This window comes from Lepisosteus platostomus, chromosome 14 (genome assembly GCF_059453375.1).
Source record: "Lepisosteus platostomus isolate fLepPlt1 chromosome 14, fLepPlt1.hap1, whole genome shotgun sequence".
Lineage (NCBI taxonomy): Eukaryota > Metazoa > Chordata > Actinopteri > Semionotiformes > Lepisosteidae > Lepisosteus > Lepisosteus platostomus.
Window position 1 is genome coordinate 21,397,335 of NC_142624.1, and position 207,471 is coordinate 21,604,805.

The following is a 207,471-nucleotide window of genomic DNA, read 5'->3' on the forward strand; positions in this document are numbered from 1 at the left end:
ATCGTAAGTTTTTTAGTTTTAAAGGGCCTTTTTTAAATGGAACAGGAAGAGCCTACTTCACAGCATGTCATTTTTAATTTGGCACGTGAGCCACATACTGTACATGGACAAAAAAACTACATTTCCCAACATTCCAGACATTAAAGAACTTTGTGAATATCCACAGATATCCATACCATACATCAACTTTATACTTACAGACTAGCTTCATCTAGATACAATTATTTACACCACTGCCTTGCAAGCAGTCATTTAAATGTTTCAAGCAGTGCTTGAACAGTACTGTACCTTAACAACATAGCAGCAAATTGCACAATTTTTAACGGTTTGACAGTTTTAGTTGTTTTGATTAGTTTAAAGTCACTCCATTAAATTTATTGTTTTATTTTTGTGAAACCAGGAACATTAAAAAAATAAGGTTGGATCCAGGCTCCATTCATGGCATGTAATCCCCTTTTCAGAAAGAAAATACTGTATACTGTAGCCACCCAAGTTACATTTCAGCTAAGCTATGTATTTTATATGTTTACTGTACACAACATACTGTATAAAATGTTATATTTTCAAGAAATATGACTATTAGACTAGACTAGGAAAAAAAACAATAAATTAAGCTACTGTTTAGTAACATCTGATGAAATGCAGGTACCACCTATTGATCTGTTTTTAGAAGTGAAGAACTGATAGCGGCATAATAGACCAGACTGTAGTATACTGCAATGCATTTTTCACTAACAGGAGTTTTGACATGGATTCTAGATGCCTGCATACAGTGTTTACTGTATATGTATATACTGTGATGCCACGTACGGATGTGCCTCGCATGGTGTGGCTTTTCCAGAGGCTTATATTCTCCTGGCTAAGATGATGACATGCAGATCGCAGGGAGTGTGATGGGACAACAGTAATGACTGAAGCAGGATCAACTGCACATCCTGCTCCAGACAGGATAAATGGGGTGCTGAGTGGGAAAGGAGATAGTAATGACTTGGAGCAGAATCCAGAGGCTGATGTTGCCAGACCGCCTCAGACATTCCCTTGGACAGACTAAGTCTGTCTCCCTGGTTGAAGGCTGTTTGTTTTTCAGCATGAGAGCTGGAAAACCACATCTTCCTGTTGCTAGGGCTTATTTTCCCTGCTAGGCAAGGAAGAACTATATACCTCCATAGGTATGAAAGGCTGGTACTTTTCCCCAGTGCGGGTAACTTATTTTTCCCAGTGTGGGTTATTTGTTTCCTGGCCTTTTCAGCCACAGCTCAGGGCAGTTTATTTTCGCCCCAGCATTATGTGGGAAAAAAAACATTTTGGTCACCACACAAGGCTGTGTATTTTTGCCAGTGTCTTGCTGGAAGAGTCCTAGTTTAGGTTACTATAAATTAATACATAATAAAAACATAGTTTTATACTTTAAATCTTGTGAGTGGGATGTTTCTGTGCTCTTGCCCCATTTAGAACCTGTGCTCCTATGGTGAGCCATCCCACAGGGCATGAAAACACACACTGTAACAAACATTACAAAGAGGAAAACACTGTACACTGTCTCATGCAGGCTGGGTCTCAATTAAAACACCCTTATCTCTCCCAATCCAGACATAAGCATCCCACTTTTCCTCTCTTTTGTTCTCTCTACACATGTTTACTGTATATCTATCAATATATAATTGAGCTCATAGTAGTAGTTTTTATATTATTGTTTTATATATAATTATTATATAGTACAGTACTATAGTATATAGTAGTATTCTATACAATAATGTGATATACTGTATAAGGATCGCAGTTAATTGCAAGGCTTTTTGAATTAAGACAAAACATTACAAAACTCTTTTGTTGCAAAGGTGTCAATTTCTGTAGATTGTTTAAAAATATATACTTCAGAAGTATTTCAATTGATTAGAAATAATCCAGATTTTTAGTTTTATATTAAATTGAAAATTTAAGCGTTTCTCTTACTGTACTTTCTTGAAGAACTGAAATAGTCTTAGTTTGCGTGCAATGTCATTTTTAATTTACTGTAATGCTTTCATCAGCATTAAATTCAAAGCTGTCACCCATGAGAGTTTTGATTTCAAAATCTTGTGTAATGTAGCCTCCACAATAAACCATCAGTACAAGAAGCAGAGGCCACGTCCCCCAAGCACTTTAACCAAGACTTCTCCAGCCTCCATTCTTGTCCACAGATGACAATATTTGTTATTTGTACTTTGATTAGTAATTTTGCACTAGAGATTATACAGTATATTCTTTTGATTTTACTTTAAATTATCTCATCATAATTCTGGTGCTCAGTTCTCTTCTGCTTACCCCTTTAGCCACTTGCTCATGTATTGAATTTTACCTTCAGTGTGGGAAATTAAAGGAAAGCCTTTTTTTCCTTTCTAAATGACTACTGCTTCAAGTTTGCAAGGGAACAATTTATATCGGCAATGAAAAAAGATTGTTAATAAATTTGTATCCTCCAGCAGAAACAAATGACTTCCTTCCCCCCTTAAAACAAACCACAATGAAAATAAATGTGATTACTAGACCATCTCATTCTTGGGTTTTGAAAATACCTAAATCCAATAATGTCATCTGTGCAACACTAACATACTGTTATGTACTTCAGAAAGCTCCTAGGAAATTGTAAAATAACACCATTTACCACCTTTGATTTCTTGACGAGCAGAGTGCTGTAAAGAGTCTTTAGGGTCTTAATTACTTCCGTTTTCTGAGGCTGCAAGCACAGCGCTTTTATCCAGTACTGTGTTTACTAAGATGACAAACCTGACTGGCTGAAACCTCAAAAATACAGTATGTGGTCTCCAAAGCAGTGCGTTAGGTAAAATACATCTGCTCAGCAGATAGAATCTCCACGGCCTGGAGATTATGCAATTTCAATTCTGGCCCCTGCTAATCCTGGGGTTAACCCACCTGAGGAATGGGAGCCCGACCGAACATAAGTGGGATTTGAACAACAGTAATAATATTCCAGTATGACACATGTACTCGGTTCTTTTCATGTAACAACAGCTTTTGTGCAAGATGAGAACGCATCTTGACCTGAGCCCCACTGAACATTTGTTACTTGCACTGTAACAATGTGTGGCATCTAGGGATCAGAGACCAGTATAAACCCCTGGCTCTATAATAGGAATATCTAAGATCTTACAATACCACTTCATATAAACCACACATCGCAGAAGTAAAACTTTTAATTGCTTCAACATTGGCCACACATTATTCTAGCCTGAGACAAATGTCCCTAATCCCTGTTCATGATCAATGTTAATCAACATAATGAATGTACTGTATTTGTTATATCAGATCTGAAATCTGTTGAATAAAACGTCAGTACACTTTATACAAACATGATAATCAATTTCCCCTCATAACTGTTTAAAATTTTGCAGTTTTTAAGTGGCAGGTAACTTTTTCATTCGCGGTATATTTTATTCCCCTTTACTTTGTCTGAAGATAAAAAAAGACGAGCCTTGCTCCTGGCTGCAAAAAAGTATGCATAATTTCCCATGAAATTTGAATTTGAGCATAATAATGACTTAAAGGTTATAATAACACCCACACTTAAGCAATACTTGACATGAAAAAAAGCAGACAGACATACAGAAGTAAACTAATTTCTTATTTATTTTTTCCTTTTAAAGATCTATTTTCCATTTTCTACATGTACGTTTTTTTTTCATGCTGGGTGCAGCTTCAGTGTAGGAGCTCATGCAGGTTGCTGATGTACTGTATGTTACAGAGACCACAGTGGAATGTAGCAGTGCAGGAGCCCAGTACAGGCGTGCTGGGCTGTCGGAGAGTCGCCAAAACACAAAACAAGTCAGAAGGCAAACCAGGATTGAACCACTGGCATAAAAACACACACATTCTCCTCCCAAGAAAGTAAAGACTGTAATGATTTTCATCACATTCAGATTGGTTCCATTGAATTTTCTCCCTATACGGTATGCGTTAAGAAATGAAATCTGGGTTTCTTTTTGACATTGCTCCTCCAACAGTTCTTTTACATTTATTCATTAGATGTGAATGGATTTCCTCAAATAGGAACACGAAGCCGATTTCACTTGTGATTACGTCTCCACAAGGGAGAATGCAGGGATGTCAGCAAATTAGCTGTTGAGCCTCTTAGCCCTTTCTGCTTCATCATTTCTGCAAATGTAAGTGTTTAAAGTCACCTAAGTCACCAGTCAATGTAATATAACATTTGGCAACTACAGAAAAAAAAAACACTGAGGTAATCAATCATTTTTCCACTCATTACAATGTTTTGCTACTACTATATGTTTTTCAAACACATTACAAGAATCATATACTTTATATTACCATAAACCAATCTACATTTCAGAGATATCAAAAATAAACCCAGAAGAAGCTGAAGTTCAAACATTTGCTCTGTTCAGCACCAAGTTGGGATCAATGACATGAGCTCATTGAGTTTATTCCAATGACCTTGATACTGTACATATAGTTTAGAACACAGCAGCAAAAAATTACCCTCAGACACATCACAGCTGCATCTAATCATAAAAATATTAGATATTTTAAATATATGTCAATATTCAATAAATATATCTTATTTGTCTGAACATGGAATTGTGTTTTGGAGAGCTTTTTTTTCTTGATATTCTTTTAAAGTTACCAACATTTGTAAAACATGTAGAATCTCCTCTTTTTGAGAGAACAACATCAGATAAGTTCACAATATATACATCTTTGAATCAACATTCACAGAATTAACTGGAGTAACTTAACAGGAGTTTTATCTGACTTCAAAGCTGGAAGAAAAATTATACACTAAAGGTTCCTTTGTACAAAATCCTAAAAATAAATCATACATTAGTAGATGTAAAGTAGACGAAAAAACAATGAATAAAAGACACTATACCCAGAGCCCACCCACTCTATGACGACACCCTGTTGTCATGCCATTCATAAGAAACATCCAATTTTAAGTTCCAAAGAAAGTTAAGAACACAGGTACCATATCTTTGGTCAAGCTACCACAGCTGACATCCCGAGATGCTGGAGTGATTTTGAAGAGTGCTTCTAAAGTACAACTGCCACTACAGTGAACTCCAGTTCTACATACTGCAGCAAAAGTCAGGGTGAGAAACGGCTCAGTCTAAATTGCACAAATAAATACATACATCAATTATTTATTTTCTCTGTGTGTCTGGCAGCAACAACATATCTTTCCTCACCACAATTTAGGATTTTCTAAGCTTTGCACTAGGTGACAAAACTCCCCTATACCAGAACAGATCGCACTGCTGTATGGAATGTGCTTGTGGTGGTTTTGTAGTTGAACAAGTTTTCACAGTTAAATACCACTTCCGTTTAATTAATTAAAAACAGTGTGAATTAGATTACAAAGAATGAGCAAACAAAATGGATGTTGATTCTCTTTTTGGTGTAGCAGTTTGTGGAAATCATTTCTTAATTGCACATGTCCAGATTGTTAAGCACTATCAAACACCGGGTCTCGTTTGAAAGCAATTTACTGTTTATTTTTAATTTAAAGAAAAATTTAAATAATAGAAATGGTGCCAGGCTTTTTTGGAGGGCAGGGGGGAGCAAACAAGAATTCAACATCAAAATAAACCTACTCCTCGTTTTACGAAAGTTCTTTCGAGATCTTTGTTACTCGAAAGCAAACATTTGTTAAACAAAAATAAATGTCCCTTTTAGTAAAGGCCATAATAAGAGATAAATGACCTGAGTCAAAACATATTTATGATACTAAAAATGTACAAATGCAGCATATTGTACATAAGTATTTATTACATTAAACAGTACTAATTAAAACACAGTATAAAGGAAAAATGGGCCAAACATATTGTGAAAACAAAGTGGTCCTATTCAGCATTGACAGATGATTCGCTCACTGGTAAAAGTTTATGTCTGAGATTTCAGCTTACCAAGGATAGGGGCAAGATATTTTGAAATTAAACTCATACAAATGGCTCAAGCTCTAAGCAGGCTGTCATTGCCAACAAATAATACTGCAGACAACAGCAGGCTGTACAAAAGATGGTGGAAAGGGCTAGGAATATACTGTATGTGTGTCTTGGCATGCTTTGGTTTTAGTGAAAATTCATTACGCATACAGAAAGGTAATCATTTTTCAAATGTGTTAATGTAACAATCTGTTAAACGGACATTCGTAAAACGAGGAAACAGTGTAGTGGAAAAGGAACACAAACGGATAAGATTTTCTGCTGTGAAGAAACAAGAAATTAAGCAGTACAATAAAGGGCTTTGCAACTGAGAGACAGCTCTAGGAAAATAAGCTAGTATAGACATATACAAGCTTATATGCATACTGTATATCCTTAGGTTTGGCTTTTGGAAGAGCTACTAACAGTTCATCTTCTATGACTAGCTATAAAAAGTGCTGACTGACAGGTTAGTGAGAAATGTAACTGGTTTCTTTCTACAGTTTTGTAAATCATCAGGGTTTGGTTGGGTTACCATAAACATGACCTACCTTAAGCTAAAAGTAATGCATTTCAGAATGAAATGATTCACAAACAGATTTTATTTTATGGAAATACACAGTAGATTCTTCATAAGTGGATATTCCCAGAATCATAATATACAATAAAAAGTGTGCAAGTTATCTACATTACCGGATTTGGTTCTACTGAACACTTTGTCAAGAAAGAAAATTTAAACAGCTTCAACACAGGGCTCTGTGCATTCTGAGGAAAAACCTCAAATCTCAGTGAATTTCTTTTATCTGGTCCATATATCTGTTGTGCTCGTCACCCAGGCAAAAAGGTTAATTTTGCTGAACCCAGATCTGAGGATTTAGTTTCCACATAATTTCCTTTTTTAAATATTTCTTTTAAATCTCTTAAAATCTATTGGCCTTTTAATAGCAATACAAAAAAAATGGGAAAAACTGCTAAAACAAAATGCTGAGCTGTGTAATGCAGTACCCTTTGAAAATTAGTATGAAAACAGATACTGTAGGAACATCTTTGTGAAAAGGGCAGCATAAAATATTATTTACATCAGCACGTTCACTCCTGCCCAACATTTCGTATTACTTCTTAATAACAAGCTTATACATGTTTTTACAATAAAAGAGGTGGTAATGGAACAATTCAGGGAAAACAAAAGTTGCATTTTATTTACATCAGAGAACAGCAAAAAATTGCTTGGTTTTAAAAATGCTGGCATTGAAATTCAAAAATGTATAGAGTATGTAGAGCTCCAAACAACATTAAACCCCCAGACCCACTACAAAGTTTACCATGCAGATAGATGGCTTGTATTTGATCGTAAACGTGCAAAATATTTTTAAAAATCCTTCAACCACCCCAGCTGTGATAAAAATAAAGCAAAAAATGATGTCAAAAATATAAAAATGAATACCAGATATTTTCTTTTAATGAGTAAAAATGTTATACTGTTATAACATTTACTGCTAAAAAGGGATCTCGGTCTGCACTTCAAAGGTACCTGTTTATTTCACCTGATTTAATAGTTTAGATACTATGAAAAGTGCAATGGAGACTTAATTTTGTTCCCAATTTTTCAATATGATAGTATTTTACATATTAGTGCAATGCATAGTCATGACACTCCTATCCACACTCCTAAAATGCTGGACAGTAACGTTGTAAAAATGGGCTGTTAATGAAGAACATCACAATCTCTGTATGTTTTTTTGGCAGTGTGAATACCAATTGGCACATTTAGATTTTAACACGACTGCTCAGTGAAAACAGCTTGTTTTCACCAGTTTCCTTCTAGATTTGCTTTAAGACTTACTACTTGTGCTGTATGTCGCAGCTCTTGGGAAAAGACCAAAGTATCATTAATTAAAAATGCTCAGTGGCTAAAAAGCACTTTTTTGTCCTACAAAGACAATACTGGTTGAAAGCAAAACAATAATTTAATTCTCCTGATTGGAAAGCCAAACTTTTATGAACATTACTAGAGGGTCATTAACCCTCTGTGTCCCTTTTTTAAAGGTTATACAACTAGTGTGTCATTTACCTGCACATGTAAACATCTTTCACTCTCCTATTACTGTGCCACGAACAAAATCATTAATTTTGATGTTTTCTTCTTATGTTTCATATTTTTAATCTGTTTGATTACTTCCTGTTTGTGTTTAAGTTCTTACTGTTTAATTACACAAATCTTGTAAAATATTTTCTGGTTGTAGAAATGTCTGACAAATTCTGAATCTTTTAGTATCACCAAAGAAATTGCTATAGAACAAAAACTCTCTCCCAGTTCTCTGAAGGGATGTTTTTGATTTTTTAAATTAAAAATGACAGTTTGGTATCTCCATACAATCTGTGTTGAAGACTGAAACTCATATTAGCTCTGCTTAAGTGTGGAAAAACAGCAGTGCTCAGAATGAGATGTTTTCTTAGATTAGAGGTAAACATAAAAAAGGATAGCAAAACCCATTACCCTAGCTCCACACACAACTGAGAGGTCAAATTAATTCAAGCTCTACTACTATTTGGCATAAACGTGCTCTTTAGGCAAATTCATCTAGACAGCTGGCTCTTTTTTCTTTTTTTTTTCTCTTTTTAACTTCTTAATTATAAAATGTTACTGTTCGTTTTCTAAAATAAAAAAAAATGTTTCCAGTTTAAAAAGGGCAAGACTTTATGTTACGCAGATGCAATTATAACAACCATAAAGTTAAAACAAAACTAAAGAAACACGAGACACCATAAAAAAATTAAAAGGGTAGAGAGGATAGGAAAGCAACAGAGAAAGTCTTATCACAGGCAAACAGAACATAAAGTCTCAGCAGCTGGTATTTTTCCACCATCCATTCCTTCCTCTCTTGCTGGTCCAATCAGGGGCTGAGAGAGAACTGGTCCTGTTCTATGGGTTTTTTCACCCAAGCCCCTAGCCCTGCCTTCTGAAACGCCTTGATGAGAGCTTGCTTTGCAGAGTGGTACTCTACAGCAGCTTGTTTGGCTTCATGGTATGAAGAGGGCTTGGATACTTTAATTCGCAGAGTTGATGAAAGCTGAAATGGCACACAAACGGGAAAAAAAAAGTTTTAAAAATGCATTCAGATTGCTCCAGAAGTCTAAATTTCTGTTTGTAGCACATTCTTATAATGTAAGGATGGTAAAGCAGGACAAACTATGGTTTGTAAACCAATGCATACAAAAGCCCTCCAAAATGAACCTCCAACCGATGAAAGACTGCTAAACTGTTATTTGCAGAGAAAAAGCAAGAGAAAAATCACAGGATAGTGTACAGATGCAGCCATTCAAAATGCGCAAAAGTCTTGTCCCAAGCAAGCACACTGCCGCATATAGTACCATGTGTCAGCGTGCCGAAATTTAACTTTTTACCAGACAAAGAAGATCGACAGGTGGCACTTGTGGTGCGTCAGAAGTGGAACAGTTCCTTAATTTAATCTGTTTTACTACTTCTTTAAAAGTACTTGATATGGAATATAAATACTGATTCAAGCAACTAAAATGAAATTAAAGTCTAATATTGTCTCTGAATGTCATTAACAAAACACATAATTAATTACTGATGTTATAGAGCTTGCAGAGGAAGTGAAACCAAACAAATGTGTTTAGAAATGAAATTATATGAATAAAATAATAAAAAACTGCTGAAGGAAAATTTCCACAAATTACTGAGAAACACACTAGAACGCTGCATATTATAAATGAAAAACATTTTGTTGTAATTATTGAGGTGTTATTGTGGAAAAAGTGTGGTTTCCTTAAAGAAAAACCTTTACAGTAATGAGATGTATCAACTCCAATGCAAAAAATACATTCTTATTTGTTTTAAATACAATGTTTTTAAAGTCACTATGTACAGTATATTTTTAAGTCAAGACCTAAAATAAATTCATTATTGCTCATACACAATTTCTAATAATTATGTATACTGTAATTTAAAAACAAAATCTGTTACTATTATAGTATAGCATGATTAGCATAAACATCTAATTTTTATTTTTAAAAATGTGTGAAAGTTACAAGCCCCTGCGGTACATTAAGGATTCACTGAGTCATCTGGCAATTTTACAGAGTGGTGCAGTCCTACATCAGATTATTTGAACATAATCAGCATAACGTGGCGGTTGCTGAGGTTTGCTACATGACACCTCATGCACTTTAAATGGCTGCATCTGTATAAAAATACCCTAAAGCACTGTGTGTTGTCCCTTCTTTGTTCTTGCCTCTGTGTCCTTAGGTACGTCAGGGAATGAGGGGGTCTAGACAAATGTACAAGCATATTTTCTCAAGGATTCCATTTAAAATTTCACACTGACAAATGTCAAATACAAATTAGTGAAATCAAACTCTTAAAGACAACACCACATCTGATTAATGGAAAAGTGAGCGCAAAGTTTAATTGGGTGAATACATGTTTTGGAGGAGGACTATCCTGAAAAGTTGAAGACATCAGGAAGCTGTACCTTCGAATACAATCGCATCCAGCGGCTGTAGAGGGTGTGCTTGCAAAGGCGTGATGGCCGGCCCATGTCATCCTTCCCAGTGGTTGCGTTAATGACCTCCAGAGACTGGTCTCCCACCGCCCAGTTCACACTGAAGTTAGGAGCCTTCCCTGGCTGCCGTGCTTCTGCATTACTAATACCTTAATACACAGGAAAAAAGAATTGCTTCTAATTCCTGTTACTTTTATTCTGGAACACGACATCTGAATAAATAGTTAATAATAAATTTAACTTATAATTAAGAACCAGCTAAATATCAATTGAATAATTTTAGGTATGATAGCGTATAGCTCACTATCGGAAAGTCTAATTAGATTCTGCTTGTACAAATATTCATGTATATTCACAAATCTACACTAAAGAAACTTTCAACCTATTCCACACAAAAAGTAAGAGCTCAGTAATATTACCCCCCCCCCCCCAAAAAAAAACAAATGCAGTTTATGACCTTTAGGCAAGTATTAACTACAGCAGCTCTGGTACTGAAAGAATTCTGCTGTCAGGGATTTCTCCTGACCCTGTCCGCAAGTCTCCTATTTCATGGTTACTTGTGTGTTTAGATATTCAGCTCAGGTGCTAGGGAATAAGCACTGCTTGGCACGGATGTTAATCGCTCATCCTAACATGCTGCTGCCCAGCACAGCTCCCTTATTTACTTTTTCTGCAATGTCCACACTTTGAGAGGAATAGGAAAAATCACTATTTCATTCTCAGAACAAAATGCTTAGAGAGATAAAACAAGTTCTGATTTTTTTGCATTGTATTTATTAATAAAATGACAACAAAAACTAAAATAAAAATAAAAACGCAACTAAAAACCTTTTTTTTATTGAAAAACATGTATGGACACTGTGCGTAGTTCAGACAGAGTTTTCCATCTTAAAATAAAATATATTTTTAAAGGAATATACATTTTTGAAATGGTCTGCTTTCTAAAAGGTTAATTCCCTATCTACTGCAGAGATCAACCACTGACAGTTTGCCATTAAGGTCTGGCATTGTGGCTTAATGGATTGAACAGTAAGTGAACATGTAAGCCCTTCTTAAAATTCCTTAACCGGAAAAGGTTAATTGCTACTCCATTATCTCACAACCTGCAGTTTTCATTTTCAAAAAGAAGGGACAGTGCTGCAAGCCATCCAGGACAAAGACAAAACACAAGCTGACATGTGAAATTATGTCAATGTATTATATGCTCAGTAGAGGAACATTAAACCACTTTGTAGTCACCAGGCCCCATTACTCCCTGCAGGCCCAGCAAAGGCTTTAGCTAATAGGCTACTTTGAAAGAGCTCCAGCACATTGCACAAGCTATACTGTACAATATGTGTTTATATTTGAAATTGGAAGATAAAAGTTATTCTCTTCTTTTTATTTTGATTAGATTCTAACCTTATGCATTCTTATTTGTCTGTTATCTCATGCTTAACCATAATTATCCTGACAAACTACTTAACCCGTATTCAGTTCTAATGAACCATCACAAGCGTTTCAGCCCACATTTGCTTCCTGTCTGCAGGAAAAAAATCAGTAAAACTAAAGTGACCTGCCCTTCAACATATGCACGTACATTCTAAAACAGCCAGTGAAAGCACAGCATAACTACAGGTAGAACGTTGATACAGCAGTTTAACACAGATTTATTTTTCTAAGTATTTTAAAAAGCATAGGTTATCTTCCAGATGGCTTGCTTTAAGAAAAAAAGAAGTGAGGTAAAAGCCAGCTATTTGAAATCCCGTTTTACTGTTGAAACAGAACTTTCTCAGGTTGGGCAGACTGAGTAGCCAAGTATTTGCAGACGTTTATTGGTTACTCATCTAGAAAGGCCTTGGATCATCCCAAAACCCTTCCTGTGTTTTTAGAAACCCTGTACATAAGCTTTCCCATTTTAATTTCTGGAGAGGAAGGGAAGAGATATGAGTGAAAGAAGAGTTGTGAGACAGGTGGAAGTGTCAGACACACTAAGTGTCAATACTGACCGCTCAGCAGAGGTCTGTTGAGAGTGAACTGCTGGGGTAAGTCCTCAATGTCAGCTATTCTCTGGTACATGGCCCGGGATAGGTGGTCTGCATGGTACAGGCTGCCCAGGATGATGCTTGAGAAGTAAACAGGTTCTGTGAAGTAGCTCATTAGAGATCCCTGGATTCCCACCACATTCCACCTGGAAACAACAACAGAAAATCAAGAAAATGGTGAAAAATGTTGGCTTCCAACCTAGACATTCTGGAAAAACAGCCAGACACCTGGCTAAGTTAGCTAAGTGAAAAGATAGTTGAGTTGAGAAGACTAAAAGGTATAAGGCTACCCACAAATGTATTCATACCTTAAATGAACTAAAACTAAAAGTTGATTTAGCACAAAAATCCATTAACGCTGCCATGGGATCTCTAATGACCAAGCAATCAGTCAGTTTTAAATTTCATCCATAGGATAGCACATCCAACAACACGGTGTTCCCAGTCAAAGTGGGCCACTGATTTGGAAATTGTGCATTACCACCACTTACAGGAGCAAACTGGTCTCCTGTTTATGTGGAGGTTTTCTCATCCCAGAACTGACCAAACCCAGCCTTGCTTAGCTTCTGAAATCAGGAACACAGCATATGATGCCAAGCAAACCTGACTAGTAACAGACATAAACCACCTCTTTTTTACAAAGTGCTTTAGACCATAGAAAAGGGAAATAAAACAATCTCAGAGTTCTCCAGAGTGTTTAAAAATTAAGATGGTATGACACGATACATGGCATCAACAGCATAATTCCTGTCCATGATAAAGAGACAGCTTTGATTTAAGACTGGTTATGTACTGCAGTGCTGCAGTCAAATCCCGACAGAAAAGTACAAAGACTCAAGCTATCCGGTCACGATTATGCAATTGGATTGTGTTAATATGCTTTGCAATCTTTGCTAAAATATTCGAGTTCCCATATTTGTGTGTATAAGAATATCATTTATTTATGTTATGTTGAACATCAATTTGGAAGAAACATTTGCTTTAGAAGATGTGACTGAATTGTTTTAAAAAAAGGTTCAGTGTTCAAAACCTGAAGCCGCGCAGTTCATCTTTTTTTAACTGCGCTTCACATTTTCAGGATTTGAAAAAAAAAATGACCTCGACTTTAATGAAACTTTGAGGGTTCCCTGTCATGAGCTGTGGACCGTTAATCAATTGGAGCGCAAGCCCAAGGAAAGTTGATTCTCTTCAGAACACCAGTACTCTCTATTGTGCTGCAAGGCGTAATATTGCTATTATCTGAGAAAAATGTATTTTGGTATTTTGTCTATGTATTGGTTTACAGAAGAAAATGGGAAAAATATTATGGATCTGAAATTGTAGGATAGGCTAGCACACTACTCCTTGTGCTTGATCTGAAGGATGCTGGATTAGAAGGATAGGATCTTGGGATATAAAACAATTGATGTAGAAACTGTATAATTTACTGCCTTGGCTGTGTTGGGATATACACGCTTTGAAAACAAACAAGTATTTTTACATAAGTGTATTTTTCCAATCTTCCAAAAAATTGGCCTTTCTAGTTTTTAAGTCACAGCAGGGGTGAAATGTCGATGCAGTCCAATCTAAGACATACTGTAATTAAGCAATTCCCATTCTTCAGCACCGGCCTAAACAAACTGAAAAGATTCTGAAGTGATTGTGCTCTGAATGAAAGCTGAGCCTTAGGAACTCAGACAATCGGTTAACTAAATCCCTGTGACAGAAACACCATTTTCATGAAAAGAAACAGTAATGTTCAGCTACAGGAAATGCTCTTTTTAGCTTATTTCCCGCTAGGTAGAATTTAATTAAAAATCTATGAAATATAAAACCTTGAAAAAGCACTCCAGGCTACATAAAACAAAAACACATAATGATGTTAATAATTTAGTAGGAAATGCTCTGAGGAGGAACACAGAATGTGGATGACTCTATGAAGCACGATTTATCAGGAAAACTCAAAGCAAAAACTACCATTTTTTAAGTAAATCTCTTGTCTGGTCCAATGTAATTATTATTATTAATCTAATAGATTTATAAATATTAGAGGTAAGATTATAGAGATAAACAAAATATACAGAGCTAAAATATTAGAGATGAACACTGCACATATTGTACAAAATGCAGATTAGTTTATTTAGACCCAGAACTGCTCATCTGAGTGACAAAAAACACAGGCTTTTTTCCATTTCAGTTTGGATTGCTGTACTGTGTATTCTTTTTGTTGCCATTAATGTTTAACAATCACTGTGAACTCTAGTACCATTGCTTTAAGAGTTGTCAAACTTGAAAGGAAACCATACCAGAATTGGCTTCAGTCAAGTCGAGACCACCTCAAGTACATACAGTATTTGGTGAACAGTCCGATTTGAAACTATTTTGACAACTTTAAAATGTGCCAAAACAAACTGTACTTGGGTGCCAAACCAAATCTGATCTGAATCTCCTTTCCAAACAAACTGGGTTTGAAAGCCCTCTTTCTAATATAACTAGGCATCTGTCAGAAAGGTTGGAAATTAAGTTGACGCTTTGTCAGCAAGAGACTAGTGGCACAGATGGACTGGAACAACATTAGAATTTTTCTTCTTTCAAAAACGCTCTTGAGAGTGAATGATTCTTCCTGTTTATTTTATAATATTTCATTAAGGAGAGAAAAGGAATTACAGATGTGAAGAATATATCTACAGTACGTATACAAATTTAAAAAGGAACATGAACTGAAAGAGAAAACGACAAAGGAGGGAAAAATACAGTAAAGTCCAACATGCCAAATTGCAACTGAAGTCATTGAGAGTGGTATGTAATACTGTAAAACAGCAGGTTTATTATAATTTATTATTTATTATGTGGTTAGAGCCTTATGATGATGATCATGAAAGAATGGTGATATGGAGGAAGGCATTAAGTGTAAGCTTAACTGTGAAAGTCATTTCCAGAGAAGGTCGAGGTCATACAGAAATACTCTGTTGACCCATATACAATAAAAGCTTTACCACATAGCATCCATGGGAAATGAGGAGTGGCGGACAGTCAAATATGCAGGTTAGTCAAGATTTAAAATATCACATAATCAATAATACTAATGTTCCACACAACCACAATTTATGTAAATTGGAATGCACTACTACATGGCACATTCACATTTCCAACTCTTATCATTATTATTACAGTACTGTAATTATCCAATATTACACTATTACCACATTATTATAATTAGAGTATACCGTACAATACTTTAATAATAAAACTGTAAGTAAAGAAAATAACATTGCAAAAATATATATTTTACAGAACTTTCATAATCCTAGTGTTGGCTTGTTTTGTTGCATGATTGGAACGCTTTTCAGCCAAGACTAAAAGAGCAACACTGCAAATAAACAACAGAAATTATTCCAGACAATGCACACGCACAGCACAAGAAAAGCACGTGAGGTAGTGTGGAACAAGACTGGGGCTCATGTCAGATGCTGTAAATATTTTAAGATAAAACGAGGCAAAAATGATACACTGTGTCTCTGCCATGGCAATATTTCCAGTAATTGGCCGTTTTGGGCAGTGACAGAGAATTCAAGTCAAGGCGAACAAACAATTTTCCTGTGTAAGATTATTTGGTTTTGGCTTATAGAGAAAATACTGGTTAGTAGAGCGTTCTAATTAGTAAAGCTTTTACAGTATTGGGTATTTCCTTTTTCTAGTTAAAGAAAGTGCACTGTATCTTTATAGCGCTGTGCAAAAGACAGTAGCGTAAGACATCTGACCAGGAGGGATGAAAGTGCTAATACACCAGACTCTGCTCTTCATACTGTAGCTGAACACTCCACGAATGTTCCCCATTATTATCACAGGCATATTGTTTTATTGGGACATGCCCAAATAACATAAGTGTTTGTGTAAGAGGTCATAACATTTGTTTTAGCGTCACACTGTAACGGGCACTATAAATGATTTGCACATACCCCTATAAAGCATTATACCTGTGATTATAACATTTTGTGCAGCAGTCATGAAGCTGTTACGCAGCCACATTCAAATTAAGAACAGGTGTCCCCTGCTGTATGCGGCTTCAGTCTATGCGAATTCTGTTTTATACGATTGACCCCTTTTATTCCAAGTATCTTCTTTATGCAAAAAAAAAAAACATTTTTATGCTATCTGTGGCGGTAGAGCACATTCCCGCGAAACCCCCTGAAGCCCGCCAAGACGCACTGCACAAACTACAGATGCGCTTCTTCCCGCCAAAGCCCACCCAATGGCATTGCTCAGCTTTTGGTTACACACTTGCCACCGTGGTTAGCATGTCTGTGTCAGGTTTACCATTTACGTCCGTTCTTGCTACAGCTGCCTTGGTTATTATGGAGTCAAAATGGCCATCCACATGTTTTCCAACCTCTGCACCCCAAATGAAAAGAAATAGAACCTCCTTAACATTGGAAACAAAGTTGGAAATATTACGTTGTGCCGATGCTGGTGAAGGATCCTCAACCCTATGGTGGGCTTTCAACCTGGGGTGTAGCCCAGTCTACTGTACGTACTATAACATAAAGAAGAATGCTGATCTGCCTATTTTGGTGAATGTTAATTTATTTTTAGTTAAAACAATGCCCCAAATAACATTTATGTTAAGTTTAGTGTGAATTCTTAATCTATGTTAGCATGTTAGCATATGATTAAAATGCATTTGGATCACTACATTTAACACCGTTTCACACAGCCCCTTTTTCGCAGGTTTAAGGTACCGCTTTGTGCGATTTTCCTTTATGCGAGGGTTACGTTCTGTGAAAAAATGGGGGACTGTTTTACCAAAGGAGTCTATCATATATCTCTTAGCTAACGTAACTTAAAAAGAATCTGTAAAAATCATGTCTAGTTCCTGATCCAATGTATGACTTACTGTACGGAACAGAGTCTGGAAATAACACCCTTATTAACAGGATTAAGTTCAAATACAGATCTAGGAGGTGGCAGGAAAAACAGGACCACTTTACTGCAAACTATGGACCTGTAAATAGTAGAAGACATTTAGTTTTGAAAGCACACATTTTTGATGGTTGGAAAAACTATTAACTAAATACAATTTAGGAATAGATTTAAGACTACTTCTTTGCACAGAGAAGGGCTGAGGTGCAGGCATCTAAGTTGTGTCCAGATTGTGAGAAAATGACCAAATAAAATTACTGTGAGATTGAATAGAATTCACTAATTCTGCAGTGAACAATAAGAGGGCGAACATGAACACAGTTATATTGGCAGGATGATGAAAGAAAAATTTAAGGTAAATCCCTCCACTCTTAAAGGTTAAGTATAATTAGATAGATAGATACTTTATTGATCCCGTGAGGGAAATTGCAGAAAGACACCAAAGAAAAAGAAAACTCACCAAGGTATCACATCTATTAACAGTGTATGAAGCTAGGATTTGTGCAATATTTCATTTTCAATAGATTAACATCATATATGAACAACTCAGCACTTGCATAAAAGGCCTGTGGCTTTGCTAAGATTTCACATAACATGTAGAAGTCACAGCATTTTTTAAATGTGAACACTTAAATGAAGTATTGCATGCCTCTGTTATGCCTGAATGTTAAGGATGTTAACTATTTATCCCAAAGCAGATCAGACAAACTAGAGACAGAAGGAGAAAGGCTCAGAAAAGGCAGAGTTTCAGTGAAGTGGAACAAAACGAAAAAGAATTGACATAATTTAATTTTAAAAGCAGTATCCATCAAAATGTTGCTACTGTTTACATGAATGTGCCTGGCATAGGAATTTTATGTACACATATCAGAATACTATGTGAGGCAAAAAAAAAAACTGTGTGGAAACAAAACGTGACATAGAAATCTGGTCTTGTTTGATAAGCCCAGCATGCTCAAATAGAAAATAAAATTAGAGCAGGCTGAAACATCTAGGAGATAGTGCTCATCACTGCCTCCAAACAGCTTGTATTGGACATCATTCAAGATGGAAACGTGTGACTTTAGAGATGAAGATAATCAGACGTAATATATATTTTTCATACTGATAAAACTAGGCATTTAAAATAAAGTGATAATGTTTAAAGCAAAGCTATTAAAATATTGTTATCACAAGCAAAAAGAAACCAAACAAATCACTGAAAACTGGTGAAAATCTTATTACGTGTGGTGGCGAAATAACAAAAGGACTTTTCTGAAAGCTTTCCTAAGGAACATTTGAAGTATCTGGAATTCAGGGAAGACCAGAGTAAAACTATGAAGACGTGTAAAAGAGGGCGAGATCATTTTTAGTGTCAAAAACACGTGTAGGTATAACAGCCTATCCATTCAATTTATCTGAGTGAGAAGCTTCTGAATTCAGAATCTGTCCCAAATTTAATTAGCAGTTTTCAACATAACAGAAAAAACAGCATCGGAGAAAAACAAAAGAATTAAGCTTTGGCAGCTGATGCAACTACAATCTATGGACAACTTCTTCATATGTGCTCATCCTGGTAGTGTTATTTGTTACTGCATTTATACACAAAGTATTATGAACATTAAAATCAGCCTTCAACTTGGAAGTTTTGTCACGGGAAGACATTTCCATAGGGAAAAACGGGTTAAATGAGCGAGTAAAGAGAGCTGCACACACTGTCAAGAACAGCATTGACCAATTACCACTTACAAGAGCAGTGTCAGCTTGACACATTTTTATCTCTTGTTTAGCATGGATCAACGTACAGAGCCGCATGTCACAAGAGTCCACAGCATAATTGAGCATTTAAGCTTGTCTTTTCTCCCTGGGAGCTTTGACAGAGCTATAGCTACTTTGTTCGCAGCTGCTCAAACTATTTCACATCCTTTGAAAATCTCAAAAGAAAAGACAAAGCCGCACGCACATTCGAATGCTCCATATTTTGCTGGCCGTAGAAAAGAAGAAAAAAAAAAGCAACGTTTGTCTTAATTCCAAATGATCCAGTACTGTGGCACACAGAGAGGGATTTTAAATCTGCCTCTAGTCCCAGCAGCAAAATCCTTGTGAGGCAGTGAGCGAATAGGATAGGATAGGAGAAGGAGACAGGACTGACCTGGCTATCTTGTCACTGCAGGACATGGTTAGCAGCCTCTCGCCCTGAAGCACTCCATCCCAGGTCTGGATGGTGTTGCTGGTCCTCACCGGGATAGTTCCCTCCCCGGACTCAATCTTCGTCCTCAACTGCCCTCGTGCTTTCCTGTTAGGATGCCTGTCACCTTGATCTAGAAACGGCATTAAAATAATAAATCCTGATACCTTCATAGAACACACACTCCACAAAAGAAACAAGCAATTGTAGCTGTCATGTAAAATTGTAAAGAAAGCACAAAAACAAAATGCTTTCAGCTTAGTAACAGAAAAATGTAGGGGTGCTGAATGTCTCTCTTTAGCTATCTATAGCTAAATAAGACAATATTATATAATATATAATCTATATTAAAATAACTGATATTTGCTTAATGATATTGATCATTAGTAGAGATCTGTTCCTACGAGGGGATTGATAAACTATAAATGTTGTTAGAAGAACTAAACAACTGAATTTGGGATCCCCAGTCCTGTCTTACCAATATATTTGGTACTAATTTGTCCTACCAATAAACAAATGTACTGAAAATACCACAGTATTAATACTTAATAAAAATGCATCAAGTAGTCTATACTTATCCTTAAAGAGACAATGCCATATGATGTCCAGTCCTTTTCACTGCAATGATTTCTTTAGGCTAAGTGAATTTCACTATGCAAATCATAAATAGTTCCCATTACAAAAAAAAATAAATATTTGCACTGTTTAGTTGCTAAATTTAATTATTTCTACACCTTGGCAGCATTCGGTCATTTTACTTTCATCTTTGAGGGCTCTCAAGCAAATCTTGTGCAAAGCCATATATTCAGACAATATGAAGCAATATGAACTGCTTAAATTTATGTCATATTAACATTGTTGCTTAAAAAGATTTGATGGATCTCTTGCCTTTTTTGTTTCCTACATAAAAGCGTGTTCTAAAATTCGGTGTAAGAATCGATTAAGTAAGTTATAGAATAGCAGCATATAGCACTTTTGTTTCATCCTTTAAATATCTAGTTTTCCCACACCAGAAAAATGCTCCACAGCCAAAACATCATTTCTTTTTTTTTTCTCCTTTGATCATGGAATAAACCGTTACCTGTTCCTATGTAGTTTTCACATAGTTTTCATCAAGAATGGGGTCAGAAGGCTCATCAACAAGAATGGCAAGCATGCATTATAGGCATAACTTGAGTAATGAGATGTTTTCGATTTACTGTATGTTAGCTTTCTATACACTAATATTTCATGATAGTGATTTAAAAGGGAGAACTAAAATAATGAAAATGAAAAAAGTACGAAAAAAGCTTCTTCTTGTGGCACACAATTAAAGACAAATAACTGCAATATAAGAGTACAAGGCAAGGTAATTCAAACTTGACATGTTTAGTGAGGAATTAGTGGTAGTAGGAAGAAGAACAATTAATAAGGTGATTGTAACATTTTTTAACCATACGTGCTCTGACTTCTAGAAGGGCAGTTTCAATTAACTTTTTTTTTTCCTAGCACATAGCATACAAATATATTATATGATAACTGGACATAAATATAATTGGATATATTTAATTCACTACAAAAACACATCACCTTCCAGGTGAAGAGGTAGATAAAAGATTAGTATTTTTTTTACTTATACAGTAGGAGACTTAAGGATGCATACAGTGCAAGGTGAGATGACAATAAAGTAAGATTATTTTTTAAGTGAGACTAAAAGAAAACTCAGGAACTGGAACTCGTACCCTCCACTCCAGCTTCATGAGGGGAGAAAATCCTTGCATCGCCGCACGGTGAAGTGCTGATATAAAGGTGGAACTGCACATTCTCTTTCAGTTTGTAGCCATTCTTCTCACACCTGACGAATATTGATTTCTGGTGCTCCTCTTTGTTGCTGCTTAGGTACAGAAGAGAAGGGCTGAGAACATGCAGAGTGACATGGAGGGGATGTGGTGCCCAAACCAGATTGGGTCTTTAAACACTGCAGTGCCCCAAGTGAAACAGATCTAATATTATACTGAGCATCAAAAGAAACCCCTTGTAACTACAACAAATTCACAAAGTTATTATTAGGAAAATGGCAATATTAATTCTGTAACATGAGCACTGACAATTTATTGAGCAGCCATGCCACCAGTAAACTACTTACACTCAATTCATACCATGTAATCAAAATGTAAAAAGGGTGTTAACTGTGGAATTCACAGGCTAATTCCCTCTGTATAGTCACCTTTGGAAGCAATAACTGTACATCTAAGCGTGTTTGGCATCAAGTGGCAGTTGCTGTCTTGTGGGAAGCTATCCCATTCATCATGTAGTTTTGGAAGCTCAAGCACAGCATCCTGCAAATGTTTAATGGGGCTCAGATTTGATGAGTAGGGCCCTCCATCAACACCACTGTCACAGTCACAGGCAGCACAAGGGCATGCGTTGTCCTCCCAGAAACAATATATCAGAATGAGCAGGCAAGAACTGTCCCAGGACTGGATCAATGAAATGCCATGAAACCAGCTGCATCAATACAAGTGGGATTCTGTAGTGACATGGCACTCCAGCCCAGACTGTTTCAACACAATGTCATGACTCTTGCTCTATCATCAATCGACTGTATTTAGCTGTATGCCTTCCCAAGTCAGAAATGCCTGCCACAACCCAGATGCCGAGCAACAGTGTGCTCACTAAATCTAGTCTCTAACATCCTAATGGCACAAATGCATTAATCTCTTGATAAGCATGTCATAGCGACCTCTTTTTTTTTGCATGTTACTTTCTTGATTTTCACCAGGTTTGACATTTAACAGGTTAGATTTTTTCATCTCCTGTGCCCAATCCACTTTCTCATTAAGCTTATGCAACAGTCAATGTTTCACAGTCAATAATGAATGATCAAATAATCTATAACAATTAAATCAATATTGAAAAGGCATATACATTATCAATGTAAATTTATCAATAGAGAAATATGTTTCTTTTGATGCTTAGTATACAGTATGTATATAATGATTATGTATACAGCAATTATTAATAACACAGGCATTATTAATAGCATAGATTAAGAGCATAGTCATGGGTGAGCACATCTCATCACAATAATGTCAGAGTTGCCTAAGATTTTACAAACAGCTACACTGCGGTTAAAATATCATGTAACCACATCCAAAACGATGCCCTCCTAGGCAGTCTGTAAAGTCCCCTCAGAGCTCCTGACTGCTCATGTCAAAAGCCAAGGAAAAATAAATCTATTTGACTTTTTTCCATTTCTACATCATTTTCTCAAAACCTGTGAACCGCTCTTTATTTGAATTCCATTTGTGACCAGCTCATAGAATTGAGGAGCCGTACTAATAAATCTTACTGCCTGTCTGGAGTTCGAGCTAATTAATCTGAAGACCTTGCTTTTGGGAAGAGCACATTCAAAGACTGCAAAACTCAAATGTTATTTTCTACAATCAAGAATAAATACAATGTTCTAAAGGGTATAATTTTGACAAAACGTCTAGGTTGATACTTTTTAAAAATAGGTGGCTTTTTAAAAATAAAATCTTATTCACACATTTGATCTAGAAACAAAAAAAAACTACTTGAACTTTAAATGTCCGTTGTTAAACTATTAAAACTGTTTCAACTCACCTCAGAAAGTATTCAAGCTGGGTGTAGAAGTACCTGATGAGGGATCTTCTGGCAACAATTTCAGCATGGCAGTCATTGAGAGCTAAGCCACGGTCACTCATATACTCCCCGTTTATACATTTGGTCCCTGTGGAAACGCAAATCACCTGGGCATCCTTTACATCAGTGCCTAAGCCAGATGAGAAAACCAACATTAGCATTAAGCAATCCTACAAGCGAAGCATTTTCTGGGTCTATTTCCCTCTCTCTCAAAGTATCCTCTGTAACTTATTAAAACCAAAATTTTAACAGTAAAACTCTATACACAAGAAAAAGGCTTTTCGGACTATTATTTTATATAAGGGCATTAATAATCATTTGAGTTTTCTTTATAACCTAGATAACCATTTTTGTAACAGTCATTATGCATAAACAGTCAATAGTTTTGCATAAAGATCTTAGTGCACTTTACATGTACCTGCAAGAACACACACTGAAAATGCAGCAATTTACAGCTCTCGTCTTAGAGAAAATAAAGTGTACCTGTTGTCATGACAACCCCTGCCAAGACTTTCCTGCGCGCATGAGGAGATGTGAAATTGTCGGTCAGCTCACTGAACTTATCCACCACAAGTCGGGAAACGGCATCTGCTAGCACCTAAAAGATCACACAACCACATTTAAGGTTTTGTCTCTGGTGTCTAGGAATAGTTCTTTCATTACTCCTTAATATACTGTACATCTAAGAGCGAGAGCATGCAGAAACAAAACCTTTTGTTTCTGGTACTTAAACTGTTCAATATAATGCTGCATTCAAAGCAGAAGTGCTCCCTCCCAAAATCTACTTGTTCAAACGAACATTAACTTGTTTACTTTCTTAGAAACCTTTGAATAGGACAGATGGAAAATTGACAAGACTACACTAAGAAACTGTGATTACTTCCCATATAACCACCAGGAAACACAGTGATTAGAAGTGCACTCATCACTACATTTAACAAAATGAATACTTGTAACCATCGCACCACTAATACCCCACTACCCAACAACATTTTTCAGCATGGAACTTAACAGTGAAATTCAGCTCTAATGTTAGTACACTGGCTGAAATGTAAATAAATGAATACAGTACAACATCCATTTTGCCCCCATAATGTTCCTATAATATCTCACAAAGAAATGCCCTCAGCACTTTTCTCAAATATATCACAACTGCTTTATTTCTTTTCAAGAATAATATTGCCTTTTCAGTTTCTCTTAACTGTTATGGACCTCAAGACATCAACACCCAGAACGATTAAAAACAGCTTCTGTAGTAAGTGTTATGGCTGACTCACCACAAATATGGCATTATTGTTTCCAAGTGCTTTGAAGTCTTGGATTTCTCAAGCTGGATGCAACTACAAGAGCTCATCTTAATTAGCCTTTGGTGGGTGGGAGAACAACCACAATGAGGTATTTAGCTCTAGCAATAAAAATGCAAACTATTCCATCATCACTATTTCTATTCTGTTTTCTAATTAATTCTGCCTGAACAGAGGGCACCTTTGTGTACAGTTGAAGGTAAATTAAATAAATATTTAAGCAGGGAGAATTAATTACTCAATTAGGCAAGTGCAGGCTGTGTCAAAAACAGCCGCATGGTGAATTAAACAAGCTATGATGTAAAAAACAGGAGCAGGCTAATTCATAAAACTGGAGTGAGATCTTTTGACTGACTGTTATGTTGCTAATCACCCAATCACTTCATACATCTGAAACATCCTTGTCTTTTCACAGTGTAAAATCACTTCTGAAATGACATATCCAGTGTGGGTTTATCCTAAACTGTTTGCTCATGCTGTTTGGTAGCAGATACAAATTAATGATGCCACATGAAAGTATCATAGATCAGCAAATGAAAGTGGAAGATGCTTCAGAACAGTTTATGCATGTACAGTATTCTCAAAAGAGCTGCAGAATATCAAACACAGAGGAAAGAAGGCTTGACTTCATTGCCAACATTTCTGCAGCCATACTGTATCTTGCAGATTTAATACAAATTTTAACTTAACTTAATTAACAGCATAGCATCACCATGAAAGACAGGATCCTGAAATTCAATTAAGCCAAAAAAAGTGAGAAGGTGTTGCAAAGCTTAGACCAGTGTTTTGTTTTCTGCAATAATATCCATAGAGACATTTATTGAGCCGCATTTACTGTATTTGACAAGCACAACAAAGTTCTACCAATCATTTTTTAATTTCAATTAAAAAGCACACATCAAGAATCCCCTAAGAAATGAAAGACTTTAGTAAAGCCAGACTGAATCCCATCATTAGTTACAGAATGTTTTTGAAACATTGCGACTAAAAATATCTTATACTAACAAACGACAGACTAAATCTTAACATACTGTATATAATCATTTCAGAATTTCAGCCAAAATATTTTATCAGGCTGCTTTCCAGTGTTGTATTGAAGTATGTATAGACTCTGGTTTAACAACAAGATATCTTCCAACTTTTTCTTTTCCTGTTCTATGGAATTGCTTATCAGGTAAGCCTCTCTCCATCAGTATTACATTCAAGAAGCCACTTTTGTGCACTGCACCTTTTCCCCATTCTGTGAAAATATCTACGAATAGCGAAGTTTGTAGGCTGAGGCAAATGCAATAAAGAACCGAGGCGTTCTGTCCTTGACACCTTGGCACTAAATTTTCACTTCAATCTTTCTTTCAAAGACAGGCATTTCATAAGAAAACAGACAGAATGCTCCATTTTGTACTTGATTCACCACACAGATACCACTTGCCAAGGTCTGAACACTCAGTAAAACTCTAAAAATACCACAAAGAGTCAATCAAATATAACAAGCATATAAGAGTTCAGAGAAACTACAATTTTTAAAACTTGCAACAGGATATTAAACCAAGAAAATAGTAATTTTACAAGCCCTCATAATATTTCTCATTCTGGCAGACTGCTTCTGGCAGAGCAATTTTAAAGTAATGTATGAAAATGTGTCCTGTCAATACTTTATTCCTTAATCTTTTTAAAATTGATAGCTGTTAAAGATGTTTATTAAAAGAGGATATATTTAGAAATTTATTCTGAAATACTGATGACTTCTCTGGCCATAGTTTGATTTGGAATAACACATTTGTTTCTCAACTAAAAGCATTTTCAAAGGAAGAAGTTCATTCTTTGAGCAGCCTTGTAGATAAACACATACTGTATTTTAACCAGACCTAATATCGAGAGAGTTTCAGAAAAGATACAAAAGGCAGAGACCTTGACACAGACCGGCTGAGTGCAGCCAGCCTGGCAGGATTTACCTCTTCTCTTACCTGGGGCAAGTGAAGCTGCAGGCCTTCTCTGGGGATGGGCTGTCGGGAGGGTGTCTGATCAAGCTGCATGTTGAACAAGCTGGAGAGGGCAGCCTGGGCAGCACGGGCCTTGGCCAGCTTCTTGTTCCGCCCAGAACCTTCAAACGTCTGCCCATCTACTGTCACCGACATGACAAAGTTCTTGGCATGGCTCTCCCCACTCTCCGACACAAAGTCATACTTCAGGCCAGGGCGCAGCTCGTTCAGGATCATAACGGGGTTCTTCCCGCTGGAGGAGGAGGTGTACGTGGTGGGGGCGGGCAGTGGGGACTGACTCAGGCTGTTGGCTCCCCCTGAGGAAGGGAGGGGGTATTCTCCCAAAGAACTGAAAGAGCCATTCCCGTTAGAGCCCAAGTAACAGGACTCCTCCGGCTGCGAAGGTGTCTCGAACCCGTTAAAGAGCATATCGGGAAAGTCAGCCTGGTCAGAGGTGAAATCAGTGTTGACTGTCAGGGTACGACCCATGGCCATGTGAGCTTCCGAAGCATTGGGAAATTGCACAAATGATCTCAGGGCTTTCTCAGCTGCGTTGAGCTTAGCCTTCTTTTTAGTGGGCCCAGAGCCCTCAAACAGCTGCCCGTTAACTTCTACGGTCATGACAAACACGGGCGCGTGGACTGGCCCAGTCTGTGAAAGCAGCTTGTACTGAAGTCCCGGCTTGATTTCATTGAGCTGCATCAGAGCATTTTTGGGCAGAACGGGCCCTGGCGTTTTCTTTCGCTTCTTAGGCCGGAACTTGGAATGCGCATGGCCATTATTGCCTTCCTCCAGAGGGCGCTTCCTGCTGCTACCTCCTCCGTTGGGGAGCTGGGCCGCCTCACCGGCGGCCTCCTTGGAGGAGACGTTGTCCAGGTTGCGGTTTTCCTTTACGTCGGTGCTGCACGAACCTGCGGTGCCCAGAAAGAGTAACTTACAACGCCTTCGTTGCAGGATCTTGTAAATGTAAAATTTATAGATTCCTTTATCTCTCTTTGTAACTGAACAAGTGATGTGTGTTCCTTTTTTGTAAGGAGGGAGGGGTATTTATGGAAACTGGAATGCATGTTTTATTTAGAAAAAGTGGAAACAAATATAAAACAAATAACTATTATGAATCAAATGACATCTTACTTCCTAAAAACAATGAAAATAATATGTATAATAATAATAATAATAATAATAATAATAATAATAATAATAATAATAATAATAATATCTAATGAACATTCCAATGTACAATTTTATATTATAAAGCAATCTAATGACAATATTCCAGTCAATAACAGATTTTTCTACCTTTAGGCAGGGTGGGAATAAATTTGACTTTATAGCTGTGATAAACAGAAACTATGAAAATAAATGACTATATTCTAAATATTGTAACCATTATTTGAGGGATATGAATGAATTCCCTAAATTCCAAAAGAAAAAGGAGATATTTTTTCATGAAGAAATAAGGAGACTCAGTATAAAAACCTAAGAATAACTTGCTCTGTAGTTAGGCCTTTTTACATCATTCCACACATTTCTTAGCTGATCTTAACATACAAGCCTTACGAAGGCTAAAATACATTTGACAACTAAAAACCGCATTGACAACAAAAATATAACAAAATTTTACACTGGAAAGTGTTGTTAAGTTTGTTGTTAATTATTCAAAGATGTTTTCAGACATCTGCTCCAGTTATTTATGCTCTAAGTGAAATGTTGGAGACAGGAAGAGTCCTTCAAAACATTAGGTGTGAAAAAATCATTCGGAAATAGGGGAAAAATCAACATGGTTACAACAAATAGGCTCACAGACAGAAGGGAGGCTTAAGGAACAATCTTAATTTTATGCACGTACTTGTGTGGAAGTCAACAACAGTAAATTTAAGAAAAATGGAAACTGCCCAAGTATTTTATTTCACTTCATGAAGAGGGAAATAATATTAATATTGCTTCTTCCACCTAATTTTGCAGAAAAAATATTTCTTTTTTTATCATTGGCAATTTGAGTTTGTATTACAGAATAAAAATGTTAATTCCACCCGAGAAAAGTTAAACTGCTGAAGGTATGTGAAGTTGCACAGTAATCCATTGAGCAAAATGTGTACATGGCTAGAAGTGTTTTTTTAAAATAAGTGATTTAAATGTTAAAACAAAATAAACCTTTTTAGAGGTTCTGATTAAAGAACACACATCACCATATCCTGTTCACAAAGCCGATGGAACTTTGACTAAATTTTCATTTATAACATCCTCCAGCAAAAGCTCGATAGGTTACTCCTTTCGGCGCTCGGGAAGAGAGAAGACTCGTGTGAAAATGCCAGAGTGGGAATTCATGGAGGGAAGGGCAGCACTTTTGAAACGATACAGGGAGCCAGACATGAGAGAGCAGGCAGGACAGGAGATCCCATCGAAGCAGGAGAGGAGCAAGAGGAGAGAGAAAAGGGGAAAAAAAAGGACACATTCCACGCAAAAAAGTAACAATCTGCCTGTGATACTGGACACTGAGGCTGTAGCCTCGAGGCATCACTTTAAATTTCTCCTTGGTGAGCTAATAAATTCCCATTTAGCCACCACAAAATAAAAAAAGCAAACACAATAAAAAATATTTAATTTGCCTGTAACAATTGAGATTACAACAAAAAACTCCAGGTACTGATAATAAATTTACCAGAAGCAGAAGAAAGGCAGCATGGGGAATATTACAACAATCTTTAAAGCACTTTAGTGCATCATAATGTCCTCAAAAGTGGCTTGCCTCGTTTAAAATTCTAATTACAATGCATTATGGATTATACTGTAGAAGCAACAGTATAAAATTTAAACATTCCAAAATGGAATATTCCAAAGTAACTTTTCAGCAAGAGGCAGCAAGCGTGCTACACACAAAATCTGAGCTCCAACCTTTATCAGTAGCTTAATGAAGAATTCAACTCCTTAAATGCATTACCAGGAAACAGAGGGCAAGAACAGGTGTGAATCAGATTAATAAAAATTAATAATAAATAATAAGTTCACAGAAGAGAGCAAAAAATTAATAATTTGAGTAACTGCCATGAGGAAGGAGGAGTTAAAGGAGTTCTATGTGTTTGTGCGATCTCCTGCTGTTGTTCAAGGCCTGCAGAATGAAGGAGGCTGTGGGAAATTGATGAGATGGTCTTTCAGTTTGTAGTGGAACGTTTGAACATACACATGGGACAAACAAAACCTCAGCCGGAGTGCGTTCAGCAGGAAACGAAGAAGGAAAATGTCAAAGACAACCTCAAATGCAAAGAATAAAGCACTTCATGAAGGCAATTCAGTTGCTTGTGAAGGGGTGGGGGGGTTAGTCTTAGGGAAAGAAACCAGAAAAACGTAAAATCAGGACCAAACTATAAAGGTGGAGCGTGGATCAACACAACTCGAAACTGAAGATACTAAGCGAAAACCGATTCTTGCAAGCACTTAAAAAGGAAATATATGCAATAAAGGAAGTACAGTCAAAGCACACAAATCATATGAGCAGATTAAAAATGCTTGGCACTACCTTCTAGCCTGTTTAATATCATAGCATGTTAACCCAAAAACTGCCCTGTAGGAAACTATAGGACTGTGCTGCAGACCATTTATTGAGAAGGGATAGCAAGAAAGCAAAAATAGCCCTCAACTCCAAAAGTATTTTCCAGTGAATATTTAAATCAATTACAAAACAAAAAACATAAATTACCTTTTATGTTTTCTTTTTTGCAGTCTAATGTTCATGTTTTCCAGACACATGTTATACGTAATTACATTTTACATTACACTTTTTAATATGGCTGCAATAGTACTCCAGTTTTTGCATAAACAAGCCTGCTGGTTATGATTTGCAACAGAAACCCACACATCTCCAACTCATGATACCAGTATAAGTTAGTTACAATGATAAAGAGACTGAAAGCTATTGATGGTTTCAGAATACAATAGCCTGAGAGATATGGAAGTATCAAATGTGAGCCTCCAAAATGTGTTACAGATCAAATACAAATGCAAACAAAGAGCTTGCCCTGGGGAAAAAATAAGAGAAAGAAAGAACAATATTAAAGAAAACAGTCTTTGAGATCGCCTGTAGGAAAAAAAAATTAGTAAATGAAGTATTAACCAAATATCCAATAAAAACCCCATCAACCAATTAGACCTTGTACAACCTTGACATTTAAACAAGTCATTTACCAACCTCCCAAAACAGAAACATAATCCAAAACCTTTGCATGTCTGTTTCTGCTGGCTTAAAGAGAATAGCAAAGGATTATCAATGTCCTAACAAATATAATATGTGTAAACTGTGTAATGGGATAGATTTGATCTTGCTGTGAGCAGCTGATGCCTGTGCTGAAAGCTGAAATTGCAATCTGCTCCAAGTCTGACAGCATTTCAGCATGTCAGCTCAATGTCTGTGAAAAAGTTTATTCTAGTAATTGGGCCACACAATGCCAACCAGTTCCGTTATTACAAACCTATTTCAAATAATGAAAAACTGAAGTATCCTGCTCAGGGATATGTTTTTGTCAAATCAAAGGGTGGAATTAAAGAAATCTCATGTTATTCAAGCCCATAAAATTAGACTAATTTTAATAAATATCTTTCCATCTAACCCAGTATCTAAAATACAGTAGTTCAAGTATGACACCCGAAGAAGGCTCCACAGCCGAAACATCGTGTTTTCTTTCTTCTCTTTTCAGCACGGAATAAACATATTACTTGTTCCTTTGCAGCCTATGCATGCTGACGCACCTGCCCACCTGAACTACAGTACTAGTTTACGTATGTTTGCCACACGTTTTGCTATATTAGCAAAAAGGTTTTTGTTACTTTAGAGAATTTGAACGAGATATTTAACAATCATCATCCTTTGCCTGCCTCAGATTTGCAGCATCATTAAAAGTAATGATTTCCTTTTAAAACAAGGAACCGGGCTCAGAAATCTAAAATTCTTCAGGCAATCAGGATCAAGAAGCCCACAAATTTCTACTGAGGTACACAGGATGTGCCTTGGGGTATTATTGAGATACATTTTTCACATAGTACAGTAAAGTTTGATAAGCCACTTCAAATTCATGTTTTTTTTTCTTACCTGAGGTAGGACATGTTTGATCTAAAAAAACTATCTTATGGATCCAGTTCATACTGTATACCACATTCCCTTAAGAAAGCATACGATTTCAGGCATCCTGTGAACCCAAGTTCACTGATCTCCAAATCGGGGCTGACAAAAATGATTTTTCTGGATATAGTGGGAATGCTATTATAATGATCATATAAATTATAATCTGATCTACCCATCCAGCTGGGGAACTAATCCAAATGCCCAGCATTTTGTGTACAACTGCTTGCCTAAATGCGTCAATATCTAAATAGTACTAAAACAGATTATTCCTACTGCCCTGAAATTTCATACAATCCGGAAGTTTCATACAATCCATTTAATGCTGCTATGGAATATTCGGTTAGCAATCACAAACACATGGAAGCAGTCCAGGGCTGCTATCTGAATGTACACTACTGTGTCCCCATATTTACACGTGCTTCTGAAATGGCAAAGAGTCACAAAACTCTTATCCCCAGCAAACATTGGAAGAATGATTCTATGCAGAAGATTTGAGCAGTTTTTGTAAAAAAAGATCTTCCTAAACACAACCAGTGGCACAAAAGGCTTCTGAATTCACAAGTCTCTTTCTTCTTAAGATAGAATGCTTCTGTGCTTTCAGTTGTGAATTCGAATACTTTCAATTAGGAATTAAAGAAAATAAACCAGACAAGAGAAACGTGCAACCATGTCTGATTGTGCTGGTGGATAAAAAGAAAACCAGGTTGACACTGTGCCAGCTCCAGTCCCAAATTTTCTAAGCGAGATTAAGCCAGAGACTGTGACACAGTGCTTAGTAAGAAGAACTGTGAAGGTAAATCTGATAATGCATGTCACAGTGTCTTAAAAGATTTTCTGAACATTGCATTGTGGTTTGAGCTTTATTTGAGTCTACACGGATGGTTTCTGCAAGCATTGCAGTATTTCTTCTTAAGCCCCTGCAATAAGACAGTGGTAATGAAAGACAGCTTTGCCTTGACTAAATTCTAAGAGATATCTCAAAGTGAGGACACAGTCCAGTCTGGAAAAGGTCATGCGCTAGAATATTTTAAGTACTGGAAGGCATCTGGAAATTTTCAAGTCTCCTTAACTGTACCAACAACCACTATTCTGATGCTTAGTTTCAGAACTTACTGTATATTCTGAATATGTGTGATGTTATTTCCCTACAGTACACATCATGGCTTTATCAGATGCCATTTATTTGTGGTCACAGCTGTAATTTGTTCAATATTATCGATTCATCCTCAGAACACCAACTGAAAAATATTATTACAGTTTAAAAATTCTCAGATGTTTGCAGCATCTGAAGTTCCTTTCTCCACACTATAACCTTTTCATCACTTTGAGGTTAATCATTGTCTCATTTGTCCGTGACAACTTTTCCAAAACTCTTCTGGCTTGTCTTTGTACTGTACTACTGAGCTAACTGTGAAACTCAGTGGACGTAAATGTCACGGCCTGCGCAAGCATGGCCATCTCTGGAACTGGTTCGCTTGTCTTTACTGACAACTCATGAGGCAGGAGCAGGATTCTGACGTATACAGAAACATTTTGTCACAGAATAAAATGCTTTCATATTTACTAGGCAGCACGTGAACAGTGACATAAAACACTTGCCAATGTAACCAATGCGTTCATCAGACAAAACAGAGGAAGATCTTAGGAGTGGCCAATTCAATCACCAGATTTAAATTAAATTAAGGATGTATTTCACATGTTGATGAATAAATTGAAGTTAGAACACCAAAGGAATATGCAAGAACTCAATTAAGCCGCAGCAATGGTTTGGCAAAGCCTCTCAAATTATTACTGCTTCCAAATACTGCAGTTTGACCAATACTTTGGGTCACATGAAATCACTGGGTGAAACAGAAATATGCATTTGTTCTAATATAATCAAATGTATGTATGCATGCAATTACCCCCAATATAAAACATATTATGCTGTACGTAACATTCATATTAACGACATAATCACAAATATAAATTGACTGTAAGGGCACTTTTTAAGGGCCCTGTGTATTGGAAAAAAATCTCAATTTTCACTAAATAAATTCTGAGGAAAAATAATTTCATTTAGTCCTATTCCTACTTGGTTCAAAGCAGATCTACATGTTTTATTAGCAACTGTAATTTTTAATTCTTTCTTTGCTCACAAACCATTAGACTTGCTGAATATAAAAACGTTGGGAATGTGATTATATTCATTTTCTCTAGTTTAAATGAATTTCAGTCTATTACAGCACAAAATACTTCAGGTGTCTATAAAAAGACCTTGTTTTGCATTAAAATCACAACATTTTTGATGCTGAAAAGCTCATGAAGCACATTCCAAAGCGTCTATTGAAACTCATAATACAAAACAAGATATGAAAATCTGTTTGAAAATCTGCACATGACAAAATCTCTTTCTGTACCAAACTGATTAGGAAAAGGGGGTGGTAAGGACACTAAAGTCACATTTTCTATTCTCAAGCCTGCAAGAATTCTCTCAAGAAGTGCCTGCTGGCTGCACATGCACTCTAGTGGTCATCAGAATGAACTCAGGATCAGCAGGACTTGGGCTGAATAGAGAGCACTTTTTATACTTTGGGCAACAGGTCAGCAATCTACAGTGCCTTGCGAAAGTATTCGGCCCCCTTGAACTTTTCAACCTTTTGCCACATTTCAGGCTTCAAACATAAAGATATAAATTTTTTATTTTATGTGAAGAATCACCAACAAGTGGGACACAATTGTGAAGTGGAACGAAATCTATTGGATTTTTGAAACTTTTTTAACTAATAAAAAAATGAAAAGTGGGGCGTGCAAAATTATTCGGCCCCTTTACTTTCAGTGCAGCAAACTCACTCCAGAAGTTCAGCGAGGATCTCTGAATGATCCAATGTTGTCCTAAATGACTGATGGTGATAAATAGAATCCACCTGTGTGTAATCAAGTCTCTGTATAAATGCACCTGCTCTGTGATAGTCTCAAGGTTCTGTTGAAAGCGCAGAGAGCATCATGAAGACCAAGGAACACACCAGGCAGGTCCGTAATACTGTTGTGGAGAAGTTTAAAGCCGGATTTGGATACAAAAAGATTTCCCAAGCTTCAAACATCCCAAGGAGCACTGTGCAAGCGATCATCTTGAAATGGAAGGAGTATCAGACCACTGCAAATCTACCAAGACCTGGCCGTCCCTCTAAACTTTCAGCTCAGACAAGGAGAAGACTGATCAGAGATGCAGCCAAGAGGCCCATGATCACTCTGGATGAACTGCAGAGAACTACAGCTGAGGTGGGAGAGTCTGTCCATAGGACAACAATCAGTCTTACACTGCACAAATCTGGCCTTTATGGAAGAGTGGCAAGAAGAAAGCCATTTCTCAAAGATATCCATAAAAAGTCTCGTCTAAAGTTTGCCACAAGCCACCTGGGAGACACCCCAAACATGTGGAAGAAGGTGCTCTGGTCAGATGAAACCAAAATCGAACTTTTTGGCCACAATGCAAAAACGATATGTTTGGCGTAAAAGCAACACAGCTCATCACCCTCAACACACCATCCCCACTGTCAAACATGGTGGTGGCAGCATCATGGTTTGGGCCTGCTTTTCTTCAGCAGGGACAGGGAAGATGGTTAAAATTGAGGGGAAGATGGATGCAGCCAAATACAGGACCATTCTGGATGAAAACCTGTTGGAGTCTGCAAAAGACCTGAAACTGGGACGGAGATTTATCTTCCAACAAGACAATGATCCCAAACATACAGCAAAATCTACAAAGGAATGGTTCACAAATAAACGTATCCAGGTGTTTGAATGGCCAAGTCAAAGTCCAGACCTGAATCCAATCGAGAATCTGTGGAAAGAGCTGAAAACTGCTGTTCACAAACGCTCTCCATCCAACCTCACTGAGCTCGAGCTGTTTTGCAAGGAAGAATGGGCAAGAATTTCAGTCTCTCGATGTGCAAAACTGATAGAGACATACCCCAAGCGACTTGCAGCTGTAATCGCAGCAAAAGGTGGCTCTACAAAGTATTAACGCAAGGGGGCCGAATAATTTTGCACGCCCCACTTTTCATTTTTTTATTAGTTAAAAAAGTTTCAAAAATCCAATAGATTTCGTTCCACTTCACAATTGTGTCCCACTTGTTGGTGATTCTTCACATAAAATAAAAAATTTATATCTTTATGTTTGAAGCCTGAAATGTGGCAAAAGGTTGAAAAGTTCAAGGGGGCCGAATACTTTCGCAAGGCACTGTAGTACTCACAGTACAGTGTGGGTAGATATGCTGTGCTGAAAGCTCTTCAAATGAAGGGGTATGGCTCTTCCTAAAAATCAATTACAGATCCTAAGATGCAAAGGAGCTCTTTAGTAGCTTTTGTGGCGAAATGTACCGATGTCAAACTCCATTGTAATAAATCTTAGAAGTATTGAGACAGGCTTTAAAAAAACAACAGATGAGCTTTTGTTATGTTTATAATGCCTTTCGGTATATAATGTTTAATGTGAGGTCTTGGATAAACTTACTGGATAAAAAATTGAAACATATTTGCTATAGTAAATTAAAAAGTGGGTTTTTGTAAGTCTGCTCTCTTAAAATCTTTTGCACATTTAAAGCAGTTAAACATACTGTAGGCGAAGAAACTGCCTTCACTGCATAATCACTATAATCTCTAGTAGACAACCACACCCTACAACCTCTCCATAATCCTCACAATGCTTTCCAGAGATAGTCAGGCAGCACCTAGAATGGCATAAGAACATACTGCATAAGAAAATAAGAAAGGTTACCAACAAGATAAAGCCATTTTTATCTTTTCAAAGCTCGACGGGTTGCCCGTACACAATTGATCCGGGGATCTCATGCTGCCATGTTGTTGCAGTCCGAGTGGGAATTTTGCCTCAGACTCTCACAATCTTTTGTGTAAAAAGGGTTTTGACTCCAGTTCCTGGAGCTGTCAATGGAAGATTGAAGTCTATTTGCACTAAGCATTATGAGTTTCTATGAGAGTCCTACCCCTTTCTGCATCTAATAATATTGTACGTCTACCACTATGTATTTATGTTTATTAGCCTGTACATCTGCTTGATTCCAATCAAAGTTTTTCAAAGCAAGAAAATTAAAGACTTGGGGGCTGTAAAGCTTCATGCTAGGAGTTTGAGATTTTTCAATAAAACACTCTAATTCTGTTGGATTCTAGGAAAGAAAAGCTCTTAACTACCGACCCTGTATTACAAAGGTCCACTTCCTGAAAAGGAAATACAGAAAAAATAACTCACTCATATTTTCTTCCTCATCTACATCCATGGCAAAGTATTTCTGCTGACTTCTGGCCTGACGTACAGAGGCTCTTTCTGCAAATAAAAAAAACAACATTTAGGCACACACTTAAAGCATGTAGTAAACATTTTTTAATTAAGTCTGAGAAAAAGTGTACATTCAACAGGTAAGGTGGAAACCATGGTGTATGGAGGATGACAACAGGCCATAATAGCACTACCATTGCAATGTTAATATACTATACCATATGAATTAAGATTTTTAAGAATGCTGCAAAAAATGTTACTGACACTACAACAAGCTCCAAATCACCAACTTTGATGTTTTATATCAATTATGATAAGTATATAAATGTCCATCCATCCATTTTCTAACTGCTTATTCCAGGTAAGGGTCATGGTAGTAACAGGCTATGCAGGGCAGACTAGACTTTCCTTTCCCCGCCAACAGCCTCCAGCTCCTCCAGGGGAATTCGTAGGTGCTCTCAGACGAGCTTTATATCATCACTCGATGGCAACTCATGGGTCTGCTCCGTCTCTTTCCTGTGGGCTGTGCCCCATATACCCCCAGGTCATTCAAGGTCGAAAACTTGGGATCGCCTGACACCTCCTGTCTCACCTGCATGGTGTCCACTATACAACAAAGCAGCTCCTACCACATTTGGGTTGATCTCGAGAAAACTGAAAAGGGTGACCCAGAAAAATCTGCTTCCCACACTGAGGAGGCCTTTGACCACAGAAGAGATGAGTTTGACACAGTACGTTTGACCTAAGGAGTGGTTATTGGGAGATGGAATTTGCGCACAAAGACAGGTCCAAGAAAATAATTATCTTGTTAGGATGCTACGACACATAGCCTGTGCATCTTCCCAACCCTTTTAAAGCACCTCAAGAAGAGGGTGTCCTCCAGAGTGCCCCTGACAGTTCATATAGCTGTCAGGTCATACAACCTGGATGATCTGTTGATACAAGCAAGCCTTGAAGAACCACTGTGAGCAAGTGGATTGACATACTGAAGAGAGTCAGATGCCCCAACGTAACTCAGAGAAGCTGCTGAGATCCAGGAAAGGGACCCAGACCAAGGGTTAACCTGATTTGTCTTAAGCAAGGGTGCGACCCTGATCACACTGAGCAAAGTCAAAGGAGGTGAAAGGGCTAGTGGCTGTGGACCTCCCTGGTGTCCCAGGACAGGTAGCTTGCTTCACTCTGTGGAGAGTGGTAACTGGTGGTGGTGTGGTCACTCTAAAAGAGCAGTGCCATTCACAGCTCAGTAGGGAATGTGTAATTTGCAGTTGCCAAAACTTGACTCTCTGAGGAGACAGACGCCATTTTTACCACCTAGCCATGATTTCTGCTTAACCTTCAAGATGTGACTGGTGGAGAGGTGTGCTCGAGAACAAGAGCTCCATAGCAACCAGGCCTGGCAAGTTGAGTTGTAGGAACTTTTGTCAGTGTTTGGGAAAGACCTGCAACAATACCCTGCACTTACAGAGCAACGGATTGGTATGAGGGTTAAACTGCACCAAAGCCACCGTAGCCAGCCAACTTGCCATCCCCAAAGGGTGGAGCAGGCAGTGCAGTGGTTCTGTGGCTAAGGATCTGCGCCTGTGGCTGGAAGGCTGCCAGTTCAAATCCCGCGGCTGGCAGAAGAATCCTACTCCATTAGGCCCCTGAGCAAAGCCCTTAACCCCAACTTCTCCAGGGGTGCCGTATAAACTAGTGCCTGTGTGTCTCATGGAGAGCAAGCTGGGGTTTTGCAAAAAGACAAGTTCCTAATGCAAGAAATGGCTAATAAAGTGATCTTAAAGTGCACCATGAGATAGACAAAGATTATCTCCTGCTCATAGTCCTGATGGCTTACCACATTGTTGTTCAGGAGCTGTTGGGAAAAACATCAGTTTTGGCACTGAGCTCCTGACTCCCATTGACTGGCACCAGAAATGGCACCAGGGAAAGGCAATCTGAAGTACCCGACTGAGCTTAGAGAACGGTTGGTGGTTACCCAGCGATTCGTGTGTAACTGCAGCAAGGGTGAGGCAGACCACCATTATGATTTGTGGGTTTGAGGGCATGCCTACGACTCAAGCCTGGCCTACATGGGAGCACCATGGGATGGTCATTGTTAAAGTCAATAAAAGCTCCGTTGTGAGTAAATAACGCCATGAGTACTGACCCTTGTAAACTTGAAAGCTGCAATAAAAACCGTTTAAATGAATCTGCTGCACACAAATGCAGAAAAACAATTAAAAGTATATAAATGGAGATATAGCCTCAAAAGGGAGATAAGTACCATACATACCAAATGAAACATTCTGGCAACAATCTGTCCCTTGATCATTTACTGTGACTTAGAAATACCTAATCATTTTTGATGATCATTGTAACTATGCTTTCCACATTACGTGTGTTGTGAAACAGATGGCAGTTCACACAGTAAACGATAATAACACCTTTTATTTCTTTAGCTGGAATCTCCTCAGTGACAACAATAGTGTAACAATACAATGTTCTCCTTCTCTAACTCCCGTGAGTGCTGTTCTGTTTTATTTTTAAATATGTTTAATTTTAAAGATATTTCTCAAATAAAAGTTACATATATATATACACAAACATATAGCTCAGGGACACATAAGTTAAAGAATACCACCTCTGTGCCAAGAAGTTTTAGCTGTTGTTTCTGTAGAGGAACTCAAGTCATGATTTATTCATTTTTAATAATTTGCTGCATTAATTTCCCCTTGTGCAGCAAATTATTTATTACCTTTGGTTGGCTTTTTTAATCTCAGTATTTTGTTTAGCTTCTTTCATCCGAATGTTTTATTTTTAAAGTAAAATTTAAAACAACAGCTATAAATTTTACAGTATATGGGCTGCCAAACATTAAAGTCTTGTACATGACTAAAAATAGTAATATACAGTAACTAAAAAATACAGTCTAATATTTTAATTTTTAACTTTTCTGATTGTGCCCCTAAACACACAAATTTGAAATTTTAGCATCGCAGCCTTTAGAATTCAAAACTCCCTACTACGTAATCACTATTTAAATAATGCAATTACACAATGCATCACAGTTAAATTATTTTTACGAACAAATGAATTAGGATAGTACTAGTTTAAATATATTTGTATCTACAAACAGAAGCATAATGATACTGTGTGTTTTAAAGAAAAGTATCAGCAGTGACACTATTCAATATTTCTAAACAAAAAAAACCTTCAGAGAAGAACTAAGGATCTGACATTGGAAAAACCTAAATAAACACATTGACCCAAATAAATTGTCTGTCTCTAGGGAATATGTCAGCTCTGGTTATCCATTTTTGTTACAAATATTGCCTTTAAATCACGTTAAACACCTTCAAAAAGTATGTTGTGTTCTATGACCTGCTTGCTTGTATAGCAGGTCATTTATTGGCTCTGGTTGTCCTTTTACTGCCTCCACAGCAATAAGCTTGGAAACAGCACGAAGCACAGTTAACATATAGATTTATAATATACTGTTTATAGACTATATGGAAAGACCTTCTATATTGTTTTTAACAGTTTTTAGAAAATGTTTATAGAGATACCTTCAAATCCTCTTTATTGTGGAGGGTGTTTCGCTTATTATATGCTACAGTTACACCGTTATCTACACTCTCATCATTCTTTTCTTTAAAATGATCAAGTATATAATACTTCCATTCTTTATTAAAGTTCTGCTTTCTACTCATATACTTACTATAGTAGCATACAGTACCTGGCACATTTATTGTAGCTTGACAATACTTGCAGGCAAACACCTCTTTGACTTGAGCCCCCCGCAACTATACCTTGGTCATTATACGCACCCTTCATCGGCGGTGTATATTTTTAAAATGCTTTATTTTCTTTCAGAATTAGTATTTCAAAATACAAAGTACATGTTACTCTTCTCCCACTCTAAATGCAGTTTGGGAAATCAGGCAAGAACGTCTACAGTTTATTACCATTATCCATTTACGATCTAAAACAGATTTCAGCCACCATACTGGAAAGCACCTTAATATTACAATACATTCCAAAGCAGCTTTACAAATACAACTATTTTATCTACATATTTGTTACAGATTAATACATTACAATTAAAATACTGTATACATACCTGTGTCTCCCTTACATCGCAACGTGTCTAATACAAAACATTTTTGTTTCTATCCAATGTACTTGATATCCATTTAGGATGCACGCCTCTGCATTAACACAATGTCCAAATACCCAACAGTCCTATTTCTTGGCAGGCATTACTTAGTTCTGGTATGCTCTTTAATTGAGGATAATTACACCAATGCATAATAAAAGGACACAAGCAGTATTATTCTTGGTAACCTATATTTCTTCAGGGGCACATCCTCCCCCTACACACCATTACACGCTGAACTGTACCATGTAACCCAATATATTGTGACACAAATTCACGAAATCAGAGCTTTGGACATAAGGTAAGCAGCACTACCTGCTGCACTGAAGCCCTTTAGCCTCTCCCATGAGATTTATTTGAGCAGATTGAGGCCAGGGAGGAAACCATAACACTGTGATTTGAAACAAAAAACTCAATTTAAGTAACACAAAGGAGTAAAAGTAAACAGACGGACCCCGTGCACTACAATAAAGACTTTTTTTTGTTTCCCAAAGATAAAATAATTTTAAAAAAATGGTATATCATGTGCAGTTCCAGAAATGCACAGTTGACGCTAGCAAAGAAACAATGTTAAACAGTGCAGCACTGTTGTTAATGAAGTGCAGAGGATAATAGGGTTTTAGTTAGGCATGAATATAAGATTGTAAGAAAAATCAGGCTGATCAGGCCAACGAGCTTGTTTGGCTGCTAGTAGCGAATCAATCTGAGGATCTCATCTACGTATTTTCCTAAATTTAGCATCAACAATGTGACTGAGTAGGTCATTCCAAACCTTTTATGTAAAACTGTGCCTACTATTCTCAGTCTGGACACAGTACACTTTCCCATAGTGTACACTTGAGTCCTGTAGTTCATGTTTTACTGTTAATTCTAAAGATGTTCACAGGTACTGTAAATACTATATGTCTGAGGGTTCTGAATACTTAAAGGTACTCAGGTACATGGTCTAAAGTAAAAAAATCAAATCGTAATGTATACTTATATACTAGTTTATCTAGCACGTATTTTCACAACATCCAGGAAACAGTTCATTCTGCAATTTTTGAAAAATACAGCAGATAGCAGACAGCAGATAGCAATCTGCAAATATCAACTTCAACCTCTCACAAAAAGTTCAATCACAATCCATGAAAAAGAGAACAAGCCACAGAGAGCTGCAGTACAGAACAAAAAACTAAAAGTAAAATTTGAGACGGAAGACAGAACTTACCCAAACAGAACGCCATATTAATAAATGTTTTGAACACGTGCAACAGCGTGAGACAACCCCTTTAAGCAAAGCCCTGTCTTGAAAACTTACTAGATTAAAAAAAAAAGGATGTTGTTAAAAATGTGCATTACTGTGATAACAGGCTGGCAGACCGATGTGTCTAGCTACAATACCCTTGCCACTGGGGAAACAATGGTAAGTGCTCATGACCTCCAATAATGTATATCAACACAACAGCAGACACAGTATAACCAAGGCAAGCAGACAAGAAGGCAAAAAAAAGGGTCAAAATCAATGCTATAATTGTATAACAGAAAAACAGCCTTCAGCCAGCATTATTCAGCTTTACACAGGACATTGAGTGTAAAACAGTCACAGCATATTAAGCACTAGTTCAAAAACTTTAACCATTTGGTTACCTCTAATTCTAAAATTAATGCTATTTCTATCATTTTATAAAATACTGTATAGGAAACTGTGTGTTGCTGTATAATCACTACTTTCATTTAAAGGTTTACCAAAGGGTTAAACAGTGTTTGTTCCTATTTCTGTTCATAACACAGAACACGTCACTGCAGTATCTTCAAAAACAATCAAAAACCCTATAAAACAATACTCCTTCCTAGCAGAAACAAACATTGCAGAATTAGGGTACGTGTTTCTGAAAAAAAAGTACAGTCAAGAACCCTTACAGATACTTCAGATTTTTACACTAAGGTTTTGTATGTGGGTGAACAACAACAAAACATCATCAACAACATAAGAAAAGTAAAGATAATGACTCTTATATCCATGTGAAGACACTGTAAGTTCTTTAGAAAAAAAAGGAACAGAAGATGGACAATGCCATTACAATCTTAAAACAATTAAAATAAGGCATAGCTTAAAAGTTTAAAGATAAAGTATTAGTGTCTATCCCTTGGGCATACTGTATCAGTTCTGAGTATAAAATAAAGTAAAAACAGTTTTAAGTTTAAAATACACTTAAAGCTGAAACTTTGGAAGGAAAGTTCAGGTCCTGTTTTTTGCAGCTTTGCCCTACCAAAAAAATAAAAAAGAGGAGCTACTGTACTTTGAAAATACACTCTTACCTAGCCAAATTTACAGATAAGAGAATAACATTGCAACACCAAAAAAATATATTTAAAGAGAGTGGAGACGTTGTCAGACAAGCAGAACGCAGTAAATGCTTATTTAGCAGGTAATCTGCTTCTGCTGATTCAACTCCTACGATTTTGTCTCAGTCATTTTTCACACCTGACGCTTTTTTACCAAACCAAATGGCCTAATTAATCTGAGCTAATGGTGGGTGACAGCAAATATGCTTGCACAATTATGACCATATTAAAGATTAATACTCAGTTATCAAATTTAAAGTGGAGGAACTGGTTTTGGGACTAATTTTGTATTACAGAGCTGCACACAATTTTATTCAGGTGACAAATTACTTAAATGCTTTGTATGTTATGAAAAAAAAAATTGGGAATCTAGTTTCCAGCATAGCACTGCCAGTTTCTTGTCTTTTACTGTACTTTGGGTTCTGCTCTATGGTCTAAAATCTACAATGAGCACTCACTTGATATTCCATTCTCTTTTTAGTGATTTTCTTCACCAGTTCTAACAGGAAATATTACATTTTCAATAACTCCTACTATACATTCACAAAAGTGTGTTCTGCAAAAGCATTCACAGAAAGACTTTCATTTTAGAATATGTAATTCACCCAAGACTAAGTTCTGTTTCTAAATACTAGGCTATCTGTTTAAGTGCATTCTCTCCAGGCTTGAAATGGTTCACAGCAGTTAAAGGTTTCAGGTTGAAGAGGAGATTCACTTTTAACAGGATGAAACTAGCTGGGTAATCCAGGCTGGCTGAGACAATGTCTTCAATGGTGGTACCAGAGTATCGTATAAATAGAAGATCGTGTAGGGGATATTCGGACCTTGCATTAGTAAAACATCTCACTTCTCGGTAAATGCTGACATAAGAAGCCGTGTGTGATTAACAAATAAACAGCTTTAGCAGTTTTGGGAATATGTGCTTCAAGAAGTTATGTTGTACTGAATCAAGAGATCAGTTAAAATGAAACTGTATACCAGCTGGAATGGGGAAAAACAATTGTAATTTTGTCATGTGTAATTTCTTGAATTGTATGTTGAAAATAACATTTTAATAACTCAACAGATGCTTAGACGCACATTGTTATTAACGATAAGCTTTACCTGAATATAAAGTACATACATGTAAACTTGTTGACTAATGCCAATCCAGAAGAAGAAATAAAAAAAATTCACAGCACAGGCTCCCTCTGCTTCTCAGCAGAGGGAATTAGGTAAAACAGACTGATTTCTCCCTTTTTATTTTCATATCTGTTCCAGAGAGATATCGCAAGCTCTGTCTGGTATGGAAGCACCTGGTTTAATAAAACTTTAAGAAAAGCAATCACTCTTCAGGTAAATCTGAATCTGTACAAGTTCATGATGTATTTGGAAAATGATTGTGCAAAGCGTAGCAATTTGAAGTAGTCACAAAATCCTTTTAAAATTTCCCTTTTTCAATTTTAAGAGTGTTTCTAAACTTGAACTTAACTGCACATGGTAGCTAGTGATAAAAAAGATAAATATCGCCTCTACTACTTGGTGTGCTTTGAAGCATGGTGTTGCAGAAGCCCCAATTTTGAAACTATATTTGGACTAAGAAATTGATTAACTTTTTCACTAAACCCGCTGTAGTGAGTGTAAATGAAAAATTATAATTGTCCACTATAGAGATTTTTAAGACGCAGAATATGATTTAAATATGCCCATTGTTTTTAAACTTGACCCCTGAGCACAAATCCATGCAGTACAACTCTGAAGAGCTTGAAAAGTTCTTGATAATCATGTACAATAAAGGTCTATTTTGCATTTCTAATTAATTTAGGAGGATCTGCAGAATGTTCTATTCACTTTGACATTAAATGGTGTTTTCTATCAATTACTCCCAGCAAAAACTCCCAATCAGATACGTTATGATTCCTTATTGTAACAAAATAAAATGCAAAAAAGTCCAAGGGGGTGAGTACGTTACAAGTTTATCAAGTTGAACAATGTGGAGTGTGGAACTGTGAACAAAATAAAATTCTTATTCACACCAAGTATGAGTGATGAGATACAGTAAAAAGAGGTCAGCTATTACAATCAGCTATTGTAGTAAAATAAGATTGTATAATTCAAAGACGTGAGTAGGACAAATTTGTAATAAATAAACACATTTGTACACAACATTTTAACCAAAACTGCTAATCAAACTGGAATATTCAATTACTTTTCTGTAACATTTCTATTAATTTCAAATTGCTGTGCATAAAAGTCTGACAATGAGTCCTGTACTACAAATAGAGGATGAGACCCTATAGACACGTTCCTCTAATTCATTCACCAGTCAAAGCCACCTGTCTTTTCACATAATGCTGTAAACACTATGGTTCTTGTAAGAGAGCCAACTCAAATTAGGGAAGAGTCCATCTCTCACTGAGATCACTGTAAAACTCCATGTTGCCAGAATCATTTTCTCACTGAAGATCACAAGGACCTTGGTCACCTTAATTCCCATCTTACCTAAGCAACAATTTACACCACTTCTGGAGACATACTAGTTACAGTCAGCTAGTGATGTGACCCCAGTTTGAACGGGTGACATCTGGGCCAAAGGGCCATTTTGATTTTATATTAAAGAATGTGCAAAGCTCAAAGAAAGAAAATGTCAAAATGAAAAAAAAAATCTCTAGCATAAAGTGGTGGCATAAACCATTCAGTTTCAAAATGTGTATTTGTTCAAAGTCTGTGAAAGGTTGAAAGCATCACGCTTATAATTGATAAGGGTCCCCATCCCTCCTAAATGGTTTTAGAATTTATCAACACCACCTCAAATTAAACAGGATAGCCTTTGAAAATCTGGAAGGACGTATTTTTCTTTATTTGCAGAGGCATAAACTGTATGCACAGTGGCAGTATTTCCAATATAAAATCTTGGTTGTGAAGAACAGAGTGAAAGATTGACTAAGTACATTTAGGGACCCTGGAACGTCATATATATATAAAATAAACCATAACCTTTTAAAATGTGAAACTTTTGATTTAAAAAAATCAACCTTTCCCTCGATATGGATCTCTAATTGATGTTCACTTCACTAAAGTGCCATAAAACTTACCGTTCTGCAGACAGTGATAGTCAGCTTGAAAGGAAAGGAGATAATAGAAAGCATTTCTCAGTGCTGCAAAGCTGCCATGATAACAGGTTTCAGCTATTAAATTACATCAGAAGAATTTCTCATCACTCCTACCTCGCTTTTCCTCTACCCCTCCCTCTAACACACACATACATCCTCTTTCATATTATGCCAGGGCTCGGACCAAGGTGCTGTTCACTTGTCTGCTGATGGAGTGATAAGCAGTATTTCATGTAGCGTTAATCAGGGAACTGTCGATTTATATGCCATCTAATTACAGAAAATAAATGATGGTTTAATTGGAAACAGGTCACAGCCTTCTTCAACAGAGGTGCTTTTTTTCTCAGTGATTTAAGTTAGAGTTTCATAAAAATTTGCAGTGAGCTGCTTTTCATTTTAATTTTAATTCCTTGTTACACTGTTCTTTTTTTATTAACTAAGAGGACAGACTTGCACGCTTTTGCTGTGCTTAAAAGCATGCTCTTGGAAATGTGTACACTATAATTTTTTAGCACATAAATGTGGTTAGTCATGCATTAAATTCCAAGCACCTAACATTCTTGGGCTTCTGATAATGAGACATTACTAAAAACGCAGTCCTGTCACTGATGTCAAAAGCATACCAAGGGAGAAAGAAACTTCCAGCTTCATTTCACATTTTCTAAGCATCAAACCTAAAATAAAGGCTTTTAACTCTAATTTACCTAAATTGCATATTATAGATGAATGCAATCCCTAATATTAAAGATTTCATCAATTATAAAGTAGTTCTGAAAGATTTTCAAAATATAGCACTAAAAAGTAGACATTTAATTCCTAGTCTGCAATTTTAAAGTAAATGTTAATACAATTAGGGCAACGTTGATACTGTATGTCACAGATCACCCTGGTCATTTTTTGGTCAGTTATGAATATTTTGCCCTATGGAAAAACACAATATTTTGACAAAATGATTTCTAAATGCTCTTTAATAATTCTCTTTTTTGGACTGAACAAAAATGATAATTAACACTGCAAGCCTTTGAGGACACATTTTCAGAGGCATCGCTTTCTTGGGCTTTGATAAAGAGGGTTGTAAAGAACTTCTCACTCACTGTGGTTGCTTCTTCTAACTTGGACACTGTGAGCACTCCACTCAGATCCTGTGAGCTTCCCACTCTCCCCGCTGAAGTAAAAACTTCAGAGAGTTTTCTTTTGCTTTCTTGTAAGTGAATCAGGAGGCCTTTGGTGGCTAAAGTCAACTTAATCAACATCACTATAAAAAAGCTGCTACAGGACACAGTAATTTGTTTATCTACACAAGTGAACTTAAAGTCTGGTAAGGAAACAAACATGACTGTCGAACTGCAGAGCTTTGGTTATACAGTACTGTGAAAGCAGTTATTAAGCAACCCAGTTTCTAGTGAGCCTGCTGACCTTATCGACTATCATTATTCTTTTCTAATAGAGAGCCTGAGGCAGCTGGGTTGTTAGCTCAACATGTGTCAGAGCATAATGGAATGCTTTGTACATTCTGTTATGAGTGATCTGGGTATTATGAAAAGGGCATCAACCTCTGAGAATTTGTGTGGCTTTCATTAGTAAATTCTCCACGCAACCTTAACATTTTCACCACCATAGACAGAAACCCTCAGTACACAGAAGCTGAGGAAGCCAAACAGAAAACACAAATAGCAGGAAGTAGAGAACTTTGAACTCTGAATTGGTATCACCAGCGCTGCTAATGAGTACAGGACATGACAAACCAAAACACACCTCGAAAAGATTCAGAATAATAGGAAATACAGTTTGAAATTCATACACATGAATAGGTGCTGAGGCGAATCAAATTCTTTTGACTGGGAAATTTTGCCTATCAGTTTGCAACGAGCTTTTTAAAATTATTTTGCACGGCTTTGCTGTCAAGCTGACAACGAGCAGCTTATCGTCAGCAACACCTTCCTGATGAAGAAATTGCGAAGTTACGAAGACAAAGCTGCAGGAAACAAAAAAAAAAACCTAAACTTCTGCCTTTGTATATTTTTTTCCAGGAGTGTGGGATTAAAGGGGAAGGACTGTGAATACTGCAACAGCTACAAAGACATCAACAGCCAAGAACCTCTCCCCTTCCTACTTTCGGAGCTGCACAGTACGGGATCATCCACAGTGCAGCCAATCCATGAAAACCGATGCCTGGCAGAGGAAGCAATGGTCAGTCCCTCAAAGTACATCATGGCAAGGACAAGTGACCTGCCGAGACAGCGACAGGGAACGGCTGACAGCATGCCGCCACCTCCCCCACTCCTCCCATCAATTTTCCAAGCAGGTTCTTAAAGATCGCTCTACATCTTTTTATTTTGCTGTCAGCCGAGTGGCCCATTTGAAGTGAAAAATACGACGGCAAGCGCCAGCTCCCCTTGCTAAGCTATGGATTTATGCTTGATTGCCTAAGCCGTTTCTCAACAACAAAAATCAACGGGGGTATATTTTTCCTGCGCTCAGAGATTCAATTTTCCCTTCATACAGTTTTTTTTTTATTGCGGTGCAGCTCTTTTTTTTCTTCTGCCCTCCTTTTCCCTGTCAACAAGCATAATATCCAGTGGACGTACAATTCAAATTCCAATAATAAGGAGGTGTGATGTTTAAAAGACATCTACTGTACATGGTAATATTTCTTTTTAAGACATGGAAACTGACATTCTAATTCAAACAAGCAATGTGAAACTAAACATACCGCCTACGTGATAAAGGAGATTGGTTCATAGCAGATTCTCATTACAATAATACAATGTTTTCTTCCAACATGCTTGAAATTACAAACTGTGGCAGGTTTAACGGGATGACTAAAAAGCTTCTTATTATTAGCAAGCAAATGGCAAATATCACTATAAAACGCATATATACTGTACACTGTATTTACTCTGAAGTGGCAAAAGATTAATGAATATCTAGAATTTTTAAGAAGCTGAATCCCATTTCATGTACATGAGCTCTTCATGTATAATTATTTAGAACAGTATAGATATCATTTTCATACAGACTCCGGTTTGACCGCATATTGTTTGCCTAAGAAGCAAGGTTGCCTTTTCTCCTGTGAACTGCGGCCTTTGTAATCTCAACTCAGCGCAAACTAAAAACCCTGCTCCCTCAAGCCACTTCACTCTGTCCTACCGAACATTAACACTGACAATGTTATCGGAGGACCTATACAAGCGCTCCACTGACTACACTGTGAGGAGTGCAGGAAGAAAGCAGCCGCTTTAGTTCTCACACACCAGATAATAAGAGCTGTAATTAGTGAATGAAATGAAAATGTCAGCCAAATGACTTATCTCTGCTAATGCGGCACATAGAAATGACTGCAGGGATTCAATTGCAATCCTTCCTCAGAGACTGATCTTCTGCAAAGTTGTTCACGCTACATAATGCATTTCATATTTTTCCATAAAGTTTTAATCTTTATCACCTGCTGGAGCAAACATTTTACACCAGTTTTAAAGAGTTTTAAGTGATATCTGCTTAATTTAGGGGATAAACAGAACAGAGCATTGATGTTGATGAGTTACTGATCACCATCTGAAAGTATGCATGACTAGTGTAAGTGTCATCTACATCCAAGGGTGTCTGTGACAACCACTGACACACATGAGCCTAATTCCAGCCAGTGTGGAAACTACGTGCCCGCGTTTCACTTAAAGTGATCCGTCTTTGACTTTCGGATCCCCGTTGGGATCTTTGTTCTTTTACATTGTTGCTTTCTGAGAGGAGACTGCACAGTTCTCTTCGTTGCATATGGTTTTTCATGAGGCTTTACTCACATATCTCAGTAACTCTTCACTCTAACTCTTCTGGAGTATTCAACTTGATTAACTTGATTGTTATGTCATCCAATTCTTAATCTTCACTTCACTACTTGCTATTTACTGTTGCTGTTTACTGTCTGCGACTCTTTCACTTCAATAATAACTTCAAGTCAGGTCTTCAACTTTCACTCTTTACCTAGCACCAGCTCTTTACTAATAAAGACTAACCATGCTGACTTGATCCAGTTGGGTCAGTGATGCCTCTCTCCAATCAATACTTGTGTTCCTGACACTGCAGCCCATCTTTCTGCTGACAGGGTAATGCACAGGGAGTACTTAGTACTCAACCTGTGCCTCAATCTCCCAGCTGTGGGAAGAAGATACACTTCTACATTGCAGGGTGATGCTTCACTCCTCCAGGTGGTAATGCTACCAGTAAGCCATGTTTCAGCTGGCAAACCTTGTTTCTTGGCAGTACACTTCAACTCCACCGAGCTTGGCAAATAAACTACTATGCACCTCACCTGTCCAGCATCTGTGATGTCTCTCAGTACAGCTTAATTCACAAATGTATTTTCTCAATCCCTTGCTCACTGAGTCCTACACACCTGTAAACCAGCTCTATCCATCTGTAATGAGAGCTCTCCCTCCTTCCAGGATGGACACTTGACACAGACTGAAATCTTTTTTTCCTTCTATCCCATATGATTGGCTAAATTCAATGCAGAGCCTATCCCAACAGCTCTTTTCCTTCACTTGGAATTTCATGACTTCTGAGTGCCAATTACAATTGAAGCCATTTTGTCATTTTGTAGGTTTTCCTGTCAACAGTGACTTAATCACATGTAGGAGTAAAAACAATCTTAAAGTTAGAGGTAGTGTAGCCCTGGCTGATTGTTTTATGTTTTATGTGGCTCAGGCAGTATAAGCATGGCACTGATACGGTTGGGATCTTGTGTTCAATCTGTGTCTTGTTCCATTGATGAAGAGAGCTGGGACCTAATTACTTCTCTGAAAAAAGTGACTCTAGTTTTGGAGCTTATATTCATACCTGATACCCTGGTATGAAGGTCACAAAGTCACAGGAATTCAAACTGATTTGCCAACATTATGTCCTTTTCAAATACCATACCAAAGTCAGAATGGGTTGCCTGTCGTGTCCAACTTCATCACATTTCCTTCAACACAACACTAATACATTCAAAAGAAAATCTAAATTACCAACTGGCACTTAGGACCTATTACCCTTCTAACACTTTTACCTAATCAGATGTCTATTTTAGGAATTCTGTAGCCAATTAAATTGCTCACAATCAGTCCCAGAAGCGAGAAAAAATATGCATTTTACATGTTTGATATCACTTTGATTTTACTAAATGTGAAATGAAACAAGGACAGATAGAACACCAAATGCCATTAAATTTGCATATCAGACTCCAATTTTACTACTTGTTAAGTAAACTCTGACTTTTTCTTATTCCTTTCGGTGTCTTATCAATTGTCTTTGAAGGACAGACTGTCCAATTGGTTTGCAAATAAATATTAGGAGAGTCTGAAGTCATTAGGAAAGCCAATTACAGAATAAAAAGGGTTCCTGTGGATACATATTCTTACATGCATAAGATACACAAATGAAGAGACCATTCCTGAATTTTTATTTTACAACCCTTGAATCTATTTTTTTAATACCAACCAATTTAGCTTAAATACATAAAAAATGAAATGTGAAAACATTCAATTTCTTGTGTTATAGGTCATATACAGTACCTAGCCAGGAAATGTCTTAAAAGATTAATCTTAAACATTTAAAATGTGTATTATTTTATACATACATACCTTCTGTCATTGCTTTGCCGTTGACACCTAAGAAAAGAAAAAAAAAGTTTCAAAAGATTTCAGACATCGGTATCTACGACCTAACATTGAGTTACTGTATGTTGAGCATTTCTTTAAATATTTAGAGCTGGTTCATTTAATTTATTTATAAGTGACTGTTTCAGAATACTGGTAGAATGATAGTAAAAAATACCAGCAGTGTTAGCACTTGATTAAGATGCAATATAATAAAAGGTTATAGAGAAATGCTATACAGATTGCTATATTGTTCAATATAAAACCCTGCTTTGTGTATAGTACAAAAATGTATTCCAAACTTTTAAAACAAAGGACATCAATATTTATTGATTTAACACAGCCCAATTAATGGCTTTCATACATGATCCCTGATATATTATTTAATCTCTAAAAGGGATTAACTTAATCCCTTTTCTTTTCTTAGTACCAGTTATCTTTTAACATACTGAAAAAATAAACATGCACTTATTCCTCAATAATCTAAAATACAACAGAAAAATGCACACATATAAGAAATTAAACTAACACATTCAAATTCTAACAAGACAGCAAGGAATATGCAAAAAAATGAGTAGGAAAACACAAATATGATGGTATAAACTGAGTTTTTTTAATTTTGCATTCCTAATAGGACATTTTACAGAAATATTTTAAAGAAGCATTATGAAGAAAGAACCTGTAAAGGAAAGAAAATGTACAGTTAAGTTAAACATTAGGGCAACTACAGTACACAGAACAGTGTGTAAGAAGACTGAAGCTTAGCCATCACATTATTGATCCTATCTTATGGTGTTTTCAGCTGGAGAAATAGAATGACTATCTAAAGCTCAGTGCCTTAGAAATAAAAAATGTCATAGCTTTTCCTGATTTATTATTATTTATTACAAAGTCATTTACTCCTAGTAAGAATCTTTTCGACACAAAGCCTATCCAAAAGGTACAGAGCGGAGAGCAGGTCTACACCCTGAATAGGATTCCAGTCATCAATATGTACGTACATCAGATAAATCAAAAGATAACGTCAGATATATTTTAAGAGCCTTATCATACACTTGGTAGAAGACCTCCCTGAATGTTGAACCTTTCTGAAATTAAAGTATCAAAATGAGGCTGAGCCAGAAGTTAAGGGAAGCATAACGCTTCAGAGCCCCTCACTGTTAATAATTTTGTACAGTGCCTAGGTCCCTGTAATGATTCTTAATGTTTTACATGTGTGGAGATGTGTGGGCAAAGAGCTGTTAATAAGAAATGGGTCCCAGTACAAGAGATTGGCTGTCAGCCTCTCTGATTAAAACTGATGGGTCACAATGCAGTGGAAATGAATGCTGACACCTATGGGTTCCCTTTGCCCTTTTAATTTGAAAACATCTGCCCTTTTTTCCAGTCCTAAAGGAATTCCTGTAACATGTGATTTACATTACTTTGAGGACCAATTGAAGATATATCCATCTTTTACAGGAAAGACTTTGTAAAAGGCCTTTCTATTTACAGAAGTAGTGATGCAGACTAAAATACAGAAAGAGTGAACAAATGTGCCGTTTATTTATTGTAATCATTGCCTATCTCAAATTGCCTATCTGCCCTTTTGGCTTTAAGTCTGGAGTGTAATTCATCACAGCAGTTGACCAGTCCTCTAACAAGAATTACATTTAATGAACGTTTTTTTCAATCTGGCCTACAATATATAAAGAACTGCAACTGCCTTTGCAAAAATCATGAATGACATTCTAATGGCCTGTGGGTCTGGGGCTCTGTTTATTTTAGTACTACAGGAGCTTCAGCCTGTCTATTATAGGATTCTTCTAACATGGTTAGGAAAGAGTGTTGAGAATTTCTGGCACTGCTTTAAGATGGTTCAGATCTTATCCTTATCTCATTTTTATCAGGGGAATCGGAGATTAGGTCTCTCATTGGAACGATTTCCTCAGGTGTCCCCCAGGAGTCTAGACTGGGACCAGTTCAATTTTACACATATATACTTCCCCTCAGCCAAATTCTCAGATGTCATGGTGTGAAATCCAGTCTTTATGCTGAAGAAAACTAGATTATTTTTACATACTAAATTAAGCATTGATGTATCTCAGATAAAAATGACTGTATATCCAATATCAATTACTGACGCAACAAACTTTCTGCAGTTCCGATTGTGACAAAGCTGACAAAACTGAGGTTGTGTTATAGAGGCCACCACTTTTTCTAAGTAACTCAATCTGTTTTATCATGGCTATACACAATTCAAGTGTTGTTTTAAAATGAAAAATCTTTGACCCTAATCTCGCTTTAGAACCTCTTGTTTGCAACATCATGAACAACAATAAAAAACAATAAATAAATCCTGGTCTTAGGCTCATGTATAATTGTTGTCCTCTTTACTGGATTACAGACAGGTCCAGAACTGACTTAAAAATTCCTTTCATAACTATCCCATGTTTATATCATTGCACAGTTACAGTATATTATGAAGTTTGAATTTTTGATACAGGAAACTTGTCTGTCTTCAAGGCCAAGATTTGTATTAGGTTTTTTTCTACTTTTTTATTTTTTTGTTCCAGTTTTTATGTACAGAACTTTAGGACCTCATTATGTATTAACATTATGATGTTAATACAAAAAACTTTCCTGCAACACCAGTTCTCATGTTCAATGTGGTCTTTTATTACTGTTCTTGTCAAATCCAGAATATCATCTCATAGCGACTGCAAACATCACCTCTATGAGGGAGATGCAAATGGATAACAAGGCTATAAAAATAAGAGCTCAGTGACCCTTACTGCTTACCATGACTGAAAAGCAAAAATACAAACAGTGTCTGCTGGGTCAAAAGTAATTAAGGCAAAGTATTTTCCACAGTAATTGAATTTCTAGTAAAGCTGTGATACCAGATTACTGAAAAGATTTTTTTTTTTACTTTAACAATATTATAAAGTCTACCCTCTTAACAGTTTAGACAAACATAATTTGTATATTTGTATTCATTTCCCTCTAGCAAGAGCAATGAAATGTCAGCATGACTGAACAATAAAGTCATTTATTGAGTGTTTCCGTCCACCCATTCATTTTCTAACCACTTTATCCATTACAGGGTCATGGGGAAGCCGGTGTTTGTCTCATCAAGCAAGGGTTGCACTGTTTGGTCAATAAGCCCTGGATAGAACAACAATCTATCACAGTAGTTCAAACAATCAAAGTTTCAAGTGCTGGATTAACGGATCCAGAGATACAAATAAACCTCTTTTGCTGGAAACACCAAAACACTCCAAAGAATAACATTCACATTAGTGTGCTCTACTACAGAGGGCCATGTGTCCGAGCCTGGACACACGGTTGTTTTGCAAGCACCACAAACCTGTTAAATTTAGCAGTGTAATGGTATTCAGTATTATGCCTCCTTCATAATATAGCCGCAATTCTATAATATGCCCATTATCACAACATTCCCGTAAATACCAATCTTAACAGACAACTTATACCAACCAACACAGATTCAGGTTATGGTCTGAAACAAAACCAAAACTCTAGACTATGTCACAAAGAATAGTAGAAGCACATTCATGACATTTTAAGTACAGATAAAGAGTGAATGCTCAAACAGGGTTGACAATAAGTGGAGTACCTCAGGGATCTAAACTAGGACCACTGTTCAAACTAACTGAAATAAGTGATTTACATTTTAGTTTAAGTTAAAAATTTAGTTTTGCAGATGGTATCAAATTAGAAAGATCAACCAAAACTGCCAAATGAAATTAAAAGAAGAGCTAACAGTTACATTCCAGGTCTTAGAGGAATGACCTAAATGGACATACCAAAGAAACTGAACCGTTGTTACTCTTGAAAACATAAGACAACAAGTGAACCTGATACAAAATTCTCAAATTCACTGACAAAGTCAACCCAGAGGACAACTTCAATATCAACAGTGAAACACAAGAGGTCATACACTAAAAAGTATGTCAATGCGCATTTAAACCTGAGAACAGCAGGTACTTATTTACACAAAGGGTTGTAGGAGTATGGAAAAAGCTCCCCAGCCACTTCTTAGACAATATATTGGTTTCCCTCAAGAAACCAATATATTGCTGGATGAGATCCTTGGATTAATTAGCTACAACCTACTTAATAGGCTAGCTGGGACTTTCATTTGGAACCATGTTCTAAGAATACCGCAGCCAATATATTGAGAATTATATTGTAGCGCTCTTGGGTTCACGTGGGTACTGGAACCCTCACCGCTTCCACCTCAGGTCAGCCCCCCCACCGCTGGGGACTTGAACTCGGGCCTCCGGCGTCACTCAACAGGGACCCAGCCAGTTGAGCTAAAGCATTACAATATCAATGATCCAACACCTAAAACATATGGTATATCTCTTCCCTAGAAGCAAAAGGACAAAATAAATAACATTTTAACAAACTGTGTGACATAGGAGGTCACTCTCTCCACCAGTCTCCTCCATTGTGACTGTAAAGCACCTAAAAACCATTCCCATGTGGCATAAATCTTATACATATGACAGCAGAATCCATCAGCAGAATTACAACTAGGACACTGAAATTTAACTATTAGCCAACAGCATGAAAAAAGAAAGTACTAACTGGTACAATGCAGTATCATGCACATCTCATGCATTTGTTTCTGAATTCAGTTTTAATTTTACAAGCACACAACTGCACAATGTATAGTCTTTTAGCAAGAACATAAAAGAGGCAATGAAAAAGAAAATCATTTGCTCTAAGAATTCTGTAACACTGACTTTTTATATTGCACTTTACTGAGTGATATATTGGGAAAGTTAGCTAATTTAAGACATTTAAATACTTTGCTGTAAAAAAACATTCAGTATGTTTTGTATTTACATAATAACACTAGAATTTCTTAAATGTTGCACTGCATCTTGATCAGGGCTGTTTTTACCCAGCCTTTAAAACATATCCACAATGCACAACAGCCTCCACAAATTAAAACAGGCTTCACTTACAGAATACTCTTTGCAGTGGATCTTTGCAATAACAACATAGAACAGTGAATTATTTAATGTACAGGTTAGATTTTAGATACCAATTTATGGTCCTTTAAGTATTCATACATGTAACACATAATGTATACATTGAGGTAACATTCTACTGCTAAAAATCACAAGACTCATAAGCAAGACAATAGCTGACCTCTACCTAATGCAAAAAAGCTACCCTAGACAAAGCATTTACAAATATTTGAGGACTTAATGAATATTTTGTGTTTTACATTACATATTGCTCTAAATTCAGACAAACCCCAGATAAATTTACATTGACAATGATTCATTCATAACCACAACTCTGACCGTTCTTACAGACACAGGATACAATGCCATTCATTGGTCTCCTTTCTCAAACATTCATGAATTTGAGATTTCGTTCTGCATGGTTCCAAAGGGTGGGTTTCCTTTACAGTTTTCCCCATATGTTCCAATGTTTTCTTGCCAGGAATGTGCCAAGAAATTGTATGCATTAGGTGGGTGGCATGGTGGTTAGCATTGCTGCGTTGTAATGCTGGGGCCATGGGTTCAATTCCAGATCTGGGGTTTATCTGTGTGCAGTATGAGTTCTCCCCCCATGTTCACATGAGACTCCTCCAGGTGCCCAGGTTTCCTGGAACCTGTTCATTCTTCTAGCACGGTGGCACAGTGGTCAGCATTGCTGCCTCACAGCACTGGGGCTCTGGGTTCCATTCTGGACCTGGGGTGCTGTCTACTGTATGTGTAGTTTGTATGTTCTCCCCGTGTTTGCTCAGGTTTCCTCCCTGAGGCCAAAGACATACTATACTGGTAGGGTAACTAGCTGATCTGTGACAACATTAAAAGGATGGGGCTTGCTAAAAAAAAAAAGAGATAAAAACTCAGTCCACCACCAAAACACTTCCATGTGCCTTTCCCCGAAAGTAAACTCCCTTGGAAATCACCTACTCCTTGCTGAGTCTAGCAGGAAAAAAATGAATTCAAAATTTTGTGCAAGTGGCAGGAGCCTCCAATGTAGGTCATCAATGCCACTGCAGCACAACTAATAAAAATCATTTACTTCGCTCTTCAAGGATGTTTGGTGACTGCCATCCTTTTTCCCATTTTCAGCAAGACCTGTAAAATCTTTATGACAGCTCTAATTTATGATGCAGTCCCAGTGTGCCTCTCTGTCCACATAAAGGCCATATAAATTCCACTCAGTAACCTCCAGCCAAAGGCAGTATAAGTGGCCACCTTACACAGTTACAGACAGCTTTGGAAGGTAAATGAAGGCATCTTCATTTGTCCAACAGACAGCCGGTAAAAGCACAAGTTTTGTGTTGCTCTGTTTGCTTGTAAGGGCTGTCCTTCAGTGGCAAATACCCTCTTGCCTGCGGAACTAAAAATCTTGAAAAACTATATCCTAATTCTCAATCCCACCGACCCAACCCCAGAGTCTGCTACCACGGTCAACTAAACAGAAAAAAAACAAGCATTTTGACATTCTTCCGCTGTCAAGATGTTTTTCTCCAGGCCATTTTTCCCAATCCAAAGCTGTACTGAAACCTGGCATGAGTGCAAGTACTGTAGTTTAAGGTGGAGGAAATCAAGTAAAATCCACTAAAAAGGTAAGCAAAGCATGGAGGGGTGTGATAGGATGACAAAAACGCAACGCAAAGTAACATCACAGTATTCATCCTATAAAATTACTAGAAAACCGTTTATAGTGTCAATATTCAGAAGGTTATTTGTGTGAAAAATGTTTTTTTTTTTAATGTACTAGTTAACAAAACTCAAAATGAGCCACTCAATCAGCACTTACTTGCCAGCTGGAAGACAGCCATGACGCTCACCGATGCATCCTCTACCAGCCACGGAGGCATTGTTACATTGCAGTGCGAGGCGGCCAGGATCAATACTACCCTGTGCAGGAGATCCTTAGACAATCTGACATTGTCACTTGAGACTCCTGGCCAAAAACAGTCCAAGAGGCACATCCTGGATTTAAACCGGAGCCAAAGACTGGTGGCTTTTACCACATAACCCTTTAAAGAACCCTACTTGCTGACTTACCAGCAAATAAATCTGGATTAACTGAATCTGTGTACCAGTATTAATGGACTTGGATTTCCATTACACAATGTCTAATACTCATCAAAATGTTCTGGTACCAAGTTCTGTAATTCTCCTACTGTGGCTCTTGGATTTTTCTTTGACTTTTGTCCTGTACTAGGCAAGTTACCACTGTTCTAGTTTTAAACTAGATAAATTATTGCCCTAATAGTGGTACAATTAGGTTTTTTTTTGTTATTGTTTTCCCCCTTCTCTGATTTAAGAAGGTCAACAACTATTTTTGTCACTTTTCATTTGTTCTTGGCCTTTCCCCATGCTAAGGGATGACAAGGGCATCTTATCTGTCACCTCATTTTTTAACCCTAGTGAAACAGGAAGCCAGGGAAAACCTTGATACAGTTCCTTAAGACTAAGATGAACGTTAATGCAGATTTAATTTTGTTTTAAAGGGATGCCAATAATTGCATTTGCATTAGAATGTATAGTTTGTTCCATATTTTTTAACAATGCAGCTCATTATCCGTGATGTTTATTTTATACAGTATTAATTGTTCATCTTTATTAAGGGTGCCAAAAATTGTGGAGGCGACTGTATATGAAGTAAAGCAAACAATTCAAGTGGGCATACTTGAATTGTTTGCACTGTCATACACTAACAGGATGAAGTTCTGCCAAGTATCTTAAATTCTTTGGCAGCTTCATTTCAAAAGTGGAACACATAATACCTAGAGACACTTGAGGATTTCAAGCACACATCTGAAAGTCTGTTTTACTATAGAGTGTACCATTGCTTTTGACTCTTAGAATGAGCTTTGTAGCAACTGACACGTGACGTCTTGCGCTGTGTTACTTGGAAGATATCCTGCTGCTATGTGCTGATGGATGTTCAAGGTTATGGTCTTCAGTTCATCCTCTTGTTAACATCTTCAACTTGAGATTTCACGGAAAGAATGCCAGAAGCCTGCATCCCTATGCCATAGTACAGAATCCCTGGCAAAAAACCTAACTGGCAGAAATCCATTTAACATTTTTTCCTGAAAATGGCACCACTTCTGGCCTGTTAGTACTGGGAAACTGCAAGACACAAACTGCTTATGAACTCTTCATCCATATCATCCCAGCTTCCCAATCAGCTAAAGCTATTTATACCATGAACTGAGCTGGCAGGCACACGCCCAGGCCCCTTGTGAAAACAGACTGCCACCCTGTGCTGTAACAACCAGCAGCAGGAAAGGGCAATATAATCGTGGTGCTTAATACAAACAAACAAGCCTGGCCACCACTAATACATGGGATGAAATTTCATCTCAAGTTCTCGGCTCTTACTTCAAAACATTATCCATTCCCCTAAAGAGTCATGAGTCAGCTATGTTGTGGATTTTCTTCTGAAGCTTTGAATTTATCAGTTTCCTGAGAGATTGAAATAGAGAAATGCAGCATGTATCCTCATTTTTTTTTCTTTTTTAGTAATACCATGTAATCAAAGTGCTATTTCTTCACTGGTCAGAAAAGAGCATTTGGTTTTTAAGAGCGGCAATTCATAAAAAATAACCACAGATGTTTTAATATTGTTAACAGTTGTTAACTTTTTTAACTGTGTAATTAATCAGTTGCACTGAAGGAATATCACTTTGATATTTTTGTAAATTACATCAGCCCTTGTTATTATGAGGAAGTAAAAGAAGACTGTTGGACTGCAATTTAATTTCTACAAAGAGCTTACACTCATATACGATTTCCTGATTTGTTCATGATAGAGAACTGTGATGTTTTCTATTAGTACTCAAATATGAGGAAACGTAAAAAATTCTAATGTTCTGTGTAAAATAGCTCATCTCTATGCTCAAATGATCTTTCTTTTCTGAGTAATTTATTCTTTTTCAATACTAAATCAAATTGTATTCAGATATCCTTGATCTTCTGTATCATGCTATTTTTTTCTGCTTTATTCCAGAAAAAGTCAGATATGTTGAAACAAATGCAGTTAAATGGCATATTGATTTAGACCATTTGTATTTCGTATGAATAGAAGTTGCAAAATGAAGCAACAGAAAGACATATGGAGTATAAATAATTATGAACTTGGGGCACCAATTATATGCAAAATACCACAAGGTCCACTGAGACTAAACAGAGATTTGAAAAAATTAAGTAGAAAACAAATAGGGATAAAATAAACCTCTTCAGCATTACCAAAAGATTGTTTACAGCACAGATCTATGGGCTGACCAAGTAAGCAAGAAGATTGCTCGCTTCAATTCTCATTTGCCTCCAATTGGCCTCGCACCACTGACTGTGGCAGTCATAAAAGATGACTATCACATAATTCCAAACTCCAAACCAGTGCAAGCATACTGATATCAGAGGGTAAGGAGAAAATAAAAAGTTCTTGCCAAGAAATAAAAAAAAAATATATGCGTTTTCTTGAATTTCACACCCCAAAGATTCAGGATTACCAACTTTTGTGGTAATATTGACAGACAGCTTTGAGCTACAGGGGCAGAAAAGAGAAGATAACTTTTCCTTGAAAGGTCAAAATGAGATAAGAGTTCTTGCCAGTGAGGAGCATCGCTGTTTGGCTGCAGATCTGTGGATGGTTTGTTTATCGGCAGAATTTCAGGCAGCTCCTGATAGCACTGAGATTGCAGTATCACCCGAAACCATCAGCAAGAATCCTGCAGGTGAAACAGGAATTCACTGCTTGAACAAAATAATCATGGGACGCAGCACAAGCTTGGTCGGGTACAGCAGTTATCTAGATGTGCGATTTTCCCATCTTTCCTGCAGCACTGTATCTTAATGTATCTTTATTTTTTTCATTTAATTTTAGTTTAATTTCTTTAATTAGAAAAGTTGTTTTTAAAAGGTTTAAAAACAAAGTACAACGCAAATTACACTTCATATGGCGGAGGCCTTATACTTTCCAAACAAGTGAATTGAATGAAGTGAATTTAGATATTTAAGGTACTGTATATTGGACATATACATAGTGTTTTTTTTTCCTGAAAGTGCACACTCGATAACTTTGCACTTACTTTGCATTTGATTTAAAGAGGAAATTATTTTGGATGATATTTATAAACCACACTTGACACACACACCTACACCCAGCGAAAAATATACAGTATTTTTCCAGCATAACAGGCTATCATGGATTCAAATGTTTTTAGAGCCAAAATCAGATTCACACATGACCAAAATGGGCTTTTCACTTCCAACAGATTCTATGTCACTAACCAGTAATCCTGCTGTGCAGAATTCTAATCAGATCTAATTAGGCACCTTTGTTTCAAATATGCTGCAACCTTCTTAATTACCAACACAAATTGCAGCGTAATTGTTTACTTAGTTTCAGAAGATTGCAAAACCAAGTAATTATACAGAATGTTTGAACTGTGCTATTTTTATAATGATCATACAGATATTGTTTTTAAAGAGTCCTGCACACAGCAAGTAGACAACCCCCCATTTACGAAATCGTAAAGCCAGAAACCTGGGCAGAGTTCACCTTCGTTTGCAGATCACACTAACTACTCTGTCGGACAGATAAACTCAAAACTGCAGCATCACATCAAAGAGGCACCAGAAAAGGATAAAGTTCTACAATATTTTTTTAAATGCTTAAGTGCAGCGTTTCTTTAATGTAGAATGGTTCTATACCCTTCCATTTCGGAAAAGCCAACTGTGTGTTCTGTCACGTCTTGGGTTGCTGTTACAAATCCCATGGGCGCACAAAGGGAAGAATGATGAAGTGTATGTAGACTACAATCTACAAGAGGACCGAGTAAATGATACAGTACACAGTCAGAACTACCTTCTTCCCCACTGTAAACACACAGGATAAGAAATAACCTAATAACACAGATTTTAATTGTCTGGCTATTTTTTTCCACACTGATTGCTATTTATTATTGCTACTTTTTCCACACTGATTGAAAACAAACTTTTGAAAACTATCAAAACAAACTGAACAAAGCTTTCAGAAACACCCAGTAAAGACATAATCCCACGGGGCAATCATACCTGGCACTAAAGAATTAAACATAAATATATAAATTTGGCTCACAAAGCGCTTCAGAGTGCATAGTATTGAGACATGACGTTTCCTCGAGAAAGGACATCCTTAAAATAATATTCCCAATTGAAAACATTCATTTATATGCAAGTTGCAAAAAAAACTTCTAAAGTAAAAACTTAAACTTTCTACTTTAAGGATTTAATTAGGTTACATTGCTTAAAGGCTTTTCAAACGACAAGAATTGCAATTATTATAAAAACTGAGATTGAGGACCATGAGCGTGCATTTTATCGCTGTGTAGAGGCAGTATTCAAAGTGCTTCGTTGCAGTGTTGGATTGTGGGCAGATTAGCTGGGTTTTGAGGCATTTAAACAAAACTACCATGTATGCAGTGAAAGACAACAATTACTAGAAAAGAAAATCGTATCTATGGTAATGGTTATTCAGGAATTTGGATATTTTAATTATGCGATTTATTCATTTAAAATAAATGCTATGACGAAAAAGGGGCCTTCTTTATATATATATGAAAGTTGAGAGGATTTTTTTAAACATTAAACAAGGTAATATTTAATGTTTTGAATATATGTAATGCTTCCAACCATGATTTTCAGTAAAACTAAATATTCTGCTTGTTGGCATCTTGCTTGCAATTTTCACTTATTCTCTGGCTTGTGAGAGAAGCATACCTGTAAAAATAAAAAAAACCTACTAATTATATTACAAAATGTACTGTATAAGTATTTTCAATGGATAAAGTGTAGTACAAGTCATTCTTATAAATGCTTTAAGAGGAAGTGTGACATTCACATTTTATCTTGCAAAATCCAAGGAGCAAAGTACAGCTGAGACTCCATAACAACAAACTACACTGATTAATTTATCATCTTAATTAATAAATGGAAACCAACCATCAGTCTTTTTATACTTGAGGGAAGATTGAAAACATTCTATGTTAGGTATTGCTTACAAAATGAATGTCAAACAGTTTAATCACTTGAATTTGTTAAAAACCTTGGAAAGAAATCTGCACAAAATTCAGTAACTCATTCAGTTAGAGCCAATTTTATAGCACATGATAAACTAGAACTTTGACATTAGCTTCCAGTATCCTACCTAATCAGTGCTATAGCTACCCCGGCAATGTGGAACTACAGAGTTAGAAAATTTCTACCACAGTACCTTATGCAGGCATTTCAACTCATTGTGATCGCTGTTTCCACACTTGTCCACCCAAATAACTCTGAAAGCAGACATTGCACTGCTATTTTTAGGTGATACTTAAAAACTCTTTTAAAATTCTACTTGTTATGCAGTGAACTGCATCTTTATTATTCTACAAACTGAATATTTAAAGCCCTGCTCTCACTACACACCCATATACACTGAATAATGTAAGATACAGAATGCAAACACACTATAAGCAATTTCCAAATGTGACAGACATGTATAGATTTAACCCTTCAAGTGGAAAACCTAATAGGTCGGATTATGCTTTCTGCTTGAGAGCCTTCATGAATTGAAACCTCTATCTGGTAAATTTTCAATATGAATGTGCCATTTCCAGTATACATATGTCCCTGTAGTTAATTTGAAAGTTAACACAGTTGGATGTTGCCACACATCTCAAAGCTAGGGAGACAGGACAAAACAGTACATTTGTGCAGAAGAGAAACCTGTACCAGTTTTTCATTTCTTCCCAAATAAATGGGGTTTCTTCTGTTTAGTTTTCATATAAAGTTTGGAGTTCTTTCTTTTGTCTCTAAACATTCTGAATTTCCTGCACTCAGTGTAAATTCTAAACAGTGTATCTGCTGCATATTCACAAATATTATTTTAGCTTTTACGGTCAAGGAACTAGCTAAAACCCTGAACAAGCATAAAAAAGGAAACTCGGAATTAAACTTCTCAATAATCAATAGCCTTGCATTGCACTCTGATGGGTAAATAAGTTTACTACATGACAATTTTTACACAATATTGTTCATAATGGGCAAGGTGGGCTATCAAATTTCAGAAGTACAGCTTAGCACTCAGAAAGCCAAGGTGAGAACAAAACTGAATGATTTAAATCCATAAAAAGAAGTGATTTAGCAAAGAAATGTGAATTCTAGGATCTCATGGAGACTTCCAGAAGCTGCTACATTACAATTACAAAAGGTTAAGTATTTATTTAAAGGCAAGATCAGCTTTGAAACATAGTGCCAAATATTAATACTTACAACTACACATATATACTGATAGGGGAACCAAAAATTAATATGGCAACAGAAAGGCAACAGATGTCATGCTCAAATTTCAATTTATGTATCCTTATTAAACAGAACACTTCTTAGCCCCAGTGTAATTCACTATAGATGGTTACCAGGTTTGTAATTGATTTTCCTAAACAAAATATTGACAATAAAGCATGATCCAATCCCTGAATAATGACACAGATATACAACACACATATACTGCATATACACATACTGCACTCTATACAGAGCATCAAAATAAACTACTGTACTGTATTTATAACACACAAAGATTCACAATGATCTCACGAAAATGACAGCTTTACTGTATGTCTCAGATGCACATACATTTTATCGACAATGTAAGTGAATTAAATATGCTGTTTACTATTTGTCATCAATAGGTTTTCTCAAGAGTAGATCTACTGTGAAAGTCACAGGCTAGCAGTGTGTGAGGCAACTGAGCCTGCAGTGGGATTCTGTTTCATTCCACTTGTAGAATCAGGACAAGCACGTGCCTGTTCACTGGTCTCTGAGCCCTAGATGGCACGTCATACCGGATCATTCTATAATTGTTCAAGCATGATGAGAAGGGAACAAACAGCCTGTAACATTTTCAAAACACAAGAAAGCAACTGTTACAAAAGAACGCCCATATGAAGAGTAGTCTAGTTTTGTAGTGACTAGACAACCCTATCCAGACCAGCACACATAGACTTCAAGAGCAATATTTCGTATTTCAGTTTGCATTAATGCACCACAAAAGCTTATCTCCATCAGATTCTGATTGAAGTCCCTCAGTGATCTACACAAAACTTTGATTCATCAATAAAAAGAACTTGGCTTCATAACAGGAGAGGGACAATGTGCTTAGTGCAGCTTCCATCAGTGAAAAACGTGCCATATCAGTGCCTTTCCGTGTAACTTACTTTTGATTTTCACATTCACTTCATCGTCTGTGCCCAGTCAACTCTTTCACTAATGAGGTGATTTAGTGCTTATTCCACAGTCTTAAATCATTTAGTATATTGTGGTCAGTCACGAATGATCAATTAGTAAAAATAATACGAAAACATTTAATAATTACCAACAATCTGTATTCTTTATTCAAAATAACACACTAACATACAGTACATGCACAAACAGGGTGATAAGTCCCTTTGACCTTCACTAAATAATGCACTCTATACTATACTGCATATTAGTGAAACGTCTTATTTTTACAAATTGAACTTACACTTTTTGTAATCTGTAAATGTTGCATAGATATAATTGTAGCACAACTGAACACAGCTTTAGAAAAGAAAATTAAATACTGATTCTGCTAAAACATTAAATATGTATAATCAGTTGGGATTTGTTTGGAATTAGAAAAGAGGAAATAATTTTTCGGCTAAATAAAAATCAAATGTTTATTTGTGTATTTTAAATATATATCTAAAATATATCTAACGGAATAAATTCAAGTAAAGAGCAACAACAAAATAATGTATTCGGGAGAACCTAATTATCTAATGTCTACTACTTTTGAGATTACAGTGTTCTCTCGATACATTTATAAGTGATGCAGTATTTCACTTTGGGGGGAAAAAGTATACTATGTAAATAAAACAAAATATTAAATATAAACAATCCAGAAGTTATCTTTGGCAGAGGAAATATGATACATATTGTATAACACATTTTATGTTTGATTTTTACTGTTAAAATATTTGACATACAGTATGGAACTGTTTTCTCTAGGTTCTGAATTATGTTTTTAGCTCAGAGAGACAGAGCACTTATATGCAGATATTACTATATATGTCCAAATTCTAGAAAATATCTTCACAAAGATGGGAAGTTTGAGAAAAAGTTATGTTGGAAAAAAATATTTTTCATATGCTAAATGGTAGCTTCTTAAAAAACAAAGTGTCAAAATGATTTGTTCTGCTTCTACCCCACGCCAAATTTCATTTTTATGTAGCATGGAATTGTAAATAAAACAGAATGAAAATTAATGTTATGCATTCACAAGAACAAGCATGTATGTGTGGGTATTTCTAGTAATGCAAGGACAGAAGTTAAGAAGATGTCCTCTCAGTGATTGTAGCTCTGATAACGTGAGGACTTACTCACAAAGTAAAAAGGCTTTTATAAAGAAATGTTATGTTCCATTAAACATTCATCTGTTTCAGATCCTTCGTGATGTAATATGTGAGTGTGAGTTTGTAATATTAATGATAAAATGAGAGTCCATGGAAAATCCTCTCAAATGTAAGAATACACACGTGTATGCAAATTTGAAAGGAACACTATACAAGCTGTAGCAGCACGGCTAAGCAAAGAAAAATCTCAGTAAGCTTCATCTACTGTAGATCTTTAAATAAAAGCAGCACTATGAGTTTTGTAATGACATGACAACCGTTGCGTAAAAGGTGACCTCTTCCTCAGGGTTTATAAAACTGGAAAAAGTAGAAAAAAAACAATTAGGCATTTAATTTTATAAAGAAGCTGAAAAAACAGGAAACTGTGGACTTTCAAATAGGTAGAAGGTATGGTAAAAATAATATGTAACAAAAAAAATCCAAGGAAATACAAAAAACCATAACAGAGGTAAAGCACATAACTGATAGCTGTCAAGTTTGGTATAGTACTATCTCAAACACTGCAGAACATTATATTCATATAGAAATGATTAAATGCTAGTCACAATAAACACTTCATGACCTTTAATTCCTATGGCATATATGTTTTAATACTAAATTAAGCATTTAGTATAAATGGTTTAGGAATAAGGAATACTTATACAATGAAGAACCAGAATAGAGCTGAATGTTGATAAACATCAGTGTCTTCTGTGCCATGATCTCCTATACAGTATATGTTAAACATTAGATGTGTATGCAGTACAAGTATATTCCAAAGTACACAAACTGCAGTTTAAAAAGTGCAAAGTAAAACAACAGACCAATAAGTACGTTATGGGAAATAACTAGAAAAATAGTACTTTTGGGCTGTTTTACACAAATCCACAAGACTAGGTACTTTAATACATTCTCATGCATCATTTCAATGCTAGTCCATGTAAACAGAACTCTGAAGAAGTAGAGCTAAAACAAACAAAAACTAATATGGATCAAATGGCTATAAACAATAAGTTATTTCTGCCCCTGATGAAGAAAATAAAAATCTAGTCAGGAGACAGTTTACAGAAGACTTTTTAATATGATTACTGTTTTTGTGGTTTCTTATGTTCTGTACTGGAAATATACATCAAAACACTTAGACCACCACATTATAAAATATAATTACAAAATGATGCTGCTGGGCAAAATAAAAAAATGTTACCTAATGGAATATGACTAGATCTAATTGAAACTAGTGTATTAAGCATGCAATTTTACAAAGTTACAAAGTGGTCTGCATCACACCCAGATTTCCTTACTTTAATTAACCCGCTCTCCAGTTTTTTTGTCCAAAAATAAACTGAAAACATTTTAAGATCTAAAGTAAAACAGAAAGCTGTTGTTTCCTTACAGGATATTTGAATTGACAGCCTCTGTGTGAACTATTCTCAGCAGTGATCATCCAGATATTCAAGTTCATTTGAAATTAATGAGTTTTAACAACAGACCCTAAGAGATCACAAGACCTCCTTTCTCAAGAAGGTCCAGCCAAGACCGTGACAGCCATAGGAGCTGAAAATATTATGCAAAACGCAGCTGAACACCTCAAATGCACAACTGTACTTTACGTGCTACTGTTTATCAGAATTCTATCTACACAATCGCCCTACCTAAGGCATTCAGCAACAGTAAAATTAATTTGCTTCTGATCTTAAGCATACAATTTCCTTGAACCACTCTGGAAAATCAGCAGAAGTTAGTGACAGGTCATCCAGAGCTTAAAATAAAAAAAAAAAACACAGTGTTCTTTAGTGCTACCATGAAATACAAAAACGACAAAGTCTTAAATTAATCTCCAGAATTCTGAGGTACAGAAGTAGACCACTGGAAGAAAAAGATACCTTTACGTTCCGACCGTTTCTTCCGCCGCCTTTTGAACCTCCTCCGGATCAGACAGTAGAAGGCCCCCATGCCTTGAGACCCATCCAGAAACAGAGCCATTTAGACTGGATTCTGCGCCCTTCAGCACCCCTTCTCTCTTCCTCAAGAGGTGTGTATGCTTCCTCTGCCCTGCCTCTGAGCTCCGTGTGAACTCTCCCAGACCTGCCCGCCGCCTCGCTCTATGACGGACTCCCCCAGACCTGCACACTGCCTCCCTCTCTGACTAACTCCCCCAGTCCTGCACACTGCCTCCCTCCTGACTGCTGTGCTCCTTCACCAGCCTCCCCTGTATAGGCAGGCTAGGGAAGACAGCAACACACTCAGAATGATCCCAGTGACAACTTTGGGGAAGGAGGAAAGAAAAAACAGATAGAAAAAAGAAGAGCAGGCACCCATGTAAAAGGACGCCAAGGCTATCTGACACATTAATTCAGTGTATTAGTATTTCATTTCACGCCTGCCATCTGTGACAAGAGACGTCTGTGACAGTTAACCCTGGAGAGCACATCTTCCAGCAGATTGCCAGAAACACAGCACACTGTATAGCCTCTCTACAGTAAGTATATAAACATCATGCTGCGTCACAATCCCCCTCAACCAGTGAGATTCTCTACATTAATGTCAACCTTCACAGAAGTAACAGGAATTTATCAAACTCAAGGCAAGTTTTACAGCATGCTTGTCTTCACTTAAAATCTCTCACATAAACATGTTCTGCCCACCTTCCGGTCTGCCTTTTGTACTAATTTTTGCAATTAAATACAAATATAACAACATATTGTAGTTGCCTAGCTTGTCTGTTTTTCTTCCTTTTTGCGTCATACTGTATAGCATCCACAGGCATTAAAATGCCTGGTGTGTACCAGGCAATTATTCTTACTAATGTACATTCCAATGACAGGTAGCAGGATAAAACCTGGCTACGGCACTTCAGAATATTAAAAATCTATTTCACTTTGTCAGCAACAATCCAGGCAAAGGGAAGCTTGCAGCACTTTTTCGCTAAGATGACAGCCATCTCCTTGAACCTCCAGTCCAAGCCTTTTTAATCCCAAAGTTAATTATCCCCGCGAAATGCTCCAGTAGCAGGAAGACTAAGCTTTGCACTGGAAACCTTGACACCAGAAAGTGCGATTTTTTTTGCATTAACTTACTACTGTGCGAGCACAAATTTCCCTCCCTAGCAGCCTGACAGAGTGAAGAATTGTGCTTTCCTGGGGCTGCAGAAAAAACCGACACAAACCAGCTCAAGTCCCTGTCTCCCAACACACTCCATCTGTGACCGATATAAAATGTAAAATTACATCAGTGCCAGTCCATTGAATCAGCCTGATCTACATTACTCAGTTACATTTGATTGTCGGCTCCAGAAAGAAAAAGTCAGAGCTCCAACTCGTTTAACTACTGTACTAAGAGAATCCTGCCTCTTTTACCACGTTCAACTGTCTCCTCTGGAGCTGCCTGCCTGTATAAACTGGCAAAGCTGGAGCATCTCTTTGTCCTCATGCCTCAGTATTGCCGGTGTAGGTACATTCAAACAATAGGGAAGAAAAAAAACACTGGTGAACGATCTGACTTCAGAGCCAACTTAGTACTCATTTTTTTCTGGAGCTAGCTGCCGGCACTAATAGGAAAAGGAGGAGGCAGAAGCACCGTGTTAGTCACTGTACAAATGCAGCCTGCATCTTTCCAAGTCTTATTTTTCATACCTGAGTGTTCCGTCACACAACATGAAATTAAACCATTTTTTAGACCAAGTGACTAAAGTAGATGAAGCCTAGCAGCAAATAACAGTATGAAACTAAAAGAGCCAAATTAAGGGTGAGGCATTATTTTTCACAAATAAGTTTTAGATGTCTTCTTTTTTTAAAACTTTGATTAACACATTTAAAATAATAGTGCTAAAATACTTTAAAATAAACTATGCTTTTTGTTCCTTGTGAGCTCCAAACCTATTACCTTACCCAGTACATTCAAAAGTAATAGTGCATGGACTAAAAACCACAATATTTCAGATATGGCTTTTCCATTTATTTTTAGATGCGCTATCGAAATTCAAATGCAGACCTAGTGCCCAATTTAAATATAAAAGGATTTTATTTTGCCATAATGCACCTGTGTGTGGATATCCAATATGGTTTAGCAAGCTTCTTTATTCAATACTTCTGACACAGCAAAATATTCATACAGAGCAAAACTGTTAGTTAAGTGCCATCCTGCTGTTTTAAAAAGAACGTATTCTTCTTATTTAACAAAACAGCTGTCTCACACACAACATACAATATACAGTAGATCAGAGGCTGTTCCTCCACACCTCATACACTGAACCAGCTGCCCATTTTACACATAATTTGTTGATGCATGGCTACACATATATGATATAGTTATATCTATATACAGTATATTAATATGGAACATTTCTTGCATTTGCATAGTGCTTTTTACCCACCAGATACCATTTTATTTGTTGACTATGTATCATGCTTTGTGATTCATTTAGTCTCTTATTATATATATACTGTACACTTCTGAGATTTGACAGGATCACACCACAAGGTGCGAATACTAGCACACGTAAACAATCACAAAATTTTCAGCCTTCGGTGAGCTTGGAGTAGTCCGATTACTGCACCTGCATCCTTACTTCCACAGAGAGTGCAGTTATTAATCAAGTTTACTGCAAGTAAAGCACATTTCATGTCTTCAGTTACTGGAATTAGACTTCCCTAGGGTAATCACATGAAATGCAAATGAACTGCTGTCAAAATCATAAGTGTCCTTAAAATGTGCCAGATTTCTGTATTTTGTGTTTTAGAAAACATTTTGCATTCCATGACTGATACTGAAAACACAAATATAGACCTTGAATGACCATGTAAATGTGAATGAAAATGAATAATTAAGCAGGAAATGTAACTACCTGAACATGCTCTCTTTACACCTTAGGTACTAAAAACTGCAGGTAAATTACATGGGTCAATTACGATGCAAACATTTGGCTACACAATAAACAGATGTTGTCTTTTTCAATCCCAGAAGATCTCGATAATTAAGTTGGTAAGAAGTTCTTACTTCTTACGATATACTTTTAATGTTTGAAAAGTGTAAAATATTTCAATTGTTAAACAAACAACCTTATAAGTGGTCGCTGATAAGCATATTCATTCATATGTGCTCTGAAGAGTATATGTTGTATTGCGTATCAACCTTGTTAAGCACGACTAGATGGAGAGGTATTACAAAGTCAATTTACTTTCTCACTCTATAAACTATAAAAAGATGTCCAATAAATTCAAAGTTATTATTCTATGCAGTGCCACACAATGATAAAGATATCCAAAACAGATGATACATTTTTCTTAAATACAGTACTAAGTATGCATTGTAATTACTCATCTACAGCTTCAATTCAGGAATTAAAATCCAAGTAAAATCTTACTACTACAGTCTAACAATGACTTGCATCATATTATGATTCTGTATTAAAATTCTTGGCCACAGTCTATTTTTGACTAATAACCTTCAAATGGGAAGACTTTGCCATTTACTCCTGTCAGCCTGTCAACAGGCCAAAAGGAACAGTTGTCCATGTATTCTTGACAAGAATTTCACTTTGTTTCATTAAACAAGGGCACGTATCAGACATTATCACCACGTTAAGGCAAGCAATGACCTAATTGCATAAAATATGCGCACTGTGAATTTCATATTATGTCTAACAATGCATTTAGCTCCTTTATTAGAGCTAATTTATAACAAACTTGATCTCCTGAGGCCTACACATTCAGGTTGCCCAATTTAAAAGCTTAATTAAGTCAGCCAAAAGCAAGGAAAAATTCCAGTAACAGACAGAAAAGGTTGGGCATATCTGTGAAAAAAAGTTCCTTCAATTTTTATATTTAAAGTTACAAACTACAGTGTATTCTCTTTAGCAATCAAGCATCACACTGACAGAATACCTCAACTCAACCTCAACTAAGAAGACAATGCCAACACCAAAAAACAAACCATAACTTTAAGTCCAAAAGATTGCACCTTTTCACCACTTTTCAGTTAGCTCTTCCAACAGTCCACAAATCTAAGAAATTCAACTTGACAGGCACTGGTTTCATGTCCCTAGTCTACTCAACCCTCACACATTCTAATTTTTTTGCCATCCTCCATTTAAATTTACAAGAAGCAATACAGAAAACATAATTCAGGCATCGTGCAAGGTGCTTAAACCTGACATTTAAACATTTAAAACCTGTAAAGGGGTTAGTAAAATGATTTAAAAATGTGTACAATACAGCACAATTAATTTACTATCAATACCACATATACAATCTTAAAAAAAATAACAGAGTTCCAATGCACAGCTTTTAACACTTGACTTGCAACATCAATGGGTGAAACCCTTCCATAGATTCATTCTGTAAAACTAATTAGAATGTTTTTGGATGCTTAAAGTGAAAGGAACCTTTCAAAGCAGCAGTTCATTATGCACTTCCAAATTCAAAGCCAAATAGGATGTTGTGATTGAGACTTAAAATGTAATCCTCTGGCATAATATTGAAATTGTAACAAACAGCATTTTGATGTACCCTGCAGTGTATTTTTTCTATGACGTGTATCACAGCAAAACAGTTCACTATTGTGTCAAATCAAGCCTGTCCTGTTTGTATGAAGCTTACAAACACATTTTTATCGCATAAGTACAGTTCCATTTCAGATATTGACATGCATTGACAAAACACTCCATCAGCTCTCACTGCTTCACACTTATTACTGAGGTTTTATGTTGCACAGTATACATATTGTATAAGGTAGTAAAGAACAAACTTTTTACAAAAGCTCTTTTAAAAATCTAGGTCCAGACCAATGTTCGGAAACAACAGAAAACCTATTGTGTACTACTTCATCATACTATGACCTTCAATTCACAGAAAAACAAATCTGTGGTTTTAAAATGGAAAAAAGTAGGAGGATATACAGTACATGTTTTCAAAAAACATTTTTATGTTTTAGATAAAACTCCGTCCATCCACTTCCTAATTGCTTTATCCAATACAGGGTCACGGTGGAGCTAGGCAAGCTAGCTAGCTAGGTCTAAGCAAGCAACAGGTGCAAGACAGGATACAACCTGGATTGTAGCCAATCCATTGCAGGGCAGTGGATAAATGTTATGCTAGTTTAAAAAAAATCAGCATTTTTCTCACAAGCAAAGGTGTTGAGTAATAATGTGATAATAACATGGGACATAACATAGATCACCTGGTTTCAGCTGTTACAACTGGAGCAATCCTATACCCAAGTACCAATGCAAAAATGAACATTTGGCACCACCTAGTGGTCATACAAAGTAAAGGCCTAGAATATGACCCGAAGAAGGCTCCACGGACGAAACGTTGTGTTTTCTTTTTTCTCTTTTCATCATGGAATAAACCTATTACTTGTTCCTAAAAATAATAATAATTGCTTACACCTATATAGCACTTTTATGGACACTCCACTCAAAGCGCTGTCAGGTAATGGGACTGCCCTCCACCACCAATGTGCAGCATCCACCTGGATGATGCGACAGCAGCCATAGTGCGCCAGAACACTCACCACACATCAGCTATTAGTGGGAAGGAGAACAGAGTGATGAAGCCAATTTATAGATGGTGATTATTAGGAGGCCATGATTGGTAAGGGCCAATGGGAAATTTAGCCAGGACGCTGGAGTTATACCCCTAGTCTTTTCGAGAAACGCCCTGGAATTTTTAATGACCACAGAGAGTCAGGACCTCGGTTTTATGTCTCATCCGAAGGACGGCGCCTATTACAGTACAGTGTCCGTCACTGTCCGTATACTGTGGCATTAGGACCCACATAGACCGCAGGGTGAGCGCCCCCTGCTGGCCCCACTAACACGTCTTCCAGCAGCAACCTAGTTTTTCTCAGGAGGTCTCCCATCCAGGTACTGACCAGGCTCACACCTGCTGAGCTTCAGTGGGTTGCCAGTTGTGAATTGCAGGGTGATATGGCTATAAGAGAATGGCAAAAGCTGAACAGTGGAATAGTGCTATGATAAAAATAGAATTACAGTGTATATTAAACACAGACAAGAAAGCACAATGCACACTGCTGTTTTGTCTAGAACTGTTAATATTCTCTAACGCACTGATGTCCCATTAGCAAACCACAGAAAGGATTTTATCAATACACAATTTAAGCAAAAGTCACAACACTACAGGATAGTTATTTAATGGTTCCCATGAAGAGCTATAGGTAGCATTACACCTAACAAAAAATGTAGATAAGGTACACATTTCAACAGTGCATTTGCTGGAGTCTCTTAAAGCTTGCTCCACAGTGCCCTCTTGTGAAAATCACTGCTGTTGCTATATGACCTCCAGTGCACCCAGAACTGTGAATATAAGTCAGAATCAGAGCTGTCATTTAAATGTACAACTGGGTCAAGTTAAATCATTAGCCAAACTTGTTCCAAAATCCCATTCAGAAGTATAAATCAACTTGTATCAGTCACAAACCAGACTCCTTTTAACTAAAGAATAAAGTGTGTAAAAAGAAAACTCCAGGCTGTAAAATTCATAGCACCTCATACAGGCTATTGATTTAGTCATACACGCTTAGGAAAGTGTGATTTCACTCGTAGGAAATGAAGCCCTGGGAAGAAGATGGAATTCCCTCTTTCTACTCACAATGAGCTATAAATGTAAATAAAAACAAAATGACTATTTTTCTCTTACAAGAGTTTGAAAACCTGATTCTACTAGATTTACCAGGTCAAAAAGACCTAACAACCAACTTCTTCCTGATAAACACTTTTTTTTTACCAACAATATACATAATTAGTTTTACTAGCAGGATATACTGTAGGACATTAATCTGACAAAAAATACCTTCCCTGTGCTTTGAAGAATCAAGTCAGACTTTTATTCAAACTGAATAAGTGCTATGCTAACTGTATTAATAAGTATGCCTAGAAAAAGTTATATCAAACATCTGTAAAATGGGGCCGAACACAATACGGAGAGAGGAAATGTTCATAACTGTGATTAGAAATATATACCAGCAGGATCAATCTTTGTAGAAAATTTAAGACAGTCTTAAGGGAAAAAACACGCACCTTTTTAACAGCTGTTGTGCCCTAAAGATATTCTGTGGAACCTGAAAATAAAATACATACTGTAGGTTAAGACACAGTTAAGATCAAGATAATTTGTTTCAATAGGATTTAAATATTTGCATAATTTTGAAAACAAGGCAATCTGTAAAGAATACAAGGTTACAAATAAGAATAAGTAATTTGGCCCATCTAGTCCATTGGGTAGTTAGTAAATTATCCAAGGATATCAAGATGTTTTTCTAAAGACACCAGGGTACCGGCTTCAACAACCTGGTGGACAGTTTGTCCCATACTCCAACAACCCTTTGGGTAAAGAATTGCCTCCTATTCCTGATCTTAAATGCACTGCAAAAAAAACATGAATGCAGAAACAAAACATTTTGCATTGTTACCATATATTTACAAGCTGAACTACTTATAATATTTACTCTTAATTCGAAATTTGGCACACAATACAGTAGTTTCATAAAGTTGTATACTCCTTAACAGGAACTGCCTTCATAGTATTTATCCGTTCAACAAGAACAATGAATTTTAACAACAAGGAAAAAGAATTTAACCACCATTTAAGTGGTTTAATACATATTAAGTTGCTCTTTTTATATCACTTTAAACTGCTCAGATGTGTTCAGCAGCAAAATAACTGAGATACTAATTGAAAAGACCGTTGCAAAAGCCCACATTTATTATGTGGTCTTGTACGTGGAACAATCCTACTATAACATTAGCCAAGACCAACTACCATGCCTCTGAGCTACACAGCTAACATACTGCAGAAAAGCATGCAGAAACACGCATGAATAAATCTCTGGTACTATTTTAAAATGACCAGAAGGTAACACTTAATCCAAACCCTGCATGTGACATCATGTAACCTATCAGCAAAGGATAACACTGCTGGCACATGATGCGGTAGTTTTATAAAGACATTTCCGTAAGTCACAGGCAAAAAAATCTGGAAAAGGTAACACCTTTATGTGAAAAAGGAAAAAAATAAATCAATTTTTAAAGATTAGGTTAAAGTTATTTCTAGGTTATTCTTACCTAGAAATTTCCCCAGAACAAATTGCTGTCATTATTCCCCATGTCGATAAGTAACGAATATTAGCAAAGATAAAACTGAAGCAGGAAAATTTCAGATTGGGAGGAAATCCAAGTGCGTTGACAAGAGAAAATTTGCACGTCATCTTAAGTAGAAAAAAATAATTTAGTTGGATTCTAAATAAAATTCAACGGGATTATAAACAGACTTTAGCAACCTTAAGTTCTTTGCACTGCAAACCACGAAAATATAAATGCAAGAAAGGTTTCCCTCATAGAGGGTGGCACAGTGACGCAGCGGTTAGCATTGCTACCTTGCAGAGCTGGTGCCCTGGGTTCAATTTCTGAGGTTCTATCTGTATGGAGTTTGTGCTTGCATCGGTTTTCTCCAGGTGCTGGGCTTGGAGTGAGGGTGTTTGGGTTTGTGCCCTGCAATGGACAGGTGTTCTGTCCAGAGTATATCCTGTCTTGCGTCTGTTGCTTGCTGGGATAGACCCTGACTACCCTACAACCCTGTACTGGTTAAAGTGGATAGAAAATGGATGGTTTCTGTCAAAGATGTATCTGAAGCCTGTACAATTCTCTATTGTAATCACAATTTACTGCATTCTGAATGCACTATGATGTATTTTCTGCTTTTGTTTGAAGTCGTTTTTTTCTGAAGTGGTCCATTTTTCACTCAGATTTTGAAGAGCAGATCAAAATGTATTGATTTTAAAATTGTTCTTATTTTCCCACGGCACAAAATCTCCATATACAACAATAACTCCTAAGACACAACTAAAAGCACAGATCGGTGGGATAAAAAAAGAGTCATAGAAGATTTTTTTAGCTGCTTGTTTAGAATTCTTTATCCCTACTAAAACTATGCATGCTTTCAAAGCCCATAAAAGCATACAGGTTGAGAACTTACAGAAATAGGAAATGCCTCAGGGACAACTACATTTATTAGTGTTCTGCTCCGGAGTTTTCCCAGCTCTCATTTGAGACACAGGGAAAATGTTTCCAACAAAGCACCTATGGCTCTCCAGATGCTATTTTCACAGTCATCAGCTACTGACCTGCTGCTCCAGGATGTTTGCCTTTGTTGGTTTAAAGCACGAAAGTTCATATCAGATTTTGCACAGCATCTTCTTGATTTATTATGGCATATATGGCCCAACCCTAAGGAAAACCAATCATTTATCAAAATGATTAACTGCAAACTTGAAAACAGGCCCAGACGATATTGAAAATTTGACCTACTCATTAACTGCCAATGACAACCTCATTGCCAATGCAGCCTGAACAACCATAAGGCACAATCCTTGAATTGTTGAAGCCTCAAAGATAAACAGATCTTATTCTGACCTTACTGTTCTCTACTCACTTTGCAAATTGCAGCACTGTTTATGATATTAAACTATTTAACTGGAAAATTGACAATGGTATATAATAAATAAAATCGTTTTGCCACACCCAATGAGACAGGGATCTTTGTAAAATGTCTTAGAAGGCATCTGCCTTTGGCAAGATGGTTTTTCTTTGTCAGTGGATTACCACAGTGACAAAGTGGATTATCAGTGGATATTTGAGAGTGACCACCAACCAAGCAAAGCCACGGAATATGAGATTTTATGAAAAAGACTTTTCTGTCATTTCTGAGCCAATTAAGCAAGCAAAAAGAGATGGGAAGCAACAGAATCTTATGAAAATGGAAGGAAACCCAAATTAAAGCTGTACTGCATTGAGCAAAGTGTATGATATATATGGCATTTTATAGTGAAAATATAAACTCTTTATATAATGAAATATAAAAAGAATATTAACAATTTAGTTAAAACAAATATGCCCTGATTGAAGTAACAGTGCTAAATATGAAAAACAGGTTAACCCTTAGCTACTACTACTACTAATTTGTAAAAATGTGATTAAGGGTTTTGCATGCACTAATGAATTAAATTTAAAGCTAAGGTTTAATGGGATATCATGGCCAGAAAAAAAAAACTACACAATAAAAACTCAATAAAACACCAGGCTTAAGCACAAATAACTAAAAACAAATAATGTTATTGCAAAAATAAAATTAAACTCATCAGAGCTCTGCTGGGACAACCTACTGGAAAACATGCACACATCACCAAAGACTGTTCTGGAGTTTCACACAAAGACTACTAGAAGGGGCATTAACCAGCGTCATTCTGAACAACTTCAGTCATGAAATTCCTTGTACAATCAGCAGGTGGAGCTGTTCCTCTTTTCTTTTGAAAGGACTGAAATGTTATTTTTCTAACCATGGATTGAAATATTCTTCACTTCCTACAGTATTTCTAACATTTAGACAGGAACTTCAATCCTAGTCCCAGAGGGCCAGAGTGTTTACAGATTTTCATGGTCTCTTTGAAGTAAAAGCACCTGAATATCAGAAAGACTCTGAATTGGTTTAATCTCTCTGTTGCCCTTCATTCTAAAAAAAATAGTTTGGATCAGTTCTATTTGTATAAGGTTTTATTTTACATCCCAGCAGTGATACTGTATAAAACCAATTATACTTAATTATAATTATACTCAAGAAAACCTTCAGTCTTGCAAAAGTGTAACAACTGTACATGTCTTTATAATAATAGTCTATGTAAAGTAGCACTCCAATATATAACCATTTAGTTGAAAGATAACATTTAAGAGGCACCCTTGAAGAAAGAGCAAAAATAGATTTTATTACTGTATATTTTTCTTCCTCTACACTGCAGATGTTTCAAATTTAAATTGAACTTTTTTTGGCCAACATTTTTGCTAAGGGTTAACCTGCTCAAAATGCACGTATAAGATCTGGAATGTTCTGCATATGCTGTTTACATTTTTTCCTCATCGCATGCTGTCACTTGCCCCTGTACTAAAGTCATAATGATGTTCTGTTGTCTCATTCAAGGGAAAGGCGCACTTTTAAAGTAGGAAAACAAACTACAGAGAAAGTCTCAAATGACTCAGAACAATTCCATAGCATCACTGTGGGAGGGATACAAAGCTGAAGCAGGAGGGAGTGATCAGCATTTGTGCTTTGATCCAAACGGTTGTTACAGCGAAGCGCTAAACCGCGTGCACCCATACACATTAGCACAAAAATGCACATCTTATACACTGCCCTCCTGAGTTATTCAGAAACAACAAAATATTTATAACATTTTTGGTTTATAATAATAAGAATTGCTTACAGTTATACAGCACTTTCTGGACACTCCACTCAAAGCACTTTACACATAATGGGGACTGCCCTCCACCACCATGTGCAGCTCCTACATGGATGGTGCAACGGCAGCCATAGTACAGCAGAACACTCACCACACCTGCTATTAGTGGGGAGGAGAACAGAGTGATGAAGCCAATTCCTAAATGAGTATTATTAGGAAGCCATGATTGGTAAGGACCAGGACACCGGGGTTACACCCCTACTCTTTTTGAGAAACGCCTTAGGATTATTAATGACCACAGAAAGTCAGGATCTCATTTTTACGTACAGTCATCCGACGTACAGTACAGTGACCCCAGCACTATACTGGGGCATTAGGACCCACATAGACCGCAGGATGAGCGCCCCCTGCTGGCCCCATTAACACCTCTTCCAGCAGCAACCTTAGTTTTTCTCATGAGTCTCCCAACCAGGTACTGACCAGGCTCACACCTGCTGAGCTTCAGTGGGTTGCCAGTTGTGAATTGCAGGGTGATATGGCTTAAGCAGGGTGATATGGCTATAAGAAAATGGCAAAAGCTGAACAGTGGAATAGTGCTATGATAAAAATAGAATGATCAGGCTTACACCTGCTGAGCTTCAGTGGGTTTAGATGTGTCCAGCTGGAAAATCTAAAAAATTGTACTGCAATTTTAATAGCACCGCACACAGAAAAATTTTATTTCAAATAAACATCTCAGGTCCCAAAAACACGAGTGTCACACTTCTGTATATCCTCTTCTGACATACACTCGATTACATGGAGAAGACGCCTCCTGTAGTGTGCTATTACTGTACATTAGCTTGTGGCACTTCTGAAGGGGGATCTTGACCATTCCTATAGGAAGATTTGCTGTGGGTCCATTTACGAACTACTTTCCAGAGTTTGAACCACAAATGATTGGATTGAGGTGCGGCAATTGAGATGACCAGGTGAGAACACACATTTTATGTGCGGTTAACCATTTCTTTGTCAATTTGGATGTACTGCATGCTTTTGATCATTGGTGGATCATGGACCTCTTTTAAATCCATGCTGACTGTTTCACAGAATATGATTTCCATATAAATGCAATCAATCCTCGTTTAGTTCTTATAATTGTTTACATAACCTAACATATAATAGAAGTCAGACTTACTGTGTTGTTCATTAATTATTTGGTTCAGTTTTCCCTCCCTTTTTACGGATGGCTGCTACATTAGTAATTTTCCAGTCCCTAGATTGAGCTACTTTGGGAAGAGTTGCATCAAAATGGCTTCTCGATAACATCTCGTTTACTTGAGTACTGTTGGTAAAACAGCATCAGGACCCAGGGATTAATGTGATTTGTTATTCAGACATAGTTCGAATTGTTCCCTCAGAAGAAGCTTTTCCCTTGCAACCTGGCCATGAAAGCCACATTAATGCAGATGACACTGAATGGCAATTTTTGACACTTCATAGCACGAAGATGCCAGATATCCAACTGTTGCCTTTGGATTGAAAAAAAAAAGTCCTCTCTGATTGAACCACTTGCCTCTCAGCCCACAAAATCAACAAACATTTGCTTCCTCTTCTTGGCAGGGTTGTCGCTAAGCCAGCCTTACATTTCTTAATAATGAACACAGCAGAGGAAATGGTAGATACAGCCTTTTGTGGGTAATTTTAAAGTTATCCACAAACTTATGAAGGTTACTGACCTCTAGCTTACACTACTCAGAGAACTCTCTGATCTTAACCATGATGGTGCATGCTACTACTGAATGTCTATTATGCGTTACCTCCTTTTATAGCCCAGGGACACAGGAAGCCTTCCATTGCACTTCAAACAGCAGAATGTTATTACAGATTTTATTTTTGTTGGAATTTATTTAAAGGAATACTTAGTGCGGTAAATAAATGTGACCCTCGTCTTTTCAGGATTTCAATTACTTTTGACAAATATGACTTTGCTCTGTGGAATGATACTGTTACAGCCCGTACCATTTTTAGAATTAAGCAACACATTATCCAACACAATGTTTTTTCTTTCTATTTCATCTAGGATACGAATACGTATGGATGGGACTGTACTGGCTATAATACTGAAAAACCTCACCTTACAAAACGGCCTTTTCCCCTTTCGAAATACGTGAAAGCCGAAACACATCAAAACTTGTATTTGCTTTTCTGATTTGCACCGCAAAGAAAGAGAAGATGTTATTCAGAGGTTGGGTCAAAATCAACATGCCAGTCACACGCTGCAGTGGCATTAACAAAAAACCCGATCTACTCCAAGACTAAATGAACACAAATAATGTGGCAAAAGCAGTAGGAAGTGCCAACAGTAAGCAGGAAAACCTTACAGGTTTTCTCCGTGTTATCACACTCATTTCTGTTAACTGTTTGCTGATCTCCTTTCAGGCCACAGAATTAATTCCTGTAAGAAACAACAACTCTCTGTTCTAACAAGGACTAGTACTACACTACCTTGCTGTCTGAGATACTGTATAACCAAGCAGCTTTAGTGAACAGTGAGATCCTAAACCCTGAGAATACAACAGCTTGTTCATGGCACCTCCTGGCTCACGGCCAGGAGCTGCCTGAGACAAAGGACCGGTGTGGGAAAGCATCTTCTTTGATTTAAAGATGCAGGAAAGGGAAGCTAGGAATGAGTAGAGATAATGAGAAATATACCAGTGGAACTATGCATGGATGTAATCTGCAACCAGGGCACAAGAATGTGTGTATGATAGTCCTAAAATTGCTGGATTGCAGTGCTTTAAAAAGCATGCTTGTGCTTCTCTTTGGTAGTACAATAGTGAATCCTTGTTACTTGTATATATTATACAAAACTATCCATAATAAACGAAAAGGAAAACAACCCTCTTTTAAGTCTCCTGCACAAGTTTTGCTCATAATTAGCTGAGACACTATGACGCTCTACCTCACAATAATGCTTCAAACTGTTAAATATTTTTTTACAAAAAAATGAAGCCATGGCTGAACTCTAGAAAGCAAAGGGCATGATGGGAATTTATATCTGCAGCCGGAGGACAAAATGCATGTAAGGCGAAAGCTAATGGGAGATTAAGTAAAAAGCGCTTGCCAGCGTGCAGTTTATTCTGCTATTACTGCATGAATACTGACATTAAAATGTCATCTCAGAACAGGATATGCCACTGCTTAGCCATATATTAATGCTCCCTGTTTTGAGTTAGTTATAAGCACAATACATCACATGTACTGTATAAAGTAGCAATATTAGGCTGCAGTTACACTACTTATTGTTTGGAACAAATACAGTCGACTCACAACTTATTACTTACAGTACGTGGTTGCAACTTTACGAGGTCAGCTCCACAAATTAAAAAAAAAATGCTTTAATCTCTGAAAAGTTCTTAAAGCGTGTCTACAAGAGCTAGTTGGTAAGCCTACACAGTCATCTTATATAATTCTATTAACTTTTATTTACTGTTTTTATACTTACATCTAATATATCAAATTACCGTAAGAGGACATTAGGGGTTTTTATAGGAGTTATAGGATAAAATATGGCTTTACACGCTACTCTAAAAGTTGACTGCAAATATAATTAAATATCTGACCAGTTAGTAATCAGAACATCCTTTGATGGGTGTTAAAACTTTACAATAAAGACAAACTGACAGGAATAATAGAGGCAACTTCAAACAGAGAGGAAATTTACAAATGACAAGAGGTGGCAAGAGTTTTTCCCTAAAATCTTTGAAATGTCTGTAAACGTGGTCCAAGCAGGAAATGAAGGGCCATTAGCAAGTAACAACAAAACTAGCCTGCCTTTTGAACTCTGGGAAGTTAATTTTGCAAAGGGGTCTCGACATACGCATGCTTTTTTTTTTTAAACTCAAGCAGTCATTTGTCATCAAGTCATCAAGAACTTGGCCTCTGAGTGATCTCAAGGGCTTGCTGTTGAAAAGACTGATAAGAAGCCTGCAACAGTACCAAGTAAATGCTATATCAATTTTACAACTATGCTTGCCATATCAATAGAATGCTCTCAAAAGTATAACACGCAAGTTTGCAAAGCAATCCGGTAAGAACATTTCAATGCAACATCTCAACGCAATGCTTGAATACGTGTCACAGGTCAGGAACAGAATAATTATTATCACTTTTTCCCCCACTTAAAACGACTACAGGTTTACAGTTGTAATTAAGCACCTGGGATGCTAGTTATGCTTAATGCTGTTAAAGAAGCCAGAGAGTACAAAACAGCAGCATGATGGCCGTATGTTTGTATACAGTTTCCAATGACAAACACTATGCGGAACACTTCTAACAGAACACAAAGCTGCACAACTAAGCAGGATGACTGATTCTGTCCCTAATACAGTACTCTCCGTTTTTAAATTCACTTGCAACAGACGCACTCATTTTATTTATCCTTTTTTTTTTTCCAAGCACTAACTGAAAAGTGTCTGGGGGGCTGCCAAGACTGCACTTTCCCAGCTGGGCATCACAGCTACAGCAGGTGTCATCAGTTGAGCTGAAACTTGGGCCAGACAGGTAGCTGGCGCCTGAGCGACACGCTATCCCAGAGGAGCAGTGAAGTCTGAAACCCCTGAATCCCCAGTGAGTTTGGGTCCCCAAATGGCACTGTATATGTACAATAAACAGCAGAAATGATCTGTTAAATTAGTTTCAAATGGCTTAACATCAGCACAGCCAACATTTGGGAAGTGAAAAATTCACAGGATTATCCCTTAAAATCACACAGTATTCTACCCTGCAAGACACTGAACAAAACTACTCAAGTCACTGAATGTAAACACTGGAATCAATGCAACCAAACAACATCTCAACTACCTACCTACCTGGAGAAGATGCTTCCTCAAGGAATATATGCTCCAATATGAGCGTTTTATTCTATTCTTCTGGTATTGAACTTAGAATTGCCAGGGTAGTTCTGTCCTCTAAGAATGTGCTCTCTTTTAGTTGGAAAGAAGGGAAGGAAGCTCAAGCATACCTGTTTGAGTAAAGTGAGGTTTGAGCTGGGTGGACTGTGGGAAAATCTCAGAGAACACACCAACAGAGGTAGAAGGAAAAGAGTTGAAAGGAAGGAAACACAATCGGATGGAATTACATCACCACTTTACCTAAGGCTGAAGAAGTGGGACAGATCACGATCCTGCTAGGTTCCCTCCCACCTTGAATGACCAGTTCAGTGTCTAAACACAGCATATTATTCCAGAGGTGAGCCACTGAATAGCGAGATTTAAGTTTCAATTTGGGTTCTTTAAATGGCTAAGAGCAAAGCTAATTCACCTTTGAAAGGTTATCAACATGAAGTAGGACTGTGCACATTATCAATCTGCCAATCCAAGTAAGCAATACTGCATTGAGACAACAAGATCCTAGAATAAACTACTTTTAGTACAGACCATGTAAGTACATCCAGCAACATTTTCTGAACATTATCTTAATAACCTGTTAAAAACTGGCTTGGACTAATAATTATTTGCAAACTATTATGAGATAACTATTCTAACACTCTATGAGATGATTAATTCATGCAAAAATGTGGTCAGTGTCTGATTTTTCAGTCCAGCACTGCCTTTGTGTTATACTCTGCATAGGTTAAAATTTTCATAACACAAATCGGTCCAACCTAAAGGCACCTATTTCACAAAAATTCCTAACTAAGCAACAACTGAAGGCTTATTTGCTAAATAAGCTAAATGTCTATATTTTTCCCCATAAAACAAAAAACGCTGCTCTAGGCAACAAGAGAAGTTGGGTGATAGTCCACCAGTTTCCAATAGTAGATTCAAATACAGACTATTATTCTGTACAAAACTCTTCCCTTAGCCAAAATCAACAACCTGCTCTAGTCTTATCTGGTTTCTTTGTTTATATTCTGTCATTTGTCAGGCTTCTTGGTCTGATTAGAAAGACTGATAGGGTCAATTATGAACTGATAAGGCTCAGTCTGACCCTTGTGTAAACTGTACCAGCTCATAAAGTCATGAGGCAAAAGGCAGGCCTACTGCAGAACCGATGAGAAGGCATCCTAGACATGTGCTTGCTATGGAAAAGCATGGAATGTGCCTTTTTACAGGGAATGTTTGGTTATCAACATCAGTAAGAAAATAAGCATTCTTTTCCAAATTACAATGATTTGACTTAGGTTTTACTGCACATTCAGCACCTCAGTCACTTTTGCATTACCTGCATGTACTTGCTGTCTTAGAGACATAAAGTCCAGTTGTCACCAGGATCTCTTTTTAGTGTTAGGTCAGCACACTGTACATCTGTTCCTTTGGGGTCCTTTGGACAAACTGACTCATTTGCACAGCAGACTGCAGAGAGGAGACACTCTGCATTTGAAACCTCTGTTCAGCTGCTGCAGGTCATGATGGCTTTGAGGCTGGTTAACTCTAACATTCTCAATAATAACACTGCATTTTTAACTTAATGACCACTTTCAAATTTATAATTTGCTTTATGTCGTGAGCTCTGATCTATTAAAATTGTCTCCAAATTTGTATTATGTATGGAATGTTTATTACAATAACCTAGAAACCCACAGTCTTGCATTTACATCTTCACCTGTATAATGTAGAGCAAGTACATTTCCCATATTAATTCGATTGAAAAACATTCAAACTTTCCTACAATCTCATGATTTATTTATATGCGTACACTTGCATTCATAGAGCTAACTTTATCCTCTTGAGAAACTGCAACATACCACTAGAGCCCAAAGGGTTTTATTAGGCAACGTTTCAATGCATAAATACCAACACTGCTACTGTGGTGGCAGCTTTGCATCACGTTCTTGTTTATAAACTCGTACATTTTTGTCAGGTTGCCATCTGTTCCGTTTCATCTGGTTCTTTATTTCTTTATAAATTTCAGCAAAGTCCTCTGTACACATTCTTTCTCAACTGCTGATAACTCCGCAGTATGGGACAAACACACTTGAAGGCAGAGGACAAATACACTTGGTAGATGAGAAACATGCTTGATTTTGACAAAAGTCCCTATTGTTCATTTTCACATAAAATGTTTCAAAGGTTTCACTACCAATGCTATTGTTTTCCCCAAAACCTAAAAACACTTGGTTCTGGAAAACTCTCTTGTTCAAACAATTGAACAATTTAATATAGATATGTGAGATTTTCAAAAAAAGTGCTAATAAAGATTATTTTTCTGTGGAATGGGTATTCAAAATTTCAACTTTTGGCTTTCGATTTCAAAAATGAATCTGTTCAAAAAACAGATCTGTTAAAAAGGTTTTTTCCCCAATGCTGGATTTGTAAATGGAATATTAGTACAAAGGCACACATATCCTAGAGATCTGGCCATTGTGTTTGCTCTGTTCTCTGAAATAAAATATGCAGTTTTGTACCCAATTATTCGCTATTACATGATGAAGGTGCAGTAGTTACTGTACCTCCATTTGGTTGAAATGGTCTTTTCAATAAAGTAATGTTTTCAGCACGTAACACTGGATTAAATTTTCACAGAACCCTGTTTTCACCATTTCAGATGTTGTCTGGCTGTCAACAAAATGTTTTATTTTGACAGACATCAAGATTTTGAGATAAGTAGTTTGACACTGTGCAGCAAGTGTTACATAAACAATCTCTTTATAAAAGATGAAAACACTTTTTCAAGACCATGGTAAAGAAAAACAAGTTATATTTTTAAAACAGACTTATGTGCCCTTTAACCTTTTATGCACGGTCAGCATTTTCATAATAAAGGGCAAGGTGTCTTATTCTTTCCTAGGGACAATTCCTCTTGTCCATAGCTCTATCAAAACAACTGCTTTATATTCTTCCAATTTTGTAATACTAAACAGACACTGAAGCTGAAACAGGAACCAGTAAAAACAAAAAGCTATTCCTAATGCACATGGAGTTTGTACAACAGAATTCTGGCAGTGCCGTGGCATGAAGCATAACAATTTGAAGCAGACTGTTAGCCAGGCTTGAACATCTTTGACATAATGAGTAACTGGACCCAAATGACAATCAATTACATAAACAGAATGGATCTCTCATGTTTAAACACATCATTACTTAGGGAAAATGTGTCATCATTTTCGTGAAATCTCTTATGAAGGTAAATGGTGCAGAACCTGAACAGATGGGTTGAAGTCAGTTAACAACACGTGGTATCATCTTATGTGATACTATGCAGCACGACTACGACAAGTCTCATAGCGCTAGCTCAAGCACAGATAGAAGGTATATACAATGGAGTTTTTTTTCTCCACCGATGTGCATGTTATTACAAAAACAGAATGCAATAAACAAAGCACATACCGTTTTTCTTATTTCCCTCCTGTTTTCAAACACAATGACAGATATAAATGAGAGGAGGCCATCTGACTCATCCTGTCCATTTCATAGTCAGCAGCTAATTCATCCGAGCATCTCATTCAGCTGCTTCTTGCAAGAGGCCAGGGTATCAGCTTCAACATCATGGGTGGGCAGCCTGTTCCATAATCCCACAAACATGACTAGCTAGCACCACTTACCAGTAGTATCACTGCATAACACAGTTTAAAAAAAGCAAATGCCTATTCTGCACGTTCGTGCAAAACCACTATTGATCGCCAATGTAAAATTATGTTACCTCATAAAGGCCTACAGCGGCAAACATTGAACAAATGCTTGCATAAGCATGAAAACAGCTAAGACAAAGTGCAGCCAGGTAAGATCAAATAAAATGTTTTTGCTAACAATGGGTTTTATTTTTTTTCGCATTGCTTTAATAAGGTGTACTGAACTGCAAAAATGTGATGATGTACATAAGAATATTACGAGAAACCAAACTTCACAAAAGACAGCTGAACAAAATTTCCCTGGTTTGCTTTCTATAGATCAGTGTTTAGTCTATAATACTAAAAACTTCTTGGCAGTTTGATGAGTTTGACCTGTACATTTCTTTCAGATAATTTGGGAATATGAGAATTCACACAAACAGTTCAGTTTTTAATATCGCTTTCCTGATTTTGAAAATCTGTAAATTGCTACATCAGCAACATATAGAGTACAATTTTCTATGACATACATATACAGTAAATATACAGTGCCTACAGAAAGATTATGCCTTTTCCAAGTGGTCTAACAGCCATAAATCAAAGAATAAGTAAAGGTTTATTCCATGCTGAAAAGAGAAGAAAGGAAACACACCTACTTGAACTACTTCAGCCATCAATCAAGACACATTAAACCAGAACTGAACTGTTTACCCTAATGAACACAAAAGAATGACACTTAAGCTCCAACATTCTGAAAAGTAATTAAAAATAAAAAGGAATACAAATTGGTCAGATAATTGTACACACCCCTTAGTAACAGCAATTGTAAATTACCTCTGGTGTAAACAATTGTTACAACTCAAAACTGGGAACCCTGAATCTGTAAATAATATATGAAATACAGCCAGAGTTACCGATAAATATGAGCTAATTAAAATATAGTTTTAAAGCAAGTGCATTTTTTTGGAACACACGATGGAATGAGTTATCTGCCAAGAGAGAGAAAGGGCTGATCAGAGAAACACAGCAAAGGTGTCACAGCTAAAATCTGCTTACAGAGGCCTGGTGGGAAAAACCGAACTGATATGATCAGACAAAAGCCATCTGAACATCTATTAGAAGACTTGATCTAAATCCATCTGTAGTAAAATGATTCTTGCACTCTTATCAAACATTATTTTGTTTTTAGCTACACACAAGCTACTTCAAAGCAACCTGGCTAGTCACGCACTTACTGAACTCAGATCTGTGGAATGTTCAAAAAGATCATTAGCATAGTGAACAGTATCAAAGTGACCCATTTAATACATATATAACACACTCCTCCATACATATGCCGTTACTGCAATGTGCTTATTAGCTGGCCTGCTCAAACAAGGGTTTTGTGAAAATTGCGTAGCTCTGAAAAAAAACTGACACACACAAATAAGACCATTCTGAACGCATTAATCCTACAACAGGACAAGGTGAACTGTTTCTTGACCAACAATGTTATCATTGGGGGGTCTCATTTGTACAGTATGTGTACCGGACTGGAGCACAGGACCAATTTCCCATCTTTGGATTCAGATCCTGCGGGACCCAGCCAAAGTGGTGTGGGCACAGGACATTTTGTCTCTGTTGCGGGTGAGTGTGGGATGGATTTACTGTAGTGCGGGTGGGAGCACATGATACACTGCTATAACATGAAACTCAGAGACAACATGCAGTATCATCAAATTAGGAGTGCACTCTTTGGTGTCCCGTCGATGTCCTTGGCTTGTGGAACCCCTCCGAGCTCCTATGATGTACTGGTGGGCCCCTTTCGGAGAAGCCTACTCAGTCCTGAGGTATTACTTAAAATATCTTCTCTTCATCTCCTGTGGATCAATTCTTCTGAGTCTTCTATAATGCCCTGGAGCCCCTGGAACTCCATTCCTCCTCCATAAACCCTGAAACACCGAACCAGGCTCATCCCCTCAACAAATGTCCAGGTTTCCCCTTTAAGGTATATGTCCCTTGTCTCCTCTGTGACCTACTGGTGTGTCTTACATGGCTTAACCCTTGGCTCCCAGTTTCTAGCACACTACTCAACAACTCTACAGAGACTACGGACCATTTACATTAAATCCAGGAACATGGAGTGAAAACAAAATGCTGAATTCATTCTGGATCTAACATTCCTTTCAGCATGTAATGAACCTTCACCTGCTCCTTTGCAGCCTACTCATGTTGACGTAGCCCCCTACTTGAAAGCCCTTCCATTAATTTGAAATATTATTATATTTTAATGCTAAATTTGTATCAATCAAAATGCAAGAATGGTTATTATTGACATTACATATAATGCATGCAAATCCATAAAAACAAGGGCATGGGCTCTTGGCACACCTCTTTCTGAAAGGTTGCTGACCCCTGCACTTGGCAGTGCAGGTCTGCAAGTCCGGAGGTGCATACAGCAAAGGTAATGATATACCGACTAGTAGAGAAATGGGATACGGTCAGATGAATCATCCTTCCCCGTGTTCTCTACAAACAGACGGGTGCACATGTGGCACCAACCTCAAGAACTCTACAGCGCTGAGTGTTTGGTTCTAACGGCAATGGGTTCTAGTGGTTCCGTAAGGTTGCATAGTACATTTTATAGGCTTGGTTTGAGTGCACTCATCCCCTTCGAAGATTAGGTCAATACTAATTGTTTTTTCTTGGTACTTACTAATCATCTTCACCCAAGTTTGCAGAATTTTGTTTCTTGTCAGAAGAAATGTCTTCCAGGATGAAAGCCCCCATCCACAAAGCATGAGTGGCCACCCTGTGTTTTTTTGGGTATGACACTGACGTTACCCATAAGTCAAGGATCTGAGCAGATCTGCAGAAACCTCCTGCAGAACTCTAGATGCTAGTAAACTCTGTACTATTGTGCATTCATGCCAGACTAGCCACACATGGTGGCCCAACGCCCTATTAAGTGACTTTATATTGGTGTTTCCATATTTTTTTACAATTACTTTATTAACCTTTCTTGTTTAAAGAAACTGATTTTTTATTAAAGAAAGAATTAGTGATTGGAACAAATCAATCTTTATTACTAAAAATAAAATCATTTTTTCCTATACGACTAAAGGAAACTATAATGGAACTTTTGACTTCAAAAGTGTTGCACCTCTTGTGTGAACATTCGCATCTTTCATTTATCATCATGACAGGAAAAAGAAATGCATAAAAAAAATTAAAGAACACGCAGATATCTTCATAGGAAGGTGTTGGACAATCATATGAATTAGTTTGTGGTTTTAGGCCAGAGAGGATAAGGACAGACAGCGAGTGAAGAAAGAGTCACTGCTTCCTGAACAATGCTGTGCGCACTGCAGCAAATTAAAAGGTCGCTCGCTCTAAAAGAATTAGAAAAGCTCTTGTTCATTAGTCTGTATAGCTATAGCTTGGAGGAAACAACACAGTGATTTGTTTCACTATCAATGACAAGATGAACTTCTGCTTCTTCTTAAGGGCTTCTTTGCCTAACATTAATAATCAAGGATAAGGGTTCTCGTTACTTATATTTATATTCATTATTGATAACTCTAACAAATGAGACTTACATCTTCCATTTCCAAAGATCAGATGGCCATTTTTTTAATTAAAACTATTTTTAAAGATCTTCATTTCATTTACAACATCAAATTTGTTATAACAGTAAATGGCTCAATTACATTGTAATCACATCCAAGAATGACCAAAGATCTACTGGTTGTCAAATGAGCTAAACATAATGAATAATTGTATGGACGTTTTCTGCTATTCCACAATTAGCTGTGATATGAATCACTGAATCAAATGTATTATTGGTTCTACCCCACATCCAGTAACAGATAATTCTGTTCTGTTTTTTTTTACATTTAGAAGACATACAAAATACATTATAGGATTTTAAAACTCTGCATATACAACTTCTTACTGCAGAAGAACAGCTCGATTTTTTATACAAAGCTCTCGAAATGAAGGCAAAACATTCACAAAAGGTGTGGGAATCCAATCATAAATGAATAGCAAGCCAAATGCAAAACAGTTTTAGAGGTAAATAATCTTATCCATGCTGTAAATCTCATGCTATTAACCAAACATCTCTTCCCAACTGCATCATGAATCTGGTCTTTTGGAGCACAATGTCTTTGAGAGGAAATACAGTTACTAGCTTGATGCTGGCAGAAATCTTACCACATTCCACTAAATACAGACGACCACAAGCACATCTATACAACTGCATATAACTAACAAAACAATTATGCACATCTAACAGACGATAAAGGCTCAAATAGCATGCCTTGAAGGGAAATTTATCACTAGAGTTTTCACTAACAAACTGGCATGGATCTGTCCCAGAAGACTGCTTAAGAAAGGGGGGGAAACAGAAATTAATACAAAAATGGCCAAGTTGTTAAGCATATTTTTGACATTAACAGACAATGAGATCATGTTCTTTTTGTATTAAACAGTCACCTGAGTCTTAAAAGATTTGAACCATTTTAATAAAGACAGCGCAGAGCACTAGGTTTAAATGTTTCTACTAGCACTCTACAAAACTGTAAAAGCTGTGAAATTTTAAAGAGCTGGGGATTGCTATATTTTTCCACAGAATTTTGGAGTGCTACTGCACCAATCAATTTTCTGGAAATCTGCATGCAAGCAGTAGAGAAAATGGTGTAAAATCATCCCCAAAGGACTATTAACCTCGCAGGATATAGTAAAACAAAACACAAACATGCTTATCCATGCTGACCCTATTATATTGGAAAGAGTATTTAAATGATTGTATTTTATGAGATCTACTGACTTTGTGAGTCATGCTGAATATTGAATGAAGACAGAATTTTGCTTCACTGGTTCTGCTTTCCTTTAATTTTTAAATTTAATTTAATTTAAGCTTGTTAATTTCTCATTTTCTGCAATGCATATGACAGACAGGTGTCACAAAAATGGCCAATTATGTTCAATTAGTCACCTCGACATGAACAGAGTTTAAAAATGGGATTAATCTTTAACTGGGTCCTTTACATAATTCCAAGTGGCATACACTTTTGTTATTGATTTACTTAATAAAGGCACCCAAAAGTGAATAAATGGAGTTGCCCGTAAGCAGGTGATTTCTGATTTTCATTCTCGATCAATTCACAGATTAAACTTTGTTTCTTAGAAGGCAGAAAGAAAACATTTAATCTCTTAGAACAGACCCATTAGAGTGTAGCCTCATTGCAAGAATTCAACAAAGCTGTAAGCAGTTTCACTGTAAACATCACTATTTTGAACAATTTTAATCCCTTGGACAAGAGTACAATAATGCTTTTTTTATCCCAGAGATTACAAGTTTGTGCTTTAAGTCCACTACTGCTTGAGGCCTTAGTAAATATTTCAAGTTATAAGAAAATATAATGTCAACTATGATTTGGTATAAGTCATAACAGATCATTCATTTGCAGGAGGGAGAGGAGCTGCATATGTAATCAACCTCAAGCAAAATAGAGGTTTAGTGTTTGTGCTAATGTTCTAATTATCATGTCAATGGCTAGGTCAATAAGGCCTCGGCTTTAAAAGCACTCCATCATCCCTAATAGACAGTCAATTAATGAATTTTTAGAAACTTCTCTTTAACATCTGCAGGTTCCTTAGTGTGCCTTCCTGTAAAGAATAGGCTATGCACTAAAAATGTACAGAATTATTTTTCACAACAAGAAACTGAATTTGACTTTATTCCTTATCATTAGTTTTCAAATGCAGATGTGTATGGCATTGGTCCCTTATTTTCTCGATCAAATCTTTCACTATAAATGCAGCTCCCACAGATGTCAGGTTAGTTATGTGAAGAAAGCTTCTCGCCCAAAAGGTAATTGGCAACCGACACACATTACAATCAACAGGTCTGAGATGAAGGCCGAATTCTCTTTGAGAACAGCTGGCAATTTTTTCCTAAATTAAAAATGTAACAAATCTCCAAATCACCAGCTCAATTTAATTTCTTAATCATTTTGTGAAGAAGGGTGACAGTGGCACTGTGGTTAGCAATGTTGCCTTGCATTGCTGAGGTCCTGAATTCAGTTTCAGACTCCAGGAGCTCTCTGCCTGGAATTCGTATATTCTACCCATGTTCAAGTGGGTTTTCTCCGGTTACTCTGGTTTCCTCTCACAGGCAGAAAAACATACTGGTAGGTTAACAGGCTCCTGGGAAAATTGGCCCGGGTGTGGGCGTATCTGTCTGTCCTACATTGGGCTCGTGTGGAGTCTGGGATACATCCTGCCCTGCGCCCACTGCTTAATGAGACTCCCCCATGACCCTGAAATGGATGAAGCGGTTTGAAAAAAGGAAGAACAGATTTAGTGGAAACATGGTTGGTACTCTATACTGTCAACACTATTTTCTTATATGAATATGAATCCACTGAATTAATTCACGGTTCCTGAAATCTTAAATTGCTTTATGTACAATATTTACAGACCGTATTGTGGTAACTCTCCATTATGCTAGAGGGCTTTGCCAAGCCAGCAGTCGGTGTATTGAATGTCTGTTTTATGCAGTTCACTGACTTGAACAGGACTAGTGCAGTGGGTTATGTAGTTCACTGACTTGAACAGGACTAGTGCAGTGGGTTATGTAGTTCAACTGACTTGAACAGGACTAGCAAGTTGTAGTTGAGGGCTCTACTCTCCACAGTGGTGATCGTGGTGATCATGAAAGCTCCCATGACAGGACGCTGGACAGTTGCTAAGCAGAGATACAGCGTTTGCATGGACACCTGCTTGACACCAGAGTAAAATCCATCCTTGCCATCTGCCGATCCTCGACAACAGATAGCAACTCCATAGAAATATCTTCTCGGACATTCAAACATTAAGAAAAATGCAGCAACTGATCTCATTCCTAAGATTTTTTCTCTTAGTTACAATAAGTCACTGGGTGTTTGAGCAGTGTGTTCAAACTCTACTGTGGTGACCTTTTCCATTGTACTCAGGGAGAGTTATCATGCATCATTTTCTTCACAAAGGTACACTCTGTATGTGCGTCAGCACTGCCGCATAAGGAAGGGGGAGCTGTTCACTACTGCGAGGAATTACATCCTTGCTTGTCACTGCAAAGACCAGCTCGAGTCACCCAGTCAAAAGTGCAGTAAAGTGGTTTGCTGAAAATTTGCATGACCTGCGGGTGTATGTTATGCAAGACATCCCTGTAAATACATGCACATTTCCTGATAAAATGATTCACAAAGAAGATCATTAAAATAATTGTATCTGATGTTTGATGTTAAGATCATTCAAAGCAGCTGGTTTTTCCAATTGAGCTCCCTGACGTGATAACTCAATTTGGGAGAAAAAAAAACAATGTAAGAAAAACAAACCAGACAAATATGATTTAAGAGTATTGTAGTCATGCAAACTGTAATAGCACCACATTTAAACTCAAACCAGACTGCTTCCTCTTGTGAAAACATTTTGCCAGGTGGAAAAAAAAACATGCCTTGAGTCCTACAATCATCTGTACAGAACAGGTTGGCAATGTCCTTGTCTGGCCTTTATAAATGTTTCAGAATGTTTTTCTTTGATGAAGGGACACAACAATCCATGCTGTGATTGGGTATTCCTCCTAGTTTCTTGAAAATTAAATGACTGTAGTTGCTAATATTCATTCGATCCACATTCCCAAAACCTGTGAGTGAATCATGTGTTTAACTCCACTATTCTCAAACAGGCTTGACACTCCAGTATGCACAAACATCCAATTTATTTTTCAACATTACATTGCTGCTTGTTTATTGTTTAATTCCATCAGCATAAGGCAGAGAGAAATGTCCATGGAAAACATAGAATCCACATAGCAATCGGCTTACAAAAGAAATATAAATAGATCAAGCTCAATTAAATGTTTTCTCATACCTCTGAACCACAGATTTGCTTTAGCATATCCTACATTATGACTGGTCATGGAAATTGAGTTATCTATACCACAATACCCCTCAATTTATCATATGCCCAATCACAAGAAGGTGAATATTTCTATGTTAATTGAATCATGTTCACCTTATCAATGGAAATTTAAAACTCAAAATAAAAACAGTAACAACCAGCCACTACTATACATATAGAAAATAAATCAGTTTAGCTATTTAAGTATGGGCTTGTATATCGACAACTATAGATCCTGAAGATGTTTTTACACCTGTGAAATAATATTTAATTTCCGTCAAAACTATTCAGTCAGCCATTAATACTGTTAAATGTGAAGTATATGAATCAAACATGAAGTGTATGACACAAAAGCTTCACTAATACCTGCTTATCAACACATTGGAGAATATGAAATACAGGTCATAGAGGTATAGTTTGATTTTTCCCATATTATAGTACAGAATAGATTCCAGCATGCAAATACAACATTGACACTGTGTGACGGTATTTCCATATTTACCCTTAGCAAAGGCCTGAAAAGCTTTTCAGCAAGTGGTTTCACAGAAAAGAAGAATGTATACATTTGTCTCCATTCTTGGAACAGGGATTTTAAGAGCAGATGGCGCATTACTTTATATTAATCCCTTTTCAAGCCCTTGGATTTTGTCTCGTATTGCTAACATTATAAAGAAAGAGTGCCTCTTACTATCCACGGGATCATGGTTCCATAAGATTAATAATCTCTTCAGGAAACTGCAAGAGCAATGTCCCTTTTGACTTTGCAACTTACACTCATGAGCATTTTTGTGTTTTGCATAACCAGCAGCTGCTTTGCCAAATTACAACTTCAACTCTAAGTTTACACCAAAGTATGCAGGAGTACTCATTTATAGTTTCATTTATAGTCACCAAGTCCTCAAAGTTCAGTTCTGTCAATTCAGTATTTTATAGAACTCTTCTCATTTGTTTTACATGCTGTAAATTTTGCTTTAAATGCAATGTCAGAAACTAAAAAAAATCAATAAAACAAAGTAACAAAGATCATGCCTGCAATGCAATACAGAAAGCTGTAAATCAAATATTTTGGAATGCTGATCTCCCATTAATGGCCATTGTCGGTGTATTCAAATCTTGTTTTGCACATTTATGATAAATTTCAGCAAACAGACAGAATCTTCTGTCTCTTAAGTTAAGATCTTTAGGAACTGACATGGCCAAGTACAATTTATACAGTCAACTTATACATATAATTTATACAGGCTGTTACAGTCTGATTTAAAAAAAAAACTAACTGTACACATGAAAAATCAAGACTCATTGTTTAGGAAGATGGGGGGGGGATACAATTCTTATTCCACAAAAATATATTTTTTTAAAGTTATTGTTTGATAAACATACAGATACACGATTGCACACTTGTTTACCTGAATCTGATCTAAAAATTTCAGCTTCAGAAGTCATTTCTATTTGAGTCACGAAACTGGTCCTTGTGTGCCAGTCTTAAATATCTTCATGCTTGGTTTCCTAATGTATGCTGATGTGCCGTGATTGCAGAGCAACTGGGAAAGAAACATTCAGTCAGACAAACCATGTGCTCACCTGCTGATAGGAACACCTCCCTACTGCAGACAAAAGCTGGTTAACACTGTTGCTTATTCCACCGCTTCACTGATTCAGGGGTCATTTTCAAAACACCTTGTACTTTCTTTTCTCCTTAACACATTTCCTTCCATCATCTCCAGTATGGAACACTTCCTTGCTATTGCACCGCCTTCATTCTGTGCTTCTGGTATCCCGTGCTCAATGATCTTCACAGTGACAAATCAAGATAACCTTTGCAAATTCTGCACCTACCCTTTTTTTTCTTGAACTTTAGCTACCTGATTCGGAATTCTTACGGGGGATGCTATTTCAGGAAACAGGACTGAAGTTCCTGTCCGCACAAAAACAAGTCAAGTGCACTCCAATGACAGGCCCTTGGGATTCTTGTGAGGACAGCACTTAGAAGTGGACTCTCCCTATTGTACTGCCTAGTAAAGGCTTTTATGCTAAAAGCTTTAATGCCATCAAAATCTCTGAGTAAGGCTCTCCAGGACAGAATATGACGTTTCACAAATCCCTTCTTCCATCCATTCATTCATTTTCCAATCCACTTTATCCAATACAGGTTTGTGGGGAAGTGAAGCAAAGCCTATCCCGGCACGCAACAGACACCAACAGGTCACACCCTGGATGGAACGCAGGGCCCACACAGACACACTCACACCAGGGCCAATTTCACCAGAAGCCAATTAACCAACCCACCACGTCTACGAAATGGTAGGAAACCGGAGAATCGGGAGGAAACCCATGCAAACAAGGGTCTTGTACAAAATTAGTTGGAAACTTAGATGCTAACATTTGTTTCATTTTTATACTAATAACAGAAGATAAACCTTTGTGAAGACATAATTAAGAATGTCAATGCCTTTTCATTGAAATGCCTTGAAAAAATGCACTTCCTTAAAATCAAATAAAATATGGCACACATTCACATAACATGACAACATCACAGAGACAAGTCTATCTTTGTATTAATAAGAAAATTCAAATACATGCTACAGCTTTTCCTAAAACATCAGTCTCTGTCCAGAGCTTGTGTTTTTCAAGCAAGAAACATATGTCACTGTGTACTGGGAACGAGAGCATTTTGACTGGTTTATGATGACAAGATTAATGAACAGTTCTTCACAACTCATCTTCATGTCCTACTCAGATGGTCGTTCCCTGGTTTTATTATCGACAGAGCTAGCTATACCGCCCCTTGACAGCCATTCCAGTTCTCATTCTCCGTTTAGGGATCAGGACAGACGTATCCTAATGCAGGATGAAATGCATCAAATCAAACATCCCCAGCATCTCTGTAATTCAACCATCCTCCAGGGAGTCACTCACAGTGATTGCAATAGAGATAAAAGTGCAGAGAGGGTAAAAAAAGCCACCTAGCATTGCAATCTCAGCTGCCTCAGGCTATACAAGGAGTTATACACTTCAATTCCTACTCTCTTCACAATGAGGGCTGGAAAATTTCTTTGCAGCTGTTGTGCCACTTCAAGAACTGTTGACCACACTGCTCCCTTTATTTTGGGGAGGACCACATTCATGCCAAACGTTTATCCATAATTTAGAATTCAGAACCTGTTAAATTTCAAGACGCATCTTTTCTGTTTTCAAACCACTCACACCAGACATCAGGTAAACACAGACGCCAATATCAGAACATATCAGCAAAGCTGCACTTTAGATCGTAAGAAAATCAAGAAAAATAAATGGATGGAACTCATCCTCAGCTCTGTGTGGATCTCCTTTTATACTGATCGCATGGCATCCTAACTAAAAGTAGTTTTCCCAGATAAAAGTTCCAAAACATAAAAGTGAACCCTCACACAAAAGACACACACGTCATGCTCAGATTGGAGATGAAGGTCGTAAGAAAGGTTTTTTGAAAGACTTTTGAGTTCATGAAATGAGAAGAAGAAAGCATTTCGATTTGTATTTTTCCAAACTAAAAACACAGGTTTGAACCAAAAGAAAAGGAAGGCCTACTACAATCCACCACAATTACCATACCAATGGTTAAATGGTACTCAAGGGAGTGTCTTGCCCTACAGGGACAGCCCAATTAATGTAACATACACTTGTAAAGATTACTATCCTGGAAAAAAAGAAATACATGACTGTGGCTTGGAAATCAGGAATATGATAAATACCACACAAAACAAGATTCTTTTTTAAGCAGCTGTCTGAACCATCTTACAATGATGAATCCTGAAAAGAAGCACATCTGTTCATCCTACACATTTTACTCAGCTCCTCCCATTAGCCTCTGACAACAATTCTAGGGCACATAGTTAACAATGATCAACAAAAGACCGAGCAATGCAGTTTCTGGTCCACATTAATTTAAATGCATAAGGAAGTCAAACTTGGCCAACTGTCTTAAACAGTCTTCAGCTATGTACTTTCATAAACCTTTACTGAATCTCTATGCAACCGCAGTGAACTGTGGCATATTAAGAAACCAGCTGGAATTAACTGTCACTTCTTCCAAGTTATGATTATGCAGAGGCTTTGGTCATACTTTGAACTGTAATTTTAAGTGCAGGCACTGGTGGTTTGACAGAACTTACATACCCTGAAAATATTTTTCTTCAATTCAAATAATTCCAACAGCCTGTCAAATTAGCCAATATAAAATCTATTTTATTCTAAATATTTTAATTTGGGAGTCTTTTGTCACTAGACACCTGCGAGACTGTGCTGAAACAATGGATATTGCCATTTACGTCTCATTCTTGACTGTAATATTGCAGTTCAAAGAGTCTTACATGCTGTATGGCCTGACCTTAAACATTTCTAAAAGGGAAAATGCTGAGAACATTTTGGTAACTGGGCACTTCTAAAGGAACAAAACACAAGAAGATCTTGTGACACTGGTGGAGTCTGAGACTCTTGATGAAGGTCACTGGACAACACTTGCACACCATAGCCTCATTTATACTAGTAAATCGATTGATAAACAAGCAGGGATCAGCTGGCATCTAAACCAGCTGTCACTGTCACCCTCTAGAAACTATATTTTGTGGGCTTCATGCCTATTGCACTTATCCTGAGCAATGCAGGGTAGGTAGCAGTTCCTTCTGTCAGTAAAGAGTATTTTGCTCCAGGCCACTTCAACAGAAAAAGCCCTGATGAAAATGTCATTTAAAATCGTCCACGAAGACAGCTCACCAGGGATTCATCCAGATCTCACAACACAGGTGCATAAGATTAGGGACAACCTCTGTATCATACCTAAATTCGGCATTGAGGTAGCACAGTCCTGCCTACCTAAAGTTCTCCCTTAATTCAATTGGTGAAGCAGTTTTACCTCTTCACTAATTGATCTTTTGTGTGGTGGGGCTCCTGGAGACATAATGGATATAATATGACAACCAGGTGCCTGCTGTACTTCCATAGTGGATTCTTCAAGATGAAGAGCTTTTTATAAATGTAAGGAATTATTAATTAAAGCCCGTGCTCCCCAGTGGCTCTAATTCAACATTTTATATTCCAAGACAGTGAAGTGTTAACAATGAGGCTGAAAAGAAAGAGAAGATTAATGTGTTTTCTATTGGAGCATGATGGTCAGAGGACATAGGTGAATAACCGCAGTCAGGCTAAGACCTGAAACCCAAAAGACGTCCTTCACGTGTGAATGCTAAAGGGATTTACGTTACATTTGTTTTTCAGTTTCAAAGACGGATATATTAATCATTTCAAAATATTACCAGAAAAAATGAGTTTGAGACTCATTTCAATTCTATTAAAAAGATTCCAGGCTAACATTTTAAATCTTTTAATCATGCACAAATTCAGTAGTAAGGTTTAAATACATATGATAGACATCGTCTCAATTAGGTAGGGTATTTAAGATAAATCCATTATCATTCTGCTTTTTAGATAGCAGACATAAACCACATCCATTAAGTGAAGAATCCTTAAAGGTAAGACTTTAGCTTTAGACATTGGCTCATACTTAATCCTAAGAATTAAACACTTTCTTCATTAACACATAACCACACTAACTTCACCATTTAGTTGGACAAAATAAAGAAAGAAAAATCAAAACAGGAAAAAGAATAAAATGATACAATTTTTAAATTGTGAGTCAACAAAGCAAAAAGATTTATTACTCTTACAGGCTGAGGATCGTATGTGATAAAATAAACAAGTACTGCTTTATGTTTGAGAGAGAAACTACTTGATTTTCAGAGGGTTATGGCTAAATCTTTTTGTCAAGCAATCGCTTGGACACTGTCTTAAGGAAACCCTTTTTTATAAACGGGATTTGAAAGATTAGTTACTTCACACCTCCATCACAATTTTTCATGTTGATTTATTTTTGTAAAGAAACTGTTACTGTGGAAGAATTTCATCACTTCCCACAGTGCATAAGAATTTAAGAATGGTAACTAATTAGAGGAGGTCATTTGTAACCATTCTTATGTTCTTACTGTATATGCATCCTCAGTGGATATGTAGCATAGTCCATCGCTGCTTCCCTGCCCGTTTCTTTAATGCTCTTCAAGCTCTACAAAACCTGTTTTCTAATATAACTAAACTACTTTTTTACAAGTATGGGTTTCAATAGTTTCTTTAATATGCTTTTGACAACTTGTAGTGCAAAGCGTGAAATTCAAGATAGTCAATTCACATGAGTACTGGCACTGAAGGTGGTAAGGGACATGCCAGAATTAAGAGAAAGCAAACATACAAAAACTGAAGCACACAATCTTGATTTCAGATGAGTTTAACTCAAAATTCAGTTCAGCTAAGAAAATATACACCTTATCACAGCATCTTTCCAATGCTGCCCAGGACAAAGGTTGAATTAAAAGATGTTTAACTCACTCTGTACTGTACTCTGTTGTACGTTACAGTTTTGCGGCCATTCAAAGACTATTGAGGAAATGATTTGTTTTCCTTGCATCAGACAGTGAGGGACTTCTTCTTAGACTATGAGGCTGTGAAGTATGTATTAAATTTTCACACCAGAGATAAAGGTTAATGAAAAAATTGGCTCTTCTTTCAGCTCTTCAGAATGTTTGTCTAGATTACGGCACAGAACTTGGTCATGTAAGCACAAACAGCAACTTTACCTCTACTGCATAACACTGTTTTCATATCTTTCTTAGAGTGATATGTTATAACCTTGTGCAATTGCAATGAAGGTATGCTGAATTCTATGATTCTCAGGGGAGAAACTGTTAAATGACAGACCTTAAAAAGTATTACTGAACAAGAGTGCGTGAATGAATCAGCAAGGTTAGCGCAATTTCAGCGAAAACCTTAATTTCCTTGCACACGTGTGCTTACTGCAGCATACCCCCACCCTCTCTTCTGAAAAATCTATGAGTCAGCATGTACAAGTCAGCAGAGGACTGGGCCCTGGGACCTGGGGCTGCTGACAGATGCTGGTGTTACTAACAGTCTATGGCTGCCAAGAGCTTTGTTGAATTTCTTTGGGGGAATGTCTTCAGACATGATCCTCCAATGGCACACACAGTACTTTTCATACAAACTCCACACAGGATTAACTGTACCCTATGCAGAGCCTGCCTGAGTCTGTAAAGAATACGTTATATTGTATGGCAAGAGTGCCAAAAGTTGGGATCTGCATTTATTAACTGGCATGACCTGATTAGCACATTACTCAGCATCACAAACCACTTACTAGTTAAGTTAGCAAATGAAAATTAAATGAGGCTCGTGAAGTGCTTCAGTGCTTTTTGTACAAAAAACGGTGTACTTCGCACATTAAGATATTATAAAGTGTGTACACTTTAATCCGGAAAAAACAGAAACGTGCACAAAACAGATCAAAACGAAAATAATTTTTAAACCAATTTGGGGGAAGGACACTTTTTGCTACTATAAATTATGCAAACCTGGTTAGATTTCATTGCACTGCAAGAACTTTAGAAGCTTAAACATTTATACAGGTGCAGCCACCTAGAATGCATGTCAGCAGCAAGCAAACTGGGTTATACTGGACTGCCGTCGCATTAAGCTACAGTATTCACTGCTCAAAGAAGATCAATAGGTGGCACTTCTGTTGCATTAAATTTTACTGAAACAGTAGCTTCATTTAATCTTTTTTTGTCTTAGTCTTATCATCATATTTCCTTAAATGTAGCATTTTATAAACATATAAAATACACAGCCTATTCTACAACTTTTGACTATTTTGACAAAACAAATTCTGAGTTTAACCTGGATTGGACCTCGGTTTTTTAATATGCCTGGTTTCATTAAAATTCTCATAAAACAAAGATTTTCATGAATTGTCTTTGGAACAGTTTGCAACCATGTTAATTATATTTATGAAGCCACTGTGAGGTGTAATGGAAAAGTAGTTCTGCTGGCTTTATAAACTTACAGTAGATCATTCCACGCAATGCATTGTGCTGTAGGTATCTGATGAGTTTTAATAAATTATAAAGTATAATCTTCTCAGTTTATCTGATATGTCCCCAATACAAAAGGTGATGTACAGTAGTGTGAAAAGCTGGGCACTAATTGCAATGCATCTTGTTTGGATTTTGATAGAAACTTAAAGAGGAAATTTTGGAAATTATTACCTGGTGTTTCACACAGACATGCTAATCTATCTTTCAATCATGCCATCCTACAGACCACCTCTCCTAACTCAGGCTTCTCTGACATGAGGAGATAAAGACAAAAGGTAAATATTTACAATACTTCAGAGTTGTGGCATTTATTTATTTTACATTATAGATACATGGACAAAAAAACTACATTTCCCCACATGCCACACACATTTACAAATTCAGTGAAAAAATACCCTCAGATATCCATCCTGTACATCAACTACAGTATAGTATTAGCATCTTTCTTTCAGACTGCCTTAATCTAGATATCACTTCTTACACCAATGTTTTGCAAGCGATCATTAATGCTATATGAAAATATTCGGAGTAGTGTGTACTGTACTTCAACGCCAAATTACAAAATTAACAATTTAAAAACAGTATATTGATCTAAATATAGTGTAGCCCGGTATCAGCTGCGATGTAACTCACAGTACGTGATTAAGATATTCAATTCACCACTCAAAGCCTTCATTTTAATGTGGTCTCTTTTTTATTTTTTACACATTTATTTGTTTTAAAATTCAATGTTTTAAAGCCAATATGTATAATAGATTTTTAATCAAAATCTAGAATTAAAATTTCAGTTTTCTAATTATTATGTATATGTAAATACTGATAATTCTCTATATTGTATGTAATTAAAAAATGATCAATCTGTTAGTGTTATACAATATTGCCACATACAGTATCTCATTTGGAATTGTGGTAGCAAAGTGGTAGCAGCATCCTGCCTCAAAAATGTAATGATTGTATTTAATGAAATTGTCACCAGTAAAGTATATATATATATTGTACCATATCATTTGCACAGGAAAGCACTAATAGGTTAAAATACATTTATTTTTATTATTAAAATAAGATTTGTCTGACAATCACTACAGTACTTTAAGGATTCACGGCACCACCTCGCAGTTTTACAGTGCTGCATCACATTAATTGTAGGATTCAGTGCTAAGCAAGCAAAAGAAAATTCTTGAAGTTAATCACTCACTGCTCTCACTCAAATATTTAAAGGTGCTCCACATTTATGGGTATTGATCGATGCCAAAAACAAATGACTGGTTAGGTAAAATGGATTTTAAGTTGTATGACAGTGCCTGCAAAATGTACTACTGTATGTAGAAAGACATTACTGAAAAGGCAGACATTTGCTTGAAACATTTCAGACAGCCATCATTAACCAGATTCAATTCTCCTTTAAAAACTCCAGTGATAGCAAAAGGAACACAAGCGTTTTTCTTTTTAGCTGATTTGTGTTTGAAATCACATGTTGTTTTACTACTTTTCCAAAGCGCACACAACTTTGATTTGATGAACTGAGGTGTGCTAACAGTTGCTCTTCTATTGGCATTTTCTCTGTTCTTTTTTTTAACAAAAGCAAGTGCCAAAAAAGATTTGACTTTGAGGGTTCCAATATTGTCCGCTTTGGGCATTTAGCCCACATAAAGAACAAAGTCAAATAAAGCTGCATAATTGCATATATTGACAGGCTAATAAAAGCTGAAGATTGCATTGAAAACCGAACCGAGCTTGCCTTTACATTGGTCAGACCCTCCAGGGCATGGATAGAGTACATTGGCAGCTGAGTTCAGGAGAGAGAGAGAGGCAGGTTGGCATTTAGGATTTTATTTCTTTGCGTTAATCATTTTATAATAAGGTCACATTTCAAAGCAAAATTTTCTATTTCTGCCTATATGTAATGCATGACGTTCACTAAAGCCTTTTATTTCTAAAATGAGTACTTTGGAGATTTTAGACACGAATGATGAGCATACAAAAAGTAAACTACGTATTCTTACCCACACGAGAATTCAAGAGTTTACATTTCACTGCTATGTAGCCACAGCAACAGGGTTGCTTTCTTTTAGCTTCCAATAAATTTCAAGAATCGATAAATTTAAAATTTGTTGTACCATTTTCATTCTATTTCTGTAACTGATAAAAATAAGCATTTTTAAAAAAACAATGTAAAACAGCTGGTTATGTTTTAAAGCAGAAAGCACAGCCGAGGAAAAAAGGGCATTTCCAGGAACAGAAGAGATAGGCTGTTGAGGGTTGGTTTCTTAATGAACTGATGTTACCATTTTCACTGGGTTATAGGATTTAAATGGATGGTAAAATGGCTACAGTGTGAATTTACACAGTAACATTACATTAATTAGTACAGTATTACACCTTAAGGTACAGTATAATTCTCTTGTACAGTATATCAGCACAGTTAAGATGTAGTGTTATTGCCTTTCTGAGGTGTTGTTTTGGGTTTATGCTGGTAAGGAAATGTTCCAGGAAGCAAGCTGAATAATGTTGATATTGCATGTTTATAAAAATGATCACAAGGTAGTAGCTTTTCACTGCCACTTAACAGGTCTGTGGAGCTAGAATAAGGTTCTCACTGAGGTTATGAAAACAACAAGAGAGACAATGAAAAGCAATTAAGATGTTTCCTGTGACTGAAAAAAGCAGCACAGAGTGGAGTTTACTGACAGTAAATAGAACAGCACAATAAAAGCAGCAGAAATGTTTATAAACAAATGTTTGTTGAAAACCTTCAATATTTTGAGTGAACTTTAATCAGATTTTGAAAGATAAATGGCACAGTTCTCCAGTCAGTCCTTCCATATTATAGGTTTAATATATATGTTAAAAAGTATATACAGCATATCAGATATTGAATCATATAATTGAGGGGAAATTATTCTCTCTTCAATAATGTTATACAATACTGTTAATAAAAAGTGTCAATGCCATTTATTCATCAAAAAGAAAGACAATATTACATTAGAAATGAGCATGTGTATATGTGTTATGTCTCTCAAGAGTGTTGGGATGGGTAGGCAAATACTGTATATATGTGTGTGAAAATGGAAAAGAAGATTTTTTAGGCTATCATGTTTGTATCCTGCTTGATTTCTTTTATTCACAAAATCTTAAACATCTCATCATACATCTAAGTACAACAGACTCCACAAGATGTTAGTAGACAGAAAGAAAGAGGCAAAACTAACCCAGAAAAGGATCAATTTTCTTTGGTCAGTTTAGATTTAATCCTTTTAAAACGTTGCAAGACAATAAATCTATGACTAAAACTGGTCAGAGTCACTACCTATAGTATGAAAAAGGTCAAAGCAAACACCTTAGCACTGTATACAGAAGAGAGTATATTGGACTCTTTATACACTATGAGAAGCACCTTCTTAGAAGGAGCTGTCGTTTCACAGCACATGAGAAACTGCTAACACCAGGGCCCAGACAAACATGTCCTTTTCAAGTTTAATTTGTGACTTGAGTCATTAATCAACCTCAAAGATGTCATTAGGAACATTTACACAGTGTTTCTCAGCATAGGAACAAGTTATAGGTTTATTCCATGCTGAAAAGATAAGAAAGAAAACACAATGTTTCGGCCGTGGAGCCTTCTTCAGGTGTGGGCTTTCTCGGCATAGGTTTCTAAGCCCTCTTTATAAGAGAGTTGGTCAGACCAAGCAAAACCAAGCACTCCTGAATTTACTCCGTGAGAGAGATTAACTCCAGAGCGGACGATGGAGCAGCACTGCTGCTGTCTGCTCCTGTCACACACAGCAATCTGGCAATGGAACAGCTGAAATGTTATGACACAGTCTACAAACGTGCCAGTCTAGGAAGCGATGTTAATTCTGCCAAGGTTGCAGTAGCATTTCATTTCACTAACGGCAATCATTGAAGAAATGGGTGCTGTGCAAGGGGACCAATAATAATCAAACCTCACTTTTAATCTAAGCTGAGCTGTAGACAGCATTTATGTGGTCATTTACCCCTCTCTTAAATATTGGCATTTCCTGATAACCTCTGAAATCCTACTTTTTTTCCAGAAAAGGCTTGCAGCGGTATTGAACTTTCAAAACTAAATTTAAAAAGGGAAGCAAAGGAGCATCCCTTTACATAACCTATGGAGAATACAAATGTTTTTTTAATGCATATCATGATGAATTTAGGACACATTAAATGCACATGGTTAAAGAGAAAGCCGTAAACTCATAAAGGTGCATATTCTCTCAGTAAATAAGTAGATTTATTCGGACGCTCAATGCAAGATCTTAATTACCCACGTGGAAATAGCAGCATATTACACTGACTAAGGTCTCTGGTATTGACTTCCTGTTCACATCAACACCCCTTCAAGAAAACAACAAAATGTCAGAAGATGCTATGAGCTCTGCAAAATATAATCAGACACTTTCAGGGTTCACACAGGAGGTAATGCACATTTCCAGATGGGAAAACATGATCCCGGTAAGACCTCATCTGCCAGGCCTGATTTTGCAGTTTATGATTAATTTTTTTCTCCACATTAGGGATGGACACCCTCAACAGCAATGAAAGAAACCCTACATAATAAACTACAGACAAATAGGCTGAATTCCCATCCTTGGTTCTCAATGCAATGCGTATTGTAAATCACACACAGCTCTCTAAGGACAAGAATTCTGTTCGACTTCAGAAAAAATATCTCACTGTGATGCCTAACACACTGGTTATACCCAAAGGCAGGGGCGTTGAATTCCGGACCTGAAAGGTGTTTCTATGCTAACACAGGTCTAAGAAACCTAGATCAACCAATTTTTTTAGGTTGCCCACAATTTAAAGAAACTGGAGCCACACTACATGGATATTGGTACTGGGGTCCACTGGGGGACACTGCAAAACAAAATGATCTATGTTAAGGTATTATGTAGGCTACAACAGAAAATGATTATCCCATTTTAAGTAATACAAAAAGGAAAATAAGCAAAGGTTGCAATATGTTACTGTCTTGTAAGCTACATTTAAAAACAATTTATTTTAAAGAAACAGTTTAATCTAAGAGAAGATATTTTAATTTCTACTTGTACTTCATGCTTTGCATCCATTTAACTGTACTGGTATGGCAATAAAGTCTTCTTTTTAAACCAGGATCATCTCTGGCCACACATGCAGTTCAATACAGAGGCCAGTAGGGGGCCACATTCAATGACTTTGTGGATTAATGGAACCAGTCTTAGTAATTTAGAGGCAGCTGAAGTCACAGCAGTCTTCCAGCTCTGGCACTGTACACCCCCAGTCTGAGGGCTACTTCTCTTTTGTAAAGGAGTTAGACTGCACTACAAAGACCTCCTAATAGCAAAAAATAAAGAATGTCCTGAAACTGTCAGCATTTATACTAAGCATGAATAAATTACATTAAATAAAATCGCAAGTAATCAACAAAAATATTACAAGCACGCTGTCTACAGCAAGTCAAGATTATACATAATATCATCTGTCATGGCAGAGTCTTTCGTTTCAAGACTGAAACCTTAGAAATGCTGCATGCTGCTTTATTCATAACAGTGAATGTGATAAGTTTTTATTAGTACGTATTATAAGCTTCTTATAACTGGCCTAACCCAAAGGTCTTAGCTGGTCTTTGCTGTGTAACTCTACCCAATTTGTTCTGACTGTTTTCTGTCCTGCACTGCTGCTGTCATCTTACACTTGCTTATCTAAAATGAAGTTTGAAACATTTGAAAAGTTTTGTCATTTAAAGCTTCTTACCTTGTTTCAGTACTCTGAACCAGCCTCACACACAGAAAGTAGGTGTAGATCTTCTTAAAATGTCTCTGAGGTCCGCTAATGGGACTTACAGCCCCACCCTGTAAATAAGAGATAACATTTCTGTTAATGCTCTATAAGTTAAGTGGAGCTTTGTGTACAAAAAAAAGATGAAATAGGAAGCCGAACTCACAACTTATTCATCGTTTTTATGTTTTAAAACACAAATGGATGGGCAATTAGCATATATATAGAAACTTGCCTGGCTAACATCCCCTGACCACCTATCTTAGTAGCGCATTAAGCAAACCAGCATAATACACTGCCAAGTCAAAAAGTTTAACCATAACTGCTGGAACCTTAATTTATTAAAGGGAAATAAGCTTCCTACTCTCATTAGAGGTCTGGAGACGAAGAAAACAACAGAAAAACATCTCCCTGCCAAAAAGAGAACAGCTAAAAAAAACACACACAGTATGTTATGTGCAATTAAGATGCAATACACATTACTTAGCCAGACTTCAAATATAAAAGATTAACTGACAATTTGAAATGAGCCCTTGTCATTGCTGAAGGCATTATAGTGACATTACAATACATGGCGGTAATACAGACTGACCATTATTAATCTACGAAATATGTCAAGGAACCATGTGGAAAAAAAGTTAAATTAATCCAAAATCAATGCTGTGATACTTTTGCTATGAATTTAAATTGGAAAAAAAAAGTTTGTGTACAGTATGGTGGGTATTTCCAACAAAATAAAATCTCTTTATTAGAAAACTGACCAACTTACAATGATGGAGAAAGATCTAAGGTATAGGGTGTTGCCACCTTGTAACCTGATCTCATCAGATCTTAAAAGCTAAGGAAGGATAGGAGACCTCTAACTTAGGAAAACCAAGTCTCTGCCATAAGTGAACTCTTCCCTCTTCCCCAATATGTGACCAGGGACACAGCCCGGTAGGAGGTGCCGTCCTTTGAAGGAGACTTCATACCGAAGTGTGAACTACTCGGTCAGTGAAGTTTTTGTGCCAATGTCCATAAGAGTAAGGGTGTCAACCCCACTGTCCTGGCTAAATCTGAAAATCTGAACAACTTAGAGTTTCCCATTAATTCACATGGTGAAGTGCTTTCTCACTTCTCCACCTGGTAAACACTGGACATTCAAGTGGGCCCCGTCCTATAGGAAAGTTATTTAAAATGCAAAATAAATGTAATGAATTGACCTGTGATATGAAGGATTATTTTATGATTACCCAAGATGCATAACAATTCATAAAAAATACAGGATATACCATACCGCTATATTTGTATAATATAGTTAATTAATTAATCTCTGGTGTGAAATTCATTATCAACAGTTGCCATTGAATGCATTTTCTGTGATTTTACTAACCACTGATCATGGCTACTTCAAAAGCATGATGTATTAAATTTGTGGTTAGTGTGTGGTACTCTGTAGCACTTGAGGGTTTCATATGTACTGTATGTACCACAGTGGAAGAAAAAGTAATACAGAAAACTTAAAGGGGAAAATCATGTTGTTTGTAGCAAGGAAAAATAAATCACAAGCAGGTGTATTTTACCGAGACATTAAACATTACCAAAACAAACCTGAAGTTATCAAATGTCTTTTCCCAGTAAAGATTTATCTAGAATTTCTGGTAAATTCAATCCACTTTAAACACATTATGGATCATTACAGACAGAGATACATGATAGACAAGACAATTCCATCCATATAGGAGTCTATAAGAGTGCACAGCATAGAGATTCTGATGCTGAAACTCAGCAGATTAATGTCTCTCAATCTCAATGCTACAAGTCTGCATAAAATTTTAGCACACAAAAGGCCATTATCAAGGTGCTTTAAATCCAAGAAATCAAAGTGATATGTAGCAATGCTTGCCTGCAGGCACAAGAGAATTCCATCCAAAAAGAAAAATGTCTATTAATCTTTCTTCTGGCTTTTTCAACTATTACTTACGTTAATCGACTGCAGCCTTGCACTGCAAAGTAAAACATACGCAAGCTGTAGTCAGATTCCAATTCATGAAAGGGAGATCTAAGTTCAGCCATTCACATTCACACCAGTGAAGCAGAACACAAGATTGCTATTTCATTTTTAAGGGTTCTCTTGATAGGAATGTTAATTGAGGTTTAACATTAAAATACCAAGGTCTCATGCTGCTTCCTAAAAACTATTTCATGCCATTAAAACAGCCATAGGTAAAACAAAATGCCTGTCAGAAATGTAGCTGAAACCAAGTTTATGTTCATGTCTGGTTAATTATTGGGTGTATATGCATTTTGAGTTCATTTCATGATTATGTGGTATTGCTTTTTAAATTCTTTGTATTGAGTGTGATTTCTGTTGTGAAATGGATAATATGAATGACCTTTTGCATAGGTCCTTTCCTGAGACAGCACCTGCAGGTATTTTATATGAAAGAAAAAGCATGAAAAACACATATACAATTTAAACACAATACATAAAACCATAATTAAAACCTTTACATTAACCTTATAGTGGCTATAAAAAGTATTCGTCCCTTTTGCCATTTTTTACATTTTATTTTGTTACATCATGGAATCAAAATAGATGTATTTGGGAATTCTTAGCACTGATCAACACAAATTACTCTGGAAGGTCAAATAATAAAAACGGCTCAAAAACTGAAAGAACTGTATACTGTACACACTTCTTCCAACCTTTTCCAACAAAATATTTTAGTGCAATCTCAGTGACTAAAGCACCAATGGTCTCATTGAAACTATACTATGATTTTAAATGAATATTTCTGAACATAGCAATACAGACCTTGTAATTTTGTGACCGAAAACTGAAAAATAATGTGTGGTTCAAGAGAAGTGCAGAAATTTAAATTTGTAAAAGTGAATGGAAAGCCAGCATTTTTGTAAAAGAAGTTGCTGTTGCCAAAGAGCAATAATAATAGCTGTACAAGTGAATGTACTGCTGTTTTATATTGCTAATATGTTGCAAATATTGTTCCATTTTTTTCTATGCTAACTTTTTTCGAATTTCTGGGTATTTCTGTGCTTATATGTTGTACCGTTTTAGAATAACAGCATTTTTTGTGTTTAATCCCCCCATTTCAATGAGCATAAGTATTACACCAAACCGGCTGCCAAGTGTTTCTTATTGGTCAGGTGTTTCCTGTTGCATTGATTGTGCACACATAAAAGCGCCGTGAACATGTAGGGTTGGATTTAGCCTTTGTTCTTCCCTTTGAAGTAAGAAGGTCTAAGCCAACACAAAGACTAGAGAACTGTACTGTTTATGAAAGGAGAGCAAGCAATTCGGATGCTAAAAAAGTACTCCATCAGAACCATAGCTCAGAAACTAGGCACAGCAAAATCAACAATTTGCAACAGGAAGAAAACACAGGTGTACTTAGCAGCCAGGTCGAGGAAAACAAATATAGTTGATGATAGAAAATGTATCAAGAGCTGTGAAGAAAAACTCTAAGACAACTGTCGCTGAAATCACTAACAACCTCCACAGTACATGGGTGACGGTATCACAATCTGCTGTCCACAGAAGACATAAAAATCAAAATGATAAAGGTTAAACCGCAAGATGCAAACCTCTCATGAGTACTAAAAATAGAAAGGCCAGATTACAATTTGCTGAAATATAAAGATGAGCCAGTAGAGATCTGGAATAAAGTGTAACGCACAGATCAACCAAAATGATGGCAGATGAAAGTGTGGAGAAAGGAACAAACGGCAGACGATCAAGAGCATACCGCTTCACCTGGGAAACATGGTGGAGGTAGTGTCATGGGCTGGGCATGAATGGCTGCCTCAGGAACGGGCTCACTCATCTTTATGAGTGATGTATCTAATGATCACAGCACCACAATGACTTCAGAAGTGTACAGAAACACTATGAGTCCAAGAAAATGCCTCCAGATTCATTGGCCAGCACTTGGCCATCATGCAGCAAGACACACTGCCAACATAACCAAGGAGTTAATCAGATGAAAAAGGTGGAAAAGTCTTTGATTTGCCAAGTCAATCTCCTGATTTAAATCCAATCAAGCATGCATTTCACTTGCTGAAAAGGAGACTGAAGTCAGAAACCCCCTAAAACAAACTGTTACAGAAAATTGCTGCAGCAATTGCTGCAGGCTTGGCAAAGCTTCTCAAAAAAACAAACCCAGATTTTGGTGATGTCAGTGAATCGCAGGCTTGATGCAGTTATTGCGTGCAAAGGATCTGCAACCAAAAAACTAAATTTTATACTACTTCATTTTACTTTCAGTTAATTTGTCCTAATACTTATGCTCACCTAAATAAGGTGTTGGAACAAAAAGTGGTATTATTCTAAGATGTTAAAGAATATATGCGCAGAAGTACTGTATCCTTAAATAAAAGGAGATATTCTATGATTTTACTGTATATTCATCTTTTCACCTCAAATGTGTACTGTTTGAGTACAGTGAAAATAGCAATTTTGACTTTATTGTTCCAGTACTTATGGAGGTCAAAGTACACTCAAACCCCAGTATAAGAACATTCGATATGCGATTATTCGATAATCCTAACATGAACATGAAGAATTTATACCTTGTAATTCGTTATAAGAACAAAATTTCGCTAAACCGAATTTTGAAGTTCGAAAGTGACCGATTTTGGCCGAGAATCTCCTGAACTCAGTGCCACCGAACAGCTGCTTGTTTCTGCAAGACGGTGCAAGACACCGTGGTTAAGGACACTGTGAGGCAACAGTGCTTTGTTTACAATCACAGTAAAAGCTCATTTTCAAAGTGTTTTTTGTGTTTCTTTTGTAGCTGCTGCTGGGTCTTAAGAAAGAGAAAAAGATTCTTTGTCATAATAGTCAACAACAGTAGCTTGTTACGAGAGAATGAAAAATGTAAATATGACATCATTAATGATTTTGCAGCTACAGTAGCTTATTTGAGTAGAACTGAGTTGTTCACAAAGCTTGCTTTAATGTTCTGTATGGTAATACACATTTAGGGTGGTTTTTGAGTGAACCTGTCTTTGGTTTGGAATGGGGTGGAATTTTCCCCATAAGAAATAATGGAATTTTCATTTTCGATTTACGATCTTCTGCCATCCAAAAAGATTTTCAAGAACAAATTAGGTTCAGATACTGGGGTATGAGTGTAATGAGCATCTCAGGCTATAGTTTACTAATTGATACATACTGTACATTTATCCATCACTACGGCTTAATTAAATGAAATCCATTCCTCACAAACCATCTGGAAAGGATGATTTCGTATAATGAAAATTATAGTCTCATTAATTTACATTTAGTACGACTACTTCCCAAGGTCTAGAAACACATCCAATAAAATCTTAAGAGAACTAACTTTTTCAAGATAAGAATCTTTTCCGCATTTAATATTTAATCAGCACATTTAACTTAGTATGTGGTTAACAAGATAAATAAAATGTGTAAAATCTGTAAACTGTGGAAAAACTGGCACAAAGCAGATATGTTGGAGGCAATGTAAGTTCGACCATTTGCCTTTTTCTATTCAACTTTTACAGCTGAGGAAAAAGCTTTTCTTATTTTCTTTGATTTACTTTCTTTGGTTTTCTACGACTTGATGCACTTGCAACATATTTTAAAGACAAAATATTAGAAATAAGGGAGATACTAATCCAAACATTTTCTAACCGTTTTATCCAATTCACGATCATGAAGGAGCCAGAGCCTATCCTAGCTGGATACACCCTGTACAGGAAACTAGTCCACCACAGGGCCCTAACAGACAAACACATACACGTGCACCAGGGCCGATTTTCTCAGAAGACAATTAACCAACTAGCATGTGTTTGGACTGTGGGAAGAAACCCGAGCACATAAAAACTCAGGGAGAACATGCAAACGGCACACAGTTAGCACCTCAGGTTCATAATTGAACCCAGGGCCTCAGCGCTGTTAGGCAGCAACACTTAACCACTGCACCACAGTTCCGCCCATAAGGCGGAAAAAAAATATCTCAAGGAAATGCCTTTAAATCATATCTGTCCCACCCTGGAAAATGAGTTTGATTCCCTTTATTCCACAGAACAGCAAGGCTGATATTACTTGATTAATGCCAATTTATGTGCAAACATAAATGTATTATCTGCACAAAATAGTTAACTGATTCCATTCTTACAGAGAATCTGTCTCAACAGTAAAAACCCCTTACGAATCTATGGTTTCACATATTAAGACATAGGTCAAGTGGGTAGCTGCAGTCGACACAGACAAAAAAGTTGTTTCTTTTCCTCTTTTCAGCACAAAATAAACCTTAACTTGTTCCATATTAAGACATATCTGACCTTCATCTAGTCCTCACCAACTCCTAAGTAGTTTGTGTTGGAGTGAATTTGCTAAGGCTTTATGGCCCTTCCCAGACTGATGAGCAGAAATGATTCTTTCTCTAACACCATCACAGGTATCTTTTGACCTAGACATGATGTGTTACCATAAACCTGAATGCTCCAGACCAAACGGACAAAGTTTTTGATTTTATATACTGATGGAAGCACTTCCTGATGATCAACTAATTATGTGCACTTGTTTAGCAGCACCTGTTTGTAATTTCCATCTTAACTGATATGGAAGCAGAAAGGGCGCACTTACTTTTTCACACAAGGCTTCTGAATGGTGGCTGATTTTTTTTGTTAAATACATAACACACATTTTACTTTGTCATCTGGCACATGAGGTTAGATTTATCTCCTGTTGACTTGGTGAGGACTAGGTGAAGGTCAGATATGTCTTAATATGTAAAACCATGGAATCTGAAGAGGGTGTACTTTTTCACATCACTGTAATCCACGACAAAGCAATAGTTCCAACAACCTTCTCAAACCTATTCAGCAAGATAATATGAAATGTAACTATAAACTGTCCTGTAACTGATACAGAAAGTACAATTCTAGAAGCTCAGTCCAAAATAATGTTAGACATCAGCCAACAGCTGCTGCACTGATTCAGTTAGTTCTGCTCTTTTTTAACAGGGGGTTAATTATTGTTAAGTTTAAGGGATGAGAAAACAATTGGGAGTAAATGGTGTAACATTCAAAAAAAGGCCTATGTGGAGGATAGAGTACATTCGGTGTAAACTCAAAAGTAAATAAATCAAGGACGAACGTGGAGTCTCAAGATATGATCTGACTTGTGATGTTATTATTTTTTGATAGTGTCAACCATATTACGGTGAATGAAAAAGCAATCTAACGTAATTCTTTTTGTATCCTCCCACAAAGAACCACGACAGAGAGCACTATCTTCTACGTTAAGCCCTTCAATTACAGTTATTATAATTTCAGAACCTCTACTTGCTAATTACAATTTAAGCAATGTGTCAGCCTTCATATTGTTATAATCTATGAAACCAGCTATTGTGTTCAATAACCATATTACTTGGAATGCACAACAGTCATTTAACAAGGCTTGTATAAACCCTACATGTCTGAAGGCCTAGAGAAGAAAGAAAAAAAGATGTCTGGCACAATCATTCTGATATGTCTTACAGTCTATTAGAACATGTGAGAGCTCTGAAATGGTCATGTTTAGCACCCTCATTATCCCCGTTGTTTTTATTCTCTGCAAATCAGATGTTGCCTCATTGCTCAAACTAACAATTTGGTAACAGTGGATGATGAATGTGATTTATATTCCATTTTATCCTTTAAAGCAGTTGACCTGCTCCTCTCAAAGCTGTGATCAACAGTTAATCCTGTCTAATAAGTAAAGTAAGTACTGATATCTTGTACATTTGAAATAAAATACAGTTTAAAAGTCTTAAAAGCTAAAATTATGTTACAGGGGCACAATGTTCATTATGGTTTAAAATTATAATACTGTATGTCCTTGGTGTTGCAGGAATTCAGTTTTTGATTCACTGTAAAAATACCAATGTTAGGCTCACACATTTCAGCATGTAAAGCAGGATATCAGGGGCCACTCATTTAAAGTTCCTTACACTCTACAGATACTACTGAATAAAGTGTACTTTTTGACCATCTATTCGTCCACATTTACTTCTCAGTCCTGTTACTGGGCTTGCTATACATTTCTACCAGCTGTTTATACAGTTTAGCATTCACAAACACACAACTAAATCCTGGGTTCTTTGCATCATGAAACTAATTTGCTTCTACTTCAAAGAAAAATCTTGGTTGCAAATAAGCTGATGGTTTATCAGTACCTCTGAAAAGTATTCAGCTAGAACTTAAGTTGTATGAGTCAATAAATCCCTTCCTTTTACACAATGATGATTTGAGAAGTAAACAAATCTGAACAATTTGGCGCTTGTTTGATATTCATTTTGCCTTGTAGTTCAATTTAAAAACATACCGATGATGTATTACTGTTCATTTGCTTCACAATCTGATTGCAATGTTCATATGTTTTTACTTTTATTACTATGCATTTTCACAGTATTTTTTACAGTTTACACAGCAAATCAAATACACCTGTATTAATGGTAGGCCTGTATCTCATCATAGCCAATAATATATTGTCCCTGTAAACACACATAAACCCCCCTGACATTCATCAAGACACACTTTCTACATGGACTGTTGCCAAGAAAACCAAATAACACTCATCTTTTTATAAACTCTGGCTTCAGTCGTGTCATTTTTTTATAACTTTACTTGTATAGCAATAATATATACTTCACTTCTCTCAACTTTCAGAAGGCACTACACCCCAAACAGCCAACTGTGTGCTCTGCTGTTAATATCACACAGATTTAAAACACAAAGAGTAAGCTTTTATATCATCCTTTATTCACAACCTTCTGGTTCAATCAAACAAAATCATATGTTTAACCCTAAGATTCCTGTACTTTGGTTTATGGAACAATAAGAAAAAAGTATCAAGTGTCCAATCAAGATAATCGGTTTTCACTATGAAATAAAGAATATTATAAGGCAATCTAAGAATGACATCCTGGTGCAAAAAATGGAAACACAGTCTAACATATTCTACTACCTAACCAACTAATGACTAATCCTACCCAACTAATTCCAAGAATGACTAGGATTCTCCAAGTGACAGCGAAAAAATGGCCAAGTCTAAATAAGGCTATTGTAGGAATAATCGCTTGGGGATTTCATTGCTCTTAGCACACACATTGACACCTCCAGCTTTTCGGGCCTTTTGTAGGCATGGGGTGCCGTTACTGAGGAAGGCACCTCTCCTCCAGGTGGCGCCAAGTCTCCAGTAGGGGGCTGTATTGCCTGTGACGTGTTAAGACCAGTGGCTCTAACGTAGACGGGTGAGAGAAGTTCACCAAAACGTCTTAATTCTCCCCTTTGTGAGGTTCCAGGGGTCATAGCTGCTATTCCGAGAGGTGAAATTACACATTATTATGTAATGGGTAGAACAAAAACTACTGTATTTATGATCCTAAATTTAAAGTAAAAGAAGTGTGAGAGGACCCATAATTTAACCACTACTATGTGTCATTAGACACTGGGAAGAAGTGGAAGACAGAATAAAAAATTACAACAACAATTTTCTTTCTCACTAAAAGTTCATACAGAATCCCCCTGTCTTGGGTTTATTTATTTTTTTTGGCTGCTAGAAGTTTATTGATTTAAAAACTTAAATACTGGATCCTGAAGGACCCGCTCCTGCAATATCTAAAAGGCAACAGTAATAAAGATGACTATAGATTCATGTCACAAAATTATCAATTGCTTAAAATTACTTACTTGGAACTGCTATAATTCCTATTAAGCACTCTATGTTTCTTAAAGTCATTCAAGACTTAAATGGATTCAACTCCACAACCAATGTTAAATTAAAATGGCTGAAACTTGAAAGTTGGGCCACATTGGAATTGCTTGGAATCAAGCAGTCTATAATTAATGTTGATTAATGGGCACTGCTGTTGCCTCCTGCAATGTCCTCAGGACACCCTTCTGTAACGATTTTTAATCAGTGGGTTTTGTCCCAATAAAATATTTTAAGCACAACAAATATGCAGGGACAGGAGAGGTGTTTCTCTTTGGTGCTGCCAAATCCTGCAGGCTCAAATCCCACAATTTCTACAACTGTCTCAGCCCACACAAGCTGCTAACCGTGAGGCATGATGTTAGAGTCAGCACAGCTCCATAACCTTACTGGGCGTTTTGTGATTCTTTTTTTTAAAGAGTGAAATGATTGAACAATTGCAAAAGAAAGAGTAGGTGAATACACATCCTAAGTCAGAACTGAAGGTGAGCAGTGCAACTGTGCTTTAGATTTTGGCAGTTTGAAAGCAGAGTTATAAAGCAAAAATTGACTTTAAAGCGTCTTTCATGATCTGTACATGTGAATTGTTAGTTCAAGAAGTATTCTGAAAAAAAATATTAATATAATCTGATTATACAGTAAACTATTAAAAAAATAATGTAACAAACATTTCAGTCTAATAACATCCTTGAATCATAGGCATTCAATAATACATTTTTCAGTGCATTCCAAATTTGTGGAATTCCAGGCAGTTCCCAGGTATTCTGCCAGCTGCCTTTCATTCTTGAACATTCTTTTTCTTCTATCGAGGAAAGAGTTCAACGTGAGGGATAATCAGGGACTGGAGAAGCTGGAAGCATAGCCTGTTTGTTTCTGTTAACTGCATAATGCAGGTACATGCTTTGGGTTATTGCCCTATTGCACTTTTCTTCTTTAAGAATGCTGCTTCTAACTTTTTGGCCTATGAAGGAAAAACAAATCAAAACAGCCACTGAACAAAACTATCTTGTTTTTCATAAGAATACATTGATAAGGAATATATAAACCTGAGCTACTTTACACTGCAGTGAGGAGATGCCTCACTTCTGTGACCTAAACAATTCAGGATTGAGTGGCTGAACAGCCATAAATCAGATCTTATCTGTTGTTACACAGTATGTGCAGTTTCTGTATTTGTACTCATTTCAATTGAGTTAAATGATATCTCACCTCTCTATCTTTTCTGCAGTACCACAGAACTGCTGCTACTTGCTACCCACTATATGCTTTGAGATCCTTCTGGATTAAAAGCCCTAAATGATATGCAAGGCATCGTGATGGTGATTAGGATTTCAGTTTGCAACTGTGCATGACCTATTTTTAATCCTTCGTTTTTACTAATCTTGATGCTGTAGTTTTCTGTTATCCTATAAACTACTGTAGAGAAGTACATTAGAAATTAAAAGACTAAGAAATACAGTACAGCAAGTCTCATTTCTGTCCATTTGATTTAATCAAAGAGGGGACAGCAATTTTTCCTAGCAGGAATACAGGGACATTGTCTCATACCCTCACCACAAATAAAAAGAGTAAGAAAGAAAATTAACAATGAAACCTTCCATTCTTGTCCCTCTACAAGGACGTCAGTTTGTTTCTTCGAAGGGAAATGGTATACATAGGGAATAGGAGTACTGAATACATAAACTTTTGTTTGATTAGATAATTACTGAATGCCTCAACATAAAAAAATATTGATTTTTACAATTATACAGTTTGTCAATAAAACGGTTACAGTTATGTGGCACTTGTGATCCACAAGTCCTTAAAGCAATCTTTCTCTTTCTGTTCCAAGCACCATACAAAGCTTGTAGCACATATAGAAAAATAGGGGCACACAACACGGACCTGCATTCCACTGAGATCTCAGTCATTTACCTGCTCTTTCAGTGACTTATGAGAAGGAAAACAATTGAAAAATTAATTATTCTTTTGTCATCATATTCTAAAACAGGTCCCATCTCTGATTTATTTCACATAAAAGATGTCACAGTAAATTCTATACAGTAAATAAAAAATATATTTGACTAATTTTTTATTATTGATTACAGTAAAAATATTGCTATTTTAATATCTTGGGTTACCAACAAAAACAGATTAGACAGTTTCTTCAACAGAAAGCACAAAACATCTCTGCAAACTACACATCTACAAAAACAGAGTAAGCTACAAAACAATCTACACTTTAATAAAGGAATAATGTATAGTATTTAATTTGCATATTTTAATTGTATCAATTTATTACAAAGATGCCACATAAGTATTTTAAACCAAATACGGTACACAGCTGTGCACATTATTACGGTTATGGTACTGGCAGTCACTTTCAACTTCAGATTACATGAATCCCTGCAATAAATCAAAGATGAGCCTCATTTCTAGTTAATCAAAGGTAGATACAGTACAAGCAGGTGGAGGTACTGGCAGACTCATTGCCCAAGCAAATCAGGACAGTGTACTTAAACTCTGTTGTTATTCTATGAACAAACTGAGAAGACAAATTCCTAATACAAGAAATTGTATATGGCCAATAAAGTGACCTTATCTCTTATCTTATTTAATCAACTAAACACACATGGAAGAAGATGCTTGAATAACACAATAACAATTTAAACTTGGATACATTCAAACTGCTTGCAAAAATTCCTCATTCAACCTTGTGTTGTACAGAATCGTTATTTTTAAAAGTCAGCTAAGGACATTTATTTTCTTAGCTGAGCAACTGCGGCTTGTGGGATCTGGGGTCATACTGTCCGGGTTGGGGAACCACTTCTGTCGAGTCCAAGATTACATCTTCTATATTTAATGGCATAAGAACAATGCTTTCAAAAGAAATGGGGTCCCAGAAAATGGCTTTCTAAAACACAGGCCACACAAACATAATTCTCAATCAGACAAGCTTGTTTCACCACTCTGAATAGACAAGAAAAGTAGAGGCACCACTGCATGACAGAGTGGTCTTCAATTTTTCTGCCTGCCCTTTACACTCGGACCTTTAAAAATTCTCAGTTTACTTCACTTAAATGCCATTCCACTTCAACAGAACAGTTCGCCCTAATTTCAGACTGATTCCACTGTATTTGTGGTCTTTCTGTCAGAGTCCTTATTCATTACATTCAAACACGATTCATTATTTATTGCTATACAATGTGAACAATGTGAGGACTGGATTTGAAGGATACCTAGGGGATTTGGGACCATAACTTTCAGTATGTCACACTGAATGATCAGTTATGTATCATTCTGTCCCAGAAGATAAAAAAACCCCGCACAACTGTGATTGAATGGCTGGGAAATGACACCACACCTAAATAAAATTTGAGTTTTCCAAAATCCAGCAGTGCAAAAGCCACACACAAAATTACAATTAAGGGCAAAAGGTGAGGAAGCTTGCTTGTGTGAAATTCATCAATTTCAAAAGAAATCTTTTGGGAATCTGCTTTCACAACTTTGTTTTGATAGAGAATGCCTTGAGAAGGAACACAAAAGCCAAAAGCACAATGCAGAATTTCAAAGAAATATACAGTTATACCGTAACTGTCTCAGAAATTATACATCTTACCTTGCATGTGATATTTTATTCTCTTAGATGCATTATAGAGAGATAAGATAAGATCACTTTATTGGCCATATACAATTTCTTGTATTAGGAATTTGTCTTTTCGCATAACCCCGACTGGCTCACCCCGACAGACACACAGATGGGGAGAGAGAAGCTTTGGGTCAGAACACAGGGTCAGCCATTTATATGGCAACCCTGGAGCCTTGTGGTTAAGGGCCTCGCTCAGGGGCCCAGTGGAGTAGGATTCCTCTGCCGGCTGTGGGATGCGACTTCCAGCCACAGGTGCAGATCCTTAGCCGCAGAGCCACCGCAATGCCCCTTGCAATGGAATACTACATATAAATCTAACCAATATTTCACGTTCAAAACGCTGGAGATAGATATTTTTATAATTAATCCAGAAGAGATCCATACCCCTAACACCAACACAACCAAAACATTAAAACACAATGGGATAATTACCAGTCTGATCATGTCTGACTTTTTATGTGGAGAACACATGAAATAGAAAGAAAACAGGAAAACAACTGCAGACAGGTTCTTAGTCAATTATGACTGATAAAATGGAACATCTTAAATTCTAAGGAGTAAATTACTGCTGTAAAAAATTGCCAATTTGAAAAGTTTTGTTTTTTCAGGCTTTAAGTTGCCTAAACAAACTCATTGTAAAAACATTGCTTTGCTGTTCTCTTGCCCAGCAATGAAGAGGATTATTACACTGATTCAGCACTTTGCATTGTTTATGCCTTACATAAATAATCGCCACTGACACCTTTTTTGACAGACTCTCGGCTAAACCCAGAAATCACACAGCAGGAACACAAAGTTCTCTTTCTCCTCAAAGAGTGGTCTCCACAGAGTTGGCAGATTGCAGACAAAACAACAGCCACAGTCATCAATTTCTAAGTTTAAGATTAGCCTACATTTCTTAAAAAGAAAAGTACATTGATCTTTTGACGAAAGAAAGACCTCTTACTTCTATTGTAAAAGACAATAGAAAACTGGGCGTACATCACCAAACTAAAGTTGAACATTATTCCCTGCTTTCTACATTTAACAAATATAAGAATCATGGATTTCATCCACTTTTATTTCAGCACAAATATGCAGGCATCATCTGCTTTCAAATGACAATGGCATTAATACCACAGAAAAGGAGCAACAATAAAAGCAGCCTTTTCTCATTATTTTTTAAACATTTCCATTCAGTGAAAAAATAAATGCAACATTTCTAAAATGAAGCCTGATAACTACTGAAGCAAGTTAACTACTTGTTTGAGAGAGTTGCTCATATCTATGCTGAAATAGCCAAAGACTTAAGTAAGGTGCACTTTTGAAGTAGGACACTAACTGAAATACAGGAATAATCAGAGCTCCCACAAAACCAGTTTGGTTTAATTTCCTTGTTTTGGGGGTGGAGTAACAAGACAAACTATTCAAACTAAGACAAAAGTGTTGGAGAGAACAGACCTTTGGAATGCTGCCATGAATCAGTTTAGTCTGAACTCTACAAATGTCAAGGAGACAAAGAACCAAGATACATACTGTAGGAAACACTACTCTTTGCCAAAACACAGGGGTCTGTTACGCATTTTGTAGTGGAAATTGCCGTCACACGGCCCAGTGATGTCAATTTACAACATCACCATTAAATAACAGGCTATAGTGAATTCCAAGTCATGTGATCCATTTCCAGTTGATGAATTTCAATGATGCCCAGGTACCACAGTAGCTGTGACCCCTCCTGGGTTCATTATTTCATATACGTTGGTACTGTAGCACACTAACTACTGAAGTCTAGAGATGGTATTTCTCTTTCCTTCTGGGCAGAAAAACAAGTAAAGATCACCATTATTAGAAAGGGAAAATAAGTGAATTGGAGACATGGTGATCACAATGATTAGTATATCCTTCTACGTATGTCTAAACACAGAATGTTTCAGGGTCTCAACATTCTCTATTTAATGTTTAAACAAATTTAAACTTAAACACTTTTAAAAATAATGCTTGTGTCTATCAATATAAGACTTCTTTATGAGAAAAACACGATGAAAGAAAATCACACTAAATGAACTGACTCCTAACATTTGGAATTTATACATTTTCTCTTTTTAATTAAGAACAACTTTATTATGCCTTATTTCTACCTCCGGGAGATAAATGTAACGATAAATGTACTCATGCCTAGCTTTCTGTATCTAGAGGTCTAAAAATAGCCTACCATCCATTTTGATATTTCAAGATGCAATTAAAATGAAGCATTACCCATTTACAGCTCCAGATTTCTGCCCCTGCATTCTTCAGTGATCTCTAGGGAGATTTTCATCTATAATCTGCAATATTATTGATTCAGGGACGCTACAGAGATGGCTTTGGAGATCAAGAAAATGAAGAAACCCTACTGTCTTTGTTCCTGAAATTCTGAGAGTCAGAACTTCCCCAACGGGTAGTAATTTGTATGTGCCACTGCTTAAACCACCTACTTTCAGAGCCAGAAGGTAAAATTCACATCATTTGAAATCTGAAGAAATCAATTCAATACACCCTACCACACAATTCAAGTGACACCATTGAGTAGAATAGCTTTTACCATGTTGAGATGCACATTTTACCACACAGTGTTTCATTTACATTGTATTCCTTTTATTCCTAATGGGCCCTGTTCACTTTGTCTAGAGTTTTAACAAGAAACAATTTCTTAAGACTGAACTTGCTTCAAAGATACTGTGAAGCAACCTCTCATGTTTCAACGAAAGTGAAAAAAGCTAAGTATGTAATTGTTCATTTTGGGTGCAAGTGTGGACTCTGTGACAGTCTTCAGAGGTCATCACACATAATCCAAAGAATCGGACATCAGTGGAAACTCTTCTCATGTAAATCATGTTTTTATCAAGTTCCATCCTCGTCATCCAAGCCCGATTACCTTTTTACTTTGCAGAATCTTTATTGTAGCAAATATCTATCTGATAAAACATTTATTTTCTGGATAATCTTTTGCCTTTTAAAGGGTTTCTCAGACCGGTTATTAAGCACAAAATTGTGAACATTTTTTGAAAGGACTGTAAGTCACCTTGTCACAAACTCCCAAGCAGCCCTTCCTGCTCACTAGTCACCATAATAAGTACAGGCTGTGCAACAGATATTTCACCAACTAAATGTTCCAACATGATCTGCATGCAGAGTTAACAAGTAAGTAGTATTTGTCTGCAAAAAAATCTCGAAATCAAAAAAAAAATTCTATTGGATTAAAAGAGATGTATTCACAACCCTGCTTCTTTACAAAGTAATAAGGTCACATCAAGTCACCGGAAGTTTTGTTGCCTTGATCTGAATCGTGGAACACAGCGCAGCGTATACCTGGAAATTATATTTTGTGATGCAAATTTGAGGCTTTACAAGTTACTGTACATTTTACTTTTATTGTGGTTTGAAATGCACTCAATGCTCATTTTTTTTCTAACCTTAAAATATAAAAATACCATTACAGCTCCCCTTTAAGTAAAAGCTAACATTTCTGATTGTTAGAGACATATAAAACCTTCTGACTGTACAACCCCATCTTATCACCTCATTTAAAATACATAAGGAAAAGAAAGTGCAGCACAAAACCACAGAGAGGCCTTATAGCACGTTTTGTTGGTTATTCTATTTATTACATTGATAATAGTACAATCTAAATTGAAATAAAGCAACCTGACAAATAAAAACATGACTGTATTTTAAGAAGTTACACGGTACCTCTCCATAAGCAGATATTGGAAACACTTTACTGTACATTGCCTCTCTAGTTAATTACTTCATAATTTCTTTGTAAATACTGTACATACATACAAATAATTAAAAGGAAATGATACATTGAAGCAACACTTAATTTCATTCGATTTATGTCAAATGTTTTACTAGTATACTACAACACTTTTTTTAAAACTGCCATGACAACGGAGTAGTTGCACAAGTTACATTTTGATTACTAGGAAACCATGCATAAAATCATAATTTTAATAATATATGTGATTACCAACTGTATGCATAATGTATACAGCTACCAAAATGTTTACGTTCCAGCTCTCAACAAGTCAAATCTGCAGCTAACTTGGAAATCCTTGTTTGTAAGATGAATAATGCATTGCTTTAGAAATGTGTTCTCTATGGAGGAGCATTAAATTGGAACATTACATTGGTACATTAACAGTATGCATTTGTAGGCTTGAGGTAGGTTCAATATTTGAAAAGCATTCTATTTTTGCCACACAGACCATGATGACTTAACCACTACATGAAAACCCTTAACAGGAAAAAAATATAATTTTTGCTGCAGCGGTATTCTGACTCAATAAATGGAATTTACAGGGGAATGGCTTCCTGTTTTCTAACCAGAACAGCCGATTTGCGGTCCAACAACATGACCTGACCTCAGCACTGAACAGGAGACAGTGGCCCGTTAGTTTCCTAAAAGAAGTTGGTAAAAAAGGGCCTTGAGACCTGTTCTCTTGAAAACCAGGACACAGGCTTGTGTCCCACAAAGCTTCCATCCTCTCAAGGTGAAGAGTCTCGCATCCTAGCAGCAAGCACACTGTGTGATGCTTGTGGAATAATTTGAGCAGTCACAACAACTACAGCAATTCTTTCTGAAACAACTCTAACGACCTTGTACACAACGGACTGGAGACAAAGAAATATGCAACATTAGGACTCTAAATAAATTGTCATCATCAAAAAAAAACTCTTCTATTAAGGAGTTCTCCTATGGTCAGCATCAACTGAAGGAAACTGTACTGTTGAGATAAAAAAGAAGTCATGCCATTTACCTCCTATAATACCACACAACAAGTGAAACAGTGGCTTTGCGTCTACTTACTGAAAGCTTGTACACATTTGCACTGAGGTCAAAATACGTTACCTAACCTAAGCTTGCCGTCATTATTGCATTTTATCCCATTGAACAAAAATAACTTTTTTTTTAAATGAGGATTTGAGTGAGGATTCCAGGCTGAGACTAGGTTGCTATGGGAACCCTACTTGCTTGTCTGAGGCCTTAAGCACTATATCCAAGATGTATATTTAGGTCTGTAGATTAGATATATATACACACACACACTTGCCATTTTTGAAGTCATACAATTCTATCTAGTCCAGAATGCGCAGTTCTCTTTACATTCACATTATAATATTTGAGTTTGTTTGGTTTCGCAATAATGTCATAAAAATTACTTAAAAACAAAAATTTAAAGCACCTAATGAAGAGCCGATTCAAACTGTGATTCTGTGATGTAATAACAGTATTAAATACAGTATAGTATCCCTGTGTGCTTACTAACTTGCATGATCATGACTAAACTCTTTAAAGTTTGACTATCACAGATTTATAATAAAAGTAAAACAGTCTGTATAAAACAAAATTCAGGTTTTATGACTTATTTGAAGTCCTTCCAATTAGCTTTTTCATAAACAGCATATTCTAGTAGTTTTTTTCAGTAGGTATCTGCTGTTCTCTCTGAGCATACTACTATAAACAAAACTACTTTAAAAACAGAACTTTACCACAAATTCACAGCTAATAAAGAGGGAGTTTTTTTTATGTTACACAAAACAAAAAGAGTATTGCCTTTAAAGGAAAGCTCTTATTCATCACTTGTTAAACAAAACAGGAACTGCAAAGAATAAAGTAACTGCACAACACAAGAGTTACCATAGCATCTACATAAGTGGTTTACATTGCTGCACCACCCTTTTTTAAAGCAAATGCCAATTTACTGAGGAACAGTTATATCATCTCTAAGCAAGCACCAATCCCTGATGTTGGGGTGATAGTCAAGGCTTTTTCATTGCAACAGAAATGCAGCAGTTCTGTGGAAAACACCCAAGGAAGAATTACCATGAAAAAAATAATTTGATGAATATTAAAAATAAACACAACAAATGGTATTCTTGGTATTAGGTAGTTTCATATCTTACTGGTTATTGCCCTCTTGAAAACAAATTATCAATTATCTGGGGATTTCCCCAATAAAACAAAAGTTAAATGCATAACTATATGGAAACCCCCAAGTCACATTTTTTATTCTAAGAGCAGAAATGTGCCTTTCCATTTTCAGCCGTAGGAAACTGCTTTTACCACATCATACAAGACACAGATCCTTTATACTCATTGATACATAATTTGCTCTCTTTTAAGGATGCTTTGTTGGAAATGTATAACAAGTACTGAATTGTTACTGGAAAAATATAAAGCTTCAACAAGCACATTTACATAAGCAAGTATGTGCTCTCTCTTTGCTTTTCCAAGGACTTCCAGTCCCTTTCCATGAAAAAGTCATCATTCAGGAGCTTTTCATATACAGCACGGAACCTTTACTGAAATACTAATGACAGGACCGTAAATCAGAGCCCCATGTTAGTCACAGGTGTCACAGATTAGCTACAGTATCAGTGATGTCTGTTCCATCTATAAGTAATTTGATGAAAAGCAATAAGACACTTTAAATTTCAACTTAAAACGCAGACACAAACCAAAAATAATAGTTTATAGTTCTTCTTCCTGTGGAGCATACAATTGTTGTACACACATTAACCCTTTTGTCAACACTGCTCCACAGAAATGGTAAAAAGGCTCTTAATCCTCAAAGCAACTAAAAAAATCAGGATGTTTAATAGGGATAACCAGCACTCTATCTAAGACTGCATATCTCTCAAAAATTGCTGGATCAGATTATCAAAACACAACACACATGTACTAAAGGAAGAAATCAGGGACCATTTTACATTTTCACCAAGTTTGGAAATTTTGCTTTTCTGTGATGTGGAGCAAAACATACAGACTGAAACAAAATATGCTGCTAAACAAATAGCTCATTCTTGCAAATTATGAGGCCAGTTAAAAGCCATACTGTATCATCCACTTCTCAAAATGGAGACAATCTAGCCAAGTAGAAATCATGCTTGTTAGGTTTTAGTTTATATAAAAAATTAAAACAAAATCAGTGAACCATCTATATGCCAAAGAGATTCAAGGAGACAGTCAACATGGATTTATAAAAATAAGTTCTAACTTGACTTCTTTATAAAAGCAAAAGCAATACACAAAGCACATGATATAGCATAGTGTGATTTATATAAAGGTTTTGATAAAGTTCCTCATAAAATATTAATTATCAAATTATTAACATTAAACTTATATATATAGAGAGAGCCTTTAAAAGTAGCTTCTCAAAGTACTTTAGAGTACAACAATAAAACAGAAGAAAAATACATTAAAATATACAAATGAGATAGAAGATACAAATGAGTAGAAGGGGGGTACAGAATACCAAAGGGGAACACAGAACCAATTACTGTAAGTAAAAGCCCTTCTAAAATAGGTTTTGATTCTTAATTTGAAACACCTCAGGGAAGGTGACTCTGACATTAAAGTCATGGAAGTAGGGATTCAAGCAAACATCTGGATTCAGTACTGGTTAATAAAACAACACGTTACAAATAAGGGGCAAAGGTTTAAATTGGGGTTATTTAATTAGTTAACAACCACAAAGGGCTGCATTAGGACCACTGATGTACTCAATGATCCAAACTACTTATCAAACTAGTCAAATGTGCAGATGATATCAACATAGAACAATTACAAGGGAGAGAAAAGGAAATTCAAACAGATTTAGACAAAAGTCTAGACCTGAGCAAACACCTGACTGGTAACTTAACCTGACTACTGCAGAAAGTTACATGCAAGCAGCAAAACCATCAAAATAAAAATAAACAAACACTAAGCTTGAAGAAATGACCTATGAAAAAGACTACGGTGTTGGTGGAGAAAAATGTTTAAGCAGCAATAAAAAAAGATAAAAAATAAATGGGGAATATATTTAAAAGCATAGAATTTAAATTTAAATTGTAAGACCTTGGTTAGAGTTTGTATTGTGTACAATTATGGTCACCACAGTTAAAAAAAAAAGATAATGCTGCTATTGATTCAATCCAGATAACAGTAAGCAGGTATATTCCTAGGCTTAATGTAATGCTCTGCACTGACTAAAAAAAAAAATATTTTTAGCCACAAAGAAAGAAGACAAGACTCAGAGCAAACCTTCAGGTACTATATTCAAAATTCTCAGAAGTATTCAATTCTCAGTACAACAGTGAAACTCAAATCAGAAATCAGAGGACACTAATGGAAACTATGGGTAAGTACATTTAAAACGGAGACTCTTGCCAAAAAAGACACTGGAACATGCTAAGACATCGGTATCATTGCTTGTTTCAAGAAACGGCTGGATGAAACACTCACAATTAGCTACTGAAAGCCTAAACACACGGAGGTCTTCCTCTCAGGTTTAAAAAGCCAGTTTATTATGGTTCTGGGTATGTAAAGCCTTCCTATACATGAAAGGACCTCTTATACAATTACATTTAATAAAAAATAAAAGGACAAATGCTCAGAATGTACCATGCAAACTATAGGTGTACCAAGGAACAAAAATAAAATGCCGCTGAGAAAAGCAGAAACATGCATATTATAATAAACGTTCTTGTTTTTCACTGATATTTCTAAATGTTTCCCCTCCCCCACATCTGGATAATTAAGAGAATGTTAATTACACAGGCAAAACAGTGAAAAACTCCTACCATAAACTAACACATACTGTATAAGCACCAATCCTCCTTAAAATATTTATTTCACCACCAAAAGAAGACTTCCAGAAGCAAGACTTCTGAAGGAAGCACATGGAGGGCCACTTATCTCAACTAGAACTTAAACAAAATAAAATTTAGTGTCACGTCCCAAAACTACTCGATATGGGAAAATAAAACAGTTTAATACAAACTACAAACATAAAGGAAATCATGGTGATCTACAAGTGGCTGGAGCACCATAATTCCTAAGACTACCGTTATTAAATTTCATTAGTAGTGCCTCTTGAGACTGGTAAACAGCCTCCTGAGTTGTGAATGATTGTACATTCATCACCTTATCCCAACAGGATTTCCTTAGCCTTTCCACTTCTATACTCCATTCTGCAATGCAACAAATCAGCTTTTGTTAGAACAGCTTATTTCATCTGCTTCTCAAACCCTGTCAGCTCCGATTCTTCGCGGTGTAAAGCATGTCGTATTTATCCAGGGCATCCTGGAAGAATTCTGTTCTTACAGACAACCTTTATGTCCATCTGCATCGTGGCACATAACCTGAAATAAATGCAAGATGTCTGAGAGCTAACAAGAAAAAAAAAACTGAAAGGAGAAATAAAGCCTCGCAGGAATGTATTTGTTTCTATTCTAATCTGTAGAAATCTAGGCCAACTTGTCTTGGTATACACTGAACTTCAAAACCATAAATACATAAGTCTATGTTTACAGTACACATTTTTATGCAAGATAAAGCCATCTTACAAAAATAGATAAAAGATTGAGTGAAACAGCCTTCTGTTAACAAGTGTTCAATTGGGAATGTTTTAGGAGACAGTTAATTTCATATAAAACAAAACATGCTTCCAAATCAGATTTCTAGAAATATTGGACAAACTGTAAATACAAAAGCCAGCAAATGTATTTTTTTTTAATGGAGCAAAGAAGAATGACCTCAGATAACTGTCCTAAGACTCACTTTTACTTGCATCTTAGAAACAAAGAGGAAATGGCAGGACCTGTAACTATTGGAACTATTCGATATAGAAAGGTAACATTGATATTACATTAGCTTCACTGTTAGGGATAATTACCCAATCTTTTACAATAAAAAAGCCACTTTTACTCACATTGCCCCTTATGTGCCAAAAACTGGTATCTAAACTCATGTTAACACTGATGCAACTTCACAGTCAAATGTAGCAATCACAATGACTTCTGGGTTTGAGGCTTCAGCAAAAAAGGAGGCAGAACAAAAATCTATTTTTTTCATAGGGCTCAAAATGATACTTTACTGCCTATTAGGAATTATATAAAACCAGAGAGGTTTGTTTAGTAATGATGCATTATTCAACATGAAAACAAATGGTATGTGAATGTGGTAATTAGCTACAGCTAATGACAGAACCGCTATGTACAACTAACTGCCTGTACAGTATACTGTAGAAGACACATCATTCTCTCCTGAAAGACAGTCACATCTGTCTTTGGAATTCTTGAGAAACAGCTCATCATCTTAGTAATCAACCACTAATAACTAACAATATTTTTGCGATGCTATTCAAGGGAAATGGGCGTGATTAAAATTAATTTTCTTTGTAGGAATATATTTTTAAATATAGTGTATAAGGACCTGGAGCAGTCTTCACCCAGATTTTCCCAGACAAGCAAGGCATGAAACAGAAAATGCATACAGTATTTGGGATCTGCTAAGGAAATAGAGGGTAATATTTCAACCTTATGCCTGACAAAGCCAAGAAATTCTAAGAAATAACAGTCCTTCATCTAACTGCAAACCGTTGAATGATTCAGCTATCTGTGAACTTTTACCCTGTCTCACCCTACCCTACTCCCTTCTTCCTGGTGTACTCTGAAATGAAAAAGCACCGATTCTTTAACAATTATGCTACAGTTTAAAAGTCCAGTGCAGGATAGGAGGGGTGTAAAGGCAAATAAAGCTTTTGAAAACAGTTCCGATTTAACTGGGAATTTACTTTCCCCATGAAAAGGAATCAACCTTTACCTATATAAAGTAATATATATGTAATATATAGCATTTCAAAGTATTAAGAAAATAAATAATTTCACTTCAATTTCAGTTTGAGGTTACCTTGTATAAATTATACTGTAGCATCAGTCTCTCAAGGGATTATAATTATCCAAGGACAAAATACACAACTATACCAAAACATTTTGATTTCTTAGAATTAACTAAAAAACGCAATTGATTATTTTTCCAATTTCAAATGTCAATAAAATGTCCGAAAACCTAAACTGACTTAACTCAACCTAAACCGTGAGACTTCATCAGCTAAATGACTCTTGTCCAACCTTAGTTAAGACGCATAATGCAAGGAAAAGTAAGTCTTACAAAATTATTAGGGGGATCTGCGCATTGGGAGAATAAATAAATGACTCAGTTTAAACAGAAATTGAAAATAAAAATTCAGGAAACATTTCTGCACTGCCAACATCTCTGCACTGCAAGCGATTTTAAAAAGTGGCCCTATGTTAGCGTTTCTTATTGTATTGTGGTCCTATAAAAAGATAATGAATATAACTTTTCATTTAAAATAACACATGTGGTACTCCGAAAATTACAGCACCATACCGCTAAGTCCATAGCTGCTCCTAACCCTGTCTTACATAATTGTACATATCTTGCAGTAGCCCAATATGGGCTGAGCACAATCTTTGCCACACTTCTGACCGCATTAGCTTGGGTTTACTATGTAAGGCAGTGCCGAATACAGCAAGACAATACAAGATTCAGCAAAGGTGAGTCAGAGTTGCAGGAAATGCCTTTGATGAGAGGATTATATGCCCACCCCCCCTCTCTTCACCACACTTTTCCATCACAGGACTGGATAAATTATTAAAGAACACCAACAGCTTCATAACACAGGCCTACTGAAACATGACAAGGCTGGCATTTCAAGCACATGGATTCTGCTGATAAAACACAGTAAATACTGGGCACTGGCACTGCACTCGAAAAGGCAGAGTGATAAAAGACAGCGCTTGCATTGCTACCCAATATGACTGGATTTTATATTCGTTTAAGGAAATGCTTTCAGACGAAACATTTAGATAGTCATACACAATAGAGGAACAGAAATTCTGCAGGCATCTCATGCTGGCAAACACTGGGAAACTGCTTCTCTGTTTTGGATTCATGAACAGAATTTTGAAGATTCTATAAAACTTGAAGAGAATACAATTAAGGTAGTACATTAACATCTTAATAAAGCAATTATTATTGAAAAAAAGTCTTAATCACCACTGCAAATAAGTATAATCTCAGAAAAATGACCTTAATCAAAAAAGAATCTGTTGCAACTTCTGCATTGATTTGGGTCTTTTAAACAAAAGGGTCATAGCATTAAGTTGCAGAAATATTACAAAACTTTCAACAGAAGGGCAAAGAAGCTCTTTTTCTTAGTCATTACTGAGTACAGCATCTCCAGACAGCACTGAGTATTGACTAAGTCAAATTTCTGCTGTGAATTCATAATTTAAGGGCAAATAAAAAACATGCTGATCACTGTAATTTAGAATACTGTCATTTATATCAAGAAAAAGGCATTCATTGTGTGGTTTCCTATTAGCCATAAAGAAGTAGATATTGATTTTTAATTAAACTGCTGAAGCGATTTCTCACTTCTCCACGTGACTTTGCTATGCTACTTAGCAAGGCTACTGGCGCATAATGGCTGCCATGCATCACCCGGGATAGTGCAGGGAAGTGGGTTCCCTCATACAGGTTAAGTGCTATACATGCAAGTTTTATTTAAAAGAGAATCTATTTCATGTGCACAAGGAAATGTACAATGTAAAAACAGACAGACAATTTCAGAAGTATCACACTGTCTTCAGCCAGAGCAGAATACCTGGGAACACACTTACTAAATTAACAATTTAATGATTGGAGAACAGAACTTCCCTCTGTTTGAAATGGCCCACATTATAACAAAATACCCAGACAGAGAGTTCTTCAAGATAATCACATATATAGTGTGTGTATACTGTATAGTTCTGTGCATTCAAGCAGGAAATTTTCATTTACCACGAACAAAAAAAAAAAGTTACAGAAATGTTTCACAGAACTGATGATACAAATAGAAATATCAGAAACCCATTAGCGCAGGCTTTAAGGCTTGGATTGAAACAAACCGAATATTCAGTTGGATGAAAACTCAGAGGTCTTTAAAATTCGTCTTCTGTTTGAGTTTCAGTTCAACCTGGGGCAGGCTAGGACATTAACAGCAGGGAAGAGCTATTCATGTCTAAAAGAAGGATCTGTTATTCCAAATGAGTTTGTAAGCGATAACAGTGTAAAGGCCAGGAAATAGCCTTTGAGAAGCTAGGATTGGAAATCAGCCAGCTTGGCAACACCAAAGCACACATTTCTGTTTTCCTCTGCTTATATGATAATTCAAACCATGGATGAGGCTTCGTGGGGGTATTTTCTTTTTTTACAACAAACAAGTATTTCAAAGACAGAAAACTGACCACACTCTAGTTACACTGGGTTTTAACTTGGTGAACTGTTCCAATATGTAATGACCTACTGTGATGGTTTTATTCAGTCTGATGGAGGCCAAGTGGCTGAAATGTCATTCTTTACCAAAATGAAATTAAAGCCTAGACTTGGAAACAAGTACAGTCATTTTAATTTTCTTTGAACATTATCTCGACCCCCTAGACACAAGAATCCACCTCAGCAATTTTAATGAGGGCAACGTCGTTGTGTGATTAAGGATGGAATAAACAGAAATTCAATTCATATTTGACTTTTTCAATGTCTTTGTAGAGACACTCACTTGCTTACCCAGGCATGACCCTGTTTGGCAACTGTTTGTCAACTCACTATTAGGCATTTGATGACCGCGTACAAATACGTTTTAAATTTCACAAGGCTACTACTGTGGATGTCAAATTTCACTTTTGAAGAGCTCTGACCTGTTCTGTTGACCGCTCTTTACATTCTGTGAGCTCATCGTGCCTTAGGCTTCCAAAAGCTGAATACTTAAGAGTTCACGGAGATCAATAGCTTTTTGCTGACTATGAGCCACTCCAACAGAATTAATCTAAAGCACTTCATGCTAACAACTGGAACAGTCCATTAATGCAAGAAATACCCATGTAAAATATTTGAACATAAGAAAAATGGCATGAAAACAATTATTCCAAGCTGGCACAAAACAAACGTCTTTTTGAAGTCTAGAGAATACGTAATCAATATGGAGTTTATGTTGCACAGGCAACTGTTTCCATAAGATCTGCACTGCCCAGGGAGCATACTGGTTGGACAGTAAATAACTGGATAAAGCTTTCATTAACTAAGAACTTTGGTCTCATTCTGTACCGTCACTTATAACAATAGTATTTAAGGATGGTATTATCCCAATCTTTCTTAAAAAAGGAAGTTATTAACAAGGTCTGACTGTAAGGTTGCATATTTATAGTTCAGGTCTTTTCACAAATTGGTAGACCAGTGACTATACTGAATCGCAAAGCCTGCCTTAAAGGAACCTACAGTACACAGACTTCAACAGTACATAATGTATCACCATAGCACATAGTCACACAAAAAAGGAACAAAATAAAGATACTTCCAAGTCAAGCTCCTGATAAATCAAGTCAAGATAGTTCAACACTAAACTCCAATCCCACCAGAATGTTGCTGTTGACTCCCATAACCATCAGCACAGGTATTCTGACCAGTCTGTAATACGTCTTTACTCATCTCTCACGTGAAATCACAGCACACAACACTCACACCCCAGGTACTTCATTTCAGACATCTTGCTCCAACCACAATGAGAAATAACAATCAGAATCACATTAGACCTGAACAAGTAAGAATGCAATGCATGGAGCAGACGTGAATATTACCATGGTTATTAGAATAAACATACTGTAACTTAAGACAGCTTAGCTTAAGTAAGAAGAAACTAAGCCTATCATTTAGCAAGTCTTTAAATCACAATAAGCAGAAATACAAGAAACACAAACACAAAGACTCAAGGAAAAAATATATAAATCAAGCGCATTTACCTATCAAATCTAATTGACATGCCAAATCATGTTTCCTTCTACACACCAATTAAGATACAAGGCTATTTTTGAACTATAAAATATACAAGAGTCACCTGCTTTCAGTGTCATTCTAATCCACATGCTATTGACAAGTTTAGTACTAAATACACCTTTTGAAATCTAAAATGAATATGGCATTTAGCAAGTATTATTACAAAAATGTCCTTACTGTGGTAAATATCTTGAATCGGATGGATTATTTACCATGCTACAACAGGATCTACTAGTCACTAAATTGTTAAAAAAAATGAGAGAACAAAATTGCTTGAGGGAATCTCACTCTTTAAAAGGGGGATATCACTTCTTTGTAGAAGAGGTACATAAATGCAAACTGCAAGACTGTATCACAGTTAAAAAGTACTTCCATATTTTCCTCAAGCAACTGAAGAACAGGTGTGCAAGATTAGCACACTGTGAAGAGAAACTTTAAAATGCACTCATCACAACTGGCAGAACTCTACACAACATAAGGATGTAAACATCTACCTACACATTCTAGGAGTGTTTGGGAGTTAGAAAGAATCAGCATTGATTAATGCATTTCAAAACACAATAAAAGCAAAATGTACACAGCAACTTGTAAAACCTCCAATTTACATCAGAAAACAGCCGAAATTTTCAGGTGTGCGCAGCGCCATGTTCTGCGATTCAGAACAAGGCAACGAGGCCATAAAACTTCTGGTGACATGATGCAACCTTATTGCACTGTAAACAAGCAGGCTTGCAAGTACATTTCCTTAAATCCAACGGAAATATTGCTCTAAATTTCAAGACTGTTTTGCTGACAAATACTACTTGTTTGTGAACTCTGCATGCAGAGAAATGTCGGATCATTTCTGCAGTGAAATGTCTGCTGCATAACCTGTACTTAGTCGTACAGCACATTACATTAGTCATTACAGTGACTAGCGAGCAGGAAGGGCTCCATCGTATTGCAGTTCAAATGTAAGTTTGCAACAACATGGTGACTTATAGTACTTTCACAAAGTTCACCATTTTGTGCTTAATTCGAAATATGTAAAGTTTCTAGAATGTCAATTAATTTTGTTACCAAGATTTAATAACTGGTCTGAGAAACTGGGACTGCCGTTCTCCTTTAACTGCACTGTCCTTTGATGGAAGGTTTAACTATTTTACAAGGTCCTTGTCATACCAAGGTCACATTTGGTCATATTAATTTGCAGAAACAGCTGTTATAGATATATTGCTAAGCTACTGCGTACTTGGACAAAAACTGTGACCGTATGATTAGATCCTCGTTATTAAGACCAACTATTCCAGTTATGTCTAAAAAAGTTCCTACTTTGCAGATGTTCTTTTTGAGATTGTTTCTTTAAAACATTTAAAACATTTTCTCTAGGATGTTCTTGTTCAACTGATGCTGTATGTACACAAACTATGTTTAAAGGCTTAAAAAGTTAAAATGACCAAGACTTTCAAACCTAAATCAGGAAGCCAAGCAAGAGTAATCTCAAAAATGCAACATACAGTACAGCCATTTTCTCAACTGAAACAATCGAGACAGAAGAACAACCTTTCAATGAACATGAAAAAAATGGCTTAGCTACGGGTCGAAAGAACAGCTCGGCTCTGCGGAGACTGTGAAGAGGTCACATTAGGGCGATGAGGAAAAGGGGAGAAAGGAACAAATATATTTCTACTGAATCTATTTGTTTTGCATGAGGACTTCTCTGATGATTAATGCGGCATGGCTGAGAAAGTTCAATTAAAGAATCTGCTTAGCAGAATCACTTGGAGCCAGCCAGGCAACAACATACAGCCCACAGAGAGGCATTATGCTGATTCCACAGATGAGCTGTGCGTGATGCACTGGCACCACATTTTACTGAGAAGAATTGCTTTGAGAGCGAAAAGCACACTGACGGTGAAACCAAGGCAGCTATACAGCAGTATTCATTTTTAGTGGGCAAAGTTTTTCTTTAGGCGGCATTGCACAGACAAGGACTATGGTCCAGTGCCCTCAGGGTTTTATTGTTCTGTGTACAGTTCCATTTGCAAATATAAAATGCAAATCCCTGAACCCTATCACATTGGCTTATCTGAATCGGATTGCTTCAAATCTCTCCAAATACAATCATTTCCTTCCCATATTAATATTTAGCATACTTGAAAGGTCTAAATGAAAATAAAAAGCAAAACATTATGTTTCTAAAGTGCTGAAAGATTTTCTCAATCAAGATCACATTCCGTCTGCTTTAAAAGCACAGAACACGGTATGCAACTCATGTTAAATAATGCAAGACTAAGTAGAAATACACTGAACATTTTCAAAGTGCTCTCAATATAATGTGCAAAACTGTCATGACAGAAACTTCCTGACAGGTTGTTAACGCTGCGCCCAAGTGATGCTCTAACTGAGCAATAACACCTCTTATGCTCTAACTGAGCAATAACACCTCTTATTCAGAAAGCATTAACAGAAAACAATTGCAGGTATCAAATAAAATGCCACTCTGAAAACATTTACAACAGAACGCATCTGTGACAGGCTGTAAAGGAAGGTGTAAATAAAAGTACTTACAGAAGGCTTAGCAGAGAGAGCTCCTACAACCTCCAGACTGCAGCAGAGAGATGCTGCGGACAAACAGAAATCCAGCGAAGAGGATTGTCCTGCAAGAGAAAACATTAAGGGATGGTGAGATGACAGTCGAGCATGCAATTCTATGCTGCCTTAACTACAGTATGTGTGTCTTGAACTCAGGACAGCAGCTCTTATAGCTCGAGCTACAGTAGTCAAGCGTCACACAGACAAAGCTACTGCAGAGAAAGCAGGCAGGAGGAGGGTTATAAGGGGAGCTCTGAAACACAATCCAGCATCAGAGAATGCACTTGGCTTGAGAAAAACATACGGTCGCATAACAGAAGACGATTTTCTAATAAAATGGGATGTTCCAATAAATGTTTTTTTCCCCCCCAATTAGGAAGCCTCAGGAAAGAAAAACTGTCCAACCTTTATAAAGAAAATTAGAATTTATTTCTGTAACTGCACATGAACACATATAGTACTCTACATAACAAACACTCCTGTAAGAAATACTTTCCAGACATCTCTTCACATATTACCGAGAAAGATTGGGAAAAAAAAGAGACAAAACTGAAGGGATTAATGGCAAGTTGAGTGCATCTTAAATGTCTCTTTGAGATGAAGCCCTTAATAAAAGGCACAATCTTAAGTACCTATCTATCCAATTTCACAGGTTTTACACCTCAACTCTAAAACATGCTGTTACTGTATATGAGGATTTTTTGGGACACTTTGTTTTAGACTTTCAAAGGAGGGAATTTTAATTTTCTAAAGCTTTGTGAATATACATCACATCTTGCAAATGTGTGGGAGTTCTGCAATAAAGCATATCTGCTTTTTTTAACTTTTATCACTAAAGAGAAAGCCAACAAAGATCAACTATTCACTCTGTTTTTGTATATCATATCATACTGTAGTGACACTGTTGAACACAGTGTTATATCTGATACATTGCTTTCACAAATCAAGCCAAGCAGCTAGTTTCAAACCACATATCAAAAATAGGTTTATTATCAGCTGAAACGCCTTTTTCATTTCTGTTTATAATAATTTGTATATTTTTACAGCATCTGTGTAAGCCTTAAAACGGATTCAGATTCATCCAATCACAGCCTCTTTATTCAGCCCAGTGATCTAGATGAAGAGGGTGAAAAACAACGCACAGACAACAGAAAGCTTCATGTTATCTCCTGTGTTTTTTTTCACCAGGAGGAATAAGACAGTGAATAGTGGGTCACAGACAACAATATTTAAAGCTTAATGGAGTGAAATTACAATGCGTCCTGTGTTTGGGAAAGAAGACAATCATTGTAATTAATGTGAAAAAAACATTATTATGTTAAGTAATCCCATTGAAAAACTGGATCAAGAATTAACGTCGTGCTTCAGCGTTGTGTTGCCAGATCACTCTCAAATTCATTTCTGAGTTAAATGAGCCAGGCACCTCCTGAAACAAATAAACCATTGTTATTCAGCTCTTGGCAATCACCATATTTGGGGCTTCACATTTGAAACTTGGAAAGAAAAGACATTCAATCGGTTTGTGAAGTAAAATTATTTTGGTCACTTTAACTTTAGTTTAATAAGTGAGATTCCCCACCTTGATCACTTTATTCCTCAGATGAAACGTCAATTAGAAGTTCACAGTTACAGAGGAACATGCGCGACTATATGATAACAGTTATGTTGCACAGGACCACTTCCCTTGCCCAACAGAGCACACAAGGAGACTCAAAGCAAATTTCATGTTTTAGGCAGACCTGAAGACTCGAGAAGGGGGGAAAATAAAGAATGGAACGAAAAATCTTTCCCACCATTTTGTAAATCATTTTCTGCCGAAATACACTGCATGGTAAGGAAGCAATTAATTTTGGATAGCCTAAAGCAAAAGTCCTCCAACTTGTGCTGTTAAGCACTTGTCCTCTCCCCTCCATAAAACAGTCTTATTCAGCACAGGGAGAAGCATGCAGTCTTGGGGGACTTTCTGGGAAGCTCATGTGTTGAAGCAAGAAAGGTCATGGGGAATGAAAATACATCAGAAAGAAGTGGGGTCTGGCAAGTATCTGAGAAAAAAAAAATCTATTGCACTGTAATGAGTTTTTCAAGACTCTCTTTACCCACTGTTAACAGCCTCCCTCTTAAATTGGTCCTGCACTGCAACTATCCATTTCTTTGATCTTAAAAACATGTTTTTTCGTGAGCCCACTGCCCTTCCCATTTACCCACAATACTGAAGGGAGAAGGGCCCTGCTCCCACTGCAATCATAAAGCTGACTTTTGAGTCTCGTCCAACATGGCAGTACATCGTGATGTTATGCAGAAAAGACTTGGTCTTCTCCGTGTACCAAAATATGAAAATAACCACCATGCTAGCTGTAGTAACAGCAAGCCTCTACAAGACTAAAGCAGCATACCAGGAAGCTCATCCACAAATTCCAATAAAAATCATGTTTTTTGCAAGGAGTACAGATCTCAGGCAGACATGGTATGTGAACATTTCAATCATAGCAATGAATAGAGTAGGATGGTTTCTCAAAGCGGGTACTACAGCTGTTTAAGTTAACGGTAAGTGAATATCTCCACAAGACAAATTAGTTGGGATACTGCAGAATGGATATGCCAGACTGCCTTCCCTAACTCCATTTTTTTTCACATCTGCATTAGGCTGTCCCTTTCTACCACAGTATGAAAATGTAATTTTGTAAGAGAGGCACAGTGGTGCAGTGGTTAGCACTGCAGGGTTCAATCCCAGACTTGGGGTGCTCTCTCCCCTTGTTTGTGATGAATTCCTTGGGGTTACTCTAGATTCCTTCCCCAGTCCCAAAGACAGGTAAAAGAAAACTGAAGATTAGAAAATAAAAAACACTACCGACACAAGACTATAAACATTCACAAATTAAGTTCAGCAAACCAAAGAAAACTGTATATTTTACTGGGTTTTGTGTTGTTTGACAAAAGCATTACCATTTATCATTAAGAACTCGACAAAAATGCCACAGAAATTATTTATAATAGACTGTAGTTGTTTTGACATATGCGGATAAAGTGCCTGTCAACATTTTAAAACATACAAATGAGTATTAATTCTTAGACATTAGGAAATAAATTAAAAACCACTTAATCTCAAATAGCAAAGATGTTTAAAAGGAAAATTACTTTTACCACCTGAAAACTGTAGAAATTAACAGCTAAATAATAAAAAACTGCTTCCAGTACAACTTTCAATTTTTGGAGATTTACAATGACCTTCCTCTCAATAACAATACTGAGAACAAGCTTTCAAACCGTAGTTGATCCCTGTTCTCGTATTTCAGACCTACAAGATATTTAGATCTTTATAAACGTCTAAATAAAAGATATCCTGATTAAACATACAACATTAAGATCTATTTGGATTTTAAAATCAACAAAACAATCCACAGTAAAAATCGTTGTGTGAATAAGTATGTGAGAGTATGTAAGATCCAGTAATGGCGATACCTCCAGTACAGTAGGGGCTTCAACTAGATGTTCTGATTGTCTGTATACCAGTCTCTCGCATTGGGTTTCATGTCTTATGCTTAGAGAACTGCTTCAAGTCAGTGACATTTGAAGGATTCCTTGCATGAACAGCTTGCTTCAGGTCGCTTCGTAACATTTAACGAGACTCTGACTTGGCTAATCCAGAATGCAATAGTTTTTCATCAGTTATTGTGTTATAGATCTGCTTGTATGTTTAGGATCATGGTCTCCTGTATGACCCACTTTTGATTCAGCTTTAGGTATCACAAAAGAATGGCCTGACACTCTCCTCCAGAATTTTCTGACACATAGCAGAGTTCATGATTCCATCAGTGATAGCAAGCAAGTGCTTCCTAAAGCAGTAAACAGCCCCAAACCCTCCACCATGCTTCATGGTCTTCTGTTGTAAGGGGGTGTCTTTTTTTTAGCCATGCAAACTGTTTCAGATGTTGGGCACAGATATCAAGTTTTGACACATCTGTCTAAAAAACATTCTTCTAATAGCCTTGTGAATTGTCCAGGAGCTTTTGCAAACTAGAGATTGGTGGCCATGCTCTTTTTAGAGAGTACTGGTTTCTTCCTGGCTGTCCTCCAAAGAAACATATTCCCATTCTGTCTTGATGTTAGAGGCTTATTATAGCCACAGTGAGAGGTTTCGATGTTACTGTGGGGTTCTTTGGAACTCTGGCAAGATCTTCAGACCCAGGTAGAGCCACTACTCCATTTGTAGAGATCTTTGAAAGCAAGTGGAAGGAGCCCAAAATTAGAAAGGGTTTGTTAACCCCTTCAAGATAAAAGATAATCAACTGCACTTTTTCTGGAGTTCTCTACAACCTCTTTTGATCATGGCATGATGTGTTTCTACAAACCTGTATGGTGAGGATCAAACTCAACATCTCGCAATTTGACTGAGCTTGAACTCTTCTGTAAAAACGAGTGGGATAAAATTGAAAAATACAGGTGCACTAAGTTTATAGAGGCCGATCCAAAGAGACTTCCTGCGGGAATCAAAGCAAAAGGTGCTTCCACAAAGTATTAGTTAAGGGACGTGAACACTTATGCAACAAAGGCATTAAAAGTTTTTTTTTCAAAAAATGATCAATTTGTTTTTCACTTAAATATTGTTGACTAAAAAATCTTATTAAAGGTGAAAAAAGGTCTGACATGATGCGTCTTGATTTTAGCCTTTTCAGCAACAAAAGCTGAAATTTCAATAAGGGTGTGTAGACTTTTGATATCCACTGTAGGACAGGGCAAGCCAAACTTACTCCTTATTTACTTGTTACCAAACTGTTTAACCACCTGATTACCCCCTTAATTGTGTTAAGTATTGGGGTTCACTTATTTTCTAAATCTTTATTCTTCATTCCATTTGGTTCTACTTCATATACCACTGCATCTCAAAAAACATTGAATTAGTTAACCTGAACCTTTGTTGTTATGTATGAAAAAACTGTTTCAATTATGCAAGAGAAACATGGCAAGAAATTGCTATTTTGGTCATTCCCATAATTATATTAGAAGTTCACAAACTTTCTTGGCACCGAAGCAGTCATTGCATGGTCTAATTTAGAAAAATATATTCATAGCCTTTTGGGTTTGGAATGTTTTTTATCATTATTAACCATAATTATCTGAAATATTTTTAGTAGTGATTGTGTAGTATTACTATACACATCTCTGCTCTGTTAAAAACAATAGCCGGAATGTCTCTTTCAACAACTGGTAAAAAAAAATGCAGCTTCGTATCAACTAGTACATTACAGGACTAAAATGAAAGATAAGTGGGTTTGGAGGATAAATGAGGCATAATGTTTCAAGTGGCTGAAATATTAAGCAAAACGTAGTTCACCTTATTTCATATACAGAATATTTTGTGATTCTTTTAACTCATAAACAATCAGTAAAAGGGGTGTTTAAAAGGATGATGTGACAAAATAAAGAAAAAAAAGTATAACTTAATCTTTAAAGGATTTGCCTTTCACCAAAATAGGGAGCGACACACTGAACTATGGCCTCAACACAAAATTAAATGTACTGTTCGTGAAACAAACTACAAACGTCACCACATGCGGAATGGAATCGGAGGCTTTTAACTGTTTTATTATTTTCGATTTAAGGAGAAAATAGAGCAGAAATGAACTACATCAATTGCACTGGAGGCTATAGTGCACACATATGCTGCAGCTTGAAATCAAAGAACAGCAATTTACCAGGAGATTATAGCAATGTTAATCCACAACAAACTTCTAACAGTTAATGAAACAAGGATCCAGACAAGCATCTGAGCAAACAGCTTTTCATCCAGCCATTTTTAACTGGTGTCTGCCTTCCAAAAAGGGTTTACAGGCTTAATCTAAGCTTGCACATCATTAGGATAATTCATTTACTACATAGCACTTCTCTTTACATTAAGCAGCTTGAAGGCCTTTACACTGTAAAGAGATTTACAAAGGCTATTGGTAATGCATCCTTGTCTTTTCTGCCCCACTTTATGGCTTCTCTTTTTTTTTAGGTTTAAAGTAACCAGGTTCAGAGCAGGACAAGACAGTCTACTCATTTTAAACGGCATACTGCATGTCTAAGAACCCTTAATCTCAGGAGCTTTCTATTATTTATGAGAAGAATGACTGCATTCTCTTAATTTTTGCATTTTTAAGTGGGTCTCTTGCAAAATGGAATGAACACTGCCCAAGCAGAAAGCAGGAACGTCGGTTTTCCTAATTTCCAGAAGGCCAACAACACATTACATTCGATTTAGCAGACTATTTTTGTGCAAGATGACAGATGTCTGCTCATTATTTTTCCTTTTATGCTACAGTACTAACCCCTCACTCACGCACAGATGACAAATTCAGGATTATTTAGGATAGTATCCCTTGACGCTGGTTTCCAACCTCGCTTTCTCGTCTCACACTGCTTATACAGTCCAACCCTGCACTGCCATGCTAAGAAAAATATTTTAGTCTATTACCAAAGGAAAACTACTAAAATGGTAGAAAGCACAAAGTGCTAGATATTGAGAAGAATTAAAAAACATGTTTAGCTTATCCCCTGAAAACAAAGATCTTTTAGAAAAGCTAAATAATAATATTTTTTGAAAAGTTATTTCACACCAATAACACATTCTCTAAAATTGCACAATAACCAGATGAAACGATTATGGATCCATTTAAAACCTGGCTCTTCATAACCAGCTTGTTCTTCCGTTCCATACAGAATAAATACCAGATTTATATCTGGTTTAAGCAAACAGTTATATCCAACTACAACACCTTTAGATAGGGATCCAATTTTATTTTATCCAATTTGTTTTGTTTACCATAGTCAGATAGGGAAGGAGGGGGCTAATCAAATTAACCAGGGTGTAGCAGAAAACATTCAATAAGTCAAAAAGAGGAATATAACACCCGAGTAACAGGTTATAAAAAAGTAGTCAGAATAAGATGTTAAAATGCATTACATGCCTGAAGTATTTCACTATGCCTCTTATTTCATGTCTTAAGTACAAAATGTGTATGGAAAAATTAAAATAAAAAGAAACAAAAAATCAGGAAGATAGTATCTCATTCCACCAAAACAATAAGGAAAAGATTTCCTCTCTGGCTCTGCTAAAGCACCAGCAGTGAAGCCCCAATGAGTAAACACACATTCCTACAATGCTCTGCTCCGTGTGCAGAGAGACAAATCAGACTAAGGCAACAGCACAGTCAAGACTGCAGGTTTGAGAAAGGCAACAGGAGGCTTTTTTTCCACGCCAGACAACAACCAGGCTAGTAGTGGGATAAAAACCCTGCAGTTAAACAACTTAATTTGTTAAACATCATTGTTGTAACATAAAGCAAACCTAATATTGCAACAACCAGCACTAATCTTGCAAAGATTTAAGCAGCTTCATTTGTAGCAGCCGATTCTGCCTGCAGCTACATTCTGGGAATGAAAGGAAAAAACAGTCACTTTATTAAACTGCATCATACACACAGCTGGATGGTTCAAGAGCAAAGGTAGATAAGCATTCCTCCATCATATGTCATTTGTTGTGTCTTTTTCAAATGAATGTGGGAGGCAGGAATGCAGCCACCCAGGTCATTTCAACCAAAGAAATTTTACACCTCATATTCCACTCCAACACCCATATTTCCATAGCACACTCTCAGACTTGGAATCTCCAACTCTGGTTAAGAGATATACAGTATCTCACAATGCCCCCCCCACTGTATTGCTAATTTTATAGTGGCAGCCAAAACTGCACATTTTCAACATGTCCTTAATAAAAGAAAACAGAATGGATAATGTTGCAGGCCCCTGTTTAAGCTACACGAGCCCTTTTCATTCTAATGTCATGGAGACCATCCTCTCTCAGCAATACAATATCACAGTTTCCTTTAATATTTGCAAAGAATGTAAAATGGAATCAAAAAGGTATTAACATGCATATACACAATGAGATATTATGCAAATAAAAATACTGACAGTTAAAGAGTGTGCAAAATGTTAATGACATTTTCAATATTTTCCCACTTAATCTCCAAAAGGTCAGAACAGGTCAGAAACAGCAAACTGCAAATGTGGCACGCAATTTCTTAATGGTTGAGAACCACAAATTTCCCAAATGCAAGAACACAAACAAACCAGCAGCTAAACTTGCAGTACAGCAGATGTGCAAGTGCCTAATATCAGCTGACTTTACAGACCCCAGTTGTCTTTAGAGACACACCTGTCTTAAGTGTATCAGATGTTTATTAATTTTGACCTCTATACCATTAATTAAAAAGGCTAACAATTTCTCTGCTCATTGAGAAACTAAATCCTACCAAAGAAAGGCCAGCTGGAATCTACCACAATAGCACTGGAACTTGTGTCAAAATAATAGTATAGCATTATTGTATTATAGTATTAATGTCTAAGTTAAGCAGGAACACATCATTGTATCTTATTTTATATTCTTTTTATAAAACTAAAAAAAATCGATTGCCCAGCCTAATAATGCATAGAACAAGGTCTGCTGAAGACTACATACAGGTATACGTAATTTAAAACAGAACATGTAAATGAAAGTTATGTGTAATGAGTGAACAAGAGTGTTTCTTGCACTCAGTTCAAAAGTGGAAAGCATTAAAAGGGTGTGGAAGCTTTCTAGATACTTTTAATTTTGGAATGGCCAACTAGATATGATAACATACTGTACCACCAATTAGGAATGTCCAATTGGTTAACAATCCTGCTTTAACTCTATGATCCTCAAACCACCTTGAAAAGACTGATGACCGCACATGCTTTCCTCTAAAACCTAGAGTCGCAGACATCTGCGTCTTAATCACAATCCAAGCTGCACTGCTCATGTGAACATGCTAACAGGGCTTTAGAATTTAGCCTGCAGTCCAAACAAGTGCCTTCCTAGTGCGAGTACACACAAGCCCCATTAGACTTATTTATTTTCACATTAACCCACGTTCATGTATTTATTCAGCTCTACAATGCTAGTTATGTACAGGATATTTAGTATTTAATGCACAAAGCACAGCACAAGGAAAATGTATCTTTTTCTACCAAACAACATTGAAATCCATGTGAATTCATGACCTTCATTCATGACGAAGCAGATGAATAGTATTACAGCTAGTGATGGAGTCGTTAGAAATGAATTGAAATTCCAAATCTTGGAGGATCTGGTGCCATTTCTCCTATATGCACCTGTGTACGGAACCGTAAAGAACATTCTGCTGTATCAGCCCACCTCAATTGTTATCATTTACTATAGTTTTTTTAAACGTTTTTGAAAAACATCTTGAATTGAGGTGCAGGTTTGGGCACATTACTCTGCTGTCTCAGCATAGCTGCATTTGTTTACTACCAGCTGGTTGTCAAGAAAACTGCGTCACACCCAATAGCAAGAGATTTTGTCCCTGTACAGCATTCATTAATCAGTCTATATAAAACAAGCATTATTGGAGCCAGACATACTTAAGTTCTTACACTTGTTGAATTAACCCCGAGTAAAATGTTCAGCATGTCAGAAGTAATTAAATGAAAAGATAATACTGAGTGCAAAAATAATACAATTAAGGACAAGTATGCAATTACAAGCATAATAGTCTGTACAGGACAACAGAGGGTTAAAATTATTTGATTATGAAATATACAAATACCATAAAATCTGTCAAAGACTGAGGAATATCAAAAACCCTGAGCAGGCTAAAGTGAAAAACAAAACTTCCCCTAAAAAAGTGCCCAGACCAAATGAAACATCTCAAGAACCTCAATTAAAATCGAATATATAAAAACAAACACTGGCATTTTTAATTTAGCTTCATCAAAACCAGATCAGCACTGGTCCTGTTATTACACTTCCCACTCATCAGACTATTTGCTTTTGTTTTTTCCCCCCTAACATTATCACAGACTACAGACAGACTGCTTTCCTTTACACAGGAAAGACCCTGACATGAGACGACATACATTAAACATTTTTGAGCTCAAGCAAAATTAGTGTGCATGTGAAAAATACCACACTTGCACAGCTCGGGGCCTACCAAACCAAACGTAACACATGTCAACATGTCAGGAAAAAGGTGGGATAATAGATGAGACCATTCTTCCAGAGTATCAAATACTGTAGCCTACTGTAGGCCTTTCATTAAAATGACTAAACTTTTCCAGGCAAATGCGCACAATATTCATAAGAACGAAAACTTCAAACCACTTGGATATAAACCAATTCTATGTTAATGAGACAGCGCGCATGAATGTCAATGTTTGATGTAAATGCTAATTGCCATCAATTGGTTTGACATGTCACTAAGGAAAATCCAGTTCAAGGAACCTATAGGTACATTAAGTGTAGGTAGGTACTGGTAATAAAATTGCCAGAGACAGGGCTAGAATCAGTCCATCAGGGAGGTCTGCATCTTCCTTAATATTGCTACAGACCTTGAAATGAATCAAAAGATGCAGGGCTTGATGGTGGGAGGTTTGGACGTGTCTGTGTCACCTTTCTCCCTATCTGAGTGGGTACAGAAGTTGTCACTGTAAATCGAGAAGTAAATACATAATTGGTGATTTCGAGATTTGCGTGGGTATATAAAGAACTGACTATTCTATTTTTTAAAGAGAAATATACATGCAAAAAGTACAAGTATGTTAAATTTTGCTAGACAAAACTATTGGGAGATACCATCTTTGTATCCATCCATGCATGCATTTTCTAACAGCTTTATCCAAAACAATTGTTTGGGAGATGAAGCATATCCCAACAAGCAATTGGGTAAAGCAGGATACACCCTGGATGGGACACCAGTCCATCACAGCCATCTTTCTATATCAAACTCAAAGGACAATAAGCGAAGCTGTGCGTGTGTGAATCACACCAGAAAGAAGAAATTATCAGACCAAGTCAAATGTCTCAATCAAAATTAAGTGGTCAAGCTAGTCAAACATAGAATTTCAAATGGTAAACGACCACTGCATCTCAGAGCCAATGCTTCTTCCACAAGGCCTACTGGGTGATCGAGCAGTTGCTAGACCCAGCAAAGGAAGCTTTTAGCTTTTCGCTTCGAAACACAACCCTGATGTAGGCCTGGGTGAGGAACTGGTACTCTTTGTCTTCCTCCTGTGATACTACCATTTAAACGTTGTCACTTTCCTGTGACTTGTACACAGTCCAACCTTACGGCACTACTTCAATCTAAAATTCTGAAGTATAATTGTTTTTCTCTAACCAGTGTAATCATTTGCTGGTGCCACATTGGATTACTTTTTGTTTAGACAAATTTATTGCAAATTCTTTCGGCCACATTTTGAACCTTTTCTGTGACTTTTTTGTATACTGGAATATTTTTAATGTAGTCTTTTTAATGTGCTTTTTATTTTGCATTGGTAAGAATTTGTAGCACCATGACCATATAGACCAGCTCTTTATCAGATTATTTTTTACATTGATGAACAAAGTGTGCCAAGAAACTCGCTCACATTTAATTATATTTTTGTAACAATTTGTAAGTGTACTACTGTTTAAGAAAACAGGTTGGAAAACTTAAAGATTATGATGTAAGACCATGGCTGACAGAAAAACATGGTTTTGTTTACTGATATAGTAGCATTTATAATCCAAGGGATGTGTTCATGTTACCTGTGTAAAAACTGAAAGCATGGCAAGATGTTTTATATTATATTTTATATTATATAGAGTTCCAACCCTTTTTTATGCGTTTGTTTCTTGAATTTTCAAAAATGTAACCATGGTTCAGAAAATAAAAACACTGCAACATTTGGATACAAGAAGGTTTTCCATTTGTAGGAAAAAAGGAGGTTTTAATAGTCATTCATTACTATGGATAATTGTGTAACATCAGAAATACTCAAGCCAGACAGCTTTAACACTTTCAACTTTGATCACCAAGCCAGACTTAGGGTGTGGAGCATCTAGGTTACATCACCCACCTTTTAGTAAACAGAAAAGTTATTTTTAAGTCATTGCTGCAATGCAGCAAATGCATGCAGAACAGTGCATTTTTCACCAGTAAAACCAACTTATTACTTGCCATTTAAAGCTCTGAAGTGCATTAGTGATCATGCAGGCATGTTCTATTATTTGGAGGGGGGATAAAAAATTAATTTTAAAGTTGCCACAAAACGTAACAGGAGGCCACTCCTCAAAGTTTCTATTGCCTGTTTGTCTGGGACAGGAGCACACCAAGCCCCTTCACAAATGTTAGGTTAGCTGATCATTCTCACCACAGGGGAAGACTGCAAATTGTGAATTGTCCCTCATGTACTGTACAACTGCAACACTAACCAATGTCTATAATAACCCTGGCCGGTTATATGTCAATTTTAAATGATACTTTAAATTAACGCACCTTTGTGCATCGTACAATAAAATAAACAGTTTTCAAAGCAAGAAAACAAATCTTGTATGGCACTCAAGGTGAACACTGACCTCGCCTTTCATGCACAATTCCTGGGACTGTTCTCGCCTTATCCGTAATGGTTCTAGTTATAGAGAGACGTCATTAAAAGGCCAGAAGAGGCCCTTTAATCTGTTCCCAGCTTGCCAACATTTAAAAGTCACCACGTCAGAATATTTACATGCAAGCTGGGCTTGTATTTCTTATCATTTCAAAATGACATCAGGGCTTAAAAAAAGAAAAAATAATCCTATATAAAGGACATTACAGGTCTGCTCCCAGAAATTGAAAATTGAACCATACAAGGATTAAAAGAATTCTTGCTTGTGTTTAATGCCGACAATAATACATAAAAATGAATTCATCTTTAAAATACAGTTTTAAATGGAGATTTGGCACAGCTAAAAAATGCATCATTCTCTACAGTCATTCTTCATAAGCAGCAACAACAAAAATCCCTCTTAATCCCATCTGGCCTGACTAATAAATCATAACATTTGTGATTAAACTGTAAATAAACAGGGTAGGAAAACTGAGAACTGAAGGTCCAAAGCAATTTCTTTCACAGAAAGATAAACATCAGTAGTTAAATCTCATTGTTTATGCGAACGCAGGTAATTAAGCCAAGTTCAAGGGACCCGGAGTTTAGGAATTAGAGGGATAATATCAGAAATAAAAGATTCTGAGCCCAAGATGCATGTGGTCAGTGCAGTTTCTCCACCATCAATTTGGATACCAAGATAAGATGAAAATCCTTTTCTAAATGTACGTTAACATGAGCACAGTTCCAGAGTTATATAACCCTTGCACTGGTCCCTACACTTCGTTCTGATGTGACTCACAACTGATCTTAGTATTAAAGAAACGATGCACCGAGCCTACAAAATATACTTGATACATTTTAATTCCACTGTCATTCCTGTTCCACAGAAAGCCCTTGCCACTTGCAAACAGCACAACTGACTCAGGATAGAAGCTGATGAGTCACCATTACAATGTTTAGTATGATCGCAGATAGCAGCCTACCTGCCTTTCTCCTGTCAAAAACTAGCTGAGATGCTAGTTGTTACATCTCATTGCAACAGAAACAGCAAGACTCAGCAGCCTTACCAAGGCCTCTTAAATACATCAAAACAGCTTGTTCAGATATTTACCTTATTTGAAGACCGCAGGCCCAGACTTAATTACCAGTGTAAGAGAACATCTGTTAATTTTGCAGCATTTGAAAAATTAAAACGATCAGTGTCATGATAGAAAATTATAAACAAACTTGCATTCACCATCAAATCGTGAGGCAGGAAAATCTCTAATTAGACTGCAAACACTAAGGATTTTTTTCAAACCTTTAGACAATTAGTCCCAAAACAAAAGAACACACAAACACAAACAGGCCTAAGGTTTACAAAAAAGAAGTAAATTGGGTAGAGAAGGAGGGATCTCAGATAACCACTGCTGTCTATTATCCAACGCAGTTATATAAGCTGAATAATAATAGGTCAGGGGATTGCAAAGTATTTTTTTAAAACGGGGAAGAGCTTCAGTAATGAAGAATAAAATGAAACCAACATTCACAGCTACATACTTACAGTTCTGCTATTCACAACATAAAAAACAAAATCGCCATACAGTACCTCTTAAAGCAGGTCAAAATTAACATCACAACTCTGCAAAGTCATAACCTGATAGTTTTATGGTGAAAATTCCATCACTGCACTGCACAGTATGTTGAAAGTAAGGAGGCGAAAAGTGTAGTCACTCAGGATCATGGGCATCAAAATATGCAGCTTGATTAAACTGAAAGATCTTTCTTCACCCAAATCCCACTGCCAACCAGACTAAAAAAAAATCATCTTTGATAGTGTAGTTCCTTCTCTGTGTTACCGTTTTGTTTTCATTGTGCTCATTTCTCAGGCTAAATAGCTGATTAGAAAGGAAGAAACTTAAATTTGGTGGACAGGGAAAGAGAAGTAGACTAAACACAGCCTAATAACACTCTTTAGGCAGCAGACGTGACATTCTATTTACATATAATTTGTTTAAGTACAAGAAGTTATAGCAATGGAAAAAAGCCCTAGAGGTTCCAAATTCAACTTTCAAATGTGAAATCACATTTTTGCCATTTGTTTTTGCATTTTAATTCGATTAAAAACTGTGGAAGTACTTGATGTTTCCCACATTTCGCATCTTTCTTGTTCTCCACTATTAGGAGAATATGCTAAATCCTGTGTGGAGTGGGGACAAGTTTCTATAATCTCTGTCTAGATTTCCATTATTAGATTCCGTGAGCGGACAATGTCTGGTAACTGCTGGAAGCCTGAGCCTCCCTCTGGGGCTCTGCCTGAAGCTTTATGAGTATTTAGTGCAGAAGATGTATGGATAATATTAAACAAACTGCACTGTGTATTAAGAGCTTTTGAGCAAGCTTTCAACATCCATACCCCTTGAGAGCAGAACGTGTGTCCCGTTCAATACTGATGCTGAGGAGCAGTAGACAGGTTCAGATACCCTAAACCAAGGCTGACAGAAAGGCACAAATTGTGAGCTACACCTTTGGCAAGAAGCAATCCTGAAAGATAGCCAAACTGAGTAATGCAGAACTCCTATCAGTTAAAGCTTTTCTAAACAACGAACAAATGGATTATTAAAACCCAAGGAAAGCTTGTAAGCCTTTCAATTGTGAGTGGTTTGCTTTCTCGCCTATCTTTCACAGGCACTTTATTATGTTGTAGACACCAGTGACAAGAAGCCCGAAAAAAACTCCAAATTTGGTTACAATTTGCAACTGTTTTAGTCAAAGCCTAGAGCCCTGGGATATGCAAATAAGGGTTGCTCTGTGAGTTCACACCTCGAGTAGAAAAGCTGCCTGTTCCTTTGCCAGATACACACAGTACCATTTCATCTTCATTCCACACTCTACCACAGAGGCCTCAACCTCTACTGTCCCTGAAGGGACCATAGCTCTTGATGCCTTATTGCTCTTAACTTATTGTTAAGTTTCTGTACCTGTCATCAGCAGCACTCTTTTCAGATATTAACTGTCAAAACCTGGGAAAAATATCAAATACACCCAAATGAGCGAGCTTAAGTTCCAGAAGGAATTGAATGAAAACTGCAATCCTCAAACAACATATTCACACTGTTGCTCCTCAAACTTACAAAGAACATTCAAACTTACAAATATAACACAATTAACATCATATCAATAGTATGTATTTGTGAGAGAGTAGCCTGTCACAAGGTGTAGCACGGGACATACACCATTCATACACTCGCCATTGAACGGTTGCTAGATAAGTTCCTGAGGGTGCACACTTGGGGCTTGAGTAGTAACTGCTATTATTTCATTTCACATACACTCACATAAGACATACACTTACTTACTGTATGGGTATGAGTGAGTATTGTGCAGTGAATGGAGAGCGCTCTCGAAGTGAATGATACTCACTTTTTTACTTTGGTATATGTGACTTGTGGGACGGGTCAGCCTATGGTGGCCTCGAAAGGCCAAACCTAACCCCAGTTCTAAAGGTATATTTATGGAGATGGTTAAAACCACATGCATGTGAAGAAGGGGAAATTATATTGTTTATGTTGATGTTTATTAAACCCGCATAAAGGGGAAATGTAAACAGTTTGTTGTTAAGATATATTTGATGGTGTTTTTTTTGTAGGAAATCAAATGGACATATTATGGATATATAAATTGTGAATTATGGTTTTGTAAAGGAGAAATGGTTTGTTCCAAAGCTCCTCAGCCTGTTAAGGGGTCAGTTGGTGAGTCAGGTAGTTGTGACTAAAATCAGAGAGAAGGCAATAAGAGTAATTGCAGGAGAATTTGTCTTTATTTGAAGGACTATTTTTGTTCCTTTGAGGGGGTTTTCTTGTGTGGGGAATGGGGAGCACTGTAAATAACCTGCACTTTCTTCACTTGAGTGCTTTGCAGTGGAGCCATTCTTTTATAAACAGACCTACTTTGGCCTTCACTAGGGCATTTTGTGACAATATTGTAAATTGAGATCATACTTACTGTCAACAAATAGAACAAGTTAGTTTGCAGTCAGTACAACAGGCCACAGAATATCACAAGATCTTCAGTATTCTCATAGGTAAATCTGTAGAAACACTGTAAAATATCTAAGAATGCCAGCATTATAACATGGGAGGAAATGGCTTTAAGGCTTCTGTCAAGAGGGAAGGCTACATTCTCATAAACTCATGCCCCTTTTCTACTTATAACATGGCATGCCTGCTTTCAGGCTGAGAAATCACAGCCATTAAATGAATAGACCTGACAGATGCACCAAGGTATGAAGCAGTACGCAGTGAACTTCACATGTAGGATCTAAGTTGGTACAAAGCATGTCTAATTGTATATCAACCAAGAACAATACATTTTAAAAGTAAAACAAAGGGACAGTTCAAGAATGAGACATACAAAACTTATGCAAACAAGATGTGCAGTGCATTTAAAATGAGTGCCAAAAGGCTGCTTCACTGTGAAAATCACACACATCAGAGAGGGCGATTTATATGGGGCAAAAACAAATTATAATGTTATGGTTTTCCAAGAAAAATGCAGTAGGACACGCAAAACGTCTCACATTTTCCATATTTGTTTCCAAATCATTCCAGATCTGAAATAACCATTTTTTATTGATGAATACACCCCTATGTCGAGATTAAAAAATTGCTGATCAGATAAGTACCACATCTAGAGGTGAATGCTAGAGGCCAGCACAGAAGCCACCTCTGAACCAGACGTCCTACTACAGAATTCTGCCCACACCCGTAACACAGTTGAACATTTCTTACCTGTGAACTAATTAAAACCACCTATCCAACCAATGCAGGGTTGTGGGGGAGCCAGAGCCTATCCCGACAAGCAAAGAGCACAAGGTAGGGTACATCCAGGATGGGAAACCAGTCCATCATTGGGCAGACACAGACAAAACACACAATCACACCAGGGCCAATTCTCCCAGAAGCCAATTAACCTACCAATATGTCTGCAGTGTGGGAAGAAACCAGAGCACTCGGAGGAAACCCATGCAAACATACAAACTCCACGCAGATAGCACCCCACGAACTGAACCCAGGGCCCCAGCTCGGTGAGCCAACAATACTAACCACCGCGCCAACATGCTGCCTCTGATCCGAACCAGCGCACAATTTAATTATTTAATTTAGATCAAAAAGAACTCTTATACTGCTAAAGAAGGTTTTTTCACTAGTTAAAACGGGAATTCATTTCCAACTCTACATCTGGGATACATCAGTTAGTGAAATGGATGGTACGTGATCTACACTTAAGATCTTTCAGTCTATCCAATTATAGAATTGCAATTCTCACTGACAATCTGCAACCTCTCAAGCATCCACTGTGGGTTCCCATTCAAATGTAGCTAATGAAAATCCCCAGATTCACACTAGCTGTGTCTAGACGACAGGTCTCAACCTGCACTTCTTTATAGCGTTTTACTCCAAGGAATTGAGCATTTAGATAAACCATTAGATAAACATTCCAAGTCTAAATTCTAAAATTCTAAAAATTCAGCAGCCAGAATCCTGACCAGATCTAGTGCAAGTGTTCACATTACTCCTATCCTGGAGTCCTTGCACTGGCTTCCGGTCAAATTCCGCGTAGACTTTAAAATCCTCATGCTCACCTACAAGGCTTTACATGGCTTGGCACCTCAATACCTGTCTGAACTTTTATCGCCCTACTCCCCACCTCGCAACCTCCGCTCTTCAAATTCTGCCCTCCTTACTGTCCCCCAAGCCCGTCTACATTGTATGGGCGACAGGGCTTTCTCCTGCTATGCCCCCAAGCTCTGGAACTCCTTGCCCAAGGATATTAGAGAGTCACCTTCTCTAAACTCCTTCAAATCCAGACTCAAAACCCTCCTTTTCAGAAAAGCCTTTACTTAACTGGTTCCATTCTTCACCCCTCTGCTCTTCTTAATACCATCTTCCACGGTCTCCTCTATTGTTATTGTTGTATTGCTGTAATTATAATTGTGTCCTGTCTTGTGAAATTTTTCTTATTTATTGTTGTAGTCTTCTTATTTATTGTTATTGTCATCCTGTAAAGCGCTTTGAGAAGCCACCTTTAAAGGCGCTATATAAAATAAAGTTTATTATTATTATTATTTTTATTATTATTATTATTATTATTATAAAAACAAAACTTATGACATTAAGTAAGGAACAAAAAACAAAATAATGATCATGACAATGCTCATTGGCAGGACATTTTTTATTTCCTAGGTCTGATATTTGCTAATATACAGTAGTACACTGGATGCTGCAAAAGGCAAGACAGTGTCATTGCAGAAAAGCACACAGGTGCCTGATTAAATAAAGTGATACAGTAACCATTAAGGCATCAATGGTTACTGTATCACTTTATCAACACCTCCAGAAACAGAAACAGTATAAAGAAAAACTCATCACATCATTTTGGACCTTCAACCTGAAGGTAACTAAGGATGGAGTTAGAAGTGCTCTAAGGAATTTAATGAACTGTTTGAAGTCATCTGGACCGCACTCACTAAGCGTGTGGGTCCAGTGTTAAAACTTTAAACTTGCTCTGACAAATGTATCACTATGGCTACCCTTTTTAGTGAGGAAAACAACGGTTGAAACTGGAATACATCAACTGTGTGTTTTTTTAGTCCTATCTTATCAAAACACACTTGCATGAAGGAAAGCAGATGAAAACTGCTACAGAAAACTAGTACTTTCAGAAAAGGGCAATCTGCACCTCCCAATTCCATCTGTACCAGGAGAGTTTTTCAGCCGGGAGACATTAACAGAATGCACAGTCCTCTTTCCCCCCCAGTATGTCAACAACGTGGCTCTTTGACTTTAATAAAGAATTTCAAAACAGTTTGTACACTGACAAAACAAAAGTAAAGAAGACAACCTTTTTGTTATTCTGCTCCTTCCAATATTCCAAATTGAATTTTCATCAAGCTCATTCTTATTTATTGGAATCAACATGCAGGGACACTTTACGTTCTACTATTACAGAGCAAACATTTGGTGGAGATTTATTTATTTGAAAAATAAAGAACACCTGCTGAATTTCAAATACTGTATAGGGAAACATTTCCTAGATTTCCAACTCCTATACCTTGTACATTTCATTCTTACAAGACTGTTAATAGGCTTAAAAACTGTCATTGTAATTAGTGATCATGTCTTTGAATATACATTTTTAAAAATGCCGTATACACTTAAGATTGAAATTTTCATTTCCAATCCCTACTTAGAAGCCTAAGATTTCTAATTCAGAAGTGTTATTAATGGTCAGCAGACTCCCACAAAAGAAACACACAAAAGACATGCTGTAAGGGCAGCTGGACTAGAAATCTGTATGTGACAGTGTCAATTAATCCGTTTTTCATCTGTGATGTCTGTGCACAGAAAAGAAATACAAGCAGGGATTATTGTCCTGACGTCAAAAAACAGGCAGCCAAAGATGGAAACGAATGATTTACTTTCCGCTGATCCTCGATATAATATTAACATCTTATTGAGTGCAATGGAAGGGGTGGAACATTAGTTCCTGGGGAAGAGGAAAACAATCACAAACGTTCTGCAATACTCACAACAAACACTTGACTACTGTCACATGACATGGACCGCTGAGTTTTATATTTTTAATAACTAATATCTACGCACACATTTTTTTTTTTTTAAAAAAGATACAGGTTGAACTGTATGACAGATTAAAAATGTTGTATGAAAGTTGAACAGATGGTAGTGGTGCCTCAGACAGAATGCCAGCTTGCAGGGATTCAGCAATTGGCTAAACAAACAGTAGCAAAACAGCCAGCTGCTGCCTACCTCCAAAAACGCTGAGAAAGAGCAGTGCAGAACGTACAGAACTGAACCAATGATAGCACCTCCTGGGTCTAATGAAAACCAGTTACTAAACCACAACCAGGGAAATTAAAAGCAGCTTCTATGTGCAGCATGACTTACACTGTACTCTACACAGAACTGGGAAAACTTGTGTTTCAAGCAAACTCCTGGTCTGCCAGAGTTCTCTCTTAGATAATACATACAGTATCACTTAAACATCTGACTGCCACTTTAATGGTTAAAGGATTTAGCTGCTGGTTAATTATTTTATATAGCGAGGAGTCCAGGTATGCAACTTCAACAATCAACCCACGCACCAAGTCTCAACTAGAATTAAACTTTTGTTACAAATTTCTCTTGGTCATTAATGTACATGAGTGAGTATTTTTTTTTTTTATAAACGAAGAATTGCTCCAAACGTGAAACTGCACAAGAATTGTAATGCTGTCGTAAATACCACAGTAGTTGTTAAGGCTTTCATGTATTTTATGAAAATATTTTAAAGTGGAATAGAAAGGATTCTGCAGTGTTCTGAAGAATAAAAAAGCCCAAATTCCCTAATGCAATATCCCAGCTCCAGTGGAAACAAATATGGAAAATGTGAGAAGTTTTGGGTGTCCTACTGCATTTTTCTTGGAAAACCATAACATTACCATTTGTTTTTGCCCCATCTAAATCGCCCTCTCTGTGATGTGTGTGATGTTCACAGTGAAGCAGCATTTTGGCACCCGTTTTAAACGCACTGCACATCTTGTTTGCAGAAGGTTTGTATGTCTCATTCTTGAACTATCCCTTTGTTTATTTTTAAAATGAAATTGCATTTTCCCCACAAAGACGTTTTTCAGGTTTGATCGTTCTTGATGGGGAAGTTACCTTGGATGTAATTGATCGCTGAGACTGTTGCAGTATAGCCTGTAAACAAAAACATGCAAACTCTGAAGAATCTGTTTCAAAGAACAAACAATCCATTGCACAACAATAAAACAGCATTAAAGAACAGTAAGTTTAATTAACCAGTAAGTAACCTTAACTGTAAGGCTGTCTAGATTCAATGACTGTCAACAGTATTAAAGTGTCAAAATGGCTCATTCGGAGGTCATAGCAGGCCTCATTAGCTGGCTGAGCTGGGATTCACAACCAAGCTCTGTGTTAAGTCCAGCCGTCAAATTAGACCACTGAGTAACCCAATGTGCTCTATTAATCCCTGATCTACAATGCTTACTTTTTTCCCCATGTTCCAGACTAGAGAAATGGATTTGTGAAAAATGCATGATAACTCTTCACATAATCAACCGTCTGTTTACAAAAACATTTTAAAATGCTGAAAGACCTGCATGAAAATAAATCAATACACAAAAGAATTACAATACTTTTTATGTAAATTCACTGCATATTTGAAACATACACACCAGGTACACTATGTTTCCCTAGTGTACCCACAGAGAGCTGTATAAACAAACGGGAAATATACCACTAGCTACTGTATACTGTAACATTTTTCATGAAAAATTGACAGCCAAAATTTGTGAAATCATACAATTTAAGCATGCCTTTTTTCTTTGTTTTCCTGGTGTGTTGAAACAGTAATGGAAACATCAATACATTCGGCATCATGAAGAAGATTCTATACCAAAACCTGGTGAAAACTGACTTTTTCTGCTAGTTCAATTATATAATTGACAGGGAGCACAAGTGTGGAACCCATATAAAATAAAAGAGCAGCACTTCGTCACACCTCTCAAAATCATGCACCTATTTTGGGAACAGAAAACAAATGCACACTGGGCTTATGAAACAAATGCAAGCTGTATGTTTTTTACAGATACAGGATTTATCTCCATTATTTACTGCCTATTTCTACCTTTATTCACTTTAAAATGTATGCTATTAACAGACATTTACACATTTTCATGCATTAGGGCTATTTCCTTGCTTGTGAAGTCACACTTGTTATTGTAACAACACTATTCCCAAACAATCCGATAGCAGAAATGCCTCCGTGCAATTTACTTTTTTGAAGAGCAGTTTTCACAAATGCCACTTACATGCATGCAGAGTTTGTATGTCACCATTTATAACATCTTAATGGCAGTTTGGGACATCTTCAGACCAGCCAAAACAGAACAGCAAATTCCACAATTTACACAAACATTATACAAGCAAAGTTTCTAATTTGAAACTGCTAGTACACATGGCTGGGTCTGTCCACCTTTACTTTTGTTCTTATTCAAAAGTGCTGCTCAGGTGCTATCTTTACATGCACAGCACAGTCACCTCAAGGGAATTTACTTTGTGCTGCAACAGAAACTTCCAAATCAATCCCGTATTTGTAATTTTATTGAATATTGTGTTCTGCAGGGAGGAATAGTGGCTAACACTGCTGCCTTACAGGGCTGGGGCCCTGGCATCACTTCCAGACTTGGTTTGTCGACTGTGGAGTTTGTACTGTACGTTCTCCCTATGTTCATGTGTGTTTCTTCAGAGTGGTTTGGTCCAAAAACACAGTGGTAGGTTAATCAAGCTCTGGAAAAATTGACCATGGTGTGAATCTGAGTGTGTGTGTCTAGTTGTGCCCCGTGATGGATAGGTGTATCCTGCCTTGTGCCCAGTGCTTGTTAGGATAGGCTCCAGCTCCAACACGACCTTGCGTTAGGCTACTACAAAACAGTATTGGATATAGACTGCATTCATGTGTGCATTACCAGCCATTTTTTTCTCAACCAGGAAAAAGCCAGACCACTCAATATACAAACCCAGCGCAGTCCTGCACTGCAGTTCAAATGGATCCATGTGGTCGAGTGCTTTATTAAGCCAATCGCCCAAAGCCCTTGTCTTCTCCCCTGAATTTGGCTTGTCATTACAAATTTGTCACAGCCAGTGACTGCTTATTTACATTATTTAAGACGAGATGCTATGTAATCCTTACGGCCAAAAGACAAATTTTTCCAAAACAGGCCTGACGTCAGTGGCCTAAAGCAACACTACATACAGTGCCCAGGTCGATACACGCACACATTAATGATAAAAGCAAGGGCTGCAATGCCCTTTTCAGTGCCTCCCCATCTACAAATGTGAATACTAATAAGAACAATTCATAAAAAGCTTAGACACATTTGATCCCAAACCTTATTAGATCCACTTAACTTTTTCATACTTATGAAACGTAGGTGTAACTAAAGCCATATCATGCTAATCAAGAATTCTAATGCTATCGTAAATACCACAGTAGTTGTTAAGGCTTTCATGTATTTTAGGAAAATATTTTAAAGTGGAACAGAAAGGATTCTGCAGTGTTCTGAAGAATAAAAAAGCCCAAATTCTAGGTAAACTAATGCAATATCCCAGCTCCAGTGGGCTCACTGTCAATATCAGCGATAGAAACCAGAACATTGCGCAAGGCACGTGGGAACTATACACTATTACATATAATTTTAGGTTTTAAAAAGCATTAAGATTAAAAAAAAATGGAAACAATGTGGATTTAGCAATTCTTTTGTAAATATAATTTTAACATTTATTCAAGTATATGTTAATAAGAAAACATATGTTAATGTGGTTTTAAGTTTTGGGTTATGACAAACATATTGCTTTTGAAAAAAAAACAAGAATTTGTGACATGGTTGGTAGAGTCCCCAAGTACCATCACTGTCATTCAGGTCTTTAACCTACTGAAAAGCATTAAATATGATATTTTCTATAACTGCCATATTTTAATGTCCAAAACTCAACTGAATCTCAGATTTTGAATGTTACTTTAAAAAATGCAATCTATTTGCTTAATATGATGACCTGTATATTCGACACAATATACTGAAGAAACAGCGAGGTAAGTTGGGGGCAGCACAGGGGTACAGTAGCGAGTATTGTTGCCCCACAGTGCTGGGGCCCTGGGTTCAAATCCAGACCTGGTCTGCTATCTGTGTGGAGTTTGTATATTCTCCCCGTGTTCACATGGGTTTTCTCCAGATGCTCCGGTTTCCTCCCACAGTCCAAAGACATACTGTTAGGTTAATTGGCTTATGGGAAAACTGGCCCTAATGCGTGTGTGCCTGTGTCTATGTTCTCTACAATGGACTGGCATCCCACCTTGAGCCTGTTGCTTGCCAGGATGTGCTCGGTCTCCCTCGCGTCTCTGTATTAGATAAAGCCATTAGAAAATAGCTGGATGGATGGAAATAACCAGTCCTTCCCTCAGAGTCACCATCAGGAAGTGCTGCATCCATACAGCAAATGTATGTCAAAGCTGTTTTCATTTTTCATTAGTCGTAATCTAGTACTTTATAGCAAGGAGGAAGTCTGTTTTTTAACAGACTTTTCACTAATTGCTCGAAGCAAGAATGCGTTTTCCCCCAGCATGTTGTCCAACTGTGGAATATCAGTGTAAATATAACAGTATAATTAAAAGCGTTATAATTCCTGTTGGTAAATCTGTAGTGCTGCTATTATGATTTTTGAAGTGTATTATATTTTGCAGTTTAACAAGCTATAACAATCCCATTTAGGGCTGTGAGAATATGGAACAAGCTACCCAGTCCTGTTGTGAAAATAACATGATAGCCTTGAATCAGTTAGGAACTACAAAACAGACTAGGCAGACTGAAGGGCCTCGTCTCATTTGTAGCTTCTCTTAGGTTATCTATTGATGATAAAAAAATATGTTTGACACCAACATGTCACACTTTGTCAAAACTTCAGCACAGCACAAAGGGTTTTCACTTAACCAGTTTTCATCTGGCATTTGACCACAGTTGCTTTTAGAATATGTTCTACAAAACATAGTTGCTTAGATTTAGTCACGAGTAGAACCTCAGGGGAGGTAATGCATTAATAATAACAGCAGCATGACAGCTTTCATACATTGTGTGACATTTTGCAATTTCATACAAAGCATTTGAAGAAACCCATCACTCTATTCATGCAGATTTGTTGAAAAGGACGTATACAGACCATGGATATTAATTGTTTTGGCGTCATTGTAATTGATCATTCACGTCAAACCATGACGTGACTGACTGCAGCAGGAGCACAAAACAGCCCAATGTAAACAGGTGATTAGGGAGATTTAACCTGTTGAATATCATGTCTAGTGAAAATTAAGAAACAAAACCATGGAAAGAGACCGATTTGTCCTACTGATCACGAGAACAATGCCTTTATGCCATACACAAGAAGTTAGACTAAGTAAGTCTTCAGCTGCAAGCCCTCCAAGGTGGTAATAGAAGCCGTCAAACAACCTAATGCTTAAAGCAGTGGTTCTCAAACTGTGGTACGCGTACCGGCAGTGGTACGTGGCGTGCCGCCAGGTGGTACGCCAAATGACCCTGGAATTGTGTTGTGTGCGCTGAAAAAATCGGGACGGGTTTTCATATTTTGTATTTTTATACGTGTCGAATACGCAGCCTACGTACTACGATACAGTGCGCGCTAATACTTCAGTGGACACAAGAGATACTCTGTAATTCTATACCACTCTATAGGAATGCGTGTTACGGATGCAAGTGACCAATTGTATTTAAAAAAGCTACTGTATCTCCAGCAAATAGGGAGAAAGGAGAATGTGCGTGATTTTGGAACAAAGCCAACGTTGTAAACACAGGAATGCATAGAAATGTGTGCTATGAACGCTGGTAATCTTGTGAGCACAGGAAAGCGTGAAAAATAACAGAAAAATATTTAAGAACTGTTCTAAGTTAATTTGAGAAAAATACACCGAGCGTCTCTGTGTTTCTCTCCCATGCGCATGAAATACTTGAAATAAACTGAAATAAAAACGGAAACGTGGAAAAATGCACGCTTGCGGATTGCTAAAGCAGGTAAGCCCCACACTATTATGTGTGGAGAAAAAGCTGCTAAACAGCTCGATTAGCTGCCCCCCCCCGAAAGACACAGTCATTCATAGAATTATTGAAATGAAGATTATATCAAAAGTACGCTGACAGTGCGCGTTAAGATGAGCAGATGTTTTTCAATGCAATTACATGAGTCTGTAGTCGATTTGGCCAATTTGCTCGTTTACGTTAGATACGAGTTTGAGGGTACGTCCCCTGAGGACTTTCTGTTCTGTGAGCCGCTACCAACAGGAACTACAGGAGAGCATATATTTCAGCTTCTGAATGAATTTATCGAAGAGAATGGCATCGACTGGATAAAATGTGTCGGAGTTTGTACAGACGGTGCTAGAGCAATGACAAGCCGACATAACGGTATAGTTGCACGAATTAGAGAGGTTGCTCCAGAAACTAATGGTTTCATTGCAACATCCACCGCTAGACCTTTGCCGTCAAGAAAATGCCTGACGATTTAAAATCTGTTAGACTGTTGTGAATTGTATCAAGGCTCGAAAAATTAATTCACATCTGCTTTGCTCAACTAAACAGGCTCACCCCTCTCACTGAAATGGTGCTTTTTTATTTTTGTGTGTTGTTTTTTTTCTGTAAAACACTTTGAGAAGCCACATTTTAATATATCAAACAAAGTTTATTATTATAATATTCATTATATGTATGTGTGAGTGTGTGTGCACATGCACTCATGTTGGTCATTGATAATTTCTGGGGTTCCTATGAGATGATGACGTGTAGGTGGTACTTGGATGCTTTGGTTGGATTAGGGGTGGTACTTGGTCCAAAAGGTTTGAGAACCACTGGCTTAAAGTATCCAAAAAGACAGCTTGGACAAATGCAATAACACTATTTTTTGCCATGATCCCACATTTGATACACGACCTCTATGTTGATTACACTCATTCTTGACAGCACATCTTATCTTTCTCATAATTGCACAATTAGTGCCCTATAAATGTTTATGCAGCGTGGGTGAGGTAAAAAAATGAAACACCATGAAAATAGTATATGAGAGACACCAAGTACTTTGAAATTAAGGGCTACCACACAGGTGTTACAGATGTATTAATAAAGCAAATAGCACTGTGGCATGCTTAGGGATTAGGGATGCTTAGAGACCTCAGTGATGCTGAAAGAGGGGTGATTATTGGGACATGTTCGGCAAGGGCTTTAGTGACCAACACAACTCAGTTTGCTGAGGTTTGACGAACAATAGTGCCTAAGGGGATCTCAGCATGGAACTGCAGGGAAAGATACCAGCAACAGGGCAACAGTGGTCAGAGGCACATACTGTACTCCTAGACTGTTATATCCCCAAACTGATTTGAAGTTGGAGACAAAGCTGCAGAGAAACTGTAAATCACGCGAGTGCAAATTTCAGCCTAGAGCACAAAAAAACAGTTTAATCAAAAATGAACCACGTACTGTAATAGGTTGCAGAGCGGGATACCAAAACCTGGCTACAGTGCAAAAACCTCTCCTCACACCTGGAAATACACATTCGCAGGTGGTGCAAACAGGACAGGCAGTGGAATACCAAGCAGCTGAGGAATGCAATATGGTCAGATGAATCATCTTTCACTACATTAGGCAAACGGACAAATTGTAAATGTAGCTCCAACACTTGGAACTCTACAGCCCTAAGTGCGTGGTTCCAACAGCTAAGGGTTCTGGTGGGTCCATAACATTGTGAACCGCATTTTCCTGGCAAGGTTTGAGGGCACTCATTCCCTTAGAAAGCAAGGTCAACAATAACCACTTCTTAGTGGTACAGAGTGATCTTCTTCCTCCCCTGCTGCAGCGTTTCTTTTGTGCCAGGAGGAGTGTCTTCCAGGAAAGACAATGCCCCCATCCAAAAAGCATGCGTGGTCACCCAATGGTGTGATGATCATAACACTGAAGTTATCCATATGTCATGGCCTTGTCAGTCACCTCACCAGAAAACATCATTTTCCACCTCCATCTACTAGAGGTGTGAGTTGATTACCTTTCTAGTGCAAAAATGGTGCCGCATTCCTCCTGCAGAGCTCCAGACTCTATACCACAGTTATACAGGCCATATATAGTGGCCCAAAGCCCTCTTAAGTGGCTTTACATTGGTGTTTCCATTTTCTGTCCACTACCACTATTTCCCTGAGCGTCACTAAAACACCCTGGACTGTTTTTATGCATCAATAAGCCACTTTCGCCAAAAAAAATCAAAGCTTTCAAACTTCTTGATGATGATAGAGTTTGACAAAATACAGATCACAATACATACAACCCCATTATTTCTTTTCGACTTAGAATGGCTCAGCAGAGTCAGCATACAGGCTTTTACAGCTTAGTCTGTAAGATTTATAGACGAGCTGTTAATATATTTACCGTGTTAAGATGACTTTTTTAAAATCTCAATCATTGAGTCCTTTGCTTTCATTTCATTACAGAAACTTCCATCCTTTCTCCCCTTCTTGTATATTATCATAAATGGCGATGCAAGGCAGTGCAGAAGGGCAACTGTTACACAACACTACAGTATATATTAGACTAACTCTGTTAAAGCACGGGTTATAAAGAGAAACACAGCTAATCAGTTGTGCATAATAAAGGAAAACATTTTAATACCTGCACCTTCAACATTATATTTTCCCTATTCAATTCTGAAAAGTTGTACTTCTATAATAAAATATTATTTCCTACCAAACTCCAATCTGATAAGCAGTTGTCTTTCTGTGACATTGCTTGCTCTTATTATCTATAATTTAATCCAAAAAAAGCATTGTCATCTGTGGTTCTATTTATTTTCTCCAGCTCAATCTGGCTCCATAAAAGGTTGCAAAGACAACTCTTAAAGGTCACCTCCTTATACATTTGTGTTACAATGTTGTTGGGAGAACTTGGCATCTGACTTATTTAAAAGACCTGTGGTCAGCAAAATAAAAAAAATAACTGTGATATCAGACAGTTTTTTTTTTAGTTACTTTGCAGACATTCACTTTCTAGAATACAATTTTGAACAATTTATAAATATGCACGCACCTGTTACAAACATTATACAAAAAAGTTGCACTGCACCTCTGATATACTGACGTCACAGACCTCAATCTTCAGCTCAGACAACCCTCAGAGGAAACTGCATACAAATGTGCGCATCTTTAATAAGGGATATAACCTGCAGGTCCTGTGTCCATCCAACTTCATCGCAGGGAGATGAATCAGCATTGACATGCCCTCAAGGGCAGGCAAAGGAAGTCTAGGCCAAAGTTAGCTGGAGTCTCTCAGACCCTACTGAGCCTTTGAGGTCTCAATTCAGACCCCCAAGCCAAACAGTCACCCAATTAATCAGCCACATCTTTTTCCCTGCAAGAAATACACATAAGTCCACTACTTAAATCAAAATGCACATTTTTCTGTAATATCATTGACCAATGATAATTGAACTCTTTCCTTAACTAATCTGAATAAAGCTAGCAATAACATATTGTATATCCGTTTTTTTGATGAAATTTTTAAAAAGTATACCCTTACATTGGAGTAGTTCAAGCCTTACAATCCCAGTTCTATTACAGATACCTGTATCTATGAAATCTTGTGACAGTCACAGGAAGCACCAAATATGTGACCAAAATGTGAAATAATAGCAGAAATATTTGGCTTGGAGATTACTGCAAGCTTTAACAGACTAACTGAACCAAAAGCAAAACAGCAGTCAAGATTCCAAAAATGATACCTTGTAGATCATATAGAGTGCCCTTATTTTAATTTCTAAATATTAATTTTACCCAACTATATTTCAGAGATACTTTTGCAGTGTACGACAAATCCAAAAAATGAAAGTCTGATTACTAAAGACACAACTGGACTAAATCATTGGTTTGTTCTGAAACAGTAATGGACAACATCCATACAGTAATTAAAGGATTCTTTCTGCCAAAAAACAAACGTAGAACTTAAAGGTTTAATTTAAATGTACTGTGAGTTTCTTTGCCCCAGTGAATAAGAGTACTCTCTTGTATTTAAAACTATGTTCTCCTTCTTTCATACTGCAAGCCGGTGTTTAACTCAAATCTGAATCTGGTCCTAATGTATAGTTTTAAATTTTGCCATATCATTGGACAAGGCCACTTAAAGGGAAACTGCAGTACATTTTTTTTATATTTCAGGATTTTAAAGAATCAGCATTGATGAGTGCATTTCAAAACACAATAAAAGTAAAATGTACATAGTACCTTGTAAAACCAACCAATTTACATAATAAAATAGCTGAAATGTCCAGGTGTGCTTAGCGCCATGTTCTGCGATTCAGAACGAGGCAACAAGGCATAAGACTTCCGGTGACATGATGCGGCCTTATTGCACTGTAAACAAGCAGGCTTGTGAATACAGGCGAAAGCAATTCGGGAAACTCTTGCTCTCGCCCATGGCAACATGGCGGCCATATAGTACTTTCACAAAGTTCACAATATTGTGCTTAACTCCAAATCTGTACAAATTTCATATACCATCAATTAATTTTATTTATCTTGTTTTAATAACCAGTCTGAGAAATTGGCACTTTTTACTAGAGTTTCAGATGGACTATATGGGATTACTAAGCATGAATGGTTGAGCATTGTCCCCCTAACACACATCAACAGTATTTATTGTTTGTCACATCAGATAAAAACCTATCCACCTTCATACTGAAGCTTACAGTTTCCTTTCACAAATCAAAACACGGACTTTCATAGAAGAAACATAGGTAAAAGTTTTATTCTGGTATATTCACAAACTACCACCAATCACACATTGATATACTGTAGCAATACTAATACATTTGACAACTATATTGTAATAATATACTTATGTTCTGGTATTACACACTTTTAAAGTGTTTAAAATGGTTTTAACTTTTTTCCTATGTAATTACATGTCAAATGCACCATCACCATAATTTTGAGTTAAAGAAACAAGAATCCAACACTCAATTAACCGAATAACCCCAAACAAGAATTCAAACCATTATGAAGAGCTCTTATAGGCGCTAAATGTTTTCCAGATGCATGCTACCATGCAAAAGGAATTAGGGAAAGGACTAGAAAAGGAGATTTGGCCTTTCTGCCCCATCAAAAACACAATAAGAACACAGCAATAAATTGTCCACAATTATTTTGTGCATCAACATCCTAAAAATGAAAAAAATATACAAGAAACATAGCTTACCCTTACAAAGTGACACTATTTTATTTGTAAACAAATTGGTGCCAGCATGTGAATTGGAAAGAGGTATAAGAAGATCTGAGTTCAAGCTGCCAACCAAAAACATCCAAATAAAACAAGCAATGGATTTTCTGCATTAAACATTCGTGGATTATTATTTCAGGACTAAAATCTCATCACCGGTCCTCTGGAGCAGCTGTGATGAGAGATGACAAAAATGTTAACACACCATTTTTCCTTTTACAGTTCTACAGAATTTGTGATTGATTTGCTGACGTTACAGGCGAGCTAGCTTCAGGATTCAAAGACATCAGAGTTGAAAACATAGAACACAGTATGATGCTGAATTTGTGAAATTACTAACCAGGAAGCCTTTTGCAGACTATTGCAACCACACAGCAAGTTTATCAATTAACTTTATTAAGGAACGGTAACTCACTCTATCACAAATTAAATAACTCCAAGATGCTGTACTCATCAGCACTGCCAAACTTAAAAGGACTGGAAATAAATGTTAATCAGTGCTAAAGCTACAGTACCTTTCTCCTAAATTCATTTTGAGACAATTTAACTGCAAATATATGATGATAATGCAAAATGCATGCAAGACCAACATGACAATAAACTTGAAGTTCTTTGTTGATCATCCATTAGAAACCACTCAGCTTTTAAAAGAAAACAATAGACTATTATTTCAATTAGGGCTTTACAAAAACAGGAAAAACTATCGCTGAATATACTTTTAGGTCTACCACAGATACATTGAAGGACTGCTGAAATGGTAACAGTATTACACCAATGTGGTTTAAATACTTAAATCTAGATTTTTATATTCACTTCTCAAGCCAAAATTAATTACATTTTCGCAGGCCAAAAAAAATAAATTTTCATACTTTTATTGTCACATTGGCCTTATGCAGGAAATGTGCTACTAATTTATATTAATGTCAAATGCCACAATGAATGCTAGACCAAGTAAGTTATTTTTATTTTTCCTTCCCTTGGGGTAGCAGACATATCTCAAAGAGTAAAATCTATCTCAAGCAAAATGCAGAAATGAGAAGCAAACTGAGTGGAAGCCGAGTTAGAGGTACCGCATTAAGATACAACCATCAATCTTTGAACAGTCACTTGAAGGTTAATATCTGGTCTTCACACACCTCAGCTGAGCACATGTACACACCAGCTCATTTGCTCAGGTGACTATTACTCCACTGCGACAGTAATAAACCGGACTGAACACCAAAAAAAAAATTACTTCATCTGGTTATGTCCTGGTTCTGCTTCTAGCAGGACAGTAGAGTTTGCAGTGGATTCGATTTCAGTTTTGTTTAATTCACAAAACCCAAATCTGTCAACAAGCTTTTTTTTCCTGCTGCTCTAAACGGGAGCTGAATGAAGTGCAGAATGACTGCAAAGGGAGCTGTATTTAAATATCTGTTAAATAACCCCCGCTGTGATTTTATAACACATACACATGAACTAAATATTGACTTCGAACATGCCCAGGGAACTGTATTTACTATTGTGACATTACCAGCTGCAGACCGAGGTCTGTATTGTTTACTAGAAATGCTTTAATGCTAAACACACAAACACTCTGTCACAAGCTTGTCCCTGCAATTTCAGCCCAACATTAAACGTAATGAAAAAATGATAAATCAATTATAGGTTAAATCACAAGCGTGCAACCGCCTACTTTTCACGAATTAACATTAATCTTATAAAAGAATTTCTACAGCAGTTAACGTCAAAATGTTCTCAGCTACAAAACCCAACTCACTGAGAAGTGTGGGGTTTTTAAGGTTTAGGCTAGACATAAAAATGCATGCGTCCAATAGAAACAGGATAAACGTGCAATCGAAATTCACCCCTGGAGCCGCTTCGACCAAAGAAGATAAGAGTTCAAACCAAACTGCAAAGGCATCACGATTTTTATCTGCACTGCACACTATCACTGAACACAATTCAAGCACAACATCGTGTTTATTAGTATTCTGTTTGTCGGCGCTAGTAGAATACAATAGCATTTCAAAACTTGAAATAAAAAGCTATAAAAATAGTACGGATCCCAAAAAGAACAACCCATTGATCTGTTGCTACGGTAGATGATAATATTCCGTTTTTGCTGTCAGTCACCCTCTCCGGAACGGCCACAATATGTTATTTTGATCTTTCCATAATAGTGATCTCTTTATAATATACAACATGAAACAATACCCAGGGCTTTGAAAATGGCAGGTAAAATAGCGAAACCAGGTGGATCTCAATCAGACATATTAGTGAAATGTATATAAAAAATAACCACGCTGGAAATTTAAATAGATTTAAGGCAGTGCATTCACAAAGGGTCTTTAATTATTACATTGCTGAATTTCATTTACAAAAAACAAGTCTGTACATGCAAATCTAAACCTGGACGTCCATACTTACCGTCTCTGATGATGTTTGAATGGAGATGGTGTTGATTTGTTTTTTTTAGTACCGTTCGTCCGCCATTAAATTTAAACGCACAGAACGCCGCCTGCCTACAATACTACTATCACCGCTGTCGATGTTATTACTGACTGCGCATGTAGTCGTAAATGAGCTGCTGCACGAACCGCATGCAGTCAACAGCTCCGAGTGAAGACCCTCGGATACTCTCACGGGGTCGCCCTTCGGGAGCGAGCACAGCGGGAGAAACCCTACGGTGATTGGCTGAAGGAGAGCTGTGGGCCCCACCTCCTCCAGTCATGACGAGCTCTGCACAGACCGAAGGAAATCGTGAGCGCGCATTAAGACGCTCACAGTGTTTCCCTGATAATCCACTGTACTCATTGGGTAGACGCAAATGCTGGGAGGAAACAGAGTGAAAAATTCATTGGTCAAATAAGCATTGACAGGTGAATGGTATTAAATGATTGGTCGGTTTTGTCAAGCGGCATATGTTTCATTTTGTAAAATATAAGGAAGTACATCAAAGCGAAGTGGAGTAGGATTTGCACAAGAGTAAGGAAACGTAAAATAAACAGTATGTACTTTTTACACCAAGCAATCTGCTTTACATTTTGAAGTTTTCATATGACAATTTATTTACATATACCATGCATTAGATACGCTGCTTGATTATAATAACTGTGATGAGCTATAATTGTAAATTAAATCTTTAATTCAATTTGGCATTTTCTTTTCCTGTATTACACACAGTTAATGTCTAAATTAACCTATCATAATCGCGCTCAATATCACACTTCCAACATTTCGTTTTCCAGCAGGTTAAACAGATGTATCGGGTCCTGAATATTTTCTAAATTCAAAAAGGATAATCAACCCAACCCACACCTGATGTGAATGTTTTTTTTAAAAAAAACTTTCCTATTCTTTCATATGCTTTATAATCTAAAGTTTCTTTTTTACAGTGATGATAAAAAGGAGGATGCCACCAAAAATGACGAGCACGTTTCAGGTTCGTTTCATGGGGGGGGATATGTGTATTTAGAAGATGCAAAGTGGAATATTTTTTAAAAAGCAATTAATCAAAGCTTTGACCCTGTCACCACTAATTAAATTAACTGGCTAATTAAGAAAGCCACATATTTAGAAATATAAGAGTGTAATTAGAAGACTTGTAAAGGGCGATTTTTTTTTTTTACCAAAGGAGAGACAATGCGTTTGTACTGGATTCTACACCAGACTATGGTATGTTATGTGCATAATAACAAAGTCGTAATTACAACTGGGTTTTCTCTACGATGCTATATGGGAGATAGCAACCGGTGGTTACAACGCCAGGCGGCCATTCAGCACATCTAAAATGTTTTTGGAAGTTTGTAGCTATTTCAAATTCCGCGGCCGGCGGAGGAATCCTACTCCGTTGGACCCCTTAACCCCAGCTGCTCCAGGGGCGCTTTATAAATGGCTGACCCTGCGCTCTGACCCCAAGTTTCTCTCTCGCTGCCTGTGTGACTCATGGAGAGCAAGCTGGGATATGCGAAAAGACAAATTCCTAATCCAGGAAATTGTATATGGCTAATAAAGTGATCTTGTGTTAATTGATCAAAGGTTTTCATCCAACTACTTCTTGAAAGATGCCGGCATATACTCCAAACAGGTCTAAATGGCATGCACCACACTCCTACAACCCTTTGCTTGGTTAGGAGGGTGACGCACAGCAGCCTTTTTGCACTAGCAGTCCTATTGTTATGATTTCAGATCCCAGAAGGGATGCTGCTGTTGCGCCCTTGAGCAAGATAGGTCACTCTGTTATTGTTGTAAATAATAACGTTCTTTGAATTTTGTCTTCAAATAACTTACTGGGCAAAAATAAAGAGATAATGCAACAAATCTGCTCGAGGAGTGAAAGTGGATGCTTTCCCAGAATGGAAATTTAGCCACACCACTACGAATATAATCTCTACCTCTATAATCATTGTCACTGCCTTGGCTTTACAGTTCTTATGTTAGTGCTCAGTGTCTTTTATAGCCATACTGAAGAACTTGATTAGAAATTCTGGCCCAGGGGACAGAGTGCCCCCTACTGGTTCCCTCCCAACTGCACCACTTACAGCAGAAACCAGGATTTCCTTAAAGTAGGGGTCTCCCACCTTGGTTCCTAAAGCCCCAGTCCTTAGTTTTATAGGTCATCTGTAAGGTAGTGATGAATCAAGGGAGAAATCTGTTCAATTAAGAGAATTATAGTCTTTGAGGGTGGACGAGATGTACTTGTGTACTTAGATTTTAGTGTTCGGAATTTAGTCTCTAAATTACTTCACCAATCACCTGTTTAATTGTTCACAATGGAATTGTTCCATATCTTTAGAAAGTGGAGATTTGATGGTGAACTACAAAAGCTGCTGGACTGCGGCTCTCTGAGACCATTTCTGCCTTAGATGCCTACCATCTGAGAACCGACCCGGTCCAACCTTCCACGGCATCTGATATCTGACAAGATCGGACTACAGGGTGGTGACTCTGCTGCCAATTAGAATAACTCCTGCAGAGAAACCGCAAATGGAGTAGCTTATTGATGTAAGAAGATAGAAGCACAATTCCAATCTTCTTAAGGGGCTATGACCTTTCCAGCACTGGGAACAAGCATTCACTTCCCAGTGCCACGTACTCCATTCGTTCTGCACATTAAAACTGAACCTTGTGGGGAACACGACTTCAGCTCTGTTAAAATATCACATTTATGATACAGAAGAGCTACATGGCCCCAACAACCATACTTTTGTTACTATGATATTTTCCAGATATTTTTAAATGATTTTTTAGAACTGCGTTTTATTGACAGCATGAGCTGTAATTGAAAGTTCCTAAACAAGTGGTAAGGGGGCACAGCGTTAGATAGGTGGACGTTTCTGGTCTTGCTTTATTGCTCAGCGTACCTTTAGGCTTAGCACAGAAACCTGTACCTGTAAATAATAAATTAATTAATAAACAGTCATTAGAAAATGAAGTACAGTAAGCACTGGAGAGAGAGAGAGAGAGAGTAACTATTGATCTGACACATGATGGCCCCAGAAAATGAACCTGTACCTGTTCAGCAGAAGGAGTGGCTGTCTGAGGATAAACTACTGTACCTCACAATCAATAATGGTGTTGTTTTCAAATTTCTTAGGAACACAGGTTCCAAATGGTTACAAATGAGAGAGCCCATTCAGCCTGTCTTGCCTTTAGAGCTCTAGAAGCTGGTTGATCCCAGGATTTCATCTAGCCTCTCCATGAATAATTCCATGGCATCATCTTCAACACTTTTTTTTTCCCCACAGACACCCTTTGTTTAAAGAAATGCCCCCTGTCTAAATTTTAAATTGCTTGCCCCTTTAATTTGTGTGACCTGGTCTTTGTTTCATTCGTAGTCCTGAAGTAATCACTTCAATTGCAGATCCTCACTTATGTTGAGCTATTGTAATCATACCCCACTCAACCAATATCACTTAGTATCACTGTATTCAAATCCATCCATCCATTTCCTATCTGCTTCTTCCAATTCAGGTTTGCAGGGCAGCCAGGACCTATCCGTGCAAACAACGGGCACAAAGTGGGGATATTCAAATACACTACATCATTTTCACAAAGGTATTCTTCAGTTCATGACGAATAATGAAGCTTTGATGGGTAGGTCACAATTAAGGAAATTGACCTAATTATATTGCGACAGTTTGCAAACAATGTTTGTTCTCAAAGAATCGTTTAGTGCTGCCACGCTGCTCTATGCAGTAGCTTTTTTCAACTTTGATATGGTCAATTGAGAGCAATTTGTTTTCTGGAGCTGGGCATAAAGGCCTTGCTGTCAGTTTTAAAAAACTTGAACCTTATGTAAAAAAAAAGTTGAAATCTCATCCACATGCAAGAAATACGAAACAGAAGATGGGTCATATTCTAATTAATCAATTCTTCTTTATTGTCCCTGTATATATATTTAAGTAGAAGTGATTTGCAGTGCTCCATACAGGATCTGTACTTGGAAATCTGGTAACATATGTTGAACATAATTGAACAACAAAGGAAGCACAGTCCTACATCAGTAAAATTGAACATCACAATTTGGGGAATTACGTATACAAAATTAGAGTGTGTGTTTCAGAATATACTGTACGCATGCATTTTCTCCCGTAAGCTGTAAAGGGTGGTTTGTTTTGCAAAAATATATACAGAATACAGATGTATTGCAGAATTATGGATCAGCTGAGAAACGCAATGCCTCAGTGTTTTTCCCCAGAGGTTAGTGAAATAATACGTTAATCTGAATGCACTATATTTACAGTTATAGTATAAGGTACTGTAGGTGAAAACACTTGAACAATCTGCCGTTCCACTTCTTCAAAAACATGTGGCTTAAACAGCTTTTAAAGTGCATGAAGACATCATGACTAAAACAAATCTCAAGAGCTTTAACCTGCCAGGCAGGTTTCCAGCTAGAGCATGGGAAATGAGCAGCGTTTCACACTTCGAGCAACTGATTGTGTAACAGAGATTGACTTTTTTATGGGTATTTTAAGAAATTGAACTGAAAACAGTATTGCTCATTATAATGTGCCCACTGCAAGAATGAGTAGTATTTTTTTGTCTTTTGTAAATGGCACAGTGTGAAAGACTTGAACCTCAGACAGGCCAGTTCCAAGCATCTAAAACATTCAAAAACGTACTGTGGCTACGAAGAGAAGTCCAGGAGACTGTAAGGGGGCAGTCGGGTTTTGGAGACCGAAGAGGGAAGAGCCACCAGAAAGCGGTGAGGAGACATTCCAAATGCTGCATTCGCACAATCTGGTCTATCTGGCTAGACTCTCACGATCTGTCTGGAGAAGGAGACAAGCAGATCTCATGGTGAGATTTTGAACACATTTAGAAAGAAAGAAGTCCAGTCCAGGTTAAAAATATCTATTATTTTACAATTTAATAACAGCCACTGGTAAAAAGAAAAACGTATTTGGCAGTCTGGCCAAAGGTTTCAAGTGTGTGTGGATTTCCTCTGTTACTATCAAGCTAAAACAGGGTTGTAAGTGAGCCTTCTTTGGAATTTACATTAGGGTGGGAAGGCTACATTACATTGGGTGTTGTCTGTTTACTGTCTATGCTCCTCTATATTAGGGATAGTTTATGTGCAGATTTTCCTACCATGCTTCCAATCAAGGGGACAATCTGTTACAGAGGCTTTATTGTATGATTTCTCAGGTACACTTAAAAGCAAACCAGCACAGTGTGTCTCCGTTATACGCACACAATCACACAGTCTAATTATAGAAATGTGAGAAATGTGAATTTCTCAACCCTTAACCAATTAACACCCAGTGTGGCTAATTACAAAGGTTGGAGGCCAATAGGGAGGCACAGTTTCTTGGTGGTTTGCATTGCTGCCTCCCAGCAGTGGAGTCCTGGGTTCAATGGCTGGGCTGCTGTCTGCTTGGAGTTTGTACTATATGTTACACCTGTGTTCGCACATGCTCCAGCTTCCCTATAGCATTTTCTAATGGCAGGTCCAGTGTAACTGATGTCCACAGTGGTATCGGGGAACAGGATAACTTTCAATAAAGCTGCACAGTGTTCATCCCATTGAATGTAATGAGAGAAGTGTTCCTGGGCTCCAGAGAGGCCATTGACTATCCATATTAATGCTTTGGAACTTAAAATTGCTTTACTTACTTTCCAGCACTTCCTCCTGGTGCTCTGAACAAATGTCCCCGTTGCTGCTGCATGTTCCATTGGTCTGTGGCTTTTATGTAACCAAGGTTACCTGTGTATCCTAAGATTTTTAAAGACTGTTTCTTTAAAAAGGTTCTTGAGATCTCAAATTGGTGGCACAGCTCTTAATCATAATTATAGCCCTGTCTTGTGTCTTTCAGAGGAATTCATCTTTTGGAGATTCTCCTATCTTGGAGGGGTATCTCCATCATTAAGTGCTGAACCTCACTTTCTCGGTTCTCGTTTTGAGAAGGCAGATGTCAATCTCTGTGGCTTGTCTCAGTTCACTCCTTGCCTACTCTGGTTCTCAGTCAAGGTCAACTGGACCTTCATGCCTTAGTACACGACAGAAAACATGAATGGTTGTGTGCATTCCTTTGTTAGCCCTTCTTTTAGCCTCCCTTCAGTGGTTCTGCACCACATTTGCTATAGAAGCATCTGGGTGGATCTACGATCTTTGAAAAGGAATTACAAATTAAGTTTAATTACAAACGGCATGACAGCTCAGCCACAGCTGAAGCAATACTTTCAGCATCCATGACCCAGTAGAGTGCTGTACATATTTTTGGCACCTCACTGTACGACTTTAGTTTCTGTGTCTAGTTGGACTACACCACACGCTTGATGTTTTAGCTTCTACATATAAGAATTTCTCAGTTAGTTTTAGAGACATCATTCTGTTCCAGATGCGAAGGCATTCAGGTCCTGGTCGTAGTACTTTTGCACTGATATTCTGTGTTCATTGGTTGGTGAACTCTTTGAATTGAAATGGCACATTAGTTACTCCTGTTATCCTGATTCCTTTAAAAAAGAGAAGCCACCAATCATCTAAGGTTGCTTGGCAGCCCTTGTATGGATTTGTACTGGCCAGCCGTATATTTCCTCGGGATAGGAAATGGAAAAATACTCTTTACTGATCAAGTATAAAAATTTCATACTCCCACCTTGTGGGTGACAATATTTGTCTGTGTCTGCTAATCTTTTATGGAAGTTTACCAGTGTAGCCTAAGGTTTTTAAAGACTGTTTTAATGTGCATGGCACCATACAGATTAAATTATTTAATTTGGCAACTGAAGTGGCCTATTAAGTTGTAAATCAAAAAACGGAATTGGAAAGGGAAAAAAAGAATCAATATTGGCAAGATTTTCTTTAAAAAGAAAGACAATTTTTATTGATCTGACATTTCTCATTTATTCTGAGCATGGTATAATGTTTTTTGAGACCGTGAAACCACTAGTGTTTTCAACTGCTGAGAGGCATACCTCTGCAATTCAGAGACATAAAACAGTACTTTATCTACTTAATTTGGAAGACATTTGGAGACTTTTCATATCCCACAGCAATCTTTCAGGTTAGATGCTCCATATTTAGGTCTTACTTTTTTCTATTTCAAGTTGAAACACAACCATCTGTTTTTTGTTCTCTCTCTGCATGTGTTATTATGCTTCCTGTATCCAAGGAAAAGCCTAACAAGAAAGGTGTGCTTTATGTTTTCATAACGGCACACTATGTTGCGGAAAAAAAAACTTCTGTTATTAGAAGAGATGTTGTAATTAAGACATTCCCACAGGAAATAAAATATGATAGTACTGCATTATTACAATGTTGGAGCTTGACATTTTTTCTGTTAATACGGGTACTCAATAAAAGCACCCTATAATGTGACATTACAAGTTTATTGCTCTTCATTTTAGACTGTAGTCTAAATCAAGCAGGCAACAACAAAGAAGCTATCACCAGCATTTCAAATGTAGGCTTTCAAATTATCCAAATAACACTGAAATGAGCAGTTCATTCTGAATGGCACTTGAGTCTGTTGGTAAGAATCTGTTCAGTGTTAATTTCTAGCATTTAAAAGCTAGCCTTGGTGATCCTGTTTTTGGGATCATGAAGCATATTTTTTCATACTGGTGGAAGTTCTGTCAGTGGAATCAATTGAAAATGACACAATTTACAGAATGTTTTGTGATTATATAATTGTCATACAATCCTGTCCGTACCCATATGGATATTCAGTCCACAAAGATCAGCAATCGATGAGTTGAGCATGAATGTTTGAGTCATATTGTACAACAGCAGCCTAGATGAGGTTAAGAGCTGAACTTGATTTTATCATGTGTTTTTTATCTACTGGGTAAGCAAGCAAGCCTCAGTTTTAGTTAGTCATGATATGTACAGTAGTATGTGGCAATCATTAAATGTACCACATGAATGCACTATAAGTGTGTGTAGAATACGTATTTTCTGCACCAGTGGTGTGGTGGGCAGTAATGCTGTCTCAAATCTTGGGTCACAGGTTTGATTTCAGACTGAGGAGTTTGCATGTTCTCCTCTTATTGTTGTGGGTTTTCATTAGGTGCTCCAGTTTCCTTCCAACTTCCCAGAAAAAGTTTGACTGTTAAAAGGGTCTTTAAAATGACCCTTTGATATCTTTTGGCAAAGATCAAAGGTGTTATCCTGGTTTTGTGCTCCATACTGTATGTCTAGGATAGGCTCAAAGTTCTGGTGACCCTTACCAGTTATTAGAGGATTTCTGATAACGGATTAATCATCATAAAAACTAGCAATAATGTTGCAGTTTAATTTAAATTCATAGAAAAGCTTCACCTTAATCACTCTACTCAGAATTTTGCTCCTAGTTATTAAGTGTTAAAACACAAGTCGTGATTGATTTATGCTAGATCTGGGTTATTTTGTCACAAGTGACGGTTTCCGTAATTGTTGGGGACCAAACATTGATCTCTTTTTCTTTTACAATATGTCCCAAACAAGTACATAATGGAAGGGAATGGGAATCAGACAGGTCAAAATAGAAAGGTCTGCCAGGCAAGGAATATTAATGTTTGAGGGTATGATGGCTATAAAAAGAAAAGTATGTAATTCAAAAAAGTGTTGCATAACACAAGGGGAAATAAATCAGCCAAAAAGAAACATGATTATAGTGATGATAAAGAAAATGCTGAAAGATTTATTACTTCAGAACCTTCTAACCACAATGGATAAATGATGATCTTGGATTTGAATGTTTTACCCAGTAATTAATTTGAAGTGTGAATGGGGCTCATGCCGGTTGGATCATTTTTATCAATGAGTGTCAGCATGTTGCATTCTTCGGCCCATGAGTTTAGATGCCAGTAATATCTCATATCAGTTCACCAGTTTGTAGAATATATTAACACTTGGTGGAATTTAAATGTGATGAAGGGCTTTTGTTCATTCACTGCACTCATGATAGATGCTGCCAGATGCAAGACAGACTTCTGGAGTGCCATTTCATTTAAAAAGAAAATTTAAAAAAAATCAGCAGTTTTAGTATTAAAGGCACATTAATAATATTGCTTTTTCATAGTGCTTTCTTTTCCCACATAGCAGATCACTAAGTATTTGAGAATAGATTACTTTGAAGCCTTGAAATGTCTTTAATATTGTTATTCCATATTATTGTATGTTAGCATTATAATTACTGATGTTTTAGAAATATTTTCAAATTTCAATATATATGTATTACCTGTTTAATTGGGATATATATATGTTAGAACCACAAGTACAGTGTATCATATTAAGTACTGTACATTCAGTGTTTTAGCTTTCTGTTCATAAAACAGAAGCCACAATTCCATCTTTTTTAAATTAAAATAATTGTCAGAACAATGAATTTCACTGTTATTCACTGTTATTTAATAAAACACCAACTCATGTCTACACAGATGCAAACAACAAAAGAAAGCTTTAACATCAGTTGTCATGGAAACTCTCCAACATTTTTTGTTGCTATTTTTTATACCAGAAAGGAGATCTACTTATTTCCTAATTATTAAATGGAAATTTTGTCAAGATGCATTAGTAAATCTGACCAAATATGCATCTAGCAGCAACCATTAGCAGCAATCATTTGAGGGAATCATTATTAATTATAATTTTACTCCACCTTGTACTCTAAATCAGATTTTAAACATCTTTCTGTTACAGCATTGAGCTGCTTCTAATTAGAATGTGCTTCAGTTTTTATGTCACTTCTCAAGACTTCATAAACAATGTGCTTTTGGGGCTCAATTGCAGATTATAAATGCTGGCTTTGTGTGAGATTGTATTCATTTGTTTTGATTTTCCTATATTGTAATAGATCCTATAGGGACAGACCCCTTTTGCCCTTTGAGAATGAAAATGTTTTATATTTCATTTTTTATTTATTTTTTACTGTTTATTTTTAAAAATGGGTGGCATGGTGGCACAGTGGTTACCATTGCTGGGGTGCTATCTGTGTGAGGTAGTATGTTCTCCCTGTGTTCACATGGGGTTCTTCTGGATGCTCTAGTTTCCTGGCAGACCATTTTTTCCAGAAGCCAATTAGCCTGTGTGAGTGTATTTTTGGGTCTATATATATATATGCCCTGTGATGCACTGGCATTCCATCCATGGTGTATCCTGCCTTGTGCTTGCAGGGATAGGCTCTGGCTTCCCTGCAACCTTGTATTGGATAAAGAATTTGGAAAATTGATATATGGATTTTAAAGATAAAAAACAGCCCCTCCTACAGTGGCAACATATGCCTATAAAAGGAGAGAAAAATAAGATAAATCTAAAAGTCCATGTCTACAACAATGATTAGAATAGAAAGCTTCTGAAATGTACGCATATACCATCTAAACTAATGTTTTAACCAAGGCAATTGTGGATTTCCAATAATTCTCTGTATCTTAGCTCCATGGATACTCTTTGTGGAAAGGTCCGCAAAAACAGAAAAGCTCACTTTTTTTCATTTTCAAATTATTCCTGAAGCTTGCTTTCAAAATAGATTTATAAGACAAGTAGAGTTACAGAGTCTTATTGTAACAACAATGTAAATAAAGTCTGGACTTTAATTGGCATGCTTTATTTCTTAAAACATGAAACATGCTGGTTTCTACTCTGTGTTAGCTTTAATTGTTGCTTGTTGGTTCCTTAGTAATTGCCCCCCACAGTATCTCCTGAAAAAAGCTTTCCAAAACATAAGCAGCAGAAGATTCCCTTTATTTTAATATCCTTTATGGTTCTTTCTTTTTTTTGTGTGTTTTTGCATGCTCTAAATATAGATTCATTGCTGCTTCCACCCACATTAAAAAGTAGTGAAGCTAACCATGTTATCTAAAAAAAAAAGATAAGTTTCTTGGGAGAATGTCATCATCTACCTACTTTGAAGGCAATCAACAACCATCTGGTGTCTGTTAAAGGAAAAAAGGAATGACCAAACATCATAAACTTGTATTCATTACTTAATTGTCCTATTGTATTATTGTATAGATTAATCCAGACCAAATGTAAATTACATTTGGAGGCATGGTTCTGATGCTCTGATCTGTTTTGTTTTATGCCTTCTTTAATTTGACATGATCAGCAGTGGTTGGGGGCTTGAAGGACTCAAGTCTCAGTTTCAAAAACTTAGATGAATGCATAACATATCTGATGAGGAACACAAAATCACTCTGGATTATAAACCTTAACAAGAACAAAGATAGCTTAATTACTTCCTGAAAATAAAGCCCTATCTCAGATTGCAGAAGTAGGACACCTGTAATTTCTTGTTACTTTATTAATTACAATTATAAAGAGAAAATGTTTTAAAAATCAGGATTGAGCCGAACCATCTGGGAAATGAAATATGGCTATTTATACATTATAACCGATTCTAACAGAATATTATCTACAGTTTATAAAACAAAATTCTCTCTAAGGAGTTCTTTCAATAGCTATAATATTTTATTGTATAAATTAGTTATATAATTATATCTAAATATATCATATATATTTATTTGAATATATATATTATGTATTGTTCATTTGATTTATTTTATTTCAAAAGCAAAACTGTTTAAATTATAGTCCCTTCTTCAAATTAACCAATTTGAAGGATTTATGAAATTTCTACATTTCCCAGCATTCTTCTAAATCCTGACATATTAATATTCTTGAGCAGGTGTTCTCAGTCCTGGTTCTGGATCATCCCTGTGTCTGCTGGTTCGTGTATCACTTGGCCCAGGGCTGATTGGAATCTGGTATTTTTTAAACCAAGGCCTGTATGCAGGAAAAAAAACCGAAAGCAGATCAATTACTGTCAGCAATTAGCCTGGTAATTAAGTGTCCAGTTGGAACCCAGCAGACATACTGTATGGATTACACAGGACCTGGACTGAAAGCAATTGCACTACATATTTATTTTTGTCCAAATTTTGAAAATCCATTCTTTATGCCATTTTGTATTGCCAGGAGTAGCAGGGGGATAACTTGGTGGTGCAGGGGTTTGCATTACCGTGTTACAGCACTGGGTTCAATTCTGGACCTAGAGTACAATTTGGACTATTTGGGAGTTTGTATTTTCTCCCCCGTTTTCATACAGTATGGTTTCCTCTGGGTAATATGGTTTCCTCCCATAGCCCAGAGACATACAGTACTGATAAGTTAATTGGCTTCTGGGAAAAATGGGCCTTGGTGTGGATTTGTGCATGTCTGTGCTAGTGTCTGCTTGCCCTGTGATGGAGTGGTATCCTTTCCAGGAAATATACCCTTCCTTGCTCCCGTGGCTTGCCAGGATAGGCTCCGACTCCTCTGCGACCCTAAATTGGATATAGCGGCTTGAAAACAGATGGATGTGTTACAGGGTCTTATATAATTGAAAAGCATTACAATCATCAAGGAATTCTGAGTTTCTCTGAACATGATTTACAACAGAACAGCATAATTGTCATATCAACATACTGTAGATCAATAAAATGTTCCGGAGAAGTGGAGGTGGTTAGCAATTACAGCAGTGTGCTTTTGTCATTTTTAAGTCAGAGACCCATGCTTTCTGCTTTGAAGAAAGTTCAGAAAAAATCCAGTTCTGAAAATTCGTGAAAAACAACCATTACATTATATAATGTTATAAGAAACAAGGCCATTGTTTATACTTATTTTGTTGTAAAATGTGGAATATTGTGCAATTATCAAGTACATTGTGGAATTCTGTAAGGTTTATAAAATTCCTACCTCAAAGTTTTCTGGTGAACATGGAGTCGTGGTCAAGCTGCTAAAAAGGTCAAGACAAAGCTACTATACATAGAGAGGGGCCAGAAAAGAACAATAAGTAATTCTTAATTATAATTCTTAGGATTCTTATAATTTAAGGAGATGTGATTGAGGACAAACTGAGGGACCCTGAGCTTTTCAGTCTTAATACACATTGGCTAGGAACATCTACAGTATTTTATGTTGTTTTAAGCACCTACCTGGAGGCTATGAGATGCAGAAACTCTGCACTTTAATATTGAAAATTGCATGAGATCACCAACCAAATTCCAGACAACTAGTTGTTCTGGCAATTAAGTTTTGAACTTGAACTAGTCATTTTAAATGAGGTTCAGTGAGCAGATCACAAGAACACAACTGGTACTTGTTAAAAGCCAGTATCGCACCTTTTTATACAAAATATGCAATGCATGTTACTGATAGCAAAGTCATCGTAGAGGCAGAAAAGCTAAGAACTCTTAAACCTAAACCTGACTCTGTGATAGAATCAATGTGAAGGTACTGTAGATGAGAGACAGAGATACAGTAGGCTGAATGGCCTGTTCTTGTCATTAAGCTTTCTTGTGGAGTGTTGTTCTTATGTAGTGTATATGTAGTGAGTCTCCTGTTCACAGAAAACAGCTGAGCTCCCTAGGAATGTTATGAAGAAATGAGCATGCAAATCTAGAAACTTCATTGATTTTCCCAAAAAAAAGTTATTGGTGTAGATCTGAAGACATCAGTCAGGTTCACTTCCCAGCTTCCTGGAACATTAAATTAGGTTTTATGTACGGAAATATGAGATACTGTTATAGGCATTATGTGTTCTCAGTAGTATATTCTAACTTGTACAGAATCACTTTCACATTATAACAAAATGAAATCTTACGCTACTATCATGTTGGTGTAGTGTACCCTAGTGTTGTAATACATTTAATATTTTCAGATTTGTATTTATTAATACTTTTGATGTTTTCGTATGAAAAGCCTTGGTTTATGAGATCCTTTGCATTGCATCAGATTCTACGATTCCTTATCACCTTAATACAATTTCAGAGCTGCTACCCAGGTTTTTCAGTTGGTATCAGGAATATACTTTAATGAGAATTTATTATTTAATTTACACTCTCCACTTACCCTCTGTTTCGAGAGTTAAATCCCTAGACGGAGAGAAGCCTAGTGCTCGAATCTCAAGCCTTGTCTCGGTTATGTGAAGCTGGAGTGTCGGGAGGGAGGAAGGAAGAGGATTCCCCACTGTGGAATTGTCAGACAATTTAATTGGACAAAAGAAAAAGATTAAAGAAACCTCAGCCAGGCAGAGCTGATAATTGATTTATAATGTATTAGGAGAGGCTACAGAAACCCATGTCTGGGAATTTCAGTCTTCAGATCTCCTGAATGACACAGTCACGTGCCTCACCGGTGGAGCTCCCTTCTGTCAATACTTCGCAAAGACAGGGTTTGTTGGTCAACACACACTTTACCTAGTAAGGCAACAGTATTAGATTAAATAAAAGGGCCATCAGGACCCAGGTTGATTTTTGCTTTGTTATATATTACTAATTAAAAAGTAGAAAGTCTGCCTAGGAAAGGCAGCATGTGGCACAGTGGTTAGCATGGCTGTCTTGTAGCACTGGGGTCCTGGGTTCAATTCCAGACCTGGAGTGTTGTCTGTATTGAGTTTGTATGTTCTAACCTGTGTTCATGTGGGTTTCATCCAGCTGCTGTGATATCCTCCCACATTCCAAAAACATACTGGTAGGCTTTGGGAAGATTGTCCTGGTGTGCGTGTACATGTTTCTGTTTGCATCTGTGTGTGTGCCCTGCAATGGACTGATGTCCTGTCCAGGGTGTATATCCTGCCTTGTGCTTGTTGTTTGCTGGGATAGGCTTGAATTCCCTTTTACCCTGGTTGGAAGAAGTGGTTAGGAAATGGATGGATGGAAAGCCTGCTTGCCTTCTGACTTGCACTTTATGCATCCTTTAATATTATGAGAAAGCTAAACTTGCCGATGGAAAATATGTAAACTTCAGAAGAAAAAAAATGGCTTTCTCACCTGTTTATACCACTAACACATAATAATGAATTTACTGGCACACTCAGTGAACAAATTTTAATTATTTGAGTGAATAATTGGTACTTTAAATTAACCTTTAAATAACCTATTGCTTTAGGTCAAAGAAACCTAACTAAAACAGAACAGCTAAAGTCACAAAATCTGTTCTACATCGCAAACATTTGTCATAAGGGTTTTTAATAGTCCCAGGTGTCCATTAAAACTTTAACGTGCTTCCAGTGTTTGATAGTATTCCCGCCTAATTTAATTCTTTGGCTTTTTACAGCATTGGGTTTCTTTGAGATGGTGATTCTCTTGCCAGCAGGGACTTAAACAGCAGAGAGATGTATTAAAGTGATGAAACATCTACCATACCCCTCAATATTGATACAGTAAATAGCTGTATTCAAAGACCATATAAACTTAAGGGATCATAAGTGGCAGGGTTGGCATATGACTCATCTAATAAATACACTACAGTGTGCTGTCTGCAGTGAGTCATGCAATGTTGCTGTTTGAAGACCTTGTTCTTCAACCACCAATCTTGACTAATATGGAAGTGTATGGTGATCAGAAAGAAATATTTAACATGTCGCTCTAATGTTTTTCAGGTGTCACATCTGCACCTGCAGGTAGTTTATACATGTTTAGTGCACTGAGATGGGATTGGTAATATTAACAGAGACAGCCAACTCTATCCTGCCACCTTTAGATCAGAGTTCATTTCCATGATCCATGTTTTATGTTTTTATGTAACAAGCGGCCAACTCATCTGTTCTGTCATCTGAAAGGTCATCTGAATTTCTGTCATTAATCCTATATTATAGGATTTGGTTATATAAGATAGGAATACATAATAAAAGACTATACTTTACTTTAGTATGAACTGCAGATTGTGTTCTGACATCTTAGCTGGCACTGTGGTGAATGTAGTTGAAAAAGAAACAGCCCCAGTTCCTGTTTTGCTCTCTTTGGATAAGGATTCTGTTAAAATAGCATCAACAAAAAAATTGAAGACTACATTAATTTTAGTGAAGTATGTGCAGCTGTTAGCTGTGGCTTGGACATATTTTAATTATTCTTCACATTGTTTTTGGAAAAAAAAATCTCTTTTCATGATGACTCAAAACAAAATATTTCTTGGCCATCTAACATATTAAAACAATTTGTCAAAATTGTCAAAATGACATTTCTATGCAAATTAGTAGTGTTATAACGTTTTTGTAACACGGATCCATAAGAGCTTCAGAGCCTCCTGGCCTTTTTTCACATAAATACAGTACTACTATCCATCTATCCATTTTCTAACTGCTTTACAATAAAGAGTTGCAGAAGACCTGGAGCCTATACCAGAAAGCAAAGGAGGAGCAAAGTGGGCTACACCCTGGATGGGACGCCAGTCCAGCTCAGGGCACACACAGACAAACACACATACACCCTCACACAAGCTTCAATTTTCCCAGACGCTAATTGAACTACAACTACTGTATGTCATTAGAAGCTATATCGCCCTGCAACTCGCAACTGGCAACCCACTGAAGCTAAGCAGGTGTGAAGAGGTGTTAGTGAGCCCAGTGGGACGTACTCACCTTGTGGTCTGTGTGCACAGAGCAAATTTGTACAAATTATGCTTCCAGGTATTAGTTATTTGTGATACCTTTAAAAACAGTACAATATCCCTTGAGGCCATTGATTCTACACTTGGTTCAGAGCTTTCTTAGAAAATAAAGTTCTCACGGCGAATGCACAATAAAGATTTCCATATCATTCCAATGCAGTCTTACTACGACATAACTAGATTAAACCATAAACACATTCAACTTTAAAGACTGAAGTCATTCACAGTCTTGCTAATGCACTTCTTGAAAAAAAGTCAGGCGCTAATGAAAATAATGTGCTTGCACATAAATTCTCCCAGGTGGAAATGTGTTTTCTTTCAAAATGCTACAGCACTTCAAATTATCCTTATTTGCAATAACTGAGAGATCACATTAAGTGTCAGAGTATTTTTCTTTCTAAGGCCATTATTTAAATAATCCCAGATTTAAATTAAGCTTCATTACCTGGAGAGTGAAATTCAAACCAGAAAAGCCCAAGCCATTTTCTTGTGAGATGGAACATTTCTAAGAGAGCACAGAGCTATGAGTGTTCTTATATAACTGCATAAATCTAAAACAACTCCAGTCCGTGAGGGCCAGAAGATTTCTGGTTTTCTTTCCACTTGAGCCCTTAATTACCTAATTGAGAACCTTATTAAATTAACTGGACAAGCTGAAGCCTTTCCTTGTTGTTAAGACGCAAAAAATTAAACAGACTTATAAAACCTTCTAGACAGCGGCTCTTGAGGATTTAGAGAGAGGACTGGAGTTGACCATCCCTAATGTAAATCAATCCTACCTGGAGATACTAAATCTGTGTAGACAAAATATATACAATAAGATCTCTTACTTTTGAAAGCCATTTTGTTTTGACTGGCCCTAGGCTTCACAAACATTTGTCAAAATATACAGTCACGCATCATCCAGATTCTAGCAGCTTGATCCAATACATGATTGCAGAGAAGCCAGTGCCCATTCCCACAAGTCAGGATACACCCTGGGCAGGATGCTAGTCAATCATAGGGCACACAGAAACACAAACACGCACCACTCACATGAGGACCAATCTTCCTAGAAGCCAATTCATCTACCTATGTCTTGGATGGTGGAGGGAAACCACAGCACCCAGAGGAAACCCATGTGAACACAGGAGAACATGCAAACTCCATGCAGACAGCACCAAAGGAATTGAACCCAGGGCCCAGTGCCGTGAGACAGCAATGCTAACCACTACATCACTGTGCTGCTCAGATACAGTACAGTCCTGCTTTTTAGAACAAAAAAATGAATTAAAACCACATTTAAGTGGTGAGAGAAAATACCTTAATAAGAGGCAGAATGATTTATGAGAAGCTTTTTCCAGCACCTGTTATACCTTGGATCTACTGCCACTGGTTTTTATGGAAGTTAAGTATTTACACATGCTCACTTTCTCCATAAACTGTGCTGGTAAAAATTACATTAATTGAGAAAACTATGCGTGGAATGGGGAATTACTTATACAGTATTCTAGGTTGAAGATATGTGCCGAAAGCTGGCTTTACATGGAGTTACATTAAATAAAAAGAGATGCAGCATTCTGAATATTTTGAAATACAGAGACATACAGTCTCTAAGCAATTGGTCTACATCTAAGCAATTGCCTAAAGTTGCATTTTACCATTTAACTGATGTGACTCTTGGTTTATGCCAATGCTTACAATTTACAATCCTAAATTAAAGACATAATTCTTTTCATCAAAGTTGAAAGAGAAGGATTACTGGAGTCAATGACAATGATAAATTGATGGGCTATGAGAGGCAACCATAATGGTCGTGATCAATTGTTCCAGATGCTTTGTTTGAGAATTGAAAAAATAAAAAAGGGCAGCCTACAGTTGAAAAACAATTAAAATGCTGTTGGGAAAAAAAAGAAAAGACAAGTGGAAGTTGTAACTAAACCACCTGATAGTACATCCAGAGGTCATAAAAATAGGCAGGACACAAATATAAGTTGAAACACCAGTGAACATTTAGCTAAATGCCTTGGGGCAAGAAAAAAATACTAGAAGAAGAGAAAACTAAATTGACAAAACTGCAGTTTCTACAGGGAATTCAGTACTAGGAGTTTTACAGCAAATCAAGCTGCATTACAGCATACTGATAAGGTTACATACAATACTGACTGCTACACCATGGCTGCCAGGTCAAATACTATACCTAAGCTCCATCCCAGCCCCTCTTGATGGACAGGTAAGACATTTAAACCACAGGTGAGTCAGGGTCTGTAACCTGACACAATATGGGAGAAAAGGAAGACAAGGACATCAGGTAATACACAATTGACGACAACCAATACATCCATGAATTTAGATGTACTTGTTTATAACAATATAGAAACTATAAATACAAATTTATAATGTCCTTCCTTTACAGTATGCAATGATGATCAGAATGTAACACATAGGAATAACAAAATACCACTGGTGTGCGGTTAGCATATTCTAAGAAGAGAAGGGATGGCAAAAAAGGGAAAAATAATAAAATCTTCCAAATATAATATTATTACAGATACTAATGTGCTAAACAGTCATGAATAAAATACAACAATCTAAGCTAACATTAACCCAGTATCACTTGTTTTTGTGTCAAAAGGATTTACAGTCTGTCAGCAGGTGAGCAGTGACTCGGTGTGTTGTCTCTGAGCACCTTCTGTGGCTTTCAAGAAGTCCTTATATTGTTATTGTATTAAGCAGTTTACAGCAAAAGCATCCAATCAGATTCTGAATTTATAGTATGGGGCTTGCTCGTCAGGGAGTCTGCACCTGCTCCATGATTTGAGGAAGGTGTTGTACTGTACATGTTTGTCAAAATCAGGCTCAAGCTCATTCTATGGCTTAGCCTCGATTTTACTGTACTGTATGTCCCTCAACCAGTTTCCCTGCAGTAATGAAAATGGTGATCGGTGACATAGATACCACTCTGCCTGCCTGTTGTTTATTTTACATTGGCTCAAGGAAAATGAAGTCTACACAGACAGTTGTGGTTGTTTGGCATCTAAAGGTGCAAGAAGTGTTGTTATGATATGTGGAATCATGATATCTCTAACGTACACTGGGACATTCTGAACACACACTTGGTTCCCTCCACCAAGAAGCTCAATCTTTACCTTAAAGACTTTCCCATGACTGTGCTTTAAAATTGAGCCATATCAATCATACCAATCCAATCTAACATTTGTACTTTGAACTGAAGAAGGAGTTCACAAACAAAAAGTAGCAATTCAGCCTGGAAGAATAGACAAAAATCCTGAAAGTAATTGCACACTACAAGAGCCATCTAGTCAGTGTAATCCATGCCAGAGGAGGATTTACAAAATACTAACTACAGTGGTGACAGCAAATCTGATGTTTGTAATTTCTAGACTTAAATGATTTATTACAAATATAACTTTATGTTGTGCAATGTTATTAAGATTATAGAATAACATGTTTAGTTTTGTTTGGCAAGGCACATTATCCAATCTGTAAATCTTTTTGCGGTTTGATGCGTTTCTTTCCTATATTATCAGGGGTAAGAACATATCTGCAGAGAAGTGCACAGTATACTTATTTTCTTTCATGGATTGTTTCTTCAAGTCCAGTGTGTACCATTTTATATCTGTAATTTTTTTTCTAGCTGCATTTAAAGTCACACTCTGCACTTATCTAGATTGTCACCAGTCATATGTTTGTCAAGTATTGTATTTTGTCTCTTTTAAGATTTCCTCTGTAGCTTCTAGTGTATTTGCTTATCCCCCTTTTTTTGTTATCATGCACAAATGTGACTAGAAAGGAATACTGATAGAAATTAATAAGAGCATAAAGTCCTAATACACATCCCTGAGGTATCCTGCAAATTACAACACCCCAATTTGAGCATTTGCTCCTTCTCAAAATCTAAATATACCATATCATATCATGGTATGCAGTTTGTTTCAGTTTCCATTACTTTGCTTGTTCAAAGAGCTCTAACAAGTTAGTTAGGCAAGATCTGCCATTTCTAAAAACATGGTATCCATCCCTAAAATCCTATCGTCATGCAGATAATACTCTAGTTTAGTTCTAATTACATTCCCAAAATATCACATGTAATAGAAGTAAGACTAACTGGTCTGTAATTACTTGGTTTGGTTTTGGGACCTTTTTTAGCCAGGATTGCCAATGATTTTCCATTCAATAGGTATTACTACAGTTGAGTGTGTGTTGGAGGAGATTTGTCTATGGTATATTTATAATTATCATCTTGTGTGTCCTTAAGTATGATATATAGAATACTATCAGGGGTTGGAGTTGCGTTTATCTAAAGTGCTTCTCATACCCATGACACTTCTGCATCTCCTAGAGCTAATACAGACTTTTGTATTTGTGCAGCTTAGGGCATAATGTCATTTTCTTTTTTTAGTAAACAACTGAGTGAAGCATTAATTTAAAATGTGTATAACTTTTTATTTTAAACATTAAATTTAAAATGTTAAACACAAATTCCTGGTATTATCACTGAAATATTTGGTTCTTTACAATTATTTGTCATTGTAATATTGGGGAGCAATAATTGCAACATCAATGGCAAATGTCAAGAACTACCTTTTTAGCTGTGTATTGTGTAGTCTTAATTTTATCATGTTAAGTTAACCCATTCCAAATACTTATGAGAAAGAGATGAAGAAAATGGGTGTGACTTTATTTTCAGTTAGTGTAGTGTAGATCAGGCCCAAACTTACCCACAGTGCAAATAAAGCAGCTATGCTAGCTAGGACAGAAACTGCCTGAAGGAGACCTACAGGTCTGTTGCTCACACAAGTTCACTTGAGGTCAGCAGTGCTGCCAGAACAGTATGAATAATTAAAGTCTGTACATAACAATTAACAGTGCAATCTATTCAGCATGAAGACATCTTATGTGATATGGCATAACATCTCTTTTTGAAGTACACTGGGCTTTTAAATGTATGAGTGATTAAAAAATAAGACTGTTTTTCAAGCTAACAAGGATCAAAAAGTGAGTTTTCATGCAATCTGCTGATCTGTTTATAAGAAGACTTGTGGGAAAACATGTTGGTATTTCTTAAATAATAATACAGGAAACACTGGTAAATGCATGGTGGCAAATGCTGTGTACATAACTGATTTCTAGGACTGCTGTGTTTAGGATGTTTGGTGGTAATCTGCTGTTTATAGAGCTAAATGTTTCATGGCCATGAGCATTAAATCACAGATAATTTAAACACTTGTTATAATAAACTTAAGTGCTCTTTTCACTTAATTGATAGTCCATTTTGTGTGCTGTTGCATGGCTTAGTAAATAGTGCAGTATTAGGATTTTTAATAGAAAAGGTTTATAAGTAAACTGAGGCAACAAGTGTTCAAAAATACTTCTCTTGGCATTCCCATTTATGTCAAAACCTTTACAAACTACCTGGTTTCTTGGTTTAAATTCTTGAATATTTTAGGAATGTGAAAATGCTTTATCACTGATTAAAAACTACACAGTCCATTTTAACCAGTGGAAATATATATGCTGTATATTGTATTTGCTATTTTGGCAAAAACATTTTAGTCGAGCAGATATATTGTATATTGATTGAAAAAAGAAACGCAACATTTTCAGGAATGAGAATACTATAGTTATAGCTTATGTACTTTCACAAAAAGTTGTTGATTTGTTTTAAGCTTTCTGACCAGCAATACAGCTTGTGCAGTGAGGCATTGCAACTTGCCAATCACACGAAAGCTCGTTAGGTGCACTTTTACCCGACAAGGTCCAAGTGGAACAATGCCTGATCAGGTCATTTTTAAAAAGGCCTTAATTCAAATCTTAGGTCACTGCAAGAAAAAGGCCACACTTAGTCAGTTTTCTGTACATTCCATAATGCCTTGAATGTCACCAGAAGCAAGGGAGAGAGCCATTGGCATGCTGCAGGCAGGCATGTCATGTGCCAGTGTTGCCAGACACTATGGAGTAAGCCTCTCCACTGTGTCCCAACTGCAAAGAAGATTTCAGCAGTCCAGAGAATCCTGTACTGACACCAATTGTTATAAATGAGGTTACGAGATTTTCCCAAGAATATACCCCGAGCAGTTGGTATAGTTAGAGGCATGTGAATACTTTGTTCTCTTGCACAGCTTTGGGTGAAAAGTTGGGCACACTTGTTTAAGTGAAAATACACACACTTAAAAAAAACACAACATAAGTTACCCTATTTACAAGTTTACAATCAAGGCGATACAGAAGCCTACATCTAAACCCACCAGAAAAACCCCAGACCGCTACCAAGTATTCATAACACCACCACCACCACCACTATTATTATTATTATTTTTAATAATAACAATGATAATAATAATAATAGTAATAATAATAATAATAATAATAATAATAATAATAATAATAATAATAATAATAATTCCTTACACTTTCATAGCGCTTTTCTGGACACTCCACTCAAAGCACTTTACAGGTAATGTGTGTTTTAATGACCACAGAGAGTCAAGACCTGGGTTTTATGTTTCATCTGAAAGGGCAGCGCCTTTTACAGTATAGTGCTCCACCGGGAGTAAGTAGGAAAAGTATAATACAAAACACTGCAAGAAAAGTGCCGGGATTAGTAGTATTACAGTACAATGGTATACCAGACAACTTTATTGACAAAATGCTAAAAGCTGCAGTATAACCCTCATCAATCACTACATAATTTCCTGATATCCTCTGAGGTTGGAAAAAAACATGTTCTCAGCACATTATCATGATTCCATACAGCCGTTCCATGTGTACTGTACATACTGTAAAGAGCAGTTTTGCACAGATAACACAGTAGCTAAAGCTACCCAAAACAAATCTTAAAGGCCTCGAAGTATATTTGAGTTGTCTCTCAAGACAAATTCCCTGAACACGTGTTAAACTAAAGTTCCATGTTGTGTGTTAAATGTTAAATTACTCACATCAGAGATGTTTCCCATTTGTTTCAAGCTTGTCAATTAGCTATCACCAAAGCTGTTTAAAGCTCTTTCTTTAATATAATGCATTAAAAACAAAAGGTAAGACTTAGGGAAGTAATAAAAATGTATTTTGAATAGTTGTCTGTGGTTCTGAGACTAGAAGTGTATTAGGTTCCCTATATTATTATTATTATTTAGTTTAAAACATCTAACATCTTTTTAGCTCAGGTCAATACAGAACTTCACATTCAGCATTATACACTTCAGTCTCAGAAATCTCAGAAGTTATGTAAAGTTCAGCCTGGCCAAGATAAAGGAATGGAAGACCTCCAAGGAAATGCAGGTTGCTGCTGCAAATAGCCTTGTTGGACTAGTAGGTGGTACTCTTCCCTCTGAATCAGAATTTCCAAATAAATGCATCAGTATGGTGCCATCCACTGGATGAGATGTTAAATAGTCATGAGGTACAGTAGGTCATGACAACTTGATCATTAAAGATCCCATGACCCTTCCTGAGGTTCCCTTATTCAATTTATGAAGCAGTTTCTCAATTCTCTGACCAATCTTGTTATGCAGTGGGGCTGCTGGTACATTAAAGGTGCAGCATGTCACCCAGCTGGGTGCTACACATCAGATTAAGTGGATCCCCTGCCATAGTATGTATAGAACTCTTTTGGAAGAAAAAGTGTGAAATTATTGTATAGAATTATGATTAGTGTATTTGGAAAAAATAGTGAGGGAGTTCACATGAGGCTTGAAAAGAAGCCTCCTGTCAGAAGTGCACAAAATATAAAACTATTTTGCCTGGAGGTGTGCTAGGGCAACAAGAAGTAACTTCATACCATACAAGTATACTTCAGACTGTCTGTCTGAAGGGTACAGTAAATGGAGAGGTAATAAGGTTCAAAACACATTAATTTTTTCAATTTTATTTTTAGAAATAGTTTGTCATACATCATTGTTGAATAATTTATTTCAAGCAAACCAGAACAAGAGCAAGGCAGACCTACTGTGTGAACAACCACATAAACCGCCGCTGATAGTTTTCAAAACAAAAAAAGCAGAAGAAAAAAATCTACTGAGAAAAAGAGATAAATGCTTTCTTCTGTGTTTTCTTTAAGGAAAGTTATGAGAAAGCCACTTCTGTTTTCCTCAGCAGCTGTGCCCTTGCTACAGAAATACTCCTATTTTATTAATATTAAACATCAAGGAGAAAACTCTTGAACTGTATAATCTTGTTTCCCATCGTATCCTGGGAGACAGTCATAACTAGACTGCAATACACATCTTTCACACATGGTGAACCGAAAATAAAATTATAACAAGCTGCTGCTGAACTAAATGCAATTCTGCGTCTGGGTCAATCTTAGAACCACTTCATTTCCTCTGTCCCTGAGGTCAGAATAAGACTACATCACTGTAGATAAAGTCATGAAGGATGTACTGCTCACTAGGTGCAGTACCATTTTTGGACACAGCATTTAACATGTGCATGCATACAATCTCAGTCAATGCAAAAACATCCACTTGTGTTAACTTATGCATACAATAAACTTAAATGCAAATATATTTTCTAGTGCCGAATACTAGAAGTACATTTTGAGAGATGTTCTGCATTTCTGAAACGGACTGAAAGGACTTCATTCTTCATTGATTACATGGTAAGGTTTTAACATTCTCGCTGTTCATGTTTCTTTCAAATGATCATTGCTGAATTTTCCTTTCTTTCTGAGGGTGATCTTCATTAACCTCCCATCTATCTCAACAGCCCACTCTGGCCTTTTTGAGACCAGACTGTTTTATTTTTTGTGTGAACAAAGTTTTGTTATTTCTCAAAACACAATACAAAACCAATCCCGCTAACCCACCCCCTTCAGTGGTCCTCCTCTCCAAACTTCCACCTCAGGGCTGTTACAACACAAACAGCTACAGTAGAGTCCTCATGTAACAAGACTTTGACTGTATCAGCAGCAGCACTTCAAGCCTCCAGACTCCACTGTCACCATGCAGAGGTGGAGTGCAGAGTAAATGGCGGAACACTTCAGCTTCAATCAGACCAGCTAGAAAGATCCTGCTGTATTTCAACTGCTGAAACAGGTCTAGATTAGAGCCACTGTTCTGCAAAAATACTAAGCGTGAACTTGGAATACCTAATTTTCCTGTGACAGTCAAACAGGAAGACACCTGAATAGAGAAAGAGAAATGTAACAATGTCCCCAAAGTGCACCCTGGATGGGGCATTTACAGGGACTAGAAAGTGTCTTTGTAAGATACCATCTTAAGTGGTTTATTCAATGGTTATATTTTGTAGAGAAAGAATTATCTTCTCAAATATAGTCTTATCTGTAACATTTAAGTCCATATTTTAAATATTAACTTGCTCATTAAATTTTACTTTAAGCTTAACTTTTATGGTAATCTCGGTATCAAACAGATTATGTCGTGGGTGTGCCGACAACCTTGCACCTTGTGAAATTAAGACCAACGTTTTAAGACATTAGGAAGAAGTTACAGTTCTTTTCACACTGAAAAGTAGAAAGCAGAAACATAACGTTTCAGGTGTCTGAAGTAGACTAAAGAGACAAAATGTTTCTTTTGACTTTTCGATGTGTACTTGTTCTTTTGCGGCAATGCCAATGTATGTGACTCGTTCCCCACTAGCACATCTTCAAATATTTATTAAAATATCTTCATTGGGTTGGAAATACAGCAGGACAGTCAGTCCTAGTCCCTTTCTAAATGGTGCTTCTGTCTGGCTAAAGTTGTTTCTTGTTGAGGGAAGAAGTATTGTATAAACTGAAGAAAGAATTCCTGGAAGAGAGACAGGAGATCTATGTGCAAAACTATACTGTATGTTAAATCAAATTAAATCCCCAAGACATTACCCAGGTTACATGCAACCTCAAAAACACTGCCATTACAGAAGCACAGATTGCAGGGCGATGGACATTGTAGCACTGGTCATTGAACTCGTGTCGTTAGAACCAAAAGTAGACAAAATATCTCAGTCATCACAGGTCCAGGCTTGTAGTCATGCATTTGTTTTCTTGTCACCTAGGCTTTCTTCTCTGTCAAACTTTCCACAGCATGAACAGCATAAATGACTCATAGGGTGGTTAACTCAACAAAGTTTTTGTGAGAAAAAAAGGCACACTACTGAAAATTGGATGTACATCATTGACAAACAATGAAACCGACAAGAAATGTATTTATAGAACCCTTTCCGTAGAGATCACAGACTAGACTAGGTGCACCTGATAAAACAAAAGTGCATGGAACTGTCAATGAAAAATACAAGTGTAGCACAGCAGGATGTTAAACTCTGCACTGCTGGTGTCTGAGGAAACCGACTGTTCACTGCTACAGATTCTCATGCTGCTGAAGTCTCCGAGACAGTGGTGTTAATGAGATGATGCTTTGCAGGGGAGCAGTTTTGGCTACACATGTACTGCCTAATTTGTGCCAGGACCACTGGCTGAGTTATTGTATTTGGTATCAATTTCAGTTCACAATGTGAAGAGATGTACATGTCCCTTTGTGGCCGTTCCAGCTGACAAATACAAAACAGGAAAACAAATAGATCTGCAGACGGCAAACACAGAATATCTGAGAGAGGCCCAGATTTGTTTCTTTTCCATAAAAAACATAAACCTCTATATGGGCATTGTCACACAATGGCCTGAGGAAGGCCAAAGTAGGTCTGTTTTATAACAGAATGGCTCTGCTGCAAAAGCACTCAAGTAAAATAAGTGCAGTTTATTTACAGTGCTCCCAGTAAACCACACCAGAAAACAAAACTAATTCTTCAAATAAAGATAAATCCTCCTTTTCTCACTGCTCTCTCTCTGTTTTCAGTTACACTACCTGACATACCAACCACCAACAACGAATGCCCTCTTAGGCTGAGGAGCCAGCTTAAATAGAATGGAAGGTCCTCCCCCTCTGGAACAAACCATTTCTCCAATTCAATGCATGTGGTTTTCCCCATCTCCTTAAATAACCCTTGAGAAGTGGGGTTAGGTTTGGCCTTCTGAGGCCACCATAGGTTGACCCACCCCGGAAGTACCGACACCAAAACAGTGAGTATCATCCATTTTGAGAGTGCTCTCCATTCACACCACAATACTCACTCATACCTGTGTTTAAGTATGTGTTTTTTGTATGTGACTGTATATGAAATTTAGTATGTGTTTATGTACGTGAATGTATATGAAATTAAGTAATAGCAGTTACTAGTCAAGCCCTGAGTGTGCACCCTCTGGAACTTATCTAGCAACTGCTCAACGGAAGGTGTATGAATATTGTATTTCCCGTGCTATCTGTACCCCGTGGCAGGCTCCTCTGTATTCTCTTTTGGCAATTAGATGGAAAAGTTATTTAAAACTATACACATCACAATAGACACACTAATAACTGCTAAAATAACCAGATATAATTATTCTCCATTTTGCCTCACTGCTGATAAGTCAACATATTGGATGTTTTGACTGGAACTGGAAGAAATTACAAGACTATGTCCATACAGAGGTTTATGTTTTGGAAAAGAAACAAAATTGGGCTTCTCTCAGATATTCTGTTGTTTTGACTGAATAGGTGATATTCAGGCAGACATGCCTAATACCAAAACCTAGTTTTTCTGTTGAAGCAAAAACAGAAATCTAAGACATCAATTTTAACATTCTGGTGTTTCTTTCACTGTTGCAGAAAAGCAAATTTTTAAAATGAAGAGCCCCTGTTCATTAGCAGTCATTACTGTCCTTCTTTTACTTTGACACCCTCCTCTCCAAACCATTGCTGGCTTAATTCAGTTATTGCACAGTACTAGGAGGTAGCCTTCTTCAGAGATCATTGATGTTTTTGTTAAATCCATTAGATTTGCCTCGTTATCTTCCACCCACTACAGCTCATGAATTTGCTCGTATGATTGCAAGACACACAAGAACTGTTTTAGTTTAAAAATGTATTATCCTTTAAGAAACAGAAATGAACAGATAATTCATAGAACTAGAAAAATGTTAGGGAAGTCTGCAGCTTTCTTTGAGAAATGTTGGGGGAGGACTAGGTACAGTATTTCTCTTGGCAGAAAACAGAAATAATTGTCACCAGGGTTGAATTGAAGAAACGTATTGAAAGTGAAAAAGCTTGATGGCACCCTTTTTTATACAAAAGAGCTTTTGTAAAAAGGTAAGTGCAGAAACATTGCAATTTGATAAAATGATCACACCTTGAAGGGAGATGAAACCTTAGTATCATTCACTTACTGTAAAATCTTTCACAATTTAAAGTCTTTGAAATTAAAGCCAGAATTCATTGTGATAATCTCAGAGTGTCAGGAAGTGTCACTCACCTGAAGCAAGCACACATTCGGACATGTCAATTAAGACTGAGCCGTGATTTTCTCTCTTCCCTTATTTCCAGCTCTGTGTCCATGAATAATGCTAAGAAATGTGAAATACAATAACCAATACTGGTATGTATATACTCAAATTATGTGCAGATGTGTCGTCTTTACATTTTGGGAATCTGATTCAACAATTAATTACTATCTCCCTCACCCCTCCATTGGGGAAAAAATATTCTGATAAATGAGAGATAATTACTGTACATCATATAAAGAGATAACATTAAAATATCACAGTACTAAAATAGTGGTTTCTTCTTCCTGTTGCAAACAGCATTGTTAATTCCTAAGAGTCTTTATAACTGTAGTTGACTAAGCTTTTTTAGCTTACTGTATTCTAGCTAACAAGAGCTTCATGGTGAGCTTGTCTGATACCTTTGGTTATGTGGGGTGAAGGGGGTATTACTAAAGAGTTCTATTTTTAAAGAGAGGGCTGGGGTTGTGTCAGCCCCAACCAGCAAGTGAGGACAGGTGTCAGTGAGAAAAGGTTTCCAGTTTGAAGGTTTAAAGGCAGCTTGAAGGTTCTTGTCTACAGTATCCTCCAGATTCCATCATCAGATTGTATCATTCCCCTGACAATCCATAAAACATGAAAAATCAGGAGAGCACTGTATATTTGTCCATCTTATGCACCCTCAGATGAAGTCTGTGAAGTAAAATTTTTAAAAGAAATGGCTTAAATAGTGCAGCACAAGTATGTCAATTTCACCTGTACTAGCAAAGCCTGTGTGCAAAGAGTGCACCATAATTGTGTTTCACAAACTTGAAATCTACAGCTTTCAAACCTTATACAACCGGCTTTCATAGAATAACATTCAGGATAATTCGAGCTATTCCTTTATCTTTATTGCTCAAAATATCAGGGTGTTCGTAAGAGCTGTAACAGCTACCATGAGCTCGATCGCAATTTTAGATTTCAAAGTTAAAAGGTAACATAAAAGAAATGTAATTGCATTTTCCCTGACTAAGTTACCGAGGCATTCCAAGTAACATTAGGTTACAAAGACAGGAGCCCGTTCAGTCCACCTAGCCCTTTTAATAGTTATTGCGGCTTCTCCAAAATGAATTCTTAATAATTTCACAATCTTGAAAAGGGCCAGTGAAGCACTTTGTGATGAAAATCAAAATACAATTAAGTTGCATATTGAATTAAACTGCATGCTCTCCTTCTCCCTCACCTTTAAAGAAAACAATATGAATCCACAGAAAAAACATTCAGTACACATTTTTAAACTTTACTGCTCACGTTCACTTCCAGTAACAGTACACTCGCTGACAAAGATTAAAAAAGCAATTAAAGATTCCATCAACTCTATGGCTGTGCCACGCCCCTTCTGTAAAATTGCATTTCTATTAGAATTTGTTGCATAGAGTAATGCTACCGTTTTGCTCCTGATATTAATCATACAGAGAGAAGCTCAATGCATTATAATACTGCCATTGCCCTTGACGGTAACAACTGGCTTTCAGAACTCCTCATTTATAAAAGTGGGTCTAAAGTATCTAATTTAGAAAAGAACACACAGAAAGCCAATAATAGCTTTGAACAAAACACCACAATAGTTATTTAAATTTGATGTCATGGTTTGGACAGTCAGAGGATTAAAGTCAAGCTAGAGTTCATTCAGCTATTTAAAACCCAAATGCAAATTCTTAACATTACTATGGATTTTGTAAACCTTAAGCTGCAGAGCCAAGTAAGAGGAACACATTTTTTTTACACAAAGAAAAGATTCAGATACAAAATAATAAATCTTTATATTTTGTGGACATGGGAGAATAATAAGGAACCAAGGTTTTATGCACTAAAGAAGTCAGCGTTTTCTATTAAATATTTTTGCCAACTCCTTGTACGCTTTTTACTCGGGAAGAAATTTTCTGTCAGAAAAGCCTTAATTTACTCAGTGGTCTTATTAGTTTTTCAATTACCAGCAATGTCAATTTACATGGAATACAAAAAATAAACATCTTCCTATCGTTGTAAATTTGTTTATAAATCATCCTAAAAGCTATAATTATCACCATTTACTGTTGATATATAACAGGAAAGCTCATTAATTATTCTGCTGTCACCTACAGTATCTAGTATGCACTGCTAGCTGATTAACAACAGAAGTGAAAACGATACCTTCATTATGCATTATTAATGCGTGATAATGGACTCTATGTTCTGTAGATGATATTGATTGATTTTTTTCCAATATATTACGCTGTTCTTGTAATTGGGAGTACTTTATTGCCTCTGAGTCTCTCTCCTCCATCTAAAAACCTCTGAAGACAACATAATGTATTCTCTGTATGTTGTTTTTACTGGGAAATGTGTCATTGTACTTCTCATCTCCATGCAAGTACTTTCCCATTTATACACTACGTTTCCATGGAAACTTTCATTGAGGAAGGCTTTCCATAAGCTGCTGCCTGAAGTTGGGACAAAAACAGTTTCAGGTGAGTACAAGCTATAAATCTCAATTCAAACCTCAACAGGAGATGATAGTTTCTCATACTGTACATCTCTATAAGATGTTAACTATTAACCCAGGTCTACCATGTTAAATAAAAATAAATGAAAAAACATTTTCGCAAGACAAGCCTAACAAATTGGTCTTGGTTTTTTTTTTAGTTTGTTAACATTTTGTCCTCACAGCAAAATCCAATGGTTACAGTCTCCAAAAAAGAACGATATTAGGCCTTTCAATAAACAAGTGGTGTATTCTCAGGGCCCAACAATGCAAAACATCTATATAATAACAAAATAGACGCTTATCAGAAGAAATAAACCTGAAGGGGCAATTTTTTGTGTAATAAGATGCACACTATAATATCATTAACAAAAAAAATGATGCTGCTTTAGAAGTAAAGAAAAGAGATAAACCCCAGGAAAACTGAGTAAAAATACTTTACTGCAATTTTCTTTTGATGTTTGAAATTAAGAAGAGGTGATCAAAGCATACATTTTTAAATCTTTTGTTAAAGCTTTCAACATACAAAACAGTAATGGTCAATGTTCTTTTTATCTCATTCTTTGCCAGCCACTGAGGGCAGCTGTCAGTGAGAAAAGGGTTTCCAGCACTGCCGACAGATCTGCTATTTTCTTTGTCTGCTGGGACTGCTCTGAGAAAACACCCTGACATTGACAACTACCGACAATGGGTACAACTGATTCCTGATTCAATCAGTCCATGTAGGAACATTCAGAAAAAATCAGCGCTTGAAGATTCTAAACATTCAAGTATGATTCACATTTTCCTAAAGTTTAAGGAATTTGGGTTATTTACTGTAAAGTGTTAGAATAATTTCAAAGATCTTTGTTGGCAAGTAATTTGTTCATCATGTGAAAAAATCCATCCTGTTCCAATAAGACAATTTCTGGTGGGAACTGTATGGTGTTTATGATACCTTCTAGTATTGCAAGTTTCCCCAACACTACTTGAACATAAGACATGT

At 36.9% G+C, this 207,471-nt stretch overlaps 1 protein-coding gene and 1 long non-coding RNA gene across 9 annotated transcripts; one reads left to right on the top strand and one right to left on the bottom strand.

Moving 5' to 3' along the window:
* Positions 1-3,609: 3,609 nt before the first annotated feature.
* LOC148648978 (double-stranded RNA-specific editase 1-like) lies at positions 3,610-175,500 on the bottom strand. 8 transcript variants are annotated; one of them, XM_088604988.1, is made up of 15 exons: positions 175,263-175,500; positions 141,530-141,618; positions 110,927-111,024; positions 76,530-76,570; positions 52,048-52,074; positions 46,412-46,435; positions 36,848-36,922; positions 26,469-27,394; positions 23,684-23,798; positions 23,162-23,330; positions 21,277-21,428; positions 19,520-19,688; positions 12,454-12,635; positions 10,436-10,614; positions 3,610-9,010 (listed from the first exon to the last, which is right to left on the bottom strand). In XM_088604988.1, the coding sequence occupies exons 5-15, from the start codon at positions 52,055-52,057 to the stop codon at positions 8,834-8,836; spliced, it is 2,178 nt and encodes a 725-aa protein (XP_088461114.1). In that variant the 5' UTR covers positions 52,058-52,074; positions 76,530-76,570; positions 110,927-111,024; positions 141,530-141,618; positions 175,263-175,500; the 3' UTR covers positions 3,610-8,833. The 8 variants fall into 8 exon arrangements, with proteins under 8 accessions (XP_088461114.1, XP_088461117.1, XP_088461115.1 ...); XM_088604991.1 differs by lacking the exon at positions 46,412-46,435 and adding an exon at positions 64,312-64,372; XM_088604989.1 differs by lacking the exon at positions 46,412-46,435.
* Positions 175,501-175,783: 283 nt separating this feature from the next.
* On the top strand, positions 175,784-177,135 carry LOC148648979 (uncharacterized). The gene is made up of 3 exons (XR_015926459.1): positions 175,784-175,820; positions 176,231-176,277; positions 177,024-177,135. It is a non-coding gene; the product is annotated as an uncharacterized LOC148648979 (long non-coding RNA).
* Positions 177,136-207,471: the final 30,336 nt, after the last annotated feature.

Excerpts from the sequence above, each read along its gene's own strand:
- LOC148648978 (XM_088604984.1), bottom strand. The coding sequence starts at position 69,475 with ATGGCTCTGTTTCTGGATGGGTCTCAAGGCATGGGGGCCTTCTACTGT. Across the intron at positions 27,395-36,847 it reads AGATGAGGAAGAAAATATGA|GTTCGTGCAGCACCGACGTA; the intron begins GTGAGTTATTTT and ends TGGGCACCGCAG. Across the intron at positions 21,429-23,161 it reads CAGCTTGAATACTTTCTGAG|CAGCAACAAAGAGGAGCACC; the intron begins GTGAGTTGAAAC and ends TCTGTACCTAAG.